Raw genomic sequence first — 288,358 nt, forward strand, 5'->3', positions numbered from 1 at the left:
TTGTACTGTTGAAGCGATCTTTTGTATGTTAGCCTTCAGATAGTAAAGTTGAAAGAATCAAGAGTTGAACATAGACTCACGTTCATCAGAGTGTAACACCCAGGAATCGAACACAGGTCCCCTGCACTGAAGGCCAACATCTTAACCACTAAGCCAAAGCAACTGCCTATGGCTCAGGGGAGATATGAGACTTTTGAGGTTATCAGGCTGAGGCTGTGAGCCTTCAGTTAATACATCTCTAAATGTTCAAATCCCTGTTCTCCTATAGCTTTATAATGCTGGAGTGTTTCAACTTTACCAACTGAGGGCTAACACACACAATTACCAGGAGATGTTCACTGTGTGTCTGACTGATGGTGCAATGGTCTAATGATCAGTCTCTCTGTACGGACATTCTATGTTCAAGTCCCATTGCTCCTATAGCACAATGTTAATGTTTCTCATCCTCCGCAACACCCATTCTCATACACCGCTATACTTTTAAGTATGTTGCGGTAGAGAGAACGTCATCATTTTGGACCATGGGCTATAGCCCATACGATCATACGATAGCACGCCGTTTTTCATCATTTTTGAGGATTTGAAAAAAATGAAAAAATGAAAAAAACGATGGGTTATAGCCCATCGTTTTTTGAATTTTTGAATTAATTTTTTTATCCTCGTTTTTCATCATTTTGGACCATGGGCTATAGCCCACATCGTACGGCATACTATAGCACGGCGTTTTTCATCATTTTTGAGGATTTGAAAAAAAGTGAAAAAATGAAAAAAACGATGGGTTATAGCCCATCGTTTTTTTAATTTTTGATAAAAAAAATTTATCCTCGTTTTTTATCATTTTGGACAATGGGCTATAGCCCATATCGTACGGCATACTATAGCACGCCGTTTTTCATCATTTTTGAGGATTTGAAAAAAATGAAAAAATGAAAAAAGCAACTGCCTATGGCTCAGCCATAGGCAGTTGCTTTGGCTTAGTGGTTAAGATGTTGGCCTTCAGTGCAGGGGACCTGTGTTCGATTACTGGGTGTTACACTCTGATGAACGTGAGTCTATGTTCAACTCTTGATTCTTTCAACTTTACTATCTGAAGGCTAACATACAAATGATCGCTTCAACAGTACAAAGAGGCAGATGTTACTGAGTGATGGTGTAGTAGGGGCTATTCAGCACAGAGAGTTCATGTTCAAATCCCACTCTTCCTAAAGTTTAATGCTAGTTATTGAGCTTCATTTACTGCTATTCTAGCAGTGGCTCACAGCCTCAGCCTGACTACCTCAAAACTCTAATTGTCGTAGTGGTTAAGATGTTGGCTTTCCACGTGGGAGACCAGGGTTCGATTCCCGGCTGTTACACTATCATACAAAAGAAGACCTCAACAACAGCGCTAAGAAACATCTGATTAATATGAGTCTGTGTTATTTAAACTTTACTGAAGGCTAACGCACAAAAGATCACTTCAAAATTACCAGGAGACTTTGCCTGAGAGTGTCTGACTGATGGTGCAGTGGTCTAATCATCAGGCTTTCAGTACAGACATTCCATGTTCAAGTCCTGTTCCTCCTACAGCTCAATGCTGCAGTAATTTGAACTTTTCAAGGCTTGAATAAAAAATAAAAACTCAAAAGCACCAGGAGACATCTACTGATTGCCCAAAGGTGCCTTGGCTCAATGGTGTGGAGCGCTTGACCCGTTGCCTCTGCTACAGACAGTTGGCAGGTTCAAGTCCCATGTCATGACATCAAGGTGCTGGAGGACCATTGGGAGACGGTGCTCTCTCCCCCTGTTTCCTGAGATGTAATGGTTGGGGCTTATGTCTGAAAGAACCCTGTCCAGCTAACCTTTTACCATGAAAATGTCCAATTTAACATAAATGGTAAATGGTGCATGCACAATCTCTGTAAAGCACCTTGGATAAAGGCGCTACGCGCCTTTATCCAAGGTGCTTTACAGAGATTGTGCATTACATTCACCCATTCATACACCGATGGCAGCGGAAACCATGCAAGGCACCAACTAGCACATCGGGAGCAATTAGGGGTTCAGTGTCTTGCTCAAGGACACTTTGACAGTAACTCTGGGGGAGCCTGGGTTTGAACTGGCAACCTTACGGTTACCATCCAGGCACTCTACCCCTGAGCCACTGCCGCCCCACAAGGCACCTTGGGGCATTCAGCAGATGTCTCCTGGTGCTTTTGAGTTTTAATTTTTTATTCAAGCCTTGAAAAGTTCAAATTACTGCAGCATTGAGCTGTAGGAGGAACAGGACTTGAACATGGAATGTCTGTACTGAAAGCCTGATGATTAGACCACTGCACCATCAGTCAGACACTCTCAGGCAAAGTCTCCTGGTAATTTTGAAGTGATCTTTTGTGCGTTAGCCTTCAGTAAAGTTTAAATAACACAGACTCATATTAATCAGATGTTTCTTAGCGCTGTTGTTGAGGTCTTCTTTTGTATGATAGTGTAATAGCCGGGAATCGAACCCTGGTCTCCCACGTGGAAAGCCAACATCTTAACCACTACGACAATTAGAGTTTTGAGGTAGTCAGGCTGAGGCTGTGAGCCACTGCTAGAATAGCAGTAAATGAAGCTCAATAAATAGCATTAAACTTTAGGAAGAGTGGGATTTGAACATGAACTCTCTGTGCTGAATAGCCCCTACTACAACATCACTCAGTAACATCTGCCTCTTTGTACTGTTGAAGCGATCTTTTGTATGTTAGCCTTCAGATAGTAAAGTTGAAAGAATCAAGAGTTGAACATAGACTCACGTTCATCAGAGTGTAACACCCAGGAATCGAACACAGGTCCCCTGCACTGAAGGCCAACATCTTAACCACTAAGCCAAAGCAACTGCCTATGGCTCAGGGGAGATATGAGACTTTTGAGGTTATCAGGCTGAGGCTGTGAGCCTTCAGTTAATACATCTCTAAATGTTCAAATCCCTGTTCTCCTATAGCTTTATAATGCTGGAGTGTTTCAACTTTACCAACTGAGGGCTAACACACACAATTACCAGGAGATGTTCACTGTGTGTCTGACTGATGGTGCAATGGTCTAATGATCAGTCTCTCTGTACGGACATTCTATGTTCAAGTCCCATTGCTCCTATAGCACAATGTTAATGTTTCTCATCCTCCGCAACACCCATTCTCATACACCGCTATACTTTTAAGTATGTTGCGGTAGAGAGAACGTCATCATTTTGGACCATGGGCTATAGCCCATACGATCATACGATAGCACGCCGTTTTTCATCATTTTTGAGGATTTGAAAAAAATGAAAAAATGAAAAAAACGATGGGTTATAGCCCATCGTTTTTTGAATTTTTGAATTATTTTTTTTATCCTCGTTTTTCATCATTTTGGACCATGGGCTATAGCCCACATCGTACGGCATACTATAGCACGGCGTTTTTCATCATTTTTGAGGATTTGAAAAAAAGTGAAAAAATGAAAAAAACGATGGGTTATAGCCCATCGTTTTTTTAATTTTTGATAAAAAAAATGTATCCTCGTTTTTTATCATTTTGGACAATGGGCTATAGCCCATATCGTACGGCATACTATAGCACGCCGTTTTTCATCATTTTTGAGGATTTGAAAAAAATGAAAAAATGAAAAAAGCAACTGCCTATGGCTCAGCCATAGGCAGTTGCTTTGGCTTAGTGGTTAAGATGTTGGCCTTCAGTGCAGGGGACCTGTGTTCGATTACTGGGTGTTACACTCTGATGAACGTGAGTCTATGTTCAACTCTTGATTCTTTCAACTTTACTATCTGAAGGCTAACATACAAATGATCGCTTCAACAGTACAAAGAGGCAGATGTTACTGAGTGATGGTGTAGTAGGGGCTAAGGTACGCGCCTTTATCCAAGGTGCTTTACAGAGATTGTGCATTACATTCACCCATTCATACACCGATGGCAGCGGAAACCATGCAAGGCACCAACTAGCACATCGGGAGCAATTAGGGGTTCAGTGTCTTGCTCAAGGACACTTTGACAGTAACTCTGGGGGAGCCTGGGTTTGAACTGGCAACCTTACGGTTACCATCCAGGCACTCTACCCCTGAGCCACTGCCGCCCCACAAGGCACCTTGGGGCATTCAGCAGATGTCTCCTGGTGCTTTTGAGTTTTAATTTTTTATTCAAGCCTTGAAAAGTTCAAATTACTGCAGCATTGAGCTGTAGGAGGAACAGGACTTGAACATGGAATGTCTGTACTGAAAGCCTGATGATTAGACCACTGCACCATCAGTCAGACACTCTCAGGCAAAGTCTCCTGGTAATTTTGAAGTGATCTTTTGTGCGTTAGCCTTCAGTAAAGTTTAAATAACACAGACTCATATTAATCAGATGTTTCTTAGCGCTGTTGTTGAGGTCTTCTTTTGTATGATAGTGTAATAGCCGGGAATCGAACCCTGGTCTCCCACGTGGAAAGCCAACATCTTAACCACTACGACAATTAGAGTTTTGAGGTAGTCAGGCTGAGGCTGTGAGCCACTGCTAGAATAGCAGTAAATGAAGCTCAATAAATAGCATTAAACTTTAGGAAGAGTGGGATTTGAACATGAACTCTCTGTGCTGAATAGCCCCTACTACAACATCACTCAGTAACATCTGCCTCTTTGTACTGTTGAAGCGATCTTTTGTATGTTAGCCTTCAGATAGTAAAGTTGAAAGAATCAAGAGTTGAACATAGACTCACGTTCATCAGAGTGTAACACCCAGGAATCGAACACAGGTCCCCTGCACTGAAGGCCAACATCTTAACCACTAAGCCAAAGCAACTGCCTATGGCTCAGGGGAGATATGAGACTTTTGAGGTTATCAGGCTGAGGCTGTGAGCCTTCAGTTAATACATCTCTAAATGTTCAAATCCCTGTTCTCCTATAGCTTTATAATGCTGGAGTGTTTCAACTTTACCAACTGAGGGCTAACACACACAATTACCAGGAGATGTTCACTGTGTGTCTGACTGATGGTGCAATGGTCTAATGATCAGTCTCTCTGTACGGACATTCTATGTTCAAGTCCCATTGCTCCTATAGCACAATGTTAATGTTTCTCATCCTCCGCAACACCCATTCTCATACACCGCTATACTTTTAAGTATGTTGCGGTAGAGAGAACGTCATCATTTTGGACCATGGGCTATAGCCCATACGATCATACGATAGCACGCCGTTTTTCATCATTTTTGAGGATTTGAAAAAAATGAAAAAATGAAAAAAACGATGGGTTATAGCCCATCGTTTTTTGAATTTTTGAATTAATTTTTTTATCCTCGTTTTTCATCATTTTGGACCATGGGCTATAGCCCACATCGTACGGCATACTATAGCACGGCGTTTTTCATCATTTTTGAGGATTTGAAAAAAAGTGAAAAAATGAAAAAAACGATGGGTTATAGCCCATCGTTTTTTTAATTTTTGATAAAAAAAAATTATCCTCGTTTTTTATCATTTTGGACAATGGGCTATAGCCCATATCGTACGGCATACTATAGCACGCCGTTTTTCATCATTTTTGAGGATTTGAAAAAAATTAAAAAATGAAAAAAGCAACTGCCTATGGCTCAGCCATAGGCAGTTGCTTTGGCTTAGTGGTTAAGATGTTGGCCTTCAGTGCAGGGGACCTGTGTTCGATTACTGGGTGTTACACTCTGATGAACGTGAGTCTATGTTCAACTCTTGATTCTTTCAACTTTACTATCTGAAGGCTAACATACAAATGATCGCTTCAACAGTACAAAGAGGCAGATGTTACTGAGTGATGGTGTAGTAGGGGCTATTCAGCACAGAGAGTTCATGTTCAAATCCCACTCTTCCTAAAGTTTAATGCTAGTTATTGAGCTTCATTTACTGCTATTCTAGCAGTGGCTCACAGCCTCAGCCTGACTACCTCAAAACTCTAATTGTCGTAGTGGTTAAGATGTTGGCTTTCCACGTGGGAGACCAGGGTTCGATTCCCGGCTGTTACACTATCATACAAAAGAAGACCTCAACAACAGCGCTAAGAAACATCTGATTAATATGAGTCTGTGTTATTTAAACTTTACTGAAGGCTAACGCACAAAAGATCACTTCAAAATTACCAGGAGACTTTGCCTGAGAGTGTCTGACTGATGGTGCAGTGGTCTAATCATCAGGCTTTCAGTACAGACATTCCATGTTCAAGTCCTGTTCCTCCTACAGCTCAATGCTGCAGTAATTTGAACTTTTCAAGGCTTGAATAAAAAATAAAAACTCAAAAGCACCAGGAGACATCTACTGATTGCCCAAAGGTGCCTTGGCTCAATGGTGTGGAGCGCTTGACCCGTTGCCTCTGCTACAGACAGTTGGCAGGTTCAAGTCCCATGTCATGACATCAAGGTGCTGGAGGACCATTGGGAGACGGTGCTCTCTCCCCCTGTTTCCTGAGATGTAATGGTTGGGGCTTATGTCTGAAAGAACCCTGTCCAGCTAACCTTTTACCATGAAAATGTCCAATTTAACATAAATGGTAAATGGTGCATGCACAATCTCTGTAAAGCACCTTGGATAAAGGCGCTACGCGCCTTTATCCAAGGTGCTTTACAGAGATTGTGCATTACATTCACCCATTCATACACCGATGGCAGCGGAAACCATGCAAGGCACCAACTAGCACATCGGGAGCAATTAGGGGTTCAGTGTCTTGCTCAAGGACACTTTGACAGTAACTCTGGGGGAGCCTGGGTTTGAACTGGCAACCTTACGGTTACCATCCAGGCACTCTACCCCTGAGCCACTGCCGCCCCACAAGGCACCTTGGGGCATTCAGCAGATGTCTCCTGGTGCTTTTGAGTTTTAATTTTTTATTCAAGCCTTGAAAAGTTCAAATTACTGCAGCATTGAGCTGTAGGAGGAACAGGACTTGAACATGGAATGTCTGTACTGAAAGCCTGATGATTAGACCACTGCACCATCAGTCAGACACTCTCAGGCAAAGTCTCCTGGTAATTTTGAAGTGATCTTTTGTGCGTTAGCCTTCAGTAAAGTTTAAATAACACAGACTCATATTAATCAGATGTTTCTTAGCGCTGTTGTTGAGGTCTTCTTTTGTATGATAGTGTAATAGCCGGGAATCGAACCCTGGTCTCCCACGTGGAAAGCCAACATCTTAACCACTACGACAATTAGAGTTTTGAGGTAGTCAGGCTGAGGCTGTGAGCCACTGCTAGAATAGCAGTAAATGAAGCTCAATAAATAGCATTAAACTTTAGGAAGAGTGGGATTTGAACATGAACTCTCTGTGCTGAATAGCCCCTACTACAACATCACTCAGTAACATCTGCCTCTTTGTACTGTTGAAGCGATCTTTTGTATGTTAGCCTTCAGATAGTAAAGTTGAAAGAATCAAGAGTTGAACATAGACTCACGTTCATCAGAGTGTAACACCCAGGAATCGAACACAGGTCCCCTGCACTGAAGGCCAACATCTTAACCACTAAGCCAAAGCAACTGCCTATGGCTCAGGGGAGATATGAGACTTTTGAGGTTATCAGGCTGAGGCTGTGAGCCTTCAGTTAATACATCTCTAAATGTTCAAATCCCTGTTCTCCTATAGCTTTATAATGCTGGAGTGTTTCAACTTTACCAACTGAGGGCTAACACACACAATTACCAGGAGATGTTCACTGTGTGTCTGACTGATGGTGCAATGGTCTAATGATCAGTCTCTCTGTACGGACATTCTATGTTCAAGTCCCATTGCTCCTATAGCACAATGTTAATGTTTCTCATCCTCCGCAACACCCATTCTCATACACCGCTATACTTTTAAGTATGTTGCGGTAGAGAGAACGTCATCATTTTGGACCATGGGCTATAGCCCATACGATCATACGATAGCACGCCGTTTTTCATCATTTTTGAGGATTTGAAAAAAATGAAAAAATGAAAAAAACGATGGGTTATAGCCCATCGTTTTTTGAATTTTTGAATTAATTTTTTTATCCTCGTTTTTCATCATTTTGGACCATGGGCTATAGCCCACATCGTACGGCATACTATAGCACGGCGTTTTTCATCATTTTTGAGGATTTGAAAAAAAGTGAAAAAATGAAAAAAACGATGGGTTATAGCCCATCGTTTTTTTAATTTTTGATAAAAAAAAATTATCCTCGTTTTTTATCATTTTGGACAATGGGCTATAGCCCATATCGTACGGCATACTATAGCACGCCGTTTTTCATCATTTTTGAGGATTTGAAAAAAATGAAAAAATGAAAAAAGCAACTGCCTATGGCTCAGCCATAGGCAGTTGCTTTGGCTTAGTGGTTAAGATGTTGGCCTTCAGTGCAGGGGACCTGTGTTCGATTACTGGGTGTTACACTCTGATGAACGTGAGTCTATGTTCAACTCTTGATTCTTTCAACTTTACTATCTGAAGGCTAACATACAAATGATCGCTTCAACAGTACAAAGAGGCAGATGTTACTGAGTGATGGTGTAGTAGGGGCTATTCAGCACAGAGAGTTCATGTTCAAATCCCACTCTTCCTAAAGTTTAATGCTAGTTATTGAGCTTCATTTACTGCTATTCTAGCAGTGGCTCACAGCCTCAGCCTGACTACCTCAAAACTCTAATTGTCGTAGTGGTTAAGATGTTGGCTTTCCACGTGGGAGACCAGGGTTCGATTCCCGGCTGTTACACTATCATACAAAAGAAGACCTCAACAACAGCGCTAAGAAACATCTGATTAATATGAGTCTGTGTTATTTAAACTTTACTGAAGGCTAACGCACAAAAGATCACTTCAAAATTACCAGGAGACTTTGCCTGAGAGTGTCTGACTGATGGTGCAGTGGTCTAATCATCAGGCTTTCAGTACAGACATTCCATGTTCAAGTCCTGTTCCTCCTACAGCTCAATGCTGCAGTAATTTGAACTTTTCAAGGCTTGAATAAAAAATAAAAACTCAAAAGCACCAGGAGACATCTACTGATTGCCCAAAGGTGCCTTGGCTCAATGGTGTGGAGCGCTTGACCCGTTGCCTCTGCTACAGACAGTTGGCAGGTTCAAGTCCCATGTCATGACATCAAGGTGCTGGAGGACCATTGGGAGACGGTGCTCTCTCCCCCTGTTTCCTGAGATGTAATGGTTGGGGCTTATGTCTGAAAGAACCCTGTCCAGCTAACCTTTTACCATGAAAATGTCCAATTTAACATAAATGGTAAATGGTGCATGCACAATCTCTGTAAAGCACCTTGGATAAAGGCGCTACGCGCCTTTATCCAAGGTGCTTTACAGAGATTGTGCATTACATTCACCCATTCATACACCGATGGCAGCGGAAACCATGCAAGGCACCAACTAGCACATCGGGAGCAATTAGGGGTTCAGTGTCTTGCTCAAGGACACTTTGACAGTAACTCTGGGGGAGCCTGGGTTTGAACTGGCAACCTTACGGTTACCATCCAGGCACTCTACCCCTGAGCCACTGCCGCCCCACAAGGCACCTTGGGGCATTCAGCAGATGTCTCCTGGTGCTTTTGAGTTTTAATTTTTTATTCAAGCCTTGAAAAGTTCAAATTACTGCAGCATTGAGCTGTAGGAGGAACAGGACTTGAACATGGAATGTCTGTACTGAAAGCCTGATGATTAGACCACTGCACCATCAGTCAGACACTCTCAGGCAAAGTCTCCTGGTAATTTTGAAGTGATCTTTTGTGCGTTAGCCTTCAGTAAAGTTTAAATAACACAGACTCATATTAATCAGATGTTTCTTAGCGCTGTTGTTGAGGTCTTCTTTTGTATGATAGTGTAATAGCCGGGAATCGAACCCTGGTCTCCCACGTGGAAAGCCAACATCTTAACCACTACGACAATTAGAGTTTTGAGGTAGTCAGGCTGAGGCTGTGAGCCACTGCTAGAATAGCAGTAAATGAAGCTCAATAAATAGCATTAAACTTTAGGAAGAGTGGGATTTGAACATGAACTCTCTGTGCTGAATAGCCCCTACTACAACATCACTCAGTAACATCTGCCTCTTTGTACTGTTGAAGCGATCTTTTGTATGTTAGCCTTCAGATAGTAAAGTTGAAAGAATCAAGAGTTGAACATAGACTCACGTTCATCAGAGTGTAACACCCAGGAATCGAACACAGGTCCCCTGCACTGAAGGCCAACATCTTAACCACTAAGCCAAAGCAACTGCCTATGGCTCAGGGGAGATATGAGACTTTTGAGGTTATCAGGCTGAGGCTGTGAGCCTTCAGTTAATACATCTCTAAATGTTCAAATCCCTGTTCTCCTATAGCTTTATAATGCTGGAGTGTTTCAACTTTACCAACTGAGGGCTAACACACACAATTACCAGGAGATGTTCACTGTGTGTCTGACTGATGGTGCAATGGTCTAATGATCAGTCTCTCTGTACGGACATTCTATGTTCAAGTCCCATTGCTCCTATAGCACAATGTTAATGTTTCTCATCCTCCGCAACACCCATTCTCATACACCGCTATACTTTTAAGTATGTTGCGGTAGAGAGAACGTCATCATTTTGGACCATGGGCTATAGCCCATACGATCATACGATAGCACGCCGTTTTTCATCATTTTTGAGGATTTGAAAAAAATGAAAAAATGAAAAAAACGATGGGTTATAGCCCATCGTTTTTTGAATTTTTGAATTATTTTTTTTATCCTCGTTTTTCATCATTTTGGACCATGGGCTATAGCCCACATCGTACGGCATACTATAGCACGGCGTTTTTCATCATTTTTGAGGATTTGAAAAAAAGTGAAAAAATGAAAAAAACGATGGGTTATAGCCCATCGTTTTTTTAATTTTTGATAAAAAAAATGTATCCTCGTTTTTTATCATTTTGGACAATGGGCTATAGCCCATATCGTACGGCATACTATAGCACGCCGTTTTTCATCATTTTTGAGGATTTGAAAAAAATGAAAAAATGAAAAAAGCAACTGCCTATGGCTCAGCCATAGGCAGTTGCTTTGGCTTAGTGGTTAAGATGTTGGCCTTCAGTGCAGGGGACCTGTGTTCGATTACTGGGTGTTACACTCTGATGAACGTGAGTCTATGTTCAACTCTTGATTCTTTCAACTTTACTATCTGAAGGCTAACATACAAATGATCGCTTCAACAGTACAAAGAGGCAGATGTTACTGAGTGATGGTGTAGTAGGGGCTATTCAGCACAGAGAGTTGTTCAAATCCCACACTTCCTAAAGTGTAATGCTAGTTATTGAGCTTCATTTACTGCTATTCTAGCAGTGGCTCACAGCCTCAGCCTGCCTACCTCAAAACTCTAATTGTCGTAGTGGTTAAGATGTTGGCTTTCCACGTGGGAGACCAGGGTTCGATTCCCGGCTGTTACACTATCATACAAAAGAAGACCTCAACAACAGCGCTAAGAAACATCTGATTAATATGAGTCTGTGTTATTTAAACTTTACTGAAGGCTAACGCACAAAAGATCACTTCAAAATTACCAGGAGACTTTGCCTGAGAGTGTCTGACTGATGGTGCAGTGGTCTAATCATCAGGCTTTCAGTACAGACATTCCATGTTCAAGTCCTGTTCCTCCTACAGCTCAATGCTGCAGTAATTTGAACTTTTCAAGGCTTGAATAAAAAATAAAAACTCAAAAGCACCAGGAGACATCTACTGATTGCCCAAAGGTGCCTTGGCTCAATGGTGTGGAGCGCTTGACCAGTTGCCTCTGCTACAGACAGTTGGCAGGTTCAAGTCCCATGTCATGACATCAAGGTGCTGGAGGACCATCGGGAGACGGTGCTCTCTCCCCCTGTTTCCTGAGATGTAATGGTTGGGGCTTATGTCTGAAAGAACCCTGTCCAGCTAACCTTTTACCATGAAAATGTCCAATTTAACATAAATGGTAAATGGTGCATGCACAATCTCTGTAAAGCACCTTGGATAAAGGCGCTACGCGCCTTTATCCAAGGTGCTTTACAGAGATTGTGCATTACATTCACCCATTCATACACCGATGGCAGCGGAAACCATGCAAGGCACCAACTAGCACATCGGGAGCAATTAGGGGTTCAGTGTCTTGCTCAAGGACACTTTGACAGTAACTCTGGGGGAGCCTGGGTTTGAACTGGCAACCTTACGGTTACCATCCAGGCACTCTACCCCTGAGCCACTGCCGCCCCACAAGGCACCTTGGGGCATTCAGCAGATGTCTCCTGGTGCTTTTGAGTTTTAATTTTTTATTCAAGCCTTGAAAAGTTCAAATTACTGCAGCATTGAGCTGTAGGAGGAACAGGACTTGAACATGGAATGTCTGTACTGAAAGCCTGATGATTAGACCACTGCACCATCAGTCAGACACTCTCAGGCAAAGTCTCCTGGTAATTTTGAAGTGATCTTTTGTGCGTTAGCCTTCAGTAAAGTTTAAATAACACAGACTCATATTAATCAGATGTTTCTTAGCGCTGTTGTTGAGGTCTTCTTTTGTATGATAGTGTAATAGCCGGGAATCGAACCCTGGTCTCCCACGTGGAAAGCCAACATCTTAACCACTACGACAATTAGAGTTTTGAGGTAGTCAGGCTGAGGCTGTGAGCCACTGCTAGAATAGCAGTAAATGAAGCTCAATAAATAGCATTAAACTTTAGGAAGAGTGGGATTTGAACATGAACTCTCTGTGCTGAATAGCCCCTACTACAACATCACTCAGTAACATCTGCCTCTTTGTACTGTTGAAGCGATCTTTTGTATGTTAGCCTTCAGATAGTAAAGTTGAAAGAATCAAGAGTTGAACATAGACTCACGTTCATCAGAGTGTAACACCCAGGAATCGAACACAGGTCCCCTGCACTGAAGGCCAACATCTTAACCACTAAGCCAAAGCAACTGCCTATGGCTCAGGGGAGATATGAGACTTTTGAGGTTATCAGGCTGAGGCTGTGAGCCTTCAGTTAATACATCTCTAAATGTTCAAATCCCTGTTCTCCTATAGCTTTATAATGCTGGAGTGTTTCAACTTTACCAACTGAGGGCTAACACACACAATTACCAGGAGATGTTCACTGTGTGTCTGACTGATGGTGCAATGGTCTAATGATCAGTCTCTCTGTACGGACATTCTATGTTCAAGTCCCATTGCTCCTATAGCACAATGTTAATGTTTCTCATCCTCCGCAACACCCATTCTCATACACCGCTATACTTTTAAGTATGTTGCGGTAGAGAGAACGTCATCATTTTGGACCATGGGCTATAGCCCATACGATCATACGATAGCACGCCGTTTTTCATCATTTTTGAGGATTTGAAAAAAATGAAAAAATGAAAAAAACGATGGGTTATAGCCCATCGTTTTTTGAATTTTTGAATTAATTTTTTTATCCTCGTTTTTCATCATTTTGGACCATGGGCTATAGCCCACATCGTACGGCATACTATAGCACGGCGTTTTTCATCATTTTTGAGGATTTGAAAAAAAGTGAAAAAATGGCTCAGCCATAGGCAGTTGCTTTGGCTTAGTGGTTAAGATGTTGGCCTTCAGTGCAGGGGACCTGTGTTCGATTACTGGGTGTTACACTCTGATGAACGTGAGTCTATGTTCAACTCTTGATTCTTTCAACTTTACTATCTGAAGGCTAACATACAAATGATCGCTTCAACAGTACAAAGAGGCAGATGTTACTGAGTGATGGTGTAGTAGGGGCTATTCAGCACAGAGAGTTCATGTTCAAATCCCACTCTTCCTAAAGTTTAATGCTAGTTATTGAGCTTCATTTACTGCTATTCTAGCAGTGGCTCACAGCCTCAGCCTGACTACCTCAAAACTCTAATTGTCGTAGTGGTTAAGATGTTGGCTTTCCACGTGGGAGACCAGGGTTCGATTCCCGGCTGTTACACTATCATACAAAAGAAGACCTCAACAACAGCGCTAAGAAACATCTGATTAATATGAGTCTGTGTTATTTAAACTTTACTGAAGGCTAACGCACAAAAGATCACTTCAAAATTACCAGGAGACTTTGCCTGAGAGTGTCTGACTGATGGTGCAGTGGTCTAATCATCAGGCTTTCAGTACAGACATTCCATGTTCAAGTCCTGTTCCTCCTACAGCTCAATGCTGCAGTAATTTGAACTTTTCAAGGCTTGAATAAAAAATAAAAACTCAAAAGCACCAGGAGACATCTACTGATTGCCCAAAGGTGCCTTGGCTCAATGGTGTGGAGCGCTTGACCCGTTGCCTCTGCTACAGACAGTTGGCAGGTTCAAGTCCCATGTCATGACATCAAGGTGCTGGAGGACCATCGGGAGACGGTGCTCTCTCCCCCTGTTTCCTGAGATGTAATGGTTGGGGCTTATGTCTGAAAGAACCCTGTCCAGCTAACCTTTTACCATGAAAATGTCCAATTTAACATAAATGGTAAATGGTGCATGCACAATCTCTGTAAAGCACCTTGGATAAAGGCGCTACGCGCCTTTATCCAAGGTGCTTTACAGAGATTGTGCATTACATTCACCCATTCATACACCGATGGCAGCGGAAACCATGCAAGGCACCAACTAGCACATCGGGAGCAATTAGGGGTTCAGTGTCTTGCTCAAGGACACTTTGACAGTAACTCTGGGGGAGCCTGGGTTTGAACTGGCAACCTTACGGTTACCATCCAGGCACTCTACCCCTGAGCCACTGCCGCCCCACAAGGCACCTTGGGGCATTCAGCAGATGTCTCCTGGTGCTTTTGAGTTTTAATTTTTTATTCAAGCCTTGAAAAGTTCAAATTACTGCAGCATTGAGCTGTAGGAGGAACAGGACTTGAACATGGAATGTCTGTACTGAAAGCCTGATGATTAGACCACTGCACCATCAGTCAGACACTCTCAGGCAAAGTCTCCTGGTAATTTTGAAGTGATCTTTTGTGCGTTAGCCTTCAGTAAAGTTTAAATAACACAGACTCATATTAATCAGATGTTTCTTAGCGCTGTTGTTGAGGTCTTCTTTTGTATGATAGTGTAATAGCCGGGAATCGAACCCTGGTCTCCCACGTGGAAAGCCAACATCTTAACCACTACGACAATTAGAGTTTTGAGGTAGTCAGGCTGAGGCTGTGAGCCACTGCTAGAATAGCAGTAAATGAAGCTCAATAAATAGCATTAAACTTTAGGAAGAGTGGGATTTGAACATGAACTCTCTGTGCTGAATAGCCCCTACTACAACATCACTCAGTAACATCTGCCTCTTTGTACTGTTGAAGCGATCTTTTGTATGTTAGCCTTCAGATAGTAAAGTTGAAAGAATCAAGAGTTGAACATAGACTCACGTTCATCAGAGTGTAACACCCAGGAATCTAACACAGGTCCCCTGCACTGAAGGCCAACATCTTAACCACTAAGCCAAAGCAACTGCCTATGGCTCAGGGGAGATATGAGACTTTTGAGGTTATCAGGCTGAGGCTGTGAGCCTTCAGTTAATACATCTCTAAATGTTCAAATCCCTGTTCTCCTATAGCTTTATAATGCTGGAGTGTTTCAACTTTACCAACTGAGGGCTAACACACACAATTACCAGGAGATGTTCACTGTGTGTCTGACTGATGGTGCAATGGTCTAATGATCAGTCTCTCTGTACGGACATTCTATGTTCAAGTCCCATTGCTCCTATAGCACAATGTTAATGTTTCTCATCCTCCGCAACACCCATTCTCATACACCGCTATACTTTTAAGTATGTTGCGGTAGAGAGAACGTCATCATTTTGGACCATGGGCTATAGCCCATACGATCATACGATAGCACGCCGTTTTTCATCATTTTTGAGGATTTGAAAAAAATGAAAAAATGAAAAAAACGATGGGTTATAGCCCATCGTTTTTTGAATTTTTGAATTATTTTTTTTATCCTCGTTTTTCATCATTTTGGACCATGGGCTATAGCCCACATCGTACGGCATACTATAGCACGGCGTTTTTCATCATTTTTGAGGATTTGAAAAAAAGTGAAAAAATGAAAAAAACGATGGGTTATAGCCCATCGTTTTTTTAATTTTTGATAAAAAAAATGTATCCTCGTTTTTTATCATTTTGGACAATGGGCTATAGCCCATATCGTACGGCATACTATAGCACGCCGTTTTTCATCATTTTTGAGGATTTGAAAAAAATGAAAAAATGAAAAAAGCAACTGCCTATGGCTCAGCCATAGGCAGTTGCTTTGGCTTAGTGGTTAAGATGTTGGCCTTCAGTGCAGGGGACCTGTGTTCGATTACTGGGTGTTACACTCTGATGAACGTGAGTCTATGTTCAACTCTTGATTCTTTCAACTTTACTATCTGAAGGCTAACATACAAATGATCGCTTCAACAGTACAAAGAGGCAGATGTTACTGAGTGATGGTGTAGTAGGGGCTATTCAGCACAGAGAGTTGTTCAAATCCCACACTTCCTAAAGTGTAATGCTAGTTATTGAGCTTCATTTACTGCTATTCTAGCAGTGGCTCACAGCCTCAGCCTGCCTACCTCAAAACTCTAATTGTCGTAGTGGTTAAGATGTTGGCTTTCCACGTGGGAGACCAGGGTTCGATTCCCGGCTGTTACACTATCATACAAAAGAAGACCTCAACAACAGCGCTAAGAAACATCTGATTAATATGAGTCTGTGTTATTTAAACTTTACTGAAGGCTAACGCACAAAAGATCACTTCAAAATTACCAGGAGACTTTGCCTGAGAGTGTCTGACTGATGGTGCAGTGGTCTAATCATCAGGCTTTCAGTACAGACATTCCATGTTCAAGTCCTGTTCCTCCTACAGCTCAATGCTGCAGTAATTTGAACTTTTCAAGGCTTGAATAAAAAATAAAAACTCAAAAGCACCAGGAGACATCTACTGATTGCCCAAAGGTGCCTTGGCTCAATGGTGTGGAGCGCTTGACCCGTTGCCTCTGCTACAGACAGTTGGCAGGTTCAAGTCCCATGTCATGACATCAAGGTGCTGGAGGACCATCGGGAGACGGTGCTCTCTCCCCCTGTTTCCTGAGATGTAATGGTTGGGGCTTATGTCTGAAAGAACCCTGTCCAGCTAACCTTTTACCATGAAAATGTCCAATTTAACATAAATGGTAAATGGTGCATGCACAATCTCTGTAAAGCACCTTGGATAAAGGCGCTACGCGCCTTTATCCAAGGTGCTTTACAGAGATTGTGCATTACATTCACCCATTCATACACCGATGGCAGCGGAAACCATGCAAGGCACCAACTAGCACATCGGGAGCAATTAGGGGTTCAGTGTCTTGCTCAAGGACACTTTGACAGTAACTCTGGGGGAGCCTGGGTTTGAACTGGCAACCTTACGGTTACCATCCAGGCACTCTACCCCTGAGCCACTGCCGCCCCACAAGGCACCTTGGGGCATTCAGCAGATGTCTCCTGGTGCTTTTGAGTTTTAATTTTTTATTCAAGCCTTGAAAAGTTCAAATTACTGCAGCATTGAGCTGTAGGAGGAACAGGACTTGAACATGGAATGTCTGTACTGAAAGCCTGATGATTAGACCACTGCACCATCAGTCAGACACTCTCAGGCAAAGTCTCCTGGTAATTTTGAAGTGATCTTTTGTGCGTTAGCCTTCAGTAAAGTTTAAATAACACAGACTCATATTAATCAGATGTTTCTTAGCGCTGTTGTTGAGGTCTTCTTTTGTATGATAGTGTAATAGCCGGGAATCGAACCCTGGTCTCCCACGTGGAAAGCCAACATCTTAACCACTACGACAATTAGAGTTTTGAGGTAGTCAGGCTGAGGCTGTGAGCCACTGCTAGAATAGCAGTAAATGAAGCTCAATAAATAGCATTAAACTTTAGGAAGAGTGGGATTTGAACATGAACTCTCTGTGCTGAATAGCCCCTACTACAACATCACTCAGTAACATCTGCCTCTTTGTACTGTTGAAGCGATCTTTTGTATGTTAGCCTTCAGATAGTAAAGTTGAAAGAATCAAGAGTTGAACATAGACTCACGTTCATCAGAGTGTAACACCCAGGAATCGAACACAGGTCCCCTGCACTGAAGGCCAACATCTTAACCACTAAGCCAAAGCAACTGCCTATGGCTCAGGGGAGATATGAGACTTTTGAGGTTATCAGGCTGAGGCTGTGAGCCTTCAGTTAATACATCTCTAAATGTTCAAATCCCTGTTCTCCTATAGCTTTATAATGCTGGAGTGTTTCAACTTTACCAACTGAGGGCTAACACACACAATTACCAGGAGATGTTCACTGTGTGTCTGACTGATGGTGCAATGGTCTAATGATCAGTCTCTCTGTACGGACATTCTATGTTCAAGTCCCATTGCTCCTATAGCACAATGTTAATGTTTCTCATCCTCCGCAACACCCATTCTCATACACCGCTATACTTTTAAGTATGTTGCGGTAGAGAGAACGTCATCATTTTGGACCATGGGCTATAGCCCATACGATCGTACGATAGCACGCCGTTTTTCATCATTTTTGAGGATTTGAAAAAAATGAAAAAATGAAAAAAACGATGGGTTATAGCCCATCGTTTTTTGAATTTTTGAATTAATTTTTTTATCCTCGTTTTTCATCATTTTGGACCATGGGCTATAGCCCACATCGTACGGCATACTATAGCACGGCGTTTTTCATCATTTTTGAGGATTTGAAAAAAAGTGAAAAAATGAAAAAAACGATGGGTTATAGCCCATCGTTTTTTTAATTTTTGATAAAAAAAAATTATCCTCGTTTTTTATCATTTTGGACAATGGGCTATAGCCCATATCGTACGGCATACTATAGCACGCCGTTTTTCATCATTTTTGAGGATTTGAAAAAAATGAAAAAATGAAAAAAGCAACTGCCTATGGCTCAGCCATAGGCAGTTGCTTTGGCTTAGTGGTTAAGATGTTGGCCTTCAGTGCAGGGGACCTGTGTTCGATTACTGGGTGTTACACTCTGATGAACGTGAGTCTATGTTCAACTCTTGATTCTTTCAACTTTACTATCTGAAGGCTAACATACAAATGATCGCTTCAACAGTACAAAGAGGCAGATGTTACTGAGTGATGGTGTAGTAGGGGCTATTCAGCACAGAGAGTTCATGTTCAAATCCCACTCTTCCTAAAGTTTAATGCTAGTTATTGAGCTTCATTTACTGCTATTCTAGCAGTGGCTCACAGCCTCAGCCTGACTACCTCAAAACTCTAATTGTCGTAGTGGTTAAGATGTTGGCTTTCCACGTGGGAGACCAGGGTTCGATTCCCGGCTGTTACACTATCATACAAAAGAAGACCTCAACAACAGCGCTAAGAAACATCTGATTAATATGAGTCTGTGTTATTTAAACTTTACTGAAGGCTAACGCACAAAAGATCACTTCAAAATTACCAGGAGACTTTGCCTGAGAGTGTCTGACTGATGGTGCAGTGGTCTAATCATCAGGCTTTCAGTACAGACATTCCATGTTCAAGTCCTGTTCCTCCTACAGCTCAATGCTGCAGTAATTTGAACTTTTCAAGGCTTGAATAAAAAATAAAAACTCAAAAGCACCAGGAGACATCTACTGATTGCCCAAAGGTGCCTTGGCTCAATGGTGTGGAGCGCTTGACCCGTTGCCTCTGCTACAGACAGTTGGCAGGTTCAAGTCCCATGTCATGACATCAAGGTGCTGGAGGACCATTGGGAGACGGTGCTCTCTCCCCCTGTTTCCTGAGATGTAATGGTTGGGGCTTATGTCTGAAAGAACCCTGTCCAGCTAACCTTTTACCATGAAAATGTCCAATTTAACATACATGGTAAATGGTGCATGCACAATCTCTGTAAAGCACCTTGGATAAAGGCGCTACGCGCCTTTATCCAAGGTGCTTTACAGAGATTGTGCATTACATTCACCCATTCATACACCGATGGCAGCGGAAACCATGCAAGGCACCAACTAGCACATCGGGAGCAATTAGGGGTTCAGTGTCTTGCTCAAGGACACTTTGACAGTAACTCTGGGGGAGCCTGGGTTTGAACTGGCAACCTTACGGTTACCATCCAGGCACTCTACCCCTGAGCCACTGCCGCCCCACAAGGCACCTTGGGGCATTCAGCAGATGTCTCCTGGTGCTTTTGAGTTTTAATTTTTTATTCAAGCCTTGAAAAGTTCAAATTACTGCAGCATTGAGCTGTAGGAGGAACAGGACTTGAACATGGAATGTCTGTACTGAAAGCCTGATGATTAGACCACTGCACCATCAGTCAGACACTCTCAGGCAAAGTCTCCTGGTAATTTTGAAGTGATCTTTTGTGCGTTAGCCTTCAGTAAAGTTTAAATAACACAGACTCATATTAATCAGATGTTTCTTAGCGCTGTTGTTGAGGTCTTCTTTTGTATGATAGTGTAATAGCCGGGAATCGAACCCTGGTCTCCCACGTGGAAAGCCAACATCTTAACCACTACGACAATTAGAGTTTTGAGGTAGTCAGGCTGAGGCTGTGAGCCACTGCTAGAATAGCAGTAAATGAAGCTCAATAAATAGCATTAAACTTTAGGAAGAGTGGGATTTGAACATGAACTCTCTGTGCTGAATAGCCCCTACTACAACATCACTCAGTAACATCTGCCTCTTTGTACTGTTGAAGCGATCTTTTGTATGTTAGCCTTCAGATAGTAAAGTTGAAAGAATCAAGAGTTGAACATAGACTCACGTTCATCAGAGTGTAACACCCAGGAATCGAACACAGGTCCCCTGCACTGAAGGCCAACATCTTAACCACTAAGCCAAAGCAACTGCCTATGGCTCAGGGGAGATATGAGACTTTTGAGGTTATCAGGCTGAGGCTGTGAGCCTTCAGTTAATACATCTCTAAATGTTCAAATCCCTGTTCTCCTATAGCTTTATAATGCTGGAGTGTTTCAACTTTACCAACTGAGGGCTAACACACACAATTACCAGGAGATGTTCACTGTGTGTCTGACTGATGGTGCAATGGTCTAATGATCAGTCTCTCTGTACGGACATTCTATGTTCAAGTCCCATTGCTCCTATAGCACAATGTTAATGTTTCTCATCCTCCGCAACACCCATTCTCATACACCGCTATACTTTTAAGTATGTTGCGGTAGAGAGAACGTCATCATTTTGGACCATGGGCTATAGCCCATACGATCATACGATAGCACGCCGTTTTTCATCATTTTTGAGGATTTGAAAAAAATGAAAAAATGAAAAAAACGATGGGTTATAGCCCATCGTTTTTTGAATTTTTGAATTATTTTTTTTATCCTCGTTTTTCATCATTTTGGACCATGGGCTATAGCCCACATCGTACGGCATACTATAGCACGGCGTTTTTCATCATTTTTGAGGATTTGAAAAAAAGTGAAAAAATGAAAAAAACGATGGGTTATAGCCCATCGTTTTTTTAATTTTTGATAAAAAAAATGTATCCTCGTTTTTTATCATTTTGGACAATGGGCTATAGCCCATATCGTACGGCATACTATAGCACGCCGTTTTTCATCATTTTTGAGGATTTGAAAAAAATGAAAAAATGAAAAAAGCAACTGCCTATGGCTCAGCCATAGGCAGTTGCTTTGGCTTAGTGGTTAAGATGTTGGCCTTCAGTGCAGGGGACCTGTGTTCGATTACTGGGTGTTACACTCTGATGAACGTGAGTCTATGTTCAACTCTTGATTCTTTCAACTTTACTATCTGAAGGCTAACATACAAATGATCGCTTCAACAGTACAAAGAGGCAGATGTTACTGAGTGATGGTGTAGTAGGGGCTATTCAGCACAGAGAGTTGTTCAAATCCCACACTTCCTAAAGTGTAATGCTAGTTATTGAGCTTCATTTACTGCTATTCTAGCAGTGGCTCACAGCCTCAGCCTGCCTACCTCAAAACTCTAATTGTCGTAGTGGTTAAGATGTTGGCTTTCCACGTGGGAGACCAGGGTTCGATTCCCGGCTGTTACACTATCATACAAAAGAAGACCTCAACAACAGCGCTAAGAAACATCTGATTAATATGAGTCTGTGTTATTTAAACTTTACTGAAGGCTAACGCACAAAAGATCACTTCAAAATTACCAGGAGACTTTGCCTGAGAGTGTCTGACTGATGGTGCAGTGGTCTAATCATCAGGCTTTCAGTACAGACATTCCATGTTCAAGTCCTGTTCCTCCTACAGCTCAATGCTGCAGTAATTTGAACTTTTCAAGGCTTGAATAAAAAATAAAAACTCAAAAGCACCAGGAGACATCTACTGATTGCCCAAAGGTGCCTTGGCTCAATGGTGTGGAGCGCTTGACCCGTTGCCTCTGCTACAGACAGTTGGCAGGTTCAAGTCCCATGTCATGACATCAAGGTGCTGGAGGACCATCGGGAGACGGTGCTCTCTCCCCCTGTTTCCTGAGATGTAATGGTTGGGGCTTATGTCTGAAAGAACCCTGTCCAGCTAACCTTTTACCATGAAAATGTCCAATTTAACATAAATGGTAAATGGTGCATGCACAATCTCTGTAAAGCACCTTGGATAAAGGCGCCTTGGATAAAGGCGCTACGCGCCTTTATCCAAGGTGCTTTACAGAGATTGTGCATTACATTCACCCATTCATACACCGATGGCAGCGGAAACCATGCAAGGCACCAACTAGCACATCGGGAGCAATTAGGGGTTCAGTGTCTTGCTCAAGGACACTTTGACAGTAACTCTGGGGGAGCCTGGGTTTGAACTGGCAACCTTACGGTTACCATCCAGGCACTCTACCCCTGAGCCACTGCCGCCCCACAAGGCACCTTGGGGCATTCAGCAGATGTCTCCTGGTGCTTTTGAGTTTTAATTTTTTATTCAAGCCTTGAAAAGTTCAAATTACTGCAGCATTGAGCTGTAGGAGGAACAGGACTTGAACATGGAATGTCTGTACTGAAAGCCTGATGATTAGACCACTGCACCATCAGTCAGACACTCTCAGGCAAAGTCTCCTGGTAATTTTGAAGTGATCTTTTGTGCGTTAGCCTTCAGTAAAGTTTAAATAACACAGACTCATATTAATCAGATGTTTCTTAGCGCTGTTGTTGAGGTCTTCTTTTGTATGATAGTGTAATAGCCGGGAATCGAACCCTGGTCTCCCACGTGGAAAGCCAACATCTTAACCACTACGACAATTAGAGTTTTGAGGTAGTCAGGCTGAGGCTGTGAGCCACTGCTAGAATAGCAGTAAATGAAGCTCAATAAATAGCATTAAACTTTAGGAAGAGTGGGATTTGAACATGAACTCTCTGTGCTGAATAGCCCCTACTACAACATCACTCAGTAACATCTGCCTCTTTGTACTGTTGAAGCGATCTTTTGTATGTTAGCCTTCAGATAGTAAAGTTGAAAGAATCAAGAGTTGAACATAGACTCACGTTCATCAGAGTGTAACACCCAGGAATCGAACACAGGTCCCCTGCACTGAAGGCCAACATCTTAACCACTAAGCCAAAGCAACTGCCTATGGCTCAGGGGAGATATGAGACTTTTGAGGTTATCAGGCTGAGGCTGTGAGCCTTCAGTTAATACATCTCTAAATGTTCAAATCCCTGTTCTCCTATAGCTTTATAATGCTGGAGTGTTTCAACTTTACCAACTGAGGGCTAACACACACAATTACCAGGAGATGTTCACTGTGTGTCTGACTGATGGTGCAATGGTCTAATGATCAGTCTCTCTGTACGGACATTCTATGTTCAAGTCCCATTGCTCCTATAGCACAATGTTAATGTTTCTCATCCTCCGCAACACCCATTCTCATACACCGCTATACTTTTAAGTATGTTGCGGTAGAGAGAACGTCATCATTTTGGACCATGGGCTATAGCCCATACGATCATACGATAGCACGCCGTTTTTCATCATTTTTGAGGATTTGAAAAAAATGAAAAAATGAAAAAAACGATGGGTTATAGCCCATCGTTTTTTGAATTTTTGAATTAATTTTTTTATCCTCGTTTTTCATCATTTTGGACCATGGGCTATAGCCCACATCGTACGGCATACTATAGCACGGCGTTTTTCATCATTTTTGAGGATTTGAAAAAAAGTGAAAAAATGGCTCAGCCATAGGCAGTTGCTTTGGCTTAGTGGTTAAGATGTTGGCCTTCAGTGCAGGGGACCTGTGTTCGATTACTGGGTGTTACACTCTGATGAACGTGAGTCTATGTTCAACTCTTGATTCTTTCAACTTTACTATCTGAAGGCTAACATACAAATGATCGCTTCAACAGTACAAAGAGGCAGATGTTACTGAGTGATGGTGTAGTAGGGGCTATTCAGCACAGAGAGTTCATGTTCAAATCCCACTCTTCCTAAAGTTTAATGCTAGTTATTGAGCTTCATTTACTGCTATTCTAGCAGTGGCTCACAGCCTCAGCCTGACTACCTCAAAACTCTAATTGTCGTAGTGGTTAAGATGTTGGCTTTCCACGTGGGAGACCAGGGTTCGATTCCCGGCTGTTACACTATCATACAAAAGAAGACCTCAACAACAGCGCTAAGAAACATCTGATTAATATGAGTCTGTGTTATTTAAACTTTACTGAAGGCTAACGCACAAAAGATCACTTCAAAATTACCAGGAGACTTTGCCTGAGAGTGTCTGACTGATGGTGCAGTGGTCTAATCATCAGGCTTTCAGTACAGACATTCCATGTTCAAGTCCTGTTCCTCCTACAGCTCAATGCTGCAGTAATTTGAACTTTTCAAGGCTTGAATAAAAAATAAAAACTCAAAAGCACCAGGAGACATCTACTGATTGCCCAAAGGTGCCTTGGCTCAATGGTGTGGAGCGCTTGACCCGTTGCCTCTGCTACAGACAGTTGGCAGGTTCAAGTCCCATGTCATGACATCAAGGTGCTGGAGGACCATCGGGAGACGGTGCTCTCTCCCCCTGTTTCCTGAGATGTAATGGTTGGGGCTTATGTCTGAAAGAACCCTGTCCAGCTAACCTTTTACCATGAAAATGTCCAATTTAACATAAATGGTAAATGGTGCATGCACAATCTCTGTAAAGCACCTTGGATAAAGGCGTTACGCGCCTTTATCCAAGGTGCTTTACAGAGATTGTGCATTACATTCACCCATTCATACACCGATGGCAGCGGAAACCATGCAAGGCACCAACTAGCACATCGGGAGCAATTAGGGGTTCAGTGTCTTGCTCAAGGACACTTTGACAGTAACTCTGGGGGAGCCTGGGTTTGAACTGGCAACCTTACGGTTACCATCCAGGCACTCTACCCCTGAGCCACTGCCGCCCCACAAGGCACCTTGGGGCATTCAGCAGATGTCTCCTGGTGCTTTTGAGTTTTAATTTTTTATTCAAGCCTTGAAAAGTTCAAATTACTGCAGCATTGAGCTGTAGGAGGAACAGGACTTGAACATGGAATGTCTGTACTGAAAGCCTGATGATTAGACCACTGCACCATCAGTCAGACACTCTCAGGCAAAGTCTCCTGGTAATTTTGAAGTGATCTTTTGTGCGTTAGCCTTCAGTAAAGTTTAAATAACACAGACTCATATTAATCAGATGTTTCTTAGCGCTGTTGTTGAGGTCTTCTTTTGTATGATAGTGTAATAGCCGGGAATCGAACCCTGGTCTCCCACGTGGAAAGCCAACATCTTAACCACTACGACAATTAGAGTTTTGAGGTAGTCAGGCTGAGGCTGTGAGCCACTGCTAGAATAGCAGTAAATGAAGCTCAATAAATAGCATTAAACTTTAGGAAGAGTGGGATTTGAACATGAACTCTCTGTGCTGAATAGCCCCTACTACAACATCACTCAGTAACATCTGCCTCTTTGTACTGTTGAAGCGATCTTTTGTATGTTAGCCTTCAGATAGTAAAGTTGAAAGAATCAAGAGTTGAACATAGACTCACGTTCATCAGAGTGTAACACCCAGGAATCTAACACAGGTCCCCTGCACTGAAGGCCAACATCTTAACCACTAAGCCAAAGCAACTGCCTATGGCTCAGGGGAGATATGAGACTTTTGAGGTTATCAGGCTGAGGCTGTGAGCCTTCAGTTAATACATCTCTAAATGTTCAAATCCCTGTTCTCCTATAGCTTTATAATGCTGGAGTGTTTCAACTTTACCAACTGAGGGCTAACACACACAATTACCAGGAGATGTTCACTGTGTGTCTGACTGATGGTGCAATGGTCTAATGATCAGTCTCTCTGTACGGACATTCTATGTTCAAGTCCCATTGCTCCTATAGCACAATGTTAATGTTTCTCATCCTCCGCAACACCCATTCTCATACACCGCTATACTTTTAAGTATGTTGCGGTAGAGAGAACGTCATCATTTTGGACCATGGGCTATAGCCCATACGATCATACGATAGCACGCCGTTTTTCATCATTTTTGAGGATTTGAAAAAAATGAAAAAATGAAAAAAACGATGGGTTATAGCCCATCGTTTTTTGAATTTTTGAATTATTTTTTTTATCCTCGTTTTTCATCATTTTGGACCATGGGCTATAGCCCACATCGTACGGCATACTATAGCACGGCGTTTTTCATCATTTTTGAGGATTTGAAAAAAAGTGAAAAAATGAAAAAAACGATGGGTTATAGCCCATCGTTTTTTTTATTTTTGATAAAAAAAATGTATCCTCGTTTTTTATCATTTTGGACAATGGGCTATAGCCCATATCGTACGGCATACTATAGCACGCCGTTTTTCATCATTTTTGAGGATTTGAAAAAAATGAAAAAATGAAAAAAGCAACTGCCTATGGCTCAGCCATAGGCAGTTGCTTTGGCTTAGTGGTTAAGATGTTGGCCTTCAGTGCAGGGGACCTGTGTTCGATTACTGGGTGTTACACTCTGATGAACGTGAGTCTATGTTCAACTCTTGATTCTTTCAACTTTACTATCTGAAGGCTAACATACAAATGATCGCTTCAACAGTACAAAGAGGCAGATGTTACTGAGTGATGGTGTAGTAGGGGCTATTCAGCACAGAGAGTTGTTCAAATCCCACACTTCCTAAAGTGTAATGCTAGTTATTGAGCTTCATTTACTGCTATTCTAGCAGTGGCTCACAGCCTCAGCCTGCCTACCTCAAAACTCTAATTGTCGTAGTGGTTAAGATGTTGGCTTTCCACGTGGGAGACCAGGGTTCGATTCCCGGCTGTTACACTATCATACAAAAGAAGACCTCAACAACAGCGCTAAGAAACATCTGATTAATATGAGTCTGTGTTATTTAAACTTTACTGAAGGCTAACGCACAAAAGATCACTTCAAAATTACCAGGAGACTTTGCCTGAGAGTGTCTGACTGATGGTGCAGTGGTCTAATCATCAGGCTTTCAGTACAGACATTCCATGTTCAAGTCCTGTTCCTCCTACAGCTCAATGCTGCAGTAATTTGAACTTTTCAAGGCTTGAATAAAAAATAAAAACTCAAAAGCACCAGGAGACATCTACTGATTGCCCAAAGGTGCCTTGGCTCAATGGTGTGGAGCGCTTGACCTGTTGCCTCTGCTACAGACAGTTGGCAGGTTCAAGTCCCATGTCATGACATCAAGGTGCTGGAGGACCATCGGGAGACGGTGCTCTCTCCCCCTGTTTCCTGAGATGTAATGGTTGGGGCTTATGTCTGAAAGAACCCTGTCCAGCTAACCTTTTACCATGAAAATGTCCAATTTAACATAAATGGTAAATGGTGCATGCACAATCTCTGTAAAGCACCTTGGATAAAGGCGCTACGCGCCTTTATCCAAGGTGCTTTACAGAGATTGTGCATTACATTCACCCATTCATACACCGATGGCAGCGGAAACCATGCAAGGCACCAACTAGCACATCGGGAGCAATTAGGGGTTCAGTGTCTTGCTCAAGGACACTTTGACAGTAACTCTGGGGGAGCCTGGGTTTGAACTGGCAACCTTACGGTTACCATCCAGGCACTCTACCCCTGAGCCACTGCCGCCCCACAAGGCACCTTGGGGCATTCAGCAGATGTCTCCTGGTGCTTTTGAGTTTTAATTTTTTATTCAAGCCTTGAAAAGTTCAAATTACTGCAGCATTGAGCTGTAGGAGGAACAGGACTTGAACATGGAATGTCTGTACTGAAAGCCTGATGATTAGACCACTGCACCATCAGTCAGACACTCTCAGGCAAAGTCTCCTGGTAATTTTGAAGTGATCTTTTGTGCGTTAGCCTTCAGTAAAGTTTAAATAACACAGACTCATATTAATCAGATGTTTCTTAGCGCTGTTGTTGAGGTCTTCTTTTGTATGATAGTGTAATAGCCGGGAATCGAACCCTGGTCTCCCACGTGGAAAGCCAACATCTTAACCACTACGACAATTAGAGTTTTGAGGTAGTCAGGCTGAGGCTGTGAGCCACTGCTAGAATAGCAGTAAATGAAGCTCAATAAATAGCATTAAACTTTAGGAAGAGTGGGATTTGAACATGAACTCTCTGTGCTGAATAGCCCCTACTACAACATCACTCAGTAACATCTGCCTCTTTGTACTGTTGAAGCGATCTTTTGTATGTTAGCCTTCAGATAGTAAAGTTGAAAGAATCAAGAGTTGAACATAGACTCACGTTCATCAGAGTGTAACACCCAGGAATCGAACACAGGTCCCCTGCACTGAAGGCCAACATCTTAACCACTAAGCCAAAGCAACTGCCTATGGCTCAGGGGAGATATGAGACTTTTGAGGTTATCAGGCTGAGGCTGTGAGCCTTCAGTTAATACATCTCTAAATGTTCAAATCCCTGTTCTCCTATAGCTTTATAATGCTGGAGTGTTTCAACTTTACCAACTGAGGGCTAACACACACAATTACCAGGAGATGTTCACTGTGTGTCTGACTGATGGTGCAATGGTCTAATGATCAGTCTCTCTGTACGGACATTCTATGTTCAAGTCCCATTGCTCCTATAGCACAATGTTAATGTTTCTCATCCTCCGCAACACCCATTCTCATACACCGCTATACTTTTAAGTATGTTGCGGTAGAGAGAACGTCATCATTTTGGACCATGGGCTATAGCCCATACGATCATACGATAGCACGCCGTTTTTCATCATTTTTGAGGATTTGAAAAAAATGAAAAAATGAAAAAAACGATGGGTTATAGCCCATCGTTTTTTGAATTTTTGAATTAATTTTTTTATCCTCGTTTTTCATCATTTTGGACCATGGGCTATAGCCCACATCGTACGGCATACTATAGCACGGCGTTTTTCATCATTTTTGAGGATTTGAAAAAAAGTGAAAAAATGAAAAAAACGATGGGTTATAGCCCATCGTTTTTTTAATTTTTGATAAAAAAAAATTTATCCTCGTTTTTTATCATTTTGGACAATGGGCTATAGCCCATATCGTACGGCATACTATAGCACGCCGTTTTTCATCATTTTTGAGGATTTGAAAAAAATGAAAAAATGAAAAAAGCAACTGCCTATGGCTCAGCCATAGGCAGTTGCTTTGGCTTAGTGGTTAAGATGTTGGCCTTCAGTGCAGGGGACCTGTGTTCGATTACTGGGTGTTACACTCTGATGAACGTGAGTCTATGTTCAACTCTTGATTCTTTCAACTTTACTATCTGAAGGCTAACATACAAATGATCGCTTCAACAGTACAAAGAGGCAGATGTTACTGAGTGATGGTGTAGTAGGGGCTATTCAGCACAGAGAGTTCATGTTCAAATCCCACTCTTCCTAAAGTTTAATGCTAGTTATTGAGCTTCATTTACTGCTATTCTAGCAGTGGCTCACAGCCTCAGCCTGACTACCTCAAAACTCTAATTGTCGTAGTGGTTAAGATGTTGGCTTTCCACGTGGGAGACCAGGGTTCGATTCCCGGCTGTTACACTATCATACAAAAGAAGACCTCAACAACAGCGCTAAGAAACATCTGATTAATATGAGTCTGTGTTATTTAAACTTTACTGAAGGCTAACGCACAAAAGATCACTTCAAAATTACCAGGAGACTTTGCCTGAGAGTGTCTGACTGATGGTGCAGTGGTCTAATCATCAGGCTTTCAGTACAGACATTCCATGTTCAAGTCCGGTTCCTCCTACAGTTCAATGCTGCAGTAATTTGAACTTTTCAAGGCTTGAATAAAAAATAAAAACTCAAAAGCACCAGGAGACATCTACTGATTGCCCAAAGGTGCCATGGCTCAATGGTGTGGAGCGCTTGGCCTGTTGCCTCTGCTACAGACAGTTGGCAGGTTCAAGTCCCATGTCATGACATCAAGGTGCTGGAGGACCATTGGGAGACGGTGCTCTCTCCCCCTGTTTCCTGAGATGTAACGGTTGGGGCTTATGTCTGAAAGAACCCTGTCCAGCTAACCTTTTACCATGAAAATGTCCAATTTAACATAAATGGTAAATGGTGCATGCACAATCTCTGTAAAGCACCTTGGATAAAGGCGCTACGCGCCTTTATCCAAGGTGCTTTACAGAGATTGTGCATTACATTCACCCATTCATACACCGATGGCAGCGGAAACCATGCAAGGCACCAACTAGCACATCGGGAGCAATTAGGGGTTCAGTGTCTTGCTCAAGGACACTTTGACAGTAACTCTGGGGGAGCCTGGGTTTGAACTGGCAACCTTACGGTTACCATCCAGGCACTCTACCCCTGAGCCACTGCCGCCCCACAAGGCACCTTGGGGCATTCAGCAGATGTCTCCTGGTGCTTTTGAGTTTTAATTTTTTATTCAAGCCTTGAAAAGTTCAAATTACTGCAGCATTGAGCTGTAGGAGGAACAGGACTTGAACATGGAATGTCTGTACTGAAAGCCTGATGATTAGACCACTGCACCATCAGTCAGACACTCTCAGGCAAAGTCTCCTGGTAATTTTGAAGTGATCTTTTGTGCGTTAGCCTTCAGTAAAGTTTAAATAACACAGACTCATATTAATCAGATGTTTCTTAGCGCTGTTGTTGAGGTCTTCTTTTGTATGATAGTGTAATAGCCGGGAATCGAACCCTGGTCTCCCACGTGGAAAGCCAACATCTTAACCACTACGACAATTAGAGCTTTGAGGTAGTCAGGCTGAGGCTGTGAGCCACTGCTAGAATAGCAGTAAATGAAGCTCAATAAATAGCATTAAACTTTAGGAAGAGTGGGATTTGAACATGAACTCTCTGTGCTGAATAGCCCCTACTACAACATCACTCAGTAACATCTGCCTCTTTGTACTGTTGAAGCGATCTTTTGTATGTTAGCCTTCAGATAGTAAAGTTGAAAGAATCAAGAGTTGAACATAGACTCACGTTCATCAGAGTGTAACACCCAGGAATCGAACACAGGTCCCCTGCACTGAAGGCCAACATCTTAACCACTAAGCCAAAGCAACTGCCTATGGCTCAGGGGAGATATGAGACTTTTGAGGTTATCAGGCTGAGGCTGTGAGCCTTCAGTTAATACATCTCTAAATGTTCAAATCCCTGTTCTCCTATAGCTTTATAATGCTGGAGTGTTTCAACTTTACCAACTGAGGGCTAACACACACAATTACCAGGAGATGTTCACTGTGTGTCTGACTGATGGTGCAATGGTCTAATGATCAGTCTCTCTGTACGGACATTCTATGTTCAAGTCCCATTGCTCCTATAGCACAATGTTAATGTTTCTCATCCTCCGCAACACCCATTCTCATACACCGCTATACTTTTAAGTATGTTGCGGTAGAGAGAACGTCATCATTTTGGACCATGGGCTATAGCCCATACGATCATACGATAGCACGCCGTTTTTCATCATTTTTGAGGATTTGAAAAAAATGAAAAAATGAAAAAAACGATGGGTTATAGCCCATCGTTTTTTGAATTTTTGAATTAATTTTTTTATCCTCGTTTTTCATCATTTTGGACCATGGGCTATAGCCCACATCGTACGGCATACTATAGCACGGCGTTTTTCATCATTTTTGAGGATTTGAAAAAAAGTGAAAAAATGAAAAAAACGATGGGTTATAGCCCATCGTTTTTTTAATTTTTGATAAAAAAAATTTATCCTCGTTTTTTATCATTTTGGACAATGGGCTATAGCCCATATCGTACGGCATACTATAGCACGCCGTTTTTCATCATTTTTGAGGATTTGAAAAAAATGAAAAAATGAAAAAAGCAACTGCCTATGGCTCAGCCATAGGCAGTTGCTTTGGCTTAGTGGTTAAGATGTTGGCCTTCAGTGCAGGGGACCTGTGTTCGATTACTGGGTGTTACACTCTGATGAACGTGAGTCTATGTTCAACTCTTGATTCTTTCAACTTTACTATCTGAAGGCTAACATACAAATGATCGCTTCAACAGTACAAAGAGGCAGATGTTACTGAGTGATGGTGTAGTAGGGGCTATTCAGCACAGAGAGTTCATGTTCAAATCCCACTCTTCCTAAAGTTTAATGCTAGTTATTGAGCTTCATTTACTGCTATTCTAGCAGTGGCTCACAGCCTCAGCCTGACTACCTCAAAACTCTAATTGTCGTAGTGGTTAAGATGTTGGCTTTCCACGTGGGAGACCAGGGTTCGATTCCCGGCTGTTACACTATCATACAAAAGAAGACCTCAACAACAGCGCTAAGAAACATCTGATTAATATGAGTCTGTGTTATTTAAACTTTACTGAAGGCTAACGCACAAAAGATCACTTCAAAATTACCAGGAGACTTTGCCTGAGAGTGTCTGACTGATGGTGCAGTGGTCTAATCATCAGGCTTTCAGTACAGACATTCCATGTTCAAGTCCTGTTCCTCCTACAGCTCAATGCTGCAGTAATTTGAACTTTTCAAGGCTTGAATAAAAAATAAAAACTCAAAAGCACCAGGAGACATCTACTGATTGCCCAAAGGTGCCTTGGCTCAATGGTGTGGAGCGCTTGGCCCGTTGCCTCTGCTACAGACAGTTGGCAGGTTCAAGTCCCATGTCATGACATCAAGGTGCTGGAGGACCATTGGGAGACGGTGCTCTCTCCCCCTGTTTCCTGAGATGTAACAGTTGGGGCTTATGTCTGAAAGAACCCTGTCCAGCTAACCTTTTACCATGAAAATGTCCAATTTAACATAAGTGGTGCATAAATGGTGCATGCACAATCTCTGTAAAGCGCCTTGGATAAAGGCGCTACGCGCCTTTATCCAAGGTGCTTTACAGAGATTGTGCATTACATTCACCCATTCATACACCGATGGCAGCAGAAACCATGCAAGGCACCAACTAGCACATCGGGAGCAATTAGGGGTTCAGTGTCTTGCTCAAGGACACTTCGACAGTAACTCTGGGGGAGCCCGGGTTTGAACTGGCAACCTTACGGTTACCATCCAGGCACTCTACCCCTGAGCCACTGCCGCCCCACAAGGCACCTTGGGGCATTCAGCAGATGTCCCCTGGTGCTTTTGAGTTTTTATTTTCTATTCTAGCCTTGAAAAATTCAAATTACTGCAGGTTTGGTTGAGTATTAGTTTTGTTTGAGTTTTGAACCAGTAACCTTTGGATTACTAACCTCAGATTTATCTTTTGAGCCACACTGGCATGTAAGGTACAATCGGGAACTTATATTTAACCAGCCGTTTAGAATTTAGATGGACAGTGAAAATGTTCTTCAGGTGACTTGAACCCTGAATGTTCTGCTTATAAAGTCCCGGTTTATCTCCGGTGCCACACTGGCATGTGAGGTGCAATCGGGAACTTATATTTAACCAACCGTTTAGAATTTAGATGGACAGTGAAAACTTGAACCCTGAATGTTCTGTTTATAAACGTCTAAAACAAGTCTAAAAATAGACGTGATTTAGACGTCTATTTTTAGACGTTTATTAGACGTCTATTTGTAGACGTTTTTTTATCCCATTTTTAGACACACGTCTAATAGCCGGCTATTGCTCAGTGGGATGGTCAAAAATGATGAAAAACGAGGATAAAAAAATAAATAAAAAAATAAAAAAAACGATGGGCTATAATCCATCGTTTTATTTTTTCATTTCTTTCAAATCCTCAAAAATGATGAAAAAACGGCGTGCTATAGTATGCCGTACGATATGGGCTATAGCCCATGGTCCAAAATGATGAAAAACGAGGATAAAAAAAAAAAAAAAAAAAAAACGATGGGCTATATATAACCCATCGTTTTTTTCATTTTTTTCATTTTTTTCAAATCCTCAAAAATGATGAAAAACGGCGTGTTATAGTATGCCGTGCGATATGGGCTATAGCCCATGGTCCAAAATGATGAAAAACGAGGATTTAAATTTTTTTTTTAATTTAAAAAACGATGGGCTATAACCCATCGTTTTTTTCATTTTTTTCAAATCCTCAAAAATGATGAAAAACGGCGTGCTGTAGTATGCCGTACGATATGGGTTATAGCCCATGGTCAAAAATGATGAAAAACGAGGATATTTTATTTTATTCAAAAATTCAAAAAACGATGGGCTATAACCCATCGTTTTTTTCATTTTTTCACTTTTTTTCAAATCCTCAAAAATGATGAAAAACGCTGTGCTATAGTATGCCGTACGATGTGGGCTATAGCCCATGGTCCAAAATGATGAAAAACGAGGATAAAAAAATTAATTCCAAAATTCAAAAAACGATGGGCTATAACCCATCGGTTTTTTTTATTCATTTTTTCATTTTTTTCAAATCCTCAAAAATGATGAAAAACTGCGTGCTATCGTATGCCGTACGATATGGGCTATAGCCCATGGTCCAAAATTATGAAAAACCAGGATAAAAAAAAAAAATCTAAAATTCAAAAAACGATGGGCTATAACCCATCGTTTTTTCCATTTTTTCACATTTTTCAAATCCTCAAAAATGATGAAAAACGGCGTGCTATAGTATGCCGTACGATATGGGCTATAGCCCATGGTCCAAAATGATGACGTTCTCTCTACCGCAACATACTTAAAAGTATAGCGGTGTATGAGAATGGGTGTTGCGGAGGATGAGAAACATTAACATTGTGCTATAGGAGCAATGGGACTTGAACATAGAATGTCCGTACAGAGAGACTGATCATTAGACCATTGCACCATCAGTCAGACACACAGTGAACATCTCCTGGTGGCCGTGAACAAGGTAACAGATTGTTACAGATTAGAGAAAACAATTAAAACGTGCCAGTATAGAAAACAACTCAAATGTCTACAGTAACTGCCTATACAAACTAAATGGATAACTCAATTTAACAACAACATAAAAAGACTGGTCCCCTCAACCCATTTAGACCATGGGGTCGCATCGGTGTCGCCTTATAGCTTTTAACCACTTTAACCATTATTTAAAACTTTAACTGTTGAAAAATAGATCTACAACCTCCGCTCTACGAGCTTGTAGGTCTGCGATTTTTGAAAAATCTTGTGCAAATCTTATAGCCTATATATTCTTTCACAGTCAACATTTTTAACGCAAATATATGGTTCTGGGGGGGGGGGGGGGGGGGGGTCCCTGGAACACCATATATTGAGGTGGGGGTCCACAGCCAAATACAGATAATTCTGGGGGTCCTTGACATAGAAACAGTTTTTTCAGAAATCTGTTATGATTTGTAAAATCTGTTCTCAGGTCTAAATGGGTTATGGAAACGGAAAAACACATTAGTTGCCAGCCCTGGTATAAGTAAACACTGCATTCAAATCATTATTAAAAGAACAAAAACTACTTTGATTTGCAGTGATACTACAGCACAATCAATGCGAGGGCAAGGCCGGGGACATCAACAGCACCACAGCTACAAGAAAAGACAGTGATATTACAAAACTAAAAGTGCATTTAAATACACAGATACAGGTAGAATGTAGAACACATGTATGCTTTTTACCGGTATCTCCACGTCTCTATAGACACAGCAGCAGAGCACTTCATTTGTGGTCAACTCATTTGAAGACATAAATGTTGACACAGACTAAAGTGCTAAAACAACCAAAAGCCAGTGGCAGCATCAGCTGCAACAAACATTTTGGCCTACCATGCTTGATGAACAGTGAACACCATTCTGTCAAAATGGCTTCTTCTTCTTCTTGTTTTACGGCAGTTGGCATCCAGTTGTTGGTGCATTACCGCTACCTTGTGAGTGTGACCCAAATCTTGGATCAGCCAACAACCAGACATCACCTCAGACAACAGCAACATTATGAAAAGAAAGTGCCCTTCTGGGCACAGGTCTCCACCAGGATTCTTCCTCAGCCTAGTGGGAATATGCGTGCACAGTTTCATCGCAATCGGACGCTGCGTTGAGGAGTTGTGGCGATTTGTACAAAGCGGGCTACTCCTGAAAACTGTAGGAGCCAATCGTGGCCAATCAGGATGGAATATGAGAAATCAAACCTGTCTTGATCACATGACTATGGAGATCATGTGTACCGATTTGCGTGAAATTTGGATAAAATCTGAAGGAGTAATAATAGAAAATGTGTTTTACATATGTCGGCCTCCTGGTGGTGCTATAAAGAGCAGATGTGAAAAATTCCAGACAAAGGTTTTTCCTTGGCCTCTAGGGAGTTGGCATACAAAGTTATCCACAGATCCGTGCAGTTAGAGGTAAAAGCACTTTTCGGCCAGTTATAGCGCCACCTTGAGGCTGAGTTGAAATTGTTCATGTGGCATTTCGTCCTCGGCCTAGTGGGAATGTGGGTGCACAATTTCACGGAAATCACGCGATGTGTTCATGATTTGCAGCATTTTGTTTGAAACTGAGCACTCCTGTGAACTTTGGAAGCCAATCTGAACCAATCAGGATGGAGTGTGAGAAATCTGAAAGACCGGTTTCGTTGAATGGCTCTAGAGAGACTGTGTACCAATTTGCGTTATGTTTGGACAAAATCTGTAGGTGTACTGTGCAAAAACTTGTTTTGCACAAAGCGGCCTCCTGGTGGCGCTATAACAGGCCGTTCTGGAAAGTTTGGGGCAGAGGTTCATCGTTGGCATCCAGGGAGTGTGTGTGCAAAATTTGGCATCGACCGGGTTAACGGTGGCCGAGATTAGCTGCTCACGGACACACGGACGGACGGACGGACGGACGGACACACACACGGATGGACGGACGGAGTGCAAAACATACTCTCCCCCCATGCCTTCGGCCTGGTGGAGACAAAAATCCCTTTCAGGCGAACATGTCCACCATAAGATGAACCTAAATAGGTTTCTAGGTGTAAGTACGTATAGGACTAGTAGCATGCCAAAGTTTGTGCTATTGCCATTGAGAATGCATTTTGCAACATTGTCTAATTCGTGTTATTTATTGAATCTGAGAAAAATCAATAAATCAAAATCCAAGACATAATTTTCAGTGTTGCATATAAATATAATTTATTATTAGTCTTAAAAATTCTTTCTTACACTTTGTACAGTAACTTGACAGATGAAATGCAAGCAGTCACCATTAACATCATGAGAGTGCCAGAAACGGATAAGCCACATTCTCACAATACATAAGTCTTGAAATGAAATGCTTAATTTATACTTTGTTACGTGCCTGTGTCGCCTGTTGTAATCTACATCAGTGGTTCCCAAAGTGGGGTCCTTGAGTGTACACATGGAACCAACGGGTCCATTTGGTACAATATAAATTGGGGGTCCCAGAGATAGAAATTCCATTAAATGGGGGCCCTTAGCCTAATGCATGTCAAACTGGGGGTCCTTGAAATTAAACAGGGTTGAGAATCTCTGCCAGAGCCGTAAAAATCTTCTCTTAAATTATGGGGTCCCTGGCCTATAATTTCAAATGGAGGGTCCGTGGGCTAATTAATGTCAATTTGGGGGGTCCTTGACATTAAAAAGTTTGGAACCACTGATCTACATTACAAGCTCAAAACACGATGCATTGTGCTTGTAAGATCAGTTATTTCTGGCACGAGACACCGGTGCGCAACAAAGTATTCATCAATGTGAATGCAACAGCTTGCGCAATGATAATGTACAGATTGTTTAGAAACAATGCAAATTTGCATAGACGGCTTTAAGAAACTGGTACAACTGTCATGTAAAAATAAAAATAAAAAAATCAATTGGAACAATCGAGAACCCTTCCAGAAGTGTTCCTGCTGCATCAAGGGAATGTTGCAATTACAATTATCATTAATTGCTATACACAGTCAACGTCGTCATATTGATGTTTTTTTCTGTCATTAATTAACTGTAATCAATAAAATAAAAAACATGAATCTGATTTAATATCTTAATTTCTCCTCCATCCAAAGTCAAATATGACTTATGCTATTCAATTCCGACATAAAAAAAGAACAACACCGCGTTGTATTAGGATTATCAACATCTGTATTAAATTTACTTCATACAATGTATGTCAATTATTTGGTAAAAGGCAATTGTATTCAGTTGCATTGGTCCTAAAAAAATATACGTATATTAACAAACCACATACAGTACATCTTTACCCCCAAGAGTATCCTCCCTTGTTCTAGTCATGGAACTCTCAATGGTTTACGTCTTTATGGAACTTTGATGCTTCATTTTGGCTGGAGACGGGGAAGATAAATCTCACTTGTGGCCCAAAATATTAAAGATCCACTAAATGATAACCAAAACAAAATATTCAACAATTATTCTCTAAATAATTTCAAAATGCCTTATGTAGGAAAGCACACATACTTTTAAAATAAAATTAATAATAATAATAATATGAATTAAAACAATTATTTGTAATTATGACAGCCATACCAAACAGTAATTGATGTAAAAATGATTACAGCTTTCACGTTCTTATGTACATGTAATGTTGCAATGTTTTGTGGCTGAAATAAGTTGTTATGGCAAGAGTCCACCAGGGGGTGCTGTGACACAATTAAAAGTGAACAGAATACACAAAAGGCTGGGAGGACACATGGCAGTAATACAAAGTAATCCATACCAGGCAGCAAAAAAGAAAAGAAAAAAAAAGAAAAGGAAAAGGATATTCATGTATAAATAGATGTTATTAAATACTATGTTATCACTGAACAAGTTACCCAACAAAGAATGGTTTGAGGTGTCAGGGGGAGTGAGGGTCCAGTCCAAACCGGCTCCTCGATCCTGAGAGCCCTGGCAGTCCACCACTGGGATCCTAACACTGCTGAGTCTGCTGTCCAAGGCCAGGACCTCAGCCAAGTATCTGGACAGTCCCCAGTCAGCTGTGTCTAAGGAAAGTAGAGCCACTAACACTGTGAGTGAGTGGTACCAGGGAGACAAAGAGACGACTGGCACAGATTCTTGTCCACTTTCCAAGTTTTTACACTCCGTGTGGCAATAATTTAAGGGAGTCGTGTCTGAGAAAACCTTGTTATTTTGTGTACTTTCCAATTCATACTATCTGGTGTGAATGTGTGCGTGTGTGCATGTGTGCGTGTGCGCGTGTGTGTGGACTCGTATTAATGCAGTGTACTTGTGTGGTCTACTGTATGTAGAAGACTAGAAGTATAGTGGAATTGAGAAATAGACATTGTGAGGACCATATTCCTGAACCTTAGAAGAGAAATAGTTGTTTTAAGGTTTAAAATGAGACATTTAGTGGTTAGATTTAGGGTTGGGGTTAGAGTTATAGTTGTGCGCCCATGTCGCTCACTGGAAACAGATGATCTAGAAACTCACAACATGTTGCAACGTGATACGCTGTGAGCTTGTAGATCGGCTATTTTCGTCCAATCAGCAACCTAAAATGTCCTCGCAAGTATAGTATTACAAGCGTATGTGTGTGTGTGTGTGTGTGTGTGTGTGTGTGTGTGTGTGTGAGCAAGGGCATGTATCACTGCAGTGCCAGCTTGAGTATAGATTGACGGTCTCTTCAATTGTCCTTTTGGTGTCCTTCTATTCCTCATCCCCCCCGACTCCCCCATCCACCGGAATGTTATATTCCCAGACAGACAGATGTCAGTGCTCAGTTGCTGAGAGAAAAAGGCTGTCATGTCGTCCCATCTCCTCCAGGACTTGGGCCAGACGGCTGAGGTTGCCGTCGGGGAAGTGCTGAGCCTCCCACAAGTCCAAGATTACTCCTGTAGGACTGGACTTGGTAGCAAAGTAGTTCAGATACCTGGAGTGATGGATGGCAGGAGAGAGAGCAAGGTTAAGAAATGATACTGTAGGTAGGCACTACTGGGCAGAGGGAAGCAAAGCAGGCGGTTTAGGACACATGTTGGGACATAACCACTCTGGGGGACTCACACCGTAGGTGTCTCAGAAGAGGAAATAGCTCCCTTTCTCTGTCTTTTTTAATCTATATTTCCATCTCATCTTTTCCCTCTATGTCTCTCTCTCTCTCTCTCTCAATGTGCTCTCAGGGTGACAGCACATTGTCAATGATGTATACAGTTGGCTGTCGGACATTTTTCTTTTCCCTCATATTGATGTACTCTCTCATTGTGCACCTTGCCGACTATTATGAAGAGATTGAATAATGGGTTGGACTCACAGATACAGACACGTACGCGCGCGCACACGAGCACACGCACACACGAACCATATGTGTACTGTACACACCTGTCCAGGTTGAGTTTATGGGCCAGCATCCTCCAGTCATTGCCTCTGGTTTGCGGTGCGTCTAGGCTGCCACACAGCTTCTGTCGGATGGAGACAGGGATGCGGAAGGCATTGGGTCCCACGAGGGTGGTGATGTTACTGGCAGGGTCCAGTAGAGATGTGTCGATGCTCTGGGAGTCCTGTGACAGAGGATGGGAGGAGTTATTCATGGCTGTAATATGACGTATGTGTATAGTCCAAGAGAATGCAGGATGAAGGATATGTTGGCTTACTGTAAAAGACAAGTATTTTTTAACCTACTAAAAGCTCTCATTGCATTATCTTCTATCTGGATGTTAACTTTCAAACAGGAGGGTAAAAAAATTATATATATATGAAAATCATGCTATTCTACAACATACTATAGTATATAATTTGTCCTGGTTTGACGATTATTGACAATGTGTTCAAGACTAGTGCCATTTCCTTTCGCCGGGGTGTGGCCTCTCGGGAATATCAGCAATGGATTCTACGTCCCTCAATGGTAAAAATGTAGGTTTCGGCTACCAGGCAAAACGGGATATTTCAACACTTGATTTAACCACTTAAAAGATCGGAGACCTTTCGATTCGGCGTGCTCCGAATAGTGGGGGAGGGTTACAAATAATACAAATAAAACATTTATGAGAATCATGCCTTTCAATGACATACTATAGTTCTAGACTCTAGAGACAAACGCACAAATAAAGGGGGATATGGAATTTATGTTTTTATTTTGTATATACTGTAACTTTGTAGTTCTACTGAAATTTGATCGCAAATTCTTGAAAACAATGTATTGCATTGCTGGTTTGAGCTGACAGGCCCCTTGTTGATATCAATCAAGTCACCTTAATTGAAGTATTGTATTAATTCAAGTATATTTTCAGGGCCATGTCAAGTGGTCTACCTGCACAGCCTTTGTGATCTACTGGTAGATCGCGATCTACCTTATTTTCTAGAGGATGTCTTTAACACATATCCATCTAAAAGAATTGTATGTTGAGATGAGACTTGAACGTTCATGTTGAACTTCAACATGATGAACCTTAAACGTCTTTCTTCACACAATCCTGCCTCCCAAGCACTTTCACCTTGATGTTAAAGATAATTCACTGACTCCACTGTGGCTTGGTGACATGTAAAAAAAAAAAAAAAACTTTACATAATGGCACAGGCAGTGAGTGAGTCAGGGAAAATTCTGTGATGAATAGCAATGACCTAGAGGTACATAGTAAATAGTAAGCATATGAATCGTTTTGACAACAGCACAGCGAAGTTGTGATGCACGGGTCGAGTTACATGCAGCTTTAAATGCTGGAGTAATTTAACTTCACTAACTGATGGCAAACATACAAAAGAACACTTCAACGGTACTAAGGCCCAAACCGCACCAATGATTCGCCATGCGATTCCTTGCAACCAAACAGTTCCAAGTAGTTGCAGTTGCATTAAACCATTATCCCCAATGGCAGTTGCAAGGAGTTGCATTGGTGTGGTTTGGGCCTAAGAGACATCTGCTTAGACTGCAGACCATATAGCTGCCAACAATCCTGCATTTAGCAGGAGACTCATTTTATTCTACCATTTCTCCTGCACTACTCCTGCGCCTCCATTTCTCCTGCTTTTGGGGATGTCACCCTTTTTGCAAGGTCAACCCATGTGTCAACAGCCCAGATACACCCCCCCCCCCCACAAACACAGACACACACACACACACACACACACACACAGACACACACACACACACACACACACACACACACACACACACACACACACACACACACACACACACACACACACACACACACACACACACACACACACACACACACACACACACACACACACACACACACACACACACACACACACACACACACACACACAAACACTGAAAATGCTTATATTGCTTTATCCTTTTATCTGATGGTCTGAGGTTGGCATTCAACTTGTCTGGCAGCAAACTCATCATCACTGACCGTTGACCTGGATGTGACATCATACACAAGACACTGAGCTTGCTTACACGGAATGAATACTATGATACTATTTGCTATGTGGCACCATGCCAAAGACCACAGAGGTGTCCACCAACTACTGTATCTACTGCCCTACGGCACCTCCGCACATTTACACACATTTATTTAGTGCTTTTAAGTGTGGTTTCTGGATGTCAGTGTTCACAGTTCACAGTAAAGGACCAGGAGGATTTGAAATCACAACGTTCAGATCATATAGACAGTGTCATAACCCAGTGAGTCACCAGATTCATACCAGCTTCCTTTCTCCTTTAACAATACAAACAAAATACACATAAAAATATGCTGTTTTTATGGAGCGTTTATGGAGCACAATGGAAATAATCCTCTGGCTTTTTATGTCCTGGTCCTGAGTTCAAATCCTACAAATACAAATAGTGGATCTGAATTGTGAACACTTGTCAGTTCTAATACCGAATACGTATCAATTTGGGGGTTGTTATTGATGTGCACATGTTTGAGAACAGCTCAACAGGCTGCCATAGCCGAATGGATAGAGAACCACTATGACGTTCAAACAGGCTGCCATTATGGGTAGAGAGCCCACCTGGAGAGCGGAAGGTTCCAGGTTCGAAAAAATGAAAGCCTGGAGGAACGCATTGGCCGCTCTGGGCTAGAAGTGGGAGTCAACCCTTCCGGGTGGGCGTCGCTCCAAATGATTTAACGTAACGCTGCACTGGGAGGAGAAGAGGGGCCAGGGGTGACTGACAGATCGGTGAGATCCAATCAGGGCGTGCGCAAATCTCTGCCACGACCGGCCCCTCTAGACCAGAAACCTAACACATCTATGCCATAGGCCTAATCACTAGAAGGGTGGGGTGCTGTAATGGTACTTCTTAGTCCCCTAAGAACATAGATACATACATAACATACATAGCTTGGGAGACAGGGTTGCTGCACAGGACAGCAGGTTTTTGTCTGGACTGATCATTTTATTTTCAGTTTTGTTGATGAATTGAATACATAGGATTCTCAACCGTTTTAATTTCAAGGAACGCCAGTTTGAAATGCATTAGGCATGAACGAACGAACACCCTATTAAAACCTAATACTCAGTGTTAATTTAACTAAATGGAACCATTCCATTTGTGCACTCTCAGATACAGACTCGTTAGGGTCCATCTGGACCTCTGGTGGTCCCCAGATCCGACGTCCGGGGACCAATAACATGGCATGACATGATCCACCGGATGCTACATACTGTATATTTATATGAAACAGCCTTCCCCCTGCGGCTGTTGGAGACATTACATCTAGCAGTGTTCATGCCTTCAAGAAGAGTCTGAAGGCATTGTGAACAAACACCTCCTCAGTATGTGACTGTAATCCCACAAAGCTCAAGGACTTTTAATTATCCATCTTTCACTTTCTATTTACCCCTGACTCAGTAGCTGCAGATCAGTAGTACGCTCTTTGATTTTGTTTTTCTCAAAGCCTGTATCTGCCTAAAAAAAAGAAAGAAAAAAAAACGTCCATTGAAAACAGGCTACATCCAAAGGCTATGGCTGTTTGGCGGTCCTTGGCAAGGGACGATTTGGGAACCCCTGCTCCTATTTACCTCATTATTCCTTCCTTTGTGAAGGATCTGCAGCAGGATCCGAGGGCTATTATTCCCCATCCACTCCACTCACATTTGTACCGGTTTCTCAATAGACTACACTAGACAAAGGCTGCAGGGTCAACAGGTTTTCTTTTTTTTTTCAGATGCATTCAAAACTGACAGCCTAATGTTGCATCAGACGTGTAACAAGGGCCTGTACCCTCAGATGTGTTTGTTTTTAACATCCTACAGTATGCTGTCTTAGGCCCAAACCACACCAATGCACCTAGTCGCAACTCCTTTTAAGGTCACACCAATGCAACTCCTTGCAACTGCAATTGGGGATAATGGTTCCATGCAACTACTCGCAACCTGTTTCGTTGCAAGGAGTTGTGTGAAGAATCATTTGTGGGGTTTGGGCCTTAAATTCACCTTTTGTTAGTTAAAGCTAACCTCAAATATATGCAAGACTGTATATACTGCACCTCTGAGAGGGTGGTGTCCAGCTGGAAGATCTGACCCTCTCCCTCCACCTGGCGCACACACAGTTTACAGGCCAGGTGTACAGTGCTGGGAGAGAAGCGTTCCAGGGTAAAGCTACAGTGGAGATTCCTCTGAGAACCACTCCACACCTGCTGGAAGGACAGCTCCTATGAAGTGAGAAAGACAGTGGAGGAGGTTAAACTGTGTGGGAGAGGGAGGGAGGGAGAGGGAGAGAGGGAGAGAGAGAGAGAGAGAGAGAGAGAGAGAGAGAGAGAGAGAGAGAGAGAGAGAGAGAGAGAGAGAGAGAGAGAGAGAGAGAGACAGACAGAGACAGAGACAGAGACAGAGACAGAGACAGAGAGAGAGACAGAGACAGAGACAGAGACAGAGACAGAGACAGAGACAGAGACAGAGACAGAGACAGAGACAGAGACAGAGACAGAGACAGAGACAGAGACAGAGACAGAGACAGAGACAGAGACAGAGACAGAAACAGAGACAGAGACAGAAACAGAGACAGAGACAGACAGAAGGCATTTCAAATAATAATGAAGGTATACAACAGAGAAGAGAGAGAACATGAATTATCATTTATGCTAGATACTACTGCAGATACCGACATAATGACACAGTGACCATTATACTGACATAGCCTACTGACCATGATACTGACATGATGATTATGTTTGTTTTATTCCACATTTCACAGTTTGTCCTGTGTATATTTATTATCATATTCTTATGCAATATACTGGTTGTCTGTTTACACCAATAAACACACCCCAGTTATCTTGGTAACTTGCATTGTGAACCAAGACAGACACAATGCAGATATGTATAGGCATAGCAATAGCTTGAAAGGTGAGGCATGCCAGCAGCTGCTGAACAAGACAATTAATGTGGTACACTCCGCTGTAAAATTGTCGGTTAATGAATGTGTTGGCTACCATATAAATGAAGGCTCCAGATGACATGACATGGTGGGTAGAAGACCGTCAGAAATGCAAACCACCTCACACCTGCTGTATGCACAAATGGTGGTCTGCCTTGGTTGAACAATACCTTATATAATATCCTATTAATGTACCTGGTATTTGACTAGTAGCTTGCTCTTCCAGAGTGTGTGAGGGACGTCATGGATGGAAAGTCTCAGGTTGTGGGTGCTGTCTTTAAAGTTGAGGGTCTTTGGTTCATCCAGTAACTTCCCACCCATCTGTTTCTCCATCTGCAAGACCTCCTACGTGTATCGATTAACATTAATTAACACCAAATACCAGATTATTTTCTCACACACGCGCGTAACGCGTGCGTGCATGCATGCATGCCAGCCCAGCTAGCCGTCATCAGGCCCATCTTGGACTGCATTTCTGGCTGCGCCACTGGGAGGAAGGGAGTTTTAAAATGCTGGTTTCAGTCAAAAGATTGCACTAACATTGGGTTCTAAAATGCTCTGTCACAGCCATGCTGTTGAACAATTTGGTAATAGCACTTTGATAGACACTTCCAAACGTAGTGGTGTTGAACAGTACAGTAAATCAGTGATTCAGTGCAAGCTTTATGAAGTGAGCCTAAACCCAGCCTTCTGACTCGAATGACTGTCCAGCCAGATTACTATCACTTCTCATTACCCATTCCCAAACTTAATAACTGTGTCCAATACTCCCAGCCCGACATAATAAGATCGCCTTATCTCTTCTCCGTGTAGGTGGACGACGGAGGTATTAACCCATTCTGACCTGAGATCAGATTCATAACGAGGTTTCCACTGGACACACACTGGTCTGATTAACCCCATTCTGACCTGAGATCAGATTAAAAAAATGTCACTCGTTCTTCGATTTCTTCAAAAATAGCAGACCTACAAGCTCGTATCGCGCCACTCGGTGGCGCGATATGAGCTTGTAGATCTGCTATTTTTCAATAGCTAAAGCACGACATGATGCCGACACCAAAATGGGTGCCCGGTCAGAATGGGTTAAATAGAGCTGAGGTGAGGGGACGATGCGCGCGCGAGCGGATAAATATGGTTCATATTTGTGAGGGCACAGCAGCTTGCCGATGGAGATTATATTCAAATGCATGCGTCCATCTCCCATTATTGTGGCAGAGAAACACGCTAGCACCCCCGCCTGCCTCCCACACGTCATCTGCTTGGTAACACCTACACGCATACACATTTCACACAAGCGTACTGTACATGATGAAAAGAGAAAGAAAAGCAACCTTTACTAGAAAACATTATTACTGTGCCGCCAAACATTTCCTTTATAACAATAGTTTTAACCACTTAAGCCCTATTATATACTTTGCCATGCAAAAGGAGCGAAAATAGCTGATCTACAAGCTCACAGCATGTCACGATGCGATTGTAGATCAGACTGCTATTTTCCGATTTACATTAAATTATTATTATTATTTTAATGCAGCCTACAATGACATGACATGCCCTTTTACTTCACTACATTCATTTGAAAATTTCCTTTGTAGATTTGTATTATTATTATTACGAAACATACCGGTACAATAACCACTTCAGCCCTGTATACCGGTACATTTACTTTATTGTATTATTATTATTATTTTATAAAGAATTCTGCATAATGACTACTTTTACATTTTGAATTCTGGACATCAAACTTTCTACACTTTTACACTGCAGCATTGGTACTTTTACTTAATCCATTTTGGGCGGGAACCCCTTTTGGTGTTGGTATTATGTCATGCTTTAGCTATTAAGCTTGTAGGTCTGCTATAATTTTTTAATCGAAGAACGACTGACATAGAAACATAGCTTTTTCAGAATACTGTCAGGATTTAGAAGACATTTGTAGAATCGTTCTCAGGTCAAAATGGGTTAAGTAAAACATCGTAGTGCTTTTCCCGCCAGCGATACTGTGCATATACACTCCAGTGAGCTTACTTTGAGAGAGTCCTGCGTGTCGTCCAGGCAGTAGACCCTGATGTGGTACTCCATGGCGGGGCAGGTGACGGGGCCAAAGATGGCCAGCTTGAGGCGCTTTGCGGTGGCGGCACTGAGAGGCTGCCCCACGAGGCAGTAGGTGCCCAGGGTCTCCGTCAGGAGGTGACAGGCCTCCTCGTCCATCTGGATGTAGCACGGCGTGGTGAAGTTCTCCTCCCCGACCACCACCACGTCCTGGTCAGGGGTGAGGGGGGGGAGAGAGACAGAGAGAGAGACAGAGAGAGAGACAGAGACAGAGACAGACAGAGAGAGAGCGGAAGGAAGGAAGTAAGGCAAGCAAGTGAGAACAGAGTTAGAGGGAGGATGGGAGAATGAACGAGTCTATAGGCTGGCTATAAAAAAATATATATATATATATATATATATATATATATATATATATATATATATATATATAAAACTTAATTCTCGCATTAATTTGATTTTTATATAAAAAAGGACAGGATCAGTTGCCAGAAGCAAGGAACTATTTTAACCCCATACGAGGTAGAGTGGAGCCCCTCAGGGCTTTATGCTAGAGACTTTTCTGTTTTGTGAGCTTGAAGCTAGACATGTTTTAAAGTGAAATGCCCCTTTAACCACACAACTGGTTTCCTGTTTCAATGCAAAAAAACTTATGGGGAAAAACAAATCCATTGTGAAGAGGGAACCAACAATGCACACAACAATATTTCTAATTCTAGGCCATTGGTGATCACGACAGAAATCAGTTTTTGCCTGTCTTATGTCTTCTATCCATAGACCAGAGAGTTACATTAATTATGCATTGTTCTTAACCCCTGTCCAGACTCCTTCTGTGAGAAACACGACTGGCTGCAGCAGGCAATAGAGATCGATCAGACGATAGGTTACGTTGACACACGCAATGTAGGTGCAAATTAAATTGCTTAGATGAGGTGATTTGAGATGATTGATTAGATGAGGGAAGTTATTATGCCTTACACCGACCGAACACAAACCAATACTGGATCAAAAGGCTAGGGTATCCGTATGCAATTATTAGCTTCTCCTTCTGTGTCTTTTTGAGTGGTGCAACCACTATGTGTGTGGGTGGGTGCCTGGCTGGGTGTCTGGGTGGGTATGAGCACGAAAACAGCATGGTTGTTGTTTCACCACCTGTGCGCAACCTAACACACACACACACAAACACACACGCTCGTATTAACTGTATATGCTTTCGGGTGTGCCAGTACAGTACAGTGACAATACAGTAGAGGGACCCCCACACGGTAACTGTCTGTCATTTCTCTACCGTTTCGGACACGGGCGGCTCGCCGGAACCGGGCCGGCACCCTGGGTGCATTCCTGTGGGTCTGGAACCCCCACACGGAGTTGCACCACTCACTTCACATGGGTGTGATTTTTAATAATGTTGTAGGAGGACCTCACAATAGACCAGAATCCTCCTATTCTGGTCAGAATCCTCCTAGGTAAGAGCAAAAGCTTATTTACTGTAGTAGCACTGGGCATGAATGTGGCTAGTTATGAACAAAATGGACACTTACGGGTCCATAACTCAAGACCTACACGAACACAGAGTTACACTGTTACAGTACAGTGTTAGATTGGGGTCCCAGAGACTACAAATCGTATCAAATGGGGGTCTGTGGTCTAATCAAACTGTGGCGGCCTTGAAGTGAAAAGGGATAAGTATCACTGATCTACTATAGACCAGTCTTACAGTAGCTGACCCTTGTATAACTCGCGTTCATGGCAGGACATTATTTCTCTGTGATCACCAACCCTGTCCTGACCCAAGGAATCCAGGCTGTTCTTCCTTCTCTATCACCCTCTCTTCATTCAGGACGGGAACCCGTTTGGGGCTTCTGTACAGTACAGTTTTTAGAATCGGCCTCAGTCCTAAATGGGTGATTTAGTTTTAGTCTTAGTTCAGTCATCCGAAATGTTTTACTTTTAGTCTTACAGCAGTTTTAGTCGACTAAATCTACAGTTGATTTTGTCGACAAAAATGTTTTCTGGCAGTCTTGATGGCGTCGTTGGTTGCAAATAGCAGATCTACAAGCATACAACAAGCTTGTAGATCTGCTATGTTCAGAGCACAACACCCGAGCACAACCAAACAAAATGACTTGTCTTTTAGTACTACTGGATCTCTTCTCCAACAGTCCCTCCCTAACATTTAGTTCTACTGGATCTCTTCTCCAACAGTCCCTCCCTAACATTTAGTTCTACTGGATCTCTTCTCCAACAGTCCCTCCCTAACATTTAGTTCTACTGGATCTCTTCTCCAACAGTCCCTCCCTAACATTTAGTTCTACTGGATCTCTTCTCCAACAGTCCCTCCCTAACATTTAGTTCTACTGGATCTCTTCTCCACCAGTCCCTCCCTAACATTTAGTTCTACTGGATCTCTTCTCCAACAGTCCCTCCCTAACATTTAGTTCTACTGGATCTCTTCTCCACCAGGCCCTCCCTAACATTTAGTTCTACTGGATCTCTTCTCCAACAGTCCCTCCCTAACATTTAGTTCTACTGGATCTCTTCTCCACCAGTCCCTCCCTAACATTTAGTTCTACTGGATCTCTTCTCCAACAGTCCCTCCCTAACATTTAGTTCTACTGGATCTCTTCTCCACCAGTCCCTCCCTAACATTTCCATTTAGTTTATTTGTTGTCAAACTTGTCATCATAGCTTAGTTTTTGTTTAGTTTTCATTTAGTGTTCGTCCATGGAAAAGGGCAGTCAACAAAAAAAATTGTCGACGAAATCAACAAGTTGCTTCATTCTCATACCGTATCATCTCTCTCTCTCCTTTCATTTTTCTCTAATCCCAATGCTACTCTGAGCAGCACACTGGCATTAATTGAGCCCATTACGAGACAGAAGAGGAATTACATTATTTTATTGTGAGCTAGGCCATTTAACAGTAGTATTATGGCCAGTCATTAGGCTCTTTAACAGTTCCTGAGGGAGGGCCCCTTAGGGTGGAGGGTGGGGGGGTGATTACACTGTACTCGTACTGTATAGCGGAAAAATAGGCTATTTTAGGCAGAAAAATAGTACAGCTTCATGCGCGCGCGCGCGCACACACACACACACACACACACACACACACACACACACACACACACACACACACACACACACACACACACACACACACACACACACACACACACACACACACACACACACACACACACACACACACACACACACACACACACACACACACACACACACACACACACACACACACACACACACACACACACACACACACATTATTGCACTTCAATTAAATATGGCAGTCATCCTGCTCTTGCAATCACTGATAGAGAATGTTTGACAATCCTCATCAATATTTCGAAATATTTTTCAATATAGCAAGCAGTTTCCGCTCTGGTGATGGCATTGGCAATATTGAGAATATCTGCACGATGAACCCTCAACCAAACAATCTTCCAACTCACCTTTGCTCTTTTTAATATAATATATTAATATAATATCAATATGAGAATGAATACATTATCTGTCATATAAAGCTCAGTAATCCTCGCCAGCCCATGCACGCACGAGTGGGCTGGCGGTTGGCCACCTATCGAGAAGAAAACCTCATATGGTAATAATATGGTAACTCCATATTTCATCTTTTTACCCGCCCGTAAATTAATGCCCTACTTCGTCGTACAAGAATGTCACACAAAAGTAGTGACAATAGAGGAAGTACAAGCTCACAGCGTGCCGCCATGTCTTTTCTTGTTCATTTTACAGTTTTGGACGTACAAGGTTTCCACCGGACAGCAGCGATATAAAGAAAGTAGCCGTCACCTTCAGATATTAAGCATCTGACAGCTCAGAGATATAATCAATAGTTCTGCCTCACAGTTTGCGCTGGAGTTTTATTGGCTGCTTCCACGCAATTCATCAAAGTCACAACGATATACTGTATGCAGTCAAGGTAACAACCAAATTCGTCATCTAATGCCCTTCCACCACACAAACCCACTGGTATTTATTTTCCTTTTTGTGAACAAAAGATATATAGACGCAGATGTGAATACATTTCCGTAAGGAGGTCGGGCAAAAATAAGTGAACCCGATAAGATACATGGAATTTGGGGTTTGGGTGTGATTATCACAATGTTTATAAAACACGTTGGCCTGCACTCCTGCAGTAATGACATGGTCAATGCAGGGACACCAGGGTGAAAGTGGTTGGATGTACTGTGTGCAGAGGTGGACCAAACCAGCTGCAGATCACCCTGACAGGCGGATCACCTTGAACAGTGCTGACAAGTTCTTTCTTTCTTTTCTCTTTTTTTCTCCCCGCAGCAGAGCAAATAGAGTGGAAATACTTCAGTCCTGAAGAAGCCTGGCCTCTCATTATCACATCAAACCCACCACTCTCTTGCTCTCCAGCTGCAGCCTAGGTCCATTCTGTCAGAGACATACTGTACTGCACTGTACTGGAGGACGCTTCCATCTTTGGCTGCCGGAGGAATTTGCACTGTAATAACTTTCCTCTGGTCTGGATGCCACAGCTTTATAACAGTGCCGGGGGACTGTACAAATAAACTAAAGAAAGTTCCCAGAGACGATTGTTTTTCTGGCCACAATAGAATGATGGGGCCGACAGAAGGACACATGCTGTACATCACTGATGTACTGTTTTTTATTTCAAGGACCCCCAGTTTGATATGAATTTGTGCCACCGACCCAAATTTGATAAGATTTCAACCTCTGGGGACCTCAAACTACACTGCATGCTCCTCAGTGTTAAAATACCTCTGAGAGTGTACAAATGGAACCAAATGGACCCTGTACGGGTCCATTTGGTTCCATTTGTACACTCTTGGATTTACAGGGTCCATCTGTTCACAACTACCGTAGGCTATACATTTAGTCTCGAACTCCATCATGGACCTCACGTTGAGAGCCACTGTTGTACACACAGCACAGCATATACGGCCCAAGACGCTGAACTCAAATTAATGTAGCTGGGTTGTAATAGGGAAATGGCTACTTGACAGGCCTGTGACAGCTAACAACTGCCATGTAATGATTTCATCGATCAGAAATCATTGCACGCATCAAATATACAACTTCCCTTGACAGGTAATCAGGGATATGGGGAAAATGTTAATGGACTGCAGTAAGTTTCCAACTACGTCGGGGGGAGAGGGATGTTGTGTAGTCTCTCCCTCCCTAGCTCCCTCCCTCGGAGTCCCTCCATGTTGGTCGGATTGCTGTATTTGTTCACAGTGAAATCCTGCGTGTTAATAATGGAACTCATGCGCTGACTGTACTGAATGAATGCTTGCTTGTGCGTGCTGTATGTAAATAATATAGTATTGTTGTGCTGTTAACGTGATGTTAAGTGTATGGGCGTGCGTGCGTTGTGTGTGAGTGCACAGAGAGGGTGTCAGGAGGAAGGCTTATCGTGGTGGAGACGGGCAGAACTTAAGAACGTATCACCATCAACTACAGTATGCTAATGACACGCCCCCAAGGCACAGAGGCCACAACAATACAATGTGCAGCATGCGCACGCACGCACGCACACGCACGCACACGCACACACACGCACACACACACACACACACACACACACACACACACACACACACACACACACACACACACACACACAAGTAAACAGACATTTATAAAAGCATACATGCTATTGCTATATTTCTGTATGTCGGCTTAATATCAACCAAAGAGATGGTACCGTTTTAGTGACCGTCAGTAGCAGCGTTTCTCTGCACACTGAGCCAAACCAAGCGGAATCAATGCCACCTTTGCAGCAAGAAACCAATTGTCCAATAAATTGTCTACACTAAATCAATAATAATTCCTTGATTTGTCTTTAACTGTCAAAACCTCACAAAAACAAACAAACTCATTGGACAGTAGAAGTGAAGTGACCACTTCACAAGGCCGTTCAGTGTGTCCAATGGGGTGCCTCACCTCCCACTGGCCCTGCTGTGATTGGCTTTTGAGCTGGATCAACCAATCCTGCTGGCTGTCGGATATAGCACAGTGGTGCATGGTGAGGATGACCGGTCTGGTCAGCAGGGCCCCGGGGGGCCCACAGCTCACTACTGGGCTGAGAACTGTCTGACCATCGTCCACCAAGGGCCTGGGGGACCACACACACACACACACACACACAGATTAGCAATAGAGTAGAGTGTATAGGGGAGACGCTGTGGGTTTGACAGAGGTAAACAGTGGACTGTGGCAATGCTGTGACACGCTTACCTCATGCTGTCTTTCCTCTGAACGGTCACATACATCTCATACACTCTGCCCTGAGGGATGGCTCCTGCTGGAATGAGTAGACTCACCCCTAGAACACACACACACACACACACACACACACACACACACACACACAGGGACAGAAACAAACATTCAATGTTGTGAGATGGCTTACATGCTACAAGCGTTGCTCTCAAAACGCTCATTGCCATTATTCTCAAAACCTGACATTTTGTCATTATTCTCATGGCTGTCATATTGTCATACTTGGTTTATTTTACACGGTGTCACTGCACGAGAGGCACATGAGGCCCACAGTACAAAAACACCCGGATGAACAATGTGCGCCATTATGCACTGATGGCAGCTCTTTTAATCTCAGCACATCAAACTCAATGAAAGCGCCGTCGAGAAGATCCCAAATGATGAAGTATACCAGTATTTTCCAACCCCCTTTGTAGAAACAAAGACTTAACAAGTGAAATTGGGTTATTCATGAAGGGTTTATCTTTGTACAATGTATAGTCTACTGTCTCTGTAGCACAGAATTAAAGCCCAAATGAAGACTGCAACTTTTTTTCTTAAGGAATTATAATCATACTGATTCCCCAATGCTCTGAACGTGAATACTATGGCATATTACTCTCTTATCACATGGCATTGGGAAATAATTTGACATTTCATTTCCAAAATCAATGAGCTCTCTACCCTTCATAACATTTTGATATTGCCACGCCAGAGCTGCTGCCAGTGTGATTTACATTTTTCCATCTCACACTGATTTGATATGATGCCCTGTCCAATCTGAATTTATTTAGATCCTCCACCCCTGCTGCACTTTGCTCTGGCTTTCTCTTCATCTCCTTCTTACACATTCTCTCTCTCTCTCTCCGGGGTTCCTCAGATACTTCATTGATTTCCCATGTCCTTGCACTGAACTTTTTCTTAGGGTGACAGACAGCTTCTCTTCGCCAGGCTAGCAAGGCAATCACACAACTCCACCACAGGGACTCCACATCCATACGTGTGCGCACACACGCACGCACACACACACACACACGTGCGCACACACAGCCGTCCCTCATACCAAAGCTTCAAAGAGAAGGGAAATGCATTTTAGGATGCAAAATAAAATACCAAACAGTCAGACTTGTCAGTGCCACAAAATATTCCATTTCCCAGACACACGAAACAGATCACATGACAAATGTGCTCTTTCCTCTCTCTCTCTCTCCCTGCCTATGTAACACGATGAGGTGGCTTAGCGCTACCACCGGCTGAAGATGTTTTTCCTGGAAGAAAAAAAAAAAAGAAAGACAGAAACTGGGGAAACTCGAGGAGTTGGTGTATCCTTTAATGTCCCAGTCTGTTTTTCTACGCCTGTCAACATGCATCTGTGGCACGTTATAAACAGCCCACATGTGTCTGAAGCGAGGGCAGCAAAGCTAATGTAAGCAGCATGAAACAGTACACCCTATAGCTTTAGCAACACACACACACACACACACACACACACACACACACACACACACACACACACACACACACACACACACACACACACACACACACACACACACACACACACACACACACACACACGAAAACCAGCTATCCATCACTCTCTGTCATGCATTATGTGTAAGCCCTGTTAATGATTGACTACATATGGTTTTAACACATTGTTTCAAAGTCAATCTGTGGGGGTATGAAGACAAGCCTTACTGGTGACAGTGTTGAGCGATTAGTGTTGGGACAGTTTGAGACACGGGTGACATTTCGCATTTCAGGCGGTCCATGGAAAAACAGCTTATATTAATTATTAACAGTTGCATATAAAGCTCAACCACATTGACCATGGCGTCTCTATTTTTGGGCAAACTTTCTAATAACCTGTTTACTGTTTTTTCAGCTAGTGAGAATCAGAATCATATTTGGAAGACATATGACTCTCATCACAAATTGACACAATCTGTCTCCGTGTCTCTCTCTCTTTTTCAGAATAAAGTGCCAAGCAGATGAGGCAGACTTCCATTTCCCCCCAAAACCGGGAGGTGAAATCTGCCATTACTACCTTGCGCTAATAAGTCTGATCTCTCTTTATTCTTTATTCTCTTTATTGTCTCCACCAGGCCGAAGGCATGGGGGGAGAGTATGTTTTGCACTCCGTCCGTCCGTCCGTGTGTGTGTCCGTGAGCAGCTAATCTCCGGCACCGTTAACCCGGTCGATGCCAAATTTTGCACACACACTCCCTGGATGCCAACGATGAACCTCTGCCCCAAAATTTCCAGAACGGCCTGTTATAGCGCCACCAGGAGGCCGCTTTGTGCAAAACAAGTTTTTGCACAGTACACCTACAGATTTTGTCCAAACATCGCGCAAATTGGTTCACATCTGGCTTTTAGAGCGCCACCAGGAGGCCGACTTTTGTAAAACACATTTTTGGATATTACTCCTCCGGATTTTTTTTTTTAAAAGATATTTTTTTGCGGCTTACGCCTTTTATTGATTTTTGAAGGGACAGACAGTAGGCTGACAGGAAACGGGAGAGAGATGGGGGGATGACATGCAGTAAAGGCCGTGTCGGGTCCGGGAGTCGAACCCGCGGCACACTGCGACTGGATTACCAGTCCGGTGCCCAGACCGTTACGCTACGGCCTGGGCCACTCCTCCGGATTTTGTCCAAAAATCCCGCAAATCGTTACACAGTATCTCCATAGTCATGTGCTCAAGACGGATGTGTCTGATATTTCATATTCCATCCTAATTGGCTAACATTGCCTTTCAAATTTTGCAGGATTGGCCTGTTTTGAACAAAAAGCCTCAATTCATGAACGCAGCGTGCAATTTGACGTGAAATCTTTCACGCACTTTCCTACTAGGCTGAGGAATATAGCCCACCCATTTCACATTGGCCTGTTATAGCGCCACCAACAGGTGGATTGTGCATGCGTGCGATCAACACGGATCTGCACCATTTCCCATATTCCATCCTGATTGGCAAAGATTGGAACAAACAAACAAAAAACATGTTTATATTACTCCTAAACATTCCTATCCTCCTGGTGGAGACCTGTGCCAGAAGGGCACTTTTTCTAGTTCTAAATGAGATGCATGATGAAGTCAGAAAATAAGGAAGATTGTTGGCCGTAAACCAGGAAGTGAATAGCTGCATGCGCAGCAAAACAGCTCCGGGACAGACGACCAGGGAGATGCCTAGCAACAGCCGCTGTCAAAAAATGGATTTTATATAATTAAAAAGGACCTAAAGATGTGTCCACACATCCTGGGCCTCCTACGGGTGTAATTATGAAGACGTGTGGACAGGTCCCGGGCATCATATTTATCTCTCTCAAATCTGGCCACTCCAACAGGCCAATCCTGTTTACCTGTGTCCCGTTAGCTCTTGTGTGGATAAAAACCTTGTCCTCTATCAGTCATGTGTCAGATCATCCGTTTGATGTCAGACAGTTCTCGCTCTGTGAGTAACCCTGCTGTTAAGGACTGGTTCTCAAACGTTTTCATTTCAAACAAGGACCCCATAACACTGAAGAGTGAGTGTACATGTTCCATGTGTACACTCTTCAGAGTTACAGACGTGTAAGGGTCCATTTGAACCCCCCCAAGGAACATTGAGGGTCCCTGGACCCCACTTTGAGAACCACTGGGTTATACTATTGTGTCCTGCCTGTACCGTGTCCGTTAATCCTGTGTTTCCTGCTAGTATATCTAGTATATCACTGCTTGTGTGTTCCTGCATAGTATCTGGCTGGAGAAATAAACTCGCTTTATCCCCTGAAAATTCCCCAGTTCCTTCCTGCATTTGGGTGGTGCAAAAAAACCTTGACACAAACTGGAGAAAGAATGTGAAGGGGTAGCGAATAGGAGGCTCAAACTGGACAGTAGTCGGTCTTCCAGTGATTCCTATTTGTTTTCAATCTCATAGTTATAGGTCATGTCCTTAAACTGTTTTGTGTTGCCAGGTTTGTGACCATGTGTGCACACATTTGCGGAAATTCAACATGGGTCTCTAAACTTGGTTTATTATTCATTGCCACTAGAGCGCTGAAGTTTGCACTTTGTAGATCTAAAACCCGGAAACAAGCTAGCAGTCAGAAGTATATGTTTTTGTTTTTAATAGCTTTTGGGTTTGAAGACTATACTATGTTCTGTGGTTAACACTGGCTTAAGACAATTTCCTATTTTGTTCTACAAAAAAAACTAAAAAACATCTAACTACAGAGAATCACATATTCGGGTCTGAGGTCTAACATTGGGAGAGATTCATTCATGTATGAAATTCCACCGTACATTTTTCCAGATCAAAAGATTGTTATGTAAATGTTGTTTGGGTGGGTTTTCACTCTAGCATTTGTTGGTTGAGAGCATCATCTCTTGCCCATTATGAGTGAGTCAGGAGCAGTCTCTGTGGGATGTTGAACGAAAGGTTGATGGATGATCTCTCCATTTCAGGCAATGCTCCACGGAGGGGTGTTAATCCTTTTATCACACACACTGATATTTATGTGAAAATGCACACATGAAGGAACGCCCGCACAGAAACAAACCAAAACCCTCGTGGCTGGACAAGCTACAAGTGTTCCAGTTGCCCCTTACGCTTAATTTATGAGTAGTTGCACACCAGTGGTGTGTACGGAAAATAGCAGATCTACAAGCTTGCAGCGTGTCCGTTGTGCAACCGTATATAAATCAGGCTTCAGAAGAGCCACTGACAAGTTGACAACCTACAACTACAACTTTTCAGTTTTGAGTTACCCCCACTGCGGCCATTTTGTCATACTCGGTGGCGTGAAGGTTGGGGTGTGAAACCCCAATTATGACATAAAGTAAGAAGAAAAAAACAACTTGTGCGAATATGGCACTGACTGAAATGCACCTTACAAAGAATTGAAATACATATTTATAATTTAGTACCTGAGTTAGGGACAATGAGGTGTCCCCCCAGGGAGTTGAAGGAGCCCAGGGCGGTACAAGACGGGTCCCTGGTGCGGAGCAGGGTCTGAGTCTGGGTCCGTCGGCCCATGGTGCTGTCGCCGTTGTCCAGGAGGCAGTGAGGCAGTTTAGGGGACAGCCTGGAGGAGAAGTCCCCTCCCAGGTCGTCCTGAGGGGTGACCAATCCTGACGAGTTGTAGACCTTAATTTTCAGGTTGGGCAAGGGGTCCAGCAGTGGGGAATTGGTCATGGGGATCTTGTCGGCATCGTGGAGCGCGTAGACAGGGCCGCGATACATGGCCGTCGCTGACGTCAGGTCAGGGGGTGCAGTGAGGAGGTCAGCTGGAAAGAAATTGCATCAGTCAAAGAAGGAAATGTGTGAGCCACTTTCCAACTGGCCTCCCTATTGTGTTCTTCCCAGCTACACCAAATCTCTTCGCCAAAAATAGCTGATCTACAAGCTCAGCTTGTAGATTGAATGTAGATCTGCTATTTTCAGCAAATGTTCCAGTTCCCCCTAGAATAGAGACGCTCGGCCAGTGGTTTTCAAACCTTTTAATTTCAAGGACCCCCATTTGATACAATTTTCTATCTCTGGGATAATCTATATGATAAAATATTTTTAGAGTGTACAAATGAACCAAATGGACAGAGTAGAGTCCCGTAACTCCTCGGACCGCAGTTTGAGAACCACTGTGCTAGGGGTTCAAGCGATTGAATGGTAGTATGATCACAATCTCATACATACATCTGAACAGTGGATGCTCCAGCTGTGAAACCGGGGGAAATGGTAAAGGAACCAACTGGAAACCAAGAGACCGTGAAGAACTGTGGTTAAATAAGGAGCGTTGGCAGCCATCACCGAGACTACTGCCACATTCTGCTAATTTATTCTGCATGGTGTAGTGGTGTTTCACTGTACCGTGTGTTTTACTGCTGAAAGTCGTTCACCACAACATAATGAAATCTTACTCGGTGAGAAAGCTTAGACCAACTCTGTGTGATTCATAATGTCAGACAGAAACCTTGTATCTCCATATGTTATGTTTTTTCATATATGCATTTCAGTCCGACAACTCTTGCCTGCGGAATAATGAAGGTGTCCGTCTGTCTGTCTGTCTATACAGCAGCAACAAGCAGAATGAGCAGTAAGCATGGAGGTTTAAATAGAAATGTGCATGTGACTATTCACCTGATTAGGAGTTGGTCATGTCTGCCCGAACTATCTCTGCAGGCTTCACATCATGTAATACTTTGTATGAAGCAACAGAAATAGCCAAAGCTCACAACGCAACGCCATGAGATTAGTTATTTTAATAGAAAATAGATCTGTAGATATGCTATTTGGTACTTTAAGTATATTTTGATGCCAATACTTTTGAATACCGGATACCGGATGTTTACTTTAACAGAGTGTTTCTACATTGCAGAATTGATACAAAATGTGAGTACTTTTGACCGCCAATGATGAAGAGCACGGTGTTGGACATACAAGGTTTCCTGTGGACAGTGAGCGATAAGCAACAGATGGCATCAGTAACACTCAGGTTACCAAACAGGTACAAGGATCAATGATGAACGTCTGTGTTGAATGGGTTCAGGGGCCCTCTGCCCTCACACTGCTCTCCTCTCCACCAAGACTGCATCCAGTGCCAAACGATTTAAATAATATTGGTTTATGTTTCAGTTCACATTTGGCTGACTTTAGCTGCAAGCTCTTACTTTGGGCTTCCAACAAATTCCAACAAGATTTCTTTTTGTAAAGCCAGCTATATTTTGTAATTGAAGGTTCTGCAGACAATATCAATTATCAATGTGTTTCATGCACGTGGATTTTTGATGAATAATTAAAATTAGCTGACATCATCAATCCACGCATGCAGAAAAATACAGGAGCAGCATACTCAGTATTAAAATAGCCTGCTTTTTGTTTTCATTTAGCATGCTCATATTCAGTGATTTTTACTTAAGCAAGTTAAGCAAGCCATAAACTGTTTTAGTGCAATTATTTCAAATAATCTTTTATGAATAAAGTATTAATAGAAAATTTGAAATACGGAATATTGTTAGGAGAAAATAAGTTTAGTTTTGCATTTTGCTGTGAAATAATTGGTAGCACAGTGGACATATTATGTCCACTGTGCTACCATCATGTGCCATTGAAATGAGCAGAATTATATCCATATCAAATTATTATATTGCAAGGAAGATGCAATATGTAATAGTCAAAAGGCCTGAAAAGAATATGTACTGCATAAAGGTTTAATAGAGACATTATGCTGCAGAGGGCAGCAGACCTTGCTGTTTTCACCCTCCTTTCTAAGCATGTTGTCAAACTCTGGCCACTCTCTATGCTCCTAAGACTTTTATGTTCCCCTCTCTGAGCTGTGCCCCCCTCTTCCCACCACAGTAAAATGATAAACTGACGTTAAAATGGTAGGTTTGTCTCACTTTGGCCACCGCCATCTTCATGGAACATTAATCACTAATCAGAGACCAGTAATCACTAATCAGCAAAACTCAATCAACTACAAAACAATCAACTATTTGATCTAGGCCTATTATAGACTGTTTATTATCGTGTTTGGAAAGTTTGATTTCCAACATGCCACCAGTGTGCTCTGAAATGACTACAACAAATTGTAGGTATTAGAATGATAAGCCTACAAAAATGGTGACTTTGGCAATCATATCATACACTGCAAAGCAAGACATGCCAAAGCATGTACTGAATTAGAAAAATCACAATTGTGTGAAAACAATATTTCTGAGTGGATATTCCAGGATATCTCTGTATGCTCATGCTTAACTATATGAACAGAACACTAATCTCTTTTCCATGGCAGTGAGGGACCCAGAGCTTAAAGGGACACTTCACCCTTTTTGCAAAAAAATATATGTTAATGACGTTTAGAAGCTTTAGAACACTTTCCTGGGGGTATTTATGTGTGTAATATGTGGTTTTAGATATTTTAGATTGTAGCAGTGAGCCTGTTGTCTCTGATGTCATGGACACTGGGCTCACTTCCTTCCTGGACTACATGTTGTCTCAGTAAGACAGCTCTCCCCCTATCCACAAGGAGGAGCAGTGCACCAAAGAATTATGGGAATTGTAGTCCAGGAAGGTAGTGAGACCAGTGTCCATGACATTAGAGACAACAGGCTCACTGCTACAATCTAAAATATCTAAAACCACATATTACACACATAAATACCCCCAGGAAAGTGATCTAAAGCTTCTAAACGTCATTAACATATATGTTTTAGCAAAAAGGGTGAAGTGTCCCTTTAAAAGTTAAAATCGTGAAACTATATAAAATGTGAAGATTAAGAAGATCACAGAGTGGCAAAGGTTAGTCCATTAATTGCTCCTCCTCATCTAGAGATGCGAGGATTTTCCAGACAGAACCTCCCGACAGACCTTTCCAAGAGAAGTCAGAGGCAATTTCCATATTTCTCACAGAAAGATCACAAAGAAATACTTGAATGTCCCTCCACATTCCTCCCAAAGATGTCGGGGTTGCCCTCATCCTTTTCTTCAAAGAAGTCTGGTCCCTCACTCCTCCTCACCTCAATCAGTTCCAACATTCCTTCATATAATCCCCCAAAATACCAGGTCACACCTCCACTCTATTTCCACAGACCCCAGGTAACCTCCCTTGAACTACATCCAGACTCCCCGACCAGTTTTTAGAATACTCCCTCCGAACATCTTTCAAAGTGATTAAGCCTGACGTGTTATTCGTTTTGCACCAGCGTAACCAAAAATACCTGATCTACAAGTTCACATCACGTTGCCTTGCCACACGTTGTGGGCTTGTTGATCGGCCATTTCACATGGCTATGTCTCAGGCTCCCATCTTCCTAGTAATAGTATGCCAAGCAGGTGCCAGGTACTGTACATCCTGTTCACAGAGAATCCACGATAGCTCAGAATAACTCTCCTCGATTTTAAAATTGTAGCACAGCTGCAACCAGTTAAAACAACTTCTCCCAGTGCTCTCCCATGGTGATTTGTTTCAGTTTGGTGGTTCCAATATATGTCATCAACCCCTGTCTTACCCAGTCTACCTGTTCTACACATGTCACTGCAACTTGCCACAGTGAAACCTACTGTATGCAGAGGTTGTATCAAACAATAGTTCCTTGTGAAATGCAAGCAAGTTGTCTGACAGTCAAAGCGTGACTGAAGCAAATGGACAATAAGGCTATACCAGAGCAGACTTGATTTTGTTAAATGTAATCTTACTAGTCGAATTGCTGAACAGGAGTGCACACTCTTCTCACGAACTAAATTATTACCGTCTGTGCTTAATTTAACAATACTTGTCATGCAAATGAGGTCAGCTTTATTTTGGCACTCACTCAGGCTTGACTTGACTTACACTCAAAACATGGCATCAGTGAGAAGAGGAAAGAAAAGATATTTCTTCACGCAAAGAAAAATCACCTAACCACATACAGTAATAACAATGTGGAAAGCTGAATGTGTCCCTGGCCTCTCTTCTGACATGTTTTGTTAATTACTCCCAAAAGGTCAACATGAGAACGAACATATCAAAGCACTTATGAATTAATATCTTGGGAAATAATGAATAGAACTGTAGATTGGCACAAAACATATTTATCTCATTAAATTTAAACTAATGTATATTTGTGGCAACTACTGTACCACTTTTCTACTGTACAACTACTGTACCACTTTTCTCCTTTACTATTCTGTTTCTCTATTATTACAGTACCCTCTCTATGCACACGCGCGCGCGCACACGCACACGCACACGCACACGCACACGCACACGCACACGCACACACACACACACACACACACACACACACACACACACACACACACACACACACACACACACACTTCCTCATTTGCACCTCTTGTCTGACAATACCCTTCTATTCACCTAGAACACAGAACAGAACACAGTAAAATCCTGAGTCTTAATTTAGTTACAAACCAAATGGACCCGTACAGGCTCTATAACTCAGAGAATGTACAAATGGAGCCGGGGTCCATTTGGTTAAAGTTAAAAGTTAAATTAACACTCAGGATATTTCAGAACAGCTCTCACTCCAGCTTAGAGCCATCCGTCTTTATCCTCCCACCATTACTTTTCAGCTTGGCCTGTTCAGTCTAAATGTAATTACAGCTGAATATGCTGCATAGCCACAGGCCTTATTATGCTGTAATGATGGTGCACAGATTGGCCCACCGTCACAATGACAAGGACTGTAATGGTCTCATTGCCTCACCAACACAAACACCCTAGAAGCTGTATCTTTTCCATACCTTCTTTCCTAGCTCCCTGCTCAACTGGAATCAAAGGATCCCATTTATATTTTTATCGTCACTGACAAACAACCACCACTAGGGCAGGGGGGGTCACATGTGGCTCAATGCTTCAGGTTGATAGAGTATGTATGCCATGGCTCACGACACAAACCCTGCATATTGTAGCAGAGCTACACTGGCTGTTATACCAGCCAGTGGTGATTCACACAGTGAATCACCCTACTGTATTTGTTAGTTTTATCATTCTTGAAGTGTTTTTAGTTCAGGGATAACGTTGTACAATAGTGGGTCATGCCAAACAGCAAGAAACGAACCCTCAAATAATCCTCAAATACTCAGATTGGCAAAGGGTTGAATAGAATATGTTTGAAAAGATCTGAACTTTGAACAGACATAACTCGTGCCCTATTTGATCTACAGTCAGGCCATTTGTTCCGCATGCCTCTCTTCACGAGGAACACATTTGCCTCAAGGACCCATAAGCTCTGTATACTTCTAAAACTATTGACCAATCTATCTATGAATCAGTATAGAATGTCTCTGTACGTATGTACTGTACGTCTGTAATCCACGTAACTCGAGAACCGTTCACACCACCGACTTCAAATTCGACACACACGCTCCACACCCCCACAGGGAGTGCAGTGCCCGGTGTCGAGTCGGTGGGACCCACAGTTGTCTAGAACCGCCACAAAAGGCCACTGCCTGGGCTCCATATATGGAGCTGGCCTGTTCTGACATAACACTCCATATTTGGGCATGCCTCGATCCTGTAGGTTTACACTAAATAACATTCGACGAATCAGACCCTTCCTCACCCAGGAGTCAGCCCAGCTCCTTATCCAGACATCAGTCATGTCAAAACTTGATTATTGTAACTCCCTTACTGGCCTAGTGGCCTACCGGCATGCGCAATTAAGCCTCTCCAATTGATCCAAAATGCTGCAGCTCGCCTGGTTTTCAACCAGCCAAAACTCGCACATGTCACTCCCCTTCTCCGATCCCTCCATTGGCTCCCGGTCGCTGGCCGCACAGAGTACAAAACTCTGATGGTGGCATTCAAAGCAACCAAAGGTATGGCACCGCCATATCTTGAAAGTCTGATTGCACAAACCCTCTCATGCACTCAGATCGGCCGACGCAGGGAAGCTGGAAGTATACTTTGCTAAAAACACCCCTCTTCTTCCTTCTGGCTCCGAAACTATGGAATGCACTTCCCATTGCAATCAGAACGGCAGACTCACTCCCAATCTTCCATTGCAGTCTGAAAACCCACCTCTTCAGACTCCATCTTAGCCCATAGCACTTGCCCTAGCCTCGACCTCCTGCAGGCGTATGGATAGGCTCAACTAATGTAACTTAAATAGCACTTTATGTAGACATAACACTCTATACTATAGTCAGTAAATCACTCTGGATTAAGAGCGTCTGCTAAATGGCTAAATTGTAAATGCCTGACACAGAACTCCATAAAGGGACACAGAGAGACAGATACAGAAATATCCATATATGTGCATAAAAGGGACACAGATGGGTGACAGGGGTACTCTGGCACAGGTACAACGGGTGGGGCATGGATCTCCAACTTCCATTATTACCGACTCGTTGCTCTACAGTCAGGCACCGGTCTAGTATCTAAAATTCCAGTTCAAGAAAAGTTGGTATGTCAGAAAATGAATATCGATGAGGCAATGAATATTGTAGACTGTACAATATTCATTCAACAATGTAGAGGGGCTTGGCTTTTTTTCAAAATGCTTTTAAAATTGGCTTAAGGGAGGACGGGCGGACAGACCACATCCTCACGCTCATGTCACCATGACTCAGCCATAACCATATAAGAAGTTCCCAATGCAGCTATGCCCAAATATGGAGTGTGTTTTCTAACCTCAACGTGTCATCAGTCGCAAACAAATCAGCTCCATATGACATCAGGGATCTCCATAACGGCATAAAATGGACAAAGACTGACAGATATGGGCATATCAGTCGGGTCGGCAGTGTGACGTAGGTGTGAGGTCCGTGTGGTGCCCGAACCTCTAGTAATTACTTGCGCAAGCAGAGTGTGCAAGTACTGCGATCGGCTGGGAATGTCGGTGTTGTAGCAGTACTTGTAGCAGTACTTGCGCACTCTGCTTGCGCACAAGTAGGTCATGTATGGCCTACTTGTGTGCAGGTTGGCACCTCGACAGAGTGCATTTCTAACACTGTAACACCACACAACTTTGTATGCTTGACAGCCATGAACCTTCTTACAGTGGTAGAAGGACACGACTCATGACAAATGGAGGAATATGAATCCGACTGAGCACATACTGTTGCTATGGTGTGTTGCACTTGCTGCTTGGCCCCCAGTACTGCTGCTTTCAGCTACATGAATCATTATACAATAATTAACACGTGCATGCACGCAAACCATCAAACACATGACCATACACATTCTCCATGTCTTTGTTGTCAAACCTGTTCGAGCAGTCTTGATGCTGACTGGCTGGAAGCCGCCATTGAGCGCAGAGGAGTCCAGGATGTCCGAGTCGAAGTCGCGGTGATTCTTCCGGTAGATGAAGAGCGCCACGACGACAGAGATCACCAGGCACATGATCACTGCAATCACCACACCCACGTACAGCGCCACGTCATCTGTGGTGGGCGCCACTGGAAGAGAACAAAATGGAGTCTCATTGGATTTTGTATCATTATATTAAGCCATTTGGACCTCAGGACGCATCTGTGTCAAATAGTTTGAGAACCACTGACTTCAGAAAGCCATGTCATGATTTAGAAGACATTTGTGGCATCTGGTCTCAGGTCTTAATGGGCACATGAGTCACTTTGTTGATAGGCAGCTCATTGATGAGCCCCGTGATAGCCAATATCAGCAGATTAATATCCTGCATCAAGATGCAGGTGGATATTAATCACCACAGAGACATAGGGTACTACTGGGTAATTATTATCTCCTCCTAAGAGGTCCTTTCATTGCTGACTCTGGGAAATAGAGTGGGTGTTGATAAAAATGCGTCACGGTTGTTATGGAATGAAACACAAAAAACATAATTATGTCAACAGTCATTACACATTAAAGCCTGTAGCTGTAGTTACTTAGATCAGTATCTGTGAGGCCCATGTATACTGATGATGTTACGCAAAGATCTAATATCTCAGAGTTTAAATACAGAGGGCTTTAATGTCTTCCATGTGGCTGTTTGCATGCGTGCATGTGGGTATTAATGAATGAATGAATGAATGAATGAATGAATGAATGAATGGATGGATGGATGGATGGATGGATGTTTAAATTTTCGTGTCAATGAGACCCATTCCTTATTAGACAAACAAAATGTTTTTTGTTTCACAATAATACACATACTGTATATACACATATGATATACAATACATTATAATACAGTATGTGTGTCTTGTATATCAATATTGGTATTGACATTGAACCCGACAATAGTATTTAGCAACAAGATGCCTTCAAAGAAACTACCAACTAAATGGAATACAGACAGTAATTCCACACGGCTGCCAGTCTGATCAAATGTCTTTCAAATTGCTCTGTGATGCCGTTCAGAGCATTTCCCACATACAGTATGTGCCCTTTGTTCTTAAGCCCCACTGATAAGATCTAGAAAAGCTTCCATTTCACATCATTTCTTTCATGACTTTCCCCCTCCTGGGGTCTTTCTGTCCAGCTTCCAGCTGCAGAAGCCACCCTGATTGGTCGGCCTATAGCGTGGCGTGCGAATGGCGGCTATGAGGAAAACGCAGGTTGAGACAGGCCGTCATTACAGCCCCAGACATTTTAATGGATGTCTAACTGCAACAGTCAGAGCTCTTTGTGCTGTTTGGTAAAGAACGTCCTTCACTGTCACCAAGTCTGACAAATTAAAAATGAAGCCTTCTTTATAGGTGTCTAAATGCCAGAGGCAGAGAAGTGTCATTGTGCTTTGCATCGCACCACTGAGTAAGTGTGCCTGTATGCATTGCTGCACGTGTGTGCACGCTTGCAAGTTTCCATGTGGGTGTGCATGAGTGCGAGAAGTGTACTGTGTACTGTAGGCATGCATGTACTGTTAGAACCAATGCATGTACTGTGAGAACCAATTGCATGCATGTACAGTAAAGCTGACAATATCCAATCTACAAGCTCACAAGGTGTCGCACTGCGACGCCTTGTGAGCTTGTAGGTCAGCTATTTTGGGGCGCTGGATACTATCGTATGACGGCATATACATTTAGGCAGAGGTGAGCTGTTGCATGGGAGTTCAATGTGCAAATGTGAATAAACAGTCCATGATAACTAGTAGAGGGGCTATATAGTAATAATAACACTAAGAATTAAGTACATAAATACATGTTGTGCAGAGAGACTAGAGCTTCTTGATAAGGAAGCCGCCCCCTCTGCTTTAACAATTAACAGTGAGAGAACATGGACAAGGGTACAGATACTGCACCAGCAGATGGCAGCATTCACCACAGACCCCAGTGACACCAGTGTTTGCATGGTGGTCAGCCTTTTACGCAAATTAGCCTCATGTCTCTCAGTGATGCAGATGGCACTCAATCTGTCTGCTGTGTTCTCGTGCACGAGTGAGAATAAAGGGAAGCAGGCGAGAGTGCTTGTATACCAAATTAAAGACATAAATCAAGGTGTGTCATTTCTGAACACGTTATTGTTGGTCTACCCGTATTTCAACCGTGCTGACGGGCTGTTAACTCTTTTTGGATATAAACTGATTCTCTAAATCTGATGAATTAATCTAATGACTCACAACATTAGACATTTAGTTGTTTTTAAACCTGTTTATTCTATTGTTGCAAAGTGTGACTGCCATTAAGGCATGCTTTGAAAACAGACTACATTTAACCAATTAATCTGAGTTTTACAAAGGAACAACTTGAAATTATCTTATAAAGCACTCTGTGCTCTGTTAATGCTAGAGTACTTATTTGTGTTCCATTAAACAATAACATACTTACATGGGGTTTAAATAATCACAATAGATACAGTACATGGGACTTAAAAAATCAAATGGGGATGGAAGATAAAGTGAGTGTGGGCATTATTAAGGTCTGATTTATATTTAGTCGTACAGTATCCGATGCCAAAAGTAGCAGATCTACAAGCTCATAACACGCTGAAGTGCGACGGGTTGTGAGCTTGTAGACTTTTGCAATTTTTGTCATACGATGGATTATAAATTATTCATATTAAGACCTCACTTCTGTCATTCCCACTCAACCCCTCCCAAGGACAAGTGACCCTGTCCATGAGGTCTTAACATAGACATCATATTAAAATAATATAATATTGTACGTTAGGCCTCTAATCCCCGCTGTAGTGCCGACATGGGTAGAGAACAAAGCAGGGAGCCGGCGTTGGACGTCTGAAAATGTAATTTAACTCTGCCTCCTCTGCCAGCCTCCCCTGCAGTTATTTAACATATAGATCCCTTCAGTGGAACAATCTCCCGTCCACGCCTTTGATGATAAAAGGCAGCAACCTGCTAAATGTGCACATTAAAATGTATCGCTTAGATTAATACATGCCTTTGAACATGAGTGATCGTCGGAAAGGGGCATAGTACAATAAATGGAAATGAAAGGGATTATTGAACACTCTATTCTCTGGGTTGGAGGCAGAGCTCTATAGGAAGAATAGCAGCAAGGGGGAGAGAAATGCAGAGACAGAAAACAAATGTTGGTTAAAATGAAGAGAGAACAGAGGAGAGGTAACTCATTCTCTGGGCCCTAGATCCCTTTTCACAGCAAAATATGATATAAAGATGGTTGAAATGGACACTTATCATGGGTCCATTGTTGCACTCAGATTGGAATTAACACTCAGGCTGAAGTTAGCGAGGAGCAACAGGGTAAATGGCAGTGCCAGCTCTACTTATGGGAATGCGTGCGTGCTTGCGTGCAAGCTTTCTGGTCGAAGCCATGCTGGCTTCAACCATGAAGCTGGCACGGACGCACGCACGCACAATGTCAGTGGTACTCAACGTGGAGTCTGGATACCAGCTTCTGGATAAGACTCATTGTTACACATACCATTTGGTTCCATGTGTAGACTCTCATATTTATTATAATTGGGATTTTACAGTGTAGGCTACTGTAGATTGGGTTCCCAGAGATACATACAGTACTACTAATAAATGTTCTTTAGAATTCACTTCCTATATATATTATCTTGGCGTTGTATCTTGCAATATTCTGCAATATCTTGCAATATTCTCGCACAATTAAACACCATCATTAAACATAAAGAGCAGGGAGATAGATATACAATAACAATCCCCCATGATACAGAAATAACAGAGCCCACCGGTGGTGCTGGGGTGGCGGTGGGAGAAAACAGTGCATAACAACAACCAGGAACCATACGCAGAGGAAGGCAGGAAGAATGCATGCAGTCTCGCTAACTAGGTGAGCTTTAATACCCCGCCCAATTGGTCAGCTGACTGCCACATCAGCGCATGACGTGTGGGTCTTGCAAACACTGTATACACCCACATAGAAATGCAGCATATCAACCCCTCGAATACGTTAATGCCCCTTGAGTGTAGCATGAACCTGCTCGAGTATACCTGACTGAACTAACTTTGCATCATCTTGCTCGATATCTGGGGTGGGACAGGGTGGGGGGGGTCAGTGCTGTGTGATGTAACAGCATTTACACATGATGTGGAGTCCTCTGCTGTGCCAAATGCAGTAAAGGTAAAAAATAAATAAAATAAAATGAAATAAAATGAAGCAAGACTGTAGACAGAAAATGTGAACGAAAGCAGAAATAACATAAAACAAAACAATAACTCACATGAATTTCCCAAATCACTCTTGTCTTTGGGCTCAGAGGACTTCTGATATAAGGAACCTTTGGGAAGGAGAGATGATGGGTGGGAGGAGAGGGGAGGATAGGAGAGAGATGGGGGGGCAAGAGACAGGGGAGAGTGATGATAAAAAAATCAAATTTAAAAGCCAACAGAAAAACAAAACTCAACAAATGAGACAGCAACAAAGTCATGAGTAGGAGTGATGAGACAAGGAAGCGATCTCTCTTGATTGTGCGGTCGTATGGAGATGAATGAGAGCTGCTAGAGACATGGAGGGTCTACAAGGAGGCAGGGTCTGTGATCCATCAGCCAGGCTTAGTGGTCCGGCAGCCACTGCTGTAGGAATGATGCTGGTGGAAGAACTGTATGTCTACCACAATGTAGGAATATTCTGTACATTTTACTTGAGTAGAATTACAAACGTTTGTACCAAAAATGTATTAGGGCTTAATTGGTAAATGCATTTTTAGCATTAATTTAATTAATTAATTTAATTAATTTAGGACTGAGGCCGATTCTAAAAAAACCTTCGTAAATCCTGACCTTCAAATTCTAAAATTACAAAAGTGGTATGTTGCTACAGTATATGCTGTACAAGTGTACATAGCAACCCAACAAGAACCCAAAAATGGGTTCACGTCTTTAAGGGTAAAAACCCCAAAAGGGGTTCCCGTCCTAAATGGGTTAATACGTAATCTTATTCTGCAAATTGACTTAACCAAATAATTGTAGTGGAGTTAAAACGTACAATATTTGCATCTGAGTATAGTAGAATTTAAAAGAATTAGAAATATATATGTAAATGTTCAAGCAAAGTAAAAAACACCTCAAATTTGTACATATGTACAGTACATGAGTGAATGTACTTAATTACTTTCCACCACTGCTGGCAGGCCAGGGGAATGGATGGACGGGCTGATAAAGTACAGTGTGAGTCAATAGCAGCGACCATCTTGCATCTGTCAAGAAGCCACAAGAGATGTAGTGTGGTGGTGCAAGGGGTGGAGGAAGGATTAGGCTAGTTACAGTATGGGATATAGTGATGGAGGTGGAGATTGGTAGATGGACAGAAGATATAATACAAGCAAGATTCCAGTAAATATTGCTGATGTGCGGAGATGCAACACAGACATTTTGCTGCTTGAACCTGTATGTATACAGTATGAGTGAGTGGCATAATAAACCCTCTTGATTCCCTGATTCGGATTCACACAAAAGACAAAAGCATACACTACACAAGCTCAGTGATTATGAGGCCGTCCGGGGAGAATACATGACATGCAATAGCGCCAATCACGGTGGGACATCCAACACAAAATAGACAAACAATGAAGTCCTGATGGAGAGGCTAAGAACCAGGGGGAGACAAGTGGGCTGACAGGGAAATCAATGGCTTGATAGATGGGGCTGGTGTATACATGTAATCAGGCAAGGGGAGGTGTATGTCAGGGTCAGGCTAACTGATGGCCTGTTTGGGCCCATCCTGTGGAGTTTATATTCATGCTGAGTGAGGTTATAGCTCGTATAGAAGCATGCTTTATTTAGTGAGCGGGGCCTAAAGAAAACCAATGTTATAGACCTGTGGCGTTCAACCTTTTTAATCTCAAGGACACCCAGTTTGATATGCATTAGTCCACGCCATGGACCCCCATTTGATACAATTTGTCTCTCTGTGACTCAATCTAGGGCTGCACGATATGGACAAAATTTAATATCTCGGTATTTATGCCAAATATTGCGATATCAATACGATATTACGGTTAAAATGTCATTCTATAGTTTAAGTGTTGCAACATTGAAAACAAAACCTTATTAATAAAAAAAACTGGATAATAACAAGTCACACACGTACACGTACACACACACACCAAAAGGAGCATGAAAGAGGGAGAAATAGAGTGGTGGTTTATTTTCCGAGGGGCACTGGCTAAAACAGAGGGATGTTGCTGGCTTTAGAAGTGGACGATAAATGTACGATATGTCCATATATTGACGATACATCAATTTATTTTGCGATACTGATATTGCGCATGTTCATACAGTACCTCGATAACGATACAATAACGATATATTGTGCAGCCTTATGCCAATCTATACTGTACTGAAACCTTGTTCATTTAACAGTGTCATTTTAATTTTAAAAAGTGTTAAAGGTTTTATGACATTCATTTTCATTTCTTTTTCTTTTTCTTTTTTCTTTTAGGTTTTATGACCTCAATTACACCCCAAAAACCTGAACTTTGAACATTCAGTGGATTTTCTGTGGTCTGAAGTTTTCTTTGGGGTTTGGAAGCCTTTTAAGCTACAATGAAAACAGGCAACACAGTGAAAACAGTGACATCTGCTGGCAAATCCCATTGACATATATGGGATTTGCAGGGTCTTACATCACTTACTGCCGGCAAATCAGAGCACCTGTTTGAGCCAGAAAACCCCAGATCACAGAAAATCTACTGAATGTTAAAAGTTCATGTTTTTTGGGTGCAATTGAGATTAGAAAACCTAAAAAAATAAGAACAATTCCAAAACCTTTTTTTTAATGTCACAATCCCTTTAAAACTTTTAACCAAATTTGTAAGGGTCCATTTTGTTCCTGACTATCAAATCATTTACTACTGGGGACTCTGGGGGTCCCCAAATAACATGTTGAGAACCATTGCTACAGACCAATTCCTTACACATGACATCACAGAGCTGGGAAGGAAGGAAGGGGGGTGTGGGGGTCCGAATACAGGAAGACCTTGCCTGTGTGTTTAGTTGTTTATCAACAAACAGGTCTTTCCCTGAATATAGGTCTGTTTTGTGTAAAGATCCCCATCCAACCATGTGGCAAGATGTTGCAGTCTGTTTAGATTGATTTCTTCCGGGAATACACAGTACCTGAATGAGTCATTTCTAATTGGCAGTACAGTAAGCATGTTTGGCTGAAATCTGTGAGTTTATGCCAAGACCTGCTTGTTTACATATCGTTAAATTCTTCTTTGACACTGACCAGAATAACTATACAGTAATGATCTACAAGCTAATGACTGTGAGCTTATAGATTGCCTCCTATGTCCAGCTTTGAGGGTGTGTGTAGTAAATACAAACATTAAAGGCCATTGTCCCAACACAAATATTAAATGCCATTGACAATGAATGTCCAGCTTTGAGTGTTTGTGTAAACACAAGCATTGCGTAATATGTGACCAAATTTGACTGTGAGACTGCCATTGGATTTTTTTTAATTCATGTCATATGAAACCAGGTAATCATAGCTTCTAATTGATATATTGGTTGTTCAGTTTGACCCACCAGTTTTGGAGATATGGCTTATATAGAGTAATGTCTTGCAGAAAACAGCGAGAAAAGAGGCTTTGAAAGGATCACTTCTGTGGTCTCTAACATTACACCTAGCTACATGTTTAAGCATTTATTTCATATTTACATGTCGATTTGAGCTCTGACACTTATTTCAGACATGCTCTAGTATGTGAAGAGTCTGCCTGTGCTATTAACTCATTTTGGGGAAAAATCTGGTCACGGTTAAAGTCAAACGGACTGTGATGCTATACTAACTAGTTTGGCTGGGGACCCCCTTGAACCCCTTCAAGCATCGCTGAGGGTCCCCGGACCCCACTTTGAGAACCACTGCGCTAGGGTTCGTGTGGCTAAGTAAACCTGACACGCACTCCTGGTTTTCCACAACCCTGTGTGTTTGATAGAAATACAGGCTGTCTTTTTGCCCTTGCTGCAGTAAGCCCTGCCCTTGGCCGATCGATATGTCAGGAAAGTGTCATCTTTGAGAGGCGAGTTACCAAAGCCTCGGGAAACAACATTAGAATCAGGTCAGAGAGGAGCACAAAAACACACGCCAAGTCAGGTCATCCTCCGGCGAAGCGTGGAAACTCTAATCACAAGTGTTGGAACTTAAGGGGGCATTTGCAACTCAACAGGCAGAGTGCAACCTCTCTACATCAATCTGTAGATGCTTAACTTAGTTAAACCCAACTCCAGAATGCTCTTCTGACAGTCTAAATGTGATAAACAAGCTACAAAGCATATTACAGCATAACTTGCTCCTTTTTGACCGTGGTCAGTTATTTATTTATTTTTAACAGCATGCAGAGATGGAAAATGCTGTCTCTGCCTCTTGACTCTGATCAGATCAAATTTAATTGGCAAATTTCTGCGATGGATTACAACCATAATGTTTTAAATAAATTCAAACAAAAGAAAATAAGATCAGCCTGGAACGGACTCCGCTGGCATGTGTTTGTTCAAGATCGCAGCCCTGCACTGTGGGAAGCAGATCGCTGGTCTGAGGTGAGTTCAGATTGCACACATCTTCCATTCCCAATCATATTTGCCATAATGTGAGCTTTTAGATAATGGGCAGTTCTCCTAAATGCCAGTGGAAATGGTCATTAGCATTGACATAAGTGGCTTCACCCTTTTAGCTTCCAAAGAAATCAATCCCTGAAATGATCCTAAATCTATATCATTATGGCTTTATTTTCTTTGCAAACTGGCCATCAATCTAAACGTGAACTAATGCTGCAGGGATGAATCGGAGAGGGGGAGGGGCAGTGGTTGGTGGGAGGGGTTAATGACCATTGTGTCGTGTATAGGGAAATAAAACAGATGAATACGTCGTCTATATCCTTTAGATTGCTCCCTGATGTTTCTATATTGAATATTAGAAACAGCACTTTGTCTATTTATCTTGCTACGTCATTAGGACTGCAACTATTATTATTTTTGATTATGATTATAATAGATTAAATCAATTATTTTTGATTAACTGTTGCAAACCCCTATAAACCACATACATATAAAATCAGCAAATACATACTGTACATCAAACTAGGAATCTGCAGCTTAATTAATATGTTTATGCTAAGGACATATACTTTCCCAAGGTCTTGTACTGTAAACAACCATTTCCATGTCAACAGAAGAATGGCATCTCGCATCAATACCAAACTGCAGGTAGCTATGTTTAGAGGCCCTCGGTGCAGATCAGTTGCACACATTAACGGCCATCTGCATCAGAGTCATGTCATCTAGCGAGTGGGTCTGTGTGATATTAGTGTCACAGACACCATCTGCAGCAGGTTACAGAGATGATGGAGGTGTCTGTGACGGTGTGTGGGCCTTCACAGTTCACAACTTCACACCCTTCAAGGCTATATTAGAGAGAAAATTCATTAAATAACTCATCACCCCTCTCTCTCTCCACATCGCGCTCCCTCCCCCTCTCTCTCCCTCTCCCCCTCTCTCCCTCTCTCTCTCTCTCTCTCTCTCTCTCTCCCCTACTTTCTCCTCTTTGTTGGCAGAGAATGGGGTCAAACAATGTTTCAACAGAAGAAGCCAGCTATTGCAGTATTGCAATAAGCAGTGAGCACAAATAGATAAACTCTCTCTCTCTCTTCTGTTCACATTCTCCTTCTCACATTCACACACACACACACATGCAAGCACGCACACACGCACACACGTGCACACACACACGCTGGCACGCACACACTGCCCACGCACCGGCAAACACACATATGCACACATAGCCCAGTCATCAGTGTGACTGCAGCATGTTCCAATCTCTGTGAATATAGGAAGAGGCTGTGGGAGTGTTGGCTCAGCCAGAGCTGTGTGTGTTTTTTCACTTTGGTGGAAGAACAGGAGACCGCAAACAATTGTCCTCCTGCGGGAAATATCCAGCCACACCACACACTGGACTTTTTTTGGTGGGTAGGTGGGGGGTAGTTAGCAGCACAACAATAAAATCAACAGAGTACTTGCAATGAATGTACTACAAGGAACTGTGGAAGCCTTCGCACCACTTTCTAATAGATCTTTTTTAACAAGCAAAGGAAGGCTGAAACACAGCATGGTGGTGGTGCCACTTTGCGGGCTCATTTTTCCCTGCCATCGGACCTATGGAATTCTATGCTGTTCAAATCAGGGTAGCAATCATTCTTGGTAATTATGAGCCCCTATGTAAGTACATTATAATCACTTATCATTATTTTAAATATAGCTCCTGAATGCCTCGCCTGTCACAAGGATAATTACTTATATATGTGGCCAAGGTCCTGTCCCTTTTTTAAAGCTTACTATATTTACACTATGGCTGCCACATGCACATCGATCAGCTCCTGCGTTTGCGTCACTCTTGGGTCCGGCAGCGTTCGTATATTATGATATTAATTATGCATGTGAGGAAAATAAAGTCAGAAACCCAGCATGGAAAACTGAGAGAAAGACAGAGAGAGAGAGAGAGAGAGAGAGAGAGAGAGAGAGAGAGAGAGGTTTGAGCATGTCTTATTGTTTATGTATGAATGTGGTGAAACAGAATGAGTGAGACGGGAGTAGACCTATTATGGAAAAAACCCAAAAACAAGATGGTGGTAAAGACTGACACTCATGGCCAGGTTAAACCCTATATACGTCACTGACCACCAGTGTCCCCCAGGGTTCTATACTGGTCCCCTACTGTATGTTTTCCCCTTTAAACAAAATGTCTTTGCTGAAAACAGCTAATTTACAAGCTCCCAGCGAGTTGCAATGTGTCACGTTGTGAGTTTATAGATCTGCTATTTGCGCTGAATGTTCTCCTATCATGAAATGTGCCAGAATAGAGACTCTAGGGTTCAAATGGTCAAATATCTCAGTAGCAGAGGGTTGTAGCTGGATACTCACTCTGCATGCACAGCCCATCGGTGCAGTTCTTGGACTGGAGAACCATGCCCTCACAGTCCTTCCCCCCGTTTTTGGGCGTCGGGGCGCCGCATTCTCGCCTCCTCCAATGGGTGCACTCTGTCCCACATGTAGACCACTTACTCCACTCTGTCCATAGGCCATCAACTACCGCACACGGACGGGATGGGTGAGGGTGGGGTGAGGGAGTCGGCAGATGGGGAGGTGCGGGTGTACACGAGCCGGTGTATGGATGTATGAACACCAGAGAGAGGGGTAATGGAGAGACAGAGAAGGGTGGGGATATAAGGGTGAAAACAAAATGCTGAATTTGCAGACACAGAGTCGTAGCCATGATCATATGTTTGTGTATTTTGTTTCCCTGCACCGCACCCTAAACCCTTGCTAATCCACTAATAAGTGTGTGTGTGACTGTGTGTGTGGGTGTGTGTGTGTGTGTGACTGTGTGTGTGTGTGTGTGTGTTGCGAAATTCTGCAGTACCTGGACAGAGAGGGTTGCACGCCAGCTTCTGGATGCCTTGGCCATCGCAGATGGCCCCTCCGTTGAGGGGTGCTGGGTTGGTGCAGCTGCGTGTGCGTTTTTGATAACCGCGGCCGCAGCGGCTGTTGCACACAGACCACTCTGTCCATGTCGACCAGCCACCGTTCACTGGAACAGATGTACAGTAAGTACAGTACAGTTAGAATGAGGCCCAGATTATTCTAGCCCAGAATTCATGCTCCGAACACAGTTCACACCCAATAATCATTCACAGTAGTCTGTACTCAGTGTACTGTATGTAGTGCTAACTGGAAACATATGAGTGTTTGTGCATTTGACCCCTGGAAGTTCTAGCCATCGGTTAGCGATGCCGCCGTGACAGTAGATCTTGTTCACACTGCTGAATTGTCCATTCAGTGAGTCCATCATAATGCCTTTCTTCCCATTCTTCCTCCCCTCCTCCATCTCCGTCAGCGTCTAAGCCCAAGGCAGAGGGACACCAGGGTTTGTGGCTGAGAACAAGTCTGTGGCATTTCGAGATGGTAGAACTGGAGGCCCTTGGAGGCTCTGAATTTCAAATCTGACATGCTTGCGGAAGAAGTCCAAAGCACGGGACTCCAAGAAGAAAAAAAAGAAGAAAAAAAAGACTGTCTACTTTCTATCCTCCAGAGATCATAGCTCTCTCTTCCTCTCCATCTCTTTTTGTTCTGTCTGCCCCGGTCTGCACGCCTGTTCTGTTTGCATTCTTCTTGTTGTGAGTTTGGTGGGGAAGCAGTGTGCTGAAGGCAGCCTCTCTCTTCCTCACTATGTGTCACAGCATTATCCTTCAGGGCATCTCAGGCGTGCACGTGCGCATGTGTGTGTAAACACGCGTGTATGCGTGCGCATCACCATTTTGCAGTCTACCGCAATATCACAGATTACGGGAGGGAGGCGTGACACAGCCTAGGCAGAGAAAGTGGCTAGTGGTTCATTCTCTCAAGGATGAGCTGACATCAAAGCTGTTTTCCGATACTCAGTCCTCGTAGACTGCATTAGTGAGAGGAAAAGCCTAGCAGGGACAGAGACCTCGGTCCCTAAAACCCCTAGAGTCCTTCTCTGTCTGATACAGTCTGTGGTACTACTACCCCCCCCCCCCCCCCCCCCCCCCCCCATCCGCATACTAAACCCCCATCCAACCACACATGCTGTCCTCACATTTCAATCTATTCTACACCAACTAAAATAGATACTAAATAAACAAAAGGGGCTCTAACAATACCATGCCCCCTTCCTAATCCTTCTAATCCACAATTGCGGAACTGGAGGGAGGGACAGCGATTTAGGGAAGCTGCTTCGAAAGAGACAGGGACGTAATGGAGAAGATGGATTTGAGACCTCTGCAACAGTATTGATTCATGCAAGCCTCCACCTACGTTGGCTGCATTTGTGCATGTGTGCTAAGGATATTCAGTCATTTTATCCAATGTACTGTTTTCTTTTTTGGGGAAGCCTTTTCTGCCTTTATTTGATAGTGTACAGTAGACTGACAGGAAATGCGAGAGAGAGGAGTGACACGCAGCAAAGGTCGTCGGGATTGGGAGTCAAACCCGCGACGCGCTGTAGGTGATCGGACGTCAAAAATGTGAGTGTGTTTGTGGGTTTGTGTGTGCATACATGTGTGTGTGTGTGTACATGCAGAAGTGTGTGTTTGCACGAATAATTGCATAGTTGCAGGATGGACGACATACATTCCCGACGGGAAAGTATTTGAGTATAGGACCAACTTTAAGTTACAAATCCAAACCACCTAATGTAGTATGAATACTGTCACATATAATAAAAAGAAGGTAGCCTCCTCTTGTTTCCTCTTTCATGTCTTCCCACTAGCCTCCAGTACGTGTTGCAGTTTACCTTCACACCGGTGCTGTGCAATAACAATGAGCGCTGAAGGTTGGTGAGCCTGCGTGAAATCACAGCAGGGTTCTCTTTAAGTATACCGCTTGAAGCTGAGCCTCATCAGCACCTTACTTGCTCTTTAGCAGAAAAAGAAAATGAATATAGTTTGCACACCTTCAGGCAGGAACAAAATGGGAACATGTTACACACAGTGGGAGAGATGTGGGGATTTTCTATGCAGTCTTGTTTGTTTTGAGTCGAGCTGATACCTCAACGGATTCCAACATCACTCCTCTCAACTGGAATTGACTTGACTGTTCCCTCCTGTGACTGGGCTTCACACCAAAGCAAATAAAAATAAATGTACAAGATCCATACGTTACTGTGGGGGACGCGTTAAATCGGAGCTCTGGAGTGTGAGGGATTTGAACACTGGATTTCACTGACAGCGAATGGGGTGTTTTCTAGACAGAGACTTTCCACACTATGCTATAGAAAGTCTGCCCTGTAAAAGTTGAAAACAGGAAGCTGTCATCTGCTGTTCAGACCGTGAACCCATCAGAACATGGTGTGCATGAAAATATTATTTTAAAATCTTTAAAATATATTTCTAAAGATTTTTCTGCTAAGCAGCTAGCTACAGTATAGCTAGACTTCGATTTGGGTTTTCCAGTAGCCTAGGACTTATATTTATGTAACTGCACAGGCAGAATGGAAGTTAGGGCGGAAGTGGGTTACCAGAATGAAGTATTCAGAAGTATTTGAATATTGTTAGAGCCATCGAGAGCCATCTCGAGGGATTAGGTGTTTTCTGAACACATAAAGAGTGTTTTACCGTAAACGATAACTGTGGCTGTAGTGCTGCGTCTCTTGGCAACAATATTCTTGGCCACACAGGTGTAGTTGGCGGTGTCGGAGAGACGAGCCTGTTTGATGATAAGGTTGTGGTCAATGGTGATGTAGAAGTTTCTGTCCTCTGCTGGATCAATGATCTCTTCATTCTTCAGCCACTCCACCTATGGTTTTAGAGAGAGAGAAAAGACAACATACTTGAGATCAGCGAGTCAGTGAAAGAACTAACCAGATCTCCAAAGACAGACCGCAGACAACATACTGTGACAGCCACAGCCGCATGTATATGCATTTTTGTCAATACGATCGTCAATCAAACAAACAGCCATGTTATGTCAGTTTTCCTGTATATATGTAAATCACAGCATAGTCACTTATATATTCACCATATGCTACTTTGTCATACCATGAATAGTGTAAATAGACTACAAGCTCACAACGCACATCGTGGGGGCATTGTATTTAACTGTGCTTTCCTGTGCTTTTTTAACTGTTAATAAAGTATTCAATCAATCAAAATTGTGACATTGTAGATCCGCTATTTTTGAGAATTTGGCAGAAAAAATATTTGGCAGATAAATTTGTCTTTAAAACAATTCACCTAAAATGCCTAAAATAGGCATGCTACTGTAGGTTGAAAGTGGTTAAATCATATATTTCTTTTTACTCACCTAACACCCCAATATCAATCTGCGCCAGGACTACAACACAACTGTGTATGTCTCCAAGCTCCCGCTATAAAAAGTCAATAGCTATCATGTTCTTTTTATGTCCCTCCTAGAACAAAGTAACACTTTAATAGCAGCCTTGTCAGAAAGTGGAGAAAGGAAATTCTCAAGTTTGCAAAGCACTCTGACATTTTCTTGTTGAGTTGTATTTCTCTAAATGATTCTGATATTAAACTCCTGGCAGTAAGGGGGCTGTTAAGAGCCTTTATTTAGCTGTAAATCACGAAGAACCTTTTTTTTCAATGTAAAGGTTGGGCGTCTCAAACAAATAGAGTTCCACATGCTTCAAACTCTTTTAAAACCCTTCAGATACTTTGCATCAAGGTGTTTTCATCTCTGGTTTCCCCTTGAGAAACACCCTCAGCAGTGAAGAAACACAACACAGTCAGAGCAGCACAGAGCTCAAGCTAAACAGTTGAACTTCCTGTGCATTGTGCTATCTCTTGAGGAGCTGGGCCTGATAAGCATCGGGAGCAGAGCTGGGGAAGATAAGCAGGATGTTTTGCTGGTCATTGTAAAGGATCTCTCTCATCATGAGAGACCATCTTCACCTTAAAGAAGTGAAGCAACAGCCCTGCGCCGAGACAAAACATTTACACGGCAGAACCCACAACTGAATTCAAATTTCAGGTACAACATACAGGTACAGAGACGAGCCCTGTGTTGGCCATTGTTATAAAACTAGCGTCAGGTTGGATCTTCTGATAGATTGCGATTTGCCACACGTCTTGAGTTGCAGACCTCATTAGAATCAGTATCTGTAGTGTGTACATAGAAAAATCCTGTATTTAAAAATATGTTTTTTATATAGATAAATGCAGTTAGATACATAAACAGATATCAAAGGTGTAAATATTTCCATGTACAATTATCTCATCCTTAAACATTCCCCAACAACTCAATATAATGACACCCAGCTCTTGCAATAATTTCATTTTAAGAGAGGCTCAAAACAAAGACAATATCAGTAAGCCGTAATGGATAGACTGTAGGCCTACTTGATATATGCTCCTTATACCAACCTGGAGCTTATGAGTGTTTTCCTCCATAAACATTTATCAGCTAAATCAATCGCACATGTCCAGGGAGTATAGGACCCCCTCCCCCTCCTTAGCACTTCTCTTTCTGAAATTAAGCCTTTCCATCGTACATATTGCAATAAAGACCTGCTTGATGCGAGTCTTAATGCATAGGAGATGAGCACACACACACACACACACACACACACACACACACACACACACACACACACACACACACACACACACACACACACACACACACACACACACACACACACACACACACACACACACACACACACACACACACACACACACACACACACAAAAGCATTCCGTCTCTCTCTATCACTCACAGATTCCTTTTAGATATCAATCTCATTTCTCAGCATGATACTGCTACACAGCAAACAATTCCCCTAATCATCTGCTCAAAAGAAAAACGCGTGTTTTCACAGTCATGAAGATTACATTTCATTAGTGACTTGATTAATGAAGAAAGCTTTTGAATAATGAGTCAGTGACAACTGCATTATGGACCCCAACAGGAAACGAAATCTTAGCGGTATTAAAACACAGAGCTGGATAGAATATATCTACGAATAAATCTCAGAATATGAAATGGGTGGCCTTCACGTCAACATCATTTTTATTTTAAATACTAACACAATTGACTTTCTTCGACATTGTTATTGCTGTGTTAAATAAATACGGCAAACACAGCCATAAGACTATTTACAAATACTGCCCGTATCTGGTTAAGAGTAGATCTGTAGAATTGTTGATAGTGACTTGGTTAATCATAGGAACACATTGCATAGCTGGTCCAGGTACAATATATTTTATGTGTGTACCAATAATTCTTATGATTACTTCATATTTTTGGAATCTGTTGAAAAAGCTACAGTATGAGACACGAATGTAACAATCATGAAAGATGACAAGCATAGGACCTGTAGCCCCTTTTGCTACAAATAGCCTATGCTTTCATCCAGAGGTTATACAAGTGATGAACCCATGTCACCCAGCTAGTTCCTGCTGTTATTCCATATGAATACCAATAGGGGTGAAGGGCTCCCACCCATGCATCAATCTGATGCACATTAAATTCATCCCACAAATGTAATCAGCATAATGACGGCAATGATGCCCTTGGTAATTATCAAATTCTACCAGCATAAATCAATAAGGATTACCTATGAAGCCACAGATCCACAGGGCGAGAGGCTAAATTGATTACATCTTCCAACACACACCAAAACGTATCTCCATCAATTCATTTAATGGAAAAGGCCAATTGTGTGTGCGTGCACGTGTGTGTGCATGCATGCATGAGTAATTTTTGTAATTTTCCGTTCAATTCTGTTTAGATTCAGTTAGCTTCCAGAGTGGATTTTCAAGTTTCAGTTTTACTTTTATCGTTTAAAATAGTATGTAGTATCGTTGCTGTCCAGCAGAAACCAGCTAACAAAAAATTTGAGACTATTTTTAATATATATATCTCAATGAACACCCTTTATGTCTGTGTGTTGGTTATTTATATATACACATATATATATATATATATATATATATATATATATATATAAAAAGCTATACTGTATTGCCCCCCTCCCTGGCCTCTGCGCATGTGTGTGTGTGTGTGTGTGTGTGTCGCTGCTCAACAGTGCCGTATTAAAAGGTGCTTCTGACAGAACCAGCTAACTCCATTGGACACTCAAACTGTCTGCTAAAGCAGATAACTCCACCCCATCTCCCCCTATCATGCCAGTATCTGACAACATATAAAGTCACAATATCAACTTTGATAATATACCTGTATATATAAAAATATATGGTTTTCTGAACATTTTTCATTTCCTGAAAAACGAACATATATATATTAGCTGGTTTCTGACAGACAGACGGACAGACATCACAGACAGACATCACAGACGGACACATACCGTATAGACTACAGTTGAAATTTAAATGCACACTCAGGATTTTGCCGTGTGTCAGTAAAGACAAGGAAGTCTGGAAAGCTCCCATATAATTTGTCTGAAACAAAGACTTGACAATGTCTAGAAGATTGCCATTACCATCTGCCAAGAAGAACGTGAAAGAAAGTATGGAATTTATGGACAAAGTGGGTTTTGTCTCCAGAGTCACACCTCAGCGAACCACAGGGCTACAGGAAGTGAACTCTGTCCTGGTAATGGGGATTGACAGGTGACACAAAGAGGCCGTTATATCAATTTTGCACCAGAAAGGCTGCCTCTCAATTCAAGAGCTCATTAGAAATGGAACAATAGAGCTTTTTAGCCCAGTTGGAAGGGTGAGTGAGAGAGGAACGAAGGGAAAGATGAGTGATGGAACCTCATGTCAGATGAAGAAAGAGGGAAAGTATGTGTGTGTGTGTGTGTGTGTGTGTGTGTGTGTGTGTGTGTGTGTGTGTGTGTGTGTGTGTGTGTGTGTGTGTGTGTGTGTGTGTGTGTGCATGCGTGCGTGGCTTTGAAGACTGAACAGGTCAATACCACCGGGCTGTTTATTCTGTAGACATAACACGAACTCATAAAAGCACCGATACTGTAAAAGCTAAGAAGTCATCTACAGTACTCCACCGTGTACGCAAAAATAATATATTAAAATTCTTCTTATAAACACTAAAAATGAAAACCAAACCAAATCGATCACTGTTAAAGCTATTGACATTAACATTAAAAGTACAGTTTTACGGCAGGGCCCTGTAGGAGGCGAGCAATCTAGTAAAGGGTCTTTCAGTTAGTGTGCCTGGGGCTAATCTCACAAACCGCAGGATCGATCAGCACCAAATTCCGTGTGAACACTACCACACACACACACACACACACACACACACACACACACACACACACACACACACACACACACACACACACACACACACACACACACACACACACACACACACACACACACACACACACACACTATTATTTAACTTGTCGGATCGACCTGAAACCTCGCCCAAATATGGAGTCATACATCACACAGATTGCCATGAAGTCTGAGATCCACATGGAAGCCAAACTTTTATTAGACCTTGTCTTGTTAAAAATATGGATTTGTAGTGCTCAATTTAGATAAATCGCATTGCTTTCAGACGTTCTACAATTCGAAACTGGCCCCTATCGTTTACCCTCGCTATGGACAACATAACAGCACTTGGAGCAGCTGTACAGTATATTGGTGTTTGTTGGTTGAGATTGAAGGATGTAGATAGGTTGTGCAAGTCACAACTTGCCCTTTATGACGTATAAATGATGTTATGATGTTGTTGAATTTAGCATTTAAAAGGCAGGTCACAGCCACTATAGAAGAGAAGAGAATATAATAGATGATAATAGAACAGACCTCTTGTCCTGATTTAGAAAAATCCCTTCAAATACTATAATAGTTTTTGGATTTTTTATAGTGATGATGATGATGATGGAGAAGACAAGAGCTTCTACTCCGGAGGAAAACAGCCCTGTGTCATTTGAGACGGTCACCAGAAAGCATCTCCCTCTGCAAGGCAAGAAGGGGGAGACACAGGTGCAGGGAGTCAGGTACCCAGACGCCCACCAACTGTTTGTGGGAAACATCCCTCACGATGTGCAGAAGACACAGCTGAAGGAGGTCTTTGAGCAGTACGGGACAGTCCTGAAGCTCAGTATCAAGAGTGGCGGGAAGGCCCGTAACTTTGGCTTCGTGGCATTCAACGACTCGGGACCCGTACAGAGCATTCTCAGCAACAGGCCCATAAAGCTTCACGGTTACTGGCGTCTCAACGTGGAAGAGATGAAGACGCGCTTCACGCGCCCATACAAGGCCGCAACGATTGTCAGCGCGGCAGTGAAGGCAACAGCACAGAGACCGCCAGGAGGCCCGCCAGCTGTACATAAGGGCCCCAGGCCAGTGCGGGAAGGCAAGAAGGGGGAGGCACAGGTGTGGGGAGTCAAGTACCCTGACGCCCACCAACTGTTTGTCGGAAAGCTCCCTCACGATGTGGACGAGGCCGAGCTCAAGGAGTTCTTTGAGCAGTACGGGACAGTCCTGAAGCTCAGTATCAAGAGGGGTGGGAAGCTCCCCAACTTTGGCTTTGTGGCGTTTAATGACTCTGCACCTGTACAGAGAATCCTCAGCGAGAAGCCCATAATGTTACGTGAAGAGGCACACCTCAATGTGGAGGAGATGAAGACGAGGGAGACACAGGTGCGGGGAGTCCGGTATCCCGATGCCCACCAACTGTTTGTTGGAAAGATCCCTCACGATGTAGACGAGGCCGAGCTCAAGGAGTACTTTGAGCAGTACGGGACAGTCCTGAAGCTCAGTATCAAGAGGGGTGGGAAGCTCCCTAACTTTGGCTTTGTGGCGTTTAATGACTCGGGCCCTGTACAGAGCATCCTCGGCAACAGGCCCATAAATTTACGGGACGACGTGCACCTCAACGTGGAGGAGATGAAGATACACTTGCCAGGCTTGGACAAGACCACAATGACTGCCAGTTTTGAACCAGAGGTGGAAGCTCAGAAGGTTTTGGAGCCCGCAGACATCCTTCTGGAGAGCCAGTCAGCTGAGGAGCCCACAGAGGTGAGGCCCACTCCTGTCCTCACCCCCATCACAGACCCAACGTTGATGGTTCTGTCCTCCAACGCCTCCTCCGTTGACCCCACTCCCTCCACTTCACCCGTACAGAACATCCTCAGCACCGGGCCCATAAAGCTTTGTGGTGAGTGGCCTTTCAAAGTGGACGAGACAAAGGCGCAGCGATCAGCACGCTCAGACAAGGCTGCAATGACTGCCAGCCTTGAATCGAAGGTGGAGACTCAGGAGGAGATGGAGACTGATGTCTTTGAGATGAAAGAAAACCCCAGCCCAGTGTATGTCGGGAACATCCCTCACGATGAAGACCATGCTGTCGCCATGTCAGTCATATAAGCTCTCATTACACAGGCACTCGTATGACTATGAACTATAACAAATTATTACAGTTCAGGAATTTAGAACATCATGCTCTTAGCCAGAGCTACTTAAAAGTGTGAGAGTAAGGTAAATAGTCAAATTAAAAGTAAAGTGCAGAAAGAACATTGTTCACACCTACAATCCTTCTAAACAATACTACAGTATCTAAATAACACTCTTAACCTCTGTGGTCAATAAAAACACAAACCTAAGTAACTAAAACCTGAGAACAATATTGACCAAGATATATCTGCATAGTAAACTACCACCTATAGACAAAAGGTGAGAAGAAGGAAAACAAAGTATGCAGTTCTGACTGCAATGGGGAGTTTATTCCACAGTTTGGGAGCCATGAGGGAGATGAGTCTAGGACGTGTGTTTTAGAGAAGTGACAACCAGCATTCCTGTGTTAGCTAAGTGAGTGGGAAGGGTTGAAGGGTTGGATGGTGTGCCATGCTTTTGGTTGCCTTGTAGGCAACAGTGTTTTGTACGGTGTGGGCAGCAACCGGAAGCCAATCAAGGGAATGGAAAATGGGAGGGACATGTGAGAATATCTGCTGCTATGTGATGTCTTTACTTGCACAAGAGTCTTAACGTAGTGGAGAAGCCAAGCTTTATAGAAGAGGGTCTACGTGTCTGTCTGTCTGTCTGTCTGTCTGTATGTACTGTATGTCTGTCCCAGTCTAATTTAGCAAATTGCTGGACCAATTATTGCCAAATTCCCCATTGCCAGCAGGCCAAGGAAGTAACTTCCTGAATATTTTTCACATATTGTACTTTTTAGAACCTGAATTTTATGGTCAAAGTTAATGGAGCTCAGACTGGGCTGAAACTTTTCCAAATGAAGTCAGAGATCCTCAGTGAAGCCATGCCGTTATTAGACCCCCCTTGTTCATTTGAGAATACATATTGTTTTTGCTGTTTTTGAAGTCAAGAAGCTTGTGCGATTAGCCTTTATGCCTCAACAGCAGATATTGTATCCACTTACATGTACATACACATACACACAAAGACCCAGACCCGCACAACTCAACAAACACTGCTCATTAGTGTCTGTTTGGCAGTGGAACATTCAGGGAGGGTAATTGGCACATTCTTGTCATTAGCAGGGAAATTGCCACATGTCAGCTGTCATAAAGTTCTGTCAAACAAGGAGACAAATGAATGACAGAGGCACATGAAAGAGGAAGGACGACAGACAGATGGACAATGTGACACTTGTGACAGAGACAACTAGAAATACCTCCAGTTTCAGTTTAGATCCATGTCTTTCCAGATTCATAGCAGATGTAGTGAATTAAAGACTTAGAAAGACTTTAATAACATACATGCTTTGTGAGGTCACAGTGAACCTTCACCTTTGACCACCTATCTTTAATCAGTTCATCCTCTAGTCCAAGTGGACATTTGTGTCAAATGTCTGTCGTGGACAGACACAGTGAAAACATAATGCAGATCCAGCCGCACTTGTCACAGACAGAAGCATATAAAACAGGCAGGCAGTGGCCGTGAAAATACAGACAGACACGATGAGAAAGACAGACAGACAGACAGACAGACAGACAGACAGACAGACAGACAGATGCTGAAAAAGTTGTTCATGGATACAATAGTGTACTCTCAATATGCAGAGAAGGAATAAAGTTCAAAGTTTGACCTCCAAAATGTCATGACAATAGTGTGACTTGTGGGGCCTTGGCCCTACAAGTAACGAGCATGTATCAAATCCCAGTATATGGTTGGACCATGTTGATAGTGGATGGATGGTAGATAGATATTGACTGATAGTGAATACTGAAGTACAAGGTACGTTTTTGTTTTAGTTTTTATTTAGTTTTTATTTATTTTTTGTTTTTCCACTTTTCTCCTTTATGCAAATTCCACTGATGATCCCTACTGCTGGTTGGTTTTAGGAACCAATATAACTTTTTTCTTTTTTTTATTGCCCTTAACGAGCACACTTCATGTTCTGTGTCTCAATGTAAAATATATCTTGATCAGATTAGAATGGAGGTGCTTTGTGCTAGAATGGTGGTCCACATATACTTCACTCACTACAGCCCATAGCCAGGAGGTACAATTGAGGTGATTGGTTAGTTAGTTGTTAGGTTAACCCAATATACTACCAGCATCGACGTCATGATGTAAAGAGAATACAAGAGATGTGCTGTGAAATGTACTTGGTCCACTCTTTTCTCCCTATCTCTTCACTGAAAATAGCCGACCTACGAGCTTGTAGATCAGCTTTCATTGTCCCCCTCCGAATGGGGGGACAAGAACATCATTTTCAACTGAATAAAGTGTTGAAAAGGGACTTTTTAGACTTTTATTCAGTTGACAAAACTAAATGAAGGTGTTATTAGTGGTTGATGTTTGCTGCTATTCTCAACTGTTGGGTGGAAGGACCTGCCAGTCTGCTTGCTGTGTTGATGTGAGCTGTAATGCACACTTTTTGTATTTTATTTTATTCTATTCCTATTTTTTGTTTCCACACATTCCCCTTTTCTACTTTGTTTGGTTGTTTGTTTGGTAATGCCCCGTTATTGAGTCTAGCCGCTGCTAGACTCCTAGCTGGCAGGACTACAAGCTGGACTACATCAATCAATCAATAGAATGTATTTGTCACTACAGTACTCGTACAGGTACAAGCAGCGGAATGCTAGTGTGGCAATAATAACAATACAATAATAACATTGAATAAAATATGAACAAGAAGACAACAAGTACAAATAATGTCATTTAAGGAATACTCATAAGGAATGATCAAGATATAAAAAATGTGTGGCAGCTATCCCAACAGTAAAATACACTGTGTGGTCTCGTCACTATTTATTTTGTCAGCATGAGGATGCTGAACGTTTTTATTTTTGTGAAGGGATTAAGTTAATACAATATGTATATTTGGAGTTCAACTGAGGTAATGATGGTACTGTATGTATGAGTAACAAAGCGAAAGGATGTTGAATTTGTTCTTGTTTTTGGAGAAAGGGATGGGGTAATGGATAGATTACATGTTTGTAATGATGGATGATTGTTTTAAATAAAAATACAAAAAATAAACAGGAAGATAAAAGTCCCATTGAGGAATCATTTTAGCATCAGTGGGTATATCCAAGTACACTGAAATATAATAAATACACGTTTGTATATACATGCCCATTTTCCATTAACAAATGGGCAATCTATTAATTAGTTACAAAGCAGTTTATTTTATTTCTCATTTTTTTGTTCATATTCTTTTGTTTATTGGACATCCGTATACCGGCATCCCTTCATTGGCTCCCAGTCAGACACAGAACTGATTTGTTTTTAAAGCCCTAAATGGACTGGGCAAAACCTCAATAATTATGTATTTGGCCACGGACCCCCATTTGAAAATATGTTGTATCAGTGGCCCAAACGTTTTTTTTTGCCTTTATTTATCCAAGGATTTCTGACAATAGTAGATCTAGTGAGCTTGATGATCAGCTATTTTCAATGTATGTACGTTTAAAGTAGTTATACAGATTTTAATGCTGTAAACTAGTTTTGCTGGCGAAACCCGGAAAGCCCCTCAAGGACCCCGGCCGGACCCCAGTTTGAGAACCACAGTTTTAGATCTTCTGACCAGATCTTCTGACCAAAATGGTGTACCTTTCCCTGTTAGGTCTGCCCCTTCTCTGAAGTGAACACACCTGTTCTCCCTGGAATTTGAACATTCTAAAACCGTTGTCCATTGTCTATGACATGTACTGTATCTATTACATATGACTCGAAATTTGGGCAAGGTTTCAGTAGGATCCGAGCCCCCTTTCTCTTCTGCGGTTGGAGTGTGTGGGTTATGGTTAAGTAGGATATTACTGCGTAATCTTAGCTGTTGTATCATATCAAGTGTTGATACAACGCTATTTTAGTGCTACTGTAGCCTACATTATTCCAAAACACACTATACCATGCACTCACTTTTAAGCGTCAGTGCTGAGCAACAACATAGTAAGTATAGTAATACTGTATAAAATTTTAATCATATATTGACTGCAGCAGTGGACGGAGGGGTGAGGAGAGAAGGAACAGGGAGATATTTAATGTAGAATGCATACATTAAATATGAAAAATGTGACCTCTACAGAAAATGAATTATTAGGTCTACTGCTTCTTCACACTGCATATATCTCTAACTAACAACATCTCTGGTGTAATGTATTCATTTTCCCTTTCACATACTGCATATGCGTATACGGCTTCACTGAATGACACACCTGGAGCCACGAAAGGTTACAGAATGATTATACAATAATTTGCTCTGAGACAACAAGCCATGTGTTTCTGCATCTGCTAGTAGTATTATGAGTGTAGAAATCTTGGCTACCGTATATAAATATTAATGTGCCAGAATGCACTGCCACTGGCACGCCCTACTGTAAAATAACTCATTACAGTGTTGCTGTCGGGAGGAAACCACCTAACTCCATTTTTAAGATTTTAGATTATTATTATTATTTTTTATTCTTTTTCATAAAGCAATGCTATTGAACACCCTGTTTTGTCTGTGTATTGGTTAAAAAATATTGAACCAATGAAAAGGAATAAAAAGCACATCAGACAAAACCTCTTAACTCCATTGGACCCTCAAAATGTCTGCTAAAGCAACTAACTCCACCACCTCTCCCCCTCTCATGCAAGTAATTGACAATATATAAAGTCACAACACCAACTTTGATGATTATATTTAAAAAAATATAAGTTTTTCTTCATTTCCTGAAAAATAACTATTTTTAATTTCCTTAAAAATGAACATTTTGGAGTTAGGTGGTTTCTTCCTGACAGAAGAGATATACAGTATACATGCTTCTATACTTTAATATCAATGTAAAATAATATTATGGCAAAATATTGTGATAAGAAATTCATGACGAAGCCCGTGTTTTCGTGTAATGTTTTAGATAACTTTGCTTTCTTTGAATAATCCTTTCACTCTTATCAAAGCTGCATTCATTGATGCATTCATGCCAAGGGGCCAGCTAGGCACTCCAATGTTGAAGCGCTGGGCCCTAGTGGTAAGAGGAAGGACTGCAGGCGGACCCGTGGATTCATGACGAGGAAACCCTGTGCAGCTGGGCTTTAACATTGAGCGCTCGGTTGCACTTCCACATTTGACCTAAAAAATTTGCAGGTCAAATGCGGAAGTGCTCCCGAAAAGGCGGAAATAGACGGTCCCTCCGGCTGCTTCAAAACGCCACTGAGCAACTTCCACTGACATGAATAGCGGAGGGGGCGGAGCTTTGTGCCAGTTCAGTCTCTATCCTTTTAATACTCTATGATTCATGCTCATGTCACATGCTGGTTTAAGATGAAAGTAAACACAAAACGTGTACTTGTACTAATACATCTTTAAAATGTCTTGTTTTGGTTGATTTGTCATCTCTTAGCTGCGGGGAGGGTTTAGGGCACTAGTTCTCAATGTGGGGTCCAGGAGGGTCCTTAAAATTAAGGGAGTTCCAGCGGGTTCCCCAACTAAGTTAGGTAGGAACCAAATGGACAGGTCTAACTGCGACAATGTACAAATGGAACCAAATAGACTGTACCCAAAACACCTTATGACAGTATTGGAGGTTAGGAGTGTGTGGGACAGGTATTGCAATGGCTTCCTCATTTCCTGGTGTCCATATAAGGACAGATAACACTGTGACTCCGACCAAGAGTAAAAAGCATCAGTCTTGCCCGTAGCACTATTATAGCCTACAGGAGAGAAATAGCAATGAGAGCCATCTTCAATTATTCTTCATCGTCCATGATGCAGCCATCTCTATCATCTCTTTACCGTTCAAATGCTCCAAGCTTCTAAGAATAGGACTCGGGCCATGTGAGTAATGTAACCACAAAACCTTTGCTAGAACCTTTTCTCAGATACAGATACTACTGTATGCAATGCCTAGATATACAGTATCAGGGTTTCCGTAGCTTTAAGGTAATTTTAATTAAATCCCAAGCCACCCGATAATTTTAAATACCCAAGGCAAGCCACCAGTGGGGTTGTTTTTTGTGCAGGGGCAAAGGGTAATGAAGACCGTGCAAAGAGCCCATTCACCAACGTGATACAAGTAAAAACGGATGAAAACTCAATCTAACATGGGGAAATAACACTTGAGTAACATTATGAGGTTTGAATGAAGATGTTCTCATAGGTGGTCTGAAGAAAAAAAGACACAGGCGAGGAAAGCCCTGTTGCCATTTGGAACGGAAATGTATGTTTTCTTAGGTCTGACTCGGCCGCTGTGAGAGTGGGAGGAGGGCAGAGGACAGAGCAGGGTGAAAACGAGCGAGCGCTATTAGATTGAATCACAGCCTTGTGCACTGGAAACCATGGCGTGATTGACGGCTGAAACACCTGAAGGGCAATCTTTGCTCCGTTGCCAAAAGGGATCGGATCTGGCCTCCTGACACCCTCTCTCCCAAGGGGAGCCATAATGAACACACACTTCCTGTTCCACCGGGCACTCTGAAGTGCTTTTACTGTTGACACCTTCACCGCCTTCCATGTTCCGCCTCCCCGGCTCTCACCATGTCGACTGGGAGGAAACTCTGCCATTCCCCTGACAAGGTGACCCGACGAGCCGCTGGTGTACTTTAAGCCTTAACCTCCCCTGTTAAGTGGAACCGGGGCTAAAGAATCAAGTGAAGCCATTGGCATTTACACGGCATGAGAGAAAACAGGGAAACTGGATCTGCTGCACAGTTTTGCACTTAAGACGTGTTCTAACTTGGTTTCTCCCATGAAAGTGTTGCGTCTACTTCTACGAGTGAGAGAGAGAGAGTACCAAGCAACACATCCTTTGTGTTCCTTGGACTACCTCACAGTGAAACTATTGGACATAAGCGTGACAGCGGGGTCTCTTCCCTGCAGAGCACCAATGATTCGTTACCCACGATAACGCGGCAGGACCCTGGACGACTGAGGAGATGCCTGAATTAAAATCCCGCTCCCATGGAAACAGGCTCAGCAGCTCTGGGCTCCGCCATCACCTCTGAACCCTGCCTTTCTCTCAGGGTTGTCACAAGTGCTGTGAAGTGGAGACAGAGATGGAGGCCATGGCAGAAGAAAAGAGAGCGAGAGAGGCGTGATAAAGCTGCTGCATTCTCTCACAAAGCAGATTTAAGTCTGTTTTATGAGCTCGCTGCATATTCTTGGGCGTGAAAAAAGGGCGACTGTCTGTCACTTGCGTGCGGGCGCGTTGGGGTTTAATGAAAGAGCTTCATGGAGGTAATGAATGGAAAGGTCCCTTGTGGGGCTGTTAGAAAGTTCTCCCACCCCATCTAGTCTATAGTATGTCTTTATTGTCGTCTCTCCATAGTTTTGTAGTCCTGTGTCACATAGGAGAAAAAGTTCAGAAGGCCCTTTCCACCAAATCACCTCTCCTATTCTGCCCAGAAAGAAGGAGTACATATCAATTATGCATGGCGATGGAAACATATGTAACAATGACTTTTGGGACAGGACTGGGCAGTGTCTAATGTATTCACAACATACAACTCATTCTGATGACCGAATCCGTGTGCTATTTCGGAAACCTCACTCGCACCATTTCAGCCCTTCCAGGCCAAAGTTCCACTGGTAATGGTGGTGAACAGAGCCAACATAAATGTCTGCCGCTTGTTTGCTTTACTTGCTTTTTGTGTGTGTGTGTGTGTGTGTGTGTGTGTGTGTGTGTGTGTGTGTGTGTGTGTGTGTGTGTGTGCGCGCGCGTGCGTGCGTGCGGCTTCAAAGGGACTATCTGTACTTCAGAGAATGAATGTGTTGTGTCTGTTGTGAAAGATCTATCTTTCATAAGGGTATAGATAACACGTTCAAAACAACACTACCACCCAATATGCCTGATAGGGGAGCCTCTACACAGTCAAATCCTCAGTGTTCATTTAACTCTGAGAGAATTCTCGAGAGCTATACAGTAAATGGTTAAATGACCACAGAGGATTCATATTGTGTATGCTCAGTATCCTACTGGAAGGAGACCCCCGCACAGACCAAGGATCAGATGGAGGGATAATATCTCCAAACCGGCCTTGGATTGCCTCGGGATCCCCCAGAATTAAGTTACTAATGTTGCTCTGGAGACGGAAGTCTCTGCTGGAGCAGTTGCCCCGCTACCCGACTACAGATAAGCGGTTGAAGATGAATAGATGGATGGATCCTCAGCGTTCTTTAAAGAGAAGCATTATGAGGCATATTATGGAAACAATCTATTATTCAGGCACAGTTTTTAAAGTTAAAAAGAAACTGACTATGGAACTAAATTATAATGATGACCTTTTTATGATTACTTGTTACACAATAATACACAATGCAGATCCTTCATCAAAACAGCATCAACTGTAATCCCACATTTTCATTGCTATAACTGGCTGCCTTGATTGCGCAAAATGTGTCCAGAATTAGTCCAAATTGAAAGTGTGTGTGTGTGTGTGTGTGTGTGTGTGTGTGTGTGTGTGTGTGTGTGTGTGTGTGTGTGTGTGTGTGTGTGTGTGTATGTGTGTGTGTTTGTGTGTGTATTTATGTGTGTGTATTTATGTGAGTGTATGTGTTTATGAGGCATTGTTTATGTACTGTACAGTATGTGCATGTATTTATGTGTGAACAACAGACAGTGTGGCTGTGCAACCAACTGCAGCCACAGCTCAGATATATATGCAGTACGGTACGCACAGTACCAGTTATACTGTAGAATGTGTACTATTTGAGTCATTTTTCTTTTTTTCCTCACAAACAAACACGTACTTGAACCATGCTAATACCACCAACCACCACTTTATCCACCAGACTCTCTCCAAATGATTTACTAAAGCACAGTAAGAGTATGGGCATTGTGGAAGAGCCAGAGCGCTGCTGGGCTGCCAGCCTCTCTCTCTCTCTCTCTCTCTCTGGGCACAGAGCAGCCACACAGAGACCTGACAACCCACTGGAGCACTGACAACAGCGAACTGGATCCAAACCCAACAAACCTACAAAAGAATGTCTTCCTCTGCCTCCTCCCCCCCCCTCTCTCTCTCTCTCTCCCTCTCCCTCTCCCTCTCTCTCCCTCTCCCTCTCTCTCCCTCCATCTCTCCATCTCCCAATTATTTTTTCTCGGAGTGGGTGAAATATGACAGATCTTTCCTTCACAGGGAGCGCTGCTACATATTTCTGTAGATGCATATGTAACCACAAATGACTAGGCCCATCTGCTTTTCCCCTGCTCTTTCTCTCTAAAGGGCCTGTGTGAGCAAACCGCCTGACAAACACAGAGGAAAAAAGTCCCTCAGCGTTGAGTTTGTCCCTGGTTTTCTTTTTCTTTCTCTTTTTTTTCAGCCCCTCTGGGACAGCTGTGTTTAAGGTCAGAAAATACAAAAAAGGAGAGCACGGAATGGAACTCTTGTCTTTATTCTAGCAATGAAGTAAGTGTGAGTAATTAATGGATTTGGACGTGTGCCTCTGTCCACATTACAGAGTATACCGACCTAGGAAAAACAAGAACATCGCCACACCTTGTCAAAATTAGACATGTGAAATAAAGAGGAATGTCGCCGATCAATCTGGTGAATGTTTTTTTTCCCTTTGAAGTGGTGAAAAAGGTGCATGTCAGGTTGTATGACAACCTGACTGGTTGTCATACAACTGTCCACTCTTATTGGACTCTTTGAAATCAGCATAGCAACTTCAAGAAGCCAACCAGAGAAAAAAACAAATTGTGGTTTCCACTAAACTAACTTCCAATTCATGCCATCACTCTCCCTGAATACCAACATGAGCCAGTACGTCAGCTTTAAGCTTTTAGCCACTTAAACCCTTTATACTTCATTCACCGGGGTCTCCCGGGGGTCTACAGTATACTTGGTCCCCGCCTTTTTCCCCACTGCCGAAAATAGACGAAAAATAGACGATCTGAAAGCTCAGAACCATAGACTAGTGTTTTGAAGCCAAAAATTCAGTGAAAAGATTATGGCTGCGAGTGCAAGCAAACAGGAAACGGTGATGTATTGGTGTGAAGGGGTGCGAGTAGAACCCAACCCCAAGCCCCGATAGCATACCTTGGTTAATCATACATTTTAGAAATAATGGGACCATAATTTACAAAAACGCATATCATGCTGTGCAAAAGAAGGCTTGAAACTAGAGATTAAAAACATAAAGTCCTTATGAAAGGTTTTACTAAAACCAAGCGTAAAGTCAGTTCAAGTTCCCATTGTCTCTGATGTAATAAGCTATGAGCGAGAACTGCAGCGATTTCATTACTTTCATTACGCCGTGACGCGTTGTGAGCTTGTAGATCGGCTATTTTGAGCAAATATTCGCCAATGACATGCTGAGAACAGGGACGCTAGGTCTCATGTGGTTAATGGTGACAGCTCTCCTATTTAGTCCCTCATCAGAGCACAGCTACGTTGCCACAGCAACCCTAGATCCCAGGGAGCACAGGTGTACAGTGATTGGGCTCCAGCTGAGACGTTAATAACTACCAATCAGGGTCTTGATGGACAGGCTTCCAGCAAACAGCAGAATCCCCATTAGTAGCAGCGACAGTACAAACTGATGTCTGGCTTGTAGGAGAAAGGGAAGCTTTCAGGAGGAGTGCTTGGTCTCAAACTTTTCCTCCATTTAGGTTGTCAGCACTTTCAGTGAGGATAACTGCAGTGCAGTTCCACTCACTTAACTCGGCTTTTCCAGGTCACTCACAGACCTTACAGGGTTCACTTCCCCCCCACTTCCCCCCCGAAAACAAAAACACTAAAACCCCTCCTGTTGTTAGTCTTTCATCCCCCCCTCTGTCTCTTTGCATCGCTGAAGTCTCAGCTGAACCTTTTCAAATGCCGGCATAACAATGTAGTGTAGATGTGTGAGTCCGGACTGAGTCAGGATAATACAGAGCAGCTCTTATTGGGACGGCTAGTTTCATTCTTCTCTCCCTGTACAGATAACTACACATTTATCTCGCCCTGACCACATACCGGTGGCTGTCCAAATAGGAAATGTACAAACAGAATTAAAGGCATGACTTTGCAAGAAAAAGAAAGTTGCACTTATCTGTACAGTGGACTTTTCAAACACTGACATTATTGGGACAAACAGGACGCTATAAAGTAGGCTATAGAATTAACAGAACATGCAAGTTCACTCTTCAAACTAACCCTAACCCTACTACTACAGTATACACAGTAAAATAATAAACAAATAAACTTAAGAGTTAATTTAACTCTGAGAATGAAAACATTTCTTACACTCACAGTTAAATAAACACAGAGGATTCTACTGTGTGCATGGAGTAATTTATTGTCTCCACCAGGCCGAAGGCATGTGGGGAGAGTATGTTTTGCACTCCGTCCGTCCGTGTGTCCGTCCGTCCGTCCGTCCGTCCGTCCGTGTGTCCGTGAGCAGCTAATCTCGGCCACCGTTAACCCGGTCGATGCCAAATTTTGCACACACACTCCCTGGATGCCAACGATGAACCTCTGCCCCAAACTTTCCAGAACGGCCTGTTATAGCGCCACCAGGAGGCCGCTTTGTGCAAAACAAGTTTTCGGCCTGTTATAGCGCCACCAGGAGGCCGCTTTGTGCAAAACAAGTTTTTGCACAGTACACCTACAGATTTTGTCCAAACATCACGCAAATTGGTACACAGTCTCTCTAGAGCCATTCAACGAAACCGGTCTTTCAGATTTCTCACACTCCATCCTGATTGGTTAAGATTGGCTTCCAAAGTTCACAGGAGTGCTCAGTTTCAAACAAAATGCTGCAAATCATGAACACATCGCGTGATTTCCGTGAAATTGTGCACCCACATTCCCACTAGGCCGAGGACGAAATGCCACATGAACAATTTCAACTCAGACTCAAGGTGGCGCTATAACTGGCCGAAAAGTGTTTTTACCTCTAACTGCACGGATCTGTGGATCACTTTGTATGCCAACTCCCTAGAGGCCAAGGAAAAACCTTTGCCTGGAATTTTTCACATCTGCTCTTTATAGCGCCACCAGGAGGCCGACATATGTAAAACACATTTTCTATTATTACTCCTTCAGATTTTATCCAAATTTCACGCAAATCGGTATACACTATCTCCATAGTCATGTGATCAACACGGAGCGCCACCATTTCCCATCTTCCATCCTGATTGGCTAAGATTGGCTTCCAAAGCTCACACGATTCGTCCATTTCGAAAAAAGGCCACAAATCACAAACACAGTGTGCAATTTCCGTTAAATTATACACGCACATTTTCACTAGGCCGAGGACGACATGCCACAATTTTTTCCTCAAAATCAGCCTCACGGTGGCGCTATAACAGGCCAATTCCTGTTTTTAGCTATAACTGCATCGATCTGTATACAACTTATGTATGCACACATGGAAAAACATTGTACCTGCATCCCTCCAACACGAACCTCCGGCCCAAATCTTCCTCAACAGCCTGTTATAGCGCCACCATGAGGCCACAACCTGACCTGCCCTGGTGGAGACCTGTGCCGATTGGCACTTTGTCTAGTTGTGAAATGAATTGTCCTCACTACTAAGTATTTTATAAATGATTTCAGTCGTAGCCTGAAAAAGTTCTCCTATAGACACATACATATCCTTTTAATAATGTACTCCATTCATACTGTGTACCGAAACCAGCATTGAGGTTTGTGAATGTATTTGCTGCAAAGTTGCTAGTGTCATCCCAGGAAAATTATGATAAGAAATAATGCAAGAATAAACTCAACTGAAACTATCCCCACTGCCCTCCTGTAGTGACTGCAGTCCCCCAGGGCTTTGCTTTAAAATGTTCTAGTATGATCTATATTGTTTAGAATTATTTTAAAATGTTCTAGTATAAAAAAGCAAAGTAATTTGTGAGAAAAAATATCAATAAATCGCAATATCGAATCGCAATTTAATAAATCGAATCGGCACCCTAGGTATCAATATCGAAATGGGAGGTATAAGTGAATCGTCCCACCCCGGTTCATTTACACTGATTTCTACACATTTCAATTTAGGCATTTAACAGACACTCTTATCCAGAGAAATGTACTTTGTAGCAAAGTGCAAGATCAGAGTAGCAACAACAACAAATGATAGGCTAATGGTCACTTGGTCAGCCGGTCAGGTAAGTACAGTAGAGTGCAAACAGTCCACTGCTGTGCTTCAAAGAATCTAGGCTACCAGATAAACATCAAACCTAACATTTGTCTAAACAACATGCAATCTAAATAACATTCTTACCATACGCGGTTAAGCAAAATAACTATCTAAATAACAAAACAGTATGTGAACAAGTAACCAATATCTGTATGTTATAACCAGCTTCTATCAAAAATCAGACCCGTTTGAACTGAGTGGTGCTGTTGGGGTCGGACTATTGGTTGTCTGACTATTGGTTATCTGACTATTGGTTGTCTGACTATTGGCTGTCTGACTATTGGCTGTCGGACTATTGGTTGGACTATTGGCTGTCGGACAATTGGCTGTCAGACTGGGGGGGTGCATAGTGCATACTTAGTTTAGACTAGTCATTGGTTAGACATGGGTTAAGGTTAGGTTTAGGTGTGCTGCCCTGTTGGAGGTTAGGTTTAGGGTGAGGGTTTGAGATAGGTTGTAGTTGTAGGACTAATGACTGGTCTAACCAATGACTAATCTAAACCAAAAACTGTCTAAACTAAGTACTGCACCCGTCAGACTATTGGTTGTCGGAATACTGGCTGTAGGACTATTGATTGTAGGACTATTGATTGTCGGACTATTGACTGTCAGACTATTGTTTGTCAGACTATTGTTTGTCAGACTGTGTAGTCTGTACTGTACAGCACTTCCTCTACACTGCTACAGCGTAGTCTGTACTGCACTGTGCTCTGTGTGTTACAACTAAAAACTAAAGTTCTCCCAACTCTGCCCGAACCCGACCTGGCCCGACCATTTGTGTTATGAAAGTAAGGAGGTACCATAGCCATCACCAGTGTTTTGGACCGGCTGCAGGCATCGAACGGAAGCCAGTGAAGGGAACATAGTGAGAGATCAAATGGAACACACTGAGCCTGGAACATTGCTTGGGTCGTTTGGGTGGAGGAAGGAGCCCAGGAGCAGGCGGGGGGACGGCTAGCATCTGTTCAGGAAGAGCCATGCGTGGCTAAAGACATGACGTCCCACACCCCATCCATGACATTATGAGGCCAGTGCTTTAGGCTACTGTACGTGCTTAAAACCAGCAGCAAAGGCCGACATTTCCATTGGATGCCATGTTAAATGAATACACGGTCAAATAATTTGTACATACTCCTTCCTTTTGCGAAAGTTCAATGAGGAAGACCTTGTTCCTCACGGTATATTTAATTTGTTTGTCATTCTTATTCTGGGTATTTATAACTTCCACTTTCCCACGGTTTCACAGCTTTTCATTCACTAATTCTATGCTGAGCATGTAGCCAAGCAGACTCCTTGCTGTTAATAGGGATGTCCTGATCACGTTTTATTTTTTGCTCCCGATTCGATTCCGATCATTCAATGTTGAGTATCTGCCGATACCGATCTTTCCCAATCTGATATTTATATTTTTACATTTAACATATATATTTAACACTTTTATATCCCAATAGTACAATATCCAAAATCAGACAATATCCATTCCAGTCTAATATCATGATATGGATAAAATATTGATACTAGGCAATAGGCATGTCCCGAATCCCGATAACGTTTTTTTGCTCCCACTCCCGATCCGATTCCGATCATGATCGGCCCAGATTTCCGATCAGGTGATCGGATCGGAACAACCCTGGCCGTTAGCCAATCAGGCAATGGTCTGCGTTCTCCGAACGTCAGTGCCTGTGAATGTGTCATGCTTTCTTTCAGTCTCCATCGTCCTAGTGATTCAGCAAGGATGAGGTTTCATCATCTTTCTGCATCGTGTATTCACCACCACCACAAGCGGGACTCCAGGGGGTTCTCTCCCCTCCATCAACATAGTGCCTATCATCCTATAAAATGATTGCTTTAATGGGGTCTGATCGATAACACTATAATACTTGAATCTCAAGTACAACTGGGTTATTCGTGATCTCGTCTCATTGAATTGGATAGTGCACAGCAGTGGTTAAAATAAACAATCCGTTCTTACAGTAATGACAGGATTCAAATAACACTGTTGTCTTGGTCAGCTGAAAAGCCTTTTGAAGCATTACCTCTGCGTTTGGGATGCCTTCAGGCGGACGGCACTGGAGCAGCACTTCTTGTTCAAGAGTCACTTCCTTCCCAAGAGGCTCCTGGTCGAACGTCTTCCTCAAGTCTGCACAGAACACAAGAAAGGAAAAACACCACACATCAATATTTACTGTATAGATATCCGTTATATGACAATGGACTGTGCAGAGGTAGTCTCGCATAGCCAGCCTTCATCTGCCTTTGCTATGCATATTGCCCCAGTAGTACAGCAGATAATAGGAACGATCTTTCACTTGTTCATGCCAAATTTCACGCTTGTATCACCAAGTGAAAGGTTCTCTCACAATATGGCTGTTAGCCGCTGTACTACAGGCACATTAAGTCTGGCCCTCTCAATTGTGGGAGGAATTCACGGCCTAAGTGGTGACGACACAACAAAATCAGTCTGGAACCACGCTACCAGGGCCCAGTATGCAAATAAGTGGCAGGACATTGCAAATCTAATACTGAGAGGGAAGAGACTAATATCCATACAGTGATATTTGTACCGCTCCGTGAGGCTAGTGCAGAGTCGAGTCAAAAATATTAAATAACAAAAACAATACAGAGGAAAACGGCAACTGCGTCTGCGATACAAAAAAGCGTTCTGTACTGTACCCACAAATAAGAAGCAGTATTAATTTAAATAAACACTCAAGTTTTTACTGTGAAGAAATCTGTGTAATACAAAAGCTATAAGTCACTGAGACTTCTCCCCTGTCATCGTCACTTACCTCCGGAGTGATAAACTAACGGGATCTCTCTCTCTCTCCTCTCTCTCCCTCTCTCCCTCCCTCCCTCTCTCCTAATAAAAATCCAATATTTCTATGATGTGAAAATCTGATGGAGCAGGGCAGTGGGGCTGACAGGCTCTGCACTGGATCCCCAAGCTCATTAGACATATCATCACCTACTGTACTGCGGTGACTGGCAGAGTCGCCATCATGTACAAATAAAGAGTTAAGAGAGCAGAGCAGAGCAGAAGAGAGGAGAGCAGAGCAGAGCAGAGCAGAGCAGAGCAGAGCAGAAGAGAGCAGAGCAGAGCAGAAGAGAGGAGAGCAGAGCAGAGCAGAGCAGAGCAGAAGAGAGCAGAGCAGAGCAGAGCAGAGCAGAGCAGAGGAGAGGAGAGGAGAGGAGAGGAGAGGAGAGGAGAGGAGAGGAGAGGAGAGGAGAGGGTTCAGTCTGGGAAGGATTTACGACAAGAATCCTAGCATCCCAATTCATGGGTGATCAGTCAGTGAAAATAGCCGATCTGCAGAGCTTAAATCTATTTTTGACAAAGAGTACAGTATGTATTGTAGAGTGAAACTGAAAACAGGAGGTGGCCTAGTATAGATCCCTGGGGGACTCGACTAAGTATAGGGTTCGAGTGGTTTTAATGAATGTACAACAGTGAGAGGCAGTATAAAGTAGAGGGGACAAGAAGTTAGTGCTTCCAGAATCAGTATTTTTGCTAAGAAACACTGGGGTCACTGAAGTGTGAAATGTACACTCCCACCCACAGAATCCTGTGACAGCTAGCTCTTTCCACAGCCTGCGATATCAGTGGCATGTTCTTTAGCCTCATTAACCGCCTGACAGAATACACACTTAATCACATAAACCCCTATACTATTCTTAGTAAAACGGACCTGAGTTACAACTGCACTTCGACCGCTTTTTCAAACTACACCACATCTCTTCTCCAAAAATAGCTGACAGTAACCTAGTTCACCACAGCATACTCTAAAGTTAACTAAGAGTATGCACTTTGCATTTGGATTTGATTTAGATTTCTTAAACATTCATGGCAAATGTTTTCAATTAAATGTATAGGAGCCTTGAGGTTGAATCAGAGATGTGTATGGTATAGAGAGAGACACGCACGCACACTCACACGCACGCACGCGCCTCTTAACTTCTTGTCACAGTGTGTAATGTGAAAGAATGTGAGGAAGGGTTTGACAGGATCATATAGCTCTGCATGCCCATCACTGCTAAACTAAGTATGGACCAGCCCTGCTTACAAATGCAATAAACCTGGAGGGAGAATGAAATCAAGCTGAAAATCACATCATCTCTGTAAATACACTGAGCCATGATGTTTCCTTGTGAATTCTCAAGTGAAGTTTCAACCCCTTGGAGCATAACTATGAGAAGGAATTAAGCATGTATGAGTAGGGAGTAAATGAAAAATAGCCAATGGTGAATACAAGGGGGGAAACCATTGTGTTAGTTAACTCATAAGAGTGCACAAATGGAACCAAATGGACAGGTCCATTTGTACACCCTTAGAAATTAAATGAACACTATAGAGTTTACTGTTGTCTGCTTGATGGTGATTCATACAGTAATCATTCTAACCTAATTGTGGTGTGATATGTTTTTGTTAGAAAGTTAAAGCTTTAGTGTAGTATATTATTCAGAATTCCGATGTCATTGCTATAAAAGTACAGAGTGTTTGTTCAGTAACAGGGGTATCCTCTAGTCCCTAGAGGTACTGTATATAGAGGATACAGAAAGTATTAGTGTTTGTTCAGTAACAGGGGTATCATCTAGTCTCTAGAGTCATTGCTATAAAAGTATAGTGTTTGTTCAGTAACAGGGGTATCCTCTAGTCCGTATACAGAAAGTATTCAGGTCAGGATACCAACTGTATCCAACTCTACAATCATCACCAATTTTATTTAACCCATTTAGGCCTGACGTCGATTAAAAAAAAGGCTTCTAAATCCTAAAATTTTTCTGAAAAACCCATGTTTCTATGTCAGTTGTGCTCAACCTTTTTCATGTCAAGGACCCCCAGAATTATCTCTATTGGGCCACGGACCCCCATCTCAAAATATGTAGTTCCAGGGACCCGCCAGAAGCAAATATGTTAGTTAAAAATGTTCGCTCTGATTATTTAATACAGAAGGATGGTCTTCCTGCTTTCTTTGTCGCACCTCCAACGGTGCCATGGAGGACTATGCGTGGCAGGGGCGTCATCTTCCCTGAGCCAAGCCTAAGCCTGACCGCATACCAGAAAGGTAAGTTATGCTGCAGGGTCATCAGCTGGGGACCACCATTCATCTGTTTTTGAACAAACACTATGGGGCAATTATTGCTATCAGAATATAGGGCTATTTAACACTTTAAACTTTTTCAACTTACACCTTACCCTTAAGACAGAGCACTCAAACATCAACCTTTATCCTGACAAATCCTGTCCATGGACAGCCCAAAACTATAGAGCTCAGTTCAAGGATTCACTTTATGCAAAGGAGATTGTTCTTAAATTAATAAATAAATACGTCATGCTATAAATTATAGTACTGTCCTGCTATAGACATTATGTGCTATCATAAAATAGAGATTTATGATTTTAGATGACTTTAGCAGGTTGTTTGTGAATTCTGTTGAAATGGGGATCGTCTGATATGCGGAAAAAAAGCAAAGCAACAACAGATGTGTAGTTGGGTTTTATTGCAGAAACACAAAATGTTCGTCGAAACTTGTCTGTCCTGATCCTGAAAGGGTCTTTACTAGTCTCTACTGCTCATTACAGAAACAGTGTGGCCAAACATGCCTTTGGCGAGTGTATATCTATTCTACGTCTGAGCCATAGACTGTAAAAAAATATGGACAAAGCGTTCCCCGGGTCTAACATGGACGTAAAATGAAGCCTGTTATTCCTGCACTGTAAGTCGCCATCTTTCTAGATCCGTTTGGGCCCAGCTGGCCATTGGCTGGCTCCGTTTTGGCCCAGCTGGCCATTGGCTGGCCCAGACACGAGGCGGGACTTCCCCCCTTCTTCTCCGTTGGTTTTTATTTTGACTCGAGTGGGAGGGGAATCCCGATCATAGACTAACGGTAGCCACACCCCTCAGAACATGCGTGACTTTATGGTAATTTTTTTAATAAATGGGACCATAATTTTCCAAAAAGAATATTATGACATTAGAAATGAGACTTTAAACTAGTGACTGGAAGCAGAAAGTATTCATGACCATGTTTATTAAGGTAATACAGTCTAGGTGAAGTTGGGCCCAAATACATGGACTTCTATGGGGCTATGGGTTTTTCTGGGTCCAATGACAGCGCCACAACAGGCCATTATATGAACTTTCAGGAGTTTCAGGCTTCACAAAATATCTGTCTGACTGCCCCCCTGGTCCGAGCATAGACATGGTAACGCCCCGTCTGCTCGATTGGCCTACCGACACTGCCCGTCTTGCCTGTCCTCCGAGATGCAAGGGTACTCTGTGGTGGGAAATAATACATAAGTACAAGAGAATGGCAACACGCAACAGTAACTTGTAACTTACAGGCAAACTAATATTGTTTGTGCTGTTTGCTTTGATTGAATAATTGTAGGCCTACTATGATTTGGATTGGCTGTGTTATAAATTAAAGTTTTAGTGTATAGTAAACTATATTATACTAAAAAAGAAAGATCAAGGGAAAAGAGACCTTTTTACAGTACAATAATGTTTCAAGTTTACACATCACATGTATACAAATAAACAGGCCAACAGCATAAACAATATTAGTTTGCCTCTTCTACAAAAATAAAAGTTGCTGTTGCGCGTGCTAAGCTGTCGTTCTCTTGTATTACGGTATATGAGATTGTACTATCCAGCATGTATCTTCCACCTCAGAGGAAACTCTGGTAAGGCTGGCAGTGTCGGTAGGCCAATCAGAGGCAGGCGGGGCGTTACCACGTCTATGCTCGGACGTAGAAAAGATATACACCTTTGGCGAGGGTGCACATGTTACGTGTTATGGGATTGTAGTACACTAAACTTGTTGAGACTAATCCAAACCAAAGTAACCTTGCCTAACCTTATCTACAACGTATTAATTAAAATTAAATCTGGGATTTATTTTAATGAATAAAATGTTATTTGATCAATCTGTATGATAGAGTATGCTAATAGAAAAAGTTACAGTGTAGCAGCTTTAAAACTAAACCTTAATCCATATAAATCCAGATCCAAACCATAACCAGAAGCGACAGCAGATCCATCACGAAAACACTGGGTGGTTGAGTCAACATGGTGAGATGGTGGGCATTTCTGAGCAGGTTTAATATCCTCTCCAACCCTTCATGTATTTTTCATTTCCTTAAGTAGGCTTCACCATGTGTAGTAACGAGACTGACAGCCTGAACTCTGACCTTCTAGGATTGAGGACAAACTTCAGCTGATTTCATCACCCGTCCAATTTAGAGGACCTGCATTTCATTGGAAACTATTCCACGCACACACGCACGCACGCACGCACACGCACACACGCACACACACACACACACACACACACACACACACACACACACACACACACACACACACACACACACACACACACACACACACACACACACACACACACACACACACACACACACACACACACACACACACACACACACACACACACACACACACACACACACACACACACACACACACACACACACACACACACACACACACACTCTTTAGTAAGACATTTTTGCATTATTTATCCAAGTCCATAATCAGAGAGAGGTGGGCATGCAAAGCCACAATCAAAACCATGGACATTGTTATTATGTGGTCGACGCACTAAACGGTCAGCTACTGGTGTGCCCCACCCATAGCCATTTTAAGGTTCATTTTTACTTCACAAAAATGAACCGTGAAATAAAAATGTCCATGACAATCCCTTCCCCCAGGGTCATCCTAAGAGTTTGTGTGTCTTCAGGGGAATGTGCTGTACAGTAATACGCGACAGAATCTCAATGTGCCATAAAAACTGAAATAATGATCGTTGTATTGAAAGCAATGTTCATAAAAGGTCTACTATGAAATTAAAAGATTGAATAGCGTACTCTGTGATAAGGGAGAACCACTCAGGGTCATAGCTTCAGGGACTATGCAGGACATGCATTTTTATTTGGGCATACTGCACGCACACAGAGAGAGAGAGAGAGAGAGAGAGAGAGAGAGAGAGAGAGAGATAAAGGGGTTGGTGAGAGAAAGAGAGGGAGACAAAGAAATTACTATAATATCGCACAAAGAGAGGCGGACCACCAGATTTCTCTGAATTTTTGGACCCAAGCAGTTATTGTTTGAATATAATTTCCAAATTAAAACTGAAGAAGAAAATAACATAATATTCTTACATCAAGTGAAAGCATCACACATTCACCACACTGCTTCAACGATCTAAATACGCCCTGTCTACTGGTAGACTCACACACGCACTGGTAAACAAACACAGAATTAATCTATTGCCTCCCTCTCTCGGTCCAGCTAGATTTAATATCTCAGTCAAATAGCTGGAATGAATAATTCATTTTTTCTTCACCAACTGAGACAAACACTGTTGTATAGGGCAAAAGAAAATAAGGAAAGTAACGTTCCAATGGAATGCCAACAATCTGTTACTTTTTGCCTAAATGCCTAAATCGTAAGCATACAGTATCATCAACAAAAAAACCAATGGCCCACACATTCTGAAAGAAATAGTCACTACAACGTCATATCTATCCGGTTATTTATGAAAGAAATGAGGGTCGCTCTTGTCAGGTGGTCCCTTATTGGCCAAGCGCACCCACCAACATTTGATTGTTTAGCCGATTTGCTCGTTTGCATATGCCGTAAGTTTTCCCTTCAATGTCAATGGCGTTGTTTGGAATTTTAATTTACATCATATTTAACGGAATTCTGACGTCATTTCTCCGTTCATTGTCAATGGCAAATCTTGAGAACAAGTCTTGATAAACAAAATCTGTTTATAGAAGGGGCTAGCGCCCCTTAAAAAAGGGTCGTGTCTGACAAAATGAATGTAAAATATCTAAATACTGAATACACTTGCACTGTAAACACGTAGTAGACGTCCAAGGAGACATTACAATGACCCCAAACACAAAAGGGATTTTGCACTTTCAAACATGTTTGAAAGTGCAAAATCCCTTTTAATGCAGGCCTTAGGGGACGATTTGGTTCCTAACAATCAAACATTTTAGTCGGGGAACCCCTGGAACAACCTCAAGGACCCCTGGAGGTCCCCGGTCCCCGGTCCCCTAAAGGGCCAGTGAACCCCTGGAACAACCTCAAGGACCCCTGGAGGTCCCCGGTCCCCTAAAGGGCCAGTGGAACAACCTCAAGGACCCCTGGAGGTCCCCGGTCCCCTAAAGGGCCAGTGCGGTAGGGTTGAGCACAGAATAAGAGAGGAGAAAAGGCTGAGGAGACATTCCTGTGGGAGTGACACCATTCCCTGCTCACCACACAAATACCTCCAACCACCGCGGGACCTAGATACATATATACATCTGTAAAGCATTACCTTAAGTAGATGTGTTTGGCTGCTCGTCATGCCAAATTACACCAGGCTCAGTATATTAACACATTCTCTCTGTGTGTGTGTGTGTGTGTGTGCGCATGCGTGTGTGTGTGTGTGTGTGCGTGCGTTGCTCTGTCTCTCAAATTCAATTTCAATTCAATTCTCTCAACCACTTTCCACGTGGAGTCCCTATTTTGGGCATGTCATTAGACTCTAGACTGTATGTGAAAGTTTTAAAAAACGTTAAAAATATAAAATGGGTTAAGGCTTATATAAGTGGTTAATAAACCATTCACTACTTCATCTACCACAGATGTTAAACATGGAATAACAAAGTACAGAGACTCAACAAAGTGAGAACTAATTATTAATTTAACTTTTTAAATTGAAGTGGTGGAAAAACCAGTTACCATTGTTATAAAAGTATGCATTCCTTTGCTCATTTGTTCCTGATTAATTAATTCTGAATCCCTGTCCATTCACTTAAACACTAAAAAGCTTTGATAACAACTTGGTCACAATAAAGTTCTTGATTAATTAATCCATGTATTTTTATAGTAATATAGGTAATCTCAACTCAACTCAACTTTATTTATATAGCACACGTATCATGACCAGGTCAACCAAAGTGCTGTACAGGTTAAAAAAAACAAGAGAGCAAACAATGCAATATAAACAAACATCAAAACATACAAACTTAAGCAGGAATTTGAAATAGAAGCAAAAAAATAACCAATGCAATGTAGACAAATTTTTGCAGTCCAAAAAGCACAAACAAAGCAGACATTTGCACAAAATTAGGGGAGCAAGGCTACCTCAAGTGACACTAAAGGCTAGGGAGAATAGATACGTTTTAATGTAATTATGGACTGGGCAGCTCTGATGTGAAGAGGCAAGGTATTCCAATCTCATATCAACATCACAAGAACATGTCGATATCAGAGACAATTGACAAATGTATACGCTTGAACGCATGTGTACACGCACACTTCACCTCCCTCTCTCTCTCTCTCTCTCTCACCCGCGCACATGCTCACACACTCACACTCACACACGTGTGTGCACACCGCGTGCATGGGAATGCCATTTCCCATAGCATGCAGCTTTTCCACTCAACTCGAGCAACAGTGTCACACTGTGTCTGCCGCTGATTAAAGTGGATCTTTAGATGACGGTAGAGGAGAGGAAAACAAGCCCAGTGTTTCCATTAGTCTGCATGGTGGATAAAGCCTGTCTCTGACAAGCAGCCTGCCTGGAGAGAGAGCTAGCCCAGTGGAGAAGCTAATCCGTTCAGCAGAAGCTAATGGGAGGGGAAGAGGGCTCCATTGTGATTTGAGGGATAGGTTAGTGCTGGCAGGATGCTCATGGTGGGTGATTATAGGGGGTGGAGCACCAGAAGTGGGCTCAGTGGGAGACCCAGAGATGCTTCTGACTTAGTGGGGCTGGACTGGTGTAAGCAGAAATGGGGATTGTGGAAAAAGCTACCGGTGTGCTCAAAGGGAGGTGAACACGGAGAGCACAGACGAAAAAGGAATGAAAATTAGGGAGTGGTACAGATCAGTGAGAAACAGGAGAGGAGAGAATTGAGATACAACTACAAGGGCTGCATGGTATGGGCTCAACTTGACTCGACTTGAATCCACTTGCTTTTGATACCACGTACGTCGTACGTACTGTACCATAATTAGTTTTACACTGCACACAGTACCCCTTCAATATAGCTGGTCGTCAGTAGGAGACCACTAAAAATCTAAAAAATCTTACTTACTTAAGCCCTTTGCTCCTCTAGGGTGCATAGGCCGTTGACAAATGTCCTCCATTTCACTCGGTTTTTAGCCGTTCTTTCGAGATCTCCCCAGTTAAGCCCTCTCTCTGCCATTTCTGCCTCGATACTTCCTCGTTGTTTCCTATATACACTTGTACATAAACACTTGCCATAGCCTCGCGAGCCTCTCTTGTTTTGTGACAAATAGTTCCAAACACTACTGTGTAGTTGAACATTGAACCCCATTCATATCCAGCATTTCCCAGGCATGCTTGCTGAACAGGCAATTTGTATGGTGGTGACCAGCAGCAGCCTTTAGAGAGAAAAAATGGGTCAAACAACTCAGTCAACCCAGACACATTTTTTTTGTTAAACAGTTATTGCTATAGAGCAGGGGTGCCCACACTTTTTTGACTTGAGAGCTACTTTCAAAATGTTTTTGTAGATAACTGTAATGCTACTGATGTTTGTGTGCAAGACTCTTGAAAATAAAGCATTGCATTGTGGGTTAGCTCAAACCAGGCCCTTTTTTATGTTAATCAATCAAGTCAGCTTAATTCAAGTGGCAGATGCCAAAAAGTTATTTAAAATATATATATATATTTTTTTAGGGACATGTCATGTGTTCTAACTGCACAGCCTTTGTGATCTACTGGTAGATTGCGATCTACCTTCTGGACCTTCTGAGTGTGACAGAAAATACATTTTCAGGTGGGTTGAAAATTCTCAACCAATCAGGAGACAGCACCCATTTATCAGCTTCATTTTTATATACCGTAGGTAAGTTCCAATTTTATCTGCTAATTTCTTTGTGTCATCACTTCCAGTTTCACTTGTTTTTTCAGTGAGATAGTACAAGGATAGGTATATTTAGACTTGTTACAGCCCTCAGAGTGTGTCAGGTGAGATTTTCGACTGTTGACATCACTGAAGATGGCCTTGAAATATCAACCACTAAACACTGAATGCCAAGTGACATCGCTCAACAACACCAATCACACTGGATTGAAGAACAATGTGATCGAAGTTCATTATGAAAAAAGCTTCTCCCACCCTGAATACCTGCGGTACTCGACTCGGAATGAACTAAGTTGTCAATACGGGAAAGGGAGTATTTTTTTGGTCACCAGAATAAGGGGAATTGCTTTCACAGCAATATTGCAATATACCCAGCTGATAGCTATTCATATTGCTTTGATGAGCATACAAGAGGAGCCGTTAGGGATTACGTTTCTTTCTCATGGACACTTCGAACGGTTTACAGGGAGAGCCAGGACTCAAACCGGCTACTTTCAGATTCCCAGAAGGCCTCTCTACCCACTCATCTACATGTACGCCCGCCTGGTGTTATGAAAGGGGTCCCTTCAGGGGGAACAAAGACAACAATGGATAAACATCTGTGTTGCATAACACAGCTCTAATGTCACGACGAAACTCTCCCACGACTCCACTTCACGGTTTCTGCTGGGTTTTCAAGGCAGCTTCATGGTTTTCTTTCACAAGTATACGTTTATTTGGTGAAGTCTATAATAATAATAGCTAATCTGGAAGTGTGGTCTGTCTATGCCGTGAGTCATCTCCATGACACAGCTACTGTATGACAGAGATTACTTCTATTATACATTTACAGCTAAATAGTTCAAGAAGAAATACACAGAACATGTGAAAGAAAATGATTGGAGGTACTTCCTTGGCTTACTGGCAGTGTGTCCAGCGGACAAATAATGAAAAAAATAACCCTTCTCATTTTGACAGGTATATCCTCTAAACCGTTGATTCTCAACCTTTTGAAAGACCATCAGTTTGATGCATATCTTTTTCTCCTTTTTCTCCTTTTTGTCCTCTGGGACCCTAATCTGAAATTCACAGTGAGTTTTAACAGCGGGAGAACAACGGCGAGCGGCGCTTGAATTTCATTGGCTATCACCCAATCGCCCACTATCGCCAGACGACGTCGCCCCAAAAGATGAATTATTTTCATATTTTCGGCCGATGTTCCTCTGCCCACTTTTTGACCATCGCCTGTTCGCCTGCTATATCGCCAGTTATCACCAGTAGTTGTCGGGTCCCATTGACAAATAACGCACGGAAAATTCGCCTGGCTGTCACCCGCTGTTAAAACGTACTGTAACTCTCAGACTTACTGAGCAATTTGGCACCGTATAGCTGTGCCAGAACGTTCCCCATTATTAGTTGAAAACAAGCATGCATGTTTCCCAGCAGGAACTATAAACAGCATCCGAGGACCATCAACATAAAGAAGAGGGAACACTGGAATAAATAAACATGTCCCTTGTCCTCTGTGGAGTGTATACTACATACGCTGTTCCCGTCCTCTGCACCGTTTCTTCAAGTTTCTTCAACTGCAGGCTTTTACCCACTCAAAATCAAACACACTCCAGTCCCATATTAGTAAAAATGTTTGACTACCACTTTGCAGTATAAATCAGATGTCATCAGTGCTGGCGTAGGCAGCCGCCCAGGGCGACATCTTGCCGGTGGCAGCATGATCGAGGCGCACGCACAAATTGTTTTTGGAAGGGTGACATTTGCGAGATCGGTTTTTCTGAGTGGGCGGCCTGGTTTTCATTTGTGAGCTAGGCATGCTGCTCCTTCCCACTCGGAAGTACGAGATGGGCGGGCAGGTTGACGCCAACTCAGGTCTCCGTACGAGATGGGGAGGGAGTAGGTTGATAGACTAATCAAATCAAACTTTTTTTTTATAGAGCACCTTTGCATACAGCCAGAGACAAAGAAAAGGTCTATATTATATCACTAAAAACGCTCACAACGAGTCGTGATATGATGCGTCAACTCGTGAGCTTGTACTGTAGATCCGCTATCTTCGGCCCACGACACTGAAGGATAAATCAGGCTTTGACTGAGATAGGACAAGGATCATAAAGATGGAGGCGAGAGAGAGAAGAACACTCACAGGCGATGCGGACATGGGCCTTGCGGCTCTTAGTGGTCCCAGCAGAGCTCCAGGCCACACACTGACACCAGAAGTCCTCTGGACCAAACAGCTCCTCCACCTGCTGCCGCGTGATCTCTATGCTGGCCTCCCTCACCACCAGACCTACGGAGAGGAGAGAGACAGAGAGAGAGAGAGATAAAGAGAGAGAGAGACAGAGACAGAGAGAGAGAGAGGGAGCGGGGGAGAGAGAGGGAGACGCAGATAGAGATTGGATCAGTGCACAGAAGCATCAACATGAGACACACACCACTGGATGGTGTGGAGCTAAAACAGGCCCATCTGAGGCAATTGATCGGGTAATAAAGTGGAATGGATGGTGTCCTCTCTGTGAGTCAGCCCTGGGGAAAGGGTTAGAATGAGAGAGACTGAACGAGCAGACCAATAGGCACGCACGCGCACGCACACACACACACACACACACACACACGTGTGACAACTTCCCATAATCTCAACATGTCACCGTTGCCTCTGAGGGTTAGACGATGCTAAGACCAGACCGATAGATCAGCTGCGTTCAGATGAACGATAAAAGTGTTCCTTAATTTGTCACATTGATTTAAAACAGTTCAATACAGTAAGTCTACGCAGCACACAACCCAATCACATTCTATACAATACAGTAAGGCAATCTGTGTGACTGCATGCATGTGACTGCGTGTGTGCGTGGATGCGCGCGCATGTGTGTGTGTGTTGGGGGAATGCTTAGGCCTAGAACCATTAAATGGTTCAGCACCAGAATCTGGGCCAGGCTGGGGAAAAAAAACATTAGCTGTTTGAGTCCAGGCCCTTTGGGGAGGGGATTTCCGGCGTCATGGTAACACAATCCTGTTTGCTAACTCCTCTGATTACTGCTCATCTGGGTTCCAGCACCCAAACAAACAAATGATCCCCTGAACAAACGCCTCCATCCACAGCTGCCCCTCAAGCGCAGATTAGACCACTGTTTGTCAAGTTCTCTCCCCTGGGGCCCACCAAGGATTCAAATTAACCCTTGCGGGTCTGTACAAATGCAACAATTTATTATTATTTGGGACCCCAATCTACACTGTGGAATTCTCAATTTCAATTTAACTCTGAGAGTGTACGAATGGAACCACATGGACCTGTGCGCTTCCATTTGGTTTCATTCGTACACTCTCAAAGTTAAATTGAACTCAAGATTGTAGAAATGGAATGAAACATGCTCGTTTCCTTGCTGTATGTACTGCATGTGCTCTGCTTAATGTACAGTATACTCAGTACGGTGGTGTCGCATGGCAAGAAATGGCAGATCAACACGCTTGCACCTTCGCTTGTGAGCTATTCTTGGCATGCGACACGACACTGTCATACAACGAGGTAGAAATCAAGCTTTACGTGACAGCAAGTGCATGCGACCATTCATCATTATCATATATGCATAATTCAATATCTACCCCGTTCCTTTCTCAATCTATCATCATTTCATATTTTGCTGCATTGGTGCAATCTGAAATAAGACATATTAACCTAACTGAACTACTACAGTGTGGGACATATTTGCATACACAATGCATACATATTATGAGGCCTATGGAGCTTTCCCAATCAGTCGGCCATTTAGGCAAGCTAATGACATTTTTGATGTGAGTTGTCTCAGCAAAATCCTGAGTGCTAATTTAAGGCAGTAAGGGACAGTGAGTATTTTCTGGAAATTGCATTTACACCTTCACCCAGCTGATGGCTTCTCCGATAGCTTTGAAGAGCTCACGGATTGAGCTGTTAGGGGTGAAGTGTCTTGCTCGGGGACACTTCCAACACGTTGACCGAGCAGGCCGAGTGGTGAATCAGTGGCCTCCTGATTCCCAGGTGGCCTCTCTAGTACCACTCAGCTACGGCCGTGCTCTGGAAGTGTAAAAAGAAAAGGACGCGCAACAGGTTCCACCGCCTCCATCCTGTCATTTCCCCCATCGCCTTTTTAGGCCTCTCTCTCCCCAACCGCTTCACTGTTGACCGTGTCGAAAGTGAAATCTAGTTGTATAACAGAAGGTGCAAAGAGGCTTGAGTGGAAAATGCAAGGTACGGCATGGTTTTAGAGCACTTCTTGTGAACTAAATATTGATTGTAAAGAATGTGCCGTTAAGAATCCTGCAGGGATAGAAAGTGGACATGTACAACACGTCTGTTTGTGGGATGAGAGGTGTGAATTATTCAATATCACCCCAGGTAACAATGCTCTTCCTTGTGAAGCCCATGTGGCTTTTTTAGGTATTGGGCAGACACACACGAGTTTGACAAATAGTTTAGAGCTTCACGTGAACCTTACCTCATCCTTGAAATCTTGCATACCAGACAGTAAAAAAAAAGAGTAATTGACACTGTCTAATTAACGCTACAGTACGTGCTTGATACAGGTTGTGAAATGTGAACATCTTCTTCAAACGCATTCTCACTGATTTTTTATCCAAGTGTCACAAACCATCACATTCCAAATTGTTACTATGTATAGCATATATATAGGTGGAGATATGTTATGCCTGTCAGTTTCAATTAAGGCAATTCAATTCAATTCAAGGTCTTGAAGACATACCGTAGCTATTTTTATAGGATAGGTTAATTCATGAAGCTGCCAGACAAAGTTAATCTTAAGTCTGATGGTCATTATTGTTTTGTTTTGTTGATTCGAATAATTACTGACTAATTAACACTTTTTTTGATGGGGAACTTTTCAGAATAAAGGCGCTAGAGTGCCAAGCAGATGAGGCAGATTTTACTCTGAAAAGCCTTCAATTTCCCCCCAAAACCGTGAGGTTAAATCTTCCATTACTACCTCGCGCTAATAAGTCTGATCTCTCTTTAGAAGCGTTAATATTCTAAACGAGATGCATGATGAAGTCAGAAATTAGGACAGAACATCGGCGTTTTGATCAAAAACGTGTACAGCGCCGTAGATACAGAGGAAATAAGGAAGATTGTTGGCCGTACTGTCAAAATACTGATTTTAGCGATGGCGTTTTATATCATTAAAAAGGACCTAAAGACATGTGAACACGTCCTGGGAATCATAAGTGTTAAGTTAAGAACAGCAGTTTCATTCTACATGAAGATAATAGCATTTCAACAGCACATTTCATTATATTACAGTGCATTTTATTCATGCAGATGAATGAGTACAGTTCTTACAGGTTTCACAGAGATGGTGTTATGATGAAACATTAGAGGCAGTGAAATTTGTGTAACAATGGTTCTCAAACTTGTCAGGCCGTGACGCCCCACAATAATCATAATTTGAACTGGCCTAATCATTATCCTTATTATTATTTATTTATTTAAAAAAATATATATAGTCCTTACATTGTCACTTCACTGTCATTTGGGGACCCCTCCAAAGTCCCACAGTTTGGGAAACACTGCTCTAGAAGAGAAACACTGCTCTAGAAGAGAAACACTGCTCTAGAAGAGAAACACTGCTCTAGAAGAGAAACACTGCTCTAGAGGAGAAACACTGCTCTAGAAGAGAAACACTGCTCTAGAAGAGAAACACTGCTCTAGAAGAGAAACACTGCTCTAGAAGAGAAACACTGCTCTAGAAGAGAATGCAAGGCCAAAGAAAACCTCCACATGCCGTTTTGCTTCAGGTTGAGTGGATTAACATAGCCCCTGTACTGAGACACAGACACCCGGCACAGTGGCGCTACACACAACAGCCTACAGTAGCTCATGCAAAATTTAAACTTGTGTGCTGACAGGCAGGTGAACAACTCCTGCTACTGCATGTGTGTGCGCGTGCGTGCGTGCGTGCGTGTGTGTGTGTGTGTGTGTGTGTGTGCGCGTGTGCTTGAGCGTGTCCATGCACGTATCCGTGTGCACTTTACATGCATGTCTGTAAATGTTTCTTTAAGAGAGAGAGAGAGAGAGAGAGAGAGAGAGAGAGAGAGAGGAGAGAGAGAGAAAGACAGAGAGAGAGAGAGATGGGAATGTGTGGACTCGTGGAGGTGGTCTCTGTGTGTGTGTGTGTGTGTGTGTGTGTGTGTGTGTGTGTGTGTGTGTGTGTGCGTGCGTGCGTGCGTGCGTGCGTGCGTGCGTGCGTGCGTGCGTGGTTTGTGGTAAATGCCTGTGAGTGTGTGTTTGCGTGGGAACGGGTCATGGACTGAAATTATGTTGGAGGAACATCACACAAAGTTGCAGAGAGAAAAATCAAGAACGGAAACAATAAAAAGGTATGAATTCTCCATGGATATGGAAGTGTGCCCGAGTCTGTCAATTGTATTCTAGCTCTAGCCCCAGACTGTCTGTGAATAAGGCTTTACTTTGATGAAATTATGAATTATCCACCATATGTAGTTGTTGTATTATGTATTGTGGGAGGATATACCGTATAGATAACACCATACACTAGCGGAACCACTTAAGCCCTACACAGTATTCTGTTATACGATGAATTCATAGCTACAAATGTACAAAATTTACAAATACAAATATGCCGTGACATGTTGACACCTTGTAGATCGGCTATTTGAGACATTCTGGACATTGTTTGCAAAAATAAATAAATACATGTTTGCCTACAATGACATGCCCAAAATAGCAACGGCTAGCATAGCATCCTTTGACATCAAACATCAAAGCGATACGTCGAAAGTACCTAGATTTTGTCATGAAAGCAATGCAATTTAATAATGAAAGCACCCGAATTACCGTAAGTCTTAAAGTCATTCATGACTTCATGGACATTATGTAGGGGGGCGGGGGGATTGAGGACTTAATTCCACGTATCCTGCTTAGATCAGAAGGTGGGTGCAGAGATTAGTTTAGCAAGCGGAGCCGAGCTCTGATGGAAGTGCTCTGACCTCATCCTAGTATGACATCATATGTTTGCTCAGCTAGCTGCTCTAACTACATAGCGCGTAGTGTTGCAATGATAACAATCGTTAAAAAATTATAATAATAATAAAAAAAGTTGAGGGACTGATATTCCACCCAGGCTGAAATCACGAGGTATCCAAGGCAAGAGAATGTTTTAGGTCACTGGTTTTCAACTTGGGGTCCGGGGACACCCAGGGGTGAACCAAATGAACCCATGATGGCCATTTGGTCCCATGTGCGTGCTCTCAGAATTAAATTAAGCCTGAGGATTTCACTGTGTAAACTGGGGTCCCAGAGATAGAAATCACATCAAGTGGGCGTCTATGGACTCAATGCATTATCAAACTGGAAGTTCCTTGAAATTAAAACGGTTGAGAATCACTGTGTTAGGGCCAGCGATGAGGGACCACTTCACAGCCTCTCTCCGAGTGGCCATTAGCAGTAGAAATGATTCTACAATATGTCCCATTAATAGGTGGCTAGTTTAGGACTGGCCGGCTGGGGCGCCTCATTGCAGATGATTCATTATTAATGTGATCATTAGCGCGATCTCGGGCTAGCTCCTTAGCGCTAGCGTTATCTGGGTTTATTGATCTGTGCCAGGCAGGCCGAAGGGCCAGGAGTCATGGGGAGGTGGAGAAGGAGGGCTGGGGTAAGTGCCCTGATTACCAGGCCAGAGGAAGAGGACTCCGCTTTGATCTCCTCAGTCATAACTCAGGCAGAGTGACCAGCCGTCTCTGGTGTATATTACTGTGTCCACTTATAATTAACTCTCTGCCAGTTTGCACAGATCAATGAAAGTACCGCGAACACAACACTAGGGGGCAAATAGTGTACTAATATAGTTCGGATGACAGGCTAGCAGATACTGACTTTTCACTGGAGATAGTAGAAAATGAAAAATATTTTCAACATTATACTAATGGATTGCATTTGTATAGCGCTTTTCTATGCACTACGTGCCTACTCAAAGCGCTTTACAAAGGTCCAACAGTCCTCACTTCCCACATTCACACACCATTGGCGCCAACCACTGGCGGCAACGTGGGGCTCTTGCCCAAGGACACTTCGACATGTAGAGAGGAGGAGTCGGTGCTCTACCTCCTGAGCCACAGCCGCCCCTCTTTTGTACACTGTACAAAAAGAAAAAGGAAAGGCCCTTTATAGACAAATTACATATAAGACACTTTGTTCTCTTCCTTTCTATCATTTTAACCTTACACTCACATTTCAAAACTAGGGCTAAAGGTCCTTGAAAAACTGTGTAAAAACTCTGAAAAAATTCAGAAATACGCCACAGGACTGCAGGGACCTCAGAGGTGTATTGGAGATTTGCCACAATTAGAAGTAAAGCAGATCTCAGTTTGTATCAAAAAGGTCTAATATAATTGAAGTTGAGGATAATCAGTATAGAAGTTGAGAATAATGACACACCTGATTGCCTTTTATTTCCAATTTTCCACGAGGAGCTGACATTAAATGGCTTATTAGATTAAATATAAATGTATAATGACAGCACTTGTCAAGGATAGTCAACTCTCATGCACTTTTGCCAGCTTGTGAAGAAAGATGGTCTATATTCAGTCACTGCACAATTAGTGATTTTTTTAAGCCAATAGGGAGTCCGCAATGCCTTCCCATACTCATACTTCCCATATGCACGTAAGACCTCCGGTCACAGAGTTCAGCACTTGCTAACTTACCGACCACTAATTTACAGTAGACACAGGTATACATTACTCTTCACCCCCGGCAAGCATGTAAAGTGACGTGATCATCCCCCAAAACATGATCATCACGTTACTATGATTACACTAGGAGGAAGATTTCTTTGTGTGTAGTAGAAAGTGTTATATAAAATGATGCTTTTATGTGGCATAGACACATATAAAACACGGCACTCCATGTTCAATATGTTTATCATGCAAACTAAAGCAAGGGAGAAGAACGAAAGAAAGCAGACAAAAGGGTGACATTCATGCACTCTTACAGGCACAAACAATCCAACATCATGTGTGTGTAATTTTAATAAGACGCAAGTGTCATGACAGTAGTTTTCAAAGGTTTTAGCTTGGCACAAGATGGTATAATCTATCCATTAATGCACCAAGTCTCTCAGTACAGTACATACGCGTGTACATCTGTAATCTGCGTAACTCGAGAACCGTTCGCCCCACCGACTTCAAATCCGACACACGCGTTCCACCTCATCAGACCCTGGGTAGCCATACATGGTTTGATACTAGATCTGCATATATGGAGCCGGCCAGTCTGACCTTACTGACACCAGATTAATAGTTTAACTCCTGCTTCCCAACTGTATTAAGAAGCTCTGTTGTTTCAGCACGACCTCACTCTTTAGGGCGAAGTCGCTTCTCGCCCTCAGGGCGTCTTACTGGTATAATATGTGTCTTTCTTCTTGTTTCCATTGAAACCGAAGTCAACCAATCAAGTCAATCTATTTGAGTAAAGACAGTCACATATTCACTCTGATTGGATGAGGTCTCATGAGAGTGTCTCACCTAAGGTACAGCTCACGGAAACTCTGTTCATCTCCCCCTGTCTAACCTCACCGCACAGTATGTCAGCCTCTCTCTCTCTCTCTCTCTCTCTCACTCTCTCTCTCTCTCTCATCCTCTGTGACGGTCTGTCTGTCTGTCTCTCTATTCCTATCCAACTGTCTGTCTCTCCGTGTCTGTCTCGCTTTAACTCCCCTGAGCCTTGTCTGTCTGTCTGTATGTCTTTATCTTAGTCTGTCTGCCTCTGTGTCTCTAACACACCACTTCACTCTCTCATCACACATACTCTGCTGTCCATCTCAGACCTCACAATCTGTCATACCCTCTTGTGTAACGTTCTCTCCCAAGGTGAAAAGTGGGAACAGAAGAGGCATAAACTACTGAGTGTTATCCCAACCCTTACGGTGCATTTTCTACACTGTAAGAGTTAGAAGAACGCTGCTGTATTACCTGCAGCTGTACTACTCACTGTAGTATTGACCAGGCTGCCGAGATTGTATCTGGGTTATTTTTCTGTCAATCTGGGGAAATTAGAGAGGACTGGATTGGGCAGAGATCACACAGCCTGCAGGCCCTCTACTGGTGTGGTATCGATATCCTGTGTGTGTGTGTGTGTGTGTGTGTGTGTGTGTGTGTGTGTGTGTGTGTGTGTGTGTGTGTGCGCGCGCACAACAGGCATGTGTGGACATACTTGTGTCTTGTGTGGGTGTGTGTACTAGAGTGCATGTGAGAGCAGATACACACCCACATGGGTTGCCCATGCATACATGCATGAGTAAGTTGCCTCTGGGTGTAGCTGTGTGTGTGTGTGTGTGTGTGTGTGTGTGTGTGTGTGTGTGTGTGTGTGTGTGTGTGTGTGTGTGTGTGTGTGTGTGTGTGTGTGTGTGTGTGTGCAACTGTGCATGCGCGTGTATGTGTGTGTTTTCTATGTTGATTCGTCTTGTTTTGTTTGTCTTAAAATCAAGGCAAACAGGCATTCTCATTCTAGGCCGGAATAGTTACACATTATCTCTGTAGTCATGTGCTCAAGATGTATCAGTCAGATGTTTCAGGTTCCATTCCAATTGGCTATGACTGCCTTCCAAAGTTTGCAGGCACCTGCGCTCAGAGGCACACACTTTTCTAGTCTGTCAAGTATGAAATGAATCTTTTTTATCCTCATTACAATATGTGTTTTTTTCTGAGTAGTGGCACAGTTTAGACAAAATTCCTTCCTGAATAATTCATGATTTTATTTATTTTTTCAAAGGAAAAAATGCTAAACCATAGACTCAGCTAGAAATATACAGGTATAAATGTGGGTATATAGTAGCATGCACGTGTGTGTGCGTGTGTGTGTGTGTGTGTGTGTGTGTGTGTGTGTGTGTGTGTGTGTGTGTGTGTGTGTGTGTCCGTGCGTTTTTACATTTGGGTTTCTGAATAAGTTCCTGTTCACACTGGGATGGGATCTGCTTTGCACTTTTTTCAATGTATTTCAATGAGCTACCACCATTGGTCGAGTGGAAAGTTGTCACGTTGCAAACACCCAAAAAGAAAGGTTAACTAGAAAACGAACTACACTAGATAAATCATTTGCATGCTCACATCGCAGCAACGTCATCCAGCAAATGGCTTGCGACATTGGGGACAAAAAAACAGAACAGAAAAACAGAAATACAACTATACAACAATGTAGATCATCCATTTTTGACAATATCTTCCCAAAAGAATAGGGATGCTAGGGTTCAAGTGGTTAAACACTGTGTAGATTAAGTGCATGACACTCCCCCTACTCTGTTTCCCGTCTCTCTATACCTTTAGCAAATAAAGGCTGATACAGACAAAAATTATAATTAATAAAAGTACCAATTTTAATCCCCTTTCCTACATTAAAAAATAAAATAAAATATTTCTCTCTCTATATATATATATTTATATTTATTTATTTTTTAAACAAACAAACAAACAGAAATGCCATGAAAAAAAAATATATATAGAAGTAGTGAAAATATCTACAAGCTCACAACGTGGCGGGAAGCGATGCGCTGCGAGCTTGTAGATCTGCTATTTTACCAGGTGGATCCCAGGGCAAACGTCTAATCGTTCTTTTGGGTCTCGCCCTGAAAAGCTTGGGAACGACTGTACTGGGTCAACACAGCATACAGATGTAAAGTGAACACCTTTGCGGCAGGCTCGGCTGTGTCCCATACCTGAGTTCTCGTCCACTCTCTCCTCCACGGTGTGCTCTTTCTGATGGACCCACTCGCTGTTGCACTTGAAGTAGATCTGAGTGGCGGGCGTGGCCTTGCAGTACAGGTTGACCGGCTTGTTCTTCACGATGTACGCCTCCTCCGGTTCCATCAGGAACACTGGCAGGGGCTCTGGGGGGTCCGAGGGGAAGATCTCTGGCAGCTCTCCTAGTCCCCTGAAGTCATCTTCCACTGTAGGAAGAGAGAGAGAGAACGTTAAGGGACAAGATGGTGGCATAGAGCGGAAGAAGGAGACGGGCCGAAAGAATAGTGTTATATATTAGCTAGAGAGCCTGTGTTAATTAAACCCCAGCTGTGCTGGGTTTACTCGTGCTACATGCACGGGCAAAAAACGCCTGCCTGGAGTTCCAGCTTTGGCCAGTAGAGATTGGCCAGTAGAGATTGGAGGCTTCAACGTTGGCCAGCAGCTCTGGGGGCTTGGCCCGAAAAGGGAGGGTGGGGTGAGACAGGAGGACAGAGAATTAAAACCAATTTCACATTGCACACTGTGACATCCCTATCATTTGATATGTTGGAATGTTTACACAAGTGTATTTTAGAGCTCAGGGAAGTCTGGGATTGCTCTCAGCCAGCAAGGAAGCCAGGGTGGGTTTACAGAGATGGTCTAACCACAGCCAGCTACTGCTGAGACAGGGGACGGGGGGGGGAGAGAGAGAGAGAGAGAGAGAGAGAGAGAGAGAGAGAGAGAGAGAGAAGGGGGGTGAGCGAATAATGAGAACCAGAGTTCAGAGGTTGGCTCCATGGAGCTGAGGTTATAAGCTGATGTCTCTCTTCACACCCCACCCACACACACACACACACACACACACAGTAGCTCTAATGACCTCAGGCTTTTGGCCCAGTTTGTGGCCCATTCCTCAGATACTTCTGCAGTACACTACACAATCAAATCCAGAGGAGCATTCATTTAACTCTGAAGGTGTCAAAATGGACCCGCAAAGATCTATCGTTACACTCTGAGTGACATTTGCGCTGTGTGTTTTGCAGTGCAGAAAGATACGCTTCCCTGTAATTACAACTCGCTTTCATCTCCCTGTCTTAAATCACACACATACAGTATGCATGTTCTTGCCAATGCACACACACACACACACGCTGCGCAGGCATATACTGTACACACACCCACAAGCGGGCTCGGCTGACTTTCTTACTCTCTTTGAAGAGAGAAGGATGAGGCCCATTCTCCACCCCATTTGTCACCTCCACAACTGTTCTATTCTTACCATGGAACCAACCGGTAGACATCAATTATTCACCGGTGTGAAAGAAAGAACCCAGAAGTCACAGAGCCAGAGATAGGCAGCTGAAGCAAGAGGGGGGAGAGATAAAGAGACAGACGAAGAGACAAAGATGAAGAGACACACTGGAGAAAGAGACAAAGTAGATAAAGGGACACGATAAAGAAAGAGACGAAAAATAAACTATAGAGATACGATAAAGAGAGACACAATAAACAAACAGACACGATAGAGAAAGAGACACAATATTGTAGAGACAAGATAGACACACTATAGATAAAGATAAATAATAACGAAAAAGACTTGAAGGGCGGGAAAGATGGAACCAAATAGAGAAAAGGATACGATAGAGAAGGAGACACGAAACAGAGACAAGAAAGACAGAGACACGCAAGACAGAGACATGCTAGAGAGAGAGACGATAGAGAGAGAGCGCGAAAGAGGGACAGATCGTGACAGACAGACTGACGGACGACGGACAGATTGGCAGGGAGAGACAGAAACCGAGTGCAGAGACTGGAAAACAGATAGCACAAGAGAGACGTGGGGAGAGAGAGAGAGGGAGTGAGAGGGAGAGAGAGGGAAGACAGACGTACTGTAGTGAGGTAAAGTGTTCCGATAACTAAAGCCATTTATCAGCCCATCAGTAATTCCTCCATGTCCCTCCCTTGCGTGGAGACACTAGCTGGAGCCTGGCTGTCTGACAGGGCTCGTCTCCTAGACACTGTGGGGGCACAGTAAATAATTTCTTTGGCTTGCAGGATATCCCACACATGACATCTCTCTCTAATGCTATTTCTCCCTCCATCCCTAGCTACTGTACTGTACCACAGATTGAAGTGGATTGCTGGGAAATAAAAAGGTTGATGTGGGGGGGGGGGGGGGTGACCAGAGCTAATCTCGCCGGTACCTATAGTCTCACTTTCACTGTTTCAGTCAGTCAGCACACTTTGTTTTTCTAGATGAAACTTTTTATTGCAATGATATTGCACTGTACTGTACTGTAGTTGGTGGTGAGGATCTGCTCCTGTGATACTCCAGAACAATCTGTGCAAGAGCAGAGGCTGATTGAATGATTGATCGATCGATTGCTTATTAACAGCTTACAAACAGTACAGAGGTAGACAGTAATTAACATTATTACATGGTCATGATGGAAGACATATGAACCTCTCATGATACAAGAGCTGAGCATGTAAGAGTTAGGGTCGGTTAAATAAACTGCGCGGATTGAACTATTAGGATCGTGACTGTATGACTGTGGGACTTTCTGCCTGAAGTGCTGCAATGCTCCATACACCGGCATACACATCTACTTATGGGAAGTTGGGAACAACTAAAGGCTTTGTGTGCGTGCATGTGTGTGTTGCGTGCATGCATGCGTGCGTGCGTGCGTGCATACATGTTTGCACATTTTCATCAACATTATAGTTTATAAATCAATCATCTCATTCCTCAGGTCCTAATCTGCCACTAATTGAGGAGAAGCAGTAAAGCCTGTAGTCACATATGACTTTTAGTGAGTCACCACCCTTCCTCAATAGTGCGTGTGTGCGTGCGTGCATATGTGTGTAAGCACATGCAAGCCGGAACGATGCAGCTACAACAGAATGCTGAGTAGTATGGCCACCATCAACAACCTGTTAAGGCACAATAAGGCAAAATTACCTAAAATAGTTTTGCACAAAAAACACTTGTGCCCAAATGTGCTCTTAATGTGCTCATTGTGCTGACATCATCACATTTTGTCATGACGTCTGTGGCCGTTTTTAGCCCAAGGAGTGTTTTTTGTGCAAAACATATGCTTGGAATGGATTCAGAATCATGAAATAGTTTGACATGTCACATGCTACTTAAAGCAGAATGCCTTTTAGGTAATTTACAAATGTTTCCTTATTGTGCCTTAACAGGTTGTTGCGGCCATATTTAACCTTCATAGATGATAAATCCACTGAGAAACTGAACTTTGCTCTCCGCGGTCACGGAAGTATCAGATACGACCCCACTCATTTTATTTTTCTGTAACCAGTAGTATCTGTGTAGTGGTGGACTCTATATGGAGAAGTCCAGTAGATCAATGGTTTCAAACCAGTGGTCCGGGGACGACCAGTGGCCCTTGAGGGGGTTCCAGGTGGTCCCCAGCTAAATGATGGAGAGTAACCAAATGGACCCTTATTAGGTCATTAACTCTTGTGAGCGTAAAATTAAACCAAATGGACCCGGTCCCATATGGGTCCATTGGTCTTGTTAAACATCAGCATTACTTAATTTACAAGAAGTCTAATTAGAGAATGTCAAATGTTAAAATCTCAATCAATATTTACCTGTTATCTCTCCTATGGTACCACACATCAATACAGCATGGAATTGTGAACAAAATCTTATCAAACAATAACAAAATATTCTTTGTTTTGGGTCTGAGAGGATAAATCAAATAGTGGTCCGTGGCTCAAATGCTGAATAAATAATGGGCCTTGATTATACGAAAAAGATTGAAAACCACTGCTGAAGACCTTGACACAGTTGGCACAGACCTTGGCTGTGTTCTGCTCTGCCCCGTGGCCCTCAGTCCGCACAGCCAAACCCTGAGTGTTCTTTTAAACCTTGACGGACCTTACAAGGGCCATTTTTACACTCTCCGTGTTTTTTTGGCACACATACAGTACAGCAGGGACCCTGACCCAGAAACGGGCAAAGGGAGACAAGGAAACTCATTAAAGATTGTGTTAGCCTTCTTTCACCCTCCAATCTCTCTATCTCTCCATCTCGCTCTCCCTCCTGGGTCTCTCGCTCTGCTGGACTGTGCGGCTGAGAGATCTGAAACGGGCATGAAAGAATGGCTCCCTCACACACCAACACATGCTCCCTCTCTCTCTCTGCCCCTCTCTCATACTCACTCGTACACACATGCGCGCACGCACACACACACTCAAATACATCAACTTGGATGAACTGATACTTTCAACTCAGCCTAAGATTGAAAAACAAAACCCTATAGGGCAAAATGAAACTGAGACTGCCACCAGTCACACCTGATCCCTCTGTCTCTCCAACAAGAGATACAGAACATTAGAGGTCCATCTGAAGGCGACTCCTGATGTGCTTTGACTCTGGTGGGATGGGGAGAGTCCCATGCTGCGCCAACATCTGACAAAGCGGCTCTAGTGAGGTCAATTCATGGCTAATTTATACAGCCAATCAGTGATGTACCGCTGCTTGCTGAAGAAGACAATATGAAGAACAATCTGGCTATAATTGCATAATTTGCATTTGTTGATATGCGCACGCAGACGCGGACATACTATTGAACACTGGGGGAAACTGCTAAAAGCCAAACTTCAAATTCTGATACAATTTTCTACAATACTGCATAATGTATCTTGGATTAGAATGAATGTACTTGGAAACCGTTTTCTCCCCTCTCTCGTTTGGTATTATAATTCACTGTAATGGGCACATTAATAGAATATATTATGCCTCCTGTATTTGATATGCAACATGGATTTTCCCAAGCATTCATAATTGTACGCTATGGCTTGATTTAAATCTGAAATGTTCTGCATTGCCTCCATATTGAGTGTTTAAATTTTAATGAAATGTCCTCACAGCAAATGTATTCAAATTGTATTTTTCTATGTAATTTGGGTGAGTTTTCCTAATTCACACTGTAAGTCTTCTTACTGAATATTTTAAGACCCTAAATTGAATATTAGCTGAATTTATTATCAGTACTACTACATACTGACTATGAAAGTGTTTTGTGGGGGGGAAATATTGCTTATTATATGAATTAATCTGTTCCCACTGTCAGCTGGGTGTGTTGGTTTTCAACTGCATGTGATTGTGGTTGTATTAAACTTACAAAGCCACATTATGTCTTTTCAGGACATGCTAATGCATGTCCTGAAGGACATGGATAAAAAGCAGGATACATCTGAGGAAAGGAAAAAGCCTTTTTGTATGGCAGTGTTTGTAAATGGCTTGATACAGCAGATCTACAAGCTCACGAGTCAGCGGCTCGTAGATTGCCCATTTTCGGTGCGCGGCACCAGCACGCAGCGAAGTATAAATCTGTCTTACAGTAAATGTCATATTGAATGAAGGTAGCCACTTAGCAGCTACTCCCTCGGTGGTTTGAGTGGATTCCATTTTGAGGGAAGCAATAGCACCGTCTGCCCGCCTGCTGCTGGGACATGAGCAGATCAAAGACAGACCAAGCTCATAGCAAAGGGACAGGTCCAGATCAAAGTACACAGTGCACACACACACCAGGTTCAAATATAAACGCAAACATATAAGCAAGGAAGAGGAGGTCTGCCCTGGGCCAATAAAGAAAGCCCACCACCAATGTCAAGACACACACACACACACACACACACACACACACACACACACACACACACACACACACACACACACACACACACACACACACACACACACACGCATACAGTACAGTATATACAGACATCCAAGTAAAGCCATAATACTTTGTTATACAACTTTGTATAACTTATATACTTATATAACTTGTATAAATAAAGGGTGGGTAACTTAGCCTGACTCCAGCCCTGAATCGCTAGCCACGCCCATTAAGAAAATATGTTCTGGCGATTCAGGTCTGGAGTCTCTCCCGACGACGGTGTCAGCTACGTTCGGAAATCCGAACGAAGCCAAGTAGTAAGCTGATTGGCCATCAGCCCCGTCACTCAACAGCGTCAGACAACAAACATGGCTGCCCCCACTGCGGTAACTCACGACCGTATCAATCTGGCTATTAATTGGTATTGAACCAATCACCGAAGACTGCCGCTATGACGACACCCATCCCATAAACTGCTGCCGTGGGGAGGGCTTTCAGTCTGAATAATGAAGTGAAACTAAATGAAAATTCAAACTGAGTGTCAGGCTATGGCTAACTGTCTGTACTGCACAATGTTTCATAATACAGTGTAGTGTTGAACTTATTGAACAGGTCGTGAAGAACTGTCCAATTAAGCTTTTCTTTGCGTCTGCTACGGTTTCTATTGATGGTATTTTCCCATAATGTTGCAGTGGATGCTGCCACTGAGCAAGGGGAGCTGAGTAATAGCAGATACCAAAGCGGGGGAAACCAGTTCATTGGTTTGAGTGTCCACCCTGAGACTGGGAGGTCGGGGTTCCATCCCTGGCCGGAGGATGCCAAAGATTCTGAAAAATGGGACCCAGTGCCTCCCTGCTTGGCAGGATTGGCAAGTCCCTGCGACATACTAGCTTACTTGTAAGTAAGCCTAATTGCACATAATTGTTGTGCGCATAATTGTTTTCTTAGTTAGCACTTACCTTAAACTGTTTACCCTGTTGTTGACAGAGAGTTGAAATTAACTTGCATCAATCCAGGCACTTTTTAAGTAAATTAACACATCTTATTGTCACTTGCTTGAATCCATCTGAGTCAGCCCTCTTCTCTTTTGCACCTAATGCAAATGATGTGTCATCATGTGACTAGTCTAGCATGTGGCTACACATTTCTATGTCTTTTGTATGACTGCAATGTGCATGACTGCATACAATAATATTGTCCCCATGTGTGTGCAGTGTGCAGTAACAGGTAGCGAACACTGGGCTCCGGGCACCATGCAGTGTGGAAGATAAGCTCTGTCCCTCCTGTGTGCGCGAGCCGATTTATTGTGGCGAGGAAAGCACTGCATCACCGCGGCCAATGTTTCCCTTCCATCAGGGGGGAGTCGAGCATGAACAAGGATGAGTACCGGCATAAATCTCCCCCCTCTTCTCTCCCCTCTTTTATACCTCATCCTCCTTCCTCCCTAGTCCCCTGTTGACCTCTCCATCCTTCACAATGCTCTCAACTCCCTCCTCTAATCACTCTCCTCCACGGCCATTTCTCTCCCGGATACAGACAGGCGGATGACAAGTGGTCAGCCGGAGGAACGGACAACTGGGAGTTTTAATAAGCAGTGTTTTGCTATGCCACAGTAGGGGTTGGGGTGTGTATGTGACTATGTGTGTTGTGTGTGTGTGTGTGTGTGTGTGTGTGTGTGTGTGTGTGTGTGTGTGTGTGTGTGTGTGTGTGTGTGTGTGTGTGTGTGTGTGTGTGTGTGTGTGTGTGTGTGTGTGTGTGTGTGTGCGCGTGCGTGTGTGTGTGTGTGTGTGTGTGTGGGGGGGGGGGGGTTCACACCTGAGTGGTCAAACAGAATAACAGGCCACTCAGCTGTCATGTCAATTGACGCAAGATAAATAGACTGTCAATCAGATCTACCTATAAATGTGCTGGGAGCACGCCTCCCTCTTATATTGAGTGAACATAAATCAATGGTGAAGACTCTCACCAGTCAATACCGGGTGGTACTGGATTAAGTAAAGACCCGTGGACCCCACTGGCTCAAATCAATATGGATGACTTCCCTTTTAAATGCAAAATCCTTTAGTGGCCGACTATAAACAACTAAAACAAGAGAGACTAAATGCGTGTACGGCTCCTTCCACTGCCCTGTTTTATATTCCCAGGACTCTGGTTCTCAATGTGGGGTCTGGGGGCCCCCCAGGGCCGTTTGAGAGGGTCCCCAGATACAGGAAACGACCCTTACCGCTCTGTAACTCAGAGAGTACAGTACATACAGTATGAAACCAAATGGACCCTTACAGATTTGTAACTCCGTCTCCAAAAGAGTACACACTGACCTGTTCCATTTGTACAGTCCCAGAGCTAAAATGACACTGAGGATTTTACAGTGTAGGTTGAGGCCCCAGGGATAAATATAATATCAAATAGGGGTCCATGACCTATATGAAATGAAAAAGGTTGAGCATCCCTGCACTAATGCATCCACATGCTGTCTGCATGACTTCCCTGCATCAGATATTGATTGGCATTAGAGGCCAGTGATCCCTTTCCTGTCCTGTCCTATCAGGAGCAGTGTGTTGAGAAGTGCTACACACACACACACACTCGTATTTCATCTACATTCTACAGGGACTCCTGTCATTCTTTATGAGGGGAGGGAGGGGAAAACTAGCAACGCATACTCAAAACTCAGGAGCCTCTGTTGTTATCAGCAGACACTGAGGATTTGATTGTGCAGTGCAGCCTGAGCGAGAAGAGCCCACACAGAGTCAAATAAACCAAAAACAATTCAAACGCTGCATTCTCCAGAAGTCCAATACACATGCCTTATCTTTGCCAGAGAAAGTGATGTAATTGGAAAGATGAATCTGCCACAAATTGATTCAGCCAACCTCAGTTAAGGCAGGCGCCTGGAAAGCAAGCTGCATCTGTGCTATGGGAGTGGACCTGAAGATAAGCATTTAAAATCGACCCTAATGAAATGCACATTGGGTAAATTATCTGCCTCGGTGTCTCTCCATCACCATCAATTTATACCCATACAGAAGTAATGTTATACTGTAGTTAGAAAACAGGAGTTAGGACTACACAGGATTAAAATGTTAAACACACCACTGAAGGTTGATTTAAATGATTGTGCCACATGGTGAAAACGATGCATCGTGAGCTTGTAGATCAGCAATTTCTGCCTATAATGACATGCCAAAAACAGGGACGACATAGTTAATGAGGATAAAGATAAAAGTAATCATCAAGCTGCTGTGCGTTTCCAATTCTAACTTTGCAAACCGTGGACAGTTTGAAACCCTCTGTCATTTCCGATCTTCATCTCTTGGCACCATCCCTGCGTGTCTCATCCTGATGCAAAGATACAGTCTACCACTCATTGTCAATGTAAGCCAGCGTTATGAAGATGCAAAGATGCACCCCGACGTTTGTAGCTGCTGCAAAAGAACAGCTACAAAGCTACAAAAAGGATGAACTTGCTTAGTTCAACTTCAGATACAAAGAGACATATGCTGTGTGAATCTTTGCATCTTTTGCATCTGCCCGTGTGAACACAGCATAAGAGAAGGTGTTTACATATTCATTCTAGCCCTTCAACGCGACCTTCACACACCACCCACGCTGCAGTCCCCTGGCCGTTCTCTGGCAGGGGGCAGTCAGTGGATGCCAGGGTCATGCAAGGCTTTGGCCACTGTCTGTTCAAATGCAGCTCTAGTGCCAGAAACAGCAAGGTCATTCCAGTCTGATAACGCTAACCAGAGGAGACCTTCCTCTTGACCGTCACAGGCAAAGGTTGACAGAGAGAGAGAGAGAGAGAGAGAGAGAGAGAGAGAGAGAGAGAGAGAGAGAGAGAAATAGAGAGTGACAGAGTGAAACACAGAGTATTAAGCCTCATTTATATTGAGTTGCACACCGGTGTCGCACAACTAAGTTGCATTGATTGAGTTCAGTAAACTCAATAGAGGCTGGAGGATAGTGAAAATCTCTTGCTGCCCCACCAATACTTTGCCTACTGCTCTGATCGAGTGTGTGCACTTGTTTGACCATTTGCAAGTGTGCCAGCAGGCAGCTCAACACTGGTGTTGTGTGCCAAAAACACAGATATTTTTATTTATTTTTTAACTGTACAATGCTTGAATCTGGCAGAGTTCAGTTTGGCAGAGTGCAGGCCGCAATGTTTCTGTTGCACTGCCGATCCGACCGATATGTCTGAGTCATAGTGTCGGAGTACCCGTTCTACCCGTCTGTGATCCATTTGTGCCCATACTGTATATGGAGATCTCTTTACCCGTCTGTCTACCTGTGTCTCTTTTGTACCCCTATGGAGATCCATGGTACAGTACGTACTGTACTAGTCTACCCTACAACATTCCCCTACAAGCTCACAACGTGTCACAATGCATCTGGTTGTGAACTTGCTCTTTATGAGATTTGTAACCCTACAAAGTCACACACTGTCACAATATGTCAAAATAATTGTATAGAAATAAAAATTCAAATAATTTCCAGGCTGCCAGGGAAACGGTGGCACAGAGAAGTTGGAAAAGAATGTTACAAACAAGCAGTTGGGGAAAAAAACGGCTTGTTGCATTCACCCCGGTCCAGAGAATGTCAGATGAAATACAGTATTTATTATAGCATTTACAAAGCTACCACTGTATGGTTCTGTGTCTGAGTATTTTGGGTTGTAATTTGTGCATCACAAAGGCGGACATTGCTGGTTAATAAATACCTTTGATAACCAGATATATAGCAGCATTACAAACATATTTTTCCCACATTCTCTCTCTCTCTCTCTCTCTCAGAGTATGCTCTCATTCCGCTCCACACTATCTCTCAGCATCTTTCAGTCCAGATGTCTAGCAGCTTGGGGGTTTCGCTCAACGCTTGCCGTACATTCACATTTCCCCCCGTCCTCTCCCGTGCAATATAGCTCCCTCCTGGATGAAAAGCCATTTTGGTTGTTGATTGGAGAATGATGCTGCTACTTAGGGAGTCGCTCCATCAGTGCCGAGGGAGGAGAGGAGAGAGGGAGGAGAGAGAAAAGCTCAGGAGGAGTAGTGGCTCCCCGGGGCGCTGTAGCCATGATGGGTGAGCTGTCAAACGCCCCATTGTCCAAATTACCCGGCAAGCACCATGTCACCGCCCGGGACTAATTTACGGTGTGGTGCGGGGCTGCAGCACACATCGCTATCTGAGCAGGAGAGAGAGACTCTCTAGTCTAGGAGAGGAGGAGAGTGTAATAGGGGAGACAGGAGGGACTAGAGAGGGCCATATACTTTCAAAGAGACTCAAGGTGTAAACAGACAGTACCAATATAACTCCAATTAAGCAGCCTATATAAATCACTTGTATAAATCACTGTTGTATAAAATAGCCGATCTACATGCTCAGCTTATAGATCTACTATTTTTGCCGAATGCTTGCCTATTATGACAGGCCCAGGTTTATGTGGTGAACTATTGCTCTTCATGCAGGTTTGTTGGTCGCTATTGTAGCCAGTGCGATTCTGAGCAGCGTTCTCTGTTTCTATTCTACATGGTTATCAGTGGCTGAGTCTCTGACGGTGTAAGAGCCAGGTTGGAACGGAATGTGCCATAATGAAATCTTTTGGGATGTGGATTATGGATGTGAACCTGGAAGGTTCAAGGCTGAGCCATCCACGCACTGTACCAGTGGGATTTAATTCATTCATTTTAATCGGATATACTATCTGTATCCATATGATTGTAATGAAGGTCCGGATTTGGGCAAGTTCAGATTAAATTATTTTTGGTGCAGTTACGTATTCACATGGAAGCAGAAGGTTCCTGTGTGGTGTTCAGAGAGGACCATCTTTATTTATTCTCACGTCTGAGTCTGACAGTAAGGGAAGAGTTCCGACAATGTAAACCTCAGATTCCTATTTGTCTGCAAGTTTGTGTTTGCTTCTCAGACGTACATTTCTGAACAAGATACAATCTCCCACAGATAAACCAGAGGGTGTGACATGCCTGTCGAATGGTTTGGCCATTTACATTTTTGGCACTTTCTGTTGCCATTTTATAGCTCTCCTCCAAGTGAGACTTGAGATTTGGAACATACTGAGAATGCGACATAACAGGCAGGCAAAAAGTCCCCATGTACAGTAGGAGTTCAGTTTCTAAGGCAGAAACCCAGTGACATTATACTTTGTGCAATTGTATGCATATGTAGTTTCACAAGTACTTCCAGTATGTTTTATTTCTATCTGTTAGGGTTCCAACTGGAGCATGTCCAACAATTGCAACGCGGCTCATCTGTGGTATATGGAGTGCTTCCTATTTTGCGAATTTCAGCCATTAGAGGAAGTTGTCCCATACCACGACTGTCTGTCTTGGGCCTTTGCGTGGGTGTGGGAATGGCCAATGCATACTTTGTGAAATGGTCTGTGATTACAAGAATGTCATGATCGGATCCTCCTTTTGTCTGGTTCCAATGATAAGAAATCCATGCAAACAAGTTCCAGAGTCCCATGCAGCCATCTCAGCTTCTGAAAGCTGAGGAATGTTGAGGGAGGATTCAAACCGACTGTCATTCACAAAATAGTCAGGCAGTGCATCAGTGGAAATGGAAAGTGATTGGATCGAAATTTCTCTCTCTCTCTCTCTCTCTATCTCTCTCTCTCTGTACTTCTGAGACTTGAGGACATCTGATAGATCACCATGAGTTTTAAAGAAAAGGTGGACAATGCTGCAAACCACTGTAACTGGTTGCATCCAGTCTGGCCGATGTCGGCCATAGATATGTGGGTAGAATGGCTGCCTGGGAATGGGAAGGTCGTCGGTTCAACCCTTAGTTCACCCAGTCTATCGAAGTGTCGCTGAGCAAGACACTTAACACCGAACTGCTCCCAGAGTGCTGTATTAATGGCATACACGGCTCCTAATAGTTTAGGATGTGTAAATAGTAATACAGAGGAACATTTTCAGGTCTGTGCAAATGCACTTGACAAATACCCTAATAACATCTAAAAGAGACACAATTCATTCATTAGAAAGGTAAGAGGGTTAGTGTCTGTTACCACTGTGAAATGCACCATACAAATAGCCACAAAAATCACTTGCGATGAGGGCAAGGGATTTACAGTAAGCTTATGAGCTGGATAACGGGATTAGCTGCAAGAGAGCCCTCTGCTGGTGTAAGCAATGATTGATTGATTTATTGAAAATGTTATTCACACTATGTACATTTGAAACGAAGTAAATACAAAAAGGACGAAATCATGAAAAGCACTAAGACTTGTTTACATCAAGGTCCTCCATTTTCAATTCATCAGAACATTTAAAGACGTACAAATATATAAAACAGGAATATGGGGGGGGGACTTTTTTACAGGGGCCAGTTTCAAATTGCAGCCGTCCATAGGTGCTCGTTGAGAGCGGTTTTGAAGGAGTCTAGGGATTCACATTTCTTTATGGCTGTTGGTAGGGCATTACAGATTTTAGTGGCATAGGAGCTAAATTAATTTAATCCCTTGTTTGAGCCAAATCTGGGTTGCACGTGGTTTGTTGAACTCCCTCTGGTGTTGTGATTGTGGACTTCGTTGACATTAATTTTTGCCAGTTAAGTAAAAGTTAAGTACCCAGTTAAAGTGGGTATAGCTTTGTGGTGTAGCGAATCTTGTAGACCAGATATAATAGAGCTCCGAGACCAGTGGAGCTGGGGACAGGGGTCGAAATAAAGGAGGTATGACTTTTTTGGGGGGCTCAACAAAGTATAAATCAGGTTATCAGGCATACTGTAAGTGTAATACTGTTAAGTTGTAATTCAAACTTTCCATTAGGGTGTGAGTGTGAATCACCAAAGTTGGAACTGTGGCTTTGAGAATTCAACGTCTTATGAAAAAGCCCAGACTCAATTCTTCAAACACAAAAGGATTCAACAGAAATACAGGGCTAATTCTTTGTATTTTCTTTAAATCAACTCTCTCTCTCTCAAACACTCACACATCTTACCACTGTTTTTCTTTAAAAACCAACCAGCCATTGCATACAGACAGAGGACTCTGACTTGACAGACTGCACTTTAGCTGTCATAATACATGCAAACGCCACTGTAGCTCTCTTGTCAGATGTCACACCCCTGGGTGCCTGACGCCAGACAGGGCCTTAACCACAACAGTGACCAGGAGCTATGGAGCAGAGCAGTGCCTGTCAGATGAGACATGTCCTTGTCCCTGACCCCTCACTGTGCCCAGTGGCAGGGTGCAGTGCCTACGCTCACTTAATTGGCCCAGACCAGCGGGCAGCCCCATCCTGCCACTAATGAAATACTGAATGCGGTCTCATGCCTTGGTTTACACTCAGCCGCACGTCGGTGTCTCGCGCCGGAAATAGCCAATCTACAAGCTCACAACGTGTCGCTGGTCTACGGCGCTCTGAGCTTGTAGAGCTGTTATTTTCAGTGCGAGCCACGATATGCGGCAAAGAACAAATCAGGCAGTAGAAGACAGCGGGAACACAAGATAAGGGAGTCAGGGACCCCAAAAAACCTTCTAAAACCTTCTTTTTGGAAAAGCTGCACGCAGGGACAATATTCATTTTAATGTGTTGCGCTGATAAGGAAGAGCATATTCTGCCTAATAATTAAATATACTGTATTTCAACATTTACTGCCAAAAAAAACAAATCCCTTAAAATAAAATCCACTCCAAAAGAAATGTCAACTGAAATACCACACTGAAAGGTATACTGAATATGAGGGTATGGATCCAAAGATAGTGTGGTTGTTAGACATTTTCTTTAGTATTTATCTGCAATGGTAGCCAATATATTAAAATAACAATGACCAATAACAATACCACTCTAACCTTAGTCTTTACCCTAATATTAACTAGCCATTTCTAACCTTAACCCATACCATTATAACTGCATTACTGCATTTAAATCAAATTGGGGACAACTAAAATGTTTCAACAGTGGGAGAGCAGCCAGTTACAACGTGCATGGACGGCAAAGCATCGTTACATACAGTACAGCTGACATGTCGGACACAGGGCAGCATACAGTACATAAATCATGGATAAAGGAAACAACGCCTCCTCCAAATTGAGCGGCTTCCTATATAATGGCTGAAACTGAGCAATACCTCGCTAACTGCTTGGCTCTCCTTTTGGAAAGGCCGGCCATTTGTAAGCCCCTCACAACCAACTTATGCACATGCCCTAGGCTGCCAAAGATAAAAACTAAAAGTTTACATCTGTAGCCTAGCTGTGAGATGGTCTGCACTAGCTGCTGATACTTCAGCAATTTGGTTAGAAAGGCTTCTTCCAGGCTATAGTCAACACACACACACACACACACACACACACACACACACACACACAAAGTACTGTACTGTACTGTACTGTACTGTACTGTACTGTACTGTACTGTACTGTACTGTACTGTACTGTACTGTACTGTACTGTACTGTACTGTACTGTACTGTACTGTACCACAAAAGGTGTCAATAGCCTATCATTTGCCAGGGTAGAATGTTATTCACCCAGTGTGGTAAGGAGAGTCAGTTTCTCTCAAGCGTGTGCAAAACAGCACCATCAGCTGATCATTAGCTGTAGTCTGTGAGCTGTTTGGAGCTACTTTTAAACGTCACCAGATCTGATCTCCTTGTACAGTAGTCGCAGCAGTTAATCAGGACGAGATATATTTGTCTCTTCAGGCCTTTCATGTCTGTTCAGGTCCTTCCAGTTGATTAAAACGAAAAGATCACCAGCACTCACTTAAAGTCCATTTCAGGTTGTTTTTTATTGTGTTTGGCATTTGGGGCTGGAGCCTTCTTCAGCGTAATGAAAACAGACGCGTCCGCGTGCTGCTGCCCATGCCAAACACAATAAAATAATCTGAACAAGACTTTAAGTGAGTGCTGGTGATCTTTTTATTTTATCTAATTCAGCCTGGACCGTGCACTTGGTAAGAGACTATGTTAAAGGGACACGTCACACTTTTTGCAAAAACATTGTGTTAATGACGTTTAGAAGATCTAGAACACTTTCCTGGGAGTCTTTATGTGTGTAATATGTGGTTTTAGATATTTTAGATTTTAGCAGTGAGCCCAGTGTCTCTAATGTCATGGACACTGGGCCCACTTACTTCCTGGACTACAATTCCCATAATGCTTTGGTGCACTGCTTCTCCTTGTGGATAGGGGGAGGGCTGTCTTACTAAGACAACATGTAGTCCAGGAAGTAAGTGAGCCCAGTGTCCATGACATCAGAGACACTGGGCTCACTGCTAAAATCTAAAATATCTAAAACCACATATTACACACATAAAGACCCCCATGACAGTGTTCTAGATCTTCTAAATGTCATTAACATATATGTTTTTAGCAAAAAGGGTGAAGTGTCCCTTTAAGAGATGATTGCTCACTTTCCTTTTAAACTTCCAGTTGACATGAACCCAGCTAGCATCCTCATTCCATAGAGACCTGAGACCAGATTCTTTAATGTCTTCTTCTGAGAAAGAACTATCGATCTCTGTCAATCCTTTCCGTGTCCGGGCCAGGTACAATTAGCCTGGTTAATAAACCAGACCGAATCAGCCGTTGGCAAAAAAAAATTGCCTACCGGCGGATTTCGGTCTGGAGAGGCTCAATTTTACGCCCATTTCCTACTCCAGAGAATGTGGCCTCCAATAGGGACACGGTATGCAATATGGGCGGGCTTTGGTACAGTGACGTTCAATGCTTGAGACCTTTGACTGACAGTAGCTCTGACCAATTGCGTCAAAGAGAAAATGTTTCCCTGGAAAAGTGGAAATGAAATCCAAGCTGAGCCTCCCCAGACTAATATCCCGCGGATCCGTGCGATATTAGTCTGGTTTATTAACCAGGCTAAGGTACAATCTGATTCAAGTACACAGTTGTTCCTTACTTAATAGTTAACTTTGTTTTCAAATATGATGCTTTATATAGTCCCGTTAAATTAATATTAACCTTGCAGCAATATTTTAAAAAGATGCATCATTAGTCCTCATGATAGGATTATTAAGGTCAGGCAATTTTCACTCTGATGGCTGTTATTTATATGTTATTTGCAGAATACATTATTATCCCTCTATATAGCGTCGCAGTCCCTCCCCCTTTCAGAACAACGAGTGGCCCAGGAAATAAATCCCAATGCATTTGTCCCGTAGGCATTTCTTAAAGTATTTATTTAAAGACGGTTACGCCGCGGACAAGGCCAACTCGGATCGTGACAAATCATGACAATGAACACAATGTTTTGGTCCGATCAAATAATTTATAAGAAGAAAAACAAAACAAATAGTGTTGTCTCCTGCCTTTATTTTCTTCTTTCTAATGATTTGATCGGCCCAAAATATTGTGTTCATTGTCATGATTTGTCACGATCCGACTCAGAGTTGGCTTCGTCAGCGGCGTAACCGTCTTTAAATAAATACTTTAGGAAATGCCTATGAGGAAAATGAACGGCGATTTCTTTTCCGGGTCTCTCGAGGGGGCGGGACTGCGACGCTCTATAGAGTACTGCATGTAGTGTCACCACGGCTGGAAACTGATCCATTCATCACGATAGATGTTGGATACACAAAATGGATACAAAATGGATACACATATATTTGGGTCAAGGAGCCCAAATATATGTATTTGGCCGCTGGACACTAATCTGAAAATATATGTTGTACCAGAGACGCCCCCAGAAGCAAAGATCTTAGTTAAAAACGGGAGTGAACATTGGTTGACAGGAAAATGGGAGTGGACCAAGTAGCAGCCTGGGGGGGACCCAGGTCAACTAATTAAAGCGTTTAAGTGGTCAAGTGTCTATGAATATCCCCCTACCTCCAAACGGGTGTCAAATGGCACACAGACATTACAGATGGAGGCAATCATGGGTTCAGGAGATGATGACGAGGACAATTACCAAGCCAAACAACAGCAAGAAAGAACAATTATCCGGTTAGTCTTTCATAGCCAGTGTGTAATACCCTGGCATTATACACGAGGCTAAACAAACCACATGCACACAAACAACCGCACATCACGCACGCACTGGAAACAATGCCTGAGTGCATATACATATACTGTACACACAGACTTGTATACAACCAAATGTCCAAAATGTCTAAGACTCTTCACACAAAATACCTGCCTGCCAGCGCTTTAGCTGAAGCACCCTAAAGACAGAAAGTGTGTCAGAATGTGTGAGACTCAGTCCCATGTGCACTGTCTATTCTCCATTCCTGTCACCATCATTGTCCCCTGAGATACAGACACACAAAGCACTGTTTCTGTCCAATTCACTGGCTGAGAGACAACCCCGAAGATGCACACACATAGTGCTACAGTACACCAAAGTCTCATCCTCTTTTATCTTACAACATTTAGGATAGCGGGCTGAAAATCCCGTTATCCCCTCTTCTCGTCTGCTGCATATAGCTTGCAGTTGAGCAGCGGAATGCACCTGCAGCAATGAATCTACCAAAGACCTCGGATTAGACGTAACGCGATACGAGAGGATCAGCTTTTACCATAATACTGCACTTCAACAAAACAATGTCCCTCATTACATATTTTGTGTACTGTATGTGATTCAGGTAGTGTATCATATCCCTTGGGGGGGAAGGTGGGTCCCCAAAGACAGACTTGGACAAGTGTGGCCATGTCTGTTTGGAGTTAGTCCATGTTGCACAAAATAATAACTTGCTTTCATCCACCGTCTGTCTCAAAGTTTTCAATGTGATATCAGTCCAACTTGTCCAGACATTTTTCAAAATAGCAGCTCACAATACGTTGCAAAGTAATTACAACGGTCAGCTATTAAACAGGGGGAGGGGGGTAAAAAGGTGGGCTCCTAGGTAATAATATGGAATCATAAATTGTGGCCTCAGTATCATCAGAGAGAGGGCAGGCTGCATAATACAGTGAGCACACACCAGCTTATGAAGATGATAATAAAGACAAGACCAAGAGCAAGCTATTGGACATGACTCCTATATCTGGCCCTCAGGGATAGCATACACATACAATACAGTGTCTATACATTACGCATGCAAGCATGCGCGCGCACACACACACACACACACACACACACACACACACACACACACACACACACACACACACACACACACACACACACACACACACACACACACACACACACACACACACACACACACACACACACACACACACACACACACACACACACACACACACACACACACACACACACACAATACAGCTAGATCCGCTTTTACGGCAATTTAATACTTTAATACTGTTCAAATCTTAATACTGTAACACAAGCCTGCAGTTGTACAAAGTGCTAATGCTTTAGTGTGTATGTTAAATGAGACACTGAATAAACAACAACAACATGGGTCTGTTGAAAATACAGCAGCATACGTGCACGCAGACCACACACACACACACACATACATGAACGTACAGCGCATGCACCAACACCTTAGGTGTGTTAATGGACCTGTTAAGTGGGAGCGACACTCAATGGTGATGTTGGTCAAGATGAGACAGAGGGAACACAATGCTCAGTGTGTGTGTGTGTGTGTGTGTGTGTGTGTGTGTGTGTGTGTGTGTGTGTGTGTGTGTGTGTGTGTGCATAGGAGGGTCTCACAGTCTCACTGCATTAGGGAAACACACACACCCAGCTATAGTCACCAGGGGACCTTCGTCAGCCTGTGATTTCAGTGTCTGGCCCTTCCCTCCCGCCTCTCCTCTGCCTCTCACTGGTGAAGTAGGTCAACCATATATAATGGAAGGGCAATGAGGAGCAAGTGTCTATGCACCCCCCACACACACCCCCCCCAAACCCACCCCGCCGTACAACAGTACCCCCTCCTCGCCTCAGCCATCCGGGCAGAGAAAGCAAGTGACGGCCCCCCCACGGACACTTCAGAGGCTGGCGGGGGGAAAGGCAAGGCACAACTAGCCACAACACGCCGACCTTCCAGCCACAACAGACATTTGCACATTCAGGCGTGAACAGGGAAACGTCGCAAATCTCAGGTGGAAGGAGCATTCGCAATCCCACGCACGCACGCACGCACGCACGCACGCACGCAGTATATATAGGCCTACCCTCTTATTTCCATTTTAATTATTACTTTTTTCTTATCATACTACAGCATCAGTAGCAGATGTACAAGCTCGAAACGCGGCATAAAGCGACGTGTTTTGAGCTTGCAGATCTGCTACTTTTGCTGTTTTTGAATTTGAATCCTGAAAAGAAAATCCTGTTTTGAACATAATGAGGTTTCCATCCGACAGAGACGATATGCAGCATGCACAAATTGCACAGGCGCGCGCACACACACACATGAAATTCTAATTGACGTGATTAGAAGGGATTGTCATACTGAATCCAAAAGGTGAAAACAAGATTAAGAGTCTAAAAGCTCTGCTACAGTCAGTAGCTACACCCAGAGCCTTTGGAAGTGAGAGTTCTTTGATCTCCCTGGGACGCGGTCACGTGGTTTATGTAGGGATCGGGCTTCATAAACACAAATTAATGGGGTACAACTCTGAACTATTGGTCGCCCCATGGCGATTCCAATTAAATTATATTGTCGTGCAGTTAGGTTGTATATTTAGTGAAAGACTCCAAATATGTTGAACACATAAAAAGTAGCTGCAACTGTAAAATTATCAACAGCAGACAAGCTGCCTTTTGTCCTAAGGGTAGAGGAAAGGGCATGGGTCAACAAAATCCTCCAGGGAGCATACAACAATATATGAGTAATCAATCACTATTTTGGGCACATACAGTGGGCAAAAAAAGAAGAAATACCGGTAATAGCTAGTCTACAAGCTAACAACGCATCACAGTGAAACGTATTGAGGTTGTAGATTGGCTATTTTCACAATGTTTGCAAGATTTCATTGTATAAAAGTATAAAATAAGTGTTTCGTCAATTCATGGATGAATTTATTTTTTTTAAATAAAAAACAACAACGTACTTCTCAATTATTTGATTAATCAAAAAAGTAATGGACAGAATATTGATAGTTGCAGCCCTCGCTACTGTGCGCCCATTGCATACATTTGAGATATTTTGTGTGCACGCTTGCTAGATGGTGGTGCTATAGATAAGGCTTTCTTGGTAGTTGTGACTGTGGTGCTGAGGAGAAAGAAGAGCAGGGTTGTAGTGAAGGAGAAAGAAGAGCAGGGTTGTAGTGAAGGAGAAAGAAGAGCAGGGTTATAGTGAAGGAGAAAGAAGAGCAGGGTTGTAGTGAAGGAGAAAGAAGAGCAGGGTTGTAGTGAAGGAGAAAGAAGAGCAGGGTTGTAGTGAAGGAGAAAGAAGAGCAGGGTTATAGTGAAGGAGAAAGAAGAGCAGGGTTGTAGTGAAGGCTAGCCAGGAAACACCATGAAGTAGCAGCTGCTGTCACAGAATGTATGCCGTCTCTCAACCTGCTATCAGTGTCCCTTCTAACACACACACACACACACACACACACACACGTCTTGATTCGTCTTGTTTTGTTTGTATTAAAATCAATCTTTCCAGGCATTCTCATTCTAGGCCGGAATAGTTACACATTATCTCTGTCATAGTAATCATATTTCTAATATTATGAATTATTATGATGCTACAATCGTTTGGTATTTTTCTAAAACAAAGACTGGTCAGAAGAAAATGTCAAAATGCCGTCTGAAAATGGCGTGTCTAGTTTGACTCCTACGCAGTCCAATGTGATGAGCATCATGCGAATTTCCATACAGTTATGATGATACAGAAGGTCTACTGGTTACCAAGATATCTATTTCCATATTTCACAGCACAGTGAACACACACAGGGTAATAGATGTGAACAAAGACATGCAAGACACAGAAGACAGCACACATCTCGCCGCTGTCTTTATTCTTCATCCCCTTTACCCCCTGCAGTCTCCCTCACTTCTGTAGTCTTTACTGCCTGTGACCTTTTCTCCAGTGGAAGAGGATCCTGCCCATCTCCATCTCCCTCATGCATTAATGATCTGTGGTGAGCTGAGGGCATCTGTCTGACTCGCAGCCTGTCCGCTGCTGCACACCCACTCCCAAGGACAGACCTCAGCCAGGGCCAGGGAACATGACAGACCTCAGCCAGGGCCAGGGAACAGCCACATTCCCTGACAGCCGCAGGGAAACACCGATATATAGCTTCCACTAAAGCCTGAAGTTACTATACATAGTTGTGCGTGGGTGTCTCATGGCGAAAACAGACGATCTACAGCCTGTGAGCTTGTAGATCGCTATTTCCGTTCCAAACAATGAGTCAGGCATAATAGTGATGGCTCCATGAACATCAATTAATTACCAGCTGCCTTATTACATCTGCATAATTGTTCTATGAAATGTAAATATGCACAAAGCCAAAAGTCCTGCTAAAAGCATAAACAAAGTGAAGCCTGACTTATGCTTCGCCGTACGACGTGTTGCATTGCTGAAAGTAGCCGATCTGCAAGCTCAGAATGCGTCGCCACCGCAACAATCGGCTATTTTCAGCATGCGGAAAGATGCAGGCACTGCAATACTATCCACATTGGCTGAGAGGTCGGCTAGAGGCAAAAGGTGTGTGGATGTCGCAGAGAGACGAGGCAGCCATTGAGAAAGATAGGTGACCCTTATTAGCAACCCTTATTCTCAACGACTCTCCCTTTGCCAAAGCACCAGAGCTGACGAACGCGGAGACATGAGACGTGGTATAGCAGTGACAAGACGAGGCTCCAAAATCAGACTCACTATTTCCTTTCAGCAGCTCGGTTCGATAGATAAATAGTTGTCTTTCTTTTGCTAATTATATGCCTTTCATGTGCTGTGTAATCTTCGGGTTCAAATGAGCTTTAAATTATATTTGACTAGGCTATAAACTCTCGCTTCCCCACTTCAGCCTGACAGGGGGAAATGTTGCAATAATATTAGCCTTCCATCTCGTTTGGTCTCTCGCTTTTCATCTGTCCCCGTGCTATTATAAAAAAGACTGCAGTAATTCTATGTTCTCCTCCCAAAACATCGAAAAAGGTCCTCAGTGGGACATTGTACCAGCAGTAAATGGCTGAGAGAAAGTGGGTTAGGAGGACAATAGCAGATACTGTATACAGAGCTACAGCCTTCAATAATTCTGCAAGACAGAGACCAGTCCTGAGCAGTAATTCTGCATTACTTGGGTAATAGTTCAGTAGGCCAACATTTTACAGTATTCAGAATTGACATGCTCTTTGATTGTTCTAGTTACACTGCATATTAACCAAATGTGTTATTCATTCCATATATTTTGATGGAGAAAAAAGAAAAGAGGGAGAGTAGAGCGATGTTCTCTGCTAGGGTTACTGGGATATTGCTCAGATTCATAGATCCTTAACCATACCTCATTGACTGGGGTCCCCCAGGGGTGGTCTATACTAGTTCCCCTCCGTTGCCCCTCCACACTAGGGCCCTATCTGGCGCCAGCCCTTACCCCTTATCCCTACATTTGTTACTTTTTACTATTTTAATCCTAGGGTAGATACCCTCACAAAAACATGCCAGAATCCTGGTCTCTAAAACTACCTCCCCCTGGCCAGCCGGGGCGCCTGATGGAGGGGAAAGGAACTGGTCGGAATAACGTGTCCCTTCCACGCAGCCGCGTCACGTTCCTATAACGGCGGTGGGTGCCAAAAAAATAATAATAAAAAAAAGCCCAAACTGGTACACCCGATAGGCTACTATTTAATATTTCCCTTATTTTTGATACATTTTCTTATCACGTCTATGGTATGAAAACAATGCTAAGGAGTTGCTTCAATGAAATATAATTGCTTTAAGCTGAAAACGATATGTTTAATGATGTTTTTTAGCGTTGTTACATTTATCATGCATGCCAATTAATCCGACATGCGCAGCAATTGTAACACTGGAACAGCGTCCACGTTCGGTTTAATAACTCCCGACCTGTTTTATAAAAAAAATAACTTGAAGTGGTTTATGGTAGCTGACATGTGTAGGTCCGTTGCCTGAAAATATTACATGTGTAGATAAACGGATCTCTGAGTAAAAAAATGAAACGTGCAAAGTGTTACATCGTTGGCGGCTCTCCCCTACTTTATTTACAATTTGCTAATGAACACAGTGTTTCAGTTCACAACGAACACATTAAATTGTTTCAGTATTTTGTTTCAACATTTCAGCATGATCAATGATAAACAGCTAGCAGTCGCTTTCTGGCGGTCGCTTATTGACGTACCATTTAATGTAGGCCTACGTGATCCAGGTAAATGTCTCTTTCCAGTAGGGTTGATATTTTCGGGCATATTTTGCGGCTTTTGCTCGGCGGCTGGCTATTAGCTGCTCTTAAAAGAGCCGTTGTGTTGGCGCTGAAGATAGTGCTGTCAGCCTCGGCAGCTACTTGTAGAGTCGGTGTTCATCATCGTAGATTCGTAGTCAAATGGAAATGCATCCTGTACTGTAATGTATGTATGCGACATACTCTCTACCTGGCAGCAGAACAAAAGCCACCTTATTAGCATTTGAATGCCCATGGGCGGCGGCCCAACACCTCTCTGGCCCGCGCCCGACGCTGCACAAGCTGGTATGTGACTACGTGACATTTTCATTCAGGACAGTCACTATACAGTGGGTGCATATTCTGCTATTAAAACAGAATGCCAGTGGGTGCAGCTGCGCTTCTGCACCCCCGGAGTTGACGCGGCTGCTTCCACGCGCTACGTCCGGCCGTGGAAATTCCCCTCTGTCAGGTGAAAAGAAGCAGCTTGGACTCCTCATGCATAGAAGGAAGCATGAGGTCAGTCCGCTGCCCCCCCAGGTTGGCAGAGGAAGTGTAGCGCCCAGGATTACATAGATAATTGGCACTGGGTGATAAGAAAACTGGGTTACAAAATCGTGGGATAAAAATTTAGAAAAAAAAAAAGATATATATATTTTTTTAATAGTTCAACTAGCCAATCTACAACGACACGTTGTGAGCTTGTAACAAAATAGTAACAAACGGCAAATAAGGATAAGCGAGATATAGCCCTAAATCTGTTGGGGGTGAAAATAGATGATCTACAAGCTCCCAAATTGTCTCGTTGCAATGCCTATTTTGTTATGACATGCAATAGGGACTCTAGGGTTGATATGGTTAAGACGTTAATAAAGAGGCCAGGGTTGGCCTCACACAGTGTTTGTATTCATCCTCTTTGGTGTGTGTATCTCTCCCGGTGGTCACCTGCTGGGATTCACTCGCCAAAAGCCTAAAAGATGCATTGTGACAGCTGCAGAAACCCTCATCTGTGAGATCGGGATGAAAAGAGGCCTCCTCTGCCTCCTCCCTAACAAAATATTTCATGCCCAAATATTTGACTTTGCCTGTGATCTTCAGCCCTTGAAGGATTCTTTCAGGCGACTGATCTCGATTTTCAAAGCAGGTGTTTAAAAACACTGCTGACAGAGTATAGTATATATTTGCCCCCCCTCGAAGAGTATCAGAGAGCGAGAGAGAGAGGGAGATATGCAGAGATAAGGAAAAATGACAAGGGAAAAGTGGGCAAGAAATGAAGGGGTTTGTGTAAGCCTCTAATTATGCAGACATAACTACAGTACAGTGTGTTTTAATTTAACCTCTGTGGGCATTTCACTTGATTATTTAGAATGTTATAGACAAGGAGGTTAAATAGCATCGGATATAACATGTAACAATATCAGATACCAGGGTGTCTGTCACCAGCCAGTAGGGATGCCTGCCTAGTGTCTATAGACAAGTCCTTGATGTCACTGCCACACACACAAACACTCCTACATACAGTATGGCCCCCTATTGTGAGACAGACATCCAGTGCACATGCACACACGCACGCATGCATGCATGATGCGCAAACAAAATGGAACCACATAAAACCCACACGGGCAGAAAGCAAATAGTGGGATGAACTTTTCAGACTGTGAATCTGCTGAAGAATGTTCTCCAGGAAATCAATGATCCCTGTGGCTGTCTACTCTAGATGTAATGACCTCTGTCTCAGGAGTCCATACGATTATCTTACACAATGAGCCATCACACAAGTTTATCATGCTCAGTGCAACAATGCACATTTGCTCCAGTGCACAATAGAATCTAGTAAATGCAAATAAGAAAACGTTTTCACTCTGAGGATTTTACTGTGTTGCTAATAAAGAAGATACAATCGGAAGCTAAATCTGAAAATATGGTATTTATTGATTCATTCGTTAATTCACTCATTCATTTATTGTTATGAAAACGTAAAAGCTGCTGAATGCTACAGTAGGCTGAGGTAGTAAAGTGCAGACTGTAGATCGTTGATAGTAAACCAAAGTTATACTTTGTTGTATGTGAAGTAAAGCGGAAATAGACAATCTACAAGCGCAATGCAATGTGACGCAACATGTTATGAGCTTGTAGAACGGCTTGCTATCTTTGAACATTTTTAATTTAGTGGACATTTTTATTTATTCTTTTAAGTTTTGGATTTTTTTGGAAAGAATTTCACCTGTAATGACATGCCCTAAAGTAGTTAATACTGGTACGTTGGAAGAGGTACCTTAGCATACCTGTCCTTCATCAACTACAGTACACAATGATTAGCACACTATTTATGCATGCACAGGAATAGATACACATACTATATGCCACCCACACACCCACCACACCCACACCAAAACACCTCTAAATTCAATATAGCCCCCTCTCCCTGTGTGGGGCCTCGCTGTGTGAGTGACAGACAAGCCCAGGAGACACACACCAGGGGGTAAACACAGTCTGCCTTAATAGAGGAGGTGAAAATATGTCTGGTGAGAGAGAAAGACAGTGCCAGACAGACATGGAAGAGACACAGACCGATTGAAAGAGCCAGACAAACAGACATGGAGACAAAGAAGAAAATGAAAGAAACCAAGAGAGCTACCAAGGGAGTGTGTGTGCGTATAATCGTATATATATATATATATATATATATATATATATATATATACACACACACCCACACACACACACACACACACACACACACACACACACACACACATGTTTTACATACATATACATTGTGTATGATGTGAATCAGGCAAAAGTAGTGGAAATAGCCGATCTACAAGCTCACAGTGCATTGCAATGTTTTGCTAATTAAAAAAAGTGTGCTCCAATAATGACATGCCCAAATAGGTAGAAAAGGGCCTGTATGTGTGTTTTAAATACTTAGCCAATGAAAAGCATTAACAAGAACCTGTGACTAAATACATAATAAATAACACTGGAACCATTGAAACCCTTCTTTTTTTTTCTTCGTTTACTGAAAAGTAACTTAAAAGGTTCCCACCCAACAGCAACGATATGGAGAGGGTGGAGCATAGAGCACTTTTCCACAGGCCAGTGGTTCAGCTCGCATCACCTTGCCAAACTGTCATCCCCCCTTCCCCCTCTTTCCACATCATGATTAATGGCGTATCTGCTCATGCAAACACTAGCACCCCTGACTACACTAAACATTATCATAACTTTTCAGTTCTAATCCCCAGGACTATAAGGAGACCAAGGGAGCATTTATACCCAATTAATGCACCCTTCAATGAACAACACAAGACAACATCAAATGCTTTGCGTTGCTATGTTTTTAGATACAATTTGAAAACAAACAAACATACAACCTACAGTACATTCAGACGCAATCTTGGAAAGGAGACAATGGTACAATTACTAATTACTTAACCACTGACTGAAGTCTATGGATATGACGAATAGCGGAATCGCCTGATTTACAAGATCACATTGCATTTCACACACTAGGTTGAAACTGGTTAATAATATTTATTAAAAATGCAAATCTTTAAAAGAAAATTAAAAATATACTGTATGCTCACTCCCGTGCAAAGACAAGGGAAATGTACTGCATCTCAATACCGACATAATGCTACGGAACTTGGGCCATATCTTTCCTAACGTCTTTTTAATATAGTTGTGTAATATTCCTGCTGCTCCTCTAAACCTTCTTGCCCATCATGTGCCGTGCAGTGTGTCAACACCATCATATTAAAGGCAATATAGCATGAGAGAGGCCTAGTAGCTTCATATCAGCCCTCTATCCCCACAGGATCCATTACTGTTTATAGGACTGTACATTAGCCTCTCAGCGATGCCATTATCTCCTCCACGCTGGAGAGAACACACTGCACAATGCCTTCTATAAACAGGACCGTTCACTATGCAGATGCCCAAACAAAACCACGCACACCAATGAATGTCAATGTACACACACACGTGCTGGGGGATGTTGTTGTCGATGAATGTGCACAAATGCGCCTACGGTACTTGTGTTTGCGTTATGTAATTAATCAATATTTTAGGACAGAAATTTTGTAAAATGCAATTGTTTTACAATTTGTTTTGCAATTATTAACCCTAACCCAGAGTTAGGGTTAATTGTGTGCCAGTGTCTCACGCCCAAAAAAAGTGTTGCGCCAATAACCCCAATCCCTGAATCCTTTCCTAAATGTAAGCCGAACCCTAAAACACATGTTTGATAATTTCTCACATTCTACTGTACTAGTGGGGACATTTGGCCCTCACAACACAAGTATAGTAATAAGTACACATCCACGCGCGCACACACACACGCACGCACACACACACACACACACACACACACACACACACACACACACACACACACACACACACACACACACCTCATTCAGCGGTTCTCTAGAGGTGTGAAGTGAGGTGGGCTCCAATGTGTTGTGCAGTAAAAAATGCAATTTAGATGTGTGGCCTTTCCAGACGGCTTGTAGAGATTTGTGCTTCATTGGAGGGTTCTGTGTGGCCGTGTGTGTGTTGGGGGGGGGGGGGGGGGGGGGGTTTCCATGACTGCAATCAGGGGAGGCAGAGAGGGGTTGCACTGCTCCAGGGCACACTGTGTTACAACTGCCCTTTTTTTCCTGTGGATTGCCACATTGACAAGCTGGGTGAGTGAGTGAGTGAGTGAAGCGGGACTACGATAGGGTGGCAATTTCCAAATACCGTACCCAAATACTCAAGACAGATTCTTCTAAGGAAGTGGACTATGAATGGGAGGAGCCAAACTGAGTTCCTGCTTCTACACAAAAAGGAGGTGGTGGCCATCAATGGGATACCCCAAGGGGCAAAAAGGAGGTGGTGCCCCTCAATGGGATACCCCAAGGGGCAAAAACTAAGGATGTTTCCCCCTCGGGTTCCCAGATTGCAATTACCCAAACCAGGACCATTGACCATTCATTTAGCTCTATTTCAAATGTAGCATAAACAGCCAGTCACAATGTGACCAGAAATCCGTTGGGACACGGGACACCCTCCTTGAAGCGGGACAATCCCAATCAAACCGGGATGTCTGGTCACGAACCCAAAGGAAGCAGGAGGGAACATGAAATGAAGAGAACAGAGTAGAGGGGGAAGGGGCAGAAAAGCGAAGACAGGAGGATTCTCTGGAAACATACTAAATAAATCTGCATAAATCCTGCTCGCTTCGGCTCACAGAGACGGGCATTACGTTGGTGAGAAGCAGCGCTTAAGAAGAAAAGCAGCATCTACTGTATAATGTTCCCTATTCAGGGACAAAAATAGTACGCACGGGGAGTAAAATGTGCATTTAAAAGCTTTTCAGAAATGTCACAGCACCATATTTCACCGCTGCATGAGCAAAGAATTAATTTCATTCCAAGACAGTAAACACAGTCCCAGCCAAAATATCTCAACACAAGCTTTTCAAGGGAAATCTTTTTAACTAACTTTTGTTGACTGTATTTACCTGAATGGTGCAGAGGTAATGTATTTTATCATGGTATGTTAGTGTAAATGTGGGTGTTAATATACTAGTGGTATTCTGACTGGTGCTAAAGCTGTATTGCAAGGGGATTATGTAGGGTTTTGAATGTGGCCAAAATTGGTTGCGCTTGGGTGCCAGGTGGATACAGGTAGCTCTTCAAATGTGTTTAAAATCCCAACCATGTTCATGCACATAAAACTGTATACACACCATAGATATTTTCATCAGGATGGCAGACAATTATTTTAGTGCTTAGAACCCTAATGACCACACCTTTCAACACCATTGATGGCAGTTAGATAATAGAGAGTGGGACAGAACATGACAAGTATATTTACTGGAAGCGAGTACTGTATATTATTAAAATAATTGTGGACAATTTGGTATTGACTGTTGAACACCGGGTCATTTCATTTTAGTGAGTTACAGACTAGACCGGTGCCGGCCTAATTCGGGAATGATGCAAGTTGTAAATCCATGCCCCCAACCGGCTGTGCATAGTTGCATACCCATTACTCGTCTCTCTGTCGGTGTTCATTTAATGCTCTGTCTGTGTCCATTTTATGGCTACAGTAAATAGAGTTCCTTGACAGCCATGCCCAAATATGGAGTCCAGGCGAGTCTATGATGTCATGACACCAGCGTACTCCATATTTAGCGATTTGCGGATTTATGGATGATTTTGCAGATTCGACTGCAGATTCGACCGACTTCCTACTCAATATATCACTCCCTCTGGTCCTTGGGGATACGCACGTCATGTTAGAAGTCGATTGTTTCTCAAGTCACGTGGTGGACACAATCACACACAGAGATCTATAGGCAGTAGGGTTGTAACAATACATTTTAACAGCGATACGATACGTATCACGATACATGGTTGACGATACGATACATGGACGATATTGGTTCATTATGGCGACACGATTCAATGATTTCAAACAGTAACTATTTAGCAAAGAAATGTAATCTGTGTGAAGCATGTACAGTATGACTATAAGTAAACAGTGATTCTCTGGAAAATACATAGACATTATATTTGAACACACAGACAAAGCCATACCTTGAACACAGAGAATACACACATTACGATAGACCAATCGTAGCGATATTAGTAATTAAACGCTTATTTTCCTTTTTCTTCTAAAAATTGCTAAATACAACACACAGTACTTAGTAATACAATCTATTAGTTCAAAGTCAATGTTTCCGTTTACATTTCGATATACAGTACTTCAATTCTTGAAATTAAAATAGATATTTCGATTACTATAATAGGTTACAGTTACTATAATAGGTACTGTAGATATGTTGGGACTTGGGACACCCAGCTTGAAGCCGGGACAGTCCTGGACAAGCCATGATCTCTGGTCACTGTGGCAAGGGTTAGGTGACATCTACTTCACCTGAGCTCAGGTGACAATCCAGGCTACAACTGTAGTAGGTGCCGACGGCTAATAAGGCCTCAGAAATGCAGCGATGACATTCTGCAAGAGACACGCCGGTAGTTGAGCTGCACTCAACACACTACTTCCCCATGCATAATGTGAGCACCTCTGCAATCTGCTGTGACGAAGTGGTCCATACTTGACAAACTGCTTTCAGTGGAGGGAACGGAGGATGAGACATGCATTTATTCATAGAATTTCCTTTTCTTTTAAATTGGGGGGGGGGGGGGGGGGGGGCGATTATTTATTTTAGCTTTACCCCTAAAGTGAAAACGCCAGCGGTTATTTTGTTCCATAAAACCTTTTAAGAAACAATTCTCTTTCATCGCTCAGATGTTTATTTGAAATTTTAAATCAGGTGCAATCAGGTCACTTTGTAATTAATTATAAAATCCAGGTTCCGTCATCTAGCGACAAAAATCTTTCTTTACAGCTTCAGGCATGAAAAAAAAAAGACATTTCGGAAAATCGTTTAAATCGGTCCTCTTTTGGAGAGACATTATGCACTCAGCATAATGTCGTAAGCCATTCTACAGACCCAATAATGTGTTCACCCACCAACCAACAACAAAGCCTTGAGGTCGTGACCTTCACAGAAGCCCCAGGGCGTCATCACACAGGGTCAGGTAAGAGGTTAAGGAGGAACTCACCTCCCATCAGCCCACAGCTACATGACAGCTCCATTGCCGGGGCAGTCCCACGCTTCAGTACACACTCCTTCGTTTGCGAAGATAGCGGATATACAAGCTCACAAGGCATCGCGATGCGACGCCTTGTGAGCTTGTAGATCCGCTATCTTTGGCCCTGCGACACCGACGTACGACTAACTACTGTATATGAATTGGGCTTTATTACAGGCAAGGCAGGCTGCCAGCCAGGTGTTCCTTTAATACATCCACAGTCTCATCCTCAATCATCCTGATTGTTTCTTCCGCTGAAGTGGGCCTGCTGAGCGGGCCTCTTGAAACGAGGCAGCGTGCGCTGCTGCAAACTTTGCCAGCCCCCAGCCGTGAAAAGGGCTTACTCGAGGCGTGTGAAATCAGGAAATCACTCTGAAAATCTACAACGGCGACGGCAATAACAACTTTATATCTTCCCTCGACTTTGGCGGATGATGCATACTGGGGAGTGAGAAACGCTGTGACTGATTGGGCTCGTCCTAATGTGCGCAGTAGAGCTCTGTGCCGACTTCACAAAGCTCATCAGACAGCCACGTTTGTTGGCAAACAAGAGGCACATTAACAAGCAAAATAGTTGACAATTTGTCATCTTTGAAGCCCTCTGTTCCTTTGATTAGATGATCACAAGACACACACAGAGCTCAAATGCCGTGCTACAGTGGGGTGGGGCTTCCTGGAAATACTCTATACTTTGCATCAGCCTTTAGATGCTCTTTTAGATCTCCAAAGAGAAACACAATCACTCATCTGATTTTACTTTTTTATTTTATTTAAACCGAACTTGTAATGCTAACTAACTAACTACAGTACCACCTGGTACAGGTTTGTAAATCACCACTGCTATGTAAATAAACAGTCTAATTGTTTATGGGTGTTTTTATAGTAAATCTTATTTCTGTTTTCCCTCTGGTTGCCAGAGAGGCAGACATGAGGAATGTGAGGTGATGCTTATGTGTCAGTCATGCTGCTCCAAGAGAAGGCACAGGACACGGCTAGGGGTCAGGGGTTAAAGCCATTACGAGCTGGGTGGCTCCTTTTTCTGACCTTTAGCCTTCACTCTATTACACTCTGCCTGTCTGTCTTATCTCCTCAGAACTCCAAGATACAATTGACTGACCACCTATATACTTTGTTGACCGACCCTCTGGTGTCTGTAGACTCTGTACCTGGTCCCTTCCTTTCCCGACAACACCAAATCTCTGCTGAAAATCGTTTGTGAACTTTTGGATCGTCAATTTTGCAGAATGTTCGCCTATTTGTGTGGAATGTTCAACTACAGTATATTGCAAAGTGCAATATACTGCATATAATATATGCAAAGTGCTTTAAAATGTGCATTACATTCACCCATTCACACACAGACGGCAGAGGCAAGGAACAATCTCCATCAGGAGCATTTAGAGCTCTTTCTTGAGTACATGTACTTGGATAAAATGGCAAATGCAAGTGAAATATTCTCCCTTAGTTCCTACTCAACGAGTCCAGACTCCCACCACCGACATACATAGTGAAATGGGTGATCAAACCCCTCTCATCCCTGGCTACCGCCGATGGCGCAATACACACCACATGCCCAAAATAAATGTCAGGCACAGACGCTAATCAATTGTAGCCTGACACACAGTCTGAATTTTCGTTTCATTTCACATTATTCAGACTGAAAGCCCTTCCCATGGCAGAAGTTTCTGGGATGGGCATTGCCAAAGCGGCAGTCTTCACCAATTGGTTCACACCAACCAATCAAAATAGCAAAGCAGGTGACGTCGTTCAATCATTGTGGCTAACCCGGTTGCTAACCAAACAAACAGTTAACGAGCACTACTAGCTTGTAAACAAACACGGTAAAATACGTCTGATGATGATGTTTCTAAAACCTGTGGTTTCTGCAAAGAAACTAGTTATCATGGGGCGATTTAATAGCCAGATTGATTCGGTACCACGGTGGGGGCAGCCATGTTTGTTGTTTGACGTCATCGAGTTGAAACCATGCTGATGGCCAGCTGCTGCAAGCTTTTTTTCGTCCGAGACCATTCGCCATAGACCCGAGTCACCACACCTGAATCGCCAGAACATATTTATTTGAATGGGCGTGGCTAGCGATTCAGGGCTGGAGCCAGGCTAAATCAATGGCCCAATTGCCTGACGAGGGCTTGGTCACAAGCCACAGCTGCCCTTAATTACACTACTGCCATCTCTCCTTCGTATGCATTGTGAAATCCTCTCTCCTGCACTGTCTGCAGCTTCTCTCTCATCTCTCCGTCTTCCATGATACTTTACAGTTTTCATCCTGTTCTTCTATTTTTTATGAGAGGGGGGACCTGGAGGTCTAACCCCGGTGCACTCACATGCCCCAGCCTCGCGGTTTAATATTTCATGGAGATGTGCAGTAACACCGACAAAACACGAGGCCACACGCGCGTGTGTGCGTGCACTCACAATATGCCCATAGGGCAGGCATGCCGTAGCGCTGTGAGCTGGCGGTGAGAACAGGTGTTGCTGCTGGTGATTGCTAATTGAACTGGTCCACGGGTCAATGAATGTTCCTGTTTCCCCCTGTGCAGCAGTATAGAGACATCCTGGCAGAGAGGAGCCATACAGTATATCACCGGATGGTCTCTCTATATCAGTGGTTCTCTAGCCTGAGCTAACGTGTTAGGTTTCTGGTCTAGAGGGGCGGGTCGCGGCTCAGATTTGCGAGCGCCCTGATTGGATCTCATCGATCTGTCCGTCACCCCCGGCCCCTCCTCTCCCCCCTAGTGCAGCACTACGTCACATCATTTGGAGCGACGCCCACCCGGAAGGGTTGACTCCACTTTTAGACCAGAGCGGCCAATGCGTTCCTCCAGGCTTTACATTTTTGCACCAACAAAAATGAAAGCCTGGTACCGAGGCTAGTGGTTCTCAAACCTTTTCATGTCAAGGACCGCTAAATTAATGTGAATTTGGCCACGGACCTCCATCTGAAAAGATGTTGTGCCAAGGACCCGATACAAGATTTGTCGTCCATTTGGTTCCATTTGTACACTCTGAGTTACAGCCACATCAGTGTCCATTTGGTTCCTACTATCCATCATTTATCTGGGGACCCCCTGGAACCCAATCAAGGGCCCCTAGGGGTCCCCAGACTCTACTTTGAGAACCACTGCCTATATCCCTCTGTAAAGCTACCAAATACCACTGGGGGTAGAAGTACTCGCTCGGTTACAAATAAAAAGCCTGCATTAAAAAATGTTTGAGTAAAAATAATAAAAGTCTTTGCAAGTATACCAAAAGTAAAAGTAATCAAAAACTCGAAAAGCACTTGAAAATAGCAGATCTACAAGCACACGATGTAACTAAGTACTTAGTTACTTTTCACCACTGCAGACTAGACAGCGGTGTGAAAACTACTGTAGGATTACCTAGGGCTTGTTTCAGCTGAGTTGTGAGCAGCAGACAGGGATGTTGTGTAGAACAATGCTATGGCTGAGCTGTGCTTCTTCTCAACAACCATGCACATTTGTACAAACGGCAGTCCCTATAAGTTTGATGTCCTACCTGGGATTCAAACACGGATCTCCGCTTGGAAGTGCCAACATTTCTACTGCTGAGCTTAGACGGAAAGCCCATTTGCACAGGGGAGATATTACGTAGGGATGCACGATATAATCGTTAGCATAATCGGAGTCGGACATATCGGCCATAAAAATGCCATATCGGCATCAGATTCCGGTCTCAAAATAATCCCGCCTATTTCATCGGTTTTCACCAGCAAAAATATATGAAAAATCACACCCGTGTGAAGTGAGGGGTGCTCTTATCATGATACATTATCATACTAGAATATCATCTCATTCTGGCCAATCACAATTTGCATCCTCACCTTTCATCATCAATGTTTGTGTTACGCAATGTTTGTGTTTACACTATGACGTAATATTTGACGTAATTTGACTGACGTAAAATTCTCCATTCATTGTCAATGGGAATTTAAGTTTGTGGACACACTAAAAGCTGGACATAGGAGAGTCCCTCAAAAATGTAAAAAATCATCAATGAGTTCAATATAAAACAAAAGTGTCTATAGTACCTCTGGTCTAGAACAAAAGCCAAATCAAATATGTATGATGTAAAGTCTTAAGTGCATTTTTCTACATTTAATTTGTGTACTCATCTCCTTCAGTAGTCATTCAGTTGTGTCAACAGACACTTGGAAAAGAGAATGGGCTATTTATTGAATGATTGAATACTTTATTAACAGGCTTTCCATTGTGGTCCTCGGAATCGGTCAGAATAGGTATCGGCAGATACGACCCTGCAAATAATCGGATATCTGATCCGGACAAGCAGGACAACCACCTCTAGGCACCAAAGTCGTAAATGGTGCATTTAGCACGTTTATCCAAGGTGCTTCTACATAGATTGTGCATTACATTCACATTCACACACACATTCACACACCGATGGCGGGATTCAGCTTGTTGCTCAAGGACAGTTCGACACTAAATCTGGGAACTGGGAATCTCACAGTTGCCATCCGGACGCTCGACCGGCCACTCTATTCCTGAGCCACTGCCACTCCTGAGCCACTGCCGCCCAATAGGTTAGGGGTGGCAGGGATACCGAACCCCTAACTGCTACTGATTGTTGGAACCTTGCATTGTTGGAACCTTGCATGGTTTCCACTGCAGTCAGTTTGTGTGAATGAATGGCTAAGTATGGCACATGTGTAGTATGGCACAAGCACATTGGAGAAAGATGCTGTATAAATGCACCCTTTACTCACAAAAAAGTCATGGATTGCAGCTTTCATTTCATGTTCACACTGGCTACCTGCAGGACGTGAATCATGTTTCTATTCCACTATTGAAGCGTGTAGATTGTGTGCAGGTATATTACACAGTGCACGTGCCCTGCACCACCTATAGCTAGCAGCTGAATAGACCCATTATAGAGGAGAATGTGAAGCCTTTGAGACACAGACACGTTATAATGTAATGAGAAAGTGCACTTGATCCAGAGTGACAAATGGTGTGTAAGGGCCTCATTCAGTTTTCTAGTTGAGCCTGCACAGGAAGCATGCAAGCCAATTCCTACCACTCGTTACATTAGTAATCAGCTCATCATTCTATCCTCTACAACAGTAACTCTCAACCTTTTCAATTTCACGGAACCCCAATCTATTTTGATATGCTTTAGGCCACGGACCGCCATTTGATCAATCGATCATTTAAGCCGGGGACCCCTGGGACTCCCTCAAGGACCCTGTGGGCTCCCCAGACCCCATGTTGGGAAACAGTGCACTACAAGACCTTCGCTTTGAGCGCATGGAGTTCTGTATCTGTATGTGTACAGTAAATCTCTGCTGTCGGGGAAAAAAACACCTATCTCCATTTTGAGGTTTTTAATTTATTTCGTTTTATTTTTCATATGCTATTGAACACCCGTTACGTCTGTGTGTTGGTTACAAAAATATTGAACCAATGAAAAGTAGTAAAAAGCGCTTCGGACAAAACCTCTTAACTCCATGGAGTTAAAGCAGCTAATTCCACCACCATGCAAGTAATTTAAACTATATAGAGTCACAACACCAACTTTGATGCTTTGTTTTCAAAATATAAGGTTTTCTTCATTTCCTGAAAAATGTAAATTTTTTATTTCCTGAAAAATTACCAACAGCAGAGATATGTATGTTCAACATGACAGCAACATATTTTATACAAGGACGTTTAGATAATGACTTACCTATATGTACAAGTCAGCCATCAGGTCCAAACATGGAATGAGAGAGAGAAGAGGGGAAGGGGGAGGAAGAGAAGAAACATGTTAGCAACAGTGATACATTACTCATATGTACTGTATTTAGAATCTTTCAGGAAGGTGTGGTATATTAGATCATTCGCGGTTTAAATGTCATATCTCTGCTTTCCCATACCATTGCTCACAATGCATCATGGTTCTTCTGGGCTATTTTTGGCAAACGTCACAGTCACAGTCAGGCTTCAGTGTCCCAAGTGTCCAGACTCCAGACTGTCTGAGACACATCTTTAGACATCAGATTTGAGTCGCATTTCAAACCACCTAGGAATGTGGTTCGGATCTGATCTGTAAAAATCTGTTTCAATGTGTTTTTTTCTGCTGTTCAGACTTTAACCAATGTGATTCCAATCTGGATAGCCTAGGCCGAAATTTTGATTTAGGATGAACATAGCCTCTATCGCATTGATTCTCAACCTTTTTAATTACAAGGACGCCCCCTGTTTGATATGGATTAGGTCACAAACCCCCATTTTAGATGATTTCTGATCGACTCTGTTCCAGTCCTCAGTGTTAACTAAACTCTGAGAGTGTACAATTGGAACCCTGCGAGGGTCCATTTGGTTAAATTTTACACTCTCAAAGTTACAGACCTGTAAGGGTCCATTTGGTTCCTAACTACCAATCATTTAGGTGGGGACCCCTCAAGGACCCCTGGGGGTCCCCGGGGGCCCACGTTGCGTGTAGTCAAGTCACACATGGCTCTGGTTCAGAGATGAGGGAACAAGGCGCGTACACGTGTTTCCAGGAGCCCCGTCAGTACGAGGAACATAGTCAAGTTTACAGAGTCAGGGGGAACCGGCTTTAATTAAGAGCGGAGCAGACCTTATTCTATTTGTTTTCATTTGTGTGATTTATCCCCTTTCATTTGGCAGCTGGCTAATACGTCCCAGACCGAGCGGAGCTCCTTCGCCCGAGGTGAAGGGATACGGCTGGGCCTCGGACATGAAGGGATGGCTGCATAACAGGAGAAGAGGAGGGCTTTGTAGCGGGGTGCGCATGAGGCCACCTGTCACGAGTACATGTACACGTACACTGGTGTGCCTGCGCGAGCGTGTGTGTGTGTGTGTGTGTGTGTGTGTGTGTGTGTGTGTGTGTGTGTGTGTGTGTGTGTGTGTGTGTGTGTGTGTGTGCGCGTGCGTGCGTGCATTAGTGCGTGCGTGCGTGCGTGCGTGCGTGCGTGCGTGCGTGCGTGTTGTACAAGTCTAGTACAATTTGAGAAATAGACATTATGACGAAAATTTTCCTGGGTTTTTATAGTTCAAAAAGAAAAGAAAAGTCAGGGTGGGGGTGAGAACTAAAGGTTAGGTTTAGGTGTTGGGAATTAAAGATATATATTTCTGATAATTTATACATAGTTGCACGCCGGTGTCACAGACCAGAAAATAAACCACAACACTCCCCTGTTAGCTTGTAATGTAGATCACTAATAATCTGGCTATTCCCAGCGCCTATGATACTGTCCTAAAATGCTGATGTCCTCCAAAGAATAAGAATGCAAACGCACGTGCGTGCGTGTGTGTGTGATGGGGGGGCAGGTGCTAGTTGGGTAGGTGGGGGGGGGGCAGCTGCAATATTGCATGTGATCCAGTGTATTTCTTTTCTTGGGTAAACACATTTCCTTTGGTCCGAGGCCTCAGGGGGAAGAGGAGATATCCCATCTGTGGGCAGGAGGAGGGGTGGGATATACCCTAAAGACCCAGGATGGGATATTAGATATTTGGACAAGCATCCCAGACTACAGATAAACCTCTACTTGCCTCGGGGGTGATCCCGCCTCTGGTTTTAAGGCTTTAGCCTGTCTCTCTATTACAAACATTACAGATACACAGAGTTGAGCATCTGCTAGATGCTCTGTGGGGGGGGAAGATGAAATCAATGAAACGCAAACATCTGCCATGAGCACATATACCGGCTCATGGTAGTCGAGTCTGCAAACCATGAATCCCGAAATGGAAAGGTAAAGCTTGATTTATATATTTAAGTTACCTGCCGGTGTCTCGTGCCGCAAATAGCCATTCCACAAGCTCACAACGCGTCGCACAGCAACACATAGTTATCTTGTAGATCTGCTATTTCTGCGCCCGACACTGCCGTGCAAATAGGTATAAATCAGGCATAACAGATCCAAGGCACAGAATCTATGATCCTGTCATCTTTCACTTTCAAACGACGTTCTCTCTGATGCATCCTTCCTGTCTCCCTGCTCCCTTTCCTTCTGTCCCTCTCCTATCTTATCCTGACTCATACACAAGTCGAATGGAGTCATAAGGTTGCCACTGTTCATATCTTATCTCTGTGATCAAATTGCCCGTGACCGCCGAGGTTTATTCATCAAAACATGGGGATGTTGCTGCACAAAGGGTGACTTCAGCGATAGCTCATCGTTGCCGGCCTGTCATCAGTTATGTGTCCACGAGAACGGATGGCTGTGATCACCATGCCTATCCAACCATGTAACATCAAACTGTAGACATACACCATAGTTGACCTTAAATAAGGGTTGATCATTATTGTTACTTTCTCCTATCCGAGGTATACTCTCTCAACAACACAGGGTCAAATAATGGCATGGCAGTTTGATTATTTCAATTTTTGCCAAGATTCCGATCACCACTGACTTCCATTTTAAAATTATGAAAAGTATTTCAAAAACTATGAAACATGCATAATTCATTCGCCTACTGGGCAGTGTGCACAATAAATCTGTTATTGATCTGTACAGCAGTTTCGTGAGATTATCTCCACACACACACACACACACACACACACACACACACACACACACACACCTATACAGCGCTTCTCTGAGTGTTACTGGCAGGCCGTAGCTGGAAATTCTAGGCTATTTTGGGCATCTTGTCATGGATATGTTTGGGAACCTCTGGCGTAGAGGACTTGTGCACATTACGCATAGTTAGCAAATTGTGACTCATCTCCGATCATACTGTGCACAAAAAATCATAACACGGAACAAACAAAGGTCTGGCAGAGGAAACGTGCTATCACACTGTCGCGTTTTGGGCTACAGATACAGTCACTTTATTTTTCTCTCCCTCTCCCTCTCCCCCTCCCTCCCTCTCTTCCTGTCTAATGACCAGGCCTGTCTTCAGTCAAAGGTTCTCCGCAGGCAGTCGATCAAACCCACATAGCAGATTTACAGTCAGACTCGCCTGCAGGCAGCCGAGGGGGCCCGGGACCATCAATAAAGGGTTAACCAGCACCGTTAAGATTTAAAAGGCCAGTAAGTGGGTCCATTAGCCCGCCTGACTGCAGCAGCTGTAGGGGAGAGAGCTGGACGTAGAGGTGGAGAGGTGCAGGTGGAGATGGAGGCAGACGGAGAGAAGGAAACCATGACTATACTATGACGACTACCCTTTTTCACTGACAAACTAAATGGAAACTACATGAAAACTAAGCTACTGTATGATGACTGAAAGTAAGACTAATTGTTGACAATTTCGTCAACAAATAAAAACTAGACTAAAATGTTTGCAAGGGACTATAGTTGACAAAAGATCCAGTATAAGTAAGACACAAATAATTTTATACTTGGTTGCATGCTGAGAATAGCCGATCTACAAGCTCACAACGCGTCTCAAGTGTAAAATCAGCCATTACGATGGCATTAAGGCCTGACAAAACACATTTTTGTCAACAAAATCAACTGCAGATTTAGTCGACTAAAATCGTATGATATTTAGTCGACTAGAATAACACTAAAACATTCCAGGTGACTAAAATATGACTAAAACTAAATGAAGATTAATTCCAAAGACTATGACTAAACTAAAATAGAAATTTGTTGCCAAAAATAACCCTGGAAGGGAAGAGGAGTGAGAGACGCACAGTAAAATCCTGTTAATTCATGTATCCATCTGTAACTCTGAGAGAGTACAAATGGAACCGAATGTACGCTCTCAGAGTTACATTAACATAGAGCATTTTACAGTGCATGTTGTTGATCGGGGTCCCAGAGTTCAAAATGGAATCAATTGGCCTGTCCGTGGCATGGCCCTTATTGCATATCAAACGATGGATTAAAAAAGGTTGATAACCGCAGCAGCACGGTCACATTGCAACAAGACACAGGAAGAAATCCAGTAAGAGAGAATGTTTGTTTTTTTAATATATATATATATATATATAGGCTAGACATATAGGCTTCCATAATATTGTATAATATAAGTATAAATGTATACAGTTATACTTTCCTTGTACTGTAGTAAACGTACTATACGTTCATACTACTGTAGTATGCAGCCAGCTACAGTACACAGCCAGTACATCTGTATCTCATCAAGAAATAATCCAATGATACTTGACTTGCACTGATTGGTTGAGAGTCTGACCCTACGGGCCCGTTCAGTCACCAGTGAGCAGCGCCTCCTGTTCTGCTCTGTCTCTGCTCTGTGATGAAGCATCGGTGTGCTCTGTCATTGGTCTGCTCTGTCTCTGAGCTGTGATGAAGCATCGGTGTGCTCTGTCATTGGTCTGCTCTGTCTCTGAGCTGTGATGAAGCATTGGTGTGGATGTCTGGCATGATGAGACACACTGCAACGTTTCTGCTGATTCTCACCAGACATCATCGTACTGTCAGCAGGGTCAACATTCTGGCTGTGAGAGTGATCATATAGATATATGTATGTTTATATAAGTATACTGTCGCTGTCGGGCACAAACCGGCTTGTATATCTCTATATTTCATCTATTTTGTGTATTACCCTCCCTCCACAAATGAATACCGATTTCATTCATACTTTTATACTAGTAAATCAGCTATTTTAGCTGGTTATTTTTTCCACTGTGTGGTTTTGGACATACAGCAAGGTTTACCGCCTGACAGTTATGTGTCATACAAACAGTACAGTATATACTGTACACACATATATGTATCAACTACACTGGATGATATGTTTGCACTGACTGGTCAGCTTCTGTAAATACGTAATACTAATAGAGAAGTGCACTCCGCACACAGAGCGCAGATCTCTGCCAATTGAGGTTTCCTAACAGGTGCCATATCATTAGTACAACGGGCCATTGTTCCAAAGTGCCATTGATTCGACAGCATACATTATAACTAAGCCTAACCTCTCGCTTTCATTCCATCTGCCTAAAAGCCCTTGATACTGTTGCTCCTTTTAAAACTAGGCGCGCTAAACCTAAAACTGAGCCCTGGTTGAATGACGGCACACGGAAGGTCCGAAAAGAATGCAGGCGAGCTGAACATCAGAGGAAAAAGGACAAGCTAACGGTGTCGTTTGACATTGTGCGTGATAGCTGGTGTAAATACCAGCAAATTGTCAAAACTGAAAAAATTGAATACTTTTCAGATATCATTGTAACGAACTATGTTTTCTTCCACTGTTACGCTGATGACAGCCAAATCTACCTGCCTCTGAAACGTAACAACCCTGAATCCTTAAAACCCTTGCTCGCTTGCCTGGAGGATGTAAAAGCATGACTGGCTTTAAACTTTTAAAACTTTAACGACAGCAAGACTGAAGTTATGGTGTTTGGGCCCAGCTATAATGTGTTTCCTCCCGGTGATTTAGGCCCCCTTGAGCCTTTCTTAAAGCCAACTGCCACCAATCTGGCGTTAAAATCGACTCTGATCTAAAGATGGACAAACAGGTTAATGAAACAGTCAGGAAGAGTTTCTTCCAGCTTAGGAGGCTAGCAATTAAATCTTGTCTTTCCCGCTCTGTGTTCGAAACAGTTATCCATGTCTTTATGACATCCCTCCTCGACTACTGTAATGCCCTGTATATTGGAGTCAACCAGGTCTCCATCTCTCGCTTACAGTTAGTCCAGAATGCTGCCGCACGGTTGCTTACAGGTACACGTAAGCGAGACCATATTAGTCCTGTACTAGCCTCCCTCCACTGGCTTCCTGTACGATACAGGATTGATTTCAAAGTCTTGCTTTTTGTTTTTAAATGTTAAAATGGTTTGGCACCCATTTATCTCTCTGAATTGCTGAAACCTTATGTTCCCACAAGAACCCTTAGGTCCTCTGACCGGCTTATCCTGGTGGTGCCTAAATCAAGGCTGAAGCTCAGAGGGAACCGGGCTTTTGCAGTGGCAGCTCCCAAGCTTTGGAATGAGCTGCCTCTGCACATACAGGTACTGTAAGACAAGCCCCCATCCTTCAGGTGTTTAAACCACGCCTCAAGACGTATCTTTATTCTTTGGCATTTCCAAGCATAGTATGAGCTGTTTTTTGATGTTGAAAGTGACACTGTGTATGTTGTTTGTTTTTAAATGAAGTTGTGATTTTTATTATTTTATTGTAAAGCACTTTGGTACAACATGGTTGTTATATAAATGTGCTATATAAATACAGATGGTATGGTATGGTAACCCTAAACGTAACCACACTAACCAAGCACTTTGTCGGACTATTGGGGCGTCGGAATAATGAACAGAGCCCGCCTACACAGATCAGTGTCAGCCCTGAGGTGCAGCCGTCAGGACACGGGGAAGCTGCAGGGTGTGTGTGTGTGTGTGTGTGTGTGTGTGTGTGTGTGTGTGTGTGTGTGTGTGTGTGTGTGTGTGCGTGCGTGCGCGTGTGCGTGTACGTGTACGTGTGCAGTGCGTGCATGCGTGAATATTACAGCAAGAGTACTTTATAGCAATCAGTATAAATCTGAAGATGATGGCAGTTATGATAGACCTCCTTTTAATTCTCCGACCTTTTTAATTCATTCATCTACTTTCATTTCAATGTGAGCTTCCAGAACAACACATAAGGCACAGTCCCTGCTCAGCAGTTCTGCCCGGTAATGAGAGGAGGTCTCAACCCAGCGATTTAATAAATGTGTTAATTCGGAGCTCACCGGGCAGAAACAATGCCAGCACATAAGAGATAAATTCCCCAGCGCTCATTTCCTCTGCCTGTCTTGTAGCTGATGCTGAGCAGCAGACGACTCACAGGGGGGGAAATGAACGTCGTACATCACAGAGAGACCTCATCCCTGGATCTCCACCATGCATGGCTTTGTTTCCACTCTACTGTACACATCTGTATTTGTGTATGTTTGCATGCGTGCACGTAAAAAATCTATATGGTTGCCATCAGCCAGGAACCTCTTATCTCCATATTCTAACCTTTAGTTTTTCGTACAGTTACTTGAGCATGCTACTGTATAGAGTCATAATGTATATTGTTACTGTTGGGCAGAAAAGTTGCCATATTTCATTTATTTTTTATATTTTTTGTCATAAATGAATGCCCTATTTTATACTACTTGTTTATACGTGCAAAAATAGGCCGCAATATACAATGTGATGCGTTGGGGGGGATCGTTGAGAATCTTTGCCTGTAATGACATGCCCAAAATAGGGATGCCAGGTTAAAAGAGGTTACGTCTGCCTGTGGATTTTATGAATATTCATCAAATGAGCAGAATTAAGAGCTTTTGAATAACTAAAAACTACATTGGATCCACCGGAACGCAGGTTCTTTACTTCTTTAGACACATACAAGGTTTCAAATCCACCACCAGACAATGCTTGCACGTGTGCTGTGTATGTATGCATGCATAATACACACTTTTTGTTGTGTGTAACTCAGTCACACCTGCTGTGCAATAATAATGCCACGTGGCCATTTCTAAAACCATATTTCATGCACATGAAGGGGCTGTGTAAACAAAGAAACAGTAACTAAAGTGATGTGTCTTTTAGCGTCTTAATGCATTGTGCTCTCTCTCTGTGTGTGTGTGTGTGTGTGTGTGTGTGTGTGTGTGTGTGTGTGTGTGTGTGTGTGTGTGTGTGTACACACTACAAATTGACCGGGGCATACTTATTACAGAAGCCCTGTGGAAATGCTGTTTCTACTCAACCTGAACGTTTCTATTATTAACTCTTGTTGACGCAAAAATACTCACGGCAAGTGTTCTGCTAGTGTGTGAAGGAAAACATCTTTATAGTATAATAGCCCTTCCTCTAATTACAATGCCGGCAATTACACACACACACACACACACACACACACACACACACACACACACACACCACATGTCTCTTTCAAATGTCCCAATGCTGTACCATTCAAACCCCCACCGCTAGCTTGCATCAGCGGCCTGTCATAACTCCATTAGTATCCGAATACAGACACACACACACACACACACACACAAACAGTGAACAGCAGATATGGACAGGGCAGGAAAAGTAGAGACCCATCAGGTCCATGTTATATCGTGTTGAACTTCTATAATTCTTTTACCAAATAAAATCAAGCAATCAATTACATTACTGTGAAGGTTTGCTTTGGGTGGCGAGTGTGTGGGTGTGTGTGCATGCGTGCGTGCGGTAGTAAGTAGCAGTAGTGGGAGAAGCGTATAGCTCATTAGTGTGGCCTATGACAATGTATGTAGATGATGACGTTATAATGAGACAGCACAGCACTGTATCGACGATGCACTAAAAACACATATCAGGCAACCAATCACAATTACAAAACATTTTACTGCAATTTGCAAAGCCCAGCTGGATGGCACTCCAAAGCCTTGTGCGTGTGGAGATGTTAATAAACGAACACATTGGATTAATATTCACTCACACTTGCCTGAGAGTAACAACAGCACAATCACTCACATTCAGAGTGTGACTCTGACTGTGAGGCCAGTATAGCAGAGTCACCTTCCCTGAAGGCCAGAACAGTGCTAGATGTTTCCTTCCCTAAGTCAGTGGTTCTCAAAGTGGGGCCCGGGGACCGCCCTCAGGGGTCCTTGAGGCGGCTGCAGCAAAATTGACTATTATGCAGACAGTGGCCATCTTGCCAGTGGAGTTTGAAAGCACTCGTTTTCAGTAAAGCAACATCCTGCTGCCTCCTGCATTATGTGTAAATTCAAAACAGGTGACTGTTGAGTGATAGGCCTATACAACGAGCACTTCCAAACTTAAACACTTGGAAAAACAATCATTTGCAAGGAATTTCTTGACAGAAAGTAGGTCATAACTGTCTACAGTGGACTTAGCAGACAGAAAGAGGATAATTCAAGCTTTCCGTACAGCTGCAATGTTGGTGAGTTTGAATTGAAGTCGTTTAATACAGTCAGATAGGACTTCCGTTTGGAAGTATGGGCTGACAATGGGAAATTGCAAGTAGTTACCACCCTCAGCACCCTGCCATTACCTTAAAGGTATATTCAGTGATTTCACTTAATTCAAATATCACTTATTTTTTTGTTTTGTTGTGATAATCCTCCCTACTATAGAGTGTGCTGGCCATATAAGGAGTTCCTCCCTGTCCCCAGTTAACCCCTGGGGGTCAAAAAACCTTAGGTTTCGTTTTTGACTCTCTATCCTGATTGGACGAAAGGCTGGGTCCCACAGCCAAAAACAAAACCTAAGGTTTTTTGAGTGAAATCACTGAATATACCTTTAATGTCAAGATGGCCGCGGTCTGCATATGGTCATCAGATTTTACAGTTAAAAGATTCACAGTGCATCCCGATGTGATGCGTTTTTGTGAGCTTAGAAAAATATTGACAAATCAATATTTTGGAGCCCAATACATATCAATTTGGGGGTCCTTTTGTCATAAAAAAGAAGAAAAAACAAAAAAGAGAGAACCACTGCCCATTGTGGGAGACCAGGGTTTGAATCCAGATGGTCACACCAGCAGTGGCAAAATATTGAAGACATAACATAAGATCAAGTCCTTATCTTTAGCTTATAGTAAATTCTTACTATAAGCTAAAGATAAGGACTTGACCTTATGTTATCTGTGTATGCTCTCTTCTATAGTTATTCTCTGCAGAATGTTGGTTTGGGGTCTGCAAATGGGCTCCGCAGGGGTTAAAGGTTAAGTCCTTCAATCTGGGATTCTTCAGAGAACTCTTTGTTGCAGACAGGCCTGCATCTTACAAACAGCACTTTAAACGACACATGCACACACACACGCACGCACGCGCACACACACACAAACGCACGCATGAGCACACACACACACACACACACACACACACACACACACACACACACACACACACACACACACAGGTTCCAGTCCATCAATAACAATGCAACGCCCCCACCCCAGTTGTGTCACCAACTTCTCTTCCCAACTCCCTGGTAATGGCTTTGGAACGTATAAAGGGGCACTTTGAAAGCTTTCCTCCTTCCTCTCCCTCTCCCTCTCCCTCCCCCTGTTTGTTTAAACTTGTTAATTAGTGTGTGGTGGGGTCTGCCAGAGCTCTGGTGACTCTCAGGTCTGTCCTGTCCTTGGTCTGCCAGTCAGGGGGACAAAAGAGACACTAATCTCTACACACTGACTGCGGGTCAGGGGTAGAGATGACACATGGACTTAACTTACTACTGACTGTTGACTGACTTGATATACAGACAGACAGACAGACAGACAGACAGACAGACAGACAGACAGACAGACAGACAGACAGACAGACAGACAGACAGACAGACAGACAGACAGACAGACAGACAGACAGACAGACAGACAGACAGACAGACAGACAGACAGACAGACAGACAGACATAATAAACTGACTGAATAAAACCGCACGGTAAAGATGTCCTCTGTTCTACTTCGCGTCTTCCCCGAGCAGCAGATGAGATATCGGTATTGACACGATGACGAGTGTAAAACTGGGATTTCACAGCTATACCGTCCTATATGCATCATTCATTAGCACGCAATGAACTATTACCCCCGATCAATGAAGTCACCCATGGCAGCTCCTTCTCTTTCGGTAAGAGCACTAATTATTGATTGTAAGGGGCGTAAAAATGGATCTGTGGCATTCCTCTCCAGCAAAATAACTGTATCACTCAGACTTGCATGTGACATACCGTAATGACTGTAGTGTAAAACAAACAATGCTCACAACTGGTCTCCATTTCTGAGGCATCTACGTTCAAATGCCTTTTCTCAAGGACACACGATACAATTTACAGCATAATACCACGCTATAATGCAGAGTTCTTACACCACGGAGATGAGGAAGTCAATCGATAGGACGAATTACAATGTTTACAAACAATGGCTGTGACAGCAGTTTCCGTGAACATAACTGGCAGCTTGCTTCCAGTTCCAGGTCTGGTTCAAGGAAGCTCTTAGAAGGAAGTGAAGTGGTCACGTGACTGGGCTGCGCCATGACACTTTCATGGACACTTTCACGGGAGCCAAACTACACCTGGAAGTTCGGCAGAATGCACTGGAGCCAATGAGAGCTCAGTGACCAGCTCATGAACAAACATTATTTATGAATGACTGAGACTTTTTGTAAAGTGATCGCTTCTGTAAAATAAAATATATATAACACGTTATTTTAGGCTGTCTTATTTTTTGATGTGCATACTACTTAATGTGATTTATTTTTTCAAAGAGCAGAGAGCAGCCCAGGCAGAAAACGTACTATGTGCTCTTCTATAAATACCTCAATAAAAATAAATAGTTATTAAGTCGAAAAACAACCACTCGGAAAAAATGTGTGATATCACTTATGTCTTCTTTCATATTCCTGAACCAATTATATGACAAAGCTCGCAATCGTTCATGTATAATGTTTGTTATGAGCTGGTCCAGCCGGCTCCATTCACTGCCATGTATTCATTGCACTACCGGTGTGAGTTTGGCTCCCATGAAAGTGTCCATGAAAGTGTCATGGCGCAGCCCAGTCACGTGACCACTTCACTTCCTTCTAAGAGCTTCCTTGGTCTGGTTAAGGACAGGTACAGTAGGACTAATGTTAAAGTTGTTGAACATTTTCTGTGTCTGGGAAAGTTCCATTTCTTTTGTGTCAGAGTCAAGCAAAAAACAACTACGTTTATTAACCAATTTTGGGCCGGGAACCCCTTTTGGTGTTTTAAACATTATGTTATAATTTAGCTATTGAAAAAATAGACCTACAAGACCTAAGCTCACGAGCTTGTAGGTCTGCTATTTTTTTTAAATCGTGAAAATATTTCTTTCAGAAAACTGGAGGATTTAGAAGATTTTTTTTAAAAATTTTGAGGTCAGGCCTAAATTGGTTAAGTTAGCATTCATGTCAGATCATGTAGGAAAGGTCAACGATTGTGCTTCTGCCTCCAGATTACATACCGTAACTGTATCCTATAATATTATTTTTAATTTCCTCATTGCCATGACATCCATGCATAGGTTCACTGTCAACATCTCAGTTGAATTCATAGTGGTATTGTATACTATTTACACAGATGTGCGAGGCTTTGTCTTTCATGTCGTCATGGGAACAAACAGAGGTCTATGGAGACTTCTGTGCTAAGAGAGATATGCATAGTGTGGGAGAAAGCCTTATTGAAGAATCATGTGTCAGAATGGCTCAATATTATGTATCTCCTTTCCATCAAGGACCACATTGGAATCGAGCTTATCAGCTTTAGTTTTATCCTTGACAATCTCTGAACACATGTAACTGGGTCTGAAAGAATGTGCCTCAAGTTTTTCATTTTTCACGTCATGAAAGTGCAGATTGTAAGCTTGAAGCTTCCCAATGTGTCATACATTGCTTACGAAAATATATACTTTACTATACATATGAATGTTGTTAAACTTTAAATCAGGAAGCACACCTCTCACAGCAGTTACAAATTATAATTACTTTGTGATCATAAAACTGCTGTTTGAGTGGATTCATTTAAAACATGTGGAATATGAATAACAAAAAAGAAAAAAGGGGGGACCTTGAGTCTTGGATTGAATGATTGCATGTTTGCCACATTCTATCAGTCCCTGTTGTATACAGGCAGTCAGGCACATGGCTTTTCCATGTCAACCTTCTTTTATAATCATCAAGCCAATCCAGGACAATTCTGAATTTCTACTCACTGTCAATTCAAAGCATAAACGAGACAGCGAGAGAAAAGGCCAATAAAGTGTGCCGATCAGACAACAGCGGGCGCTAAGTGGGGATTGACTGAGCAAGTGAATGACTGAGTTATGATGTGATGATGAAGAAGTGGAGAAACGACGAGACAAAGAATAAGGTTGATGAGGCCAGATGAGAATTAAGCGACGGCAAAAGAGAAAGGGAGGGGGAGGGGAAAGAAGTGCAACAAGGTGAGTTGAAAGTGAGTTCAGATTGAATCAGCAAAGTACCGCAGAGGATCGAGTGAACAAGCAGGTATTGTGGGTAAGACGCCCGTGATACCCGTACATCTCCAAATAAGCCTCCGGTGGCTAATGAGGGGATGAAAGTGCAGCCTGAGAATAAGCAATGTGAGCTAGTGGGAGCGGTGGAGCAGAGTTAGCGTGTGAACATCCATCCGGAGAACCCCTGCTGTCCCTGTCAGTCAGCCTGGCGTCCTCCATCTTCCCTAATGAGTTTATTTACATGTTTGGGCGGTGGAGCCCACATAGCAGCCTCGATCACCTCCACCGGCGCCACGCGCTACCACGCATCAATATTCTCCAGACACAATACGAGACGGATAACTCGAAATGCCTCTTTTTTTCTTCTTTTTCTTCCGGAAGCTGCCTAAACTCCCCTACTGGGGGGATGTGACTTAATATTATCGCATTAAGCGCGCCGCCATCAACACACACACACACACATTAAGTGTGATTTATACTTTGCTGTATGACAGTGTCGCTTGCCGAAAACAGCAGATATTCGAGCTCACAACGCATAGATAACCCTAACCCCATATTCCTTTCGTTTCAATTCGTTTCGTTACAATTCCTACAACTCAGACGTCTGGGGGGATCAAACTCCTTTAATGACCAAGATTAATGGTAAGTAGCATTATGGTAATGGAGGTACCAGGCCCATTCCATCCGTTTATTAAATAAAGCTGCTGGCAAATGAATATGATTATGGATTTTGCTATTGTTAATGGAGCATGGCAAGAGAGCTGTGTTGACTTTTCAACTCATTAATGTTTTGATATGATGATCAGGGTGTGTGTTCCAATGTGTGCTGTGTTCAGCTCACACACACACACACACACACACACACACACACACACACACACACACACACACACACATGCGTGTGCAACTGTGCGTATGTGCGAGAGTATGAGAGAAGAGACAGTCTAAATGTTCCACTACGTCCCATGTGCTGCATTCAGATTTCACCCACAATATAATTGCAAAACCCTTTGAAAGAGGGAGAATCTGCAGTAGCTCAGAAATCAAATCTCATGCTTGAAGAATATTAAAGGAATATACAAACTTCTCCGGGATTTCAATAGCCAGCATCACATCTACACATGCACAGTGAGACCCAGGGGTGTTCCTTTAACTCTGAGTGAGTGTAGACACAGACCCTTACGGGTCCATTTTTACACTTCCAGAGTGAGAGTGTGGGGAGTGGGGACCTTTGAAGGCGGAAACACGAGCGCTGTCTGGATTACAAAAGCCTTTGTTTGAGAGGCACCACCTGTACGTGTGCATGTGAACGCATCTGTGCGTAAGTATGCACACGTGTGACACTGAGGCCAAACTCATGAAACGCAAGCTCTGTGGTCTCTCCTTTGGGACGATCTTTCACAATAACCCCCCCCCCCCCCCCTGGCCCCCTCCCCCTCGTCTCCCCTATCCCTCCTTCCATTTCAGCCCGAAAACGTCCCCTTCCCCTGAGCAGCAGACACCGGAGCACTTAACCTCAGCAGCACTCAGTTTGCCCCGACACACATTCACGGTGTCACGTCAGCTCAGCTCACATTTAGCCCGGGATATAAAAGATTAATGGAAGGAAAGGGGGAATAAATAAACACCGGCGTTTGGGCCCTGCCGATGGGTCTCTGGCTGCTCCTCTAATCAGGGAGCACCACGCTTGTGCACAGCATAAAGGCTCCACTGCATTGGGTTTTTAGCTTTAGCTCGGAGCGCTGAAAGACAGGAGGCATCCTGCAGAGCTTCTCCACCCCTGCGGTGTCACTGTCGGTTTACCTTCCCCTGCGGAGAACCCTCCGCCAATTATTTGGGCTACAGTACACAGCGCTCGCCGCACCAGAACAATGGTATCAAACACTAGCATCTTCTGGGATGCATACAAGAGTACAGCATATGAACCTTGTGGAATTCAAGCAGCATGAAATAGGTGTGAGATGAACTGTTCAGGCAGAGTAAAGACATGTAACTTTGATACCTGTTCTATCACACTGTATTATTATACTGTATATTAATTGAAGTTGAGAGAATACATTCAATAAACACAGAAGAGCTATACTACTGCACCTGTGCGTGGGATGATGAGATATAGCTTGGTGTACTGTTTCAAAAGAAAGACAATTGAATGAGGACATCAAGTAGATGGTGCTGGGTAATGTATTTACCCTATCGATTCATTTCTTTAAGCCATCAAAATTCTCTTTACAATACCAGACCAGAGAGAGACAGACAGCAAGAGATGCATCAACAGAGCGCTAGTAAGAGGAAAGACATTCTTCCCTCAACTCCTCTCAGCGCATCAAATATTAAGAGACAAGATTAGCCCTGTCTTGTCACCCCATCATGTGCACACACACACACACACACCCCGAGTACTACTGCTGATGATAATGAAACAACATCCTTGTGATGTGCATGTGTGCGCGCGGTGCATGTGGTGTGTGTGTTTGTGTGTGTGTGTGTGTGTTTTGATGTGAAAGTAATTGTGAATAAAAAAGCTGTATGTAGGTGTGAAGAGGGAGAGAAGGTCAACCACAGGGCATTGCTCAAACTATTGCTATTGGCTAATGTATGCTGGCATGTGTGCGTGCGTGCATTGGGGGAGGGTTAGAGCTGGGGGATTGGGGCTGGGCTAAAAGCCTTTTTAAAAGTTCACAATGAATATGTGTAGTGTACGTCTCAAAAGGCACACAGTGCCTTAGTTATGTTGGGAGGTATCCAGTCTGCCTGAGCTGATCTCAGACCAGTAGGGTACGTGGCATGACGACGGACCCCACCCACCCATCTGAAAGTCGCCAGTCAGTCCCTCCCATTTCTTCCCACGGCGCCCCGGTTGTCTGATCCCTTAACACTCTCTGACAGTGTCAATCGTTCAAACTTTTTACACTTCACCCGCAGCGAACAAGGTTTTTACCCAGTTGTCAATAAAGGAATACAAAAATAAAACAGGCCCTATACCAACCCCCAAAAAAGCCAGGCAAGGGCAGCCGAGACAGCGCAGACATCCCAAAGGATCAGGGGACTTCATTGTAAGGAGTTTTTGATAGAGGGTAAGTTCTTATTTGTGCACCCTCCCCAAAGCCCTGAGCACTCTTGTCTGGAATACCAGCCCCCCCCCCCCCCCCCCCCCATCAGCCCCATGACACCCAGCCAGCAAGCTTTTCTCGTATACAAGAAAACATAAAATCCCGGAGTGATATTGTAGGGGGATGAATGATACTTGGAGGACAAAGAAAGCTTATCTTATGGGCACTGCAGTGTACTGTACATGTATTCACTGCAGTGCATACAGTATAATGAACTGCGTTATACATGTATACACAGGAGTATACATGTATGCTCTGCAGTCTGTGCATGTATAATAATATTATTATACATGTACAGACTACATTATGCACTGCAATGTATGTACATGAAGTGAATGAACTGAAGTGTATCGGCAATCAGTTATACATGTATTCACTGCAGCCTCTACAGCCAGGTTTAGAATAGGCGTGTTATGCAGTGAAGCCTTTAAAACATTTAAAAAAATGAATAATGCTATATACTGTATACATAGCAACAACTACACCAAAAAGGGTTCCCGTCCTGAAATGTATCGTTACAAAAACGGGTTCCCGTCTATAATAGGTTAAAGATGAGTACCTTTCGTACTTTAAGTACATTTTGATTGATGTCAGTACTTTTGTAGTTTTACTCAAGTAAAATGTGAACAAAGTATTGCCACTTTAATGTAAAAGATCTCAGTACTTCTTCCAAGACTGGTGGAGGTTTTTTTCCACTGCTCTAGCCACGACATTGAATGTAGATGTCATCAGACATATGATTGGTAGGCAGAGGTTTCCGATCATCTGGCCACACGAGACTGGCTCAGAGTGAATGGTGCACAGTAGTATAGAACCCTCATAGCATTACGGGTTCATTTGGGTCGAACACAGAGGATTTCACGGTGTAGGGGTGGAGTTTGACTTGCCCACTTGTGAAATAATGCGCTGGGTTGATGCGGGTCCCTGTGGTACTGTGCTAGAGGGGTCATGTAATCCTGACTGTGATCACTGTTCCATTCTCCCTCTCGCAATCTCTCTCTCTCTCAGACACACACACACACAGTACACAGTATATTCTAAACATGTATTTCCGTGTTGCAACACTCTCTTTCCTTCACACCACCTTGCTAGCTGTCTCTGTTCAGCGGACACACAGTTTCTTATTCATTATTCAGGCGACGAGCGGCTAAATCGTTTTCCTGCCCTTACACCTCACCTCTCTTGCCCGTCTCGTGCTTCCTCTCAGATCAACATTCCACACAAAGTCCAAAGGGCTTGGCTACACGAGCAGGCGTTCAGGGGAATTCGGGGGGAATAGCCCACATTTGAAGAGGTTTAGGGTTTCACATAAACTGCACCTTACCTTAAATCCCTAAATCGCCTGATTCGCCTCTAAGGCCTGATTGGATTTCATATACAGCAGGAAAAGAGCCTGCTCAAATACTACACTTTCAACCTGATGTCCATATCTTGTCGTATGACATTATACGTGACATTATTATACAGTTTTGTTTCCGCACGGATTCCGCCATTTTTTGCAGTTTTGGCAGTTCTGTTCCACGAAATTCGGGAGGGTCGTGAGAATCACAAACATTTAGATCTCCCAATGAGTCAATTTTCCACGATCCACTTTTGACGACGTCAAGAAAGCGACGTCAACGAATTTCGTAGCCTGGTTAACCACGCCCCTTGAAAGTTGAAATCGCATTTACATTTATTTGTGTGGAGTCAGGACCCTGCTAATGCATGGTTGGCTGCGGGAGTACAGCAATTCTTCCCACTTGTTGTTACCGCTACTTATTTCGTTTAAAAAAAAGAATAAAAAAAGTCAACACAAAAACTCACTCGTTTGAAGTGAGCGGTGCCTTTGATGAGTTGATCTGCTGTACCCACTATCAACTACATGCCATCATAGTAATTTATTTTGCCAGACTTGAATGGAAATTCAGGGGGGCGGAATAGAGTGAGTGAGTGAGTGAGTGAGTGAGTGAGTGAGTGAGTGCCTGCGTGCGTGCGTGCGTGGCGTGCACACAAATCCGGATTACAGGATTAGGCATTTAGGGGTCAGGTTTAAGAGTTGGGGTATAAGGGTTAGATTAGGATTAGTGTAAAAATGGCAAAACAATTTGTAAAAATGGCATTAAACAAAATCCCCACAGTGATGGGATAAAAAATGTGTATCATGTGTGCACGTGTGCATGCGTGGGCACATGTGCATGCGTGTGCACGTGTGCATGCGTGTGCACGTGTGCATGCGTGTGTACGAGTGCATGCACGCAGCTGCCCTCCCCACAGGGATCCAGTCCCTGAGACACACATTTTCACCTCATCTACGTTTAAGGGCATTAATATTGCACTAGCAGCGGTGGCAGGGTTAAATGGATGACTGGGGGGGGCTGACTGTCAAATACAATCCCTCCATCTCCTCTGTTGACCTCTCTCTCTCTCTCTCTCTCTCTCTCTCTCTCTCTGCTGTACGACCAGTGGTGGACAGTAACGCAGTACCTTTATTTGAGTAAAGCGCAAGCAACACTCGAGCACAACCAAACATAAAATGACTTGTCTTCGTTCTACTGCTCGTTTCCTTTTAGTCTAGTTTGTTTATTTGTTGACGAAATTGTCAGTACATTTAGTCATAGTTTCAGTCACCATATCTTCGACGAATGCGTCACAATGTGTCGTGATGCGACACATTGTGAGCTTGTATGTGCCAATTTTCAAAATATTTGTATACATTTGAAAAACATGAAATGGAACATTCTACAGTACTTTCTACTTTTGGTATTTTAAGTACATTTTGATGCCAATACTTGATGCCAGTACATTTTTAATTTCCAGACTTTTAATTGTAATAGAGTACTTCTACATTGCAGTATTGGTATTTTTTCCCCGCCACTGAGTCCAGGGGATGTTGTCGCTGGCGTCTGCAGAGACACGATCCTGAGGCCACAGTACTGACATGTGTTCTCGGTTAGAGTTAGAGAAATACGTGATACTTCTTCATCCCGCGCTTCCAATAGCAGCTCCCACCGTTCTTCCTTTCTCCTTCCCTCGTGTCATTATTCATCCATCCCTTCCATACATCCCGGCAAAGGGACTCGCCACACGCAGAATTCCGTTTGCCCTCCCTCCGTCCGCACACACACAATGCTTCCACAGTCCCGCACAGCGCGCGCATTGCGTTCCTTCTGGAACATGTCACTGCAAGTATACCATAAAAGGTTATCACCCTAACCAAATAGAAGAAATGTAATACTCTAAATCTAATGACTGCTAATGGCGGATGGGGATATTGAGTCAACGTGAAAAATGTTAACCAAACCGAGAACAATTGACTAACTGTGTCCCCTCCTAGACCTCTGGTTTTCAATGTGGGGTCCGCGGACTCCCAGAGGGGCTCTTGATGAGTTTCCAAGGGTCCCCGGCTAAATTACTCATAATTAGGAACCAAAGTGTCTCTAGGGCCTGTCACTCTCAGATTAAAATAAACTAGTATTATACAGTGTAGACCGGGGATTAAAATAAATGTATCTAGTGGTGCTCCGTGGCCAAATGCATATCAAACTGGCGGTCCTCCTTGGAATTAAAAAGCTCGAGAATCATTGGTGGAAAAAGTACTCTTAAGAAAAAGTATCAATACTGCAAAATAGAACTCCAGAATTCAAAATCTACTTGATTAAATGTACAAAAGTATTGGCATACATTTATTTAAATTAAAGTATCAAGAGTAGAAAGTACTCATTGCATGTCCCGTTTCAAGTTTTCAAATCATGTATAAAAATCTTTTGACAATAGCAGATCTACAAGTCCAGTAGTCCACAATGCATTGTGAGCTTGTACTGTAGATCGGCAATTTTCAAATGGCCGAAATGTACATATTGTAGGGCTGAAGTGGTTAATGCATGTTTTGTAATAAAAATAAAAAGTAACTAGTAACTATGGTTTCCAAATAAATGCAGTGGAGTAAAAGTACAATATTTGCATCTGAGATTTAGTGGAGTAGTAGAAGTAAAAGTATTGGAAATTGGAAATACTGAAGTAAAGTACAAATACCACAAAATTGTACTTTAGTACAGTACTTAAGTAAATGTACTTGGTCCGTACTTTCCACCACTGCAATTAAGCGCTGATTGGTCTAATTGTACAGATGACAAAGTCATGCTGTGGGTGTTTACGGAGAAGGAGAGAGCGAGGGGCGGAGCTCGGCGGGCCCATGGAGACTGATGTCAGCGTGAGGTCATTGGGAGGTTAAGATAACGGGCATGGCAAGCATCTGAAAAATTAAAGGCTCCAGCTCACGAAGGCTGCACTCTGAGTATGAGGCAAGACCCGCACTGAGTTGAGATGAGTGCAGTGCACAAGGGCATGCATGCCCGCGTGCATGCACGCACGGCGCACGCACACGCACGTGTGTGTGCGCCCGCGCATGGTAGAGATACACATACGTAACCACTGGTGTTAATGCACTCACTGCCCCGACTTGCCATGGCCTCACGCATGGATAACCCTACAACACACGCACGAACACACTCATTTTTCTTACTCAAAGACAGACACAAAAATGCGCACATCCATTCCCAGTGATTGAGCGCTCAGTGGAGTGAGCAGTCGGAGATACACACCAACATGACAGATGCACACACCACGCAGCTGACGGACGCATCATCATCTTTTCTTTCTCTCCAACACACTCACACACACACACACGCACGTCTGGTAGTGATTGAATGCTCGCTGAAGTGTAAGCTCTGGCTACTCTCTGTGTTGTTGGATCGGGTCACGGGGGGGTGTTCCATCTCTAAGGTGTTAGAAAGCCAATTACCAGAAGCCTTGGTGCACATTAAGAGGCAAAGCTAACCGCCAGCCACCCCTGCTGGGCTATGATTGGCTATCCATATAATAGTGGGGACCTTCTGGGGAGGGCGTATGTCAAAGTTGGTATGATAAGTATAGACAAAACCTCATTGCGGCTATAAAATAAAACTACACAATTATATTCATTAGTAAAAGCTACTGCAGGCATTCCAAACTTGCTCACAGTATACATGGCATGTTCATTAAAATTGTCATGTATTTTTCGAAATATCTACATATTACAAGAAGCCAGCTTTTATTAATGTTTTCTTCTGCCAATCTTCTGCCAAATTATTCCACATAAATATTACAGCAAAAGGAAAGACTTTGGTTTTTAGCATAAAGCTGTTTGAATTTCCAATCCGTTTGGGGCTTTGATAAGGGGGCGGTGGTGAATTTAAATTTAATTTGTCTATTTTGCTGTGAGTATGTCACATGGTCAGCAGATTCGGTATCTAAGGCAACTAAGGTTTAATAAATACTGTGTCTGTGTATGCTTTCATCAGCAGCACAAGAAAAGCACTTAACATTTTCCCCGAGGGGTGTGACAGCTGGAAAACAAAATGTAGTTGCTATTCCGGGAAGGACGAAAGATATCTTAAGGTATCTCACCTTATTGATCTATGAGTTGCTTTGACATCATGTCTGAAAAAAACAAAAACTAGATGAGGTCTAATAACGGCGCGGCATCCCTGTGAGTGTCTGATGTCATATGGATGACATTGGTCATCCCTGTGAGTGTCTGATGTCATATGGATGACATTGGTCATCCCTGTGAGTGTCTGATGTCATATGGATGACATTGGTCATCCCTGTGAGTGTCTGATGTCATATGGATGACATTGGTCATCCCTGTGAGTGTCTGATGTCATATGGATGACATAGATCTCTCGCAAGTAGGAGTGTAAAACAGACGGACAGACATCTGTCTGTCACACACAATGACGGACACAAAGATTTGGGGGCCTTAGATACCGTATAGAATACTCTTCTACAAGGCTGCTGAGAATTCAGTTGTTATGGATTGTGCAGATATATCAATAACTAATTAATGAAACTAAATAATGAAATTAAGAAAGGACTACAAACAAACAAATATGCTTGACTACTTGTGTTCTGTGACCTTTTGAATGTATGAAAAACAAGGCAGTCAGTGCCCTTAATATGATTAGCAAGTCCAAATTAAATACTCACGAGACTATGCCATTGGCCAAACCCTGATGTACAGTAACTAAGGTCGTCCCTGCCTATTTTTATACGTAAGGTGTGTGCTATCCTCAAACTTTTGGTGTTTTACTGACTGTATGGATTTAGCGCCACAGCCTAAAAATACTTTCTTGGGATAACACTTCCAATGGCAACTGTCAAAACACCTGCTTACTTCCTAATGTACATCAATGTTGTTCTGTTCTCACTCATCTGCACTGAACCAGAGAGAAAATGAAAAGGGAGACAAGCCTGTCATTCATAGCTCCTTTTCCAGGGTAATTGACAGGATTATTACAAGTCTGAGGCGACGGATTAAAGTTCACAGGCAAGAGATGCACACACAAATCTGTGTGTGTCTGAGTTTGCAGGAGAGATGGGTGGGATGTTGTGTTTCTAAGGGAGGGGTGTGCTTCGCCATATGTTCATATTTCCAAGTGTAACTCTTTCATGCTGGCAGGTGTGTTTGTTTATTTGTAATGAGTGACTACATGGATAATTCTCAAGTGTAAACTTGGCTCTTTCGTATTTTTTCCCTCTCACAAGCACAAACACTACTCTCACAGTCAGCGACGTACGTGAGACACTATCTCATCTTCTCCACAGTAAACAAAACTGAAATATTTTAAACAAAACATTACCAAAGTAAACAAAACATATAATCGGCGATACTGAATCATTTTAAACAAAACATAATCAGCACGGCAGCGATACAATTCAAACCAAACTTGAAATAAAACATCATCTCTAATAGTGGCATGGTTCAATAAAGCATAATCACCAAAAGTGAAACATTTCAAACAAAATATAATTACCAATAGTGAAACATTAGCCACCATTTTTCCCAGTCAAAACACAGTGTCTCAGTATTCTAGCAGGAAGCTCAGGTACTGTTGCACACTGTATCGTCTATACCAGTAGAAGACGGGCACAAAGACCTCAGTGATAAAACAGGCCAGTAAATGGAGTGAAATAATACTCTCCCATCCATTGTTCAGAAGGACCAGACTGCTGAGGCTGGCCAAGAGGATGTCAGTGAGTCATTCACGTTCCCCCCGGGGTCTGCTCTCTCAACTCCTCTCATCTCTCCCCTCCATTTTACGTCTCTCTCTCTGTCTCTCTCTTTCTGGTGCTACCACTTTACTCCCCCCTTGTTCAACAGCTGTGGAGTATAGGTTTGGGGTCAAGTGAATGCGTGCAGTCGTGCACCCACACACAGACATTAGCAAGCGAGCGAGCACACACACACACACACACACACACACACGTTATGCTACTGTTGGACTTGAATGCAGCTTGGGGGGTGGGAGGGGGACTACATTTTCCCATGCCAACAGTTGGCTGCTGACTGAATCCAACACTGTGGAGAGAGACCTCCAGTGCCCTCTGTATCCCTCGCCTGGCCTCTGGCCCAATGTCTGTGTCCTCTCTCCTGCTGGGGCACTCAATGGAGTGTGTGTGTGTGTGTGTGTGTGTGTGTGTGTGTGTGTGTGTGTGTGTGTGTGTGTGTGTGTGTGTGTGTGTGTGTGTGTGTGTGTGCGTGCATTAATGGACAATCTCAGCAGGAGTTCTGTCATTCAGTCATCATCCATTCAGCCACCAGCCCCAACATCCTTGGCCCCCTTGCCCTGCAGGGCAACTCATCTGTTCAAGAGACAACTAACTGGGAGTTCTCCCTCCGTCCTCCATCCGCAACATCTATCCGGCTGCACACAGTAAAGAGTGCTTCATTGTCCAAAATGGACGCTTTGAGTGTAAACATTGACGCTTTCTGGGTAAAATTAAGCACTTACCAACTGGTGTCCCAATTTAGAGCATGTCATTATAGGCAAAAATGTTTTCAAAAATATTAAAACAAATATTACAAAACATCCTCAAAACAAGCTAAAATATCCAATCTACAAGCTCACTGACTGCACAACACCTTCATAGGACAAAGTTCTATGACATAGGCAGGGCTTAAGTGGTTAAACAGATTTTGGGATGTAAATGGTTTCTTTGTCGTTTTATTGTCTTGCAGTTCCCACTTCCTTTTCTGAGTGTGTCTGCGTTGCAACATTTATCTTTCTGTCTCCCTAACCAACACATCCCTACTGTGATTACTAACAAAATGTGCTCTTTCTCTCCCCTCCATCCATCCACCCACCCACCCATCCATCCAGCTCCTTCCACCGCTGCGAACATCCATCCAGTCCCAGGGTTTGTATAGAACAACCCCTGCAGAGGGAGTTGAAAGCATTCCTCTGCCTCCCCTGTCATCAGGACCTATTTAATAACTATCCCAATAAAGTCAACAACAAGGCCCAGGATTCCCCCCACCCACACACACACACGCACACACAACCCTCCCTCACTGCTCTGCCTCAGGTCTTGATGATGAATGGGGCCATCAGGCGGGCCAGCTGCCCCCGGAGGTGAGCAGGCTGCCCCCGCCGGGCAGCCAGGCCGGCCCGAGCCCGGAGCAGGAAGCGCGGAACGGCGAGAGCGGAGAGAGCAAGAGGGGAGGAGAGGAGGGCAGGGCCGGGCCGGGCCGGCGTGCCAGAGCTCACACTGGGACGAGATTGGAGGGAGAAGAACAAGTGGAAAAAAGGGAGGAGGTATATAGTGAGGGGGCCAGTGGAACAGAGGGGTGCAGGATATACACACAAACAGGGGGTCAGCCCAGGCGCCAGCAACACAGTGGGCAATATGGATACATGTTTGCACCCGCTGCTCACTCTGCTCGTCTACATACAGCAAAAGAAAAACAATCCGCGGCATTATTTTAACTCTTGAGAATGCGTGAAGGACCCACTGCAGATCTTGTGCTACAGTTAGCATGACTGTGTTTGCATTTTGCAACGATGCTTGTTCATGTTTGCAAAACAACAAAAAGGAACGCATTTGAACAGATATTCGTGCAAGACCGGCACACAAAAGGGTTGCCTATGTACTGGATTAAGAGCTGCATGTGTGGCTCATTGAAATGAAGACCGATATATATATATATACTGTATATGTATTCCCAATCACGAAGTGAGAGCTGTGCAAAACAGAATGAGAGAGATGAAGTGAGACAGCTGACACTAGAGAGTTAAGAGAGAACAGGTCCGGAATACCATATTAATCATTAATTGAACAAACAAGTATCGTCCATCCATCATGCGCAATTCTGCATTCATCTGCAGAACCACGTTCATGGGATTAGCAACAGGCTGATAATTAGCACAGGTTAGGCGTAGTCATACATACAGTATAAACACAAGCAAGTGACATCTGTTTCACAGCTGGCAATTTTCAGAATTAATGCTAAGCGAAAAACACAGTAAGTGATGGGTCATTGCTATCAATCAATCAATTCAACTTTATATATGCAGCACATTTCATGCATTAAAATGCACTTCAAACTGCTTTACATAAAAGTTAAGCCGATTTCCAGCCTGAATCCCGTTGTTCTGATGTGAGTGAGGAGAACAGTAATATAGTGTGGCAAAACATACTCTTATATCCTCCTATGCATTTTTCCACAAATTGTTGACATCCCAAAACGATGACATGAAACAAGTCATTGAGTATACGGACAGATGGTGTAACCTATCCACTGTGCATTTCAGGAGTTTAGGGGGCTAGCTCCCCCCAAAACATTTTGTGGAGCCAAAACGTAAGGGCCTTGGGGGCCTCAAAAATAACAGCCAAGGGGCCTCAACTCCTATTAATCCGGCACTGCATTTTTCAAAACTTTGTATTTTATTCCACTCCAATAAAATTATATGAAGACTTTAGGAACTGTTTACTTTAGATTAAGAATATTCTTACTGTACAAAACATACAATACATCAACCAATTAAGCACTATTTTATACATAAGGCTCTTTGGAAATAGCCGATCTACAAGCTGCATCAGAAGATGCAAACTTTTGTGTAAGAAAAGTTAAGATGCCAAGACTTTTACTCAAGTAAAAGCATAGCTTGATTTAGTTTTTTACTTGTAACATATTGTGGTATACTGGTATTGCTACTTTTACTTAAGTAAAACAAATACTTCTTCCAGTCCTGCTCAGAGTTAAATGACTGTGGAGGACTTAACTGTGCAGACAGCCAACCAAGAGGGCTTGCAGAAACCCTGATGGTGCAGACAGACACTGAACGTCTCCTCATCCAAGAGGCGGATGGGGGAGTGTTATTCAACTGGGGCTGTGCATCAGTGCCGCTCGATATATGGCAGAGGCAAAGAAGAAGTAGAGAAATACAGTAAATGATATTCAACCAAGTTGAACCAACCGCATTTTTCTAAATCCAAGCTTCTGTGGAAACAGCAAGTGGAAACAGAGTCTTCAAAATACCTTTGATTTGCTGCCATTACCAGAATCACTGGGTTCTCAACGTGAGGTTCAGGGACCTCCAGGGGTCCTTGAGGGGGGTGCTAGCGTTTCCCCTTCCCAGCAAAATGGGACCCTAACAAGACTAACTCAGAGAGTGCAAATGGAAGCACATCAACCGGTAAAGCCCAAACCACACCAATGGGTCACCATGCAACTCTTTGCAATCAAACAGTTGCGAGTAGACGTATGTAGATGCATGTATAGGGTCGACTTGTGTCAACATGAGCCACCATGCGCCGACGTGCAACAGGACATATCACACCACTGGGACGAACGCTAAAACCGTTCAGTTGAGTCTCGACCCATTGGTGTGGTTTGGGTTTAGGGTACCCTCTCAGAATTTAATTATATTGATGATTGGGATCCAAGAGATAAAAGAAATCTGAAAACTTGGAGACCTTGAAATTCAAAAGTTTGAGAATCACTGGTCTATATACCACTCCCTCGTTCCTGTTTCACTACCTGAATATAATGTACTGTCTGTGTGTCTGTGTGTGTGTGTGTGTGTCTGTGTGTGTGTGTGTGTGTGTGTGTGTGTGTGTGTGTGTGTGTGTGTGTGTGTGTGTGTGTGTGTGTGTGTGTGTGTGTGTGTGTGTGTGTGTGTGTGTGTGTGTGTGTGTGTGTGTGTGTGTGTGTGTGTGCGTGCGTGCGTGCGTGCGTGCGTGCGTGCGTGCGTGCGTGCGTGCGTGCGTGCGTGCGTGCGTGCGTGCGTGCGTGCGTGCGTGCGTGCGTGCGTGCGTGCGTGCGTGCGTGCGTGCGTGCGTGCGTGCGTGCGTGTGCGTGTGCGCGTGCGTACACAGCATGACTCCTCTCACAACCTTCCCATCACTTTCCATTGAGGATATCTTTCTTTTCATACCCGGGCAAACATTTTTATAGATGCAAAGCTGCCTCCCTGAAGGCGGCTTCAGAGGCGAGCCTTTGCCCTGTACCTGACAGCGGATCAGCTTGTCTCCCCTGGCCGCGACCCTCAGAGTAAGCACAGCTGCATTGAATATTTCCCTCACTCTTCAGTTCATTTGGAGGTGATGTGAGCCCAGTTAGCCCCCAGGACATAGAGCAGTAAACAGGACTGACTATCAAAGCAAACCCACCCAGTCAGAGAGACTGGGATATGAGCCTCTGGCCACACTGGGACCGTGGCAGCATGGATGGAACCAGGCAGCCAGGCAGCTGGACAGAGCTCAAAGGATCACGGACTGGAGCTGACCAGACCTCTGACACAGGCTGAGCCAACAACATTCACTTTATCGTCAATAGCCAACAGAAATGTAATTATGCCCAATTTTGCCACTTTACCCTGGGTAACTGACAGATGATTTCATCTCGTTTTTCTTTTTTCTCTTTTTTTTCGTCTTTGTTTTGGGGTATTTTTATGCCATTATTGACAGTGAACAGTAGATAGACAGGAACGGGGGAGAGAGATGGGGAGTGACATGCGGCAAGGCCGTCGGGCTCGGGAGTCGAGCACGCGGAACGCTGTCCGGCTGGCTTGGCAGCCTAGGTGCCCAGACGGTTGAGCTAACCGTCTGGGCCGGTTCAACCACTTTTGAAGTAAAAGTTTGCAAGTGGTCGACTCTAGTGAACGAGCGACAAGGCCTCAAACATTGTGCTTGCCTCATAGACTTGCGCGTGGAAATACTTCATGATGATGTCATCACACCCATTGGGCACGATCCCGGAATGAGGGAAGCAATCTGCAGGGTTTGCAAGTTTCATTGAAATGAGTTCCATGGTATGGAAATCAAGATTTATCATAGTGGCACAAAACTGTGTCAATGCACAAAAAGGTTTGTGTGCTTCCAGCATTTGTGTGCATGAGAGAGTGAGAGAGAGAGACAGACAGACAGACATAAAGCGGAAGATGGATGTAGCGACAGGCAGGTACAGTCACACAGCATGGTTGAAGAAGCCTGCAGTGCCAGAGGGTGAAGGAGAAGGAGGCCATGTCTAGTCAAGGAGAAGTAATGGAGCTCAACAAGAAGAGAAGAGCCTATCATCTCCACTCTACTTCACTAGCAACGGTACCTGGCTCCAGGCATGCACATGCAGGCATGCATGCACACACGCGCACAGCATAGCACACAGCATAGCACACAGCATAGCACACGCACTGTGACGCACACAGTGCTGTGTGTTTATGTCTCCACCAGGATTGGCATTTGGCTGGACTTGACCACACAAGCCACTCATTGAGGAAAAAAACAAACAAGAGCCTTAATGGCCCAGTGTCCACGTGGCCAACCCAGGCATCACGGCACCCAGGCGGCCATACACCGCTGCTGCTGCCCACATCCTTACCTTGACCCATCACCTAAACACACGGCTCCAGGGAACACGACAGGACGTATTTAGCTTTCCTCATCACACCGAGTGGTTTTCATCTGCAGGACAGAGCATGCTCTGTGTGAGGTGTGTTTTAAATAAAACAAGGGTCAAAGGACACGGCTATTGCCGTCCCGGGTTCTGTCGTCCCGCTTGCTTTGAAGAAAGGTTTGTGTGGAAATGTATTCATTCACACGTGTCTCTGTGTTCCAGGAATTTGGTTGTAACCAAATCTGGCTAGAGACGGTACTGTATCTACACGGTCAAGTCTACCGGCTCGTGATTATTCAATTGTCCAGCTCTGTCAATGTTCATGAGCGTTTCTCTGCACACACCAGCAGAAATGTGACCAGGTCAGCGGTGAGCTACAGCTAATGCTAATTCAAGCTAGCAGGTCCATAATGGCCGGTCCAGAATCAAGTAAGAGAACCGATTTAAAGTGAGTTTCAAATAGTAGTTAATGCAGCAATAGTAATGAGCAGACACATCCACACACAGGTCATTTGTCAACATAATAAGGAGTCGATTCTTTTGACACATAGTGTATGTAAGAAACACATGTTTGCTATAACCTTCCATGTTTATAGGCTGTCGAAAGGCACGGAGTGAGGAGAAAAATCAAGTGGAAAGAGTGACTTCATGTACTTCTTTTCATACACAGCTGGACATGTTTTGTAGAGTATGTCACCAAACCATCTAGTGATGTCAAAGATGGATGTCCCCCCCCGGCAGGGCTGTGCTGTACTAGCCTATACCAACCCTCCCTTTTCAAAACAGTGCGGAGCATTTAAACATTCAATCTTACTGGCCAGGCTTCCAGGAAGGGGCTTCATTTATAGACTGACTGTCTAACCACAGCCATTGTGACACTCTGGCCACATTTGAAGGACTGTGTAGAGGTTGAAGCCTCTTTCATGTAGAAAGGAAGAGAAGCAGAGCGTGGGAGGAACTATTTTATGGGGGACGAATGGAAACACACAACAACAAAAGAAAAACGCTGAGGTGTGGTTAGAGAGAACCAGTGTCCCAATGGCACTGCTGACCGCTTCCACTCCAACTCTGCTCGCTTCAGCATGCCTTAATTCTCTCCATGCACCAATAACGATGTAATTTCTGCTTTCGTTTCATCTTTTTCAACTTCACTTGTTCCAGAGGGAAAATGTGAAATGGTTACGGAGAGAACAGAGCTCTTTTTGTCTCTCTGACCAATATTATTCTCTCTCTCTCTCTCTCTCTCTAATTTATGCTCCGTCGGATGATGGTGTCGCGCAACAAAAATAGCAGACCTAGCAGACCTACAGCTCACATGTACAGTAGGGTGCCTGTTTTAGAGGCGTGACACTGTCGTGTGACTGTATGAATCATCCTTCGCTCGCTCTATACAACAACTTCCTCCCCCTTCTTTTCACACTTTTTTTCCCTTTCCGTCCAAAGTGTAACTTCTTTGTGAATGGGCAGGAAGCCTAGAAAAATAAATGATGAAGCCAAGTGAGTGACGAGACAGACAGAAAGAGAGAGAGAGAGAAAGAGAGAGAGAGATAAATAGTTTATGTGTGTGTTTTGGTAAAGCCCCCTCTGAGTTAAGAGCTGTGAAAGGCGACATTGTTGATGTCAAGGCCAGTCAGCATCAAAGAGCTGATTCAGCTTATGTGATGGAAGTCTCTCTCTCTCTTCTCTCCTGTCTCTCAGGGGCCATTTTTATGGCATGGCACCGTAGGGGACAAGCCGTTTAGGAAGGGGGTCTGTCTCTGTCTGTCTGTCTGTCTGTCTGTCTGTCCTGGACTAATCTCACAAACTGTTTGACAGATCAGTACCACATTTTCTGTGCATGCTGCCAGTAGGCAGAGGAAGCAATACCACAATGTAGAAATACTTTGTCACTGTGAGCTTATATAGCTATTTTAGGGTAAATATGGGGCTCAACTGATAATATATGATTGTAATAATCAAAAACTACAAAGTAAATTATTGCAGTAGAGTAAAAAGTGCAATGTTCGGAGATGAAGTGGAGTAGAAATTGTCTAGCACCTTCCTACCTTTCTGATTGCCTGTCCAAATATGTTCCAAACAGTCCCCTGAGGTCAACTAGTGCTGACCTCCTCAACGTGCCAAAAATGAATTATTAAAAGCACAAAGGTTTAGTCTATTGTAACGCTGCATCTCTCTCTCGCGCACACAGACACACACACACACACACACACATAGTCACACACACACACAGCCCCCCCTGAAGACCCCAAAATTCACCATGGTTTACTGTTCTTCCTCACAGCCGAAGAACAATATTTGGAATAGAGGTGTAAACTCTCAGACGGGTCAGGGATCATGGAGCAGCATGGACCGCTGTGTGCATAATGTGTGTGAGGTGCGTGTGCGCGTGCATGTCGGACAGAAACCTCGTATCTCCATAGACTATATCAACTTTTTATGTAGGCCTGCTCACTCCTCATGCATAGAAGGAAGCATGAGCACAGTTTGGGGCTCTCCCCGGGTTGACAGAGTGAGAGTAGTGCCCAGGATTACAGCTAAACTGACAAATAACCCATTTAGAAAAGGCTAACACAAAAAGATCTAGGGGCTTGTTTCCACTGTGGTCACAAGTATTCAATTCATAGAGTGTCAAGCAAAAGTAGCAAAAGTAGTAGTAGTAGTTCAATGCATTTGGACATACAAGTTATACACCCGACAGCTGCAATGATGTGCACTGTGTGTCGGTGGTTAAGTGTGTGAGTGTGTGAGTGAGTGAGTGAGTGAGTGAGTGAGTGAGTGAGTGAGTGAGTGAGTGTGTGTGTGTGTGTGTGTGTGTGTGTGTGTGTGTGAGAGAATGCCTATAGCCATATAGCCTTACACCATGTTCTCATACCTCAAACATATCACTCATGAATTTTAATGGGACTTTCCAGTCAATTGTGAGTGGGACCAAATCCTGTGGGTTTCCTCACACAACTCAACTAATAGTGATGTTTGGATATGTAAATATGTAAATGATATCGTTATGGAAAGTCATTATGCGTTGCTTTTTCATTCCCTTCAAACCAGGGAGCAGAGATGACTACACACACAGGACTTAATGTCTGATTTACACTCCCTCGTACGACGGCATCGGGTGGTCCGAATAGGTGATCTACAATGCGTTGTCACGCGGCACTGTGTGAGCTCGCAGATCCGCTATTTTCACCACGCGACACCGTTGTAAGACGGAGTTATGAATTAACCATTGCTGTGAGCTTTAATTACATCCACTAAAGCACAGTAGGCTTGTGTGTGGGCTTGTGTGTGTGTGTGTGTGTGTGTGTGTGTGTGTGTGTGTGTGTGTGTGTGTGTGTGTGTGTGTGTGTGTGTGTGTGTGTGTGCGTGCGTGTGTGCACGTACGTGTGTGCGTGCGTGCGTGCGTGTGCTTGCGCATACAGTATGTAGGCACTCGCAGGGCACGAATAGTATGTGTGTATAATAGTGTATGAATTAGTAAAGTCAGACACCGGGAGCTGCGCCGCCATGTCAGGATGGGATTTAACGAGCTTTAATAACGAGCCTTAACGAGCTTAATTAGGCATCCATGTGATCCCCATGGTAACGGCTGAACCCCATGGAACCCGGCTCTGGGCCTGATGAGCTTTTCAATAGGATTACTACGGCTAATGTCACTGGGACACAACAGGGAAAACAAACACAGGAGGATGATGAGGGGATGAGTAAGGATGGATCATGGTAGGAAGAAGAGACAGAGAAACCTACAGTATATAGGCTATCGTCGCTGCGAGAAAAGGAAAACATCAGGCGAAAACCGCATAAGTCCAAAGCGGTTACTTTTCAGGGAATATATATAGAGATATAAGTGTTCTTCCGATGGATGTAGTTATTATTTATTCTTTAAGCTAAGCTTTTTTTTTTCTCTCTCGTTCGTTCAATATTTATAAAAACCCACAGACAGAATAAACCACTTTCACTTATTTATTTTGTCAAAGATAAGCCAAAATAGCCAATGTGCAACAAGCTTATGAGATGATACGTAGCTTGCGTAGTTATCAAATCAACCCTGCCCATCTGTCTGGCTGCGATCCGTCCTCTGCAGTCAGAGATCATGGGGAGTTCCACCGCGCAGAGACAAGTACAATGACAGCATGACCTTTCAGATCAGCGTGGCAACAACACAGGCCAGCCGCCAGACTCCGCGGATCCTGATGCGTGTTTATTTCACTCGAGTGTGACTGAAATGAACTGCATTCACATAGATTGCTTTTTCTAGTCTTTGCAACCACTCTCAAATGTGCTTTGTTGGCCCACTATAACCGGGAAAAGCATCTGTGGTTTTTAGATTTTTGCGTTGGCTATTAAAAGATGTTTGAAAAATCCCGAAAGTGTGCGAACTGATTTAGAAGGCGTTTGTAGAATCTGCCTCATGCAGGTTTTAATGCCCCCCCCCCCCCCCCCCCCCCCCCCACACACACACACAAACCACATTCTCATACAGCCAGCAGAGGTGTTCATGCGATGCACTATATGCTGCTCATCAGGAGCAGTTACAGGGTTCAGTGTCTTCTTGCTCAAGGACACTTCCACATTCGGGGAACATTCTGGCTACCAGACAGCCACTCTAGCTCCCATAGAGACACTGGCGTCCAGTACAAATTGGCTACAAATAGACCCATACTACTGTACATTCTCAGATGAAATGAACACTCAGGATTGTACATTGCATGTGCACACACACACACGCGCCTGCGCGCACACAAACAAACACACACACACACACACACAGCCTACATAGGCACATATCTGATGACCTACCCACTGACAAATCCTCCCATAGGGAGTTTAACACACGCGTGTGCGCGCATGCACACACACATACAGTAAATGCATACAGACCGATTTCTCTTCTCAGGCAATGGATCATGGCGTGTCATCTGGCAGGTATAGTATAGGGTATAGTTGGGTGGTGTGAGCAGAGTCAGTGTGGGGGAGATAATGACCTTAGTGGTTATATGGAGGTCAGTGAGGTCCCCTGGACAGCACAGTGTCTATACATAGTTAGCCATGAGCTGGACTAGGGCTCATCATTCATCATCTATCAGCTGGATTCTGCCAGGCCTGTATAGCATGTTCTCTCATAAGTCTCCTGTCTGTCTGTCTGTCTGTCTGCACAGTGTTCTGTCCTATAGCAATGGTTTTCAACCAGTGGTCCGGGGACCACCAGCGGGTTCCAGGTGGTCCCCAGCTAAATGATGGAGAGTTGGTAACCAAATGGACCCTTATTCGGTACGGGTCCATTTGGTTTCATTTTACGCTCTCAAGAGTTAAATGATTGCATTGCACCTGCTTTACTTCATTTACAAGCAGTGGTGTAAAGTAATTAAGTACCTTTGCTCAAGTGCAGTGCTTAAGTATAATTTTCTTTTCAAAATATTTTTATTGTAATTTCAATAATATTAATCTCAAGAGATCATAGGGCAGAAATATTGTAAAGACTATTATTGCGCAAAACATGCCCCTTCAAGACAAAAGAAAGGAGAAAAAACATTTTCACGCCTTCAAGTCCCAATTTAATTTAGTAAAGCCAATTCCCAATTCCCCAGCCTCTCTACGAGTACTCCATCTCTGCTAACCCCCACAATCAGTTATGGGGAGGGTGAAGAAAGCCTCAGGTCTCCTCCTCCGATACCCGGGCCATCAAGCCACCATCTTCTTTCCACCTGACAGTGACAGGTCTCACTAGGGGGGCAAAACACATGTGGAGGTACACGTTATCCCCCCCACCTCCTCCCCCCCTGAACAGGCGCCCTGACAGTTTGTGCGGATCATCCTTAAGTATAATTTTGAGGTATTATTTTACATTACTGGAGTATTTCTCAATTGTCAATACTTCATACTTCTACTCCACTACATCTCAGAGGCAAATATTGTACTTTTTTCTCCACTAAAAGTATTTGAAACGTGTAGTTACTAGTTACATTGTAGATATATTTTTGAGGTGCACTAGCCTCTCCTATGCACAGCTTTTGCGTCTGTCTGTATGAGCATGGAATGTGCTCAGCTGATTGGCTGAACACGGAATAGGATGATGTATGATGATAAGTGAGTGTGAGTTTTAATATTATAAAACATACATGAACCACTTCAGCACTATTTTAGAAATAGGCTATTTAGAAATAGCCGATTACTTTTACTTGTAACAGAGTATTTCTTTCTACATATTGCCACTTTTATTAAAATATCGGAGTACTTCTTCCACGACTCTGCCAGGCCTGCACAATATAGCATGTATATTGTATAATGTATAGGATGTTCTCTCTCTCTTCTGTCTCTCTGCACATTCTGTGCTGTGTCCTATCCACCTTTTTCCCCGCCAAGGTACTGGGGCTCCTTGTGTGTGTGCTTTGCTTCCTTCAGGCAGTGTTGCCATGTCTGCTTAAATCAATTATTGGTAGTTGCTGGTAGGGCTGGGTGCAATAACCGCAATACCACCATACCGCCGGTATGTAACGCATACCGCGGGTATCGGGTTCATTACCGCGGTTAAAAAAATAAACAGTGACGCTCAGTCAGTCTAATCATGCCAGCAACACAAGAACACCACAAAAATGCACAAAAATGTGGAACGCCCTACCAACTGTCATTAAGACATGTAAATCCCTTGACTCCACCCACCCCCACCCACCCCTTTCCCCCCTCACTGTATACGTTTTTCCCCCTTTGATTTCCTGTTTTTGGCTTTATAGAAGTGCATAGTGTACAAAATGATATGATGAATTGAAAATGGTGGACCCTCTTGTGTAATGCTTTATGGCAGGGGTATTCAATTAGATTAGGCCTGGGGCCACAACTGTAGAATGATTGTGTGTGGGGGGCTGCACATGTGCGAGCGAAGCGCGGAAATTTGTGGGTTCTCAAAATGCTTTTTGTGCTCAAACACGAAGATTTATGTATATTTCCGCACAGTAATGAGCAGGATAATATGTCTAAACAGGTATATGCTACCTTAGAATAGATGTAGGCCTAGACCTATTTGACAGTGCATAAACAGCATTGCTTTGACATTAACGACCATCAGCTGGACACACACACACACACACACACACACACACACACACACACACACACACACACACACACACACACACACACACACACACACACACACACACACACACACACACACACACTCTGCTGTGGGCAGTTCAGAAACCTGTCCACGACCACCAATGACATCATCGTTAGGCAGATTGTTTTTTAAACAAGATTTATTTATGCGAGAATAGTTTATCAGACTATAAAGATCAGATTACATAGAGCAGTGATTCACAAAGTGGGGTTCGGGGTCCGGGGACCCCCAGGGTCCTTGAGGCAGTTCCAGGGGGTCCCCAGGGAAATGATGGTTTGGAACCAAATGGACCCTTATGAGTCTGTAACTCTGAGAGTGTACAAATGGAACCAAATGGACCCTAACAGGGTTTATTATCGTGAGAATGATGGCTTCCATTTTCGCATTGCAACTTTTCAGGACTAGAAAGCCTGCAGTTTCTATTAGCTTGGATTCTCCATTGTTGTCACTGTTGGGTGGGTTTCTGAACTGCTCACAGCCCTCCTATGTGACACAGACCGAGTAGAAAAAAACGTGCCATTTTATCATGATTATTAGTGAGGACCTATGAAGATAGGTTGAAAAGTGGTCCTTTAATGATTACCGTCATTATGGTAATCTCACAATTAATATCGCACACACCATACCTGTAACTTTTATTAGCCCTCTTATTATTCCCAAAAAATATTTTTTATTTTTATTTTATTTTTTTTTGGGGGGGGGGGGGGGGTTATTACCGCCATACCGGCGGTATGGGGGCCGGCAATAACCGCGGTAATAAAAATCCCATACCGCCCCAGCCCTAGTTGCTGGTTGATATTTTGCTAATTTGGGCTTGCTTCTTAATGTTGTTTAAACCAGTGGTTCCCACATTTCTTCACGTTAAGGAACCCCAGATTAATATGTAATTGTCCACAGACATTCATCTGAAAATATTTTGTGCCTTTTTTATTAAAATGTTTAAGATATTCAAAATATTTCGATTTATTCTCAGTGTGTTTTTAAATAACAGATGTACAACCTCACAATGTGTCGCTGTGAGCTTGTAGATCAGCTATTTTCATTTTGTGCTTGTTTTCATAGACCTGGCCACTTATTTCTCTTGCAAAACACAGCAAGAGAAAGAGGAACTTCTGCAGCACACACAAACGCAAAGACTTATGGGTTACAGGAAAAACATGGATAGATGTGGAATGACTATGGGGCCCATCAGTGTAAATCAGCCAATAAGGACTTATACACATTTAACGAGCTTCTCGCTATATTCAAAAAGACCTCCATTAGGAGAAATTTATTGTACTTTCCCATTACAACTATTCAATCATTGGCATTGCAGACGTCAAGGTCAGTCAGTATCAAAGGGCTGATTCAGGTTGTGGGATGGAAGCCCCTCTCTCTCTATCTCTGTCTGTCTTTCTGTCTGTCTCTCTCTCTCCCTCATGTCCCAGGACCATCTAATAAAGTGCCAGTATGCAGATTCAAAATGAGATTTGAAATGCACAGATGTAATTTATTGTGTCGTCAAATTTCAACTATGGCAATTTGCCAAATCACATTTTTTTTATGATTTTCAGTTTGGAGAATACTGGTTGGTGGAGAGATCAAATTAATTGGCTAGGGGCAAGGGTCACGTATACAGTGAAACAAAATAAAGCACACTGTTTATCTTTGCTCATTTAGCCTTGTCCATATACCAAATCTAATCCCTTGCTCTGGGTTTCATCATTCAGCTGTTAATTTCCACCCGAAGATTAAGATCTCCCGTCTCCTCCAGCATTTATCTGCTTAATGTAATTAAGAAGAAAAGACTTAAATGCAACGAGGCATTCTTTCGCTAACCTCAATGTCTGCGGAGCTCAGGAGAGATGAGCGAGGACGAGGGGAGGAGACGTTATCCTGCTGAGGTCTCTGGCAAGGAGCAGAACCGCAGACAGGAGACAGATAGCAGGCAGCGGGCAGATGGGAACGACGGAAAGACACACAGAGGAGGAGAAAAAAACAAGGCCACACAGCAGGAGCTGCAGGATAGTCGCTGATTAGAAGAAATAAGAGATCAACAACCCAGCCTTAAAGCCAGACTTGGATGCAAACACAGATGCAATGTACAAACATTAAGACAGAGTATGTCCATCCTGCACGCGTGCATCCCGCTCGCGCGCACACACACACACACACGTTAGCTTTTCATTTCATGTCAGTCTTGGGAGGGGGACCCACCCAGCTCATCCTTGGAGGCTCTGTTCTGAGCCCGCTCCGTGCCTTCAGGGGCCAACGAATGCAAGCGATTAACGACAGCGGGGCGAGTGTGTATAAGTGTGTGTAAGTGTGTGTAAGGCCTGATCGTTACCACAGCCAACTCGTGTAACACAATTACAGAGGCTGCAGAGAAACTGCTAATGTGCATGCAGGCAGCTCTTGCCGGATGGATCAGGTATTGAGTTTTCTATGTTTAATTCACTTTCCAGCACACACATGGGTGCATTAGTTAGATTAGGGCAGCGGGAGGGGATGGGGGAGGGACTGGTCTACCGCTGAGCCCAAGAAGATTTGTTTAGTGGTGGCTGTCAATTACAAGCCTGACCCTTTCGCTAAATGGCTGCTCATCCCATGGAAAACTAAATGTAGACAAAGGCCAGACTAGATTGGTAAAGACAGGGCCATTTGCCATGGCAGATAACTAGTGGCATGTTGCAGAATGCACAATGGACTAAACACTGCACATAATGCTGCACCAATAAAGCAGAGTGCCGAGGCCTGAAAGGCCTATGTAAACATCAAGGAGATTAGTGAGGCTATGTTATCACTACCATACAATACTAATGGGACTATACAATAGCCAATGGTGGACAGGTACTTAAAAGTATGAACTGGGCCCACTAGGGAAAATAAGTAGATTTTGAACAGCCATTTTCAATTTAAGAGACTGATTATAAATGCCCTCGCTCAACAAGTATTTACAGTACCTACTTTAGGCTACATTTGTTGTGCAAAATCAGGAAAAACAATATAGTAATGAGGTCATGGCATAAACGTTTCTAAAGTATAAACTAAAAGTAAAAGCATATATTTCTTATTTTGAAATACTGTATAACCCATACATCTCCGGACACATTTTTGCTTTGGTAGCATAACAAATTTAGCATACTGTAGATTTCAGGAAAAAAAAGAAAAAAAAATCAATATACATAAATATGCTGTGAATGTCGTTTGTAGAATAAAAAGACAAATTTTTAAATTGAAGGGAAATGGCTGTTTTGACCCAATACGTACCCAATATTGCGTATGCTGTAAAAGTGAAACAATTATGTCATCATTATACAAAATATGCGCATTATTTAAAGGGAAAGAAGATAATAAGAATAAATGAAACTGGATTTCAATTATTGTTGTTGAGTGTACAGTATATGCTGTGCATAGTGCATACTCCCATCCCCCAGAGCAAACACACACAAGAGTGCATTCTTGAGTCTGTGTAAAGCAATTATAGATATTTTCTTCACTAAAATAGGAAACATTCAGCTCAAGGGGATGAAACTCAGACTGGAAGACGCAGTGTGGCGCTAGTTAGTGAATCATTATACGTAACTCTCTTCCCGAGATGATAAAACAGAAATTGCCAACACAAAGAGCTAGAGCCACACAGCATCTCCTTTTCTCCAGTAGCTAAATGAAGAGCAGAAGCGAAGCGGGGCATAGTTTCCACAGTAAACACCTCCCACCCGTGTAAACACACATAATCACAACAAGATGGCCAACGTGGCTCGGCTCGTAATCTTATCACCAAAGTGAGACGAGTGAGTTTTGGGAGGGGAAGCAGTATTGCCATTTGCACTTGATTAAATTAAAACGTCTGCCTGCCTCCTCCCTTGGGACCACCCCTATACAAAGAACATACATTGTGGCCATGTTACAGGGGTGAGGCGGAACGAATATAATCTCGTAAGCCTTTGCTACTGAAAGAGCCTGGCTATATCTGCCTGCCCCTGGCTTTATGCAGTGCCCTGCTGACACCCAGACTCATTTGAGTGAGAGGAGAAAGGGTGATTGATAAAAAAAAAACTGAAGGAAAAAGAGAGTAAATAAAATGGAGTAATTTTAGATGTGACAGGCATTTGGGGCGTATAACCACGGAAAGCGCTTTGACAGTTCCATCCCCTCATTGTGACATATCCATCAACCATTCATCACCTCTGCCCTCCATTTGATTGACCTTACATATGCGTCTGTGTGTGTGTGTGTGTGTGTGTGTGTGTGTGTGTGTGTGTGTGTGTGTGTGTGTGTGTGTGTGTGTGTGTGTGTGTGTGTCACAACTGTCCTGACCGATCCTTTCATCTATCAGAGCCGACCCCCATAAACGCTGTGGACTTCAGAGAGAACGGCATGTCAGAGGACTGACCGCTTACGCTCCTTGGATCTGACATGCCCCACAGAAATTCCTGAAACAGTATACTGCATTCTGTCAAGTTCTTATTAAAACAAACTACACCGAAAGCAGCCAAAATGGAAGCTACAATGTAAATATTCCCAACTTGTGTTTCTCATGCCCTCATCTCTCAAATTCAATCAAAGTGGAAACAACTGCCAGCGAGAAGAATTGCCTTTAAAACCAAAACCAGGCTAAAGCTTGATAACACACACACACACACACACACACACACACACACACACACACACACACACACACACACACACACACACACACACACACACACACACACACACACACACACACACACACACACACACACACACACACACACACACACACACACACACACACACACACACACACACACACACACACACACACACAGAGAGTTCAGATTTCCCCACCAAATTATCCAAGGGGCTGGAGGGAATGGAAATATGCATGTGAGTTGGTAACACTCAAATCTGACCAATCCTTGTGATAGATTGCTTTCCTCTCACTCTGTGATTATTTACTCGACTTATTCTTTTCCATGAACAAAAACACAAAGCAGCCCGCAAAAGTGTTGGTGGTGTGTTAATATGTCTGGATGGAGGAAGCTCTGAGCCTGTTCAAACTGTGGGTTAAAGCCACACTAAAAAGCCTGGTTTATACAAATTTCTTGCGGGCCGATGTCGTGCTCCGTAAATAGCAGATTTACAACACCAGCGTGCAACTACAGTAAGTATAAATCATTAGGGATGCACCAAATGGGAAATTATTGGCCGAAACCGAATACCAAATATAGGAAACAGTTGGCCGAATACCGAATATGATTAATATATATTATTATACGGCAAAATACATGATTACATTTCGATCACGTCATAACAACGGCTCTAAAAATCTACCGAACCGAATACCCAATATGTATTCTTTGACACTATTCGGCCAAATCGTTTTGGTGGCCGAAGATTCGGTGCATTACTAAATCATCCTTAAGGAGTACCCCCCCTCCCAGTGGTGGACAGTAACTACTGTAAGTACATTTACTTGAGTACATTTTTGGATCATTTGTTTTCTTCCCAAACACATTCACAATAGAAATGATTGTACTTTTGAAGGGACTATTGGGACCCAAACGTGAAAAGTGAAAATGGTCAATCTGCAATATATAATCTGCTACTGTATATTCACAAATTTAGAACATTTATGATATGTTAGTGGGAGGGGGGGGGGGGGTACATTTTTAATACAGCCAAGCATTGATATTACAAAGAAAATGTAAGCTGTAATTTGTACTTTTGAAAACTTTAATATTTCCTTATACTTGACTTATGAGTCACCCCCCAATCCCATTCCTAGTCTTCCTCTAGCCAGTACCGCTGCTTTTCTTGGCAGACTCTCACATGCTAGCACGGGCTACTAAATAAAACATTTTGCATGGAAAAACAGAGATAAAACACCCAAAAACTTTAACAGCCGAAAGTTGGTACGTTTTTAGAGTCTCATTGTAAAAACAGAATTACCATGATTTAGTTGTCTTTTTTTTGCAAATGAATGGGCCAAGGAATGCGTGCAGCAGGATTTATGATAGCAGCTACCGAAGAAACTCGTCAGGAGGTATGATTTACCAGCGTAGCGATCCTTCCTTCACAAAGCAGAGGTCCCCCCCCCCCTCCTCCTCCACCCCTCTCCAATGTAACCCCCTCATTTTACTGTACCTGACAGATCAGCTTACCTCATGTCAGCCTAAAAACCTGGGAACCCCTACGCTCGGTGTGTCACCAGTGAATTATCGGTTTCCGCCGCACATGCTCTTGCATATCTGCAGCAGGCCATTACGGCGTATCGGTTTACGGCGGCGCGCTGACTCCAGTGCAGCTGCGTACTGTATGGGGTCATGGTTTACAGAGGTCTGGATGTGGAGGAACAAACCTGTCATCTCATCTCACTAAAGATCAATCAATTATTCTAAACGCAGGGCGCATTGCTCCGTCAACCACAGACTTTATGGAAGGTCCTAAGGCAATGCCTAATTTATACTCCCTCGCGTGACAGTGTGTGGCGAAAGTAGTAGATCTGCTATAAGGAATTATATATGCAATTATGAAGCATTATAGACATGACATTTAACATTCAATGCCAGACTAAATAATAATTTAATTCCCCCAGTGCCACCATCTTTTCAGTGATAGTCTTATTTTCTCACAGACCGGAAACCGGAAGTAAAGCAGCTATGTACGCACTACGCAACATGCAATTTACGTGAAATCTTTCACGCACTTTCCTATAGGCTGAGGAATATATCCCACCCTTTTGACATTGGCCTGTTCTAGCACCACCAAAAGGTGGATTTTTGCAAAACACATTTTTGGAACAAAATGCCTCAAATCATCCAATTGCCATCCAAGGCGTAAGAAGAAATGGCACCCTTTTCACATTGGCCTATTATAGCGCCACGAGGAGGCCACAACCTGACCTGACCACAACCTGACTGTGGAGACCTGTGCCCAGAGGGGCACTATATCTAGTTTATTTTCTTTCTTTCTTTGTTTTTTGAATTAGAATTTAGTTTTTCTTCGAATTTGTATTCTTTGATTCTAAGCTGCATTCCAGGTGATGTTACATTAATGCAAATCTATTATAAATATATCATGTTACAGATAATATTGGCTTATTAGGCCCAGGCCGTAGCGTAACGGTCTGGGCACCGGACTGGTAATCCAGTCGCAGTGTGCCGCGGGTTCGACTCCCGGACCCGACACGGCCCTTACTGCATGTCATCCCCCCATCTCTCTCCCGTTTCCTGTCAGCCTACTGTCTGTCCCTTCAAAAATCAATAAAAGGCGTAAGCCGCAAAAAAATATCTTAAAAAAAAATATATATATATATATATTGGCTTATTACCGTCTTACCGGGTTATCACCGTCTTTGTGTTGAACATAAGTAACTCGTTCATAATAACACTGACATTTATACGAGTGAACTCGCTCTGTCATTGCTGTCTTGTCTTCATGGTCTTCATTAACATCAAAAAGAAACACAGCACTAACCATATGCCTCTAAAAACAATAGCCTTATTCTGAATCAGCATTCAGCACGGGCTTACTTGGCAGCACGCTGGTGGCCAACGCACTCTTGAAGAGACACGCAGTACAGTAAACTATTCTTAAGCCAGCAGACATACTGTAACAGTTCTGACTGTGTGGTTTTCATGTTAAGAGTCATAAAGTAACCCTTCACCGTGGGGCTTCTGTCTGGGCCCCATTTAAATGAGCCCCATTGAGCTTGCCCCAGTTAAACACTGCCTGCCGGTGCTCAGGTCACTGGGGACTGATCAAGGAGATATGGCACACACTCAGGCTCACAAACACATGCTGTACAAACACAGGAAAGTGCTGACACCCAACAGCCATCTAGAGTTGCAAACTATTACCGGAATCACAGTAACAAAGCCCAAAGTGGAGAAAAGAGGTCACAAGAGTGAGAGAGTGTGTGCGTGTGTGTGTGTGTGTGTGTGTGTGTGTGTGTGTGTGTGTGTGTGTGTGTGTGTGTGTGTGCATGCAAAGTCAGATTGAAAAAGGAGTGCTCATTGCTAAAGTGAGCAAGACGAGTCGCCATGCCGAGCGTTGTGCCTCAGACGGTGAGAGTGAACTTTTTGTTTTGTTAGGGATGACAACTCTACCCAGAAACTTGTCTTCAGCTTTCACATTTCTTAGTGGCTAGTGGTGAATTCCAAAGTGTGTGCTGAGACTTGCTGCCGGATAATTACCCATAAAACTAAAAAACAGAAAAGACTATTGATCAAATTCCCTTTGACAGTCAGCATTATTCCAATAACATTGCCTTAGTAAGTGTCTCTGACTCTCAACACACGTCTCATTACACTTGATCTTCTCCCCTCACTGTCAATAGCAGGACAGGGCAGAGATCGATCACGCGACACTGCATACCAATTACGAAGCTTTAATTTAGCAGCTCATTAAACAGACAGAGTAAAAAACAACATTACACATTGGCATTCTGACACACATTTAATGCTGCCCTCTGGTAATGGTCTGCTCTGTTTAAAAGTCTGTTTGGCAGCTCCGTAGATAACAGATGGAAGAAAAATGAGGGGAATTATGAGAAAGATTGATTTCCCTGGGATGAATGGTCTGGTATTCACACAGATTTATCTGGAACAGACTTTCCTCTCAGGGTCCCGTAGTCAGTTATTATTGAATACACACACACACACACACACACACACACACACACAGTATTCACAATTGTGTATTATCCACATGATGTCCTGTTAAAATGTTTTGAAAATGTAAGAGGATGAACAAACAAAAGCCGTGTTTGAATGAAGTGAACACGTTGTGGGCGGGAGTGGATTTTTTGGGACTTTTACCATGAGGTCACGTCAAAGATGTGGAATACCACCTCCGTCTCTGTAAAGGTTGATTAGTGGAACATTTCCCAGAACCAGGGTGAATTCCTGTCTGTTTGAACCACAGCATCTCTTAACAGATGCACAAGGATTTGAATTATAAAAGAGAAAAAAGGGGGGAGGGGGGGGGAGGCTATATACTTCTTTGTCTGACAAATGGGTGAAATGGCTGATCTACATGCTCACAACGCTTCACATCGCAACATTGTGAACTTGCAGCACTGCTATTTTCAAAATATTTTAATAAAAAATGCCAGGGTTCATGTTTTTTTTATTACTGTTAAATCATGACATTATCAAACATAAATATTAAACATATCAGACCGTCTACATTTCCCAAAAGGAAATGGATTATTTAATTCAGTCTGACCAGAAGCATGGATAAAACATATCCCCACCTACAATAAAAATGATTGACCACCACCACCCCATCATCATCCCCCCAGCGAATCCAACCCTGGATAGCACAGTATAAGTAGAAGAAATGTGTCATTTCCCCACATCTAATCCCTGATGTCCTAAAAGAGTGCATTCTCCACTGGTTTTGCATCGGTAGGCCAGAACTTTTGTCATTCTTCGTCCACCTGTCATGCAGGACAGCTTGTGTCCCGTTTTGGGGGGCGTTCTGATTCTGAACAACCTGGTTGGGAAACAACAGCCATTTGACTTGTAGGGAACAAGAGGCTACATTGTCCCATTAAGCATCACCCAGTCCGTCTGCATGGAACGCTAATGTAAACCAGGGGCTATAACTTCACTTGCGGCATCTCAAAGCAGGCTAAGGAATGGAGCGGAGAGAGGGAGGGAGGGAGGAAAGGGCGGAATAGGTTCCTCATTTGAGCTCCATAAAAAAACAAGGAGGTACAAACATTTATCTGTGGCCAGGCTTTCATCAGACACTTTAAGAGCAGAGGAATAACAGAGCAAGATGCTGATAAAGTGGAGACAGGAAATGGGGAGCGTGGTTCTCCCGATATCATGTTTCACCCGGGGCCATTGGTCCCACGTCTCCCTCCCTCCTCGCCCTCTCCCTCCGTTCTGCTGACATACATAGACCACAACCCTTCCACTGCAGACACTACAGCAACGTCTGGAAAAGGTACCCCCCCCCCCCCCCCCACAATGCAGGGGAATGAGGTATTCGACAACAGCAAGGAAATGAGGCAATGTCTTTGGTGAAAATGTGACCATGTATGTATGTATGCATCTCTCCATCCAAGCGTGGCAAAATACCTGTCACCTTAGCAAATGACTTGGCGCTGGTGATGAATACTACTTCTATGGGTTTTCTGTATCTGGTTGAGTCCTGTTCCACTACCAGTGTCTGAGTTTAGCTTTAGCTCTGAACAGAAGACAGGGCAAAGCCAGGATTAAGGGTTTAGCTTTGTCAATCAAGAGTCGGCAGAGATAGCAGCTGTGGAGGAATACAGGTGACTGTAATGCCACCTCCGTGCTCTGTGTGACTCAGGTGTGTGTATATGTCAACATTGATAGCATCGCCCCCATTACTGCTTCTGCAGTAAGACGGGGCCGGGCCATTATCATCAACAGTCAACACTGAACATAGATTGACTATACCAACTGGTAGATTTGATATCACTCAGTTCTACTTGGCTTATGAATGACGCTACTAAAAACATACTAACATGGTATAGTACCGTAGTCATTTATGTAAGCTAAACAACATGAATTAAAACATATTTGTAAGAAAATCGAAAAATCTGACAATCGATAAGCTATAGGCTAAGCTTCAAATAAACCGCCACCAACCACCAGTCACCACACTTTAGTAAGCTGATGCAAGCATTTGTCTGTGACACTCTCCTGTAGCTGCCATTCTGGGGGAGGAAAACCCTAGCCTTGAACATTTAGATGCAAAATGGACACCTTGTGAATATAGTCCATTAGCGATGCATCATGCATATAATATAGTGTTTCTGGGGGAGTTTGTCTAATCTGTGTGTACCAGTGGTGCCTGTACTGCTGTACCTGCTCCCTGTCTGGCTGCGGAGCACTGCAGGGACTGCAGGGAACACCGCTAAAGGACATGAGGGAAATAATAGCTTTCCCTCTGACTACAATGGCTTTTAAAGCTCATCAGCACTTGTAACATCTCTTGTGTGTGTTTTTATTACACAGATCCCCATTAGCTGCTGCCTTAACGTGGGGTCAAGACATTAATTTACATTAATCACAAAATAAAACATCTCGCATAAATCAAGTATCGCATATACAAAATACATTTAAAAATTATAATAAAGACAAACCAATGTGAATTCATCAAGGTATCAGGACAAGGAGATAGGAGTCACTGGAGTTTTATTATTATTAATATATATATTTTTTATATAATATTTTTTATAGTATGCACTGTGAGCTTATAGATTGGCTATTTTAGCACAATGAAGTTTATAGGGCTTACTGAAAGTGGTTATGGCCACAGAAATGTCGAAGGACATTAGTGGTTCAGTGCCATGGGGGGCAATGGTGCCAGGAGGACACAAAATTAAAGGGCAGCAGTAGAGTGTGTACTTACACTCATTCATGATCTACTGTCAGCCCAACTGCTTATAATGGCACGAGAAGGGCCACTTAAAACTCACATAATCACTTCTCTGTCTCTCTGCCTCTCTACGTCTGCCTTTGGCAGTGACTTGCTACCTTTTGACTCCGACTCATTGCTCTGATCTCCGATCATAATTGAACCGTAGATCAAGAGCAGGGACAGTGGTCCACGCCCCCCTTTTCCTGTTGGCCTGAGGCCTGTAATCACAGGGCTCTCGGCTGGTAAGAGTTCGCCTACCTTTTAAATTATAACTAATGTGCTAGGCAGTCATCTGAACTTTGAAGAGCCATTCTCAGTCACTGTGGAGAACTGGCAGGTACGGTAGGAGCTCGGGTCATTGCCATGACACCATCATCTCTTTTATACCATCATTATTTCCTTTCTCATCCGGTGGTGTGGATTGTGAACAGAGAACATTATTATGTAATCATTTTCAAGGGCTACTGTATGTTGAATAGTAATTTTCAGAGGCTGCCTATAATTAAAAAATCACACCTGTGTGAAGTGAGTGTTGCAACTCCGTGTGGGGGTCCCCGGGGGGTCCCCGGAAGTTCCAGACCCACAGGGTGCCAGCCCGGTTCCGGCGAGCTGCCCCACGTCCGAAACGGTCCAGAAATGACAGAGTTGCCATGTGGGGGTCCCCAGGGGGTCCCTCTACTGTACTGTACTGTCACACCCGAAATAATCATATATACAGTTAATATGTGTGTGTGTGTGTGTGTGTGTGTGTGTGTGTGTGTGTGTGTGTGTGTGTGTGTGTGTGTGTGTGTGTGTGTGTGTGTGTGTTAGGCTGCATAACAGTGACACTTGGTGGTAAAAACCAACCAAACGCAATTGTAAGGCTCAGACAGACGGACCCAGGCAGCCAGCCAGGGACCCAGGCAGGGACGCGAGTGGCTAATTATCGTACCAGTTGCTGTGTGCTCTCCCCGCCGTTATACTATTAGTATAGCGCCAAAGTCCTGACTCAATCGCTCATCCCCTGTTTCAAGGAAGCTTTTCTCTATGGAGAATAACATGGGGTCATTTTAAATCGTCTCATATAAGAATTGTGGTCCAAAAATAAACAAACCGTCTCTGCGATATTGTTGGGGAGGGAGGTCTGTATTGGTTATGATAGTCAGTCATTCATATTTGATACAGTCTGACTCGTGGTCGAGGCCAGGGGAATGAGGAGGCGGGTGGGCACGGGGGAGCCCACGGCAACTGGCACAGGAATTAGTCACTCGCGGCAGGGACACACATAGCTGTCTATAGGAGTGGTTGCACCACTCAAAAAGAAGGAAAATTTGCTACAGTGCGTCTTTGTATTCTATGTAAAATACTGTCCTCTAATAGTGCAATTTGCCTCTCATCCTGACTACTACACCCTAACAGAACTCTTAGCAAATTAAATACACCCACGCACACACACACACACGCACAGCGTCGCACACACACACTACAACTATTCACAAGGGAATGAGAATCCTTTTCTCCCTGGGTGGTACTGAAGAGGAATATCCATTCTGCGGAGACACAGAGGGTCAGCTTTTCTGGCACAGGCCTGCTTGTCAAGTGCTGCTACTTGTGCCGGGCTCTGCTAATGGACTGCTAATAGAAGTGAATGTTGCACTGTGAAGCTCCCCCTGTAGTTGAGAGTGTCACACGGGGTGATTAATGACACACTCCTCTCTTGTCTGTCCCTGTCCTCTCTTTATATCTTTCTCTCACTCATCTCTCTCTTGACTTCTCCCCCGTTTCCTCTAGAGCCCGACCGATGCCAGATTTTACGCCGATCCCTGATTTTGCAGAGTCCTAAATCTTAATCCACGAATTACCAATGTTTTGACCAATATTTTGACAAAAAGTGCCAAATCAAATGGAAAATGTGAACCTACAGTACAATAATGTCTAAAATATGATTGCCATGCTGAAAGTGATTAAAAATAATAGTAGATTCTAATGTTGAAAAAGGTAATATATCTCTCCTGTCTGTCTCTCCACTCTATTCCCTGGCTGCTGCCTATCTTTCTGCACGGATGGTTTCTTCCCCTCTGTCCTTACAATCACCCCGGTCTCCAGCTCATGCTCATATGTTTCACCTATCTATGCCTCTCCTTTCTTCTGCCTCCCAGGGAAGTAGGTGGTGGCGCACACACAGGAAGCCATTATTGCCACCCACCACAGCAACAACAATACGCAATATGTGTTCCAATCCTCACAGCAGGAGATATTGACATCTATACCGGATGCGTACTGAATTTCTCTTAGACCAATAAATAGTCCCCGGGTATACCTTTTTCCGCTCTCATAAAAATAGAGTGTGACGTCAGCTGGAATGGGGAGGCAAGCTCAGCAGCCACTTTTCACAGCAATTATCACACACTAGCACACTCCTGCCTGGGGTTGGGCTTGCAAACGTGCACCTCTCTGTCACGACTCTAGCCATACTGTGACTTATGATGGTATAATGTTCACTTTGCCCTTGACACCACAGTAAAATCCAGAGTGTCAATTATTTGTAGTCAGAGTTACACTGTACAATGTTTTACTGTACAATGAGGGGGTATATAGCATATCATGTAGTTATTGTTTGCAAGCTATCAGCTTGTAAACAATAACATTGCTGTCCTGAATGTTCCTTGGAAACATATTGTATGAACTTCCTGTTTGTAACTGTTGCCTGGGAAATGACTATTAGAAAAATAAACTAATAAAAAGATAACTAGCTAGCCTGCCAAAGGAATCCACAATATTATTATTATAGGGGGGGGGGGTCATTTTTGTTGTTTTTATTGCTGGTGGTGTTCAATGTTCTATTTTTTTCTTAGTGGTGTAAACAGGATGTTGACAATGGTTTTCATAGTTCATGTCTCCTAGCAACAGCAGACTTGTGAAACAGTCTCTATGTAACCAAATCTAAAATTTCCTTCAATTAAATGTGGCCTTTAATGTAAATGTGTCATGTTGTCACCCCATGGCCAAAGGCAAAGGCATTTCGTACGAGGTAATTCACGAGCATTCCTCCTCAGACACAATGTGCTCATTGTGCGAACAAGCAGTGTTTGTGGATTGACCGCAGTGGCTGTAACTTTAGCAGCCCCCCAAGGAGCCAGTTGTCAGGCTATGGGGAAAACCGTTAGAGTAATAATGATAGCAATAACATTCTCACTTACCTACATTTCTTAAAACACACTTAGACATTGATCTGAAAGTCTGTGCACCCTGGCGCTTGTGTGTGTGCTTCTGAGTGTGTAATGTATGTATGTGTGTTGGTTAGAGCGAGACTCCTACAAATTTGTACTGTACGTATGTATGCTAGTTTGAGTAATAACATTTGTTGAAAATCCATTCGTTTCTGTCTCCACAAACAACGCTGAGTGGACCCATAAGTAACGACAGACAGAAAGGGAGAGGGTGGGAAGAGAGGGGAAGAGAGAGAGACAGAGCGAGAGAGAGATGATAAATAACAGTTACATTGTGGAAAGAGGGAACTAATTCCTAGGAGACCAGTGCTGTGTGCAGAACTGTCCTTGCATAATGTATTAACTAACCAGTAAATAGCATTTACCGGTTGACCATGGTGAGGTATAGTGTATAGTCAGTTAGATGTAAGTAAATACTTTAATGTGCACTTCCTTTGGTCAAATAACACATTAGGATCATCTTCCTAACACTGAAGTTTATCCCTTTACTATCTGCTTCTATGCAGAATTTATGTTGATTGTATGGAGGGTTAACAATAAATGAAGCTGCAGTCTCCTCTCCACTGTCTACATATACATGTGTGAACATTGACAGAGATCATAGCCTTAACCATACATTTAAATCACAAATTACTTTCATTCACATGGTGGCCACAATGGTGGCTTTTAGTTAATGGCCCGAGAAAGAATTTACATAGGATTTTCATTATAGAAATCATTGCCAATTTTCACTTATGGACATTCAAATCAACACTGCGTATGCTTTCCATTTCTGCCACTGTGCTGGAATACAAGATGGACATCTGTTCCTATGTCATGAGTTAATGCTCGTGTTACTGTCACAGCAGTCTGAGGTATGTGCTTGGTGGTTTGCAGCCTAAACCTCTCCTTTGTTAACAGTTTGGCAGGTTAAAGAGCACTTTTCTGGGGCGTGCCGGTAGCTGACTGGGGAGTGCATCAACCACATAATCACAACATCCCTGGTTCAGGGAAGACCACGTTGTAGCCCCCTCATTCACAGTTTCCTGTGCCACTACTGTCCTATAATAAAGCTCTCTCTCTCTATAGAATATTTTTGTTTTAAGCTATTCTCTTTCACCTCTGTCCATTGCTGGCACACTGGGACTACAGCAAGTCCTTTCAACCGCAAACCTAGATTCTTGATTCTATACAGAGAAACCCTCCTCCTCTCTCTCTGTGTGCGCGCGCGTGCGTGCGTGCGTGTGTGTGTGTGTGTGTGTGTGTGTGTGTGTGCACGCACTGTGCGTGCGTGCGTGCGGTTCTCTCTCCACTAGGATCAGGCTAGGTGGATTACTTTGTCAAGCATAGAGGCTTTCAAACAGGGGCTAACATAACAGTCTAAAATGCACAGAGGTGAACTGAACTATACATTTAAGGATCAGCTTTTAAATATAATTTCGCATACCACCTTGTTAGGAGAAATTCTAGGTTTCACTCAGAAACAATACTGTGAGTGAGATCAAATAAACAGTGGTCTCGCACACCCCACACTATTGAGGCACCACCGGGTAAGTGATCCACTTTAATCACCAGTAGTTTTACACTGAAGAAGTGACTCTCCAGCGATTAGGAAATGTGCAGTGCTCATCAGTACCCAAAAATGGCCGGCCCATTAATTAGTCTCAAACAATGTTCTCTCGGTGTATCGACTTCTTAATGGACAAGAAAGGACCTTGTTGATGTTCCCATCCAGTCAATGACAGAGGCCTTCTCTCTAGGGTTCTGGAATGGTATTATGTCATCTTCCCCTGCCCTTCAGAAACCAGAGCTGTGCTGTTTTTTTTTTTTTTTGTCTTGCGCTTTCTCCTGTACTCGTTGCTCATTAACTATGTAGGAGTGTGATGAAGGCTAGGGCAGGCTGGATTGGGTTGCTGACAGAGACCCGTTTCCCTACATGGATCATCTTAACTAATGGTACAAGGTCTACGATTTCAGGCTTAAAGTGCCCTGATGCCAGAGCATGAAGGGCAAAGCCGTGACTTCTAAGCCATGGGTTAGGATCACAAAACATTATTCCTTTCTGCCGAGTATCCCTTTACAAATATATTTTTTTAAATTTAAATAACATTAAGTTATTTCTGTGAGAGAAAATGATTCAACACCTCCACTGACATATTTTTGGGAATGGATTGTTTAGGTTAGGATTTCTCTAAAAGTAAAGAAACCACCTACCTATACTTCCTCAGGCATAAACACATATTATGCACACCCAAGTGTGCTGGTGCACGTGCACGCACACACACACACACACACACACACACACACACACACACACACACACACACACACACACACACACACAGTGTGACCAAGGTTTTTCAAAACTCTTTGTTTGACAGGCAATTCAACTGAGTGGATTTAGTAAATGGCTTCAGGTGTTCCAGCATTGTCTGAATGCATTTCATAAGTGACAGCTATATGTCTCCCAGAAAACAGGGTTCAATGGACAACTGTGCTGTGATTGGAAAGGACAAGAAGACTGGATGGAGCAGGTTATGCTGCCGATAAGGATTACAATCTTACATCAATACTGGTCCCTAGAAATCCAAACTCAATCTCAATTGATCCATTATCATTCATACTGCAAGCTGCAAATAAACCTACCGAAGGAGGGAAACTACAGTCTACTGCCAACATTTGAGAACAAGTTACTGAAAAGTGTGGTGTGGTGTGGCTTTCTGTACTGTGTATCCCCCAAAAGTACCTTCAAGTAGGCTCTAAGCATATGCAAAACAGTTGGTGTCATTGAGATATTGGAAGGCAAATTTCTAATTAAAATTTGAATAATTGCTCACTCTAGTCTAGTAGACTGCAAGTGCCAACCACATTTTGTAATAAACGAATGTTGCTTATCAAGAGAAACACAAATTTCGCCTTCCCACTGGCACATCACATTTTCCACATTTGTTTGCTTAACACCTCAAACATAATTCAGGTCAGGTATATGACGTAAATAGGCCTGTGTTGTAATGACATTCTCAGTGTAGTGCTGTTCTATGGCTATATTGGCTAAACAAGATGACATTCATAAGACTACCGGTATAATGCTATACCTATACTGCATGCATGCAGCATGCTATGCGCCCCAGCGCTTTTCTCTGGACACGGAGATGATGCTGTGGTGTGCCGACTGACAGTTAAATAAATCGCTAGTATATATAGCATGTGTAATTGATTTATGTGTGTGTGTGTGTGTGTGTGTGTGTGTGTGTGTGTGTGTGTGTGTGTGTGTGTGTGTGTGTGTGTGTGTGTGTGTGTGTGTGTGTGTGTGTGTTAGTCTACACAACTTTTAGAAATGAGTTGTTGACAGGAGAGCAACTTTCAGCATCGGATAAAGAGCCATTCATTTACCTTCTTCAGCGGTTCCGACTCCGATATCCACGAGGAGGAAGAGAAAAAGCCAGGACATCATGGACAGCATCTCAGGTGAAAGTGTCGCCGTTCTTCTCTCTCTGGCAGTTCTTTGGACGCTAAGCCCCATGATGAGGAGTCAAAACTCCGCGGTGAGGCAAGTCCAACAAACAAACAAAATAAAAAACACTTCGTTCAAATAGACGGCTATCGGTCCTTTATAGGTGCGCTCGAAATATCACCCTCGAAATTAAAGCGCAAAACGCCTCTGTGAAGAAGTGGGGGGAAGAGAAGAAATCCAGTAATTTTGTAGGCTAAACTAATCAAACGTGTCAGTTTATGTACTAAGAGGCGTGCGCATTTTTGTCTCCATCAACTGTAGTGCACGGATTATCACATTGAAATCAAAGCCCGCGTGTTCTTCTCCTTTTAATGTTTAGTTGGTTTGTCTGACTGTGTGGACCGGTGTCTCGTTGTCGTTGACGAGTTCATTCATGCCTCGGGTTCTTTATTTGAATATAAATAATCACAATAAAGTCCTCTGCTCTCTGTTTCAGTGGCTCTCTGTCATGAACCCTGTGCATGTGCCGCTCGCCTCGGCTCCACTGAAGGAATTGAAACGGAGAAGGCTCGCTGTCTCTCCCTGTGGGCTAGCATGCTGCTTCAACCAATCCAAATACTCTTCATCCAAAACCCGGTACGGATTTATGCCGTGGAATGGAATGGATTTTGTTTATCGCAGTGGTTCACGTGACATTCACAAACATGTTCATGTGTCAAGGTCCAGGATATCGGACCGCTGACCCCCAGATGGCTCTGGCTCTGCTGACCCCCAAATAGATTGAGATAGGGCAGGCTATGTAAATTATTTGGCCCGTCTGAAAATTTTGTTGTGCCAGGAACCCCCATAAGAAAACATTTGTTATTAAAAAATGTTTCAAATTATTATTATTATTATTATTATTAAAAAAACACATTGCATTGTGAGCTTGTAGATCTAATATTTTATAATGGGATAATCATGGGATATAATGGGATGTATAATAACTTATACAGATGTTTATGCTACAGTAGAACAGTAGGCCTAGGGAAAAACAGCGCCCTCTTTTCCTTTGAATTTGTCAACAGTCTTTAGAGAGACTAATGCTATTAAGGACCCCTGGGGGTCCCGGACCTCACTTTGAGAAACATAGGTTTATCGACCACATGCAATGATTGATGGAAGCCTTGGGTCCGTACTACATGAGGACCATTAAAGTCGATGATGCCTAGCCCTAAAGCGTCAAGTGATGTTAGTCTGTTGCCCAAAAGGGATAAATAAATATAAAACAAATTTGAGGCACTGCAGGTGCTGCAGTGCTGATATTAGTCAATAAGACTACACTGATAAGAAATCTGTGTTGTAGATGCTTAGACTCCTGATGTTTGCAACAACAAAAGAAACCACAGCTGATCTGACCCACAGCACAGCATCTGTTTAGTATTCACCGAATGCTTTTACTGTGGTCTCAGAAGTAATTTACAAGTAAACTAATATCCACTGTGGAATTTGTAGTAAAATAATATTGGTTTAACAGGTCATTTCTTATTTACCCCATGCACTATCAGGCACAATTTCCCTAGGCTAATTAAACATGTACATATTAATTAGATGGTATTAGCGAGGCCTGTATCAAGCATGATCACAGGGCAATATAATTATAGGCCTCACAGATCTACAGACATTTTGAATTTGTATACAAGAGGCGCTCTAAAGCAAAGGATTTCACCCCCATTTCCTGTAGACAGCTCATGATAAATTATTTATGCATGACAGATGTCTTACCAACACGACTGGCTTTCTTTGATTAATGTGAAATATGAGCCGACAGCATCCAGGCATCTCCGTTAAAATATAAATATAATTGAAAAAGCATTGCATTCTCATCACCTTCCCTCCATTTTAGGTGAATGTGCAATGATTTCGATGGGCAGCTGTCATCACATTTCAATTTGAATTACGAGATGCACGAAATTGCCTTTTTAGCTTAAACTCTTGTGGGATGGCAGAGATAGACTGTGGTTTGTTTCTCTTCAATACCCATTGACACATAATATACCGAATGCCCCCCCCCCCCCCCCCAACACACACACACACATTTAAGTGTGGTTGTGTATTTAATAGATCATTATAAGTAGGCTACTGGAAATATGTCTAAGTTAAGGAAGCTATTGATTTCTACAGTATCAAGCACAGAATAATCAACACACTATCTGCACTTGTGGCTGCATGCTTCTCTTAAAGGGATATTTCACTTAAAAAAAACTTTTGGACAATTCATCCTCTACTCACCCCAGAATTTTTAAGTTCCTCGATATACATTTTAGCTGCCATGCCCCCTTCCTATACAAACCCATTGTAACTTCTAACTGCTTCTAACTCCATTTTAATCATGATAGATTCATCGAAACCACCCATACTTTTTTCTGGTGTCCTTTTAATACGTGAGGGGCCATGTCTTTTCAATTTTTTTTTTCAATAATTCTTTGGAAAATATTTGGCGGGAGGAGTTTCCGGAGGGGACAAAAAAATCGAAAAGAATGATTAAAAATAAATTAAAAAATAAAAAGAAACACGGTCCCCTCACGTATTAGGAGGGCAGTATGAGTGACCCGAAAAAAGGACGGGTGTTTTTGATGAATCTATAACATGGCTAAAATGGAGGTTGAAGTTACAATGAGATTGTATAGGAACTAGGAAGGGGGCGGGGCAGCTAAAATGAATATCAAATATCTAAATACTGAATCAAGCAACTTAAAAACTGTCTGGTATGTTCATAAAAGCCTGAGTAGACGATGAAATGACCAAAGGTTTTTTTTAAAGTGAAATATCCCTAAGTTGCACAAGCCAATCAAGCATAAGCGCTAAAAGTGGAGCCATGAAATGTTAACTCCTGTAAGTACAATATTCATTATTGTGCAAGGAAAGCAATCCGGCTCTCCCTTCTGCTCATATTTGTGCCTGATTTTAATCAAAGGACAGTAAAAATGTTGAATTCCCATTTTGTGTTATTAATGGCGTAGCTGTTAATTAGACTGGGAAGGAGAGGGGAGCACTATGTTGTGGCGGCAATCAGGCTGACCACAGGGATGTAAATTACCCTCTGTCCTGCTCTAATGCCTGGCGACAGACTTCGTCGTGCGGCGGTGTTGGTCCACGGAAATAGCTGATCTACAAGCTCACAACGCGTCGCAATGAGCCAGGTGATAGGCTATTTTCAGCATGCAATGTCATCACATGATGGGATGTAAACAAAGCATATTTCCATCTGGCAGCACATACTAAGTTGACAGTGCAGACCTTTCTCAGCAGCTCCATGCTGTTCAGGCACTTACTGTACCAACCTTTATTGGTATTGTCTCATCAAAAATGCTATACTGAGGGTATATTAGCGTAAGTGGTTTGCCACGATACTGTCTGCTGATTTAGACCCTCTGTTCTTATGTTACAGTATAAATTCTTCTCATGTTAATAATGCTGTTGTTTTTTGCATCATGTGTGTGTCAGTTATCCCATTAACTCTCCTCAGCACAGACAACGGCCCTCAATTCAATCAAGCTGATCACTGTAGACACTAGACGGAAAGTGATGCTAAGGATGATGCAATGTAGTTTAGTGGCTCTGTATGAGGCAGAGCCATGTGGAAGAAGACGTCTATAAGTAGGTCTGTGTGTGTGTGTGTGTGTGTGTGTGTGTGTGTGTGTGTGTGTGTGTGTGTGTGTGTGTGTGTGTGTGTGTGTGTGTGTGTGTGTGTGTGTGTGAATATTATCACAAACCACTACTAGACCCCCCCCCCCCCCCCCCCCCGAAGACTGAAACCTTCACTAAATGTGGAGTCATCATATATGTGTTAGGCAAAACACAAAAGTGGCCCCATGAAGACGGAGATCCACATTGGAGCTATGCCGGTCCCATGTGAATACCGAGATCCACATGATTCAATTTATTTTTTATTTGAATGATAAACATCAGCCAGTGGAGAGGAAATTAGAATTTGGAAATTAATCACAGGCACAGATTAAGTCACCTTTGGGGACGGATGTTCCTCCAAATGCACTGAATGACAGATATTGTTACTGTGCAGACCTGCAGGAATTTGAATGATGACAAATGACCTGATATGATTTGCACACAAAGCAGCAGTTTGAGGGTGATTTTTTACAAGTGTGAGCCTCACAGACAGAGTGAATGGTGGAGAAGACAGTACAGTATGTGCCACACAATAAAGCTGCTTTCCATCGCTTCGGGCACACTTTACTGCTGCTCTTGATATTAGTATTAAAAGTGATTTGTGGCACCGTATGTGGCAAGGAATCAAAACTTAATTTAGGCAGATAAAGATGCCATTTGGGAAGGAGATAAAGTGCTGCATCATGGGAGATGTGTTCCCCAGCCAGCTCTCAGCTCCTCACCCTCCCAGCGCCCTCAGATTTACTAGCTCTTTTTTCCTGCCCCATAAAACAGCAAATCTGCTCGCCAGGCGACACAGGCAAATGTTAATGGATTCATTTGTCAAGAACCTTCCACTTATTTACAGTCCTCTTCCATTACCATCTCTCTCCCCTGCAAGACAAAAACCTGTGGCCAAAGTCAAAATATCGATTTGCCTGTCTATCATGGCTGTGAGTCATCCTGTGAATTTGTGAAATACTTAGGAGCCTAGTTGCACACCAGTGTCGAACATAGAAGCGATGTGATGTGTTGTGAGCTTGTAGATATTTTCAATCACCTCAACAGCTGCACACTCGGGGTAGCAATCAATGCTTGCAGGCATTTCATTTACAGTTATTGCAATAAGATGTTATGATACAATAAAAATCTGATATAGCTCATAATTGCAATTATAAATTGAATGACCCTGCTGCTGAGTTGTATCTTTTTTAATGGTGGCTTGGATTTACAGTAGACATATATTACAATTTACATAATCGTTACGCGTAACATTAAATTGATAAAATAACTGACCTACTCTATGACTGACCTAGATTACAACAAGAGCTGTATTTTGACCACCTGCACTCAGTGTTGTATCATTTCTATAAGAGCTAGCTTCATGTCAGAACCATCCATCCATTAGAATTTTGTCACTCAATGAAAATATTTTCATTGAGACAAATTGACAATGTATAAAGTACCAGCAAGACGCCTGGGGAGAAGCAACCTAGATCGCCCTTTAGGGCGAGATCGTGTGCACGCATCCGCCTGGGTGACAGCAGACTGCTGGGCGAGCGCTGGTGCTTTGGAATGGGGGTTAGATCAACATATCCACCTGGGTGACAGCAGACTGCTGGGCGAGCGCTGGTGCTTTGGAATGGGGGTTAGATCAACATATCCACCTGGGTGACAGCAGACTGCTGGGCAAGCGCTGGTGCTTTGGAATGGGGGTTAGATCAACATATCCACCTGGGTGACAGCAGACTGCTGGGCGAGCGCTGGTGCTTTGGCATGGGTGGTAAGATTTGTGTTTAATTTTCGGGCCTGTTGAGAACTCAAGCCGGGCAGGCGGGCACGGCTGTACTAATAACTTTGGGGCAGACCCGTCTAGAGTTTAAATGGACAGGTATCAGTCAAAAGGGAGACATCGAAGAGGAAGGATAGATGGGGAAGGATCAACATAATGTCAGAACAGGTCAGCTGTGAGATCTAAGGGTTTGAGGTTTGAGGTCAGATGTGGAGTTGCTGGCCAATATTGATGACATCAGGGATCTCCATATATGGGCATAATATTGCTGGCCAATATTGATGATATCAGGGATCTCCATCCCTGATTATGTCACGTGATGTCACATGCTCCATCCCTGATGATGTCACGTGATATCACGTGCCTGACCAACACACTTCCAGGCTGTCATGGATGAGGGTGAATGAAAGACTGGCATACAGCCTTATTCTGTTTTTAAAGAATGTGCATTCCTCACAGAAACCCTTCAGTTTGTTTCTACAGCTATTACCTGCAAATGAAAGACATGATTACAATACTAGACATGCACTAAATTGTCACTTTACTTTTCCTCTGCCCAAAACCAATGCACTTAAGAAAACATGTACAGAGCCATTGCATACTGGCGTGTGCTCCCCCCACATTTGACTCTAACAAGAAATAGACCTACATTTTGTTTCAAAAGGAAACTCAAGGCAGCAATAATCAGAAAGGAAATTATATTAAATGAGGTTCTTATTTTTTGTATTTTCGGATACTGTTTCGAATGTTGTTCTTTAGGTTTGTGTGTTTGTTTGTAGAAACATGGATCATGCTGTACTGTCTGCATTTTATGATTTGTATTGTGATGTGACTAAACTAAACACTGACGGGAAATGCATGATTCAATAGTTAACTGCGACCTTCGGTCGCAATAAATTAGCACATGTTCAAAGCAGGTCACATTTTCATTGCATTTATAACTTCTTTAACGCCCTATTTCCTGTGTTATAGAGCAGTGGTTCCAAAAATGTTTAGCTTTACCAAAAATAATAATTTGGTGTCTCCCAGGGAGTCAAACTTACAAAAATACATTACAATACAGACCTAATTCAAAAATTGTGAAAATATCACCCATAAAAATGGTTGCATGACCCAAAAATGGGTTCCGACCCATTGTTTGGTAAACTCTGTAGTAGATTGTAGAGCATCCACTCTAAAAAAAACTATAGAAAAAGCAATGCAGAGCATACTCATGTTTGACTTCTTGTGTACTTAATACATATAAATGTTCTCATCTCTCTCCTGTGCTATAGTTTGCTTCCAAACATGTGTACATCATTATATATTTATAATTATTTTCTATTCTGAACTATATTGCTGTCATTCTGTCCTATATCCTAAATGTCTGCCCTGTTTAGTTGTTGAAAGGGGTTTCACCTTCTATAATACATTTTCCCACAGCAGCCTTCAGTGCAATTGATCGTTCATGAGAGATTCCTCTCTTTGTATTCTCAGGCAACAGTTAGTGTTCACTCTATGAATTTAAATTGAAAAGCAATTTAATTTGAAACCTATTATAATTGCAAGTATATCAGTCAGTGGGGCTTTACGCTATGCAAATTCTGCGTATTTCCGTGTGGAATGCCTTCAGTTGTCATATTCAAACAATTAACATTCATTATCTCTCAAAACAAATGCATTGTGTTTGCTTGTTTGTGGCATTGTACTTTCAAATAGGAGGAATCACTAAACTCTACGGTAAATTAAATGATAGGTGTAAACAGTTGGATTTAAATCCTGGTCTCTCCCATGGGAAACCAAACATCTGCAGTACTGCTTTGATCAGCCCCAAACCTACACATCGCTGGTCTTCAACACTGAATGGGCAATGTCTAATGAATAAATATGGCATAATATAAATAATAATGAATTATAAACATGTGATAGCTGCTCTTTGCGATCAGCCCCAAACCTACACATTGCTGGTCTTCAACACTGAATGGACAATGACTATTATGAATAAATATGGCATAATATAAATATTCATGAATTATAAACATGTGATAGCTGCTCTTTGCATTGAGCAAATAAGACCTGTTTAGGTATCACGGACACTGCTGTGTGACATGACAAATGAGAGTTGTCGTTCCTTTAAAAAATTATACTTGGATTGGACAGCCTGTTTGAATTGAAGTGTCTGTAGTGTACAGGCAAAGCCTCTGAAACAGGTGGTAAGGAGTCGATTGAGATAGGCAGACACCGGTATCAGTAGCCTATAGATAGTTTTTTATGAGCTGGAAACGAGAATGTTTTGTTGTTGTTTTGCAAAGCTCTCATCTTGGACATCTTGTCTGCCCAGACCATTCTCCACTCTGCCATACATCACAACTTGCAGCAAACTGAAGCCCACAATCTATTAGAAATAATTGCTTTTCCTGAGATGATTAATGTACATCACATAACGTGCTGAACAGCTAAACAAAGAGAAAACACTTTTTCTAGACAGGGTTCAGGAGCGAGGTGGGGGCTTAATGTGGTTCTTCAAAGTAAGTTGACTGTATAGTTGGAGATATAACTCCAGGTTTTCTGTACACTATAACCAAGTGCATGCACTGAATGTGTACCATAAACAGCCTGATACAAGGTCTGTAATACTATAGTGTTCACCCCTTACAATACACAGGAGCTGAAGACCAGCCTTCTTTGACATGAAAACGTTTGAGAATTCTCAAATGTTTTCATGTCAAGAACCCCCAAATTGATATATATTTGGCTGCGGACGCCCATTTGAAAATCATTTTTTCCTGGGACACCCATGCGAGAAGATATGTGGAACATTTTTTTAAGATGAAAACCTGCATTTCCTGTCAGTGTCACGCCTCGTGTCACGCCTCCATATATGGCCACCATCTCCATACAGTATATGAAGATCACGACACTGACCTCATCAAGACCCGCTCCATATATGGCCAGACCTCATAAACCCTGTACACTCAAGACACTGCCCCCGCTGCCACCCTTGGATCTCCATATATATGTAACATTCCATATGTTGATCTGACCTCAACAAACCCTGTACACTCAAGACACGCTCCATATATGGCCAGTACAGAATTAATTCCATATGTTGATCTGACCCCCCATCCCAAAGCGCCAGCGCTTGCCCAGCAGTCTGCCGTCACCCAGGCGGATGCGTGCATGTGACCTCAGGGTGTCTTACTGGTGATAATAATCAAAATCTACAAAGTAACTAGTAACTAAAGTTTTCAATTAAGTGTAGTGTAGTAAAAGTACAATATTTGGGCCCAGGCCGTAGCGTAACGGTCTGGGCACCGGACTGGTAATCCAGTCGCAGTGTGCCGCGGGTTCGACTCCCGGACCCGACACGGCCTTTACTGCATGTCATCCCCCCATCTCTCTCCCGTTTCCTGTCAGCCTACTGTCTGTCCCTTCAAAAATCAATAAAAGGCGTAAGCCGCAAAAAAATATCTTAAAAAAAAAAAAAAGTACAATATTTGGATGTAGGGAAGTAGAAGTAAAAGTATTGGATATTGGAAATGCTCAAGTAAAGTACAAATACCTCAGTCACAATTGTAAGTACAGTACATGTACTTAGTTACTTTTCGCAACTGGTGGAGGTCAATACTGAACCTAACCTCGCACAGTCACCCGGCTTTTCCACACGGTTCGTGAAACTGTACCAAAGCACAGCAGAAGTCCCCAGACTGGATATCATTCATCTCAGCTATATATTCCCAAACCTGTCAGCCGGAGCCTACTGGTGGGCTATGATGATATTGCAAGTATGGGCCTCAAATCATTATTTGGCAAGTGGACCCTGATACAGAAAGTGTTTGGAAACGCTTATGTCTCGTCTTCACTGGTCAGTGTTTAGGTGAGCTATGGCCTATATTGAGCTCAAAGCCACCACTTGTGTTCTGTATTTAGAATCTGGCAGTGATACTATTATGTTCTAACCTTTCATGGTGTGATTAGAAGTAAAAACTGACAAAACAACCTCCGGGATGTTCGGCTAACCACTGTCAACCTGGTATCCCTTTCAAACATACCATGTTACGTAAGCTAAATATTACACAATGTAAACAAATACCAACAATAGCAGATACTATCATACACACTCACAATGTGTGGCATTGCGAGGCCATGTAGAACGGCTGCTGTGTCACCATCATGTCAATTGTTCATTCTGGGTTCAGTGTCACATGAATATTATATAGAAAACCTTTAGGATGCTAATAATTAATGGTACTGAAACATCTGGTTCACAAAATAAGCAAATAGAACAAGACTAAATAAGAAGCAATAGTTGTTGGTCATGCTGTCCTGGACTAAAACGATACAAAATAAGATTAAATAAAGATTATGGCGAAGATATTTCACTAAAGTTAAAACAAATAAATATGTTAGAAATAAAAACAGAAGTTATCTTGAACACTGAATATATGGTATACGTTTGTGTTCTCAAATATACATAATAAATGCATATTAATTACCGTTCTGAAGTAGTAGACAAGATAATAATCGCGACCAGTCGAGATAATAATTTGACTGGACGAGATAATTATCTCAACTGGACAAGATAATATCTCGACCGGTCAAATTATTATCTCGACTGGCTGAGATAATATCTTGACCAGTTGAGATATTATCTCGACCAGGTCGAGATAAATTATATTTCATACTATGGCCATTCTACTTTAGTTTGGAACTTTAGTTGATTCATATAATTAAATTCTTGACTGTACATATGATCAATTTATAAATTAATTGATATATTGTAATGTATCTGTGCTAGTGAGACAAAATAACAAAAAAGAATACATTGAAAATGTAATATTTAAAAGTCAAGAGCTCAGTTTAAGATTGAACATGGAAGGAATCCACAAAATATAAAATATCTAGCGAAGTAAACAAACTGTAAATAAAGGCATTAGTGAGATGACAGCTACTATCACTAAATAGGATAATGTGACCCTATTTGACATTGGACTCTTAAGGATTACTGTTTGGGGACAAAGTTTATTTAACAGCATTGAGCCTCCTGGCTGGAACACGACGCAAAAACAACAACCTTGTAACAGAAGCAGCCTGTTTTGACTGCAGTTAAATGTGATGGCAGAAGTAGAATGTCCACAAAGTTATATTTTACACTTACAGCATGTCTGTGAATAATTGTTTACTTCAAGGTTCTACTCTCTGTTTATTGTCTCCACCAGGCCGAAGGCATGTGGGGAGAGTATGTTTTGCACTCCGTCCGTCCGTTTGTGTGTCCGTCCGTCCGTGTGTCCGTGAACAGCTAATCTCGGCCACCGTTAACCCGGTCGATGCCAAATTTTGCACACACACTCCCTGGATGCCAAAGATGAACCTCTGCCCCAAACTTTCCACAACGGCCTGTTATAGCGCCACCAGGAGGCCGCTTTGTGCAAAACAACCCGGTCGATGCCAAATTTTGCACACACACTCCCTGGATGCCAACGATGAACCTCTGCCCCAAACTTTCCAGAACGGCCTGTTATAGCGCCACCAGGAGGCCGCTTTGTGCAAAACAAGTTTTTGCACAGTACACCTACAGATTTTGTCCAAACATCACGCAAATTGGTACACAGTCTCTCTAGAGCCATTCAACCAAACCGGTCTTTCAGATTTCTCAGACTCCATCCTGATTGGTTAAGATTGGCTTCCAAAGTTCACAGGAGTGCTCAGTTTCAAACAAAATGCTGCAAATCATGAACACATCGCGTGATTTCCATGAAATTGTGCACCCACATTCCCACTAGGCCCAGGACAAAATGCCACATGAACAATTTCAACTCAGCCTCAAGGTGGCGCTATAACTGGCCGAAAAGTGTTTTTACCTCTAACTGCACGGATCTGTGGATAACCTGGTGGAGACCTGTGCCCAGAAGGGCACTTTTTCTAGTTAAAGACTTTTTTCTCTTCTTTTTTATGAAACATGCTTTGACTCCATGGAGATCTCACCATGTCAAGTTTTAACCTTATAAAAGCTCCTGTTTATCTCCTGTCCACCTCACTCATTAAGGCGTCGTACGCCAAAAATAGCAGATCTTGTAATTTGGCTATTTTCCCCTATTTTCTCCATCGTAATATAGAGTATTCCATAAATTAAGCATACATACATGTTACATGTTTAGCCTCCCCCCGTTCCGTTTCTCCCTATTTCTCCTCTTTCACAGCCCAGTCCCCACACTCCCTATGCCGGGAAATGGCTTGGCCTTCTGAAGTAAATAGGCATTAATCACTCCTTGAGAGGGAATTGTCAGAGGGAGAGCCCAAGGCATTTGAGAGGGCCATACGGAGGCACATGGGGCAATGAGATAGATGCTGTAGGGGTATAGGGTGTTACGGGCCCCTATGGGATGTCTACAGCACCAGCTGATGGGGTCAGTGTGTCCACCTTGAGAAAGTGTGTCAAGGACAGTAGGAGGAGGGACACTGGTGGAATTCCTTACAGCGAGACCAAAATGGAGCACTGGCCAGCCAAGACAAAGCATTCGTTTGTATACTTGGTTTTGAGGAATCTTATGGTTGGGGCATTTAACTCTGGGATAAAAGTTAAATTCATGACAATCCTCTCATAAATTGGAGGAGAGTAAATTGTGTTCTATTTATGTATTCATTAATTCATTCATTTTTGCTTCAAAACTAATGATATAACAGACAATATCAGTTTATTAAATGGACATTTATATGCTTAAATGAAATCTGCAGCTTATGTGCTTAAAATGCAACTCGGGGAGAAAATTGTATTAGTGTCCATATTGCCATTGGAATCAATTGTCATAGGAGTGGCCATCTTAAAATGGGATTTTCATTCATATGAATAATGTAACAGATATATAGATCACATGCAATATCATACATATTGTGTGATGCTGGCAGCGTTCATGCACACTCTCAGAATTCACAACCAACAACTCAGGAGGAGGAGATGCAAAATGGGATTGCATGCATTTGTTTTTCATTTCACAGAACATTATTACATTCACGTCATTAATGGATTAGTGATATAAAATGTTTTGGTATGGTCTTCAAATGATGTCCGATAATTAAACCAGTTACACACAATGCAACAGTACAATATAGTAACTATCTGATAGAAAGTATAGCTAGAAACCGGTACTATATTTTTTGCATTTGGTGGTCGAGTCAGCCTTTTTAAAAGAAAATAACTGTACCTTCTCATGGAAGAATGATATGAAAACTGTGTGGAAATGTATAGTAGAAATGAGAGAGTATGGTATAATGGATAATAACAGAATTTGTTCTGTATTATTCCTTTTGTCTGGCCCATTAAAACCAGGAAAGTATCTGTGTAATTTTGTGTTTGTGTCAAAAATTGCAGACAAGCTCACAGCGCGTGACTTCGTGGCCCGCTGCGAGATTGTACATCTGCTATTTCTTTTTTTTTTTTTATGTTGAATTACGAAAAACTTTGAGAACTGATTTAGAATCTGAATCTGCCTCGGGTCTTAATGGCTTAATGTTATTGGGTCACTGGTTTAGCAGCCATATGTGCACCATGCAGTGACCAGAGTACTCAAGCAGACAGACAGCATTGGAGACATATGTTCCTCATCTTAAGTGGGGCTGTAAAAGGTATTGATGGTTTAAAAGCAGCTTGTAAGTAAGTGATCAATGAGAAGACTTCTCTGTCTGTGGTTCATTATGATGGTGTGATTGAGGATGATGATCTACTCTACAGTACCAATGTTCCATAGATCTCTCAGAATAACCCTCTCAAGATGCCTTCAGTTGAAGAGTTTCAGATCGATTCCAATAGCACAGTGTTTCTCAAACATTTTAATGTCAAGGGCCCCCCATCTGAAAATACTTTGTAATTTTGCCAGCCAGGGACCACCACAAGACAAACAGCGGCTGTGCCTCAGGAGGTAGAGCAGGTCGTCCAATGATCCGTGGGTCGGAGGTTCGAATCCCGGCTCCTCCTGTCCACATGTTGAAGTGTCCTTGGGCAAGACACTGAACCCCACATTGCCTCCAATGAGTCGGTCAGTGTGGGTTCGCCACCGTTGGTGTGTGAATGTGGGAAGTGATGATGCTGGTGTCGACTGTTTGCTGCTTCACCTCCCAATATATGAATGAATGAACCATTGTAAAGTGCTTTGAGCACTTGGAAAAGTGCTATAAAAATGCAATGCAATATAACAATTTGCTAAGATCTTTCGAAAATAGCCTAAAAAATAGGATTTGTTTAAAACTGAACGACTGCAATAGCACACCAGCCTCAAAACCAAATGTAAGACAATTCCACAACTCTAACATCATGTCTGATCCTAATCCAGAAACCTTGTATTGTCACAGTTTACCTACATATACACCTTTTATGGGTTTTTTAACTTTTTTCCTAAATAAATGAATGCTCCATAAATTAATGATCTATTTTATACCGTATTATCATAAAAAAATTGCAAATTGCCAATTCATAAGCTTAAATTGTACAGTATATTTGTGTTATTTTTGAAAGAATTTTGACATTTCTCACCTTCAATGACAACCAAGGTTGAAAGTCATTATGTCTGTCTGTGGGATTAATACATGTTTGATTCATTGGAACTACATTTGATTCATTGGAACACTGTGAAAGGTATCAGTTCTGGACATGTATTACAAGGTTTCCACCAGATAGCGATGATGTGATTTAGTAGCAATATCCTAAATGGATTGATATGTTTTCCGCAGACTTCCTGTAACATAATAAAATAATGAACCTATGTAAAGTCGTATGCTTTAGGTAATCTGACAGTTGGACAACAATCCAAGACTTGGCACAGGACAGGCAACACTGATTGCAATCAGCCATATGGCTTCTGGGCATGCTTGATTATAATCGCATACAAGGAGGGAAAGACAGGTTCCATTCTTTTAAATTTATATTTCATGTCTATAAACAACACCACGCTCCAAAAAGCTGTTGAAAGAATAGCGTGTTTCAAAATCCAGATTGACTCTAATGATTATGTAAAGCAAAAGGCCTAGTTCCACTGTAGCACTATGAATAGATTGCGCTGCAGTTGGAGTTCTACCCATTATTTTGTATTATATAATATATTTGTATTGGACCAATGCACAAAATTACCAATTTTGTTTTTGATTGATTGATTGAAATATTTATTAACAGTTTGTAGAATTTACAGTACATTTTAAGCACAAACTCAATACAAAGACTGTTAACTGTGAGTGGACGACCCAATTAAGCATTACACTTGTTTACAACAGGGTCCACATTGTTCAATTCATCAAAACATTTAGAGACATACAAATAGACACTTCTATGTAGCTAAAGAACAGAACAGGAATTCATCATAATGTGTGCATTGTTTAATGTATATATTATGCAAGATAAAGACAATCTAGCATTACAATATTACAAGCACTTTGCTAATTGAGGAGAAATGTAATTTATGTACAGTACAAGCTATATTATACATTTAAAACTGTAAAGAGTTGAGACGATCGTTCACAAATACAGGAAATACAATTCCCAGAGCCTATCACTCAGGTGGCATTGTTCTTTTGCACTATACTCAAGCAAGTGCTCCCTTACTTACACTACACCTCTAAAATTTCATTAATAGCTTTAAAGCACTGACTCGCTGTCACTTTAGCCTCCTCAGTCTGACAGGGACACAAAAATCCAAATTCCTGCAGCCAAGAAGAGAAAGCTTAACATAATGTTCTGAGGCATTAGTGCTCTCCACTTTCTCTGTGGTGCTTTCATCTTGCCTCTTTTGGAAGTAAAGCCTGTTGTTCATTGTTAGGGTGTGAGTTTCAGAAATGTTTTTAACTGACATGACACAGCTATAGGGATGTTTGTACATCCAGCGTTTGAGTTATGGAGGAGTAAGGCCTGCGTGATGATGTATAGGCAGAATGTCAGGTCTGTCTGTTAATGATGATTTATGAAGGCTTCGGGGAAGAGCAGTGCTGGCCTGTGGTAATGCAGTCGGAGTGAGAACGCTACTGTAAACACAGCTTAGGACACCTAATGAAGGATCACAGAGGCATCCATTACACCCTTTCACATTCCTCTCTTATGACACAGGATGTGAACTACTGTACCTTTTCCCAGCACAAAGGCTTACAGTGTTCGACACATTTCTCTTTGATCGTTGATGTATAGATGGATGTGTCGTCAAGATAGACAAGACAAACTTTTGACGCAGTCCAAAGATTGTTGTCAGAAGGAGAGGAAAGAAAACAAGCACTTTTATAACCACGATGCTGAGATCGACATCGCAGACAGTCTCGCGAAGTCTTGTCGAAGGCACAGGGATCGTGTTCTCCTGTAACCCTAGACCCAGACCCATCAAAGCGGGTCCGATAAGCAGGCGGGAAATTTCCCAGAGAGCATCCTGCTGGTGGCAGGCAACACTGATGGGAGGGGTCAGTGTGTCAGGCTCCCATCCTGCCCCATTACTCAGCAAAGCTCCCATTAACATATCAGCCATCTGATCTGCTCCGCTACAGACCAGAGGGGACAAGTAAACACACAGAGTGAGGAACTCACAAAGACAGGGGCGTGGGACGAGGGGAGGTTGGCATTCTATCCGTGCATGAAGTGCAAACCATTACTGCTCTTCACTCTTGCAAGGTAAGCATGATGGCGTATAGAAGCAAACTGTCAGCACAATCAGAACAAGCCTAGGTCAAATCAATCGAAGAATAGCTGATTTATTTTACCATCTCTAGGGGTCATTATAGAGTGCTTCAATAGAGAGGGCAAAGAGAACCTGGGGTGTGTGTGTGTGCGCGCGTGTATGTGTGTCATAGACAAGGAAGGTGAGAAATGTGTGCCCATTCAAGTGTGGGAGCATAGTAAGCATCCCTTCCTGCCAATGACCTGTTTACCCCTTTAATAGGTTGTTGTTGAAGGAGAACAACATGCAAACCAAGCAAGAAAATGGAATTCCAAACACACACGCACGCACGTGCACACAAGCACGCACGTGCACACGCATATTCACACACACACACACACACACACACACACACACACACTGCATTTTTCTACTAAGAACACGTACTTCCTGTCCTGATGCAGTAGACTTCCCGATAAACCCATGGTATACGAAACGAGATGAGAATCATGTTATTGCAGATATTGAGAGATAATGTTTAGTTTGTGGGTGTTTGTAGTGTAAAAGTGCATGATTGTTGAATATACACTCTGTAGTGTATACCAATGTTGTGATTTTATTCCGCATCTCAACTTCTCAATTTCAAGTTTATTGTCACATCACAAGTTTACAGTTGTAAGAATATTACAGTCTCTTGTGCAAGTAAGAGACAATGCAAGAGTCGATCTAAATAGCAGCCGATATCATTTAATTTTAGAATGTCACAATTGTGCAAGTAAGAGATGTCACAGCAGCAGATATCAGACATGTAAATGTATACAGTGTAATAGTATTTCTCTAATATATATATATATATATATATATATATGTATTTCTTTTTTCTTATGTACAGCAATCAAACTTAATGAACAGACCACAAAAATTGTGAATCAAACTTGAGAAGTTAAACATCCCACCTTTTGCTTACTGCATGGTGGGGATGTAAACACACGAAAAACACAATGAAACTCTACAGCAACCCAGGCAGCACTCTTAAAAGGAGAGTCTATATCTATATGTTTCTGATTATTTGACCCGTTTCTATCCTGTGTTTTTGTCCCTGCTCGATTTCCATCATCCTCCCTTCTCACAAAAAGTACAAACGATGGAGGCATGCGCATGAAAACAGAATTTCAGACACTGCTTTTCACTTCTAAACACATGTGGCAATAAAGTTGAATCTGTCTCTGATTCAGGCCAACAAGGAAAAATATTATATCAAAGAAACGACAATATCACATATAACATTCCAAACAGGAATGGTTCAAACCAGACAAGATGCACTACATAACAGTAGAGAGCATCACATGGATCAGTGCTTTTGCCCAGCAAGGTACAGAAACCATGAACAGGAGGGGGTGACGATAAAACAAAAGAGGGTTTTAATTCCACTTTTGTTGTTCCTCAGCTCCAGACTGGAGCCCGGAGAGCACAACTGTTCCAAAAAGGGCCTCCAATGAGGAGGACCCCTGCTGAGAGGGGCTGTGGCAAGAAAGATAGAGGCAGACTCCTCTTCAGGCATAGACAGGATGCAGAGCCTAGCGGGGTCCTTTCCGGGCAGGGCGTGGGAGATAACCAAGGGACCCCTGCTCTCTTTCGGCCCCAGGATACATCATCAAGGGTCCCCTTCTAGTCACGTCTTTACGTGACTAGGGTGTTTGTAAAACATTGGATGAACCTTAAAGCATACATGTTGGGCTTGTCATTATAGGCAAACGTTTACAAAAATAATTCAACATTTTCCATATGCTATATGACGAAGTAGATAGGATTTAAGTGGTTAAACTAGAAAAGGTGTGTACCGATTTGCATGATGTATCGATTAAACCTGTACGAGCAATATAAAAATTGTGTTTTCAGAGGCCGCTCTGAAGAATTTGGAGAAGAGGTTTGTGGTTAGCAACCAGGATCAAGTTTGTGTGCACAGTTTGGCATCGACCGGGCCAACGGTGCCGGAGATTAGATGTACGGACGGACGGACGGACACAAAACGCAAAACATACTCTCTTCCCGCCATGCCTTCGGCTTGGTGGAGTCAATAAGATAAGTCTGCAAAAAGTCTGTGAAAAACATAAAACCTCAATCTTATTACTCACATCTCCCATACAGTATGAAAACTGAAGAACTGAACTCTGGGGAATCATTTCTGTCCAATATCAAAACAATTACTGAAATAGGAAGTGCTTTCCTCTAAATCATTCTAGTACTTGAAACATGCACCACCCAGTCATATTTCATGTTTTTAAAGCAGTAGTCATTGTCATTCCCACTCTTTCTTCGGTCAAATAAAAAATATCATCTGCATCGATGCTTTCCAATGAAAAATAAAATGGTTCTCAACAGTCACATACAATCATCTCACACTGCATTGTATTTTGCCATGTATCTTTTGAACGTTATGGTTTAGTATGCTGTGACAGACATGATTCCTTTTTGCTTCAACAGTTTTCACTATAATTGTTTTGACTGTATTGAAAGCAATCTACTTTTTAAAGAACTCAATAGTTCACTGCAAGAAAATATCACTGTTGGCATGAAGATGTCATTCCAATCGTAATCCTGGTGGTAAATGTGTACTTTGACCACATCTCTTCTTTAACCGCTGTCTATTCTTTTCCCACACGTCATTCTGCTGTCAGGGTGTGCCATCTTGTAGCTACAATGCAAACATTACTGGTCTCAATTTCACCGACATTGTTGCTACACTTAAGTGCAGTCACCTGATCCCCTCTGAAACAGAAGGGGTTCAACCTTAGCCGGCGGCGGGGAGAGGGGAGGGCAGGGGACCCGGGTGGAAGAGGAGGAGGAGGGAGTTGTTACCACAATTCGTTGCTGTCGGGCAGAAACCTTGTATCTCCATATTTCAACTTCATTATTTATTTTTTATAAATGAATGCCCTACTTCGTCATAATACAGTGTCAAACAATAGTAGTGTCTGAGTGTTTCACTGCAGCCACACACACACACACACACACAGGCCAGGGAGGAGAGCTTGTACAGTACAGTACAGTACAGTACAGTACAGTACAGTACAGTACAGTACAGTACAGTACAGTACAGTACAGTACAGTACAGTACAGTACAACTCAGTTCAGACAGGTCTGATTTTTGAGTGGTGCAACCACTCCTATACGGAGCTTTGTGTGTCTCTGTGTCTGAGCACGAAAATAGCGTTTGGTTGGTTTTCATCACCAAGTGTCACGGTTGTGCATCCTAATACACACACACATATATTAACTGTATGATGATTTCGGGTGTGACAGTACAGTACAGTACAGTACAGTACAGTAGAGGGACCCCAACACGGTAACTCTGTAATTTCTCAACCACTTCGGACGCGGGGCGGCTCGCCAGAACCGGCCCGGCCCCCCGAGTTCCCGGGGGTCTGGAAGTTCCAGGGACCCCCTGGGGACCCCTAGCCTGGCTAATAAGCCAGACCGAATCAGCCGTTGGCAAAAAAAAATTGCCTGCCGGCGGATTACGGTCTGGAGAGGCTCAATTGTACGCCCATTTCCTACACCAGAGAACTGGTGTGGCCAATCGGGACACGGTATGCAATATGGGCGGGCTTTGGTACAGTGACGTTCAATGCTTGAGACCTTTGACTGACAGTAGCTCTGACCAATTGCGTCAAAGAGAAAATGTTTGAACCTGCCCCCCGGAAATGTGATTTGAGTCTGGCTTATTAGACTAGGGGACCCCCACACAGAGTTATACCACTCACTCCACACCGGTATGATTATTTTTAACAAGGGCTTGTGACTAAATAATAACTACATTGGAAGCACTGGAACACAGTTTATTTTTTCCATGTCCTGAAAAGTAACCTCTTTGGACATACATGCTTTCCACAGGACAGCGACGACATACAACATTAGAGCGTACAACTGTAGAAGTGGCAGGGGCCTCAGGGGCATTTAGATAGGGTTCCTTTACCCTGAGGTGTTAAATTCAAAACCACATTTATTATCGCAAAAAAGGAGGCTTTTCTTTCAACATCTGCTCACTTAACTTTAATTATAGCTTCTATTCAGAGGAGGTAGGCCATTAAGCTCGCTTTGGCTCTTAGCTCACACTGCTCGCAGTATGTATAGTACAGTGCGCTGTGTTAGATACTGACTTGGATATATGGAGAGGAGAAATTTATTTTCCTGTGGTATAATTACAATCATTATGCCAATAAAATACTGCTGAGTTAGTAAGGGGGAACTGGAGTCCCTAAAGATTCAAATAAAATCACTCAGAGTGCACATTAACAACCAGGGCAGAGTTATAAAACATGTTTATCATGTACACAGTATGTTTAGCATGGGACTGTAGGTTTGCGTTCATTTGTCCATATGGATCGATGTTAAAGGACAGGTCTATTTTCTCCAAATGAATCTTTTTTAAACTGTATACAAAAATAAAGACTATACAAAATATTGTGTAAACTGTGTCTGTGTATCGCATGCACGCACGTGTACACATATACACACACACACACACACACACACACACACACACACACACACACACACGCGCACAGTATGTGTACTTTCATGTTTGTATTTATCCTTCTGTAGGCCGAGTGCACTTGGCCCATTTTCCCTCATTGTGCTTTGAGTACCCCACTGGGGAGGAAGACTAGAGAGATTAACTGCGTTTCCTGTTGGTGAGGCTTTGATGTAAAGTCCTCAGGGAGATGCTGTTCAGTCACATTTTCCCTTCATCTGCGTCGTTCAACGTGTAGGCTACTGCCACCTCCAATGTCACCAAGCCCTTCATGCTGCTGGCTTCAAGCCTCAATTATACTTTGTGGTACAACAGTGTCACGCTCGGAAATCTACAAACTACACTACAAGCAATTTTTGGTGTGCACACCCATCTGCGCTTAAGACATAGCAGTGACTTGAATAGTGTTGCAGAGTTTTGGGTGAGAAACAAAAATGTGTCGCTGAAAACAGAGCAATACTGTAAATAATACTGCATTGAATTGCTAAATGCCAAGATTTTATTCAGTAAATACATGCTCACACACGACTGTTGATCTAGCGCATCTACTGTACTGTAGCACTGACATTCAGTAGTTAGCTAATGTCATTGCCCCAAATCAAGTCATTACACTGTTGCTGAAATATAGAAAGTCATGAATTATTATATTGCTTTTCTACTGCTGTATGGTAGCATAGTTGTTAGGCCTACACTGTTTTCTATCATGACCGTTGCCAGCTCATTGCCGGCATGAAAATGGAAAAGGCCCCTCCAGAGAAGTTAATTGCTGCCTTTTGTCTGTACTGTGTCCCATCACAGATGGAATGCTGAGATAAAGCTGTCAGGGACCAGAAAACATCACCAGATGAAACTAAACACTCTTCCCCTTTGTGAATCCACAGCTGATAAGGATCTTGATAAGGATTATTACATATGCAACCTTTTATGGTGCATTTCTGCTGTGCCGAGATGGGGGGGATTTTAGATTCAGCATCTCAGCTGGGTGCTTCCTGAAGCTCTAGGCCCTGAGAGGAGGGGGTATATAGACAGGGCTTTAATTGAAAGTTTCTTGCAAGTAGCAGAAGCATGTGGAGAATATTATGTTGTTTACTATGAGCCCTGCATTCTGTATATGTTCGTACCATTGCATGCCGAGACCATCAGAAAGTATTTAAGATGAGTGAGTGTAGGGACTTCAAAGCAACCAAAGGAGCTGAGCTAGACAGTAAAATGAACAGGAGGGCGGGAGAGCTATGAAGATTTGGGACAGGGTGAACTTGTTTCTGCGTGCGTGCGTGCGTGCGTGCATGTGTGCGTGCATGTGTGCGTGCATGTATGCTGGCGTGTATGATAGGGCTGCAACTAACGATTATTTTCATAATCGATTCATCTGCCGATTTTTTAAACGATTAATCGATTAATCGGATTATGACACTTCTTTTGCTATCACCTTAAAAATATATTTTAGGTTATTTTAGACATGTTCTAACTAACAAAAAATATAATTCATTCAAAAATGCATTTGATTAGCTGCTGATTAGGCTGCTATTCAAATAAAAGACAAACTAAATTAAAATTAATTAAAGCAACTCATGGTGTCTTTAGGCTTATTCTGACTGCATACATTTGATTAAAGAATAGCTACACATGTGTCTAGAAGGAACAGTACTCTTCTGAACTCAAATAGGTTAATTTAGTTATACTTAACACTGGAAAAACTATATGGTTAAGTGGGAGAAAACCTATGATAAATTGCAAAAAACTCTAGTGATTAGTTGCCGATCCGATTAATCGATTACTAAATTAGTTGACAACTAATTGAATAATCGATTCGATTACGATTAATCGATGAATCGTTGCGGCCCTAGTGTATGATTGTTTATACTGTACATGCTTGTAGTCTTTGTAAGCACACTGGCCAATTGCAAAAAAAAACTATAAATAGAACTATAACATCAACTTGGAGGAAGTGCATGTTCTTCAAACCCCCAAAAATAAACAAACATCAGAAATGTGTTATGCTAAGTTCCAATCAGAAGTACTGATTGTTTGTATGTGCCAATATGTCACAAACATAGATTTATGGGCATATTATTTTCCCTTTATGCAAAGAATAGCCTCAAATGCTTGTCTCTCTTGCGGGAGCATTTTGCACTGAACGCTTTATTTCCTCTTTCTACTATTAATTCTAATTTAAGCAATATGTATTGTTGTACCTCTGAAGCATGTAGCTTCTCAGCCAGCTGCAGCCGCCCCTAGAGCTGTCAGCATGATTGACGATTGAGACAGTGCATGAATTTCAAATCCGGCAGGAACATAAGGGGCCTGCAACATAAACAGGTACAAAACTCCAGTAATAGGACTCAAAAGTAGTCAATTAGAAGTATTGAATGTAAATCAGGTGCATGTGCTACACTGGTAAAAGAAATTACACCATTGAATGTTGGTGAAGCGAAGAGAATGCCCCTACCCTCGCTTCCACCCTCCTTTTTGTTCAATCACCATGCACTGGCTGGAGAAGACTCAGTCCCTGAGCTCTATGCAAGCAATTATGGGCCATGTTTAAATCCTCCAACCCTGAGAGACGAACAGAGGCAACCAGTGTGGTAGCCAGCTAATACGGACAGATAGACAGACACACCCTGTTTGGATATCTGGTTGTTGGAGTGCATCGAAGCATGTCTGTGATTCCCCCCCTTTTCACACATCAGCGAATGCGATTTCATCAGCATGACCATGGCTTTAGATATAGTAATGATTTTCATATGTGGAGGGGGGGGGGGGGGGGCACTACGCTTATCCCCGAAGGAATATTTTATTAGAGGCATTCTCTTGAATATGAGCCACAAAAGACTGCAGGGATGGATAACGTCAGAAAGAGAGATGACAGGGAATTAATAATTACAAACATACTGTACATACTCTTTACATGTGTGTGTGTGTGTGTGTGTGTGTGTGTGTGTGTGTGTGTGTGTGTGTGTGTGTGTACGTTTCTTTTTATACCTAATTCATGCTGAATAGATCATCTATTTTTGGCACGACACATAAGTATAAATTGAGGATTTAAATCCCGTCACACCATTTGAGAGTTTGCCCTCTGGTCAGAATAGTGTACTGATGGCATCTCTGCGAGCGCCCAGACTGGCCAGTGTTGATGAGAACAGAAGACTGATTTACCAGATGGCACATTGTGTGTGCTCGTTTTTTGGCAGTCTGACCCTATTGAATATTGAGAAGGGAGCCCAGCTTGGATGTGTGGAAAAAGTGTGACATTTCTTGGAGAGACTCATATGCCTATATGCGTCTACTCCTGAATTAGAACTGATGTGCAAACTGTCAGTATAGGCTATAGGGCACAACCAACTATTTCTCATTGTCACTGAGAAATAGTGATGATGTACAAATACAACAGTTCCGGTTTCAAATGGCAAATATAAATGCAGATCATGCCAGTTAAAGATTTGATTCTAAATGTACATTTACTGTTATTATAATCTAAGAACATGTACAATGTGCATATTTACAGTACTTTTATTACAGAATTACAGAATGTTCTGCCCTCCCAGGAGAAATTAAGACAGGTGGAGGGCTCCTTGCCTAACGCACACATCAACGTTCAACACACCTTACATCTCACATTAGTATTGCACTTAACTATGGAATTGTGCATTTCCGGTCAGTGTGTTGGTTGGTCAAGCATGTGACATCACGTGACATCATCAGGGATGGAGATCCCTGATGTCATCAATATTAAGCCCATATATGGAGATCCCTGATGTCTTCAATATTTTCCAGCAACTCTACAGCTGACCTCAAACCCTTAAATCTCCATATAGAGCTGACCTGTTTTAACATGCCATATGTTGATCCTTCCCCATCCATCCTTCGTCTTCGATGTCTCCCTTTTGACTGATACCTGTCCATTTAAACTCTAGACGGGCCTGCCCCAAAGTCATTAGTGCAGCCGCACCCGTCAGGCTAGCTACTTCGGCAAATGCAGCATGCCAAAATTAGCCGATGTACAAGCTTAGAGATTTGTATGACCCTTTGTAATACTTCGACCTGCTTTTACATGGACATTTCCTGGTGTTTTTAAGTGTTTCTCTGTTTGGTGGAACACGGTGCAGATGTTACCACCAGGATATTTCCTCATTACACAGCAGGCCCTTCCGGTTCAGTGGCCCAGTTTAGTTTTGAAGCCAACCTTTAATTCAGGCCTCTGCTCTGCACAGTGCACAGGTCCTATCTTTTCATCATGGGCCCCGGACCCTTCCATTAACCTCCTACACACAGGGTGGGGGGCAACAGGCAGCTGGGCTGGATTTGGGCACTGATTGGAAACAGCTGTGAGCATGGACACGGGTGCAGGATTGAAGAAGAATGGAAGGTGGGTAGCAGGGACAGCGCTAAAACAGCTACATTTGATTTGAACCTAACTAGACTACAGATATTACTTGAGCCACAATATAGTAATGATAATGAATTACTAGCTTAAGATCTTAAACTGGACTTTGTCAAGAGATTTGGCATACAGTTTGTTTTATACAGTAGGTCTCTTATTCAGTGTGTTCAGAATGGTTGTAGTAGCCTGCAAGTCAGATATGTGAATGTTGTTACATACAGTAGGGAAATGAAATGAAGTGGCTGGGCTGCCACCTTGAGGTTTAGAGATGCATTTTGGATTTGACTTTCATCTAAAGATCTTATTTGGGGGATCCTCGTGATCTATACAATAATGAAACAAACAGATTTGTGAAACATAAACACTCATTTTCTGATATATTAATTAACAAATGCAATAATGACCAATAATGAATTCCTTCTTTACAATTCAAGATTAAATAATTGTTATCTATCTATAAATGCACCAAGTCTCTGTCTGTCTGTGTGTAATCCACGTAACTCCAGAACTGTTCGCCCCACCGACTTCAAATTCGACACACACGTTTCACACCACCACAGGGGTGCAGTGCCCGGTGTTGAGTTGGACGGTCCCACAGTTAACCACCCCAAAAAAACCTTTGCCCGGGCTCTGGACAGGGAATATATTTTTAAGGGGTGTATTTACTGAAAATAATATGATAATTACAAATAAACTTGAACTCTCATTCGCATCAAGACCCTTTTCTATCAAGTTGACGAGATATAAAACAAAGCCATTTTTGTTTCCCAAAAATGATGCCACAGGCTATGTTGCCTTTTACAGAGCAAAATCTGTGTTGGAGACTCAATACATGTTCCCCAATTACAGCTGTTTGATGACTTAGCTCTCTAGGATTCTGGCTCATGCACGGCAATACCCTCTCACACCCCATCTCTTCTATATCTGACACTGTGAAGTCATAAACAGCTGATCTACAAGATTGCGACGCATCACAGATGCAACACATTGTGAGGTTGTAGATCTGCTGCTTTTGGAACGTGATACGACTGTACGAGGGAGCATAAATTAGGTATGAGGGTAGATATAGGGCTGGTTATATGTCAGGCTGAGAGACAGCGGATATGTATCAAAGGTTCAGCTTCCAACCGTAGGATACGTACTAGCAAATTTATAGAAGTATTAAACATTAAAAGCTCTAATGCAATTGAGATTTCATGACAGGGAATTGGGATAGTTAATAACCATCTCAGTGAACAGCTTTCTGGGTATCCTGGGTGGACCACAATTAGGTCAAGTTGACTGGAGCATTAGCCGAAGGGCAAGAGGCTGTTTTAGGACTTTTCTACTTTGGAGTGAGTGAAACGCGGCATTAATCACAGTAATGTTGCTGCAGTGATGCCAGAGACAGACCAAGATGCCTTCTCTCTCTGTATAATGTCCTTAAAGAGAATGCTGCTTTCTGGGGCTAATTTATATACTGCCACTACTAGTGCCCCCATTAAAGCCTTCTGAAAATGCTTATTGCGCCATAGCTCATAATGGAGGATGAGAATGCATTTGGCTCACTGAACATGCAGGAACTTTACTCTTTAGTTCCTTATATCAGCTGGCTGTGCTGCTGTGCAGATGCAGAGCACATAAACTACATCGGTGCAGTGTGATGGGTTAGAATCATTTGGAGCCTCTCCATCTGGCTCTTGTGGACCACCTGGTGCATATCTTCTAGTGATGGGAGATTAATCGGCAAACACATCGGTATCGGTCGATTTTAGTAGTTTTTAGATTAATCGGCATCGGTTCGATTAATCAATCAGACCGATTAATTAATCGGTCCGATTGATCGGTCTTTACAGATAAACAAGCCCAAAGTAACAGCTTGAACAGATCTACAAGCTGACAATATTAAATATAAAGGTATTAAAGTTAAAATTGACCTGCCTAAGCCTGCAGTGCAGACTCCCTGTTACATGTATTTTTCAGAATGAACAAAATTATTATAATTTTTCAATACAGAATGAGATCATATCGACATCGGTAATATCAGTTATCGGCCATAACGGCAATTAATTATATCGGATATCGATATCGGCCAAAATGTCTCATCAGCACATCTCTAATATCTTCATTACTCAAAGTCAAAATCAGTATATATATCACAAGCATACGCATAAAAAAGCCAGCCGACCACAGTCTTACATAACTTACATAACATTACCTGTTAGCTAACCAATATTGAAACATATCGTAATTACGTCACCATTGACGGCCAGTTATAACCCGAGTTCGTAGCGGTCGACAGTACTTGCGCGCTCGGCACTCGACAAAGTGCAGTTCTAGTTGTTAATGGCGTTTAATGTTTGTGTTTGCACCGTTTGTTTTACATCACCATTACATCACCTAGTCAACATGAGATTTTACCATTGTCAGCCTGTACATTACAACCTTCAATCAAAAGAATAATTTGGGATTAACGAACATACCTGTAAACGTATGAATTACCCAAAATGTTTCCAAACGTGTCTACAATAAAGGTATACAAGCAGGTGCATGGGATATACTTTCTATAATAAGCATTTACTCCTGATACAGTAGATATAGGCATGTGAAGTTTTGGATAAAGGCCAGTACAGTAGCGGGCTAATATGACAGATCAGCAAAAAAGGACAACAGGGTCTAAATGAGCAGCAGATGGCCGGGTTAATGACCAGCCTCTAAATTAAATGGGATCTAAAGGAAACAATTGCATGGCGCAAGCTGAGGTGAGAAAAACAGCAACAAGGCTATTCTAAAACCAATTATTAGGAAAACTTGAGTTTATGATCTTTGTTTCTCTCTCTCTCTCTCTCTCTCTCTCTCATTATGCAGAATATGGCCCATATTCATAGTCATATTATTGGACTGTGATTAGTAATTCAATAATGTGTTCATTATTTTAAAGGTTGAAACTCGTAAAGGTGTGGGTGATTTTAATTACTTTATGTGCTGCTGGGTATCTTACAGTAACCTATAAAAACACATGGTTTTATATGGTTTTAACCAGTAACAAAGGGATTCCACCGTGCCTCAAGCCAAATTCAGGCTGGTCTGGTGCATCTCAGAAGCGGGGCTGGTATGTGTAGAAGAAGGAAGGCACTGGAGCGAACTCTGACAATTAAATTAAATTAGTGCCTAACTAGTAACCAATATTGTCAATTAATTGTAGAGAATAAAAAGTACAATATCTGCTTCTGTAATAATAGTGAAGTACAAGTATAAAGTATCAAGAAATTGAAATACTCAAGTAAAATTAAAGTACCTCAAAAGCACACACACACACACACACACACACACACACACACACACACACACACACACACACACACACACACACACACACACACACACACACACACACACACACACACACACACACACACACACACACACACACACACAGAGTAAACCTGAATAATTTAGCTGCGTTATTCACACAATAATGAAGCAAATCAGCCAGTTCCCACATACACTGAGCTGATTACTGGTACTTTGAAAGGCTTTCTGGCAGTGCCGGCCCTGAGCAATTTGGTGCCCTAGGCAGGATTTTCCGTGATGCCCCCTTGAAAATTTACCACGGCCCCCTTGTGTTCTAAAGCACTGTGTTTGTTTTTTTTTGCTTGGTGGATGCCCCCCCTCCCCTCATGATGCCCTAGGCAACTGCCTGTTCTGCCTGATGGGAGGGCCGGCCCTGCTTTCTGGCACCACTACTAGAAATAGATAATATCACAAGTAAGAAACGCGGGAAGCGAACGCAGCTCGTAAATTGCAATAACAACAATTAGAATAAATTACGTACTTTTTGTTTCTTTTTAGTTCGTAATTTTTTTAAGTTTTCTACTGTGTGTGTGTGTGTGTGTGTGTGTGTGTGTGTGTGTGTGTGTGTGTGTGTGTGTGTGTGTGTGTGCTACAGCTGCGCCCTCTGGTGGCGGGCGGGTGGTGTCACAGCGGGACAGACACACAGACACACACACACACACACACACAGACATGATCTGCAGGGTCTCATAGTTAGTGCTCAGTGCGTTCGCAACTATGTGTTAGCAACAGCATGATGTGTGCCGAGTCTGCTGACGCTATCGATAACTGGAGCAAAGACTCGCAAACCTGACTTAATAATAATAAAAACTGAAATATAAGTATAGAATATAATATAAGCACACACACAAGCACGCAAAATTGAGACCAACTATACAGTATATAACTTGGAGAGTAGCCACACAAGATCCTCAATGAGCATTGATTCCATAATCCTACACAGCAAAACAAGATGGAGATTGACAGCACAAATCACATGAAATTGTACGGTACTTTTAATTAGCTGATCTTATCAACCGAACTCTTAGCATAAGCATAATGTGCAGGTTCTCTGACAATGGTCTAGCTACTGTAGCAGCTAGACTCTATTCTAGCAACTAGAGCTGCTCTCCTATGGGGCTAAGCATGCAGGCACAGGTTCTGCTATCCATCAGATCTGCTGAAGTAGCAACACACCTCTCCATGTTCCATCTCACACACTGACAGTCAGCCTGATATAGGGAAGCCAGCATGCAAGAGACAATCAATTAGATACTTTTGAATGGCAGTGGGCATGGAATGGAAAAGTGGAAAAGAGAAGCCATCAGGATATTTCCAGGGAAATGTCAGGAATAATGGAGATCAGTTGCTGAAGATAGTCTTTAAAAGCCTGGCATAGAGTATAGGGCAGGCTATATACCTCGTTGCATGACGAATAGCGAAAATAACCAATCTACAAACTCACTCTGTATATAAAACGTTTTATTTTTCTTTTCTTTTTTACATAATGACATGCCCAAAATAGGGATGCCAGGTTGAAAGTAGCCTCGGAAACCCAGACGTTTTTATTTCAACATTATCATCTGCATCACAAAATATATAGTGGACTGTGTCTTCCTCAAGCCAGTAAGCCCTGGGTGATATTCCCTTTCAACTACCCCAGGGAAGGCTCCTGTGATGGCTGACATGATGGCTCCTGTCAGCCGAATGGAGCATTGCACACACACACACACACACACACACACACACACACACACACACACACTTGAGAGTTTCTATTCCTTTCTGGCATACAATACTGTGGTATCTGCATGCATGCTTCCCAGAATGGGAGGAAGACATATGATTTATGAGTCAACTGATACAATATGCAGGCTATGGAGAAACATTTTAACTGATGCAAGATCCAATAATGAACGCTAGTTACTATTGTTCGTCTTATATGAGAACAGGCAGAGCGCACTAGAGCAAAGGAAATCATGTTATTCAATGATCATCACAGTTGTATGATAAAAGTATAAATGACTCAATGGGTTCTCAACTGAAGTGGATGTATTTTAAAATCTATTGATCCAAATTAGACGATGAAGTGTGTGTGATATACTGTACAAATGTGTACAACTGTGTACAACTGCTTATGAAATGTGTTTGTCACCGTCAGGCAGAAACCTTGCATGTCTAAACTACCTTTTCAGGAAATGGAAAGAATAACCTGTGTGATAATGTATCCAATTAAGTTATTAAGCTCTTAATATTTTTCATTGATAAAATATTTATAAGGCCCACAGAGAGACTTGACAACATTCAACCCGTTTTAAGAATGCCATTATAAGCAAAATAATATTTCAAGGGTTTTCAAAAATGTTCAAAAGTAGTGAAAATAGCAGACATTCATGATTTACAGTACAGCATACAACAAACAACCACTCCAAGCTATGTTCATCCTCTAATTACGATCATTTGATCTTACACTATGAATAGAGGATTTCTATGTTATTATGGTGTTGACGACAGTCATACCATTCTGCAATTAATGAGAGGATTGTAAAACACAAATGTCAAAAAAGGAAAAGCCACGTTAATATTCCCTATGCCTTTTTGTGCAAATTAGCTGGTGCCATCACAGTGTGAATAGTTAATGTGTTTATTGCGCTTATTAATTAAAGCCTATCTCTGGGGTATGCAGACAGATGGAAATACAGCTGTGGAAAGTCAGAAAATAATTTCTGACGTTATCTTTGATAATCTACAGGGCAGACACTGGCCTCATGGTGTAAACAACACATGACCACCACACACACTATGTTTATCCTCATTGGATTATCATACATTGCCCATAAACAAAAATTCACAATCATTTCCATTATGCCACGAATATAACATGGCAATATGAATAAAAGAGCGGTGGATGCACTATCTCTAATCTTCAATTACAGGAATATTTTCTCTCCAATGTGTGTCCACTGTTGGTGTTGTTGTGACTGGTCTGCTCATGCGGAGACAGGCTATGTAAGCCTGCAGTCTGATTTATATGTCATCGTACATGTCTCTCCCTGAAAATAGCTGATTTTCAAGCTCACACCGCTTCGTGATAAGACACGCCGTGAGCTTGTAGATTGGGTCTTTTTTTTCCAGAGTGCCACCATTGTAGAACAGCATATACTGTACATTAAACATGAGTCCCACAAAGATAAGCCTGCCCCATTACTGAAGCAGCTCAGAGGCCATGCAGGCTGCCAACTTACATCTTTGTTTCCTGCATGGAAACAGAGATGCAGTTATAGTTCAGACCAGTACAACCCAGCAGCATTTCATACAAGAGTTCAAATGGATTGACCGAAAACGATATGCCTATATCATTTCACATTTTGGCATGTCCTTGGAGCCGATCTGGCTAATAATACAGGCCTGCACATAAAGAGACAAACTTTAACAATGCTTCAGCTATGTAACAATGGCAGCAAGACGCAAATCAATGGCCATTTTATTACATTGTTTTATTAACTCAATTACGCAAAGTTTCATAATTAATTATATAATTATAATTATATAATTAAGTTTGAGTAGTGGAATGACAGTGGAAAATGTGTAAATCTTAATGAGAAGTGAATGACTTCAGAGTAAGGCCATTTGGTGTGCCACTAGTGGTGGATACATAGACAATTATTTTCTAACTTTTCTCTCATGACTTATGCCTTATTGGCTTGTTTTGAAAGGCCCTTGTACGCTTTGGACCAGGCTGACACATACTTGCTTTTAGAGACGTATAGGGTACATCCCATGCTGAACAGAACAAAGGTCAAATCATGAATTACTCAATGTTTTTAATGGCCATATATATAATTGGAAAGTTTCATTGGCAGTACATTTGCACATTTGCAATACCTGGGGAGTAGTTAAGGGTTCAGTATTTTGCTCAAGGACACTTTGACTCGATGCTGGGAGGAGCTGGCATCAAACCAGGAACATTCAGATTCCCTGGTGGCTGCTTTATCCCCTGAACCTCCTGAGCTACTACCAATGATGTGTCTACTGCTAGCTAACTAGTGTGAACTGAGTGGTTATATGATTCACCTCGTTCACTCAACGCTTCTTCCCATTGTCTCCGGTGTTTCCATTCCTCTCGAGTGCTGGTCCAGTGGACTGCACAAGAACTTTCCTCAGGGAGGAAGGGAAAGCCTGCTTTTATGCTTCAATGGCAAAGGTTTGTGTTAGATGGCACTGGCCGGAAAAAAAGTATTTTCAACTGAGGGAAAAAAAGAAAAGAAAAAGAAATGTGTTGATGCGTCTGGCTTAATACGTCCAGAGTAGACTCTCTGCTCCGCCAGACTGGAGTGAAATCCACTAATCGGCTTTTGTGGCCAAATGTGATAAAGCTGCAGCCACGATCAGGCCAATTTAGCGAGAGCTAGATCTGCCTGTCCCATGTGAGTGGAATATCCATATTCCATAGCCTCCTCCACTTGCTGCTTGCTTTCCACTATCTGGCCTGGAGTGGTGGTAGGATCTTGTATTATAAACCCATTATGAAGGGCCTGCCTCCCTCAATTTACCATCTTCTAGTGCCTCAGCTGAAGTAAGGAGCAGAGATTCCTCCATACCCTCACAGTGTGGGGTCATTGAGACGGATTCACACAGACACACACCACAGGAGCCAACTCTGTGTGTCACAACACATCCTTGTTGGTCAGCGAAGAGTGGATGAACTATATTCTCTACTGTGTGTGTGTGTGTGTGTGTGTGTGTGTGTGTGTGTGTGTGTGTGTGTGTGTGTGTGTGTGTGTGTGTGTGTGTGTGTGTGTGTGTGCGCGCGCAGGCGTGCGTGCGTGCACTTCTGCACGTGTGCACCCTCACGCGTGGCGTGTGTGTGTAATCAAAATTGTATAAAAACAGTATAAACAAGACATTGTATGTGCCACAGAATGTACAATGAGAAGAAGAATCTTTCCAGTGGAAAACTGAAAAAATATACAGAAATGTATATTGGGAGGTGGAAATCTTGCGTGGAAATCCATCATTACATTCTGAGTAGCAGCACATTATGTTTACACAGTAAAATCCTCATTCCTCAGTCTTAATTAATCAAAAGTATCTGTGACTCCGAGGGTGAACAAATGTAACCAAATGGACCCATAATGGTCCATTTTGTACACTCAGAGTTAGATTAACACATAGGACTTCACAGTGTGCAGCTAGTTTGTGCAAAACAAAACGTCTGTAGAGTGCTTTTATGCTGCAGTCATAGCCAATGCTTGACACAAATTAACTTGGGCTCCTTAGGCCCTCAATGCTGATCCTCCAAGAGCACTTCATTATCATGTCCTATTCTTGATTTCCTTTAATAATACAACAACTCCAGACAGAGTACTTATCAAAGTCAATTATGTATCTGGGATGCATCAGTTACCCAGGGCAAAACATTGTGTAACACTTTTGAGAGACAAAACCAATGCAATGCTGCACCCTGAATCTTAATTAAATTGAATATGTAGCACCAAGTAGTACCTGCAGCAGGAGTTAAAGGAACAACAGAATAACTTGGATCAACAAGGCGAGTTATATATATCTTCAAATCTTGGCTGCAGGTTTTGGCTTGAGTCATATTTATCACATTTAGTTTTAAAACAAGAGGGACAACTCTGGGCTCAAGTCATTAATAGACAATTGCTCTGGTTATTGTTGAACAGTTCCTATTGCCCCCCTACAACCCTTGCCTTTACAGGGTGCAATTAACTGTACACAGAAGCATTTCACTAGGGTGTTGTGTTTATAGAAATGGGAGGTGGGACATACATACTGTATGTGAAAGAGGCTGTTCTGACTTAGATAAGGAAATGCATCAACAAATAGCATTGATGACAATGAACTCATTATGATTGTGTTATAATTCTTAAGTTACAATTTAGGCATTTAGCAGACGCTCTTAATCCAGAGGGATTTACATTAAGCAAGAACAAAAAGCATGGCAATACATCATATACTACAAAGTAGTTATCATGAATCATATGTAAGCTGAACGTAACAGTGGAATATCTAAAATGAAACTGCATATATATACACTATATAGTGCCATGTTTACATAAAATGCTATAAGTCTACATAAACTGCCATCTAAGTCTACATAAAATGCTGTCTAAGTTACATAAGTTGAGCCTTGGCATACGCCTGAGGCTAGGGCATGTACTACGGAAAGTGCTATGGGCTAAGATGGAGTCTGAAGAGGTGCGTTTTCAGACTGTGGCAGGAGAGTGGGAGTGAATTTGTAGTTCTGATTGCAATGGGAAGTGCATTCCATAGTTTTGGAGCCAGAAGGGAGAAGAGTTTGGGACTTGTGGAGCGTTGTCCCGGCATTTTTAACGAGGGTACTTGCAGCTTCCCTGCGTCGGCTAATCTGAGCGCTCGGGAGGGTTTGTAAGGTGTGATCAGACTTGCCAGATAATGGGGGGACCATACCTTTGGTTGCTTTGAATGCCAGCATCAGAGTTTTGTACTTTTTTTTTTGTTGTGTGTGGGCAGCGACCGGGAGCCAATGGCGGGAGCGGAGAAAGGGGAGTGACATGTGCGAATTTTGGCTGGTTGAAGACCAAGAGAGCTGCGGCATTTTGGATCATTTGGAGAGGCTTAAGTGCGCATGCCGGTAGGCCAGTAAGGAGGGAGTTATATATTAATTTCCATATTAGTGTTTTTTCTGATTTCATTAGTTTTCTTAGTTGTATGCTAAGCAGGCGGAAGTAATAGAAAAGGAAAAGGCAGTTGTGCAGCACATGAACAGAAGGAGAACACTGTGGCTCTGGCGTGTAATTTCAGATAGTCTGCCAGCTCAACTGCCGTCCACCGATCTGTGCCAGGCCTTAGGGCTCACAGACATGTGTATATGCTAGGACCCTGTGCCCCCCGGGCAGTACACTGTAAGACCAGCCTAGGCATTCATGTCCAAAAGGCATAGACTAATATCATCTGTCTGCGCTACTGGGGAAAGATGAGTGTACTTGCCACATTGATTACATTAGGCTGTCCATTAGTAGTGCTGTATAGCTGTTACGTTTGCTTGGTTGCTAAACAAGCAATTGAAGCAAATACAGAGAGGTGACATAGGCTACTGTTTATGAAACTAGGACTAGATGTAGATGGATTGTATGATTGTTATTCTAGTTATTACATTGTCACATAGGCTTGTTCTCTTACAGCCACAATCTAATTATTTGGACAACATGAGCTGGATAAAGAGTGATTTAAAACGGTGCACTGCATGATGTTTTCATGTGTTCCAAAGTGACTTCTTTTCAATATCGACTACAATAGCTACCATCCTCTGTGATGCTACATTAATTGCTACCGAGTTATCTAGCCATGCATCTTGGAGTGAGTTGACAGTGACAACCTAATGTTGACAAAAACAAGACAGTGTTTAATAATGGCATAGCTTCAATATGGATCTCGGACTTCATGTGTCCAGTCTATATGAGTATGAGAGTCTATGATGTATGACTCCATATTTTAACAAGATTTCTGCCTGATCCAACCACATCAACCATCTATCTATCTTTATAAAATTAATGAAACAAATTGTGTGAAGCGAGTGGCGCCTTTCATCATGATGGTCATATAGGATGATGAAATCATCATTCATAGCTTTTTAGGCCCAGAGTGGCCTAAAAGGTTTATACGGAATAAAGCGTTCTGTAAAAAGAACATATAGACTTGGCTGCCACATGACATCACAGAAAAGAATAAAAGATAATAAATCTTCCAAATTAAAACCTCCATACTATATATTATATAGTCCTAGGCTTTGTTCCTTTGTTCCATGTTTTCCAACACCCTTAGTCATAGTAGGTGACAAAATGTCAAACAATCAGGAGAGAATACCCATGTATCAGCTTCATTTTGATAGTGTTCCAGTTCCAAATTTGTCTGCTCATTTCTTTGTCACCTGATGAAGGCCAACCGTGCCTGAAACGATACCATGACAGTGTTTTTTAAATAAATTAAGCACTGTGGGGCATAGCTGTGTGTGAACGTTTCTCTTTTATTTCTTTGTGTCATCAATTTTCACTTGTCTAATCTGTATCCTGATCCTGACTGAGTTCTCTATCCTGATTGAATAGAATCCAGACCTGAAAATGTATTTTCTGTTAAAGAGCTGGAGAGTACTCCCGTTACTGAACAAACACTTTATAATACTATAGCAGTATACAGTAAGTACTATCAGCTATTTAATACATACTGTACCTGTACTAGAGCGGTGCCCATTGGGCACTGGCCTACTTGGAACGATGCAAGTTGGAAATGAATGCCCCACCCAGTTATTATGTCCGTGTACCTTTTATGTCCATATAGAGTTATTTGTCAGACTCAGGCTTTCCCAAATATGGAAATATGAAAAAATCACACCCGTGTGAACTGAGTGGTGCAACTCCCCTCTCCCCCCTCTCTCTCTCTCTCTCTCTCTCTCTTTAGCAGGCAACAGAGCAGCACTATCCTTTGCACTAGCACTAGCTTTTGCGCTGGTTCTGGACAACCGGCGATCCGATGACTCAACACCGGGCATTGCACTCCCTGTGGGGGTGTGGAACGTGTGTGTCGAATTTGAAGTCGGTGGGGCGAACGGTTCTCGAGTTATGTGGATTACAGACGTATGTACACACCATAGACTGTAAAAAAATATGGACAAAGCGCCATCTTTCTAGATCCGTTTGGGCCCAGCTGGCCATTGGCTGGCCCAGACACGAGGCGGGACTTCCCCCCTTCTCCGTTGGTTTTTATTTTGACTCGAGTGGGAGGGATCATAGACTGTAACGGTAGCCATGCCCCTCAGAACATGCGCGACTTTATGGTCATTTTTTTAATAAATGGGACCATAATTTACCAAAAAGAATATTATGACATTAGAAATGAGACTTTAAACTAGTGACTGGAAGCAGAAAGTATTCTTGACCATGTTTATTAAGGTAATACAGTCTAGGTGAAGTTGAGCCCAAATACATGGACTTCTATGGGGCTATGGGTTTTTCTGGGTCCAATGACAGCGCCACAACAGGCCATTATATGAACTTTCAGGAGTTTCAGGCTTCACAAAATATCTGTCTGACTGACCCCCTGGTACACACGTTATATTAGGATTTTAACTAAAGAAAATCACTTACCCTACCTTCGCAACAACATTATCAAAATACAGGGAGTCTGTTATGTGGCACAGATGATACTATTCAATAAACTATTATATACAATCAACTGCATGTAACCTCTCAATAATATCTCTTTCCAGAATTTTATATTGCCCTAAACTTGATTATTTTACCGCCCTTCCTCTGCGTCTCTTGACTGTCTCCCTTTTAAGTCTCGTTGCCCCATTCCTTTCTCTCTCTACCTCCCACTCGGAGACAATGAGTGTCCAGGCTCAGGGTTGTCCTCTCCGTCATTGGTTGGGATGACCTCTACGTTCCCCCTGGCACAGGGTCAATTATTCACCGCGCGGGAACCACACCTGTGTCCCTTGTGAATCTCCCCGACAACCAGCCGCCAGAAAAAAATGAGTCTATTACCATGGAGCCAGGTGATGGATTTCGTGTTCGCCAGTGGAGTGCAGGTAAAACCTGGGGAAGCCGTTGAAGGTGACCTTCACAGCTAGCTAAGGCCTCTTTACCAGTCGTGCGTGCGAGCGTGCATGCAGACTCCCATGAGGGGGAACTGAAGGAGGGATGGCAGGGCTGGAATCCATGTCAGACTTGTTTGTTTGTTTGTTTGGTAGGTGTATTGTTGTGTACGCTGTAAACCTGAACGACCTTGAGCTTCCTCAGACGTTCCCTGGTGCCCTATCATTGCTGTAAACCCTCCATTAAGCCACTGCAAAAATACACAGCACGGTGTGTTCTTGCATGGTGTCTGCCTCCTTTGTAGTGTTTAATATTACGACATGTTACAGTACTTCCTGGAGGACCAAAAATATGAAATTAGAACTAATTATTTACTGATCTATATGTTTCTTGGCCATTTTAGGCCGACAGTATGTTATAAGAAGAAAGATACGCCCACACACTGAGTATCTGCTCGGTACACGTTTCGGTCCCTTCGGACCTTCTTCAGGCTGACAGTATGTGAAAGTCAACATGAAATGCTAAACCCTATTAATGATAATTAAAGTTAATTGAAAGAATCATAGTTGTAGTATCTGGTTAAACACAATTTGGTCTTATACATATTATAAAGTCGAGGTCTGGTGGCAGTGAATTGCCACCTTTCACACCACATTCTACATACCCACTAGTGAGGAAGGCATCTGCAGTTGCTGAAGGCAGGATGGCAGCCATGCAGGATGGCACCAGAGCAAGCTGTTAGACCTGCTGTCTCCTAATCCACTCCAGTGTGGCAGCACAGCCTGCAAGCCCCATGCAAGCAGCACTTCAGGTCAACGGACATGGTCAATACATGTGGTCAGAACATGTGGTCAAGACAACACTGCCATCGGACCGTGACTAAACCCTGGTTTGTGATTAGCTGGGTGTCACGCGCCAACATTAACAGATCTACAAGCTCAATTTTAGGACACCATTTCTACCATTCTTTCTTTTTTTAACCCTATTAACTTTATAGGCTGAGTTAAACTCAGTTGTGCGCCAGTGTCGTACATCGAAAATAGCACATATCGTGTCGCATAATGATTGCAATACGTTATGAGCTTATAGAATGGCTATTTTCAGTATGCAACACGGCACGCACTGTATAAATTAGGCACGACACGGCACTGTATGAATTAGGCACGACACGGCACTGTATAAATTAGGCACGACACGGCACTGTATGAATTAGGCCCACCAAAACAGGCTGTTTTTGGTTTACGTTCAGCTAGCAAGTTTACCTCTCCGTGTACATGTACTGTGTGTGTGTGTGTGTGTGTGTCACGCACACACACACACACACACACACACACACACACACACACACACACACACACACACACACACACACACACACACACACACACACACACACACACACACACACACACACACACACACACACACACACACACACACAGCTTTCTGTCCCATTGTCTGCGGGAGCTTATACATGTTTATACGGTGCATTCATGCATGTTGCAAGGAGATTTGGCTGCCTATATTGGGGACAGGTGAGGCGTCCGGTGGGGGGGGGGGGGGGGACAGGTTTTTGGATCAGTCCATCCTCTCTGTAATGTTGGACCGTTGATGTGTCTGTCTTGATACCAGCGTGTGTCAGCTGTCCTCAGCATGCAGAGGCAGTGGAGTGTACAGCTCCAGTCTGGTGCGCCTCAGACTCGCGCTCACTCCCAGTCGCTCACAGGCCTGACGAGAGGAGAGGGAGAGCTCCATACCACTCGGATTTCATCATCCTATTCTTGTTTTTGTTCAAAAACTAGACGTGCTCCTGTTTTTCGTTCAACAATTAGCCTCTTTGGTTGATCTCGCTGCATTTTTAACCTCTAGTCTGTAAATGTATTTCTCGTGTTGGTGGGAGAACATGTTCCCGTGATTTTGGGATGAATAAAGTACCAGAGCTACTTACCTAGTGTGGCTCTCCTGATGGAGAATGAGGTAGCCGTATGCTATGCCTGCATGGGTTCAAAATACAAGTGGTTCTGGAAAAAGCGGTCAGTTTGGTATTTGCTATAAAACATGAGACCATAACATTCTCTGGATATGCAGTAGCATTGCTGAATGTTAACACACGCAGCTGTGAAACATTTACAATTATGTTCAGAGTTTTATTTGAGGTTTTATTGTCCATGTACCATATGCACATGCTGCATCATTGAATATACTGTTTTGTATTAAACTTGTATTTATATAATTTACTACATGGTTGTACAGTAGGTATATCTTGTTTACATCTATGCACATCGGATGTGCTCTAAAGCACACACAGTAGCAAACAGTGGTGGGAATTAACTAAGTACATTTACAGTACAAATACTGTACTTAAGTAGGCTACAATTGTGAGGTAGGCTACTTTACTTGAGTATTTTCCCATATATCCTACTTTACCTAACATTTAAGTGATGAACATTATATTAAAGCATTACTAATAATAAGTAATTACAATCAAGTAGTATGACTGTGAAAGCAACCATCCTGCATAATGAGCACTTTTACTTTAGCTACAGTAAATATATTTTGATGACAATATCTTTTGAATAGAAGCTTGAGTATTTTGGTATCGCAAATTTTACTTAAATCTGAATACTTCTTCCATTACTGCCAGAAACAACTGTGCATACAGTTTGTCCTCCCAAACACCTCACATAGTTTTACACAGACTTTTAGAAACCACTTCATCCTCTAATCTCGTCATAGTTAATGATGTCAAATGTGAATGTGTGGCCTGTGACTGATGGATGTGTCCATTAATGAGACAATAAGCATACGCAGACTCCCCGCATGTCTGTCATCAATCACATAGACCAAGGTCGGTTGATCTGCCATGTTACTGAAATCCAGGGGCAACACAGGCGCTACAAGAACCAGAGCACACCTGCAGCATTGAAAAACACCCTCATTAACCTATTTTGTACAGTACTGTACATGATATATTTGTATGTTAGTATATGGCCTGCATATATGGGCATGTCTATATAAGGGCCAGATTGGAGGTTCTAATCTGGACAACTGGATAGCGGGTCGTTGCCTATACGTGCATGGCGGATTTGAAGTCGGTGGGTCCAACTGTTCTCGAGATATGTCAACAACAGACAGACAGACAGAGATGTTGTGTATATATTGTAAGATATACTCTACTCTTCCATACTTGCTTGACAACTACTACAGCACACATCTCCCCAGTCGTATAGCAAGGATACGCTCTTGGAAAAGCAGTAGAAATGTGCTCTCCCATGTGAGAGACCAGGCTCAAAAATTAGGGTAGGACATGAAAGTTACGCGAGCATTAACTGAGAGTTAAAGCTCCAAAGTTACAAGTGAATAAATTAAGAGAGAGGATTTTACTGTATAACTACCTGTACATCTGCCAGTGAAAATACGACCATTTCAATGTTCTGCATTGTTCATGCCACTGATATTCACACAGCGATCATTTCGCTTTTATGGTCAATATTGGATTAACACAACAAAACACTGAATTACCCTGTGATAGATGCCAAACATAATAAAACGTCCTCTGCTACCTCTAGTGGTCATACATGCATTGTCCATAAATTCCTGAATGCATCTACGGAAAACATAACTATCCTAGCCTCACAGAAAATTAAAAAGCTGGTGTTTCCAACTACACAACTACTGAAATCTGAATAATCTGGAAAAATATAGAATCATCAGAAGTGGTGAAAATATGAATAAAAGACATGGTTGTGGAAATTCCCTGTACCCTGACAAAACTATCTATTTCTTTTCTGTACTATTGTACAGAAAAATAGAAAGAATGAATAAAAAATCACAATCAAACACATTAATCTACAATCCTCATTAGAGCAGTTGGTTACTTTGTCATTACTTGAAACGCTTAAAGAAACCAATATCTTTAGTTCAATAAATCACACCATGTAAACAAATAAGGTGAGACAGTTGAGATAAGGTGAACAGTTGAGATAAAGGGTGGGGATACTGTAATTACAGAGCTGGACACATGAATTTTACAACCAATTAACTAAATTGTAGGTGTATAGCTGTGGCCCAATACAGTTTTACTGGCATTGTTGATGTTGAGCTGAGCTGGCTTTGTTTTGTGAGAGGTCATCTAATAAAAGTCTCAGCTAATAAATAAAGGAATCATTGCGCACTGCGACTGGATTACCAGTCCGGTGCCCAGACCGTTACGCTACGGCCTGGGCCTCCATATAATTCTTTGACAGTATAAGTTACTGGTTACTTTGCAGATTATATACAAAATATACAATAACTGATCAATGATGATATATTATTATAGAATTTAAGGCCAATACTTTTTACTTGTAGAAAAGTATTTGGTATTGTTACTTTTACTTAAATAAAGAGTCAGGGCCTGGTCCGGCCTAGTGGCCCGGGCACCTAGGCTGGTAATCCAGCCTGACAGCGTGCATCGGGTTTGACTCCCGATCCCAACGACCTTTGCTGCGTGCACTCTCAGGTAGCACATTCTCCAGTTGCACCTCACACACAGCTGTTGGTTGTAGTGTTGACATTGGCTTGGCAGGTATAAAGAACATCTCTCATATGTGTCAAAATCGCGGGTGTCCGTGGAACGGCGGGTCCAACGGGGGTCCCCGCGGAGGCGCAGAGGTCGGCACAGGGGTCCGCGGTAGTCTGCGTGGGGGTCTGAATGTATTAAATCAGCGGGTGTGCGGTGATTTGCAAAGCAGAGCACACCGGAGCACACTTTTAATCCGACCGTTTCGACTGCATTAAAAGTGTCTGGTTGCGTCCCCCCCTCCCTCTCTAGGGTCGCTGAAAAAGATAGGACATTTGATTACCTCTAAAGACTTCTGATGATGAACCTGTGTTATGACATTTAAGTAGCCATGGCTCTACAGTCTCATAACTAAGAAAGGTTATTCTCTGACAGTAGATAAATATCATGTAGTTGAGGCTTTACTGAAGTAGAGAAGATATTATAACACAGTAGAGCTAACTCACTAGAACCACGTAGACAGCAGAAATTGTAATAGTTTTTTTCTAATATATTTTCTTTTATTTCTTCTTTTATACGACTGGACCAGTTAGTATACTAGAAACACATGTGATGAGTGGGGAATTGTGAAGAAAAATTAGGTATGGTGCTGAATCTGACTAATATCATATTCATAATAGCATCTAACTTATCCCGGGGCAAAATGATTCAAATAAATGCATCTACTTTCCTTAATTAATTACCCCCCCCCCCCCCCCCCCCCCCCCATTATTAACTATTTTCTTTTAACCGTAAGTATATTGCTATTTCTGCACTGTGCAACAATACCCCACATAGTGATGACATGGCTTATGGACCAAAACTCTCTCTTCAGCCTTTCCATCATTAATCCTGGCTGAGAGAACCTGAGGCATGTCTCTGTGCGAGGTTACCCCCAGAACCCAGATGAGGGATGGGAGGAGGACAACGGAGGAGAGCGAGGCAGAAGACCAATTTGTGTGTTAGCCCCTGCAGCAGGACAGGCAGGCACTTAATTCTGTGGAAGCGCATCATTATACGCACCATTTACCAGATGCCCATTTAACATGCAATAATTAGATCACTCAGTTTGGAGGGGGAAAAAGTGAAAAAGCGGGGCTACTTAAATAGAGTCCCCTGCCATAACGTTAGCTACCCCCCACAGGTTTACTTGTCGAAACTGGTTGAGGGATTACTTCTTTGGAGTGTCGAGGAGCGATATAGGCAGGCCCTTTGTTTCATTTTTGTTCTTTGTTCTAGACCTTCTAAATACATAAATAAATATCAAAAGTGTAAAATGGTTGATTGTGCCATCTACTGTAGGGCTTTAAAATACGGTTGACCCCACTGTCCCAAACAAAAACAAAATAATACCGAGTCCACTTCCAGTATAATGAATGATTCACGCGTTTACACATTGAGTGCAGTTTTCTTTGGCCCTATAATAAAATTGATATGAAAGCTTAAAGACAGCTTAGTTCTGTTTACAACAAATATTATCCCTTAATTTCTTCTTTCTAAATGGGACCAATTCGATGTCATTATTGCTGTAGTTTAGAATCTCTCTCACACGCACGGGTCACACACACACACACACACACACACACACACACACACACACACACACACACACACACACACACACGGATGTATTTGTCAAATACATACAGGTACTGTACAAGCAACGATATGTTAGTGTGCATGTTCTGCAAGACTGTGCTATAGCAACATCAGTATTCACATGATAATACTGGATTTTAATTAAATAAAATGACGACAAGAGGATAAAAAGCTACAAAACACAGGCAAGACAAACTGGCAAAACCAACAACACAGCATCTCTCTCTCTCTCTCTCTCTCTCTCTCTCCTCTCTCTCCTCTCTCTCCTCCTCTCTCTCTCCTCTCTCTCTCCTCTCTCTCTCCTCTCTCTCTCCTCTCTCTCTCCTCTCTCTCTCCTCTCTCTCTCTCCTCTCTCACTCTCTCTCCAAAGCCAAGTACCCATTCATGGTTTCCTTTGACTAGCACGCCACAGAGATAAGTGTGATGCATGATTTTTGTTGTGCACCCAGATAATATCCCTCCCTGCTGACCTCGATATACTTTTTATGGACTCCTCCATCTCAGTACTCGGATCAGCAACTTGGATGATTCTCAGTTCATCACACACTGCTCGGCCCTGCATTCAACCAACCCAGGAGCAGATCTAATAAACCATAAATTAGAGTGGGTCCACATCAGTGTGTGTCTCTCTCTCCATCTCCATTATGATGGACCGCTGCCTACAGCAGGTCTGGTGTAGATGTAGCCATGCCTCACATGAACATCCTCTGCCTTTAATGTATGGAACATATGAAGTGGAACAGGTGTGTGTGTGTGTGTGTGTGTGTGTGTGTGTGTGTGTGTGTGTGTGTGTGTGTGTGTGTGTGTGTGTGTGTGTGTGTGTGTGTGTGTGTGTGTGTGTTGTCCAAAAGTATAGTAGAATTGGAGAAATAGACATTGTGACTACAATCCTAGTAGTCACACGAGAAATGGTTGTTTTATGGTTAAAACAGATTCGAGTTAGACTAACAAATAGGGAAAGATTCAGTTTAGGAGTAAACACGCCATCGCCAGTGTTGAGCACTGACACACTGTGCGTTTAGTTTCAATTATTTTCGTTAATTCACCCCTGTGTGAAGTGAGGGGCGCTCTTATCATCATTCCGTGCTCAACCAATGAAATCACCACAAATGTCATTCCGGCCAATGACAATTTGCGTCTTCACTTTTCAGTCCTCTCTTTTGTCTTCAATGTTTGTGTTTACACAAACACGAAAAGCTGTTCATATTTTTGAGGGGCACTAAAATGGAAAAATTGTTTTAGGGGCACTAAAATGTTCATCGTGTGTGTGTCTGTGTCTGTGTGTGTGTGTGTGTGTGTGTGTGTGTGTGTGTGTGTGTGTGTGTGTGTGTGTGTGTGTGTGTGTGTGTGTGTGTGTGTGTGTGTGTGTGTGTGTGTGTGTGCAATGTGCCATTCGGCTGACAGGAGCCATCATGTCAGCCATCACAGGAGCCTTCCCTGGGGTAGGTGAAAGGGTATATCACCCAGGGCTTACTGGCTTGAGGAAGACACAGTCCACTATATATTTTGTAAAGGTCTATCTATAGAATATGAAAATATGGAGTGAGGTTCTTTTATATGAATGGTGAATTATAGTGAGACTATATAATCACATACTGAAGAGAATGATACCATTTTGACACAAACTGCACAGTAAATCAAATTCTAAAGTGTTGGAAGTTTTGGAAAGTGTTAAACACTTCAGCTAACACTAGGGGTTTGCTGTGTACTGTACACCTGCTAATGAAACTGCAGCATCAAAAAGCTTTTGTTTATGGAAAAGTGTGAGTGTGAAGCTGTCAGATGGCCTAAGGCTAAGTTATATTCCCTTTACAGCTCCTCAATTACAACCTGTTAGGTTGTAATTGAGGTCCCATCTGTCTTGAACGCATTTCACTATCACACATCATCTACAGAATGCACTGTGGGGTTTGGAATTGTTTGTCATTTTCATCATTTTTGTCTAGTTTATGTTGCCAATTGTGGAAATCTACATACCGTAAATGTAAAATGCAGAGACCATAAAATATAAATAATTTATTCCAAAACCATTAGTCAGATCCAAGAGAGCATTGTCATGGGCAGTGATGTCAATTCACCTAAAAAGGCTGAAATACATGAAATACATCAGCATTAGGCATATCTTTATTATATAAAGTTGTCTGTCTGTGTGTCTGAATTATTCCCCCAAAATGGCCACACACGAGATCCCAGAAGTCAGCGCAAACTAGTCAGTTGTTTGTATCATCAGACAAGAGCTCGATCAGATCAGCACGAAGAGATAGAGAAGACGGAGAGAGAGACAGAGAGAGAGAGAGAGAGAGAGAGAGAGAGAGAGAGAGAGAGAAGACAGAGATAGAGAAGACAGAGATAGAGAAGACAAAGAGAGAGAGAAGACAAAGAGAGAGAGAAGACAGAGATAGAGAAGACAGAGACGGGTAGTAAAAAGGGAGAAGGGGAGGGAGAGAGAGAGGAGAGTGAGTGTGAGGGAATTGTGGACGGGGAGCCCTTGATCAACACGCCAAAGTGGGTTTGTGGGTGTGTTTGTTTGCCTGGGTTATGTCTAAATATGGACATATACCTTAAGCAGCGGTAGTGCTTGGCAGCCGTGACTAACAGCAACAGAACAGCGGCCAGAAAATTACACAAAAACAGCGACCCCACTAAAAACAAGACCAGGTCTAAGGCCTCATTCACACCTAAAAGACACCCGTCTTGTCCGTGTCTTGTGTCTTGTCCGTGTTTAATGGCCGCCCCAATGCATTTCCAATGGAAGTCACATGGTTTGACCAAACATCTTTCTTTGATGGGGGGAGGGGGGGAAAACACAGCCCCGGAGTGCCAAGTCCCATGATGTGAGTGAAACTCACTGAATCCAATTTGCGAAGTGACCAATTTTTTTATTTGCCCCTTGGAAATGCAGATTCCAATGATTAGTATCTGTCTCCTATGATGATATCAATGTGTGCACAGTCTAGGGGCAGCACTGAAGCTGACTATTGATTACATGTCACCTGTCAACACTCAACAGTGATCATTCCTCAAGGTTAGTCATCAAACAAGTGGCTCCTGGCTCGAATCCACAAGCTATGGAACTCACCAAGCTCACAGCACATTGTGGTGGGAAGTGAGCTTGCATAATTGTTGAATTACAATATCTTGGTTGCAACCATGTTATTGTGCACAACCAAACTCCTCTGTGCAAAATTAACTTTATCCAAATGGACCGGTAAACTTAAGATCCTTAAGGCAGGTCTGTGCATGCAGACATTTTTAGGGGAGGAGCTCAAGTAAAAAAGGCCAATCAGACCACAATAATACCCAGGGGGTTCAAATCACCCTTCTGTGTTTTTCATATCCTGTATTATATTTTGTTACATTGCATCTATCTATCCAATATCTAGCTATAAATGCACCAAGTCTCTGTGTGTACGTCTGTACGTATGTCTGTAATCCACACAACTCGAGAACCGTTCGCTCCACCGACTTCAAATTTGACACACGCGGCGGCATTCCACACCCCCACAGGGAGTGCAGTGCCCGGTGTCGAGTCGGTCGGTCCCATGGTTGTCCAGAACCGCCCCAAAAACACCTCTGCCCGGGCTCTGGACCAACCCCTGCCCACTGTGCCCAGGGTCCATATATGGAGCTGGCCTGTTCTGACATCATTCTGATGTCTGCATAAACTCCATATTTGGGCATGCCTGACAAAGAACTCTATAATGGGCATAAAATGACAACATATTAGCTTATGGCTAACTCTGGCCCATTTACATGGATGTGAGTGTTGATTAATGAGCATTGTCCCTGTCAAAAATAAATAAAAACACTCAATATTTGGGCATGGCTGACACAGAACACAGAACTCATAAAGAAATCTTGACATCATCTGGGCAGTGGGCACCTCAAAATTGTCTATTTTGTTTTGAAGAATTGTGTTAAATAATGTAATGTATACATGTGAACATGCACAGTAGCCTACGTCATCATCAGGCTTAATCTTATCCTTCAATTTCTTGTTTATCCCCCATAAATGACTGGATGAACAGGTTTTGTAATTGTAGAATAATTAACATTTTTGGGGAAGAAATAGCCAATTTAACACAGAGGTGCTCACTCTTCCTTGGGGGGGGGGGGTCCCTCTCTCTCTCGAAGGTGAGAAAGATGTTTTGCTTTTCATTGGAGAATATTTCACTTTTCAAGCAGTGTATGTACGCTAAATCACAATTCATATTGACTGATAATTTTGGGTATTTCAACATGCCAAAAATAGAACATCATGTGAAAACAGGATATGAAGACTCACTGTCTACCAGTGACGGAGACATCATGCTTTGCTCAGGAGTCTAGACAACAGAGAGGCTATACATAGGCTTAATGAGGAAATTACAGCTAACTTGCCAAGTCCTATAGGCCTACAGTACCTGCTATAATAGTTTTTAAAGGATATATTATACATTTGGTTTGCTGGGCCTTACCTGTACATGTTATGTCAGTCACCAATGAGATGGGTGGGGCTGGAATTGTGCGGTGAGTTTCAAGTCCACTCCAGAGAAGTTGCATGGACCCTTTCACAGCGTATTGTTACTTCCTGCACAGGTGTTACCAAAATGATAACAATTAAGGCGCCAATCAGCGAGTCTTGCTCAAACATGCACCTGTTACGACCTTATATGGAGTCTAGAGGCCTAAGGAGTAACACATATAGCTAGCAAGGAACCAAACCAGAGTAGCAAAATAATAATTCACATGTATTGTAAATAAATGGATCTTTACAGCATCTTTAGAGTAGGGAGAGCATAATCTTCAGGGTGGCCAAAGCCAAAACACAACAAACAAAAACCCCGCCCTACCTGAAAAGGAAAAGGTTATGCACCCTGACTACATATAAACAAAGTAAAAAAATTGATCTAAAAGAAAATGGCAGCACACCCCTACCATGCTGCCCTTGTCTTTACTTTAAACACTCAGTATTAAAGTTACCTTATCAAGCACTCAGCAGCATAAGGTTTGGCACACAGCCTACAGACTTGGAACACAGGGTTGAAATGCTAGCTACAAACAAAGGGTTCAGCACATGGAGGTGACGGATGGCAAATCAGCTGAAGAGGTGTTCACAGGTTTTTATAATGAGTCAATGACTGATTAGGAGGTGTGTCTCCAAACACCAAGCCACTCCTCCAATCTCCACTTGACTCCACCCTCCAAACACCATATAGGGCACAGAAAACACAGGAATCAGTCAATAGGGTTAACACACCATATGAGAGCCACATAGGGCCATAACAGCACCCTTTTCACTCTGTGCCACACACACTGTTCTGAAAAGAACACAACACGGCCCTAATTAATATCTCACAATGAAGTAAACATTACAAGTATTTAAATTAATGAATCCTACCTAGACTATAGCCTCAAGCCGGCCTGTTGGTACAGTCAAGTGTGCCTATAGTGCCTAGTATGTTTCCAGGATTAGCTGTGAGGTAATTCGTGAAAATCATGCACTTGCCACTTGGTGACAATTCGATTTCTGCAATGGTGTTGGGTACAGTATATGGGCTAGCTCTGGTCCATAGGCTAGCTCTAATGCCTGTCGAGCTGTATGGACCAGAGGTATGGGCATATGGTTTTCAAAAACCATTGCAAAAGAGTTGGGCTCGCCCCCTAGTGGTCTGTTTGCAATGAATCCAATATTAGACTAAAAAAAGTGCAGCCTATAGGTCTCCACCAAAAGTGAGATTTTTGGCAAAATGTTTAGGAGTAATATAAACATGTTTTTTTTGTTTGTTTGTTTTTTGCAATAATTTTCTTCATTTTGTTGAGGAAATGCATAGACAGATCACTCAGGAGTCACAGGTAGTACCCCCCCCCCCCCCCCCCCCCCAGAATCAGGTTGTATTAGGATGTTGATATTCATTCATCAGCCAACACTCCCCACTCACAGGTAGTACCCCCCCCCAGAGAGGACGTATAGGGCCTTAGTCCTTTCTACTCTCAGGGCAGCATACTGCTATACATACACCAATGTTAATTTGCCATGTTCATTTGCTGCTCTGAGGGCAGATTTTGAATGCTGCTCTCGGGACAGCTTAAATGCTATACATATAACCATGTTAATTTGCTGCTCTGAAGGCAGCAAATTCTACATTCTAGATTTCCAGAATGCAGTTACGGATATCTGAAACTAAATGCCCCATAGCAAAAGTGACGTCATTCCTCCTAGGAAGAATGAGGGTATGCATCTGAAATGATGGTTGTTGATAGGAGGAATGTCATTGTAGATATCTGAAACGTTGATATTTACTAAAGGAAGAACTGAATTCTAGATATCTTGAAATACAATTTCTATTAGTAAGAATGTTACTATGGATATCTTTAATTACAATTATGACTAGTGAGAATGCAGTTCTGACTAGGAGAAATGTGGTTTTGGATATCTAAAACATATTACAGATAGTAGATTAAAGGTTGCCATAATTTTCCCCAGTTCAATATTCAGTTAACACTTAACCCTCCTATTGTGTTGCAGCCTGAGCCAAATAGCCTTTATACATAGCAAGCTAGCTACATAGTATACACATCATTGCCAAAAGTACTACAGTATGTTGAAACAGGTGATAAACAACACCACAGTGAGCGCGTCCCTAACAGGTCTCACTGTCGGCACGCCTGCCTTGTTCTCAAGTAATGTAAAAATGACGCATGGCATAGGAACCTGGAGGGATGACCCCTGGGCCAAACAGACTAGAAATGAGAATGCTGCTGTGCTCTGTGTGTGCGTTCATGTGAGTTGAGGCCTCCAGGCAGGCAGGCACAGAGTGACACTTCCTGTGTGCAATCCATTAGAGTGCAGGAGATTCTGCTTTGATTTCAAATCAAAGAGGAGGAAATTGACCAGAAAGTATCTGTGAGGCAAAGGCTCCATTCATCATCTGCAGATAAAAGATCATCTCTCTGAATGGCAATAATATTTTACAGCCTCACGGCGGGTGTTGACAAATCTGATCATCGTATAATGCCTTCAAAAACCAGCTGGTGTAGAAGGCGACTACAGTATGTCACCCGGCCAGATTCATATAGTGATGTCATTCGCATTGAATAAGAGCTAAATGTATCTCTTACGTATTTTATTACAAAGTCATAAAACAAACATGCCACACTGCAGTGACTATTGCCGCATTTAGCCGCATTTAGCTGAAGCTAAAGTGCTGAGAAATCCATAGTCTGTCATGCATGGTTTTTCACTTCATGCACTCTTGCTGCACTGGCATTTGTGTATACACTTTCACGAGACTTACGAGACAGTATATTTATATTTTTTCCTATAATCTTTCTTTCATTTGTATCTTTATTCTTAGAGGATTAGGCCAAACAAGCTGGCCGCTGTATGGAGAAAATGTATCACACACCCTTTTACGCCTGTAAACTTGTGGTTGAAACTTGAACCTTTGTTGAAGCTACAGTAGAAAACAACATTTGATCAGATTGAAATCAGATTGACATTTTTATTTCACAGTATGCAGAATGGGTACATTTCAAACACAAGTTAATACAAAAACTGTGGATGTCAGAGTACGGTTGTGAACTAAGTAGATGTCTGTTGTGATCCTGTTAAAGAGCTTGTGAAGTGTTGGCTGGTCATTCAGTTGAATAAGCTTCTACAAGCATGTAAATATAAGTTCTGAGAACAAGATGACAAGCAAGGTATAGTGTCACACGGCATGTTCTGTACAGTAGTTTTTTCAGCACATACATAGAATATATTTACTTTTGCAGAGGTCACATTACAAGACAGGACAGGAACAGAGAGAGATATGGAACAAACTGTAATGCTGGACATACAGTTACCGGTATGTGATCTTGAAATTGATACCTTTAAGTTAGATTCTCCTAACTTTTTCGTATCTTACTTTTCTACAATTTGGGGGTTCAACCAAGGCCTGTCTAATATTTGATTAATTGCATACCGACTGTTATGATTCTTATTTAAGTACTCGGACCCTCGTCTGGTTCTGGTGTGTGACGACCCTTGACATTTCCATGGTTCGGACAGACGGACATAAGGGCAGGCCTGCTCGGGAGAACGAGATTAACATGACACGGAGACTTGGGTCACATTAATTCATTCACAAGGTTTATTACACTTACAGGATCATATATAGCTTGGATACTTCATGTCCTACTGACGTCACTGACTAGACATCACAATCACTGCCTGCCAGCACGCGGCATTCAGCGTGCCCTAACGCAGCTTCTTAAAGTATGTTACAGTTCAGTGCACCATACATATATATAAGTACATTGCATATTCACGTACAAGTACCTGTTATCAGTACACAGCATTTATCATAACACCGACCACTAGGGGCCCGGGGGCCAGCCCAACTTGCTTGTGATGGTTTTTGTAAACCCATTGCCCTGCATACCTAACACCATGCCAAAAATCGAAAACTTGTCACCAAGTGCACATTCTTCATGAATTCCCTCTCAGCTATACTTAAATTAAAAGAATCACACCTGTGTGAACTGATCGGCTGGCTGTCTGCAGTTATAATAATAATAAACTTTATTTATATAGCACCATTTTAAACAATGTTACAAAGTGCTTAACAATTTAAAGTAACAATTACAGAAAAGAATATAACACAACAACAGTATCACTCAGTGGAAATAAATCCAGAAATTATGCCGCTAGACTCGAGCGGCTAGAGGGTTAAAAAGGCCTCACTATAGAAATGGGTCTTTAATTTCGTGATATCTTATTATCTATATTGTGATATCTTGTATAATTGTTAATGATATAGTTATACTGCTCAGTGTGAATGGCCCTTTAGGCTGCTCAACAGCGTGTGACCCGAATGCGACCCCAATCAGCTGCAGGGGTCAATGGGTGGTCGTACCCCAAACAGACAGATAGACATACATGCATATACACACACGGTCAGTTAGGCACCGCTCAAAAATAAACAGACAAACTGCAAGATTTATGTATAGATTTCCACCACTTTTTGTGAATTGAGCGTGAATTGAGCTTGAGTCCTTTAAACAGTTAAACAGTAAAGGGAAAATAACATGACTGGGATATTACAACGATGGTCGGTGCCATCATTGTATTTATCCACATTATAAGGCATCAAACTAAACTATGGTTTGTGCAAGGGCCTCTTCAGGGAGTCGGCCCAGGAGGCCCCATTACTTCAAATCAGCTCCATTAGTGTCTCTGTGGGGACCTCTCAGAAGCTTCAACCAAGCCCAAAAACCTGCTCGCAGCCTTGAAAACAGCTTTTGTTAGGCCAACCCTCTATTGCCCTCCCAGTATCTCACTGATTTACATACAAATTGATCTTGAGGTAAATCAGATGTCACTTTTCCGTGGGTCATGGAGAACACGCTGAGATAATGAAATCAGGGTCCGCTGAGTGCTACACTTGCTCGGATACCAGATGGGTCTCTGCTTTAATGCAATGTCTCCATGCATGCGTGCCTGCGTACATATGCATGTGTGTGTGTGTGTGTGTGTGTGTGTGTGTGTGTGTGTGTGTGTGTGTGTGTGTGTGTGTGTGTGTGTGCATGTGCGTGCGCATGCGCGCTCGCGTGTGTGTGCGATGTGCGTGCGTGAGTGCGTGCGTGCGTGAATGACTTAACATCCTCTATTTACTTTGCTTATAAAAGAGTGAATGCATGTGCTCATGAGTGATCATTCATTTGACAGCCTTATACAGAATACATGGCTATTCTGAGTGAGTTCAGTGATTGCTTTGATGGGCCGATGATTACCTGTGTGTGGTTGCCATGTTGGGTTTTCATCCACACCGGCCGATCCAAGCGTGTATATTCTTTCAGCTCTGTGAAACACATCCGTTTTTGAGTATTCAGCTATTAGTGTAGATTTTCGTCTTACACAAACATTAAATTCCCATTGACAATGAATGGAGAATTTAGGTCATAGAGCAAATCGGCTAGTTATGCCCCACACAAAAAAATTCCATTGACAATGAATAGAGAATGTATGTCATATGTGGACAAGCAAATCAGTAGGTCTATTTTTGAGGAGTGCTAGCCCCTCCTATACACATGTTTTATGTTTGTCTTTAATGTTTGTTTTGTAAACGCCATTGACAATGAAGGGAAAATGTACGTCATAATGTGCCTCATTACGTCATATTGTCTCTTTATTGTTAATGGTGTTTAATGTTTGTGTTGGCACCGTTTGTTTTTACATCACCATTACATCACCTAATCAACATGAGTTAGCGCCCCTCACTTCACACGGGTGTGATTTTTGTCCTACACAACAATCAAATTTCCATTGACAATGAATGGAGAATGTACGTCATATGTGGACGAGCAAATCGACATGTTACGTCATGATGACGTAGGATGATAAAAGCACTTCACACGGGAGTGATTTTTTAAATGAAAATGGAGAAATGAGCAAATGTGTAAATTCAGATCACTCCATACTTAACACGCAGAGGGTTGGGTTGTGTAATGTGTGTCACCTTGTCCTGATGTACTGTATCTAGTCCAATTGGCCAGATATCTTGTTCCGTTGTGCTATTGATTTAAAATTGATCATACATAAATAGTCACTCATTTAGAATAAACAAACACAAATAATGCAGATTTTGCCCATTCATTATAACATCAAACTTTCATGTTGATTTGGCCATTTCTATTAAGTTGGATCCATAGTTCCAGATCCAGAATATTCAAATATTAATATTTTACTACAGGATTTCTAATCAATGGACTAACGGAACAAGATTTCAATTTCAATTGTGGGCATGCCAATTATAGGCGAAACATTTTAAAATTGTTGAAACGTTTTGGGAAATTCTTTGAAAATTGACATGCAAGCTCACCAGATCGCAAGTTTGTATTGTGAGTTTAGATTAGCTATTAAAAAATAAAATAAATTGTTGACACTTGAGCTTGTAGATCCGCTGTTTTCATTTTCATTTTATGAAAAATGTTGATCATTTTTTGGACATATACTGTAAGTGGTTAAAGTGTTTTACACTTGCTTTGCACCAGTCTCTGAAAGGAGGTAATGATGCTTCTCTTCAGAATGAATGAATGACACTGATGAAAGCTTACAGAGAGTGAGCACAGTCAGAGCATGATTAGAAAGACAACAGCTCAGTGGACCATCACATCTTATTTACGCTGTCAGATCAGGGAAATGAATAAGCAAAGCAATAATGACCCATGTTTCCATAATGGGACAGATTGACTATGGGGAGAGTCCAAATGTGACTGTGGAACATGAGATACAAGAAAATCTGTCTTCTTTTAACTCTGAGAGTTACAAATGGATACATTAACACTACACTGCACTGTAAGAATTAGTGTGGTTTGATTAGATGCATAAAATGATTTGCATTCATATCTAACTATAAATGCACCAAGTCTCTGTAAGTCTACGTCTGTACGTCTGTAATCCACGTAACTCGGGAACCGTTCGCCCCACCTACACACGTGTTCCGCACCCCCACAGGGAGTGCAGTGCCCGATGTCGAGACGGTCGGACCCGCGGTTGTCCAGAACCGCCACGGCCTCTGCCCGGGCTCTCGACAGGGCCCCTGCCCAGTGTCCATGCTGTATATGGAGCTGGCCTGTTCTGACATCATTCTGACGTCTGCATAGACTCCATATTTGAGCATGCCTGACAAAGAACTCCATATATGGGCATAAAAGGGACACAGACATAATATCTGAGTGGGGCATTCATTTCCAACTTGCATCGTTCCAAGTAGGCCAGTGCCCAATGGGCACCGCTCTAGTGAAAATAATATGACTAAGCTCGACTAAAGAAATTCTTAGCCGATTAATAGGAATTTGTAGACTATTCCATTGGTTGATTTATTTGACAAATCTAAAACTGTTTGCCGCAAACAATCAGCATTTTCAGGTTCGTGAGATTGAGAACTGAACATTATTGTTGATTTCACTGGCAATCAGCTTATGTATTGTATATGTTTTCAAGAATTCGTTCAGCATAGAAAGAAAACATAAAGAATTAATATTTAACTACTAAAGTTTTGATTGACTAAGATTCAGAACATACTGACTGATTAACCGATTATTCGACTATGCAGGAACAGCCCTAAGAAATAATACAGTAGGCCTACTTCGATTTTCCACAATTTCCTGCAATTCCAATAAAACAGCAACACAGGACAAAATTACACTTGTGTAGTTTTCAGTCATGCATCCCATAGGGAAATGACTCAATGTGTGATAATGGTTGTGAACCAGTCAAAGGACACTTATTCGGAATAATAAATGGAACCTATTAATACGGTGTGTGATAATTCCTCTACTTCAGATCTTACAAAGAACAAAGAGGGGGACAGGAGTAATGTGCGGCCCAGAATTCATCAGTCAGAGTGACAGCCTTGAAATGGGACAATACCATATTGTCCCCTCTCCTCCTGGGCTCAGCTCTGTTTCAGTTAAATAAGTCCTGTATTCATGAGGCATGTGTCCAAGTATTGGTGCTAAAAATCTACCCCGCCCCAATCAAACGTATCATGAAAAATGAGTAACGGTTCTTGGTAATGTGCTCATTTCAGATCAGCCACCTCCCCCTTAAACATTAAATAATGACTATTTCTAAGGAGTCCATATATCAGAAATATATTCATTTCGTATACAGTATAAATGAGGGATTTGTATAGTGTAATAAATAATTAATGATTTAGATATTAAAAACAGATACTGAGGTAGAACGTACTGTATAAATTGTATTGTTCCCTACTGGCAATTTTTATTGCCAAATTTTGCCATGGGATGATGAAGTCAGTGGCAGAGGTCTCAATGCTTGAATGGGTCAGTATATCATCCCCTCCTTTCATAATGCTGTCATCGGGGGATAAGAAAGAGCATATAATGTAGGAGTAGTTTATTTTACTCTCAGCGGACAGTATTCTGTGCAGTCTCAGACCAGTCCTCTGTGCTACGAAGGAAATAAATCATTGAAACAATAACAAAAATGACCAGGGACTAAGCAGCGCTACTGAGTGATAAAGGTGAGGCGCCTGACGAGCTCCGAGCCAATAGCAATGCAGCCTTGGCATAATAAATTTAACACAAATTGTCTGCTTTAATTGGGTTCATGATCCGTGGACCTGCAGGTGTCAGGAGCCTCCAGTAAAAAGGCCTGACAAATGGGATACCCTGATTTCAAGCGCTAGTCAATGCTATTATAAAGATTAAAGAAATACTAGGTCGGTCTGTAAAAGGCAATAGAGTTCCAGGGTTTGTATCACCTGGGTGGTGACTCGGTGAACACTCAGCAGACCTATAATGGATCTGTCTGGTTTATGAGACAGACACACACACACATGCACACACACGCACATGCGTGTGCGCACAAACACACATGGTTGGTTGGTATTACTATACAGTATATACAGTAGGCCTACTACTACCATTTTTAACCAAGCGTGGAGCCTGAGTCATACTCGTACTCATACTCTGTTATTTTTGGTGCAAGGACACTAGGCACAGCCACTAGTATAAATCAGGCATAACTCCAGCCCTAAACCTAAACAATAACTGCCTGATCCTAACCATAACCCCAACCTGAATTGTTTCCTTTTGCCCCATTTACACTGGCAGCCAAATCTAGCCTGAATCTAGTTTGAATCAGATCTGTACCACATCAAGATTGAAATCAGATTTGTTTAAATAAGTCTAATTGCAGACTGGTCACATGGACTCAGAATTTTACAAATAAATAATATTTGTAAAAATCTGATTCCATGTGGCACATATGTGACTTGAGTCACATTCAGAGGTGGTTTCAAATCTGATTCAAATCTGATTTGAGGAGATTCGTCGGATTCCATGTGACTTTGTATGTGACTTGTTTGTGTTGTCGTCGACTTATTTAAACCAGTCGGATTCCAATCTGGATGTGACTGCAGTCTAAATGGGGCCTAATTGTAAGCCATAACTCTCCAAATCACGACTATTTTCTGTAGTCTATATATTATATATATATTTCTGTAGTCTAAGTTCACGCACGCACGCACACGCACGTGCACACACACGTACACACACTCTAATCTAGCCATGCAGTCTGTCTTCTGCCTTTGTCCCTTTGCTATTAAGTGGTCATGTTTTAGCATTAAAACAATATTGATGCGGCAACCACAATAATTAATGTCCATTTTACGCTAAATAAGAATGGTGTTCCTGTTGATGATTGATTGATGCTGGTGAATTCTCAGCCACTCAGACAGAAAGTATGCACAAAGTAAAATGCTCAGTGATAATCTAAAGCCCCTCCCACCCCCAATATTGTTTATTGTTATTTATATTGTTTATTGTTTGGTTAATGTCCTTTTGATGCTTACCCATGAATTTCGTTTTTGCTTCTTGCACTCTGCATATCTTCAAAGCATTATTTCTCCAGTGTGCAACGCCGTTCACGGGACAATTTTAATATTGAGCTATATTGAGCTATAAAAGAAAGCACACTTGGGAAGGTGAGCTATTTCCATTCGAATTTCATGCAAATCACACGGCGGCCATTTTCCATCCATCCATCCATCCATCTTCAAACGCTTATGCGTAGTCCGGTTGCGGGGGTGTAACGGCCGATGCCGTTACTATACCTAATGCATATGATAACACAATTCTACATGTATGGTATAATGTAAATACGGACACAAATTGTAACAAATGCATTTATTGAAGCTAGGGGGGGGGGGCAACTCAGGGTTATGCAGGGGGGACACTGAGTTGTCGGTGATTCTTTGAAGGGGCGGACGTGCCGATCTCCTCATACACCTATGAACAGATATATAAGACACATTAGTTTAGGAATAAATAGGACAGCATACTTTCTAATTGACCAGTATAATGAGAAGACTTGTGAAGAAGGAATGTAAATCTCCGTATAGATGAGAGTGTTGTGACAACTCTGTTCACTTCATGGGGCCATTTCAATGGCGGCAGCTCTTCTACATAGACTTATATTGGCGAGGCGTGAAAAGTCCTGCACCAGAAGTTGGCAGAATACATTGGACTCAGGCAACAGCCCAGCTTTAATGATCTATATAATCCCTTTATTTTAGATCATTTTTGAGACTTTAGTTGTCACTGTACAATTAGAAAACAGTTGTCATGTTGCACACATGCCTAAAATTGCTGATATTTGCGCCGCCCTTGTTGAAAACATTGTATTTAAGACTCCAGCTTGTCACACTCCAGCTCTGCTTGACTAGCGCTCGAGCGCTGTTGTAATAATAGAGACTTCACCGAGAGGAAGCACTGAAGCACAAAAGACATGGTGGCCGAAAGTGGTATTACATTATTGGCCAAGCACTATGTATTGCGCGTATTCTATTCACGTGCCATGCTCCATACATGAAAGCCATGCTCCATACGTGAACGCACTTGATATCAACGGCCCAGCGTGTTCACGTATATGGCCCATAACCAATCCCAGAATGCACTGGTTCCAACCCGGAAGAACGCCTCATGGCATGCGCTGGGTGAGCAACTCAATGCAAGTGGATGAGAGGAGAAATCCGGTGACGTCTCCACTTTGGCTCAAACATGTGGTCCACGCTTCGAGTTTGCTCCTACCTATTTTATAAACCCTGCAACTAACTGTTCAGTTGAATTACCGGTAATATGTGACACTGAAACTTTCAGAAATTATTTTGTCTTAAGGGCAGTCCATACTGTCTCTGACCGAACTTTTCGTCGGAAAGATCAGACTTTTTTTTTTTCTCCGAAGTAGAGTTCGGCGAGTCAAAACATCTGGGAGTGCAGCTTTCAGAACAAAAATTCGGAGGAAAGGCCCAGGCCGTAGCGTAACGGTCTGGGCACCGGACTGGTAATCCAGTCGCAGTGTGCCGCGGGTTCGACTCCCGGACCCGACACGGCCTTTACTGCATGTCATCCCCCCATCTCTCTCCCGTTTCCTGTCAGCCTACTGTCTGTCCCTTCAAAAATCAATAAAAGGCGTAAGCCGCAAAAATAATATCTTTAAAAAAAAAAAAAAAAAAAAATCGGAGGAATGCGTTTCAGAAGTTGCGAGTGACGTCATGTTGTAGTTGTACCGGAGCTTTCCGACGAAAAGTTCGATGGTCGGAGACAGTATGGACTGCCCTTTATGCATTCTTGTTTGTAAGAAAGAGAATGAGCACCCTGAAAGGCATGTCAGAGTCACTAGCAGCCAGAAGGGACAGTGTCAGAGGCATGATACGCAACATCTGGAACCATAAGGGAGACCGCATGTACCGCTACACCGTGGAACTGCAGGATCACAGTCACATGCTCACACGCACGCACGCACAAACACACTGCGTGCATGTGCTGCAAGCTCGCGCACACACACACATACACACACACACACACAATGTTCATTATATGGACCTGTCTTGCTGCCAAAAAACACAATCCAGTTATATATTTCTACATATATGATGTATTCCGATGAAATGTCAGTGTCAGCATTAACTAATGGCACCTCAGACCGATTATAAGCAAACTCTGTAATTAGGGCTTAACTGTCAAGGCTAAATGATAACCTGGTGGAACGCAGATTGTGCATTGCATGATTAATTCAACCATAATGTGACCTGAATGTGATCACAAATTCACAATGCCACAGAATATCATTTCAACACATTTTAAGGACTGTTTTCCAGTGCCTGTCACTTTGATGGGCATGGGGACAGAATCTCACATACTTACACAATATCTCTCTCTCTCTCTCTCTCTCTCTCTCTCTCTCTCTCTCTCTCTCTCTCTCTCACTGATATACACACACGCACGCACACACGAACACACGCATACCGGTATGTACAGTATGCTGCATGCACACAGAGAGAAAGAGAGAGAATGCACTTCAGTGATGTTACTCTCCCCCGAGTATCATCACAATGTCAGTTTTACCCAACACACATACAGTACACACACATGATGCATGCACACACACAAACACCATGCACGCACTTGCACGTGCACACACTTGCGTGCAGACAGACGAGACGTGCATGCACAGTCTAGGGTGGGAGCGGGGAGCTGTATGCTTCAGAGATGACTGTCCACTGATATCTTTCTCTGATAACTATGTGTGAAGGTCATTTGTCCCCTGGCTTGGCAAGCCTTACCATAAATCACTGTGGAATTGCCATGATGGGTATTCATGGAGGCAGCACACCGCCTCCCAGAACCTCCCTTCTCCCCCACCTTCTCCTTGTCTCCCATAACCCAAGCAGATGTGTGCAATAAATAATGACACATCAGGACAATTTCATCTATTACACCCGTGTACCTGTGTGACATGACGCAGTCATACGACCGTCCCCTCCTACACACCCCCCAAACTCACTCTGTCTTCTTGCAGGCACCTCCTAGCATCTTGTCATCTCAACGGCAACATTAAAACAACACAACTGTTTTTAACCAATTAGATCCAAAATGTTCATCCCTGTCTTTAAAACGTGCATTCTGGTTTTGCACACCACACAATGACAAGCAATACAACCAGCCTAAACGTCATACTGTACACCTTGCACATTCCCATGGGTGTGCGTGCATGCATGCATGTGTGAGCATGTGTATGCAAGTGTGTGTGTGTATGTGTGTGTGCGTGCGTGCGTGCGTGTGTGCGTGTGTGTGAGTGTGAGAGAGAGAGAGAGAGAGAGAGAGAGATAGTGTGTGCATGTGCATGCATGTGCGCATGCTTGTGGACCAGAGAGGGAATGGCAGGTTTGGCCCCTGAGGCGATGACAAAGCGATCAAACTCCACGTGTCAAATATAAATTGCTTTGACCTTTTTTCCTCGCAGACTCCTGGCTCAGTAGCAGCAAGGGACATTTTACCCAACTGGAAATAGTGCTCAAGTCCGCAAAACATGGGGAAATGGCAAGTGAGGAAATTAACAGCGGTAAGTGTTTGTCCTCTATGGGGGAGAAATTCACAACTCAATTCCTCAGGGTATATGCTTTGCCAATTTCCCAAAAGACATTCCAGAAACCTTGAGCATTTATTTCAACATTTTCTGTTCTCAAGGTAAATTGCGTTTCTGATATAAATGATAATAGACAGCGTCTGAATGCCAAAGCATAATGCTGCCCCACTGTATATCAAACATTATTGCCATAGCCAGCAGACAGGTCAGCAATGTTAATTCAGGCGCAAAATAAATTCCTACCTTGGCAGCATTCATACTGCATGGGCACCGCCCCCACACTCCATTAAGTAGAGTGGCCATTTTGTTTTCAAGATATGTGTTGTCAAACACTTGACCACATTGACACGTTTCTGTTCCTCATGGCTGCATAAATAGATGCCACAAATGAACTTGATTTCTATAGTGGCCATCTCGACAGAAGTCATGTTTATAAATGGACCTGGACACTTGACCTTTTGCTTTTTTGGCCTTGTAAATGGCCTATCAATTATTTATGCATAATACTGGGTGTGTATTACTTTATTTTCCTTCTCATGCTGCTTCTAGTAATTGAAATTTCTGAAGTGTGGCATGTTTAATAATGGAATACATTTTCCATGGAAAGAATATGAGATTGACCATGATTGACCATGCAATGCGTGTGTCACGTCCTGTCCTATAGGACGTACCACGCCTGGACCGCCGTCCCTACCTTTGCCCCTCTGTTGCCTCCCTTCCCCTGGCTGATTGTGAGACTGTGTCCACCTGCGCTTCTAAGCTGAAGAGACTTTTGTTAATGAGCATGGAGGTATATTAGGGTTATTGGTTAGGTTGCTCTATTATAACACTTGTTTCCGAAGAGTGGGACTGTATGTTATGTATGCCCTGGGAGGGTTTCTAAGCTACAAATAAAAGTGGTTGAGTGCAAGTCATTGTTGCCTGGATTTCTCCATACGGGTCCAAATACTGAGTGTTCCTGACAGCGTGTGCAGGCTGCAGGCTCCCATTTAGTAGAGAGAGAAAGAAACCAATAAAGTATCAGGCTGGGATCCACATGCAATATATAGATTTGCATTACTGTACTAGTAATAATGATGACGACGACAACAACAACAACAACAATAGTAGTAGTAGTATTATGTGTTAGTTATTGCAACTTGTCTATTCACATACAGTACCAGTCAATACAATACAATTTATTAAATCTCTAAACCTACAGTGTGTAAACAACTCAGTAGCCTACTAGGGGCACACATTTGCAGTCACTGCTTGAGTAATTTCAGGCACTTAAGCCACTTTGTAATCCTGTGTGGTACTTTGTGGCTGTAGGCTACAACCTGTACAGTTAACCTGCTACAACTTGTTTATCTATAGCTATTGAATGAAATGTGTCAGAAGTGTAGTGACCATGTGACTAATCTTGACTCTGTAAGTGCATTTTTGAGCAGTGCACACAGCTCCTTTAAATGGCTATGTGTGTCCCTGTGTCCGTCTGTCCGTGCCTATGTCTCTCACTTAGAGTAGGACCTATTGACCCGTTACGGCCTATTGATCCCCAGATGCTGGGCCATTCACACTGCAGCACACACACACACACACACACACACACACACACACACACACACACACACACACCCTGCACCGCTCAGTTTGCACAGGTGGGATTTTGAATGTACTGTAGGATACATGTTTTTGTCATACAGAGAGAGAGAGAGAGAGAGAGAGAGAGGGAGAGAGAGAGGGAGAGACCTGAATGAGCTGGAACAGACATATTGGTAGCCAATACCAAGTCCTTTAAAGTGCTTTATGGTTGGTGATGAATTAAAGAACGAGGAGGGTATTGCTCAGAAAGCTATAATGATCAAACTGTTTGACCTCTCATGCAGTTAATGTGGAACAGACTGCTCCCGGCGAGCCATGTCTAAATGACAGGCTGTCGCTGAGAGAGAGAACAAAGGATTGTCTCGCACGTTAACGCCACTCATCACTGGCCACTCTCTTTAAAGACAGAAATAAAATATACCAGATCCAGTGCAAGGAAGCACAACATGTCTAACATCACTAGCAGTTAATTTTGTACTTTTGTGCACAATTTCTGTTCTTGCGACTATACTTACTTGCGACTATACTTTGCTAAAACTTTTCCCTTCACTTCCTTCCAGTGTCACTTCCTCCCTCATTTCTTTTAACAGTTGTTTTTAAGAAAACAAATAATGAAAATAAACTTGAAAGAGGCGCTCTATGGGGCACGTATATCCGCCAGGCTACCCAGGGCTGTGTAACGGCCGAGCTACACTGATCTTGCTTGTGTGCGTCTGTGCGTGGAATTTACTGCACATGCGCTTGGAAAGATCCCAACGTATGTCAATGACACCGACTACACCAGATGCACGGATAGTGCGAGCCCTGGATACGCATGCTCAAAAAATTATTTTAGCCCCATGGTCACTGAAATAAATATTGGTCCCGATCGCCACAATTGAAGCCACACAAATCCCCAAGATTTTCATACTAAAATGCAGATTTTCAGAAATACAAATCAAGAGAAGACGAGATCATTTGTAGGATTTGTGTACCGTGTCGCCTCTAGTGGCTCCAATCGGGATGGTGTATCTTCCTAAATTAACAATCTTTGGTCGTCGTGGGTTGCAGTGGTTAGGACCCGAGTTGTGGCAAGCAAATGGCGGTTCTATGATAAGCAGTTCAATGCATTTGTGGTTCCCTTCCCCCTGGGGTCAGAAGTGAGCACTCTTGGAGGAGCGCTGTATATAGGCAGGCAAACAGTATGGAACATCAAGAAGACGTTTGACGCTCATTGTCACTTGACTCATGTGTACATGATTTTGTGAGGACTGGTAAATAAAATCATATTTCTGCAGCAAATAGTGACATTTATCACATTTGTGGCTCCTGAGCTCTACATAGGGTCTAAGTTAAGTTGCTTCTGGCTCTGCATTGTTTATAGCCCCCTCAATTTGTATTTCTAATGTGGGGTTGATCAGAAAATCGGTTTTATTTAATTCTATTTTGTAAAATATGTCCCTCTCACACTTTTGAAGACAGCTGTTACCAATCTCTGTCTGTGTGTATATGCTGAAATGCACGTAACTCAAGAACTGCAGTTAGCCCCACCGACTTCAAATTCGACACACAAACCCACAGGGAGTGCAGTGCCCGGTGTCGAGTCGGTCGGACCAACGGTTGTCCAGAACCGCCACAAAAGGCTCTGGACAGGGCCCCTGCCCATGCTCCATATATGGAGCTGGCCTGTTCTGACATCACAACACTCCATATTTGGGCATGGCTATCACAGAACTCCATATATAGGAATAAAGGGACATGTATACACTTCTTCATGAATTAATTCGTTTTTATTTATTTTCTCCCCACAAATAAATGATTGTATTCACCAGCCATTTATGTTGCAAGATTACAGGCTATTTTTGGAGTGTGTCGTACCAATGGATGGATTGGATTGTATGTATTGTAAAATGTAAATGAGCCATTTTCCATCTTATAGGACTACCGTGTTTTGCAGTCTGTCTTTATCTATCAAAAGGGCAATACGCCCCCTTCCTGCATCAATCGTGTCCCACCTGTGGGGTGCTGTCTGCCTCCAAACCCAATGGAGTGTGAGTGCCGTGGGGACAAGAGCAGGCCTGGTGATGTGTCCCAGTCGAGACATATTAGGTTAATGAAATGTGCACATGCTATAATTGTTATAGTGGGAGAGCATATCCCCCCAAGAAGGACTTAAAAGAGCACATGCACAGTAAAATCCTCTGTGGTGATTTAACTTTGAGTGCAGTGTACAAATGGAAAAATCCAGACTAAATCTATCATGGCCATGTCTGATGATGACATAGTCATAGGCTATTGTTTGCAACTGTAGGTCGCAGATTACTATGAAAACCTGCAAAACCTGTCAGTCAGTCAGTCAGTCCGTCTGTCCGTCCATGACACACTCCATATCTCCATAAATGAAGATCATGACACTGACCTCATCAACCCTGGATAGCCATACATGGAGATCGACTGGATCGTTAGTTCGTTACCCATACTGTATATGGAGCCGGCCAGCAACTCTACATCTGACCTCAAACCTCAAACCCTTAGATCTCCATATACGGAGCTGACATGTTCTGACATTCCATATGTCGATCCTTCCCCATTAATATTTCCTCTTCGATGTCTCCCTTTCGATTGATGCTTTCAGTCTCCTGTCCATTACTGTAAAACTCTAGACAGCCCGCCCCAAATGTATTAGTGCAGACTATTATTAGGGCAGCCAGCAAAAACTAGAGTTCTGAACAGGCCCGAAAATGAAGGCCCGGCCCTACCTGGGCCCTAACTCAGCCCTACCTGGGCCCTAACTCAGCCCTACCTGGGCCCTAACTCAGCCCTACCTGGGCCCTAACTCAGCCCTACCTGGGCCCTATCTGGGCTAGCACACATTTTTCGCCCTACCCGGCCGGAAAGCATCAAAAGAAATAATACAAAACATTACCTACATTGGTACTCTGACTGCAGACAACCCACACAAATATTTCATAATTTCATTAATATTCATATTAATATTAAAACATTTTATTGTTATCCGCACAGTGTATGTGACAATCAATACCCTTGAACCATTGCATCTATACCTTATCTCTGACAAATAATGAATAATTAAAGAGTCGGGGGGAAAAAAACACTGATTATGTTAAACAGAAAAACAATCTTGATATGCAAAGAGATGTGGCTAAGCAAACAGTTAACTCAAAGAGGAATGGTGTACATAGTCACAGTGAAATGTTAATTTGTCATTTGTAAATTAACTTTACTGTGTAGGAGGTAGGAGAAAGAAGGAGGAGAAATGTGATGGAGAACAATGGCACTACAGAAAGATTGAGAGAGAGCGAGAGAGAGAGAGAGAGAGAGAGAGAGAGGGAGAGAGAGAGAGAGAGGGAGAGAGAGAGAGAGAGAGACATTAAGAGAAGCAAGCTGAATTCTAATACCCAGTGATTACATCTTTTACCATGTCAAGTACATTTCCATTTAAAGTGCATGCTGCTCAAACATCCATGAAGAAGGGCTCTCTGGTTGCCATGCATACTGTAATGATTGGGGGGTCTCCCTGGACCCTGGAGTCACACAGTCCTCACTTTCTTCCTCATCGCCTTCCCTGCAGTCTCAAAATAATAGTGTCCGTGACAGACTTTTAACGTACAATAGAACTGTGCCTAAAGATACATTATTCGGAATGTGAAGTAAAACATTGACGTTTACCTATGGTATTTTAGTTCCTTTGAGACAATACATTGTTTTCTTTGCACTCTACTGAGGTGATTATTTACCCTATCATTTGTTGATTAAGGTTCATGCAATCTACTCTGATCTCACACTTCACTCTGGATAAGAGCATCTGCTAAATTGCCTAAATAGCAACTGTAAATTGAAAACGGAAAGATCATACTACTCACAGGCCATATTTGAATGCATGCCTAACTGCAAAATTGGACTCAGTGAATGCTATAGTTAGATTGCTGCCATCAGTGTTTATATAGTGAATGCTGACATCACTGAAGGTGTGGTGGCTTCCCAAGGTTCTCTCTATTAAAACGCAGCGCTGGTGTTTGCCAATATCAAAGTGCCCTCACCTACCAACACATTACAGCCAGTAAACAACATGACTGATGTGCTGAATTCTGCAGCCTTACACGCATTTATTAAATTACACTTTTCGGCCACACATCAGCTTTCTCCTTTGATTCATGTCCTTTAATGAGTTTGCTGATGTAGACTGGCATGCTGTAATGAAAAGGTAAAGACAGGAAAACAGGAGTGCCATAAATAAGTCTCAGCGCTTGAGAAATAATGACAGGACTTTAATGTCCAATTAGATTAAAAGGCTCAGAGACACAAAGGCAGGATGCCGGCCATGGTGAGTGCACTGCTCAATGAGCCTGTGAGCGACATTGATTAACGCTAAACGGATCTGTTACTCCTATCCACGGTGCTGAGCAACAGCTCCACCTGCCACTGCTCTAACACCATAAATGTGCACAGGCCTACTGTGTGTGTGTGTGTGTGTGTGTGTGTGTGTGTGTGTGTGTGTGTGTGTGTGTGTGTGTGTGTGTGTGTGTGTGTGTGTGTGTGTGTGTGTGTGTGTGTGTGTGTGTGTGTGTGTGTGTGTGTGTGTGTGTGTGTGTGTGTGTGTGTGTGTGTGTGTGTGTGTGTGTGTGTGTGTGTGTGTGTGTGTGTGTGTGTGTGTGTGTGTGTGTGCGTGTGTGTGATAATATCCCTCCTTGTGTTATAGTCTAAACAGACCTGAAACTGAAGTATCCATCAATTTAGATTGATGGATACCAGCTGATTTCACCATTTATTTTTGCTTATTAATTTAATTCGTAAACGGGAAAAAAGCAAGCTAAGCCAGGCTGGTTTTAGAATCTATTACCTTTGATATACGAGTTCAATAAAACACAGAGGAGTTGTCTCTCTCCAATGCCAAAGATCTGACAGTGGGAGCAGCAGCACATGCATAAGATGCATTACGGCCTTCACCAGATTTTGTGGGATCTGTCCATCGGCACATTACTTTTTAAACACTTGTCACAGGCTTAAAGATTCTGAGTTTAAACTTCCTGAAGGCACTTTTTTTGTAGAACAAGAGAACCAGACTTTTAAATGTGTCTGTCTGAAGGGAGAGGAAGTAGCCCTGTAGCCTTGTTCCTCATTATCCGTTCCAGACAGTTGTGCGGCTCCTTCCAATGCTGGAGAGAGATGGATGGGCTGATGACAGATATTCCTCCCCTGGATGAGACTGTCAACACCTTTGACATATCACATACAGCCCACATCAGCTCTCCACTCACAGCTCCCAGGATCTGGTGTGCAGCTCCCAGATCAAAGAGGTAACACCATCCTTAAAGGACTGCACTGTGCTTGGGTTGTCCCCTCTTTAAATGTGAGGTCACATGGATGTTCCTCACTGACAGCATTTACTGTAGAATCCCCTTTGGTGACTCACCAGTCAACAGCAACATACATCAGTACATATCTTTGTGTCAGATGCAAAACTTTTCACACTGGGAAAAGAAGCATATATTTTCGTCTTTTCCTCCAAGTAATGTGTTTTATATTTCTGACATTTTAGGAACAACAGGATAACAGGATAACAGGATAACAGGATAACAGGATAAACAGGATAACAGGATAAACAGGATAATACTCACTCTCAAAGATTATTCTTTTTCAAGTAATGACATTACTCAGGTCTCTCATTTATTTTGCTTCATAAAACACCTTAAACTAAACTCAGGCTTTATCCATGAAGGTGTTCAAATGTCAAAAGTTAAAACCAAAAGAAGAGGGCAATTGAGGACAAATGACATCAAACAATGACAATTCATAATCTCTGTGTAAAGTTTGAGAATATATTTATTGTCCTTTTTGCTGCACTCAAACAAGATCAAAAAGGAAATGGGCATATGGTGTGCAACAACAAATATCTTCAGACGAAATCAGGGACACCACCATCCATCCAGCCAAGCAACAGTGTGCCCCAACCTTTTTGTTGTTGTTGTTGTTGTTGTTGTTGCAGTCTAAATAGGCTAGCCATCATCATAATCTTCCTCTTATTCCCTCTCCCTTTCCAGTCAATATCTCTTCTTTAAACCAGCTGTCTGGTGTTAAACACATAGTTATGGGTTCATACTGCCAAATGGGTCTGTTCCGGCCTGGTTGAAAGAGAGCTGATCTTCTCTTACAAGACCTGAGGCTGATTATACAAAATACCTTCTAAATCAGTAGTTCTCAAACTTTCAAGATTTTTCAAAAATGTTGAACAAGCTCACGGCATGAAGTGATGTGCTGTGAGCTTGTATATGTGCTATTTTTGAATAGCCAACAAGATTTTTTTAAATGACAGATGCTTTCCTGGTTTTAATGGGTCAAAATTGGCACAGTGTGGTATATCCATCAACATGGATGTTGTGGGTTCGAATCCGGCTTTGTTGGGCGTGCGGGGAGGGTGATACTGGTCATTGCACGTAGTCCTATGGGCTGGGCGGCACCTGCCAGCGGGGAGTTTTGGGGCGGAAGGAGTAGGATGAAGGCTCCATCCTGTGGGGGCAGTCAGTAGGATAAAACACGTGTGTGGGGAAGAATTATTAAAATTTAAAATGGGTTAAAACACCTTTTATTGCATAGTAAGAATATAGCAGTTTATATTTTTTTATATTTAAATAATAGAGCACTCGCCTTTCGACCGCAAGGTCATGGGTTCGATCCCAGGCACTGCCAATTACGGCTTGATGTCGTACGGTACTGGGAGCTTATGGTAGGTGAGGTGTTGCGCTCAACCTCAGCATTCCATCTGGCAGAGGTCTAGCGCATTGAAACGGGGATAGACTCCTGCCTGCACCCTGGCTGATACCGACAATACGCCTCTCTGAAATGGGGGTTAGTGTAGTGGCCTAATGAAAGTCAATTTGGGAGACCATGACCCCCCAAAAGTTTGAAAAGCCCTGGGTTGGAATCAATTTATCTTGCACACACTATAGCTGCTGTATCGCCTACCTAGTGTCAAATTTTAATTGGTTTCTTGTGGTTCTTACAGTAGATGAAGTATCACCCACACAGGTCTATATCCAGATCTTTCTCTGCATCTATTCATATAATTCAAACTTTGTATCACCAAGACAACTCAAATGTGTCCTTCATTATTTTTCTTTTACTAGTGAGATTCAGTTGTTGATAAGACTATGTATCATTTGTGACACTTTTCTGTAAGTTATAAATTGCATTTTTAAGGAAATATTTGGTTTATGTCAAAACACACATTATGGTGTTAACACAACAGTAAGTTAGTAACAGATTTAACAAACAAGCAGCCATTCAAAGGGAGATTAATGTCTATCAGTTTTCAGTTTTCAAATGGGAAGATAAAATGAGCTTTGTGGAAGAGTACAATAAGTAGTTACATCATTTTAGCAGCACCAAAACTTAATTAACTAGGTTAGCCTGGGGGGCTCTTACAAAATGCCTCCTCAAGCAAGAGCAATGAGCAAGAATGACCCCCAGCTACCACAGACCTGCTTACTGATACAGAAAATATGATTGCTTTTCATATTCCAGTCAATTTTCCACATTTCCCATTTTACCCCAGGATACACAGTAGCCCAGAACACATTAGAATAGGTGCATTGAGGAAAAGGGGGCTGTCCGTGTGGGCGTGATTAGGGAAATTTTAATAAACAACTCTGAAACATAATGAAACATAAAGACAACATAAAAGAAATTAAATGCTTGTTGAAGTATGCAAGACAGATAATGGGATACAGTAGCGTAAACAGAAGGGTTTAAAGAGGTGTGTTAATACTGCTTGTTCAATTTATATGTAAATGCAACAACCACCCTAATGGAATGACCTCCGTCAGGTGCCAGAGGATATGAAAACCATCCCCACCCAAAAGCATTCTGAATTTGAGGTTTTACAGGAACAGGATGTCAGCTTGTTATTACAGTAAGCCATTAGAGAGCAGACTAATGAGGTGATCTATTTGGTTTGTCTGTGTAACATCAGAGAGAGAGAGAAAGAGAGTGTGTGTGTGTGTGTGTGTGTGTGTGTGTGTGTGTGTGTGTGTGTGTGTGTGTGTGTGTGTGTGTGTGTGTGTGTGTGTGTGTGTGTGTGTGTGTGTGAGTGCGTGTGTGTACGTACGTGAGTGCGTGCGTGCGTGCGTGCGTGTATGTGTGTTAGGGTGCAACCGTTAATCAGACTAATTGATTTACCTGATTACAAAAAACAATCAATAAAAAAAAGCTAAAATAGCTGATCTATAATCGTCTAAACGCGTGAGTGTGTAGTACGGCTGTTTGTAAATGGGCCATTTCGGTTGTGTAGCCTACAGTCTTAAGTGGTCAATCATGACCACTTAAAAAAGTATTGTTAAAAGTCTGCGTCTGAATTATTCGATTAATCAAAAAAGGTAATCGATAGAATAATCACTAGGAAAATAATCGATAGTTGCAGCCTGTGCATGTAGCCTATGTATGTGCTCATGCGTGCGTGCGTGGAGCAGCAGCTAACCATCTGTGGAGCCCCATGCCCATACACCAGATATTTATTTATGTGCCGGCCTGCGTCCCGTGCTGGTGTGGCAGTCACTCCTCTGTTAGGGAGCAGGCTGAACTTTCACCTTTTCGTGTTCAGTTTAAGGCAGATTGACGGGAGAGCAACAACCCGCCACTGTCTGCCACTTCTCCCTTTCACCTCGTCGTCCTGTCTGAGGGAGGGGCCGAGACACTATTTGTCTGTCTCACACCGAGTCTCCTTGTTAGAGAGACAGCAGGGGCTAATAAGACTGGGGACAAATGATCTACCTCAGATCCCCTCGGAGGATGAACTTTGACCCTTGCGTGCCCTGTGGACACGGGAGCCCACTTACCTGCTTCCTGTGCCATACAGACAGTAACAAAACACGTGACGGCGTACATCAGAGAACTCTGTGCCCATTTTAACAAGATCCAAACAAATGCATCCTTTTCGTTGTTATAGGGTTGGTCCCCAGTGTGTGGGAGAATTGTGTAGGATAAAGGCATCAGTACACTGTCAATCAGTCACTAATGGTGTGGAGCAGCGGGAGACCAGGACACCTGCTTCTGCTGGCTGATAATGAATATGATGAAGATGGATAATACTTTGCCCCGTCTGAACCCTGCTTCCAGCTAGGGAGTGATTACTGCAGTAATTGGGATCCATGGTGGCTGCCGCTCGCAGATCGAGGCACTCCGTGATGAGTCTGTCTTGGCAGAAATGTAGATAACATTGACATTACTCATCTCCCCACTGGA

The 288,358-nt window shown here is 42.8% G+C and overlaps 1 protein-coding gene across 1 annotated transcript; it reads right to left on the minus strand.

Annotated features, from left to right (window-relative positions):
* Positions 1 to 39,409: 39,409 nt before the first annotated feature.
* unc5cb (unc-5 netrin receptor Cb) lies at positions 39,410 to 216,143 on the minus strand. Its single transcript, XM_083793978.1, has 17 exons — positions 215,554 to 216,143; positions 124,252 to 124,482; positions 114,678 to 114,821; positions 102,669 to 102,772; positions 80,769 to 80,949; positions 78,056 to 78,223; positions 77,557 to 77,721; positions 70,860 to 70,916; positions 66,497 to 66,688; positions 58,711 to 59,070; positions 53,775 to 53,862; positions 53,481 to 53,652; positions 47,488 to 47,721; positions 45,655 to 45,804; positions 44,570 to 44,734; positions 40,482 to 40,660; positions 39,410 to 40,035 (listed from the first exon to the last, which is right to left on the minus strand). The coding sequence occupies exons 1-17, from the start codon at positions 215,681 to 215,683 to the stop codon at positions 39,876 to 39,878; spliced, it is 2,880 nt and encodes a 959-aa protein (XP_083650104.1). The 5' UTR covers positions 215,684 to 216,143; the 3' UTR covers positions 39,410 to 39,875.
* Positions 216,144 to 288,358: the final 72,215 nt, after the last annotated feature.

The sequence above is a fragment of the Protomyctophum parallelum genome, assembly GCF_964188405.1.
Source record: "Protomyctophum parallelum genome assembly, chromosome: 21".
In the NCBI taxonomy this organism is placed as follows: Eukaryota; Metazoa; Chordata; class Actinopteri; order Myctophiformes; family Myctophidae; genus Protomyctophum; species Protomyctophum parallelum.

Excerpts from the sequence above, each read along its gene's own strand:
- unc5cb (XM_083793978.1), bottom strand. The coding sequence starts at position 215,683 with ATGGGGCTTAGCGTCCAAAGAACTGCCAGAGAGAGAAGAACGGCGACA. Across the intron at positions 114,822-124,251 it reads GAGAGTGGACGAGAACTCAG|GTCTGGTGGTGAGGGAGGCC; the intron begins GTATGGGACACA and ends TCCTCTCCGTAG. Across the intron at positions 45,805-47,487 it reads ACACGCAGGACTCTCTCAAA|GAGGTCTTGCAGATGGAGAA; the intron begins GTAAGCTCACTG and ends CGATACACGTAG.